Genomic DNA, 231305 nt, shown 5'->3' with positions numbered 1-231305 from the left:
TGCAGCCCTTTTTAATATAGTTTTGGGGTGCCGCAGTGGTAGAAAAGGGCACACTAGCCCATCCAGTATTTCCTTCTGGGATGGCTGTAGTGGTTCTGCCTGCTCCTGTAGAAGTCAGAGACCCCTGGAGTGTATGGTGGTAGTGAAATTTACTGGTGGTTTGTGTGTTGGAACTCAGGATGCTTCAGGCTCAGCCTTTAGGCCTATTTAATGTATGGCCACTGTGAAGCCTTCCTTGAGTTTTGAGTTGTGTCCAGTGTGAAGTGAATGTAAAAGAGAAGGGTTTACCCACTCTGCTTGCTATTAAATCAAGGAGCGAAGCTACAGCCTGATCCCTGAAAGGCTAAGGGGCAAGGAGAGAGAAGTCCCGCTCAGGAACTGAACTGCAGGAGGAGGTATTGTGTGCAAGATAATATTGGTTTGGAGAGATCGGTGTGGAGTGGAATCCTTGAGAATAGAGACTGAGACACTTAAGTCAGAAATCAGTAGGTTTAAACCTGTACTTGGGAAGCCTGTGAGCCCCAACAGGACTGGTGAGATGGAAGGGATCACAGACACGAATAAAGATAATATCTGTTTTAAATAATGCTGTACAACCTCTGGACAGAAAAAACTTCCTCAAAGCAGTTTGGTTTGTATTTCAGTAAAATGAGTTGGGGCACCCTACCTGTGTCTCTCAGTGATTGTTTTACGACACCTCTATGCCAGGGCCTTGATGGAAATCTCCCCCCCCCCCCCCAAGAAACTGCTCCCTTGAAGAAGAGTGAGCATGCGCTAAGCAAAGAAGGGGAGAGATCCAGGGGTGAGTAAATGCCCTGGGGTGCAAATCTTTCAATAGGACACCCCTCCTTACAAATTCATAGATTATATTCATGTATTTACATTAAATTTGGAGGTTTTTATTGCATCAAGTCAATTTAGTGCACATTGTTTCTGGTTCCCAAACATTTATACACATTACTAGTTCCCAAATACAAGCAGAGGAGAGACAAGATTGTTCTCTTTCCGGAGGGCAGCCTCCCAAACAAAAGGGAAAGAAACAGAACCCAATGTGAAAAATAACAGATGTGACGAAATTGGCTCAGCCTTCAAAATTGAACAAACCAGAGGTTGGTGGGGCAGTAAAAGCTTGGCAAGGTCCAATGGAAATTGGACCAATACATGAAAGGTGTGGAGCTGCAGTTTTAAAGTCATCCAGAAAGGCAGCTCATCAGGATGGTATATTGACTCGGTGGTAACAAGTCCCAAACCAGTGAAGAAAATTTGCACAGAAAGTACTACAGCATAAAATGTTTACTTGCAGACAAGAAAGGCTTGCAGTAGTGGGAACAAGACAGTAGGGCTGGGCAGCCAGAAATCTTTATTTTTGTCATTTTGGGGAGTTTTCATTTTAATCATGTTTTTTCTGGCTATTTTGTCAGTCTCCCTTAATTATGACTCAATAGTCATTCTTTTCCTGATAGGGCGTCATACACCCTGGTTAGCACATGCATGGTGGTTCCACTTTTGTGAAAGTGTGAGCACTGTTTCTGAAATAGTGTGTGCTCTTTCCATAAAGCGCATAATATTTCTAAAGAGGGCATGTTAATATAACAAAGCACAAAATGTGGCTTTTCTGCTCGTTTCCATTGGTAAGAATTTGCAATGATATAGGATTTGTCATTGGCATTTTCTGTGTCACTGCAAACGACAGCCCATCCCTACAAGACAGGGAGGGTTGAATTGTGTCACAATTGCTGGAAACAAAATACAGGACATTATTCCTGGATTTGTGCCAGACCTAAAGGGAAGCTGTGTTTTGTGAAGCCCTTGAGAAGCACAGACTTTACCATATGCTTCCACTGAAAAATGTGTATGATTCATAAAGGGGCAGAAATCTCATCAGATGGAATTATAGATAACCTATGTAGACTCCTCAGTAAAGAAAGGGAACCAGTTACTCAGCTCTCATAACAGAACTGTATTGACCTGTGGCACAGGAAATGCAAAGAAGTGTGCTGCTAAAATACGAACCATCACAATTTCTAGGACGAGGCAATGATTATGACAAACTACTTGCAGAACCTGCTATTATGAAGAGCAACTGAAATGACATTGCACAAGATATGTGCAGGGCTGCCAAGGAAGTTGGGGGGGGGGGGGGGCAAGATTCCCTGGGCCTAGCATCCAAGGAGTGCAGGTGATTGAGGGAGACTGCTGTGCCGGCCATGGATCTTTCCTGCCACAACCTGCCCATGTGGAACCAGGAAGTTACTTCATAGGAGGCAGGATATGGCAGGAAGGATGACCTGTGGCTGGCAGAGCAGTCTTTCTATCGCTGCTGTGAGGGCAAGGAGAGTCACAATGAGGAGGGGCGGTGACGGGGCCTTGAAGATTGTTTGCTCCGGGCCCAGTTTTATCTCTTGGAAGCCCTGGATGTGTGATGACACAAAGCTTAATGTAATACCTAGAAGTATTGGCTTCAAGGCCTACACACATATCCAAAGCAAAAGGCACCCCAAACAAGCATGCTGAGCCATAGGAAACATACAGGTGAGACACAAGATTCTTAATTACAAAATGGACATGGGGATAGTGAGCTATAGTATGCATTTGGTAAGCATATCTCATCAAAACACCATTACACCAATAAGCATTGAAGAAACCCTGTTGGGGAATATCGCAGATGACGCAGGTCAAGGTGAGACTTCAGAGCTACTCATGAAAGGAGAAAGGAATTTCAGATAAGCAGAATCCAGAGAGGAACCCAAACTTAGAAGGCCAATTTGGACAAAGTGCATATCAGGTCATAGACTCCCATGCATTGCTTATGTCAGACAGAGTTTTCCTTTTGGGAAGATAATGTACTGCTCAGATTATAAACCAACAAACATGATAGCAACTCAGATAAAAATAGATATTTTGTAAGAGCAGGATCTGAATACTTATACAAGCTGCTAGACATAATGGACAATAACTCCCAAATTGTATTTATGGTGCTCAAAATTTTGTGTGCAAATTTGAGTGCATGGCCAATTTGTGCATGCATTTTAATTGAATAATGAGCCAATTGACACTAATTGGCAACAATTTGAATTTACACGTGCATCTTCCTATTTAGCATTCTATAAATATGCATAATTTCTTAAAGTGTGGATCTGAAAAGGGGCATGGACAGGTCAGGGATGTTCCTAGAATTTGCACTCAGTATTATAGAATATGGCAGATCCACATCTAATTTAGGTGTGAGGATTTACACCAGGTTTAAGTTGGTGTAAATCTTTGCGCCCAAAATTGGGCATAGATCCTGGTGCTACGTGCTATTCTATAAAAAGTGCCCAACTTGGAGTACCATTTATAGAATCACACAGTGGTTTCCAAACCTGGTCCTGGAGGCACTCCAGCCCGTCAGGTTTTCAGGATATCTACAATGAATATTCATGAGAGAGATTTGCATTCACTGCTTCCACTGCATGCAAATCTCTCTCATGAACATAGGCGTAGACTGGGGGGGGGGGGGGGGGGGGGGCAATGCCCCCCAAACGACGCGAGGCGCCGCCGCGCCATTAGTTTAAAAAAAAAAAAAAAAAAACCACATGCAGGCAGGCACGCGCTCCTCTCGGTCCGCTTGGCTTCCCTGCCCTCTCTATCTGCGTCCCGCCTTCCTCTGACGTCATTTCCTTTCGGGCGGGACGCAGACAGAGAGGGCAGGGAAGCCAAGCGGACGGAGAGGAGCGTGTCCGTCTACCCCTCTCTCTTCCTCCCTCCCTCCGCCGCAGGCAGCAGTCTTTTTCAGCGTTCCTGGCAGCGGTAGCGTTGTACACGCTGCCTTCGGCTCTGCCCCAAAGCCTTCTCTTCAAGTTCCTGTTCCCGCATAGCTGAAGACTGTTGCCTGCACCGGAGGGAGGGAGGAAGAGAGGGGGTAAACGGAGTCACCATCTTGGACCTCGCGGGGGGGGGGGGCAGTAGAAGATGGATGGTACTGGGAGGGGTGGGAAGCAGAGGGAAGGAGCAAGAAATGAATGGGCCTGGGAGGGGTGGGAAGCAGAGGGAAGGAGCAGGAGATGAATGGGACTGGGAGGGGTGGGAAGCAGAGGGTAGGAGCAAGAGATGGATGGGACTGGGAGGGGTGGGAAGCAGAGGGAAGGAGCAGGAGATGAATGGGACTGGGAGGGGTGGGAAGCAGAGGGAAGGAGCAGGAGATGAATGGGACTGGGAGGGGTGGGAAGCAGAGGGTAGGAGCAAGAGATGGATGGGACTGGGAGGGGTGGGAAGCAGAGGGAAGGAGCAGGAGATGAATGGGACTGGGAGGGGTGGGAAGCAGAGGGAAGGAGCAAGAAATGAATGGGACTGGGAGGGGTGGGAAGCAGAGGGAAGGAGCAAGAAATGAATGGGCCTGGGAGGGGTGGGAAGCAGAGGGAAGGAGCAGGAGATGAATGGGACTGGGAGGGGTGGGAAGCAGAGGGAAGGAGCAGGAGATGAATGGGACTGGGAGGGGTGGGAAGCAGAGGGAAGGAGCAAGAGATGGATGGGACTGGGAGGGGTGGGAAGCAGAGGGTAGGAGCAAGAGATGGATGGGACTGGGAGGGGTGGGAAGCAGAGGGTAGGAGCAAGAGATGGATGGGACTGGGAGGGGTGGGAAGCAGAGGGAAGGAGCAGGAGATGATTGGGACTGGGAGGGGTGGGAAGCAGAGGGAAGGAGCAAGAAATGAATGGGACTGGGAGGGGTGGGAAGCAGAGGGAAGGAGCAAGAAATGAATGGGACTGGGAGGGGTGGGAAGCAGAGGGAAGGAGCAGGAGATGAATGGGACTGGGAGGGGTGGGAAGCAGAGGGAAGGAGCAAGAGATGGATGGGCCTGGGAGGGGTGGGAAGCAGAGGGAAGGAGCAGGAAATGAATGGGACTGGGAGGGGTGGGAAGCAGAGGGTAGGAGCAAGAGATGGATGGCACTGGGAGGGGTGGGAAGCAGAGGGTAGGAGCAAGAGATGGATGGCACTGGGAGGGGTGGGAAGCAGAGGGAAGGAGCAGGAGATGAATGGGACTGGGAGGGGTGGGAAGCAGAGGGAAGGAGCAAGAGATGGATGGGACTGGGAGGGGTGGGAAGGAGCAGGAGATGAATGGGACTGGGAGGGGTGGGAAGCAGAGGGAAGGAGCAGGAAATGAATGGGACTGGGAGGGGTGGGAAGCAGAGGGTAGGAGCAAGAGATGGATGGCACTGGGAGGGGTGGGAAGCAGAGGGAAGGAGCAGGAGATGAATGGGACTGGGAGGGGTGGGAAGCAGAGGGAAGGAGCAAGAGATGGATGGGACTGCGAGGGGTGGGGAGCAGAGGGATGGACCAGGAGATGGATGGGATTGGGAGATGTCAGGCACAGCAGAGGGAAGGAGCAGAAGATGGATGGGACGGAGGGATGGTGAGCAGAGGGAAGGAACAGAAGATGGATGGAACTGGGAGGGTTGGGGAGCAGAGGGAAGGAGCAAGAGATGGATGGGACTGGGAGGGTGGGGAGCAGAGGGAAGCCTACTGGAAAGAAGACACTGCATAAAACAGAAGACACTGGGATCAAAGCGAATAGAAAAACTAAATGATCAGACAACAAAGGTAAATAAAAGTATTTTATTCATAATTTATTAATTGAAATGTGTCACAGATGTTTTGCCTGTAAATTTCATTTCCTTCCTCCATATTAGCATATTCATTTGCATATTTATATATGCAAATGATATGCTAATATGCTCCGCCCATTCTTTGCCCCCCCAAATGAAACAGTCAAACTACGCCTATGCTCATGAATATTCATCATGGATATCCTGCCTCCAGGACCAGGTTTGGGAACCACTAAAATAGCACTTGGTGCTCATTTTTCGGCACCAAAGTTTGGGTGCCATTTACTGAATTTAGCCCTTAAAGACAAGTGGAACACAAGAGAAGAACATACACAAGGAGACGACTATGAGACGTTTACTTCAGGCATGAAAGCACACCATTGTATGAACTCTCATATGTGACAGCTAGTAAAGGCTGCATGTGTGGCACCTTTAAGTAAAGGAGGTAATTTTACAGCAATGTCTGGGTGTAAATAAATGCCTCTTTCAAAGATATTTAGATGTTTATACTGCATAAATGTCTAAATCCCGATTTTACAAAACTTGCAACTGAAAAATATACACCTGGCAAGGGGGCATTGTCTAGGTCTGAGTGTGTTTTGGGTGGGATTAGTGCAGACCCCTCAAAAAAATGTGTATTCTCCATTTCAGAAGAGGAACGCATGCCTATATGAAAAAAAAATGGACATTGGGATTTTGTAGGAACAGTAGGAGACGTCCCTATTATGTAAACAGTAGGACGAGCCCCTAATCTGTAGACTAAGGTACTTGACTGGCAGAAAATGACTAAATAATAATTACTCTGGACACATTTCTAGGGGATGTGTACCTCTTATTTGACCCTTAGGTTTCTACCAGACTGGCTACCAATGAAAGGACAATGCCAAGATGAAATATATTATTTATTATAGATATGAAAATAACAATATGGCAAATCCAAAGCAAGTTACAAAAATAAACTTGTGCACTACAAAAATATCACCAAGAGATAGATATATATGAAGATATATGATCAGCTAATTAAAACTGTATGTATGAGAGATTACACAACTAAAATTTCTTGTGCAAATTAGTCACTTAGCAGCTAGTTATTCTGTTGACCACAAATCCTTAGACAAACCAGTCCTTCACAGATAAAACCATGGACTAACTATATATAACTCAACACAATGCTAATCCCCCAAATCCAAGCAATCTTCAAGAGCTGCTTCTATCATTTGTGACAACTACGCTGCCTCTCTCCTTACATTGAGAAGGCAAGTCTTGTCACAGTTGTCCATGCCATGATATCATCAAGACTGGAGTACTGTAATGCACTCTACATTAGTCTGACTACAAAGGATTTCTACCAGCTACAATTGATTCATAATATTGCAGGAAGACTACTAGAAGGTTGTAAGTAATATGACCACATCACACTATTTTTGCAAACAATTCACTGGCAACTGGTACAATACAGGGCTAAATTTAAAAATCTATATCTGATCTAGGCCCTTAAAGGCTCAGAATATTTTATGTTAAAACTCACTGGCTTCCTATGCCAGCAAGAGTTTTGGTTACATTTTCCTGCTTATTATGTAAGGTATTATATAGGTTAGCACCTTATTATTTGAATTGGAGGAGTATTTTTGATATGATGTCTAAATATAACTTTGGACGTTTTGCGGAAAATATCCAAAAATCCAGTAGCGAACATGGCCATTTTCAAAACAGAAAAACATCTCTTTGTTTTGAAAACAGCCATTTGCTAGATATTATTGTGGTCAGTGTGTCTATCTTTTTGGACCAGTTTTGAAAAAAAAAAAAAGTCCAAGTGAAAAGCGCACAAAAATCGAGCCATTGGGATGTAGGAATCATCAGCATTCTTAGTAGACTGGCCACACAGACATCCCAGCAGAGTAGTGGGGAACCCCAGGGGACACTGTAGTGAATATCACATAAAAGGGCCCAGGTATACTGTATGTTGAGTCCTCCAAAACCCATGAAAACCCTACTGTACCCAACTGTATACCACTACAGTAGCCCTTATGGCTACAAGTGTCACCTATATATGGGTACAGTGGCTTTTTGGTGGGTTTTGGAAGGCTCACACTTTCCACCACAAGTGTAATGGTTGGAGTGGCATATGGGCCTGGGTCCCCTTCTCTACAGTACACTGCACTGACCACTAGGCTACTCCAGGGACCTGCTTGCTGCTCTAATTGAACCGGCAATAACATCTGATGTTGTCATAGAGGCTGGTATGTACAGTTTCTTTCACTTCTTTGGGGGTGGGGTGGGAAGGGGGTCAGTGACCACTGGGGGAATAAGGGGAGTATGCCTTACCCTTCCAGTCATCAACTGGTCATTTAGGACACCTTTTTCTTAGTCATGAAAAAAACAGGTTTAGATCACAATGTCTAAATTATAACCCTGGATGTTTTTGTTTTGTTTCATAATGGCAGAAAAACATCCCAATTTTGGAAACACCCAAATCCGGTCCCCAACACACCCTTGTGATTTGGATGCATTGCAGATGAACTGCATAGAAAAACATCTTAAAAATTGGTTTCAAAAATAGCAATTTGGACATTTTGACAAATAAAATGTCCAAATGCTGCTTTTTTTTTTGTTTCAGAAATGAGCCTCAAAACATTTGTCTTTCATATTAGGCTATTAGATTTTATATACTGTATTCATACTGTGCATATTATATTGTTTTATGTGATTTTGTAATTCCTGTTTATAGCCAGTTTTTTTTTTGATTGTTTCTCCACATAGAACCACAAGGTTTATTTTGGAATATAAGATAAATTGTTATATTATTTTACTTGAAAAACAGGATCTCCCTCTACACACCTCCATGGTCACTAAGGTCCTACCCGAGGAGTATCCCTACCTAAACCTTCTTCAAAGAACATCATGTGATATACCAGCAACCGTCCAAAGGTGCAAACAGGAGATCAGAACCCTACGTCAAAAGACACACTAGAATCTTCAAAGTAGGATAGAATAATGGATTTCCTAAAAAAAAAACCAAAACCAACTTTAATAAAATAACAAAAGTCAAATGTTCATTACTTTGATAAAATCAAAGGACAAAGAGTCACAATGAAATCACAATGTTCACCAGAGGATACCAAAAAAGATCCAAACAAGCCTTCTCCGGAGTAGCACCCACACTCCCTGAAAGGCTTTGCTTAAGACTATCACTACTTCAGGAAGCAGGTGAAAACTTGGTTCTTCATCCAGGCCTTTAATGTAAGAACTAACTAACTTGCTAGTCACACACATACAAGGAGTAACACCGGCTCCACATACTGTAGCAGGACATGTTTATCCACTCCTACCCTAGATAATATTCATGCACCTTTCTGACCTCATGTGCAACCTTTTTTGAATTAGTCCCCTTATTTTCAAACTCATTACTCTATCTTATCTATTTGTTCTATCTTTGCTTACACTCTATGCTGTCTATTGAAATGTTTTATTGTGTAGACATTATGCCATACCTTGTATTATTTGAATATTTTTAGTGCTGTAATTGTCTATCGCCAATGTTTGACTTTCTTCAAAAAGGTGGTAAATAAATCCTGATAAATAAATTGTTTTAATTTTAAATATTTTATTGATACATTTAGACATACACAAACATAAAAAAGAATATATCATCAAGTGGAACAATAACTACCGGCTGTATATAATAGAAAAAAAAATACTCTTATTAGATATATAAAATAAAACATGTAACCAACCCTCTCTTTCCCCCACCCCCCTTCCTTTTTCCTTATAAAAAAAAAAATCAGAAGTTTGGAAAACTATTTATTTAGGTGGGAGGCTTGGTTCGTATGCCTACCTCTGGATTTCTCCCCTAACCTTCCCTAGCCCCTGCACTCCCCCACCCCACACCTTTGTCTCTACCTCAATTCTCCTCCCTCCCCCTTCCCTCCTTGAACAATTCTGGGAACATAATCATTTTACAACTTATTTAATACCAGACTTCATGCTATTGGCACCAACATCTGTATATAGTTCTCTCGTATCAGTAGGAATTAGTTTTTTTTTTCCTGTTTTAGAGACCCAAATGCCCCTCATCTTTCCATTAACATTAATGTATGTGATGTATTATGTCAGTACCAAAAGGATAGTGCCTCTTTCTGGATCCACTAATAATAATATATATTCTTTGGCCACAAGTCTTTCTGACCAGTAGGTGATCCCCTTTTCCCACTACATTTACTGTGCCCTCCACAACATCCAATATTAATCCTAGAGCAGAGCTTCCCAAACTGTGGGTCAGGGCCCCAAAACCTGCTTTTGGGGTCACAACCTAGGTGGACTCTCTATAGGTACATCATTATTCTGCACACAATTTTATTTGGTAGCATCATTGAGTCATAGGCACAAAAAAGCCCTGTCCTAGAGGGTCTCTCTTGATAGTCTGGCCCATAATTTTCTTTTATATTTATGTCTTATGACAGCTATGGCTCTCTGGGCCTAAAATTTCAATGCATCATCCCTAATGACTCTGCACCCCAAATTGTGTACCTTTACTTGTGATTATGTCCCAATCTGCATCTCTTTGCTCTTGTCCATATTAAGTTTCATCTGCCAGTTAGATGCCCAGTCTCCTAGTTTTACAAGTTCCTTTTGCAATTTCTCTGCTCTTACCAACTTTGAATAATTTTGTCATCTGAAACTTTGATTATCCCTATTTGTCATACCCATCTCTGGATCATTTATGAATATATTAAATGGCACAGGTTCCAGTACAGATTCTTACAGTACTCCACTTTTGTCTTTTAACCAGTTTCCAATCTAGACTGAGGCTTACTGTGTATCTTTGTAAGTCTATGTGCTTTGAAAATGAGCATCATCACCTCCTATTCCCCAGCTCTTCCTAAGAAGTCTCAGGTCGAACACCTTCTGAAAATTCAGATAATTATACTGTATCTGGTTCACTTTTATTCAAGCTTGTTCACACCTCCAAAAACCATCTAAAACTGGTAAGGCAAGATTTGCCTTTGCTGATACAAGAAACCCGTACTGACTTATTTCCAGCAAGCAGGGGCGTATCTGAACTGCGGCGGTAGGGGGGGCCAGGGCCAGAGTGAGGGGGCACATTATAGCCCCCCCCCCCGCCGCCGCCGCCATTGCCGATCCCCCTCCCCCCAGCCGCTACCATTGCCAACCCTCCCCCTCCGTTGCTCGCTTACCTTCGCTGGCGGGGGACCCCAACCCCCGCCAGCCGAGGTCCGCGTCCTCCTGCCGCTGCCGCTGCCGGCTGCCTTTGGTGCTTTCATTTGTCCATTGAAGCTGGCGCCAACTAAAGTTTCTTTTGACTCTGACGTCGCTGCACGTTGTACGTGCAGGACGTCAGACTCAGAAAATGTTTCTGAGTCTGACGTCCTGCACGTACAACGTGCAGCGACGTCAGACTCAAAAGAAACTTTCATCGGCGCCAGCTTCAATGGACAAATGAAAGCACCAAAGGCAGCCGGCAGCGGCAGGAGGACGCGGACCTCGGCTGGCGGGGGTTGGGGTCCCCCGCCAGCGAAGGTAGGCAAGCAACGGAGGGGGAGGGTTGGCAGCGGTAGGGGGGTCCAGGGCGAAATCTGCGGGGGCCCAGGCCCCTGAGGCCCCACGCAGATACGCCCCTGCCAGCAAGGTATGTCTTTCTATATGGCCACTAAGTTTTTTTTTTGTGTGTAACAATGGTTAAAAGTATTATATTTCAAAGTAATTGTTTATGCTCTAAACTGTTGCATTTAATTTCATTCTGCAATACCTGCTGAGTAATGCAGAATGAAGTCACTACATCAACACAAGCAGCTAGAATTCTGCCAGGAACTTGTGATCTGGATTGGCCACTGTTGGAAGCAGGATACAGGGCTAGATGGACCATCAGTCTGACTTAGTATGGCAATGCTAGTAAGCCACATTGAGCCTGCAAAAGGTGTGAAAATGCGGGATACAAATAATAAGAATAATGGTTAGGTTCTTATGATGCATGGGTCAAACAGTAAAGTTCAGACCAGTTCATTTGCAGCTTGTTTATAGGAATGAAAGCAGAAATAAGTTGGTAGAAAGGATTTTTTGATGTGTTACTAAATGAAAAGGGGTGTTTGTGTGTGTGAAGGGAACAAGTGAACACCGAGTCACAGAAACAAGTAACAGAAAAGGACAGCTGGGCTCATCTCACGTGCCCTCTCCTAGTGCAGATCTCAGGATTTAATTTCACACTCCGACCTTCATGAATTTTCAGTACCTCCAGGTGCACAAGTACAAAATGACAGAGTAAATAAAGAGCCATTCATTTATTTGTTTGCTTTTATTTCTGGATAAAAATAGATTTACATTTCACAGAAATGTTTAAAATGTTCTTACACATATAAATAGACAGTAATATCTGTTACAGATCCTGTGCTGTACATGCTGCTATATATCTTATGAAAATTTAACCAAACAGCTGCCCACTGTACACAACGACTTCAAACAGCTGCCCACTGTACATGACGACTTCAAACTTTTGGAATGTCCAATAGCTGAACAAAATAATTCAATGTGTGGACTCAAACAGATTTTTCACCAGACTGCAGTGCACAATGCTGATTTTCACAGTGGCATGGACTGATGTGCAGCAACCACAATGTTCAGCTTTTGAAGTCTTTGAGTTTGATTTGCTTTTTGCCTTCCATTCCACTAGGTGTCCACATCACAAATGCCTATGTTTACTAAGGTCCGCTATATGAGGGTTAGCGTTGCTAAAGAATGTTAATGGTTAACGTGCGTTAAACGCTAACATGTCCATAGAAATGTATAGGTGCGTTAGCGTTTAATGCACCTTAACTTTAAAGGCATGTTAAAAACGCTTACATACCTTAGTAAACATACCCCCCAAATCTAATGTGGTTCAGGAAAAAAAAAATTAGGTACTGTCATTGCATCAAAGCCTTTGTAATATGTGGCCAACATAAGGTATAAATTAACAGACACGCAGCAATGTTCGAAGACCTCATAAGCAGCTCTAGAATTAAAATTAGCAGAACTGAATATAAACGAGCAAAAGGAATTTGGTCCAAAACATTTTAAGTGTAACATGCCAGCAATGTGAATTGAAAAATTCAATGCACTGCTACAGTGCTGAAGGCACTCAGGGGTCCTGTAACCAAGCTGCAGGAAAAATTGCCCTGCGCTAGTGGCGGGAGCTGTTTTTCCTGTGCACCAGGGCCATTTTTTCTGCAGCCAGTAAAAGCCCCCCCCCCCCCCCCCCCCCCCAAAAAAAAAACTCAGCCACATGGTGAGATAATTCTTATTGCGTGGCCATATGGCAGGCAGCATTTACCACCATCCATTGAGGTGGCGATAAGGGCTCCTTGCTAACATGGCAGTAACCGGGCAGCGCGCGGCGATGCCCGATTACAGCTGAATTATCATTGAGCAAACCATTTCTGGAGGCTTTCTTTTTCCCCCAGGAATGGCACGTGCTCGGGGCGGGACTACTGCCGGCAGCCATGTTGCTGCTCTGTAAAAGGGCCCCCTCCTTTCCTCCCCCAGTCTTTGGCTTTGTGCTTCCTCCATCACCAGACTTGTACATCTAAACGCTTTCATGCACACACTGCTACCTGTTTTATATCAGAGAGAAGCATCATAGGACCAAAAGGTTTAAGGTATCATGGAAACATTCTTGGCTGATGAAAAGCAGGCCAAAATAAAGACACTGAAAACAAATATAGCTGTACTTACATCTATTTAAGTAAAAGGTTTATGCTGAAGTGAAATTGCGTCTATGAAGATGTAGAACAGAAAAACTACACTTTTAATGATTCACTTTAAATAGAAATTTGTGGCCTATTCCTTCGTTTACACAGCTGTGCCTCCTGCACTGGTCCATGCCCTTGATGGCTCAATCAGATGAAAATGAAGTGTGTTATTATTGTTTCTCTATAAGAATTCTGTACACCCTGGGCTTGAATTCCCCTAAAAACAAGTCACTCAGACCAATAAAGCTGAAACCTGTAACTCCCCCTAAATTCGGTATTTATTGCACAAGAAAGAAAGCACAGTCCAGAGGTTGAAGGTCAAATCCAAAGCCAGGCTTGGACAACTAAAGCAGCAACAGTGAATCAACTCCATCCAGCAGAGCATCTTCAGCTTCTTCACCGCAGAGGGGAGATGGGAATACCCTAGAATGGCCATTTCTCAGTCATTGTCTTCAAGCAATCTTTGTAAATTTTTCTGTATCTTAAAGAAAAAAAAATTAGAAATTAAAATGTGAAGGCTTTCCAAATCTGCCCTAAATGCATGAGATATTTACACATACTGGGAGACCAAAACATGCAAATTCCTCTCAGGTATGTTTACTATGGATGGATATCCTAAAAACTCAGCTGATTATGGGGTGACTAAGACAAGTCTGGAAAGCTCCGTGTAGGCTGACATAGCACTTCAGGAAGAGAGGGAGTCATCAGAATGGACTTCTGTATTTGCCATTATATGCCATGACAAACCTGTAATACAAAGTGACCATGAAGTGACCTTTCCCTCTATCTTCAGCTGAGGTGCTGGCTAAGTTACGAGCTGAAACGTACACTTTGGGCTGTTTGCATTTTTTGTACATAAGATGGAAGCTTATGTTCCAGGGCAGATGTCTGTGTTTTAGGAGTTACTGGATACACATTGAGGGGGGGACATGATTAATGCCTTCTTTCATGCTTGCAATCTAGTCAAGGTGAGTGTATTATGTAACATTTCTAAAAAATATTTTTTTTAATAATATTGAAGATGACTAAAGATTGGTTCTGACTGATCCTTGATTTTCTCCATTACTTTGGATGTTTCTGCTTTGTCTTTTGAAATTTGTGCCTCTTTTCCACTCCAAATATGTTCAACAAGATATAGTCCAAGTGCAAAAGGTTAAGTAGAAAATTATGCTCCTATTCATGCTTTCAGAAATTGCATTGTTTTTCATGTTAGCCCTTCACAGTTGCTTTACTACTGTAAGTAAAAAGTTCCAGCTTTTCTGAGGCTTAGATTCCACAGAATCATTATGGAGTCATCATGAACATTTCTTTGAGCAGTATATCATCTTAATTTGTTTTCCAGTAAATAAATACAAACTTAGCATGCAATGCACTCCCATTGCCCTCAAAAGATAAACTAATACAATATAATAGCCACCAGTAATTTTCCATTTTAAATGACCTGCACTTTGAAGAAAAAAAAAAAACAACCCATATTGGACAGAATAAAACTTCATCTCCATTTATGTTTTGTTTGACTTTCCAATTGGTGCAATTCGTTCTGCAAATAGAAGATGGAAAAACACCCCCTCCAAACAAACAGAGAGAACAGAGGTCACCCACAAGAGGTGTTGCATTGTAGAGCTTGTTTAATGGCCACATTACGTAAAAAAAAAAAAAAACATAGACCTTATTCACCTTCCAATAGAAAGTCTGGGAATTATACCACAAAATCTCCAACCTATTTTCAGCCCTGATTGCATGGGTACAAAATTGCTTCACTTTCAGTATTTTTACATGTTCATACTTACATGACAAAAATCAGCAAATACACTGTGTTTGTTATTTGTTTCTAAAGCAGGGATTCTCAGCCCGGTCCTCAGGATTCACCTAACCAGTCAGGTTTCAGGACGACTACAAGGAATGTGCATGAGATAGATTTAGAAAGAATGGAGGTAGTGCATGCAAATGTAATCTCTTGCATATTCATTGTGGGTATCCTGAAAACCTGACTGGCTGGTGCATCCCGAGGACTGGGTTGAGAACCGCTGCTCTAAAGCGTGGTACAGATTGGTGGTTGCGTATGCCTTGTAGAGCTATAGAAATGATAAATAGTAGTAGTAGTACTGCATTGTTAATGTGAAAATTGATGCGTGGCAATGGCTAGACTAACTGCTGGGGGCATTCCCAGTAACTACCCAGGCAATTATTGCAGAGAACACACCACTTCCTGCATGTTTAAGGGCCTTATTCTATAAAGGTTTTGCTCCTAGATTTACGCTCCTAAATTACGAGCATATTCTGTGCTCCAAAACAGGTTATGCTTGTAACCTAACACCTATTGTCCACAGAAGCTCTATTATAACAAGTGCTGGGGAAAGAGAGCTAAAAAAATGACTAACTTCCTATTGTCACTTGTCTGAGCATTTCCTTGCACAACCAAATAAAAACCAGTCAAGGAGTTGACACAGGTTGGGCTAGGTAAAAGGATTAAAATAGGAGCCTGATATAGATAGGTTTTCTGTCTGAATTTTATTGTACAAGTAATGAAAACAAATAGCCATATCCAGAAAACTGTATCAATTTGTGTACTTTTTAAAAATTTGAGATAATTATTTGCTCTGTGGCTTGCTTTCCTCATATCAGGGATGGTTTTTCTCCTGACATCTCCATCTTCTGAGTTTATAATGTTCCCATTTGTAATACAGCCCTGCCCCTCTGATGTAAGTTGCCTGCATCAGAGGGGCAGGAGCAGCTGAGCTAGCAGTGGTGCGTGCAGGAAAATGATCCTGCAAGTTTTTACTCTGCTTGTAGCACTGATACCTCCTAACCCGGGAAAACAGCAACAAGGTGAGTGGGAGGGAGAGGGAAGAGAGAGACAGGAGAGATGCTGGAAGGAGGGGAGGTTGGAGGAAGAGACAGAGGCATTCCTTATACTGCTGACCTGGGAAGATAGCAGGAGAGAGGGGAAGGAAACAAAGGGGATGAGATTTGATATATCCACTTTGGAGAGATTAGGCCTCCCCCAAACTTCTTATATGGGGCACCTATGAAGTGCATGTAAATAGATTTCATGCATATTCAGTGAGAAAATCTTGAAAACCTGACTGGGTTGCAGCTCTCAAAGACTACGATTGCCCATCCCTGTTCTAAGGTTTAGCTCAGAGGCTTCAACTCTGGATCCCTTGTCCTAACTTTCCAACTGTATACTAACCTAACACTTATTGCCCACCAAAGTTCTATCATCACTCTCTACATAGCTGTTCTCAGCATCTTTCAGTCTTACAATTCCATACCTAGCTTTTCTCCTTTCCCCAAGATATCTGAAAAAGGTCTCATCACCTTTCTTTACATCTTTAGCCATTTTTCCTTCCACCTGTGCTTTTTCTAGCTGTGTATTTCCCTTTTCGCTTCTTTGAGTTTAATCCAGTCATCTTTTCTGTGATCCTCTTGTTGCGTTCTTATTTCTTGAACACAGCCCCTTTTGCCCTTATTTTTTCAGCCACTTGTTTGGAGAACTCTATAGGCTTCCTATTTCTGGTTCTTTTGTTTTTGTTTACTTTCCTTATATAAACATCTGTTGCCATATTTATAGCAGCTGAGTCAGACTGAAGTCTATCAAACCCAGCATCCTGTCTCCGACAGCGGCCAGGCAACAATACAAGGCAGATCCCAAAAAGCAGATCAAATTTCTCATAGCTCATTTCCAGGGATAAGCAAAGGCTCTCCCAAGTTTACATGGCTAATAATTTTTTTGATGGACTTTCTCTTCGGGAACTTATCCAAACTTATGAGCTGTCCTGACCATAGCCTATGGCAACAGATTCCACAGCTTAATTTTAAACAATTGTTTACACCTCGGTGGTGCCTACCATGTCAAAAATTAAGTTATTTTAGTTGGGCCCTTAATTAGCTCCTACTGTGTGTATACTTTTTTGAAATTAGATATTTACATGTGTATGCTATAAGACTGGCACTTACAAGTGAAATGCTTCAGGTGATTTTTTTTTTAATTAATGTGTTTATTAGTAGAGAGGTGTGGTAGCCGTGTTAGTCCACTCTTAAGGTTATCAATAGAAATCAAACAAAATAAAACATGGAAAAGAAAATAAGATGATACCTTTTTTATTGGCCATAACTTAATACATTTCTTGATTAGCTTTCGAAGGTTGCCCTTCGTGGTCAGATCGGAAATAAGCAAATGTGGTAGCAGATAATATGTATGAGTGTTTATTAGTGAAATTGATGCTCTCACTGTGTGTGCTGGTAATTACACATGTATTTGCCGGTGTCCTTATCTGTATTTTACTACAGGATCTGTGTTCAGCAGAGCCTTTTGTGCAATGTTTGGGGAAATGTGAACATCCTAACCTAAAAGTCCCGTTTTCCACATAAAACCTCATTTTGAAACGAGTGGCTAAGTAGTTTTCCATTTCTGGTTTTATGGAAGACTGCTTTGAAATAATCATCTGAGGTGACATAAAACTTGTGAGGTTTAAAAAAAAAAAAAAAAATTATATATATATATATATATATATATATATATATATATATATATATATATATATATATATATATATATATATATATATATATATATATATATATTTTGATGTTTAATTGCACTTGTTTAAGGACTGTTTGCCCCCCAAATCTATGGGAATACCCCAAAATTATAAGAATATATCTTTTTGCCTCTTTTTAAATTATGAATGTCCATTTTGTTGGTATAATGCTCTTTCTGAATAAAATTCTTAATTTTTTACATTAGAGTGTTGTTGTTTTTAATTTTTAATTGCCTTTTTTCTACTCTACTTTCAACCACAATGGGTGTCTCTAGGTAGCTGCCTAAGCATTTGAAAATATTGTATTGTAACACCCTGCGCTTTCCCACTTATTAGCAGGTTCAGTGCAGCTTACAAATATAACAGGTTTACAAAACGCAAAATGGATAAAACAGGTGACTATAGTATATAAGGTGGATAATAAAAAGTGGGTAAGTAAGATGGGTAAGGGAAGAAAGTGGTAGAGGAGGGAGTGGGAAGATGGTGTAAATTGGGTATAGTGTTACAATTAAGGAAGAATGTATAATGATGGCTGGAAGAGGGATGAAATCAAAAAGGTTAAAAGAGGAAGTGTATTTCAGGTTCTGTCATAAGGTCAGTTTCAGGAAGCGTAAAAGGATCTTAATTTAAGTCAAATCATTTGTGTAGGCTTGCTTGAAGAGGTAAGTTTTTAGCAGCTTCCGGAAGGGTAAATGGTTATAGACTATATAAAATATAGATAATTCACTCTTACATAGCAAATGAAGATTATAAAAGAATCTTTAAAATGCTTCCAGCTGTCAATTTCAACTGGAAGAAGCACTGTTAAGATATGGAAGTTATCTGGAATTGTTGAAATCAAACCAAGATCTGGAAGAAACAATGAATAAACTGCCTGAAAACTGATAGATCTACAAAACGACTCACAGAACATTGCAAATGACCTGCTGAAAAGTTTAGTTGACATTGGAATGGTTGTCCACAGTACAGTTTATACAAAACTTTGCAAGGAGAGTTGTTAGAAAGAAGCCTTTCCTATGACTTCATCACAAAGTCACTGTCTAAAGCATACAGCAGAAAACCTTGATAAGCCTTAAACTTTTTGGAACAAAGTACTTTTGGTTGAAAAGAAGGAAAAAAAAAACTGAATTATTTGACCACAGCCACACTAGTTACATTTGGAAGTAAAAAAGGGTGAAATGCTTGGTATCTCCCCTTACCCCTACCATCAGGCCAACTGTTAAGCATGGCATTGAATCTATTAAGCTTTAGGGCTGTGTGGCAGCCAGTGGCACAGGACATATTGTGCAGGTGGAAGAACAAATTGATTCAAACAACAACAATTTCAGCAAGACAATGATCTGAAGCATACCTCAACTATGAGGCATTTATAGTAAAGAAAGATGAAGGTTTTACAATGGCCTCCACAGTTCCTAGACTCAGCCATTCCAAAAGCAAGAAATGAATGACTCAGATGACTACAGAAAATGTTTATAAGTTGCCACTTCTGCTGTAGGTGGGGTTAGACATTTGCACTCATGTTCTGGGTCCTATATATTAAAGCATGGTAATATTTTATAGTTACCTTAGGATGGTGGCCAAAATGAATGCACTGAAACTGCAAATCCTCCATGTTAACAATTGGGACATTTGCAAAGTTTTACCATTCAGTTAATGCAGAAGAAAGCTCTAAGCTGTATGTTAACTGGATTACACTGCCATTCAGTTAACACAGTTTAAATTCATATAGATATCTGCTATGTTAAAAGATTACACACCAAGGGGTAATTCTATAAATTGGCACTTTGATTTAGTAACCACAATGGTGCACACTACACACCAACTTTATAACAGAACCAGGGCATACCTAAGCTGTTACAGAATACTAGTGTAAAGCACCTTTGGTGTGCTGAACTTTAGGCGCAACCACTTATACCAGTTCAACGGCTGGCTTAAGCTGGTGTGTCTAAGGGTACCTACAACATGCGTAACTGATAGTCTAAGCTGCATGCATTACTTAGCAACTTACCCATGGCCTCCTCATGCTCCACCCCATTGCAGTTACATGCTATAGTACTTAATGCACGTCCTTATAGAATAACTAGTAAAAAAAGGCCCGTTTCTGTAGGCAAGGAAACGGGCCTTAGGCAGGCAATTCCTTCCCCCCCCCGTGCTACGGCCCCCTTGAACCCCCCCTTCCGCAAACCTGTCGTTCCCCCCCCCCCCCGTGCCAGCGAAAACTGCCGCCACCGCCGCCGTTGTTGTGCTACCTTCCCTTCCCGTAGGTTCTTCAATCATCTTAGAAAGTTTAACTCCGTGCGTCTGACGTCAGACGCACGGAGTTAAATTTTCTAAGAAGATGATTGAAGAACCTATGGGAAGGGAAGGTAGCACAACAGCGGCGGTGGCGGCAGTTTTCGGCGTTCCGGGGGGGGGATCGACAGGTTCGCGGGAGGGGGTGACAGCTGATTCCAAGGCAGTAGGAGGAGTAGGGAAACACGCTGCGCATGTTTCCCTACTCCTCCCCTTGCCTTGGAATCAGCTGTGTTGACGTCAGTGACGTCCGTGCGTGCGTGTCTGCCTCGCAGACCACTTGCAGCCAGGGAGCCACGGTCCCAAGCATAGAACATTGGAGGTGAGAATTATTATATAGGATGTGCATATAAATGGCAATTAAGGCATCACGTGTACAACATGTACGCAACTCCACACGCCCAGTGATAAAATTGCCTTGCATATCTTCCCATGCGTTTGTAAGGCCGAATCCCTGCTCATTCTGCATCTTTTTTCATCCCATTCCACATTAACTCATTAACTAGGGCAATGTGTTAGCTGTTAATGCAGTAGTTAATATACACTAACAGGTAAACACAGCTTTGTAAAAATGCTCCACAGTATCTTCATATTTTCGATTTTGGTGCTGAAGCTGGCCCGAAATCTGAATTGGGCCTTGTTTTAGTTACTGTCAAAACCAAAACTTTGTACTGTATCCTGTAGCTCTTCTGCCCTCTTCCCCTCCTAGGCCTACTTTTCAATAAAGCCAAGGATGTTTAAACATTTGCACACATCTGTAGGTCCTTAGTCTCATCTCATGTGTCTTTTGGTGAATACCCTTGTCCTCTATTGACAATTAAAAAGAAAAAAAACAAACGTTCAAATATTTTAGATTTCAAATAGAAGCTATGGTCTGTATCTTCAACAAAAAAGAATGAACCATCTGACGTTTAGGTTGTGGGGAGCAAGACTGTCAGAGACATTATCACCAGTCAAGTGAGAGACTAAACACTGAATTGCAGCCTTTTTCAAAGTGAAGTTTGTCTAAAAAAAACAAAACAAAACTGGTACCAGGTATGGGTCAATTGTACCCTCCAAGTTCCATTCTGAGTGTAATAACGACCAACTTCAAATAGTTCTACACTGGTGACAAAAGGTTCCAGGACACTGTCCTGACAATTATCATGAGGTCACTGGATGAGCTCTCCCACACTAGACAACAGTGATGCATGTGGCTATCTGGAAATTAGACCAGTGTTTTATGTAAAAGTGGGTTACGTACCTACTGTACTTATGTGAAATAGTATTTGGAAAGAAGGAAAAATTAGGAGGTACCTTGTCTAATTTTTGAAGATTTGCAGTGAGTTCATCGTATATGCTGTTAGCATCTACTTGGAGAAGGGGTCCCATACTTTGTGATGATCGTCTGAATAAAAAAAAAAAAAAAAGAGAATGGGGAAAACAAAGTTGAAATGGAGAGAAAAGGGACAAGTGACTAAAATAGCAGCACTCTTGGATGCTGGAGATACATGGAGGGTAATTCTATAACAGGGTACTTAGTTTAAGAAGTTGAGGCACCTACTTAGATGCCTGTGTGTCATTATAAAATAGCATCTATATGTCTTTATACTAGTGTAAGAGGCACAGATTGCAGCTACCTTGTAGGCAGATGCATTTATACCTGCCCTGAAGCAGGTGTAAATATCCATGCCTATAATCTGTACGTACAAGCACAGATTAATGTATTTTATAACATACACATGCACTTACAAACTCTGCCCATGTAAACGCCTACCAGAAAAGTATGACCCATCATGCCAAAGTGTGCATTTTTATGCCATTGGTATTTTAGCAGAGCCTACATACCTCATGAAAATGACTTAATTTGAGCATTTGTATTCCACTTAACCAATAACAGTTCTAGCAGATTACAACAAGAAAAACAGATGCAGTATTCAAACAATATTCAGAATAAAAGCACAAACATTTATTAAAAAAATAAAAGTAATTAAAATCAGTTCAAAAAATTTCTAAATAACCATGTTTTAACAGCACACCTAAAGCTCATAGGGCTGTTTACTAAGGCAAATTAGCATTTTTAACGTGCCTACAATTAGTGGGAATGCTAACTGTATAGGTGCCTACAGGGATATTGTAGCCACGTACAGTTAATGCATGTTAAAAATGTTAACGCGCCTATAACGCAGCTTAGTAAACAGGGCCCATAGTTCGTTATAAGTCAAATATTTAAAGGTAAAGAGTTCCACAATTCAGAGCCTTTTCCCATTAAAATAGACTTAAAAGTCTTCTTCAGTCAACATATAGACTTTGTAGGGATTATTAATCTGATATCAGATAGTGAACTAAGGGTTCTTTTTGGCTGATACAAGTTAACAGAATACAAAAGTAAACAGAACCCATACCATATAAAACCTTGAAAATCATGGTCAGCAACCTCTACCCTAGCCTTGCAAGGAAGCCGATATAATTTCTTCAAGTATGGTGTATTATGCTCAAACTGAGCACCACAACATATCACTTTTGCAGCAGCATATTGAAATGGGTTATGATTGAGCTACTGATCGAGCAAGTGACACCATTACGTTGGGAGTTAAGTTAAGTAACCGGTGGCTCAGCACAGCAACATATTGTAAAGCAGTGTAACCTCTTTTGTATACAGACATTCTCTGTGATCTCCTTCTTTTTGTGGAAACAGGCAATGATCTGTTGCTTGTTTATTTGGATCAGCTAGATCTACTTATCAGTTAGATCTTATTTTCTGATACTTTTGGATATTCAATTGGTGGAGTTTTTTTTCGGGGGCCATATGATGCTGCGCCGAGCTCTTGACTTATAGCCCGTTGTCTTTGGGCTGGCTGGGTGGCGTTACTGAATTCCCCCGTTTTTTTTCTCCACTTTAATTGGTGGTTTTTGCCAAAGTAAGTTGCAGACCATTGGGCCTTGTATTTTTGTATAGAATTTAAACAGGTAGTGTGGAACTGTGTTTTTGAATTTCAAATTGATCTACTGGAAGCTCGAGTGGAGTATTGTAAATAGTATACCATGCCATACTTTGTATTGTTTTTGAATATTTTTACTGCTGTAATTGTCTATTGCTTGATCTATTCTTACTGTACACCGCCTTGAGTGAATTTCTTCAAAAAGGCGGTAAATAAATTCTAATAAATAAATAAATTTGTGTGCACTTCAGTGTTCAAGAGAAGTCACATGGAAAATAAGTAAGCTGAGAAAGTTCCGTATGCCTTATTTTTTTTTGCCACAATGGATAAGGATTTCAAAATGTCTTGTTATGCAAAGGTACATGTTGAGATGAGGCTAGTGCTCCTCTAACCAGATTACCAACAGAGCTGCTAGTTGTGCCCTTGTGACCAAGGTTCAAGTATAGGGTCTCTCTCTCTCATGAGCTGAGGGTGGTCTTGTCCTGGCTTTTTAGTTGGGAATGGCATCCTATATATTATTGTGGGAGTGGAACTTGGGTGGAGGGAGGCAGGGAAAAGAAGATTAAAGGTCCCATACCATGATTTTCAAGGTTTTATATGGTATGGGTCCTGATTATCTTTTATATTTTGTGTTAACTTGGTATTCCAGAGCACAAAATCATTTGGACCCGGGTGAAACTGGGAGTATTAAATCACCCACTGAACAGTTTTCTTCTCCTTCTCCAGTACAATGACAAATGATTTCCGGACAAGCAGTTGTCTTTTTAGAACAATGACAAGATGACTGCACCAGATGGCTATGTTGTGGGAAGTCCATAGAATAGAAACTCTCCCTTTTTAATCCAACCTATGAATATAATAATTACATGCCATGGGGGATGTTTTGAATTTAAAATTATTAACCAGACACACCAAAAATAATCAAAACTATAAATGTAACAGACTTACATAAGAATTTCACAAATATTTTGGTTCAACTGGAGGAGCATCATCAGATTCATGAAGCCAAATTCAAAACTGGTTATATTATATTTATGCACACACATATCAAGTTCAGCATCTATCCTGACTTTCCCATCAAGATTTTTCTTTCCCAATATGGAGGTGATCGTAACTTGCTATTGGCTCAGAGACAGTAATATTGGATTTTTGAGTTACAGTCTCTCCTTTTGGTTTAAATGAATCTATGAGTAGAATTCCATTATTTGATTTTTAAAAGGGGCAGGGTGGTAAATTTTATTCCTGAGAGTTTTCCCCTTGCTATTCATTGTCAGTGAGAAACATTTGCCTATGTATGTTTTCATAAAGTCTGGTGTTAATAAAGTTAATCAATTGTGATAACATCATTTCTAGGATACGCTTTATCTTGCCGAGAGTCATCATTTGGTCACGCCATGTTGGAGTCTTAGAAGTACCCACGAAGCAGGAAGGTACTTCTTGGAGAAGGACTGTAGAAGTATAAAGCTCATTTGAGTCCCTGAACGTGAAAGACACAGTTGAGCACTAATTGTTAAGCCCATTTGGTTGGAGTTTGCCCTAAGAAACATAATAAAAAAGTCCACCCGATTAACAGTCATAACTTTGAAGAGCCATTCATCTGAGAGCTTCTCCATTTTCACATATTTTGGTGACTATATTTTCCCTATTTTGTTGAGTACAACTTCCCCTAGCACTGCCTCAGTAACCAGTAGATGCCTGCATGGAGTCTGGACAAACATCTGACACCAGCTAACTGGTAGTGGCGACACTTGAATGTGCGCACTTTGTCTTAGTTAATGATGGAAAGCTCGCCTTTGGAGTGTTTTCAGCCTGGAAGTAGACCACATGTTATCCAATAGTTGCAGATCCCCTGAAGGGGGAAGCAGCAAGTTAGAGTTCTATTTTATGATCCCAGCACAGTTTCCTGAAGGGACTGATATGACTATATTACCCATACTACTAGGGTTAATGAAGGATCTGTGATTGAGCATGGATGGGAAAGAGAAGAGAAACTACCATAGTGGAATTGTGCTGAGCATGCTATTAACTGGTATAGGACCGGTGGAAGGTGCAGTACCCATGGTACCTTTCCAGTGATATGTACAGTGGAAACCATGAGGGACGTATCCAGAAGCAGATATATAATGGATGAGGCCGGACCATACCTACATAGCTTTCATCCCAGAAGACCCTATGGTCAAGGATACAGTAGAGAAGTAATTCAGGAGCTGGTATATCAGGAGAAATCTATGCTAAGCATTATTCTATAAACGGCACTCCAGGCTGAGTGCCCTTTATAGAAAAGAGCTTAGCGTGAGGACTATGCCTGCTGAAAGCTGGAGTAAATCTTGGCATGCAAGTTGAGTGTAACCCCAGTATTCCATAACATTGCGACTTCATTTTGGGAATGCCCGTGACCCGCTCATGCCCCTCTCATGGCCACACCCCATTTTGGATTGTATTTAGGCATGCAGTGTGTTAGAATAGCAGGTTTGATAGTAGTTTGTCTGTCCTTCTACATTAAGAACAGCCCAATTGGTAGATTATACATGTCAATAGCAATGGGACAGGCGCTTGTCTTGTTAATGGTCTATTGGAAGAGCAGCTTCATTGGAATGTATTCATACTTAGGCACTTGTATAATTTGCTAAGCTCTAAGGCCAGGGCATAAATCCAGTCAAAAAGAGAGAAAAAACAGCTTTAACTCAGTTTAGATAGATACTACATGTGAATAATTCTCATCATAGTATGGGTTGTGGACAGCTGGTAGATGTCAGGCCCTGGAGAAGGATGCCCTTCCATTAATATTAAGATGACATGGTGTGTTTTGGTTATTTTGATGTGGTAGAGATGTCTAATAAGGATGATTGGTGTTGCACTTGAAGTCTTGTTGCTAGGGTCATGAAACCTGTAGCTGGATCAGGAATATCCTAGCCCAGAGCCTCCCAGTAATTGTGAGTTGGGAATCCAAATGGAGTCATTATTCTGCACCTCTTGGGGACGTGAGAAACAATGTTTTTGGGGTTTTTTTTGGCTGCAATCCTGGGATCACAACTGCAAAGGCTTTGGGAAACACTGTCCTAGACTCCACAGGGAAGGATTTTGCCACAGTGTCCTTAATGCTCCTGGCTCTTGTGTGATTATAAAACACCAAATGTGGTGATGGTCTTGGCTTTTGTTATAGAAGGACTGTGCACCAGGTGGTGCAGGAGGCAGGGAGTAGAGGCTCAGGGCAGAGAAGGTGACAACCTAATAAGGAGACTCACAGGTTCAGGCTATTGACAGAACCTAGGATCTGAGGCCCAAAGTTCATAGTGGGTGAAGCACAGCCTCACATGTAATTTTCATGGTTATGCTCTACAAACCAATGGTTTGGCTTTCTTCTGTGTGATTCGCTTATTTTATGCTAACTTTGAGTTCCTTTCCTACGCGGGAGACTGTATAGAAAGACAAGAACAAGCAATCCAATCAAAACATAGCACTGATGCAATGTGCAATGCTCCTTTTACACAATCATGATGGATAATGAAGTTACAATTTAGGGGATGAAAAAGGCCCAATTCTTTCATGTAAAAATATTGATGCTTCAGGTACAGATTCGGAATAAGCCCTTCATAGTAAAGTCAGATATTTGTCCCAATTACAAAGACAGCTTAAACTGAAAGCAGTGGTTCAGTCTGTTTATACTCAAACACTTTAGCATTCAGATAAAAAGTCAGAGAATGACTCTTTTCATTGAAAAACAAAGACCCCCCCCCCCCCCCCATGTTCCGTAACACAGGGTGAAAAATAAAATAAGTCCTGTGTCCTCTAAATGGCTGCAGCTCACAAGGAAAATTTCAGGGGAAAAATTCTATTCATTTAAATACATATTTTTTTTACATATTGAAACATAAATACTTACGTCTTCCCATGTGAGGTTTCAAATGAACCCAGAGTGGCGAGCTGCTCTTCTAGAGTCAAGATTTTAGACCTCATGTAGAATGTAGACAATAACAACATGAAGACACTGCAAAAAAGAAGGAAAAGGATTGTGCTCACCATCTTACTGCAGCACATTAGCAATACTGCATGGGCGTAGTATGACTGTTTCATTGGGGGGGGGGGGGAAACGGAGCAGGGCATATTAGCATATTCATTTACATATGTCACACACATTCATTACGGTTATTCCCAAAAAAGCCAGCTCTTTCTCCCTTCTTTCCTCCTTACCCAGCACTCCCTCTTCCTCTCCAGTAGTATTTCCCCACCCCTTTTCCTATACCATGCCAGTGTAGACCTTAGACATACATAAGCTCTATAGGTAGATCCTTCAAGAGGTAGTGTGTCATGATTTAGGCTCTAAAACCCTTTCTGATGTTTTGGTGCCACCTCAGTGCCTTTCCCTTCCCTCTGTGTCCCGCCCTCGCGGAAACAGGAAATTCATCATCAGAGGAAGACGGGACACTGAATATTGCCGGATAGCCAGTTAAGTGCCATTTAACTGGCCAGGAGGTCTATATGCACTGAAAGCAATACATTTTTCAAATTATTTTCTAATATATTATACTATAATATCTTTTCCCTACTAACACTATAAGCTAACCAGTACTTGTGCTTGAAACCACGCTACAAGCTCAATTATAACGCTGCATCTTCATCATATCCAATAGAGCCTGGAAATTCTTTAGAATCACCCAAATAGAATATATATATAAATTTTAAATAATGAAAGTCCATATTTTACCTCTCAACAAAATAGGCTCCACACACAGGGTCCTCAGCTAATAAAAACAAACTAAAAGCCACAGTGCTTTTACAATGGCTGACTCTGAGCCACATTTAGAGTGATATCTGATGTCATATCTCCACAGAGAGGCTAATTCCTAAGGAGCTTACCATCCTTCCTGCTCAGAACTGTTAGCACTGTGGAAAGGGCTGCCACACAGAGCAGAGCTGCCTGCTACAGCTCTCAGCCAGGCCCTACCGGTCCCTCCACCCCAGCAGCAGAAGTGTGCTTCAGAGGGCATGGAACTGACAGAACCTGGCTTGACAGCATCAGCAAGAAGCTCTGTGTCAGTTGCCCTTTTGCTTGCAATGTTTGTTTTTTTTCTTTCCCCCACAGTGCTGACAGTCCTAAAGCAAGAAGGAACTGTGGGAGGAGGGTAGTTTGAGGGAAGGGAGCAGACAGGACCACTGGGGTTGCAAGTAAAATTTTTTCGGGGGCATATGCCCCTCCCCTTGAACTCCCACAGTAACATCTATGTTTGGAACACACTACCATATAAGCTATTATGCAAGATCATAATTGCATTATTTGTAGGGTTATCATATGTCCAGATTTCCCCGAACATGTCCTCTTTTTGAGGACGTGTCCGGGGCGTCCGGCGGGTTTTGCCTGCCCACTTGTCCGGATTTCTGGACAAACGGGCGGGCGGCACCGTGGGTCTCCCCTCCTCTTATTTACTTTCTGCCCTGGTGGTCTAGTGACCTCTTTGGGGCAGGAAAGAGCCCCCTCTTTCCTGCCCAGAGCGCTGCCTGCCCTTGCCCTGCATCCTTCTCAGTCTCGGCTTGGGATTCAAAATGGCCGCCGAGAGTTGAAGCGGCCTCGCGAGACTTCAACTCTCGGCAGCCATTTTGAATCCTGAGCCGAGACTGAGAAGGATGCAGGACAAGGGCAGGCAGCGCTCCGGGCAGGAAAGAGGGGGCTCTTTCTTGCCCCCGAAGACATCACTAGACCACCAGGGCAGTAGATAGTAAGTAAGGGGAGGGGAGGTGACGGGAATATGTGACCCGGGGGAAGGGGTATATGTGGCAGGGGGCGGGGTGACAGCGAGAAAGGGCGGGCGAGGATCCGAAAGGGACGTGGTGTGGGTGGGGCAGGGGCGGGGCAGGGGGGCGTGACGTGTCCTCTTTTTCAGAGGACAAAATATGGTAACCCTAATTATTTCCAATCACATTATACACACACACACAAAAAAAAGAATACAAAGAGTAGACCCTCCCCCTACACTACCTTATGATCCCTTGTGGTCTAGTGGTGCAGTCAGGGCAAGAGAGATCTCAGACACTTTTACCCATATCAGCTCTACTCTCAAAATGGCTGCTATGACCCCTTGTGGCAGTCTTGGGAGAATGCCATTAGAGATCATGGCAGCCATTAAGAGAACAGAGCCGGCATGGGCAGGAATGACCGAGGATCACACCTTGACTACATCTCTCTAGACTGCCAGGGTTGGTAAGATAGGCCCAAGGGGGGCCATCTACAGGTAGGTTGGGGAGAAGACAACAAGGACAAAACACAAAATTTTGGCTTCCACCAAAAACAAAAATGTCAAAAATGTTTGTGCTCCATTGTTACATTCCTTAACGACACTTCAATTGTTTCGCATAACTCTGCAAAATGTAATCCATAACCAATCTGTAACAAATTGTATTTCCAACATTTAACTCATATTGTAAGCCACACTGAACCCGCAAAAAGGTGGGAAAATGTGGGATACAAATGCAATAAATAAATAAAAACACACAAGTCAGTTTCATTTGAAACTGAAACCACAGTTGAAGCCTTTCAGTCAAAACTGGAACCGGGCAGAAAAAGGATTTTGGGCCAAATTCAGTTGGCCTCTATATGAAACTTTTTGTGACTTATTGGCCAGCTTAAAGGTACATGTGTCAGATTCCAGAGGGAACCACAATCTACCCCTCTCAGCAAAGGGCGGCTGTCGGGATAGCTGGGTTAGACAGGATGGAAGAATAAGAATGGGTAAAAACGGTGAAGGGAGGCAAAAGGAGCCCTGTGGTGCTTTGACACCGCTGTCATAAATAAAAGCTTGAAGGATTCCTTTTGCCACTGCTGCTCCCTTCCCTAGTGAATGTACATGTAAGAATCTGCAATAGAAGTTGTGCAGTTTTGCATGATTGCATGAATTCAATTTTTGGATACATCAAGGCAATTTTAGCATGGATTTTAAGCTTGAAGGATAACAAAACAGTAGCAATATTACTGTAAACTGGCTGTGCACTTACATAACTGCATAGAAAGTGAGCATTGCGTTCATTGACAGGAAGGGAGGGGACTTCACTTGATGGAAGAAGGTGAAGGGCCTGATCTGATCTGAAGAAAGGAGACAACCTCATTAGTCATAAGCTGGACAAACACTCAGTTGACACAGTGTGGTATGCATAATTGATTTACCATTCCTGAAGCTCCTTCTCGTCTTTCCGTCATGGGAATGTGCAAATATATCAGCTTGGGCCGAGGACACTGGCTCTGCCTTGCTAACCTCAAGAAGATCTGGTGTCTCCAAAGGGAATTCTGACAGAAAAGAACACACTACATTTTTGCCTTTTATATATTTTATTAAAATGCATTTTTAGTTTAGAAATATCCCTCACTAATGCCAAGAGTTTCCCTGGCTTGGTAAGCTAAAAATCTCCTGTAAATAAAAGACATTTTTCAAAAACTTGATATACTGCCTACTGCTGTGTTGCTTGTTTGTCCACTCGACTTGTCTGAGACTGTAACCGGCGCTCCTGAAACATTGGTTATTCCCCGTGTACAAGAATTCTGCTGCATAGAGCAAACAGACACCATATCCCCAGACTCCTGAGGCAGGTGCTTTAGCGCCGAAAAACGGTGCTGTGCCGAATCTTTTCTGGTGTCTAATAAATATTGCATTATTGGATCATCTGGTCACCCTCGTCTCTTGGAAGTACCTACCCTTCTACCCTACTCTTCTAGTATAAGTAGGTGGAAATTTTACATAAAGGTGAGGCTGTAGAATATTTACCCCTGCTGAAAAGGGCTATCACACACATCTGTTCTCTTCCTACACTGACAGAAATTTAGATTAACTTTGCAACTGGGTATATAGAAATTAATAGACTTATGAAGATATAGCTATTTTAGGTCTGTCCTAAGGGATTAAAAAAAAAAAAATCTATATCTGTACCTATTTAGATATATATGTACTATTTCATGAATACCATAGAAAGAAGATATATATCTTCTTTCTATGGTATTCATGGAATAGTACATGGACATTAGAGCCCTTGGTTCAATAGCATCTGCATGTGTAAGTTAGCAGCGTTTGCACATAAAGATTGCATACATATGTAAAAAGTGTTTCCAGAAAGGCATTACTTATATGTGGATATCCACACTAACCAGATATTACAAGGGAGTGAAGTATAAGTGGGACAAAAATATGAACATGTATTCCCTATTTTACAAAGGGAATACGTGTGTATAGGAAACATCCCCCTCCCCCCCCCCCAAAAAAAACCATTTTCTGTTGGGATTTACACCAGCTCAGAGGCACGCACAGGTTTATATATAAACTGTTTTGGTTGTACCACAGAAAGGCGGTATATCAAATCCATTACCCCTTTATCATGGCTTTTTTTTTTTTTTTTTAAAATGCTTGCTTCAGCCAGAGTTTTACATGAAGGGGCCTTTCCTAGAATATCACTGGAACCTAGTATGTTCCAAGTTGGACCTTTCAGTTCCTATTTCTACCTATAATGGGGCTCCATGGAGGCAATTTATAAAATCATTTTCCTGCGTATGTGGTTACATGTTTATTTATTTTGACATTTACACCCCACATTATCAATAAAACAACAGGCAAGGTTTACAACACCAAACACAAATTATCAAGCAAGAGCAGAGTAGCACAAATAAGAACTAAATAATAAACCATTGACAGCCAGACACAATCTAACACATTCCATCAATTGAGAGAAACCTCTGAAAGAGGAAAGTTTTCAGTCTTTTGTGAAATACCAAGTAATCAGACTGACCCTTGATTGCCATTGGCAGCAAGTTCTACCACTTAGCACCTTGGTTAAGTCTGTGGAATGAACCTATTTATAGCACACTCTCTTGCAATCTGGAAGATGAAGTCTAAGGTAGTCCCTAGAACAAAAGGTTATATTTGCATAGAGGTATAGATAGTTATTAAGGGCTGCATGTAATCCGGTGTCATGCCAAATATTTAAAAGACAAAAACACATTTAAAAACAATCCTAGCTTTAATGGGCGGCCAGTGCTGTTTGCATAATAATGGAGTGGCTCTATCAAAACGGCTCTATCAAAACGTGATACCTTGAGGACAAGCCTAGCAGCTGTATTTTGGGTCATTTGCATCCGTTTTAGGACACCCTCCTTACATCTAGCATAGATGTAATTGCAGTAATCAAATTGAGTTGAAACCGAGGATTGAACTAGCAGTCTAAAGGTATCAGGTGAGAAACATGGTCTGATTCTACTCAGCTTCAAGAAAGACCTGAATGATTTTTTTCACTACTGAGGAAATCTGATGCTCAAGTATGAGGTGACTTGTCAATTAATATACCCAGTACCCTAAGCACAGTGTCTAGGGGGTAGGATGCGTTGTCGATGGTAAATTATTATATGTGGTATGGTTGAAGGGGTTGCTTACCACAAGAAATTTAGTCTTATCTCTATTTAACTTAAATTTAAATTCAGAATCCCAGGATTACAACAAATCAAGACCAAGCCTAATCTTAGGGACAATTTCTGGAAGACCAATCTTGAAAGGGATATAGATTGTGACATGATCTGCATAAATGAAAGCAGAACCCTGCTGCCTCCAGTCTTTCATCTAATGGTGCCATCAATAATATTGAACAGGATTGGTGCTAGTGGCAAGCCCTGTGGCACCTCGCAGTCAGGAGACCAGGATGATGAGAGAGAATCAGACAACTTCACCTGATATGATCTAGATTTTAGGAAGCCACGGAACCATTGGTGAACCTTCCCACAAGTTCCGAATTGGTCCAACAGGCCTAAAAGCAACTCATGATCAACGAAGTCAAAGGCACCTGACATATTGAATTGCATCACTAAAAACTAAGGGGCCCTTATACTAAGCCGTGTAGGCGCCTACATATGCCCAACGCACGCCAAATTGGAGTTACCGCACGGTTACCGAGTGGCCTTGCGGTAATTTCAATTTTGGCGCACGTCTGGTAGAATTTGACCTACATAGACCATTACTGCCTGGTTACCATGTAAGACCTTACCAGTAGGTCAATGGCTTGCGGTAAGGTCTCAGCCCCAAAATGGACGCACAGCAATTTTCATTTTGCTGCACATCCATTTTTGGCAAAAAAAAAAAGGCATTTTTTGTAGGTGCACTAAAAAATAATTCTGTGCGCACTCAAAACACGCGTCTACACTACTGCCGGCCATTTTTCAGCGCACCTTAGTAAAAGGATCCCTTAAGGCCTAGACTGATTGCTTTCCTAAAATCAGATACTAAGGTGGTCAAGACTGTCTCGGTACTATAACAAGGCTGACTGGGATTTATGCAAGAGTTAGAAAGAGGAAAGGTGATTCATAAGCTGAGCACCAACTATTCTGTCCATTACATTAGTTCTGCTATTTACATATATTTTATAAAGGACATGTAAGCACCTTTCTATTGACAATGGCTGTATAAAACATCTAGAGACAGGAAATCAGGGCAAAAGATGCTTAAAAACAGGCTTACACTTGGTATATCCTCATCAAGAAGTAACAGTGTGCTTATTCTAAAAACACAATGTAGGTGCCTACTTCCCTTTACTAGAATACTTGTATACCAGATGAAATGTGCACCTATAATTTAGGCACAAGCAGTGCTCATGTACAAGTCCTGACCAGACTCCATCTATGCGTACACCCATCTATCAAATACACATTGTATTTACAGAATAGCGCTAAGGCGGAATTTTGGTATTTACACACTATGTACATGCAAATGCAGGTATGTGTCATCATTCTAAACAGTTATACATGTAACTGATACAATAAATGTCAGCAGCCACTTTAAAGACGTGCCCCTTGCAACAAGAGCTGGTTGCATTGTTGCTAATGTTAAACCAGTGTATTGCTGAGCACTATTACAGTTATCTTGCAGTGTAGGTCTGGTACATCTCCAAGTGGGTTACATATCTCTGAGGCAGCCCTTGTCGGGCGAAACATGGACCATGTCAGGTAGAGTAAAAGAACTGTATTTTGAGGATCTTCTGTCTGGGATCTGTTTGATACAGATCTATATAGCCTCTTGAGCAGGGGTGTAGCCAGACTTCGGCGGGAGGGGGGTCCAGAGCTTGTGGTGAGGGGGCACATTTTAGCCCCCCCCCCCGATGATGTCGACACCCCCCCACCAACTTTGACCCCCCTTGCCACCAACTTTGACCCCTCTCCCGCCGCCGCCTACCTTTGCTGGCGGGGGACCCCAACCCCCCACCAGCCGAGCCGAGGTCCTCTTCTTCCCAATCCCAATCCTTGCAAGATGGCTTTGTTCTGTTTCTGTGAGTCTGATGTCCGACGTCAGACTAGAATGAAGCTTTGTGCGGGATTGGGAAGAAGAGGACCTCGGCTCGGCTGGCGGGGGTCCCCCGCCAGCAAAGGTAGGTGGCGGCGGGAGGGGTCATTGGGTCATCGGCAGGGGGGTCCAGGGGCAAATATACAGGGGCCCAGGCCCCCGTGGCTTCATACTGGCTATGCCTCTTGCTCTTGAGTACGTGTTGTTAAGTGTACACTTACCCATGAATGTGCCATCAGGGAGCTTAAGTAATATTCTACAATGGCATGCCTAATTTACAAAGAATGTAAATGCAAGGGGGTATATGCATGGGCATGACTGGTGTGGTGATATTAGGTTATGCTAATATTCTATAATGTAACCTGGGTGACCAGGTTCCATTACACAATAGGCTCCTAACACTCATTCTTGGGGCACCCTAAATGGAGATGCCCAGTTGTAGAATTTCTCCCTAAACAGATATGTGCCTGCTCACATTTGTCCCTCTCCTCAGTGCTGTCCCCTCCTTATACAGGCTGCTTAGTGATTTAAATGGCCCATTTATTTCATGTATCAAGGGGTGAAAATGCACACCATATGCTGGTAAACGCACAATTCAGGTTCACTATCAGGCTCTATATTTTTATATATTCAGTCAAAACCTGGATTGGACTGTAACTAAGTCCTCAGGTAACTGGAGGACCAGTTACATAAAAATTTCTCTCAATAATTCGCCAATCTTGGGGCAAAATAACTCTTGGAAGAGTTAACAGAATAGGTCCAAATTTTGTAAGGAGGAAAATACAGGGCAAGAGGGGCAAACCAAAGTTCAAAAATGGGTCAGATTAAAAAAAAAAAAAAAAAAAAAAAAAAAAAGAGGGTCTCAGAGAATGTCCTCCAAAAATGACCCAAAGCATTTCCATTGAAACAAACAGTTCTAGCAGCTGGAAACATTGATACACAGCTGTTAGGAACTAACCCGTCTCCTTTTCTTGTCAGATACATACATACACACATGAAGAAGGGTTGGAAATAATTCCACGAGCCAAGCTCCGGATACTTTTCTAAATATAAAACAATTCCTCTACACTGACCTTGGGAATTCTCCGACTCTGGAGTCTGAGACCCTGTGCTGCTATATTCTCCCATTTCTTTCCTTCGATTCCGCACCATGCCATCCAAATCCGTGAAATTCATATGAAAATCCTTATAAATGAAAGGAGAGAAGTGAAGATAGGAAGAAAAACTGAAAATTTAGAGCAAGTTAAACACTGTTAAGTGTATTATCATCTGCATTCCAGCTCTGGATGAACAACTTAAAAAGATTTCTTAAAATATCTAACATATTTCCTGCTAACAGCTTTGATGATTTTTTTTAGACTAGTGAATAGAGCTCTTAATAGTCTCCTATATAAAATGGTTAAGAAATTAAACCAAATTTCCCTCCTGCTCATTGTCAAATATGCTCTAAAGTCATTTTCAGTAGCATGAGTTATTTCCAGAAAGAGACATTTTCTTTAAGTCACTTCACCCTTAAGGAACACCCCCCCCCCCTTCCACAGCTCTTCATTTATGTTTGTTTGTTTGTTTTTAAAATGTTCCTTCTTATTTTCAATAACTAACCATGAAAGTAAACCCACTTACATTAAAGGAAAGAGGCAAAGCCACTTTACTATAATCACTGTTACACCATTGGTTTAACCATTTCAGTTTGTTGGCAGAATGTGATTTTTTAACAGTTTATAGGAAAAAAAAAATAATGTTCTCTATCGTTGTTGATTAGCAAAGACATCTAAACAGACATTTGCCAGTTTTCCCACAGTGTTAAATATCTTGATGCCAGGAACGTCCTGGTTAAGAGAAAGATGTCTGAGCATGGCAACAAGCTTACTCTCATCATTACTTTGATAACAGCTGGGCTAGAGCCTTCTTAGGGCATGCAAAGGAAATAAAAGCGTTATAAATGCAATAAAATGGAGAATTTAAAATTTCCTGCTCAAAATATTCCGCCGATTAATAAGATCTACTTTTTACCTACAAAGAAGGATCAAGAAGGAATTTCCTTAAATTTGGACAAAATAAAACATGGAAAAGAAAATAAGATGATACCTTTTTTATTGGCCATAACTTAATACATTTCTTGATTAGCTTTCGAAGGTTGCCCTTCTTTCCGATCTGACGAAGAAGGGCAACCTTCGAAAGCTAATCAAGAAATGTATTAAGTTATGGCCAATAAAAAAAGGTATCATCTTATTTTCTTTTCCATGTTTTATTTTGTTTGATTTCCATTGATAACCTTAAGAGTGGACTAACACGGCTACCACACTCCTCTACTTAAATTTGGAGAAAGCTGAGGAATTGAAGGATATTTCATTGATATTGGAGGACTCATTGTCCAAGGTAACAGTAGAGCTACTCTCCTAATATCCTTTGTATTTGAGCAAGACTTTGACGCTGTATTAAAACTATATTTCAAAAATATTCAGTAAAAATTTTGTGGTCAGAAACTGTGGATATTTCCAGATGTGACCAAGACCACTTAGGAGAGAAGAAAACAGTTTCTGGAAATGAGAGAGGAAACCAGGTCTTTGGGGGCAACATTTTTACTTGCTTACCCTTGCAAGTGTGTTGTAAAATATCTAGGCATAAAATATGTGTTTTTCGTGCCAACTCAATTGAGAGAATTTATAAATATGAAAAAGCTTGTCAAGTCATGAATCCAGTATAATGTATTGAAATGGTGGCAGTTAGGGCTATGCCTTTCCTTTGCAAATTGTCTTTAATTTAGATTCCCTGAATCATTCCCCACTTATTGTGGTCTAAGGAAGATATGGTGATTTAATAATGTTTTCGCAATTATGATTTATACTTGAATTATGTGTTTCACTCATATCTGCATTGCTTGTAACAAGTTTAATACTTGTAAAAGTATATACATTTCTAAATAAAAAAAAAATGCAATAAATGACTGCTTCTAGAGCCCACAAAAGGAGGAGGTGAAGCAATGGTGGAGTCACTTAGCAATAAAGAATCACAGCATCAGATTTTACGTAATGACCAGAAGGAGAATAATAAGTAAAACTATTGCGGTAGCATTTAACAAGGGGAGCGATGATAAAATGAGGACATTAAATTGGAAGTAATGTAGAAGCAGCAGTTATGAGGACTGAAGTTATCAACATGGACTACTGTTAAGACAAAAGTTATTTTACAGTTAACCCCCAGTTATTATTAACTAGGTCTCCTTGCATAAAATGGGACCTCTTCTAAAATAGCATGCTAGCGTTTAAGGGGTCCTTTTTTACAAAGGCGCGCTGAAAGGCTTGTGGTAGTGTAGGCATGAGTTTTGGGCACACGCCGATCCATTTTTTTTAGCGCTCCTGTAAAAAAGGCCTTTTTAAAATTTTTGCCGAAAATCATGTTTTATCACTATCATGCTACCCAAAATCCTTCAGTTATCACTAAATGTATAATTTTTCATATATTTCTGTTACTCATGATGTATTTATAAGCCACATTGAGTCTGCAAAGAGGTGGGAAAATGTGGGATACAAATGCAACAAATAAATAAATAAATAAATAAATAAATAAAATGGACGTGCGGCAAAATGGAAATTGCCATGCGTCCATTTTGGGTCTGAGACCTTAGCGCCAGCCATTGACCTAGTGGTAAAAACTCACGCGGTAACTGGGTAGTAATGATCTGCGAGCACCAAATGCCACTTGGAGCACGTCTGTTACGTGTGTCTGAAAATAAAAAATATTTTTCAGACGTTTGATATCGGATGCACGCCAAAAATGAAATTACCGAAAGAGCCACGCAGCAGTCGGGCAGTAACTCTATTTTGGCGCGCACTGGGCATGCGTAGATGCTTAGTGGAATGAAAGAACTACTTAACTGAGTAGGTCTATGGCTTTGGAGTGACTCTTCTCTTTGAAGTGCCTTCGGTTAAGTAGTTCTTTCATTCCACTTTGCATTTGTGAGTTCAACAAATAGATTTTTAAGTGGAAATTATTTGATCACACAGATATCCATTAGCCCCTGATGCAGCCCAGTTGGGCGAAACACGGCCTGTGTCGGGCTAATTTCAATTTCCATTAAATACTATTTTTTTTCATATAAGTATCTGCTTTGTCTGTTTTCCATCCAAAATTCCTAATGCAGATAACAGAGAAACAAGTTACATAGCATGAACTAAATCAAAAGCAGCTGATATATTGAGTGTCTGATGTCTATCTAAATGAGAATTTATTTCACTTAATGATGCTGTAAGAACAGTCTGTACTAAAATGAGGTTGAAACCCTGATTGACATTACTATTTTCATCTCTATCATCTCCTGAGGAAGGGCATTCCAGGTAACTACCACCCTTCTCAGTGAAAAATATTTACTGACATTATTCCCGAGTCTGCCCCCTTCCAACCTCAATTTATGCCCTCTGGTTCTACCACCTTCCCATCTCCGGAAAAGGTTTGTTTGTGGATTAATACCTTTCAAATATTTGAACATCTGTATCATATCACCCCTGTTTCTCCATTTTCATCTCCTTATCAATCTCTTGGTGGTGCTTTTTAGATTGTGTTTATGTATTTGCTTTGAACATATTTGTAATCTACCACTGATGCAAGCATGTGCCAAAACATGTTGGGCAATTGATTCTTTTTGTTTGTATTTTTATATTATATTTTTGTACATATTGGTCAATCTGTTGGTCTGTGGGACTGCTGCTCTTTTATTGTGATCTTTAACCTTGTACTATGCACATTTTGTGTCAGCTTCTGTACCCCTAGGGATCCATTGAATTCATTTGACCAATGGTGCCTGTAATGTTTGCACACAATTGTATGTCACCTTTCTCAGAATATCAAGGAAGCTTACAATAGTCATAAATCAAATTCTAAACAAAGACATCAAAAAGGATTTCCATTAAATACGAAATCTGTTGCAATATGCATCAGATTACAGTAGAGCTGCACTTTTAAATAGAAGTTATTAACACATTCTTTGTTCATGGAATGCTATCAGGCAGAAGTGGTGGTTACACCTATTATCTGGTCAGCAGGACTTCAAGGCAAATATCCAGTGGTTTACTTGATTATAATTTAGGATTAACAAGGTCACAGGTGGGAGAAACCACATGTATGTCAGTCATGCCTGTCTGCCCTACTGCACATACAAATACCATAAAGTACTTACCAAAGGCAAGCTGGTGGGGCGCTCGGCCCTGAAGCTGTTTTCAAGAGATGAAGGATTGGGACTGTTTCCTACACTTCCATTCTGAATTTATACATATATAAAAAAAAATAAAAAAAATGCATACAGCATTAATTTATGTTTAGGGACCCTTTAAATATTCCACAAATTAATCTATCTCCATTATACCGGCATGTTTTAGACTCTATGAGGATGGCACTATCCATTTGTTGGAGTACAGGGAGATGTATAGTATTCTAGAAGTTCAAAATAGCTCAATCTGTCTCAAGAAGCGACTTGTGGTTAGAGGAAAAGGTTACAAACCAGGATTCAAATCCTGCTTCTGCTCTGCTAATACCATGACTTGGCTCATGGTCAGCACCTCCTGTTGCCTCAGGCATCCACTTAGATTGTGAGCTCTTTGGGGGTAAATTCACCTAGGGGGGGGTCTTTTACTAAAGCTTAGCTTGAGTTATCTGCAGCAGGGCCTGTGTTATTCCTATGGGCCCTGCTGCAGATATCTCGAGCTAAACTCTAGTAAAAGACCTCCCCCTAGTGCGCCATAAGTCATGCACCTAACTGTAGGCACGATGATGGTAGATAATGGAAGTTAATGGGAGTGAAACAGCAGTTAGGCGCAAAAGTGTGTGTGTGTAACTTTAAAGAAGCGCATTCACCTGGGAGTGGCATAGGCGCTGCCAATATTCTTGCTCGTGCTTTTTTAGAATTCCTGTAGGTGTGACCATTTACACCATCGCATAAGTGGTTGAGCCTAAAGTCAGTGGCATTACTTAAGCTAGTATTCTTTTACAGATTTGGTGCACAAACTTGCTGTTATAGAATACTAGGTGAGTGCCCAAATTTTTGGTGCTTAAGTTTTAGCACCCTTTATTGTATTGACCCCTTTGTAGCAAGGACTTATCACACTTAAATACAAGTGCTGTGTACAATCAGGGGCACTATCAAAAGAAGTTTTTAAGGCACATAGGAATCCTAAGCAGTTGTAGGATGGGGAACAGCTGCAGACCCAGGTCAGTGATTTATGTGCTCTTTCCCTTACTTTTGACAGTTGAGGGGAAAACATATTTCACGTTTTCTAGTCTTACATTCTTTCTTCTGAAGTTCTATGGCTATGGGCATGAGGGCGTGAGAGCTGTCTTTATGTGGATGATAGCTCTTTTTCCTATGTGTTTTTCAGGTTTGAAAGAATCCTCCACTGGAGGGAAAATTTTTCTAATTTGTTTAGCAGAAGGGATCTGGAAACCATTCAGAAAACAGCTGTTGATAATCGTCAAGAAAATAGTTCATTCTGCTCTTTTCAGTCTGTTACCCTGTGCAAAAGATGATTAAATGGGTTTATCTCCAACCCTCCCCCAAGCTCTTTAAACAGATTTTTTTGGGGGAGGGGGAATAAATACAGAGACTGATCAGTCTCATAATTTGAAAATGAAATCAAGCCCTGAGCTGTAAGGCTCTGAGGTATAAGTCAAGGATAGTTTTTATCTTTTTTTTGTACAGAAAAGACAAGGCAAAACTCCCATTATACATTTTAAACACCAGACATTAAATGGCTCCTAAGAAGAAATTCACAATCAAAGTCATTTTAGCATCAGTTCTCCATCTGATTTGTTCCAGGACTTTTCTAATTCTTCCAAAATACAAAGGAATCCAGGAAATCACTGATAATATTTTGATGGCAGGTCTCTACTAATTTAAGACAATACTAAATCTTTGTTGGACCAGCTTGACGCATTAAGCCTCCTTTTTGGCTGTTTCTCTTGCTAAATATTTTAAAATAAACACACAGCAGCATTAGCAAACACACAAAATAGATCATACACTAATCATCTAATATGTAGTTAATTTATAAGGTGCATAGTTCACAAAAGATTTTTCTCAAAAGTACAAAATTGTATAACACTTAAAAACAATTAAAAGGTTTGATGCCGAATTTTAAAGACAAGAACGGGGAACTTAGCAGGCAGACAAGAGTGCAAATCTATATGAGGCTTATTCAGTGGCGTAGCCAAGGGTGGGCCCAGGTCCACCCACTTTGGGTTCAGGCCCACCCAGTAGCAGCACCTATGATGTGGCTGGCAGGGATCCCCAAGCCCCACCAGCCAAAAACTCCCAACAACTGTCCCTCCTGCATACCTTGTAAATAGTAGATCTTCACCTGCAGCAAGCAGCATACTGTTCACACTGACCCCACAGCCTTCCCTCTGACGTATTCCCGTCTATGTGGAAACACATTAGAGGGACGGCTGTGGGGCCAACATGAGCAGTGTGTATTAGTTGCTGCTCATTGCCGGTGAAAATCTGCTATTTAAAAGGTATGCGGGGGAGGGGGATGTTTGAGAGACCATATGGTATGCAGGCAAGAGAGGGAAGACTAAATCACTTGTGGGACAGGGCAGAGTTCTTCTGCCCACCCATCTTGGGCCTAGGCCCACCCAAAATTGGGTGTCTGGCTACGCCCCTGGGCTTATTTGGTGTGAGAATTGACTAAAATGTTCATATAATTCCAAGAATCTCTCTTATGCAAAGCTATATTAATTCTGACATGCATCATCTTTGGATTAAATGTGGGATTCTGTAGGGAAGATCTAATCTACATTTAGGTTAAGAACAATGCTTTTTTTCTTCTAGCAAAAAGATGCCTGCACTCACATTTCAAAGCTTCCTTAAGGGATGGAGTGACCACTAAGGTACCTGCCCCCACAACAGTTACCCTCCTTGCAATCAGCCACTGAGTTTATGAAAATGTAGCACTACAAATATTACACCAGAAAGACACTGGAGAAATGGACACAGACATGCATTTTCTCCTGAACTGTATAAATGCAAACATATCTGAGATGCTGCATATTCAGATTCCTGAAGTGGGCACATTCAAATCTCTAAATCAAACCTTAGCACAATGGGTATCCCTGAACATCTGAAATTTGCACAAGGGACAAGAAGATATAATCAAGACAGAACATGGTGAAACAAGCTGGTTCACAATTGGCAAAGGATTTCAAGGCTGCATGAAAAGAGGTTTCAAAACCGGAGGAAAGAATGTCAACAGCCTCCGATATGCTGATGACACCACCCTAGTAGCAGATTTGGTCCTTATTGATAAGACACAAAGTGAAGAAATGGGACTAAAACAATCTAAAGATGACAAATGTGGTCAACACTATGCCACAGGAAAGCACTTGGTAGAGCTCAAATTAAAGGGTTTGGAGAAGATTTTCAAGTCAACTGATGTTTTCATTAAAAAAAAAAGGGATTTGAATTATATACACAATGTTTTTCCACTACATTGTATGGAAGCAAAAGGTGGACTTTGAAAAATCAGGACAGAAAAAGCATCAAGGCATTTGAATTGTGGTGCTGGAGATGACTGTTACAAACTCTGTGGAAAGCCAAGAAATTGAACAGATAGATCCTTGACCAAATAAAATCTGAACTCTCACTAGAAGCTCACATGACTAAACTGAAACTATCATATTTTGGCCTTATTATGCAATGGCCAGAGTCCCTGGAAAAGCCAATCAAGCTAGGAAAGGTTGAAGGAAAAAGAGGGCATGGAAGACCAGTAATAAGATAGATTGACAACAATCAGAACAATGAATGCTCCATTATAAAGCCTCCATATACAAATAGAAATCAGGATGTTCTTGAGAAAGTAAATCTAGGTGGTTGACAGGAGTCGACTTCAACTTGACAGCAATTTAGACAGCTCAACATCCATAGCCTATATTGATTACATCTTGCAGGGGCTGAGTTGTGAGCTGGCTGAAGTATGTGCCTCCACATCAAAGATTATGACCATTAGTTTGAACAGGTACAATGAGAAGGGATTTCCAAAAGTTAGAAGAATGGTCGAGGATCTGGTAGTTAAAATTTAATGTGTTTTAATATTACTACCAGTATTCCTAATGTATCACATCAAGAAGCTTTTAGTATTCTATTTTTTTGTTATTTTTATATTGCAGCACCGAAAAAGAGCTTGGAGAGGTTTAGATACACGATGGTGCAGAGCGAGAAAACGAAGGCGGGCATGGCGGGGACTGAGCCTCAAGAGAGCAAGATGGTGCCAATTCCCTCGGAGACGGAGGAAGCGTGCTCCGCGGATGGTGTGACAGAGACCAGTGAGATGGTATACCAAATCGGATGTGGTGGGGTGGTTCCAGGACTTGAAGGCGGGGGTCCAAAAAGATGTGCAGAATGCCCTGAAGGATATTCGGGCTGAAATTCGGGACCTCGGGGCTCAGGTTGATGAAGTGGAGGAGGGGCTGGTGACGCTCAAGACGGACATGGGAAACCTTCGTAAGAAGGTGGATATGGAAACTACCGAAGTACAGCAACTTAAGGAACAGATAGAGGACCTGGAAAACAGGTTGCGGCGCAAAGGACACACACTAGATATTAATCACACACAAATTTGATCCCAACTCAAACCTGATACTAACAAACACAAAATGGACACCTGCATCGTGGTCCGACCACTATAAAGCAAACATCTCCCTCCATTGGAGAACAAAAAAAACTCATTGAATAAACAAGAATGAAAAACCTATACCACAAGAGGGAAAATAGACCCGGTAATATTCTGGCAACAAATCTACCACAATGAATGGACAATAAAAAGAGAAACAAAACAATTCCTCTCAGAATGGGACAGATGCAGATCCATATTAGACAATATTGCCCCAACCCAAACCAGAACTTCGCACAGAAAGAACTCAATACCATGGTTAAATTAAGAGCTGAAAAACCTTAAAATACAAGTTAGAAGGTTAGAACGTGCATGGAATAAAAAGAAAGACGAACCCACATTTAACGACTGGAAACAACTCCAAAGAATATACAAATACACCACAAGACAAACTAAAAGATTGTATTACAAAACTGTAATTGGACCAAACTATAAAGACACACAAACTCTTCCAACTTGTGAATAAACTACTAGATATTACACCAGTCACAACCAATAGCAAAGACGTACCAGGAGCAGACAATCTCGCGAGATACTTCAACGAGAAAATCGTACAATTGCGACTTAAGATACCCATCAGTACCATTGACTATGCTGAACTCCTTAACTGTCTTGACCCAGACCCTGGCATTTACCCAGCAGACAGAACCTGGACCAAATTCGAGACACTATCAGAGGATATCATCTCCCAAACGCTCAAAAGAGTCGCCAAATCTCATTGCAAACTAGACATATGTCCAAACAACCTCATGACATCGGCACCCCAACAATTTATAACAGGCATAACGAAACACTTGAACTATATGTTACAAAATGGACTCTTCCCAAAGGAGAAAAGAAACATTCTACTCACCCCCATACTCAAAGACACAAAGAAAAGTGCCAGTGAACTAACCAACTACAGACCAGTGGCATCCATTCCCTTAATAACCAAATTAACGGAAGGGTTGGTGACCAAACAACGTACAAACTATTTATATAAATTCTCAATACTCCACGACTCCCAATCAGGATTTTGGTCTAACCACAGTACTGAAACAGTACTAGTCACTCTCATGACCAAATTCAAACAAATGACTGCAACAGGAAAGACTACACTACTTCTACAATTTGACATGTCAAGCGCTTTCAATATGGTTGATCATGGAATACTACTACACATCCTTGAGTACTTCGGAATTGGAGGTAATGTTCTCAATTGGTTCAAGGGATTCCTAACCACACGATCATACTAAGTGGTATCTAACTCGACCACTTCAGCCACATGGATACTTGAATGCGGAGTTCCTAAGGGATCCCCCCCTCTCACCAACTCTATTCAACTTCATGATGATACCCTTGGCCAAACTATTATCAAACCAAAATCTCAACCTATACATATACGCACACGATGTAACGATCTACATCCCATTTAAACAAGATCTGAAGGAGATTTCCAATGACAACAACCAAAGTCTCCATATCATGCATTCATGGGCGGATGCATTTCGGCTGAAACTCAATGCAGAAAAAAACCCAATGCCTAATACTCACCTCTCAACATAACAAGAACAAATTCACTGCCATCAACACACCAAATCTGAACCTTCCAATTTCGGATACCCTAAAAATTCTTGCAGTTACCATCGATCGACACCTAACACTCGAGAGACACGTGAAAAACACAACCAAGAAGATGTTCCACTCCATGTGGAAATTAAAGAGTAAGACCTTTTTTCCCCAAGAACTGTTTTCCGTAACCTGGTACAATCAATGGTACATAAGTACATAAGTAATGCCATACTGGGAAAAGACCAAGGGTCCATCGAGCCCAGCATCCTGTCCACGACAGCGGCCAATCCAGGCCAAGGGCACCTGGCAAGCTTCCCAAACGTACAAACATTCTATACATGTTATTCCTGGAATTTTGGATTTTTCCAAGTCCGTTTAGTAGCGGTTTATGGACTTGTCCTTTAGGAAACCGTCCAACCCCTTTTTAAACTCTGCTAAGCTAACCGCCTTCACCACTTTCTCCGGCAACGAATTCCAGAGTTTAATTACACGTTGGGTGAAGAAAAAGTTTCTCCGATTTGTTTTAAATTTACTACACTGTAGTTTCATCGCATGCCCCCTAGTCCTAGTATTTTTGGAAAGCGTGAACAGACGCTTCACATCCACCTGTTCCACTCCACTCATTATTTTATATACCTCTATCATGTCTCCCCTCAGCCGTCTCTTCTCCAAGCTGTATAGCCCTAGCCTCCTTAGTCTTTCTTCATAGGGAAGTCGTCCCATCCCCGCTATCATTTTAGTCGCCATCTAGACTACTGTAACGCACTCTTCGCCGGGTGCAAAGATCAAATAATCAAGAAACTTCAGACAGCCCAGAACACTGCAGCTAGACTCATATTCGGTAAATCAAAATATGAAAGTGCTAAACCCCTACGAGAGAAATTACACTGGCTCCCACTTAAAGAATGCATCACGTTCAAAATATGCTCACTAGTTCACAAAATCATTCACGGAGACGCACCAGCCTACATGTCAGACCTGATCGATTTACCACCCAGGAATGCCAAAAGATCATCCCGCACATTCCTTAATCTTCACTTCCCTAACTGCAAAGATCTAAAAATACAAACTAATGCACACATCAAACTTCACCTACTTGAGCACACAGCTATGGAATGCATTGCCCCGCAACTTAAAAATGATTTACGAACTAATGAACTTCCGCAAACTACTGAAGACCCATCTCTTTAACAAGGCATACCACAAAGACCAACCAATGTGAATATACACAACTACTCCACATTTATTCTGAATTGTCATATAATACTTGCTTGTTATACTATTATCATGGTTTTTCTTCATCATGCTGCCCAAGATCCTTCTGTAACACTAAATGTCTATTTTCTAATATATGTCCACCATTCATGATGTATTGTAAGCCACATTGAGCCTGCAAAGAGGTGGGAAAATGTGGGATACAAATGCAATAAATAAATAAATAAAATAATTTGAGATTTAAAGGAATTCCAGACCTGGATATATTTAGTAATTGTGAAGCAGTGATACGTGAGCTGTGTGGACATATATTGTCTTCAGAGGATGGTAATCAATCTTTGGACCTTCACATACAAAGAGAGCGCATCGAGTTGCTGGACCACAACGAGATTCTAACCCGAGGGACACTGTTGTATGTTTTGGGGATTTTCCCCACGAAAGAGAAGATCTTGATTAAAGCACGGCAGCAAAAAGAGATCCAGTGGAAAAACTATAAGATTGGAGTGTATCAGGACTTGGCAGGGTCTACTTTGTAAAAACTCAGATCTTTTCGTGAAGTTATGGAATTTATGACATCAAAGGGGATCTGCTACAGGTGGCTCTTCCCATTTGCAGTGTGGCTGACGGTGGACGGGAAATCACGCAAAGTTAAGACTCCAGACGAAGCATGGTCAGCATTGCGCACTTTGGGATGTAGTGGAGTTCCAGCTCAGGCAAAGCAACCAGTTGCCGCAGTAGAACCTAGGGCGGATTCAGCTTGGCAACTGGTGGTGGATCATGGAAAGAAGTCCGACAAGCATGCTTCTTGAAGAGAAGATTTAAGGGGACTGGAGGAAGATTCTTTAAGTCATTGAGGACAGAATGCAGATAAGAGAAAATGCAGGGTGTGACCCATGCAGGGGGCTTGATGGGGAGAGGGGAGGAGGGATATGGGTCTCTGGAGAGAATGGGGGTAGTGGGAGCATGTTGGATGAATGTGAAGGGGGAAGGAGGAGAGGAAGGAAGCCTGATAGGAGTGAAGAGACAAATGAGTGAGGTGGTAAGTGTGAGAGAGGGGCTGGAAGGGGGTCAGGGGATAGATCTAGAAGTGCTTGTGCCTCGAGGGATGGCTGATCCAATGACACAGAGATCAGCAAAAGGGAGGGTGTGGGAGAGACATTGTTAGTGGGCTCTTGGAATGTAAATGGGCTCAATAACCAAGGGAAGTGGCGTAGAATATTTAAGGAGTTGAATAGATTGAAGTGGGATGTGCCGTTATTACAAGAAACGTATTTGAGATCAAGAGATGCGCATATGTTGCGTCATAAGCCCTTTCGGGCGGTCATGGTTCATCAGGGAGGAGGACCCAAGAGGATGGGGGGGGGGGGGGGGGGGGGGGGGGTCATTTTGATAAGACAAAATTGTGGGTTTACAATCCAACAGGAGTTCCGGGATTCTAGTGGTTGCTGTGTGGCTGTTAGAGGGTTGATGCAGGGTAAGGAGCTTACATTGATCAATATTTATGCCCCAAATGTGGGTCAGAGGGGATTTTTCCAAACATTAAAAGAGGAGATCCAGGGATTTGTTGGAAGGCAAGTGGTGGTAGGAGGGGACTTTAATGTTGCTCCGGATGCGCAATTAGACCATTCAACTGGAGGGGGCAACAGAATGGGCCCGGGTGAAAAGCATTGCTACAGTTTATGAAAGAGCTGGAAGTAGTAGATTGTTGGAGGTTGTTATGTGGAGTGCAGCAGAATTATACCTTCTACTCCCATGCAGCATAGTCATATGCCCGTTTAGACGGGTTGTGGGTGCATCGAAATAGCTGGCATATGGTGGGGGAGGCTGAGATTAGAGGCCATTCAAATTTCAGATCATGCACCAGTGTGGGATTAGGCTTAAGAGCTGGGTCAAGGGGAGCGGAGGAGCAGGTGGAAGTTGAATGATTCACTTTTGGGGGATGAGAAAGTGAGGGAAGAGATTACGTTGACTATGATAATGGTGAGGTCACAGAAGCAGTATTGTGGGATGCATTGAAGGCGGTGGTGCGGGGAACTCTGATCAAGTTGGGGGGGGGGGGGTCAGCGTTCCCTCGAACTTTGCTCACGCTTGGCATATTTGGAAAAATTGCACAAACGAAAGCCTACATTGCAGGTATGGGAGGAACTTAAAAAAGTTCGGGGAGAATTAGATCAGTTGCAGATAATGGAAGCAGACTTTATGAGAACTAAGCTTAAACAGCAATACTTTGAGTTTGCTAATAAATCCAGTGCAATGTTAGCCAGGTATTTAAGGGCTAGAAGAGTTAAATCCCTTATTCAAAAGATGAGGGATGGTAGGGGAGGACAGCACTATGCTGATTCTGAGATAGCAAGCTGTTTTTTGAAGTATTATCAAGAATTATTTAAGGTCCCGGAGGAGGAACCGGAGGTAGACAAAGCTAGTTATTTAGATCAGGTGCAATTGCAACAATTGAGTGAATCAGAAAGAGCACAGCTTGTGGAACCCATTAGGCTAGGGGAAGTACAGGGAGTGATTAAGAGGCTTCCGAATGGGAAGGCTCCTGGGTTGGATGGGTTTTCGGCACGGTTTTACAAAATGTTTTGTGGGTGAACTAGGGGATCTTTTGGTTCAGGTGAGTAACAGTGTTTTGGAGGGTAATGAGTTCCCAAAATCTATGTTAGAGGCAGGGGTGACTATCTTGCCTAAACCGGGGAAGGACCCAGCAGTGTGTGGCTCTTATATGCCTATTTCTTTGTTGAATGTCGATGCAACGATCATGGCCAAGATTTTGGCTAATAGGTTGGGAAGGGTTCTACCAAAGCTAATTCATAGGGACCAGTCGGGGTTTGTGCCAGGGAGGCAGGTAGGGGGCAATATTAGGCGTACCCTACACTTGATATGAGAAGCACAAAGAAGTGTACCTGATACGGCCTTGTTGGCCATAGATGCAGAAAAGGCCTTTGACCGGGTAACCTGGGGGAAGTCCTGAAACGGATGGGAGTAGGAGAGAATTTTAGTACTTGGTTGGCAGCTTTATATAAGGACCCGAGGGCCTGCCTTGATATTAATGGTAGTTACACCTCCTTCTTCCCCATTTGTAGAGGAACTAGGCAGGGGTACCCTTTGTCACCTCTGCTCTTTGAGATATACATTGAGCCTCTAGCGGAATTGATGCATCAACATCCAGATTTTCAGGGTATAAATGTGGGGGAGGGGGGAACACCGTATTGCTTTGTTTGCGGACGATGTATTGCTTTATGTGGTGGATCCAGGGAGGACGTTGCCTATGATATTAAAGATCCTTCGGGAATTTGAAAAACATGCAGGCTTGTGGGTTAATATGGATAAAAGCGAGCTGCTGGGGATCTCTGACTCATGGTGAGGAGCGAAGTTTGAGAGCAAAGTTTGCTTTTAAATGGGCCAAGCATAGCATCCGATACTTGGGGATTCATATATCTAGGGATTTGAGTAGAGTGTATAGTTTGAACTATGGGAAAATAGTGGACCAAATTTGGGTGGAGTTATCTAGGTGGAAGGACTTGTGGTTATCTTGGTGGGGATGCATGGCAGTAGTGAAGATGAATGTGTTACCTAGGCTGTTATTCTTATTTCAGTCATTGCCGGTGGCGGTCCCGAGGCAGATACTTACCACATAGCCTGTGGGCGGACAGCACTTTACACCACCCACTCTGAGGTGGTGTTAAGGGCTCCCGCACTAACCTGGGTAGTGCACGATGCCGCCCAATTACTGCCGGGTTAGCACCTGCGGAAATATTTTTTGATATTTACACTTGCGTAGGAAATGGCACATGCTGGGGCTGGAAGTACCACCAGCATCCATGTTGGGCTGGCGGTAGCTTCAGATTAGCTTTCTAAAAGGGCCTCTACATACTTGGGGACTATTTGAGATGTGCATTTGTTTGCAACATTTCTCATGTCGTGTGCATTCTTCAGAAAACGGTACACTCTTCATCAACAGTGCGGACTTTATGACCTTGCCCGAAATGAAGACAAAAAGAAAAATTCCTATTAACATGGGGACCTAAACAGCCTCTCCCTGAAAAACAGCCCTGGGTGATACCAACTGAAACCATATTTGTAACCTAGTGAACAAAAAGGTACCAAAAGTGGGATATGGGACTTATTTATACCACAAGATAGGATATCACCTGTGAAAAAGTAATTACCTCAGAAATCACATATTCCACTTTAGGTAACTGCAGTTTTTAGGCTGTAGAACATGAAAAACAAAGTTGTGTAAGTTGCACAGTCCTATTCTTGACACTACAGTACACAAAACTTTAAAAAAAAAAAAAAAAAGAAAGTTGCCCCTCCAAATTTTTTCAGCCTTTATCTCCATTATTTGTAACCCCACTTTTGGTACCTTTTTGCTCAGCAGGTCACATTTACTTTTGCTAGTATAAACTTCAAGGGGCAAGGGGGTGAAGGAGGAGAATTTAAATGAAACTGAAAGCTGCCTGACAATCAACAGTGCACCAACAGCAAAAAAAAAAAAAAAGGGCAGCGCACCATCAATCCAACACTGGAAAGTTGTGAAAAAGTATACCTTTGTTGCAAGTGAGGAGAGTGGGGAGGGTGAAAACAGAACAGGAAAAAAAAAAAAAAAAAAAAAAAAGAGACAGCCAGATGGGTATCCAGCAAAGAAGGGCAGCTGAGCTATGTGGCTTCCTGCCTGCAAGAAAGGTTATCTTTACAGGAATCTATTTGGTTCCACAAGCTGCAGCAGACCACACCACACCATAAGACTTACCTCTAGATGTCTGCAGACAGACTTTATTAACTTGTAAGTTGCATCTCTGGAGAGCAATGAAACAAACATGTACTGCAAAACAAAGAAATTACTATTTGAAGAAAATATTGCAACTATAATATTCAGCCTTTTACTTTCTTACAGAGATAGTCACATACAGAAGTTGTCTATAAACACCCCACCCCCAAAACCCCAAACACTTGTATCAAAAGTTTTGGAGTACTATGGTTCAAAATAGCAAAGCACAACGGTTAGAAAATTCATTATTAGGATATCCTATCATAAATCAGTCTCCTTCCTGCATCATCATTACATCATACACAGCACACCACAACATGGTTCTCTGCGACTTCCCTATGTTAATAGAAGACATTAGATAGCCTGAATTGAGCACAAATAGAAATCTAAACAGCACTGGGCTTCCAAGAAGTCTGCAGAAACCCTATATAGAGGGCCACGGTTGAAGATCAGATTGTTTTTGGATAACAGACTAATTCTGCTGCCTGCATGGATTATCATAAAAACATGGAAGGCGCCTCCATGCTGGATACGTATTGTTCTTGTAAGAACCCAGGTTGACGATGACAAAGCCTTCAGTAGCCTTGGAAGTGGTAAACAGCCTTTTTATCAAATTTTGGGTATGTTTGGGATAGATATGGAAGGTAATGGTAGTGGAAAAAAGGTGAGAGGTCAGGCAAAAGAGCTGGGGGTAGTGGTCGGGGTGGTAGATAACATTGGATTGCACAAAGAAATTTATATGGCCTTGTACCTAACGTGGAAGAACCTTGAGAAAGCAGACTGAATGGATGCAACTGGTCTTTAAACTAGCTGAAATCTGTATTAGATATTAAAGCAGAAAATTACATTGATGTATTTCAACAAAAGCACAAATAATGTGCACGCAATGTCAATATTTAACTGTTGAACAGTGTTATTTGCTGGTATCAGTCTGTCACATCAAGTTTCTATTTGCATACACATATAAGAATTTAAATTTAAAGTGATTCAATTCTGGTGGTGGCCTAGAAGGAACAAGGGGTCCCCCTTCTAATGAGTAAATTATTTAATAGCTAGGATATATTTATGAGCTGGAACATACTACTGCCATTTGCTGTAAGACTGTGGCTAATGGGGGAAAATTTGGGACTTGTTTTAAGACAAGATATAAGTGATATATACTTATACAAAAACATATTTTTTTCTCTCACCCTTTTTTCTTTCTCCTTATTAGTTCTGCTTCATAACTGGGGTGTTGGATAAAATGAGAAGTTATCAATAGATACTTTCAGTGTGTCCTGTCTAGTTGCATTGTTAAGTTTCTTTGTTACCTAACAATGTGAATAGTTTTGTTCTGTCATTTTTCTAGTGACACGTTTTATATCAAATGTCCAGCTGTTTGTTTTATCAGTTTTCAAATTAAGTACCTCTATGAAATAAAAAACAAAGCGATTCAGTATGAGAAAGAATTTATGATGGGGAGGAAGAATAACTAAGGGAAGGTGTTAAAACCACAATAATGATTCTTACAAAATCTAGGAGGTGGAGGATTCCATGAGGTGAGTACAGTACTTTCAACTAAAGAATATCTTAACGGCAGGAAATGTTTGAACAGCAGCAACTCTCACAAAACAAAAACGTGAACAGAAGTAGCTTTTTTGCGCAATGCAGGAGTCTTGTTCTCAAGCTGCCGTGTATATAAACCACATGGGGTCTTCAAAAGAAAAACACCCTACTGTCTATCAGGTCTTATGCTGATTAACCAAAAGGCAATGACCTCTCTCTGAATTTTGATAGCAGAGGCTATGTATAATTCCTACATAAACTGCTCAAAAGATCTTTGCAGTGTAATTGTGTTATCATTCAGTGACTCATGAACGAGATTTAAAAAAATAATTTTTTTTTTTTAAGTAGCCCTGTATGTGGTGGCATTTCCAATTGGTGTTTCACTCTTGAATATTTTGGCATTTTAACTTTTTTTCCCCTTTAGATTTGCTTTTGTCCATATGACATGTCAGTGAGTTTGGTAATAGCTTGTTGTTTATGTGCATTGTATTGTAGATGTTTAATGTAAACTGTCTAGGAACATTGTACATGGACAGGTTATTCAAGAAATACAGAAGAACACAATATGAGGATCAGAGAAAAAAAGATTACTGAATTAAACTCAATGAAACAAAGAGGGAAATACGGCTAGCAAAAGTACAGGCAGAATGAAAAATGGCTAAATATAGAAAGGTAACAAGACCTTTTTCAGATATATTGGGGAAAGGAGAAAAGTTAGGAATGGAATTGTAAGACTGAAAGATCCTGAGAATGGCTATGAGGAGAGTGATGAGGATAAAGCAAAAGTGCTAGATTACTACTTCTCTTTGGTGTTTGTGGAAGAAAATCCTGGAGAAGGACCGTGGTCGGCTGTTGAGGGTATATCTGGGAATGTAGTGGTTACTGTACCGTTCTTGGAAGAAACCATTTATAATGTAAATCCGCCCCTCCCGCCTGGGTGCGATGTATGACGACAACCGGGTTCCAGTTAGTCTGATGTTAGTAATCGTGGCAGCTTTTCCGGAACACAGTACCCAGGAAGGAGGAGAGGACAACAAAAACTAACCACGTCTTTGGCTCTCTAAGAACCAAAGAACCAGGGTCGCTTTACTCATACTACCCCTCTCCTCAAGTCGCTTCACTGGCTCCCTATCCGTTTTCACATCCTGTTCAAACTTCTTCTACTAACCTATAAATGTACTCACTCTGCTGCTCCCCAGTATCTCTCCACACTCGTCCTTCCCTACACCCATTCCCGTGCACTGCGCTCCATGGATAAATCCTTCTTATCTGTTCCCTTCTCCACTACTGCCAACTTCAGACTTCGCGCCTTCTGTCTCGCTGCACCCTACGCCTGGAATAAACTTCCTGAGCCCCTACGTCTTGCCCCATCCTTGGCCACCTCTAAATCTAGACTGAAAGCCCACCTCTTTAACATTGCTTTTGACTCGTAACCACTTGTAACCACTCGCTTCCACCTACCCTCCTCGCCTCCTTCCTGTACACATTAATTGATTTAATTACTTTTTTTTTGTCTATTAGATTGTAAGCTCTTTGAGCAGGGACTGTCTTTCTTCTATGTGCAGCTCTGCGTATGCCTTGTAGCACTATAAAAATGCTAAATAGTAGTAGCAGTAGTAGTAGAATATTAGTCACCAACTGATGCTATCCTATACATACTTTATGAATCACTGTTCCCACTGTATGTGTCAACAAAACATGTATTTTACAAAAGGCTCTCTGTTCAGCAAAACCTTTTGTAAAATTCTCAGAGAAACATGAATGTCCTTGACCTCGATGTCCCATTTCTCATGTAGAGCCCCTATGCAATACACGGCTTCACAGATTTCAACTTAATTAATTTCAAACTGCTGAGAAGACGATGCTGCAAATTGTGTGTGTACTTACCCTCTCAGTGTTTGTTGCTATCACCAGAGCATTTGGTACAAGAAGAGCAGTTTTGGTTTTCTTTATTAATGTCACCGAGGAGACAGGTATAGACATCTGAAATGTAGGCCAGGGAGGATTGTTTTCAAATTAGTTGACAAACATCAGAAAGCCAGTTCTTCCTGACAAGTAATTAAGTATGAAGTAGCTACCTGGCAGCATTCTAAATGCTCAGTTTATGATTTTAGAAGGCAGACATGTTTTGCTCAGATCTACTGGGAAGAATCTAAAAATTGTATTGAACCGATTAATGAAATGCATTAGGATACAAAAGTTTAGGTTATTTTGACACTACACGTTACCTTTTGCATGTGTATAAACCTGGCACAAACATGCCAATATAGAAAAACTCCTCACTTTTTTTTTTTTAATTTAAAATTTTCTTACTGGAAATCTTAACTGTGAGCTTCTGAATTATGGTGATTGATTCAATATGGATTGGGGAGGAAGGAGAGAGAAGTTTCCCCCCCTATTTCTCTCAGTAGGCATCAGCATGGGAATACAAGACTGATACAATTGGAGGGCTCTGCCAAAACCCTTCCCCTTTCTAAAATGTGCAGTGAATAGGTATGAAGGTGGTAAGACTTAGGTTGGAACAGAAAAGCTCCTTAATTCAGTCTCTCCCCTTTTTTCCTTCCCTGTTCAAGGTAGGGCTGGAAATGCATGTGCCCAACCATTTCACCCCTGGACCCACCCAAAAATTGCCTTCTGGCTATATCACTGGCAGTGGAATGAGTTGTACCACCTGTTTACTAAGGTACACGTTTTTAGCGTGCGCTAAATGCTAGAGACACCCATATAATTTTTAGCATGCGCTAAAAATGCTAGTGTGCCTATAGAATGGCTATAGTATGGCTTAGTAAACCGGGTCCTAAATATTTTCCCTACACCTCGTCAGTAACTAGGGAGTTTGTAGGGGGTGTACATAGAGGTTGGCTTGTTTGCCTTCCCTCAAACAGAAAAGGTATTCCACTGGCTATGACCACAATTCATGGTCTCAGTACCACCATCACCCTTAATTTCAGGTTCTTTTTAGCCTGTAATTCAGCTGCAATCACAGATTAGAAAGTCTGAGACTGTAGATGTGCATCATGTTGCAAATTTCCAAACTGACCTTTGTGTCCTTGCCAAAGACTTTAGAATAAAAAGCAATCCAGTTTTCTGACACATACAGCCTTCCTTGGTACAAGATTTCCTTCTGCAGAGCACAGGTAAAACCTAGAGATAGTGAGAAAAGTTACTGCTTTAGTTGTGAGGCAAATGAGGATACTAAAGTTACTTTTCAGTTTTATTTTTTTTAACAATTCTAACAGCTGTCCATCAGTGCCTGGAGATTTCCCTTAAGGCATTTAAAAAAAAAAACCCACAAGAAAAAAAATTGGAACCTTGGACAACAGTTACATACTACAAATGTCTCCATACTGAGCTGGTTTCTCTTTAGTGAATGAGGTTAATTTGGAGCACTGCTTTATAATTACAGGTTTTCAGCTTGGGCTGCTCTTTCATTCAGAGATTCACCATGTGTTTTAGCTGTCATTTGACAGATACACCCTCTACTGTACTTACTTTGTTTCAGAAGCTCATCATTTGGGACTTCTATAAACAGCTTATGATAAAGAGTATTTGTCTTAGAAAACTAAAAAAAGAAAAAAATGGACAAAAATAAATATTTTAAGAATGTTCCCCTTTACTGACCATTTCTTATATACATCATAGCCTAAAACTCACCTGAAAATTTGTGATAGGTCTACTGTTTCCTATATATGTTTTTAACATCTCATTTTACTAACTATTCCTTCCCTACTTTTGTTTTTAACCAGACCAAAAATGTAACTCCATCTTCAAACTCCCACAATGCCTCACCAACTGTGCACATGTGCATATCCATACTGTAATTTATTGAAAAACAAAGTCACGTTTAACTTGGAACAAAACTTTAGAATACTTTTCCATCTTGCCTAGTGGCTTTCCCTCCCACCCAACTTATGCATATATACAGCTAAACATGAATACTCAATGCTTATGAGAAGTGTGTACTGGAAACAGTGGTAACTGGAGCCTTGGCAATGGTTGTCAGTTAGATTGACTGTTACTAGGAACAGGGCATTCTATTATGTTGGTTCCTTTCTTTGGATTTCCTTACCAGATGAATTTCATAAGATAACTAGCTATATTACTTTTGGTAAAGCTTTGAAAACATGGTTGTTTCAAAAGTATTATGGGCTTACTGTTTGATATCTTAATTATAATCGTGTCATGATTTGTTATTAGATCTTTGAGTAATAAGTTGATTTAGTTTTAGATGATTATTTTAACAATGATATTAAGAACATTGTATTTATTTATTTATTTTATGATGACATTTCTACCTTGCATTTTCCCAAGAAAGCTCAGGTTCGATGAGGCTTACATAACAAATTAAGAAGCAGTAAAATATTAATACAAAACTACATTAAAAATATTTTCATATTAGCTGAACACAGATCTAAAGAAGTGGGCTTTAAGTAAACTTCTAAATGACATATAATCAATTGAGTGTCTGATAAACTTGGGTAATGAGTTACAGAGTTTGGTACTTTGGTAAGAAAAATTAGCATTATGGATAGTTTTAAAGGTTAAGTTTTTACAACTTGGGAAATGTAATATGAGATTCTCTAGATGAAGTGGCATTTTGCGGTGATAACAATGAGATTTATTATATAAGATAGTAAGATACCACAAAGAATCTGATGAACAAGAACACAGAGCTTAAATGAAATTCTTTCATTGATAGGTAACCAATGTAGATCCTTAAGAGGAAATGCTTTAAATGTAACATGGTGAGCTACATATAATTTATTTTTGTAATAATGTATGTTAGTGTAATTGTTAATCAATCAATCGTTTTATCGTAAACCGCTAGAACACATTCATTGTATGTAGTGGTATATTAAGTAAATCAAAATCAACTTTTGTGTTATTTTATACCACATTCATATCATATGCTTTGATGGTGGGTATTGTGTCTATCAATGAGGGATGAGAAGACATCTTAAACAGAGGGCAACCAAATTTTGGCTTTAGTATCGAAACTAGCCCAAAATTCATTTTTGCTATGTTTTTGGTTTTGGCCGAAAAGGTCTTTGCATTTTTGAACTTTGGGGGGAGGTAGAAGAAGGTTTGGGACAAAGTGCAGACAGGAATAGCCCCCCCCCCCCCAAGGCCTACCTTAAAAGCCATGGTGGTCTAATGGTGTACTCAAGGCAGGAGTGATCCTCATTTGCTCTTGCCCCTGCCACTTCTGCTCTCAAAATGGCTGCTGAGAGCTTTAAAGGCAGACTCCTCAACTGGTTCGTCCAGTCACTTTGACCCCTTGATTGCTAATCCTACTCAGGCAGGTTTTAAAAACTAGGAATTTTCATCTCTTAAAACCTGGGACTTCATTCCTCTGAGCATCACCACCTTAGAGGGAATCCTCTCCTATCCCTTTACCTGAAACTAGTTTGGAGTTTAGCGGCCAATCTCTCAAGGTCTGGAGTTCTAGGTTCTATGATCCCTGTCTCAGGAGGGCAGAAACATGGTAAACCCTCATTTTTTTTCCTTTGTTCTGTGTCTAGCTCAGGACTCAGAAGGTAAGATTTTGTGGTCTCCCTTTCACACTACAGCCCAGAGTTAGGCTCGGCCTTTTCTGCTCCTGTGGCAGATATTCCTCCTCCCCTTTTAATGTTAGATTTGAGCTTGCTTTAGTTGTGGAAGAAAAAAAAAAGGGGGGGGGGGGGGGGGGATACAGCAGATATTCTTCAGAGAACCTGCTGGGACCAGATGATCTAGTAGTCAAGGTGGGGACAGGGGGACAGCAAACCAGTGCTGTCTCTAGACAGAATAATTTGGGGTGGCAATAGGGGAACAAGCCAAAATGACATTGCTACTACTTATTTCTATAGCGCTACTAGACGTATGCAGCGCTGTACACTTGAACACATCATGACCTCCCCCTCCTGCTTTTAAATTAGCTATAAGACAGACAATACAAGAAGTCCCAAGAGCTTTCTATCCATAAACAGTCCCCCCCCACCCAACATCATTCATCCAGTACCATTATAACTGATAGCATCACTCAACTAATTATTGTATATGGGAGTAAAGTCTGAATTATATAGGAAAGACAACATAAAACATGTACTTCCACAGTCCTCTTCTTGGCTGTGCGGCGTTGCCGAATGATCTGATCAAGTTTGAATCTGTTTCTGTGCGTGCATCTGACGTCCTGCATGTACAATGTGCAGGACGTCAGACGCACGCACACCAACGATTAGATCATTCAGTAAGCAACGCCATGCAGCCGAGGAGAGAACTTCGGGTGGCGGGGGTTGGGGTCCCCTGCCAGCAAAGGTATGCGACGGCGGCGGGAAAGGGGGGGCCGAGAGGGTCGTGGCAGGGGGATCCAGGGCCAAATCTACGGGGGCCCATGCCCCCGTGATAGCTACGCCCCCTGATTTGCACACATACCCCCGTGTTAGTATTCCAGATATTTATGTGTGCAGTTGGTGCAAAAAATACACATGCCTAGATTAGATAATTGCCCCTTACAACATATAACCAAGGATATTAACAAACATTAGATATACAAATCTATAGAGAGGCTTAAGTTTCAAAAACAAGGCATGCAGTAAAATAGGAGAGGGCTGACGGCTAATCATATGCTTCAGTAATTGCTGAGGCCTTTGGACCTTAGGAAAAAGGAAGTCGTAACTTTTACAAAAGAATAAGCAGTCTTTGAACCTTAGGAAAAAGGAAGTCGTAACTTTTACAGAAGAACAAGCAGTCATTCTCTTTCCCACGTATTAAGGGGAGTGCATTCTACATCTTGCAGAAACACTTTCCCCGAGGAATGTAGCTGATGAGCATGCATATTTTTCTAAAATAGGCTTCACCATGTCTGGCATTCTAGTACTGTATATTCACTTGTATGCTTTATTTTTCTAAGCTAATGTATAAATATTTCAATTCTCTTCCTATCTAGCCATAAAAAAATAGCAACATTCCTATTCAATGATATTTGCCCAAGTTAAAATTCAATTGCTTTGCAAATGCCATTTCATACTGTGAACTATACAGAAATGCTTTTGTACATATATATATATATATATATATATATATATATATATATATATATATATATATAAAGAGAATCATTCTCCTGTTGTTCCCAAGTTTATTATACGTGCTTCACCTGAGTTTGTCCTGTTTTTTTCCTTTCTAATTTGGACTCACTCTTGATGTCAGCTGTAACGAAGGGCAATTCACCAACTTTTGGCCTGGAAAATTAAAGAGAAAGACAGATCAGATATAACCTTAACTTGAGCCCTTAACTAGTAATGAACATACACTCAGTATAATATGAACATATGGGACAATTCGATACTTGGTGCCTTCAGTTAGGTATCACCTATCACCAATGTCGTACACTGAGAGCCAATTCTATAATGACATGTGTTTGTCAAGATGCCATTAAAGAAGTAGTAGTAGTAGTACTAACATAAACCTGAACTCTTGCACTCAAATTTAGGCACAACCATTTATGTCAGGTCAACGGCAGGCGTAAATAGGCATGACTAAGTATTCTATAAGTTATGCATGTTGGAGACCTGCCCAGAATCTGCCCACGTATACACTTCCTTGCAGTTACACACTATCCCCCGGATTCTATGTATCACGCCAAGATTTCCATGTGGAAATTGAAGTGTGTCGATAATTGCCAATTAAGCAATTGACAAAAATTCTAAGTCGCACAGTTGAAAAATGGGTGGGTCAGGATATTACTAAAATCTACGCTTGCGGTTATAGAATACACCCAATCTGCACGTAATTTAGACGTCGGCATTTAACTGCCCACAACTACAATTAGTTGTGTGGACCAGTACTTGGTGTATTCTATAAACCATGTGGAAATTTAGGCTTATACTATAAAGTATGCCTAAATTACGGCGTGCTTTATAGAATGCGCTTAGGCAAAATTCATTTCTGCACCAAATTTTTAGGCGTAATATATAGAATCTAGTCCTATAGCAGGTGGGACCATACAAAATAACATATGTAAGCACACTATGGCTAACTGCCAATTTAGGGACCTCCGATTCGAGTAAGTGTAGGCACCGAAGTATAGAAGGGAAAATTAGGTTCTTACCTTGGTAATTTTCTTTCCTTTAATCACAGCAGATGAATCCATTAACTGATGGGTTGTATAAGCCTAACAGCAGGTGGAGATAGAGAACACTGAAAAGACACAGCGACCCTGGATGGCTAGCTCCTTCTGCCTTCAGTATATGAAACTTCCAAAGCAAAGTGAATAAGAGAGGTAAAACAACATAAACTTTCCTCACAGTGAACAAATGCCCCAGAACCAGAGCAATAACCAAACAAAGGAGGGACGACCTCAACCTCCTGCAATAGAACAGCATGTAGAAACTGAGAACTGGTCTTCAGCTCCTCCCGATGAGATACAATATCTGCATGAAAGATCTGAACAAAAAACAAAACCAGACTGGGAGAGATTATGGATTCATCTGCTGTGATTAAAGGAAAGAAAATTACCAAGGTAAGAACCTAATTTTCCCTTCCTTGTCATCAGCAGCAGATGAATCCATTAACTGATGGGATGTACAAAAGCACTCCCTACGTAGGGTGGGAACAGGCAACTCCGCGAGCAAGCACCTGTGCTCCAAAATGTGTGTCCTGCCTCGCTGCAACATTCAGTCTGTAACGCCATACAAACGAAAGCTGAGAAGCCCAAGTAGCCGCACGACAGATCTCTTGAAGAGAAAGGACACCCGTTTCAGCCCACGAGGAGGAAATCACTCTTGTGGCATGCGCTTTAAACGCTTCAGGCGGAGACCGTCCTGAAAGCAGATACGCAGAAAAAATGACTTCCCTGAGCCAACGGGCTATAGTGGCCTTAGATGCCTTACACCCGCATCGAGGACCTGTCAATAATACAAAAAGGTGATCAGAAGCCCTGAAGTCATTTGACATCTGTAAATACTGCAACAGAGCCCTGCGGACATCCAAAAGACGCAACTGCTCAAAGGAATCCGGAAAGTCCTCACTAGAAAAGGAAGGTAGAAAAATGGGCTGGTTCAGGTGAAATGCTGAAACCACCTTAAGCAGGAAGGAACGCACTGTACGTACCGTTACCATGGACTCCGAGAACTGTAGAAAAGGGTCCTGACAGGAAAGCACCTGAAGCTCAGATACGCATCTAGCCGATGTCATGGCCACCAAAAAGACTGTCTTGAAAGTCACATCCTTCTCAGAAGCTCGCCTAAGCGGCTTGAAAGGCAAACGCTGAACAGCCTTCAACACCAGCCCCAGGTTCCAGGCTGGACATGGCAACCGCACGGGAGGATGGAGCCGAAGCGCCCCTCTGAGAAATCGGACAATGTCCGGATGAGCAGCAAGGGACAAGTCAGAGACTTTTCCTTGGAAGTATGCCAACGCTGCCACTTGAACCTGAAGGGAATTGTAAGCCAGGCGTTTTTGTAAGCCGTCCTGCAAAATGTCCAGTACCTGCGCGACTGTAGCTCGCATTGGTGTGACCGCTTATTAAACACACCACGCCTCAAACTTGCGCCAGATCCGAGCATAAGCTGCGGAGGTAGACTGCTTATGGGCTTGCAAGAGAGTGGAGATGACCTTGTCAGAGTAGCCCTTGTCTCTCAATTGCACACTCTCAACAGCCAGGCCGTAAGACCAAATTGGCAGGGATCCTCCATAGTCACCGGACCCTAAACCAACAGGTTCGGCACCAGAGGCAAAGGAAGTGGAGCCTTCACCAGCATCCGACGGAGATCCACGTACCACGGATGCCTTGGCCAATCCGGCGCAATGAGAATCACCAATCCTCGGTGCAGACGAATCCGCAGGAGGACTCGCCCTATCAAGGGCCAAGGAGGGAACACATAAAAGGAGGCCCGAGGGCCAGGGTTGAGCCAGTGCATCCAACCCCGCCGAGCGAGGATCTATCCTTCTGCTGAAAAAGCGAGGGACTTTGGCGTTTGCACTTGACGCCATTAGATCCAATCCGAGTCCCCCATTTGGCACAAATCTGAAGAAAAAATTCTTCTGCCAGTTCCCATTCCGCCGGGTCGATTTGATGTCTGCTGAGGAAATTGGCTTGCACGTTGCTCTGACCTGCTATGTGAGCTGCAGACAGCAGATGCAAGAGGAGCTCGGCCCAGTGGAAAATCTGAGCAGCCTCCGCAGCCAGGGCCCTGCACTAAGTGCTGCCCTGACGATTGATGTATGCCACTGCTGTCGTGTTGTCTGACAGAACGCCCCTTCAGAGTCTTGTGGAAAGCCAGAAGAGCCTGGAATATCGCTCTCAGTTCCAAGCGATTGATGGACCACCCTGCTTCCACGGGTGTCCAGTGACCCTGAGCATAGCTTCCCCGGCAATGAGCTCCCCAGCCCGAAAGGCTGGCATCCGTTATCCCCAGGCACCAAGAAGGAAGCGCGAGCGGCATTCCCTGTTGCAGCATCCTGTCGGAGAGCCACCAATCCATACTGTGCCGGGCCACATGGAGCCACGTTAGTCTGCATTGATATTCCTGGGATAGTGGAGACCATTGCTGAAGCAGAACAATCTGCAGCAGCCTCATGCGAGCTCTCACCCAGGGAACCACCTCCATGGTGGCCGTCATTGACCCCAGGAGCTGAACAAAGTTTCAAGCTCGAGGGCGAGGCATCTGAAGCTTGCATCGCCTGTGGTTGGAGAGAAAGACGAACCCCGAGGCCGTGTCGAACCGGACCCCCAAATACTCGAGAGACAGAGGGGGTCAGGTGACTTTTGGGCAAATTGATCACCCAGCCCAGAGTCTGAAGAACCGTTATAACTCTGGTCATGGCAAGTTGGCTCTCATCTGCCGAATCCGCCCTGATGAGCCAGTCGTCGAGATACGGGTGAAGTCTGATACCCTCTCGCCTGAGCACCTACCACCACCACCATCACCTTGGAAAAGGTACGGGGAGCTTTAGCTAGGCCGAAAGGCAAGGCCCGAAACTGGAAATGTTGGCCCAAAACCGCAAACCGGAGAAACCGCTGATGCACAGGTCAAATAGGAATGTCTCTGGACGTGAGAAACTCTCCTGGCTGTAACGTTGCAATGACAGAGCGCAGGGTTTCCATGCGAAAGTGTCGCACTCTTAGGGCCTCGTTGACTCTTCGTAAGTCAAGGATTGGTCTGAACGACCCACCTTTTCGAGGGACCACAAAGTAAATAGAGTAGTGACCACAGTCGCGTTCGGTGGGAGGCACCGGAATCACCGCTCTGAGCTGTAGCAAGACTTGCAAGGTCTCCTCTACCGCCGCCCGTTTGACGGCAGTGCCGCATCGGGACTCCATAAAAGCACCTCTCATCGGGGCACCGAATTCCAATTGGTAGCCTTCTCTGATCAGGTCCAGGACCCACTGATCCGAAGAAATTTTGGTCCACTCCTCGAGGAAGAGGGAAAGACGACCCCCTACTGCAGGAATTGACGTGTGGACTGGCGTCCCGTCATTGTGGAGGACGCCCCTGAACTCCTGGCCGTTGGCCGGCCGCTGCGGAACGTTTGTCCGAGCAAAAGGAGTTCCTCTGCTGAAAATGGGTACGTTGAGAAACCCCAGCAGAGCGCCTGGGCGATACCTGCGAGCTTCGCGGAAATGTGGCCTGGAAGAGGAGGGAAAAACAGGACTTTTGGAAGGCGGCCTCGGCCTATCCTCAGGTAACCGTTGGGACTTAGAGTCCCCTAGGTCTTTAACAATCTTCTCCAATTCCTCTCCAAATAACAGAAGGCCCCGAAAGGGTAACCTCACCAGCCTTTGCTTAGAGGCCATGTCAGCTGCCCAATGCCACAGCCAAAGAAGACGGCGGGCAGAAACTGCCACAGACATCTGCTTAGCCGAAGCTCTGACCGGATCATAAAGGGCATCAGCCAAAAAGGATAGGGCAGACTCCATACGCGGGCCAACCTCAGAGAGGGAACCCGCACCATCCACGGGCTGATCAACCGCCTGCTGTAACCAGGAAAGACAGGCCTGGGCTGCATAGGAACTGCAAATAGCCAACCTTAAGGAAAGGCCCGAGATTTCAAAGAACCGCTTCAGCGCGGATTCTAGCCTCTGGTCCTGCATATCTCTCAAAGCGACCCCTCCCTCCACCGGGAGAGTGGTCTTTTTATCCCAAAAAGGGCTAAGTGATCCTCACTCAGAGGGTAAAGCTGACTCATAGCCCTGGCTACCTTAAAAGGCCCATCAGGGTCAGACCATTGAGCTGAAATAAGCTCTTGGATGGAGTCATGCACAGGAAAAGCCCGAGAAGGCTTCTTAGTACTAGCCATCCTAGGATTAACAGAGGAGGCATTGCCCTCAGCCGGATTTTCAATAGAAAGGGCCTGCAAGGCGTCAGAAATGAGAGCTGGCCGCTCGTAACGGTGGAAAATCCGCATCGCTTTAGGATCATCCAAGTCCTGTGGCAAACAGGCACCCTCATCTGGATCATCTGTCCATGAGGGCCTGCCAGACCCCTCAGACTCCCCACAGCGGGGAAAAGGGAGAGGCACCACCCTCAGACGGGGAATTTACCCGTCTACGTTTAGCGTCAGTCCAACGCTCGGGGGAAGAAGTAAACTCTGCAGCCAACGCAGGGCTATCAAAACCTGGAGGGAATCCAGTCCGCATCGTAGTGTCAGACGCGTGTGGCAGAGCTCTTTTTAACATAAAGGCCTTACGCATCAGCAGCACAAATTCAGGGGAGAGAAAAAAAACCCTCACCCTGGCCCTCCGCCCCCGAATTAGGAGAAGCGGGGGAAGGAGCTCCTCTAGCAGCCTCGGAACGAGGCGCCCCCCCCCCCCCGCACTCAGACTCCTCTGCAACAGCGAGGGTCAAGCCACCCGGCGCTTCCAAAATGGCACCCACTGCCAGTTCCATCGAGCGGGAAGAATCACCGCTCGCCATGCCCGTACTAGCACGAGCATCTAAGGAGCACGTACTGCAAAGCCCCGCTGCTGACCTGAGTTTACCACAGCGGGAGCAGCGCTTAACTGCTTCAGCAGCCATCGCCCGACTGGACGGAAATATAGAAATAAAATGACGGCCTCTTGCCAAAACTTAACCCGCACAGAACGCTGTCCGTGGGAACCTCCCCGGTGGAGCTGGGCACCACTCTCACCTCAGAAGACCGAGTCAACGAGCTCCGGTCAAGCTGCACTGAACCAGAATCTCTGGAGAAAGCCTCAGAAACAGCAATGCTGTATAAGGGCGCCCTTTTTTTTTTTTTACACTGTGAGGAAAGTTGGAGGCAGGCAGCAAATGGACTCCGGAAGGAGGGGGGATGGGGTAAGGCAGGGACAGGGAACAAAACCAAGTATGCCTTCAAAGTGCGCACCACCAGCCACAACACCCCCGCTCTACTGGCAAAGCACAGGAGCCACCCCAGGCAGAGATTCAGGAGCTGATCAGGCGATGTCCACACCTGCTGGGAGATAGATATACTGAAGGCAGAAGCAGGGTTGCCAGGTGGAAAATTTTTTTCCCACCCAAACGAGCCCAAAACCAGCCCAAAACCCGCCCAAAGTCAAACCCCACCCCTGACACCCCCACCCCCGCCGTCATCAACCCCACCCCACCGTCATCGGCCCCGCCTCCCCGTCATTGGCCCCACCCAGAACGTCACTAACCCTGCCCAAAACGCCACTAGCCCCGCCCCCGCGGCCCAAAAAACCGCAAAAAAAACCGCCGAAAGGCCCCAAAACAAGCCCAAAAAACCGCAACCCGCCGCGGGCAAAAATTTCCTGTGGCAGGTCGCGGAAAACCACCCACCTGGCAATACTGGGCAGAAGGAGCTAGCCGTCCAGGGTCACTGTGTCTTTTCAGTGTTCTCTATCTCCACCTGCTGGTAGGCGGATACAACCCATCAGTTAATGGATTCATCTGCTGCTGATGACAAGGAATTACCATTATAGTCTATAGGAACAGAACATCAAGATATTTTTTTTTCACATTCTCCCCGGGATTCCATATATGGTACCTAAATTTCCACACAGAAATCAATGCTATTCTATAACAATGCATGTAACTTAATTGGTTAACAAGCAATTATCAGCACTAAATGGCATTAAGATTGACACGCACAATTCGCTAAGTATATTCTGTAACGTGGTGCTCCTAAATTCTAAGTCACATAGTTGAAAAGGAAGCATGGCCGTGGGCATTTCTAAAATCTATGCGCATCCTTATAGAATACACCCGATCTGAAACTAAGTTAGGCATCGGGATTTACGCCAAGCAAAACATGGCCTAAATGGATGCAACTACATTTTGGTCATGTGGCAAGGCGCATGGTGTATTCTATATACCACGTAGAAATTTAAGCAGAATATGCTTAGGCGTATTTTATTTTGTGCGCCATATATAGAATCTAGCCCTCTGTGCTCCGAAACTATTTTATGCATCTGCTTAACATCAGTGAACCAAAAGATTGCAAACTTGGACATTTTAATCAATCTTGTTACTGACTGAATCGCTACCTCTGATGCGCTTAAACCACAAAACGTCTGCTTTATAAGTTGTTTCCATCAGAGGGAACAAAACAATCTCCATGCACATTTTATAAAGGGTAAACTCACCCCCATCCTTCTGCTATTTGAAACAGTAGGGTTGTTTGAACAATCCCAGCAGTCTTTCTAATCACTGTCAATGTGCAGCAGTTACACAGGCTGCATTGTTAGAAGCAGCTGACACCAGCTGGTTTCTGTACCAAAAAGAGAGCCCCAGGCAGGAGAAGCAGAGAGGATCAACATGTGGAACATGATCTCTTCCATTTGGGTTTACCCCAAGCTTTCTAGCACAAATCTTGATTTGACCAAGCTTTTAGGGAAAATAAAATGATTAACTCAATATCCAAAGTCCTAAACCAGTAAATTGGTCTGAAACCACATCATAGTCAAGTGTTTTGCTCTCATGTCTAAAGTGTCCTGAAAAGGAAATATTATATATTTATTAGGATTTCACTCAAGGCGGTGTGCAGCAAAAATAAGTCAAACATAATCAACAGACAATTACAGCAGTAAAAATATACAAAGTATGGCATAGTATGCTACATTACAATGGCAACTCAATACACAATAAAACAATTTAATAGGCAGTATGTATTAATGTGTACTGTTCATCCTCTATGAAAAAAACTGGTGGTTGTACTCAGGCATCACAGCTACAGAATAAGTCAAATCAGGGCAATCCACAAATAAAGGAACACTTATAGGTCAGCTGAGGAATAAAGAGGGCCTTATGGAGCAAAATAGATACTTCTCTAGCAAATGTCATTAATTGCCATTTTGCTGCAATTCATAGCTAAATTATTCCCTTTTAAAGCAGATTTATGCAAATCATAAACATCTTCCTTCATGCAACTGTCCTTCAGATTTTATTAAAGAAAAGAATCTGTAAAATTTCTGTTGTCCTCCTTCAACCTGCTTTCCTTCTTCAGCTAGTGCAATGACGTTTTGGGTTCTACTCTCTTAAGTAGTGTCACAATGGTGGTCGAGTCTGATTCCAGAAATCATTAAAAGCAAATACATGTTAGAAGACCATCTTCCCCTATCTCCTGTGCATAGAAAGCATGTTGCTCTTATATCAATCTTGTCCAAGCTCAACAGGACAACTCTAAGACCAGAATTAGGCAAGTCACCAATGCTCTTGTTACTCAAAATGATGTCTAGGATCTATATGATATCATGTTTCATCACATTGGCACCTTCAGGAGCCAAAACTCATACGATTTTTCAAATATACTCGGACTACAACATGGAGTTAAACCAGTGAGCAGCTAACTAGCTAACCAGTCACTCACCAGTTTGACTCCACCATTGTTTTGAGTAACAAGAGCATTGGTGGCTTGCCTAATTCTGGCCTTAGATTTCTCCTGTTGAGCTTGGACAAGAGTGATAAGAGTGATATAACAGCAGCATAAAGTGAATACGGGAAGTCACTTCAATTGGTGTTCTAGGATGATTTCGACTGACATTTTATAAAGAGCGGCTTGGATTTGATGCAGGATATTGTGAGGAATGACTTGAAACTGCATGTGGGACACAAGAGAAAAGGTTTTAAAGAATGATTTTTTTTGTAAAAGGAATGCATGCAGAAACTACTGTCTGAATGAACCTGTTGCATAAGTTCATTGGACGGTTGATTAGATCAGTTGAATGTCTTGTTCCAGTGAGGGCTCAAGAGGGGAGGGAGCACACCACATTTTTTAGATCATGTGGAGGGGCATAATCGAACGAAAACGTCTATCTCCATGGGCGTTTATCTCAGAGAACGGGTCCGTGAAGGGGCGGACCGAACCGTATTTTCGAAAAAAATAGACGTCCATGTTTTATTCGACAATTTGTGAGCTGGGCGTTTTTGTTTTTCAGCAATAATGGAAAATGAAAGCGTCCAGCTCAAAAACGAATAAATCCAAGGCATTTGTTCGTGAGAGGGGCCAGGAGTCGTAGTGCACTGGTCCCCCTCACATGCCAGGACACCAACCGGGCACCCTAGGGGCACTTTTACAAAAAAAAAAAAGGTAAAAGAGCTCCCAGGTGCATAGCACCCTTCCCTTGGGTGTTGAGCCCCCCAAATCCCCTCAAAACCCACCGCCCACAAGTCTACACCATTACTATAGCCCTAAGGGGTGAAAGGGGGGCACCTACATGTGGGTACAGTGGGTTTGGGGGGCGGTGTGGAGGGCTCCCATTTACCAGCACAAAGTGTAACAGGTGGGGGGGGGATGGGCCTGGGTCTACCTGCCTGATGTCCACTGCACCCCCTAATAACTGCTCCAGTGACCTGCATACTGCTGCCAGGGAGGTGGGTATGACATTTGAGGGTGAACATAAAAAGTTGTGAAGCGGCATATTTTTGTGGTGGGAGGGGGTTTGTGACCACTGGGGGAGTCAGGGGAGGTCATCCCCGACTCCCTCCAGTGGTCATCTGGTCATTTAGGGCACTTTTTGAGGCCCTATTCGTGGAAAAACAGGGTCCAGGAAAAGTGCCCTAAATTCTCGCTAAAAACGCATATTTTTTTGCATTATCGGCGAAAGGCGCCTATCTCTGATTGGCCGATAACCACGCCCCAGTTCCGCCTTCACCACGCCTTTGACATGCCCCCATCAACTTTGTCCGCATCCGCGACGGAGTGCAGTTGAAAATGTCCAAATTCGGCTTTCGATTATACCGCTTTATTCGTCTTTGTGAGATAAACGTCTATCTCCCGATTTGGGTCGCAATATAGGCGTTTTTCTTTTTCAATTATAAGCTGGATAGTGTGTCAAGATTTTAATATTTGTGAGTAATAAAAATGTGGTATTTGATTAGGAAAATATTGTTTAGTGGTTGAAGTGTTTATGCCTTGATATTACTAATCACTTTGTGTTAGATTGTGAACCCAGTTGTTTTTAAAACAATTTCCATGGGGATCTATACTGCTCTGTGCACACTAACACCATACCTTCCTGAACAATCCTGCACAAAATGGAAATCATACTTTGTTTTCCTTTATTTACATGGGGCTCTTTTTACTAAGCAGCTTAAAAGGGCTTACTGTGGGATGTGTTGAGACATCCTGATGTAAAAGCTCAATATGCGCATTCAAACATGTACCCGTTATTCAGCACTATATAACCATGGTTAAATAACGTTTAACTGGCTAACAGATAATCAGTGTGAGATATCCAGTTCTCTCAGCTGAATATTAGCGCTTAGTGGCTAGCTGCTAACCGGCTAAGCCACATGACAGCTGGTTATGCGTGAATATTCAACACTAACTAGCTAAGTTTAGATGTTCAGCTAGGCCTGCTATTTATACGGCCTACCTTTTACTGCTAAGCATGTTAACTGGTTAAGTTGCCATGGAAAAAGCTGAAACAAGATATTCAATGCCGTTTATGGCCTGGCATTAAATATCCAAGGTCAGCGCCAGCAGTGGCAGCTAACCGTGCTGCTTGCCACCAGCTGCTGAATATTACGGGATTGAGATCTTTAAGTCTGTCCCCATATGCTTTATGACAAAGACCACTATCATTTTAGAAGCTGCCCTCTTGACCAACCCCATCCTGTTTATATCCAGAACTGTACACAATATTCTAAATGAGGTATCATCAGAGTCTTATATAAAGGCATTATCGCCTCCTTTTTCCTACTGGCCATTCCCCTTACTATGCTCCCAAGCATCCTTCTAGCACTGTATTGCAAGTGAGGCACCAATGGCCTGTTCAGGGGCATTATCATTGTCTCCTCTCTACTGGTTATGGCCCTCTCTATGCAACCCAATATCTTTCTGGCTTTAGCTACTGCCTTGTTACTTTTTGTTGCAATCTTTGATCCTCGGACTGTCACCCCAACATCTCTCTCTTGGTCCATTGCACAACAGCCTCTTGCTTTCCGTTGTGTACAGTTTACTTGAATTTCTGCACCCCAAATACATGATTGCACCTATCAAGCTGTCCAACTTTTATGTACTTCTTCAGGGGGTTCCATTGTCCACTCTTTTGCAGATCCTTGTGTTACATGGAAAAAAAAAAGTAAAAAAAAACTTCTTTGCTGTACATAAGCACTGCCATACTGGAAAAAGAGCAAGGGTCCGTCAAGCCCAGCATCCTGTCTCTGACAGCGGCCAATCCAGGCTTCAAGAACCTGGCAACCCCCCCCCCCCCCAAAAAAAAAAAAAAAAAAAAAAAAAAATATATATATATATATATATATATATTTATTTAATAATGTTCAATGGACTTTTCCTTCAGGAATCTGTCCAAACCCCCCTTAAACTCCGTAAGGCCAGCTGCTGTCAGTACATTCTCCGGCAATGAGTTCTAGACTCCAACTACACGCTGAGTAAAGAAAACCTCTCTCCTATTTGTTTTCAATATACCACATTCTAACTTTATCTTTTGTCCCCTGTTTCTATTATTGTTTGAAAGTGTAAACAAACACTTCACATCTGTCCGCTCTACTCCGCTCATTATCTTGTAGATTTCTATCATATCACCCCTCAGCCGCCTTTTCTCCAAGCTGAAGAGCCCTAACCGTCTTAGCCTTTCCTCATAGGGAAGTCATTCCATCCCTTTTATCATTTGTCGCCCTTCTCTGTACCTTCTCCATAAACAAACATTAGGAAGCACTAAAAAATCTGAATGACTTTCAGACACATAAAAAACTGAAGGCCTTCTTGGGCAGAGAAATGCATACCATAACCTGTGTCTAACTTGAGCGCTAATTTGGAACAGAAAAATCAGATTTAAAATACAAATCCATCCTGCTAAGGATGGATTTGTATTTCTTGCAAATTCTGGAAACTTCCATTCTTGGAGATAAATGTGTGGCATTAGGCATAAAGAAACAAAATATTTTGCAGGAAGGAAGGTAGAAAAGGAACAAAATGTGGAGTAACTAGGTTTAAAACTCATTACAGAATTACAGCAGCAAGAGTAGAATGCGTGGGAGGGAAGAGAAATTGTACACACCAGTTTTCAACAGAGAGCTCACATCTGTTAGCACATCTAAGTCATACCTGTTGCATAATTAACTTCCCTGGAACTAGAAGAGCGTCAGATTGTGAAATTCTACCCTCCCAACAAGCAGCCTGAAAAGAAGACTGCCTCATTCCCAACTACTATATGTACTCAGAAAAATGGTGGAAAGACATTCATGATACAAATTTTATTAGCTGCAATAATAGGTACAATTAAAGAAAAAAAGTTTCACTTAGGTTTAATTACTATTGAATAATGTTATTCATGATGATCTAACAATGGATTTTGTTTGTGGTAAAATATTACTTCCAGTTAATGTTTAGATTCCAGGACAGTTACAATCAGCATAGTACAGGCAGCACTGTATTTACTTTAATTTTTGTAAGAATGCCCTTGCTCTGGAATTCGTTGCCGGAGAACGTGGTGAAGGCGGTTAGCTTAGCAGAGTTTAAAAAGGGGTTAGACTGTTTCCTACAGGACAAGCCCATAAACCACTACTAAATGGACTTGGGAAAAATCCACAATTCCAGGAATAACATGTATAGAATGTTTGTACGTTTGGGAAGCTCGCCAGGTGCCCTTGGCCTGGATTGGCCGCTGTCGTGGACAGGATGCTGGGCTCGATGGACCCTTGGTCTTTCCCAGTGTGGCATTACTTATGTACTTATATATGTACCAGAAACACCTGGGCCCCGATATCCAGCTCGCAGTGGTCCGCTTAAGCCTAAGAAACCTTATGCATGCGCGGACATGTACAGCATCCATAGAGCTGGTGTAAATGCCTGAGCTTGGACTGTACAAGAACACAGGTGGATTATAAAATTTTATAATCTGTAGTGTTCTGCTACAAGGGTACACGCAGTGACATCTAGATGCTCTACCACAGCAACATATACTTTACTATTACCTCACCGGTTTTAGCAAAAAAGAGACTCCACTTTTGACCAATTTGGGAGATAACTAGCTAAGGGTATAAAACTCTGAGCATGTTTTAAATTCTTTTCTTTGGCTCTTACCTCCCCAGCCTCCAACAGTCATGGACAGAATTAAGCCCAGATATTTAATGCCGGGCCATGTCCAGGCACTGGCACTGAATATTCAGGGTCAGGTGGTGGACCTGGAAGTTATGCAGGTGCCTACCATGTAGCTAAAGAAAAGCGTAAATGCCCTGGTGGTAGAGTGTTGTAATTGCACTAAAGTGCACAAAGTAAATAAAGTACACAAGCTGTTAGAAGAATTGCTTAATGTTTCAATTAATTTCTGAGGGATTGAGGAGGAAAGTACAACTCTTGTACTTTCAATTAATCAGGAATTAAACTTCACCAAATGAGGGAAAAAAAAAAGTATATTTTATAACTTTAGTATGTCGTTGGTAGCTTTAAAGTATTTACCGCAAAAAATATTTGTCTAAAAGAATGGATTCTTTGTTACCACTTTCTTTTCCAGGTTCTAGGTCCTGATCACCACAGAACTTTGCACCTTGTTCTCTCAGGTAAGTATTCCTTTCCCCTATTAACTCTGTCCAGACACCAGCACTGAACATTTAGGGTCAGGCAGTGACATGGAAGGTGCCCTACCAATATTAAATGCTAGCAATTACACAGCTAGCAAGTACAGGGCAGTCCAATTTGCCTGCACAGCTAGGCAAACACTGGCGCTGAATACGGCTAGTGCCCACATAAACCCAGATTCTACTGGCATCGAATTCTATACAAAGCATGGCAAGTAGTGCATATTAAATTGCGTGCACGGACAATTTCTGTGCACTACTCAATTGAGTAACAAGTCAATTGGGAGGGGGGGTCTTTTACTAAAGCTTAGCTTAAGTTATCTGCAGCAGATCCCATTTTATTCCTATGGGCCCTGCTGCAGATAATTCAAGCTAAGCTTTAATAAAAGACCCCCTTAGTCATGATAATTGGCCAATACCAACCAATTATCATTAATTGGCAATAATTTGAATTTACAAGCACTTCTTTTTGGGCATATTCTAAAAAAAGGTGCACATAAATTCCAATGCTTATAGCTAGAAAGGGGGCATGGCCATGGGAGGAGCGTAGGCGTGTTGAGGGTGTCAATTACATTTATGAGCGTGGTTATAGAATTCAGGGGAATGCGTGTACATGTAGGCACGGGCATTTATACCAGGTTTTCAGTGGCGTAAATGGCTGCACCTAAATGTACATGGGCTCCCCTGGCCTATAAGCTATTCTATAAACTGAATCTTGCTGTAGCCATGGTTTATAGAATAGCACTATGCGAATTATTCTGATGCACCTACATTTAATATGCCTTATATAGAATCTGGCCCGTTTATTCTGGTTTTGATATACTGTTCTCAATAAGCACATCAGAATGGTTTACAAATAAAATACAGAAAGTAGGAAAAAGGAAAAGAACTCCAATGTTGACCCCAGACAAAAGCATCTAAACATTTATGTCAACACAAAAAGATGGGTAAATTGATAGATAAATGTAAACTAGTGAAAGGTTCTCAAAAACATATAGCAAATACACTTGTAGATCTTTGGAGGAAAAGGCCTCGAGAAACCCCTTGATTTATAAAGAAAAAAAAAATCACTAAGGAGTTGGACTTCCTCATCATCGGCCTGAAAAACCTCCGTGAGAAGTACTATATTACTTTAGTTTCAATTCAGACTTTTCAACTCAGCAAAAGTATAATAATAAACTTAGCTTAATAGTCGATCTCTGTGTTCTCTTGTCAACTTTGACCGTAATTACTAACTTTGACTCAACTACCAAGTTACCTATATTCATTAACTATCCTTATACCCCTACTAGAGTTTTGAGATAGTATTACTAATCTCTCTATATAAAAAGCAACACCAACGTTCTATGAAGCCTCCAGCTGGAAGTGTGAAGGGGGCGAGATATCCGGTTTCCCTATGAGTGTCTGCCCCGCCCTCTCTGTAACACAGTCAGTGAAGGAAAACAGCAGAGCACGAAATCAAATCGCTGGCTCTGTAACAGTGAAGGACTCAGAGGGGGGAGGGGAGAGAGGCCAGAGGGCAGGGACATACACACTCCCACATGCACACAGAAGAAAACATTGCTAGCCCCCGTTTCATTTCCATCAGAAACGGGGCTTTTTTACTAGTCTCTTATAACTGTCTTTAAAAAAAAAAAAAAGTCAGGTAGGAATCAACCCGATCCAAAGCATTCTTTTACCTGGCACCTTTTTTTATGGATATACTCAATAGAATTATAGGAGCTCAATGTTAATCATAACAAATAGAATACATACAGATAAATAAAAAAAATACCCACCAGGAAAGAGGAATAAACAAGTGGAGAAAAGACTTCAGTGGACCTTGAAAGTAAAGCTTTTACAGCTATCACAAAACAGCAGATAGCTTACTCAAGGGAAACATCATAGGTCAGAAAAACTCCAATACCCCCCCCCCCCCCCCGTGCAAACATTCACAGTCTATATTGTAAATAGTTTTCCAACTCTTTCAAACTGAAGCAAAAAGTACTTAGCTTTCAGAGAAACAGTGTACCTGGTGTCCAAAACATATCTAAAGCTTCCATCATCTTTCAGGCAATAAAGGCATAAAGAGCCCCGGCAGAACACTGGTAGAGCAGAAAATTTGGCATGTCTATAAAAACACTCCAGAAAAACAAGCTAAGTACTTTTTGCTTCAGTTGGAAAGTGTTGGAAAGCTATTTAGACCAAGAAATTTACAATATAGACTGACTGTTTGCAGTGGGGGAGGGGGGATGTTATTGGAGTTTTTCTGACCAGTGATGTTTCCCTTGAGTAAGCTATCTGCTATTTTGTGGCAGCTGTAAAAGCTTTATTTTCAAGGTTCACCGAGGTCATTTCTCCAATTTTTTGTTCCTGCATCCTGGTGAGTGTTTTTTCATTTACCTTTTTAATAGAATCATCTTACAAAATTCTCTCCATGCAGAAGGGAATTTCCAAAAGTTTAAAATCTTGCTAGAGACTTTTTTTTTTTTTTTTTTTTTTTAAGGACGACTTTCATACTGAATTAAATGGCAATGGTATTATACATTAGCTTCTCTGAAAAACATCATTTGTGGTTGAATGGGGTGGATTCAAATAACTCTTGTGAGAGTGTTTTAGGTCTTGCTATCAAAATAATGGAGCTCATTTTATTATTTTTAAATTGTATTCTGTTATGTCTTGGGTTTTATTTTTTAATATACACCAAAGGCAACACTCAGTAGCATCAACACAACAATCCAAAAGAACTGACTGACAAAAGGTAGCAATTGCATAACTGGGCACATGGTGGGAGCTTATTCTACAAAGCTAAATCGGTGCCTATTTTTTCTTACAGAATACTAGTGTAACAGGTAATCTACGTGTGCAATATCCACTTACTCCAGCTATACAGCTGGTACAACTGCAGGAACCTAAATGCTGAAGGTGCAGGTCCCACCTAGCCTCCATCCATACGTATGGTCTTTGTAAAGTACGTGCTATTCAAGATGCACACATTCTTATAGAATAGCATGCAGATAAGATCAGATTATTTTTTAGTCTGCCCTTATCCAGGTCAGATTAAAATAAAAACATTCATAAAATATATTAAAAAAATTCAAAAACAGTAAAACCCAAGACGTATCAGAAATACATTACTTAGGGTCCTGTTTACTAAGCTGCGCTACAGGCGCATTAGTGCACCTTAGTAAACAGGGCCCTTAAACAGGTAGAAATTTAGCATGTACATGCATCTGCCCTTATCTAGTGCGGATTACATGAAAAACATTCATAAAATATACAAACACAGTAAAAATCAAGCCGTATCCGAAATACATCAGTTAAACAGGTGGAATTTGGCATGTACATGCATTTGTACATATATACACATACAAAGTATTGCATACCATGTAAAATGAGTTTATCTTGTTGGGCAGAATGGATGGACCGTTCAGGTCTTTGTCTGCCATCATGTACTAGATTATGTTATGTTACTATGTATATGTTATATTCTAAACTATTTTTGTGTGTAATGAATGCATAAAAGTTCACACTGTTTAAACTGAATTGCCCTAAAGTTGAAGGAGCTGTAAAAGTGTATTATTACATGAAACAATGTTTAATCAATACTACAGACCTTGGAAAGAGACTGTTTTGCACTCTTTCAGCAATGAGCAGAAATGGTGCTTGGACTGCAACTTCAGTTTCAAAAAAAGGCAAAGACAGATCAGGATCAAGCACACGTATTTTATATCGCATTCATACCATATGCTATGAGTGCGAGAGCTATGAATCTCAGTGGGGGAGGGGAAGACCTCTAAAAGTTGAATTTAGAGAGTAAAATGTTATATTGTTAAATTAATTATGAATCAGTCACATTGATTACTGATTCATAATTAATTTAACAATATAACATTTTACTCTCTAAATTCAACTTTTAGAGGTCTTCCCCTCCCCCACTGAGATTCATAGCTCTCACACTCATAGCATATGGTATGAATGCGATATAAAATACGTGTGCTTGATCCTGATCTGTCTTTGCCTTTTTTTGAAACTGAAGTTGCAGTCCAAGCACCATTTCTGCTCATTGCTAAGAAAGTGCAAATTGGATGGCCCACATAGGTGTTTATCTTCCACTAGTAAAAAAGGCCCGTTTCCAAAACAAATGAAACGGGCGCTAGCATGTGGTTTTTATTTTTGGGTTTTTTTCTGTTTGAGATTAAGGGATATAAGTGTTTTTAAAAAAGCCCACTTTTTTTTTTAAAGTTGTATTTGTATTGTAATTGTTTCTTACATTATGAACATTTCATTGTCAACAATATGTTTTGTATAATTTTTGTTACAATTAGGTAAAAGGTGTGTTTGTTGAGTTGTATTAATCTGTTTTTCAAATGCATTAGAAGAGTTATTTACTGTTGAAAAAAAACATACAGATGTCCATGTGTAAATATCATTTCTGTAAGGAACATCCCAACTTTGTAAAATGTTTGTGTAATTATTTATTACATTTGTAACATTTCCTTGTAAACAATATTTTTTGTATAAATTTTGTTACAATCAGGAAAAAGGTGTCCTTGTTGAGATCAGATCCCTCTATCAGTTTTACAATTGCATCACAAGAGTTCTTTACTCTTGAAAAGGCAACATACAGTTGTCCATGGGGTACTGTGACCGTGCATGAGTGTCTTTGTTGGGGGGGCATTTTTTGATTGAAGGGGTTTTTCTAGGGGGGGGGGGGTAGATTAAGGTTTTTTTTGTTGCATTTAATTAAATGAAGCTGTACTTTGTTTGTAGGGGAGTCAGCCTTTATTGTGTTACGGAGTTTGCAGGGTTTTTTTTTTTGTCCCTATTGCTGTTTATGTGTGGATAGTGAGAGAGTGTGACTGTGTCAAGAGTGTGTGTCACAGAGTGTATGGGAGACATATTGTGTGTGTAAGTGACTGAGTGCATGAAAGTGTGTTTGTGTGTTTGTCAGAGTGTGTGTGTGTAGTTGTAAGTTTCATGACCCCCTCCTTTTCTTCCCTTCCTCTCCTTCCGTCTGATGAAAGAGTGTGTGGGCAGGACCTCAGTGGTGGGCGATGAGTCAAGAGTGCATGAGTGTGTGAGAGTGGGGCGCGAGACATCAGTAATTATGTATGGGTGTGAGAGTCACAGTAGGGGTTTGCGGGGTTGGGGGAACTGTGACCGTGCATGAGTGTCTGTGTGTGTGTGGCACTTTTTGATTGAAGTGGGTTTGTTGGGGTGGGGGGGGGGGGGGGGAGGTTAGATTTTGGTTTTTTTTTTGTTTGGTTAAATAAAGCTGTACCTTGTTTGTTTGTAGGGGAGTCAGCCTTTATTGTGTTACAGGAGTTATTAGGGTTTTTTTTTTCCTATTGCTGTTATGTGTGGAGAGTGAGAGACTGTGTCTGTGTCAGAGTGTGTGTCACAGAGTGTATGGGAGACATATTGTGTGTGTAAGAGTGACTGACTGTGTGTGTGTGTAGTTCTAAGTTCCATGACCCCCTCCTTTTCTTCCCTTCCTCTCCTTCTGTCTGATGAGAGAGAAAGAGAGAGAGAGAGAGAGAGAGAGAGAGAGTGCAGGACCACAGTGGTGGGCGATGAGTCAGAGTGCATGAGTGTGTGCGAGTCACAGTAGGGGTTTTTGGGGGTTGGGGAACTGTGACTGTGCATGAGTGTCTGTGTGTGGGGGGCAGTTTTTGATTGAATTGTTTTTTTTTTGTTTGGTTAAATAAAGCTGTACCTTGTTTGTTTGTAGGGAAGTCAGCCTTTATTGTGTTACAGGAGTTTGCAGGGTTTTTTTTTTCCTATTGCTGTTATGTGTGGAGAGTGAGAGAGTGTGACTGTGTCAGAGTGTGTGTCACAGAGTGTATGGGAGACATATTGTGTGTGTAAGAGTGACTGAGTGTATGAAAGAGTGTCAGAGAGATACAGTGTGTCAGTGAGTGTATGTGTGTAGTTTTAAGTTCCATGACCCCCTCCTTTTGTGGGCAGGTGTGTTGGTTTTTGCTGCTGCTTGGCTGATATTTTGAAGGGGGGTTCACTCTGGGCATTTCCCTTTTGTTTTTCTGCTGCTGTGCCTATATTTTGAAGGGGGTTTCTTTTAAAGTTGTTGCTTGGTGGTTAGATGTATTTGCTGAAACGCTCTGGACATTTTTTTTTTTTTTTTTTGCTGCTGCTGCGCCGATATTTTGTAGGGTGGATCTTTTTTCCTGGGGCGTTTTTTTTTTGTACTAGGGGACGATTGTGTAGGTCCCTGAGTAGGGCTGGATGTTCCGTTTGCATTTTTTTCAACAGGTGAGGCAGTGGTGGGGGCCGGTTCTTTGAGGAGTGCTGTGATAGCCAGTGTGTAGTTTTTGTACTCCCGGGGACGATTGGGCACGTCTCTGGGAGTGAAGTGCTGCAGCGAGCGGGTGCAGTGTTTTCGGGGTGTGGGTGGAGGAGTGGAGTTGTGGCAACATGTTGTGCTGAGCGTCTGTTGCTTGCATCCCATTCCACCAATGGAGTGGCTATGGCAGCTGGTTGAGGCTTTTTGGGGGGCCGGAGCGCTGTGAGAGGCATTTGTGCTGTAGGCATTACATACCTGGAGAAGGAGCACGGGCGTCAGTGATATTCCTTGTCTCGCAGCTCCACAGAATCTGCTCGTTCGCGCTGTTCTTCTTTCTCTTCCCTTATTCTGCTTCTGTTTTCATTGGTTCCTTTACAATGCACTTCGTTGCATGGCAACGGTTTGGCGGTCGCGTAGTAAGGGGTTGTCGGTGCCATTCCTTCTGTGTCCCGCCCTAGACATCATCACATTTGACGCGTGGGCGGGGCAGACACTCATGGTGTAAAATTGATCTCTGGCGCCTCACTTTTAGAACTTTGAGAAAGTGAGGCTTCAGAACGTTGGAGGTGTGTTTTATATAGAGAGATTATTTACTATGTATGTTACTATTTGTTACATGTGCAGCAGACAGCCCAGATTAGTGGGACTGAGGCCGGTACACAATTTAGTTATGGTCTGTAGCTAACAACTCCAAGCGACCAAAACAATATTCCTCAACACACAGAGACTATTAAAGTCTCCCCTATGGGCAAGTTTATACGTTTAATAGTACTTTATAGGCACAAATTCAAAGGCAAAACAAAAATGGCTTTGAGACTGTTCTTAATTGTAATAAAATTCCCATTTATTGGGCTCTCCAATACCAGCACAATATATACACAAAAGGGATAGAAAACATAACCAAAACACATAGAGTCTACACTCACTTACAACAATGCATCACACATCCACTCATGATCTCTCATTCCCCCCAATTCCACATTACTCATACATATACTTACAGGAATAGGTAAACCATGTGCCTATATGTCTTAACACTGCCCTTAAGCTTCCTATTGTCTCCTCCCAAAGCCTCCCTGTTGATGTCCCATTGTGATATTCCTAATGATAATTTGATTATCTCGCATAACTTGTACAATGTAACCCATAACCAATTTGTAACAACTGTATTCTCTTTATTCATATCTTATTGTAAGCCACACTGAGCCCGCAAAGAGGTGGGAAAATGTGGGATACAAATGCAAACAATAAATAAATAAATAGATGGAGGATAGTGATCAATTACCTTGTGCAATACTTGTCACTCGCCAGTCCTAATACTAATTCTACTCAGTGCTTTGAGGGAGGACGCAATATTTTTGGAGATTATTTTGGGATTGTAGTCTTTCTGTTTGAAGGATGCAGTCAGGCTTTTAAAGTGTCTGTCTCTGTCCCCTGGGTCTGAGCAGATACGGTGGTATCTTGTGGCTTGGCTGTAAATGATGGATCTTTTCATATGTGCAGGACGGAAGCTGGAGTTGTGGAGGTAGCTGCATCTGTCTGTGGGTTTCTTGTATACAGATGTTTGTATACAGCCATCACTGATTGAGACCGTGGTGTCCAAAAAATTGACTTTTTCTGGGGAGTAGTCAATTTTAAATCTGATTGTAGGATGGTATGTATTGAAGAAAGAGTGAAATTGTTTCAGAGATTCCTCACCCTCCGTCCAAATCATAAAAATATGTCATCGATGTACCGGTAGTATTTTAGGGGTTTGGTCTGGTGTGTATTCAGAAATGTCTCTTCCAGCTCAGCCATAAAAAGGTTGGCATATTGGGGTGCTGTCCTGGTGCCCATCGCAGTGCCCATTATTTGTAGATAGATATCATTGTTAAAGCGGAAGTAGTTGCGAGTTAAAATAAATTTGATTAATTTTGTAATAGTTTCTGGTGAGTATTGATGGTCCAGTGTGGATGTTTTTAGGAGTTTACCACATGCAGCTATGCTATCCGCAAGTGGAATGTTGCTGTATAGTGATTCTACATCCATCGTAACCAGAAGGGTATTAGGTGGTAGTTGCTTGATATTTTTCAATTTATTCAGAAAGTCTGTGGTGTCTTGTATGAAGCTGTTGGTTTTGTGCACGAGAGGTTTCAGAATTCCCTCTATGAGTCCAGATATTTCCTCCATGAGTGTGCCAATACCTGATATGATTGGCCTGCCTGGGTTTCCCGGTTTGTGGATTTTGGGTAGCATGTAGAATGTGCCCACAGATGGTTGGTTTGGTATGAGTTTCTTCAGATGTGGCTGTACTTGTTTAGAAAATGTTCTGATAAGGTCTTTTAGCTGTTTTGTATAATCCTGTGTGGGGTCCTCAGTTAGTTTCCTGTAGTATTTGTCGTCTGAGAGCTGTCTGTGTCCTTCTTCAATGTATTTTTGTGTGTCCATAATTACCACTGCGCCTCCTTTGTCTGCGGGTTTGATGGTAATGCGTTCGTTAGCTTGTAGAGTTCTTATGGCTGCTCTTTCTGGTGGGGTAAGATTGGACAGAATTCTCTTTTGTTTGTTGGAAAGTTGGGATTTTACCCTATGTCTGAAACTTTCTATGTAATTATCCAGCTTGTAGTTTTGTTCCTCCTGTGGGGTGAAATAAGTGTTCTTTCGTTTAAGACTGTATTCCGGTTTGTTGGGGGTCCCTTTATTATAGACATGTGTTCTCAGGCACATTTTTCTAAAGAATTCTTCTAGGTCCGAGTATAGTTGGATTTCGTCCAGTTTGCTGGATGGGCAGAATGAAAGTCCTTTGGCGAGCACAGAGATTTCATGCTGTGATAATTCATAGTTTGAGAGGTTTATTATACCCATCTCATCTGCATCCCTAAAGGTGTGATCAGTATGCCTTGGTTTGTTTGGGCTCTGATTTTCACAGGCCTCAGATGTATATCCAGGTATCTCCAAGGTTTTTGGGGATGTTGGTCCCGCATTGCTGTTGATGTTCCTGGATAACCTGTTATTCTCCCTGTGATTCTGCAGGAGAGAAGACAGCTTTATTTCTTTTTTTGCAGATAGCAATGCATTGTTTTTCTGCTTGGATGTTACGCAGGTCCTCTTTAAGTTGGCTCATACGTTGGCTTTGAAGTCCCCATGCACATCTCCTACCCACCCTGCTAGACCATCTATGAGGGACTGTTATATACACTGAGGCATATTTTCAAAGCACTTTGGGAGGCTAAGTTCCATAGGTTTCTATGGAACTTTGGGAGGCTAAGTGCTTTGAAAATGAGCCTCACTGTCAGCTAACACATTTGCTTATTTCTGATCTGATGAAGAAGGGCAACCTTCGAAAGCTAATCAAGAAATGTATTGTTATGTCCAATAAAAAAAGGTATCTTATTTTCTTTTCCATGTTTTAATTTTGTTTGATATCTATTGATTACCTTTAAGAGTGGACTAACACGGCTAACACACCCACTTTGGTGCACAAAGCCTTATATGCCACCTCTTCTCCTCAATTTGGCCTCACTGGTGAGTCCTTTTACTTCCTCATTTTCTGTGTTCCTCATTTTATTTTTGCTCATATATTCCTCCTCCTCCTAGCACTGCATGCCTCAAATCTACTAGGAATACTGTGTTTTTCTTTCTGGAGTCTTTATTATGGAATGCACTGTTCACTCATCTACAACTTGAACCTTCATTTGTTATATTTAAAGCTGTCCTTAAATTCACTAAGGCATACAAGGTCACCATGCGAGATGGGACATGCATAGCTACTATATCTCTCTGCAACTATCCCTCTTACCTCTGCCTCTTGATTTTTTTATTTTTTTTTAATTATGGCTTTCCTTTCTAAGCTCTTTTTTTTTTTAATTGTACACTGCTTTGATGTGCGAAATGGACAGTTTATGTAAAAATACTCACTGGGGAAGGGAACCATATTAAAGACTGCAAGTGTTTGAAACTACTTTATTATACTACTGACTCCATATAGTTAATGCTGAAGTTGTGCCAATTATTTTCAACATCATCCAAGTTTAAAGTAAACATTTTGGTTTAGAACTGCAGCTTTTGTCTTCTGATTTATTGAATGACGGGAAAGTGCTGAATGAATGGATTGGTGTGCCCTTCAAGCCTCCCAGCTCTAGCTGGTCCTAGACCAGGCCCTCACCTCACAAACTAGTCCTAAAAATACTTTGAGTTACCCATTCTAATGATCACCAATCAATCAAGGGTTACATCTTTATATACTTTGGTTCAGAACAAACCCTAGTTTGATTACTGGAAGTGAAAGGGAGGAGTAAGTGGATTCTGACGCCAACAGTCTTCCAACCTGGAACCATAAATTCTTACACATCTCAGTATTCTCTCTCTGAAGCTGTGCTCCCAGTTTATCCATAGCAGAAAAACAGCCACTCTGAGGGCCCCCCAGACTGGCAGGGATTACAGAGAGCTATCAAACGAATACAAGAGGTAGTTCAATCTGTCTATAGTACACAGGAAATCTAAATTCTTAATCTGAATCTAGTTTCTGCACCTCAGGCTGGGAAGAGAGAGCACATATATCACCCAAGGAGAGAGAAAGAACATCTCACACCTGTACATGAGTGGCTTAAGGAGATGCCAGGGGAGCAAACACAAAACAGGAGGAGCTCAAGAATCAACAGGAAGACTCGTGTTTTTGCACAGTCAACTTGGAGCTTTCAAGCAAAGAACTATGGAACCGCGATGATTTGCTGTTGGGTCAAGCAGGGTCAACAACCTGGAACCTTTCTGCACTTGGTCCAAAACAATTAAGGTACCTTATGAATGTGAGAACTGGTGGAAGCACCTCCCTAGCATTAACCTCAAGAACAGTCAACTTGGAGCTTTCTAGCAAAGATACCAGCCAGTGAGGTGGACCCTAGCAGCAGCACAAATACAAAGACTGCTTATAGCAGCAGCGACTGCCATAATTCAGCCTGCCAGCTGCCAAGATAGAAGACAAACTAAGGAGGCCCACACTGTGGGCTACTCAGGAAGGTAACTAATAGTAGGGGTTGGGAGCAAGACAAACAAGGTTATTACATCCCTGACAGAAAATCAGCACATCTCCTATGGCTTATACTGCCATTTGAAAGAGCTAGGTAGTCACCTACAATGCCAAAATTTGGGAAGGAATAGAAAAAAAAAAAAAAAAAAAAAAAAAAAAAGATACACAAGAACTGCAAAAGAGTTACTAAGAGGGGCATAATCGAAAGGGACGCCCAAGTTTTGTGTACATATGTGTATACAAATGGGTACTTTTCATATCCTGGTTTGAGTATATTGTTCTGTGCATTCTTTCCTTTTCTTTCCCCTTTCATCCTCTCCTCCCCACTTCTCACTCTTCCCCTTTCCCTCTTCCTTTCATTCTTTGCTTCCTTTCTTCTCTCCTCTTCCAGCTCCCCTTCCCATTTGCCTACCTTTCTTCCACCCCCCTATTCCCATCCTTCCCCTTCATCCTCATCATTCCTCTCCCTGTTAGCTTTCCTTCCCTTATTTAGATGAGAGGCAGTATGTTCACTTTTTTTGGTCACTATCATATTACACATGAATATTTACTTTTAATTTCTGAGGGCAAGATGCACAAAGCTTTCCATGCTTGCAATGTCTGCTTAGACTGGTTGTAGCTAGTCTAAACCAAATATTATTTAGTGTCTAATGCACAAAGGAGTGCATCCCTTTTAATGTTCACAGTAGCAGCTACCAATAACCCTGTGCAAAAGTATTACAATGGGCTCATTAGTATTAAAATGAACATTCCAAGCGATGCAAAGATATTTCTGTTCACTGAGCGCCTACTTGTTAATGTGCAAAGTTTTATGGGAACAAAAGATAGCACATGTAAACAAAGGAAAAAAACAACCCCCTAACCCCCCCCCCCACTTCAACTGAGCATGTGAACTTTGTAAACTTACCCCCACTCCCACCCTAAATTCTTAAGGGAAAGGGAAAGGAATGCAACTTGATATACCATCATTCTGTGGTTACAATCAAAGTGGTTTACATATTATACACAGGTAGTTATATTTTATCTGGGCAAATGAGGTTTAAGTGACTTGCCCTGAGTCACAAGGAGCTGCAGTGGGAATTGAACCCAGTTCACCAGGATCAATGCCCAGGGCACTAACCACTAGGCTACTCCTCCAGTTATTGCAACTGTTTTGCAATAGCCTTCTAATGAAATAAACAAGATTTTCAACAGATATATACATTTTCTATGGTTTATCTGGTCATGCGCATCGTAGGAATGGAAAGCCAAGCATGCAAGTGCATGCACAGAACATCAATGCTTACCGAGGGACTATTCTGTGCACGGGCTAGGTGCTTTCCCTACCGAGCTGCTTAGATGACTGAAGAGGCATCCTGTCTGGTATGGGGACAGGATGCCTCTTCAGTCAAGCTAAGTATCTATATAACTGTATTTTGATATAATTCGTGAATTACCAGTGGTATTTATTGAGACTAATGGGGATTTGATGTGGAAACTTATTCTTTTGTTGACAGACTGTGTGGGTTTTGGCTATTTTTTTTTCCATTTATTTTTGGTAAGCTACTTTTTTTCTCCGTTTTTTGGGAGTTTTTTGTTTTTGTTTGCTCTCTTTTTTCTACAGTTTAATGATTCATTGAGGCCAATGATAATATCTGGGAATTCCTTTGGGAAAACTGACACATTTGGTCAGACTGATTCTCTCTGAGCTTTGAGGCCTTGTTTTATTTAAAATTTGAGATGTTTGCAACCCCTCATAGTCTGTGTTTGCATTTTGTTAGCAAACTGCAGGTTTCATGCTTTTTGAGGATATCCAGATAAAGGAGGACAGAGAGCCAGACCAGGTTTTACTTCCATTGATTTAGATGCCATTTTCAAACCTCAAATGTTCCTAAGGGGGAGGTGGCTTCTCATCTGCCTGAAACCTTCCACATCTGGGAAACCAACTCATTTGCTCTCCATTCTGTCTCTGCAGCATCAGGCTGCTGAATCCTGGAAGCCATGAGCCAGCTGGAGTCCCCTTTTGCAACTGTCTCCAAGTAAGCAGAAACCGCTGATCCTACCCTTTTCCCTTTTGCTAGGGAGATGACCTGAGACCTGGCCTGTGTTATGTCTCTGCTAACAAAGGGGTCCTTGCTTTTTGCAAGACAAGATACAGCACAGGCACTGATCAGCAGGAACACAGGGGACAGAAGTGGACTGGGATACAAACTGCTTCCATGCTATTTACCTATTTATTGTTTACAAACCAAAGCAATGGGACTGTGGGGATATGCTCAGCTGTGAATTTCGTGGACGCACCTGCCTGACCAGCAGAGGGGTAAGGATGCCCTGGGGATGGGTGTGTGCACCATGTTATCCACAGGCTTGAGGTTCACAAGGTCCATGTCTGGTAGTTTCTTGCCAGCCTTGTGCTTCACGTCTCTTTTCAGCTGGCTCCTATTATTTACTGGCTCCCATCGCTGTCCCAAGGCCTGAAGCACAGCAGAAAGGACCCACCACCCTGGGTCCATGCTACCCGGGGACACAGTCACCCCCCCCCCCCTTTCCGAACGGGGCATGGCAGCAGCACCGGCCTGCCAGACTCACTGTGCACTGTGTTGCCTGCGACTCATCTTCTGAGCAGACTGGTTGCTGAGCAGGGTCTCACAGAGGGAAAACAGGGAAAAGGCGCAGAACACCCCAGGGGGAAGGCACAACAGGGATCCAGCACCACCAGGTATGTCTACTCAACTGGGAACCAGTTGACCAACTGGACCAGGAGCAAGGCCTCAGCACCAGAGGAAGTCTGTCCATCCACCTGCTGGAGATAGAAGATACTGAGGAGCTGAGCTGCTAGCAGAGAACTATGTAGTAGTGCTCAGTTCTGTATTTTCTATCTCCACCTGCTGGTCGATGGACATAACTACCTACTCGTCCTGGAATAGTGGGAATGAACGTAATGGAAAAGTTAATTGGATGTGTATATGTTTCCACTGTTTTTCTTATATTTTAGTTGGACTAGTTTTTGTGAACAGGTCATTATTGTTTGAGCAGTTTTTATATGAGAACTTGGGCATAAACTATAAATAATCTTGAAAACCATACACGCAACTCCTGAATTCAATACGTGCGACAACCAACAGCCAAGGCAACTCAATCAACAATGGTGTAACACAATCATAGTTTTGCAGCTGTGCTTTGCATTAACTGCAACCTTCAGATTACCTTTTGCAAATCAACGCTTGAATTTCTCCCTGTGCACTGTACTTCTTTTTGATTTACAGTCACATATATATTGATTAGGGCTGTACTAAATATTATTATCTGATTCGATTCAGGCCTGAATACACTATTCATACTTGGCCAAATAGCGATTTAAATTTGAATACGATATAATCCAAGGCTTTACTGTGCTAAATCCTACTGAGAAACTGAGTTCGATTCCCACTTCAGGCACAGGCAGCTCCTTGTGACTCTGGGCAAGTCACTTAACCCTCCATTGCCCCATGTAAGCCGCATTGAGCCTGCCATGAGTGGGAAAGCGCGGGGTACAAATGTAACAAAATAAATAAACAAACACTTGATCTCCGATTTCATGTTGCTTCTTTTATTATGTTAAAGCTCAATGACCATTATTCATATTTGGTATTTGTATTTGGCCAAATAATAAATTTTTCATTATTGGTATTTGGCCAAATATTAAAATATGCTATTCAGTACAGCTCTAATAGTGACTGAATTTTATTCTCCGTTTATAATAGCTCCTTTGTCAGTTCCCTTCCAGGGTCTAAAATATATGCCCAAACCAGGAGGTCCCAGTAACACCAGTCTAAAAAGACCCAGGGGGTCTTTTGCTTAGGTGCGCTGGCGTTTTTAGCATGCGCTAAAATAGGTGCACGCTAAACGCTAGAGATGCCAGGGGGAGGCTATTGGATATTTTGTCACGACTCAACAAGATGGAGTATTCACGAATTACAAGATAAGTGCATGTGTATTTATTGACTATATTATCAGCAGCATTGGCTATACTTACATCACATTTAATAGGTGAATTAAAGATTAGTATCACCTGACCAGCACAAAAATATATAAAAAGAATCACCAGATGAACGAAGTGCTAAACCACCAGGCAGTGATATTATCACTTGCAGTAATGAGTGGAAATTCTGAGGGTATTCTCAAAAAAATTTGAATACACACCAATACTCTTTTAGTAGCCCTTGCTGTGAATTTGTGTTTATTTTCGAATTTTGGTAACTCTTTGTCCTGGTTTGGATATTTGTTATATTTATACACCAGAGACCGAAGGATTTTTGTTATTAATGTATTCCTATGGGCAGCCCCCCCCCCCCAAGGTTCCTACAAATTTTCTTCCTTAAACTGGTAGATGGATCTGGCTCAAGGCAAATGACACCTCATATACAGTAGATTGTTCCTGAGCCAGGAAGGTTTAATATCTAATGGTCCTATTTCCTAAATGTTTTCTCCCACTTGTAGCTGAGGCAATGAAGGGTTAAGCGTCACTTCCCTAAGGTCACAAGGGCTATCACTGGGGACAAAGCAGGATTTGGATCATAGCTTTCCTAATTCTAGCCCACTGCTGCTAGGATTGGTTAGATTACCTATGAGTGCACACTAAGCCTTAGCAAAAGGGCTCCCTTAGTTCTTTGAATTAAACTAACTACATAATTATAACCAGAATATTTACTGAAAAGTTGTAAATTACTGTTTTGTAATAACCATGTGTAGCAAGGTGACAATTCATAATGCACTGACCTTCCAGCTCCCCCCAAAAAACGCCCTTAAAAATTGAAGGGGGTGGAAGTACATAAATATAGAGATTTCAATTAAAATTCACTCCGTGAACCCTTAAACCGAAGCAATGCTATCTCAGCAGCTAACATCGAGACATTACCCTTCCTTACCTTACCCCTCCCCCCCCCCAAAAAAGAGCAAATCGTGGATTTTCTTCTGCATTGAGGCCCCTACTATTGTAGGGTAGGGGTGTATTATTTCCCCGCTTTTATACACTAAACAGCACTCAGTAAGCCAGATTTTTCTCAGTTCTCTCCTTTTTCTTATATACGATTTCTCCCAGTCTTATTTTAATTAATAATGATATAGTCATAAAGAAAGACAGAGGAAACAGAATACGCGAACATCCTCTTTGAGTTGAGTACCAAAAGACAGACGATTAATTATTAAACTTCAAGCAGCTGCACCTCTTTGTTCTTCTGCCTCCGGTGAAAAATAAAAACCTCCAAAGAGATCGCAAAAAAGAAAATCAATTACACCCTTCCGATGTAGTCTTCTACATTTTGTTCAGGTAAGTATTACGCTAAGGCCGACTGATATCCTCCACCACCTGCAAGCATTATAGTAAACTCTACTCAGGGCTGTCTCAAGCTTGCTTGCTTTTGATTCTTGGGAGGTTACCTTTAAATTTCCCAACACCCCGCGTCGTCACTGAAAGTTTTAGTTCACAAGTACAAACTCGTTCTTCTTTTTAGAAAAGATTTGTTAAAGAAAAAAAAAAACCCCCAAAAACAAACGTATCATGCAAAAACCCAGCAAAGGCAATCAGTAGTACTGACTGCTTTTAAGACTTTTCACAGGAAATCCTCCCGCCCTCCAGCCAGCTTTTAACACACATCAGCACAGCAAAAGCAAAACTAGTGAACTACACGCGCGAGTCGCGACTCCGATTCCTCCCCTCCCCCCTCGCATCTCTTATCCCGTGAAGTTTACTTACACAAAGGCGAGACCTCTGTTTTCCTTCTTGCTGGGCTGCCTGGGCACGAGCTTCGCCTCCTCCACTTCACATTGTTGTTCTGTGATAAGAGCCATGGCCAGAGCCAGTGAGGGAACACAGGCAGGGCAGCTCGTCGTGCAGTGCTGTCTTCCCACCCACCTCAGACTCCTTTTTAGCTCACTGCTGCTGTCACACCTCACAGCAGTCAGCAGAACTGAGGCAAGCAAGCTCTTTCTTGGTGTGGCTCACTAACCTGGCCAGGTTTGAACTGGTCTGATTGGCTGCTGGACCTCGGGCAGTAATACTACGAAAAAAACACACACACACACCAAAAAAACAAGCAGGAGAGGAAACAGGTTTTTTTTTTTTTTTTTTGTAACTATGCCAACCCTCAAGCAATAAAAATAAAAATTAAAAAACAAAAATCTTCAAAGCTGTTCAACAAGTCTTGCTAGGGAGTGGGGACTGAAGTCTGTGACTGCAAACAGTAGCCTTTTGAAATAATCACAGCTGGCCTTGTTTTAGGGACAAGGAGGGAAAGATAGATCTGGAGGACTAGTAGCATAGGCAGGGCTTTTTTTGAGGGGGTACACTTGAAGGTACTGAGTACCAGCACATACCCTGTTTCCCCGAAAGTAAGACATCCCCCGAAAATAAGACCTTGTAGAGGTTTTCCTGAATTGGTAGATATAAGGCCTCCCCCGAAAGTAAGACCTAGCAAATTTTTATTTGAAAGCAGGGCCGCCGAGAGCTGGACAAGGCCGCCCCCCCACCCGAGGTCGCCGGGCCCCCCTCCACCCACCCTCCGTCGCTCCCGGAACTAACCTTAAATGCCTCCTTTCACCTTCGCAGCAAGCAGCAGCAGGGCAGACCTCTCCTTCCTTCCGTGCCCCGCCCTCACGGACGTTACGTCAGGCGAGGGCGGAACACGGAAGGAAGGAGTGGCCTGCCCTGCTGCTGCTTGCTGCGAAGGTGAAAGGAAGCATTTAAGGTTAGTTCCGGGAGCGATGGAGGGCGGGCGGGCCAACCCCGATCCAACCCCGATGTTTCCCTGAAAAATAAGACAGCCCCTGAAAATAAGACCTAGCGCATTTTTGGGGGCAAAAATTAATATAAGACAGTGTCTTATTTTGGGGGAAACACGGTAGTAACATAGTAAATGACGGCAGAAAAAGACCTGCATGGTCCATCCAGTCTGCCCAACAAGACAACTCATAAGCACCTTTTCCACTGTCTGCTAAACTTGACCCATGGTTCTCGTATTTTAATGAAAGAGCTCAGGTTCTACATACAAATTCTGCCTTGTCATAGATTCTATGACTGGTTGCAGGGGTCCTGGCTATTGTAGGGTGGGTCCCTCAATGATCACTCCACTCCTGAAGGGTGGCCTGGCATTTGAGTACTGGCACCTTTTTTGCTAGACAAAATGTACTGAGCATAGGGTAGCTGTTAATTAAGGAGACCTCCATTCAGTGCGTTTTTTCTAGTGAAAAAAGATTTTGGTACTTAAAATGCCAGGTCACCCTTCAGGGGTGGAGTTTTCACAGAGGGACTGACCCCACAATAGCCAGGCCCCCTGTAACCAGCCACAAAATCTATGACAAGGCAGAATTGGTGTGTAGAGCCTGAGATCTTTCATTAAAACTTGGGGACCATGGGCCAATTTTAGCAGACAATGGAAAAGGTGCCTGACCTCGGTACCCCCTCAAAAAAAAGCCTGCCTCCACTATTAATCAAACAAAACCCCCCAAAGATGATAAAAAAGAGGATAGGAAGCTTTTATTTTATTTAATTATTTGTTACATTTGTATCCCACATTTTCCCACCTATTTGCAGGCTCAATGTGGCTTACATAGTACCGTAAAGGCGATCGCCAATACCGGTATGAACAAATACAGAGTGATGTTGTGGAAGATTAAAGTCCATGTGTGACAGAAAAGGCGAGCACAGCAGTGTGATGGCTGCTTGAAGGATTTGTAGGTTTGTTATTGGAGCTGGTCTGTTGCATATTTTAAATTATTCAGGCAGGAAGTGGCCTTGTCTTCTTATTTAATCAAGGATCTACTTTAATTCTATAGATGAAGAAGATAAAGGTGACAAAAGATATAGTTGACATGAGTGCCTGCCTAGTTAACCCTCTGAAGTCTTCTTACTGCCCAAAGAAAACCCTTACTCTGAAATAACCTAGGTTGATAGAAGTAGCTAGTGGCTGAACCTGTCTGATAGGCTGCAGGTACCGCAGTGGAAGCAGAGATAATCCTGCAGCTAGGTCTGCCTGGTAGTGGCAGTTACATTACAGTTACTGTCCTAGTGGATCTGGCTGGCAGGCTATGCACTCCTCATGTTGACAGTCTGTGTAGCAGTATGGTGGTGGTGAAGCAAGAGCAGAAAAGCCATAGGTTAGATATTTGGACAATGGCTACACTCATATTGGTAGCTATTTAAATTGTTATCAAGCTTTGTGACTAGGCATGCTCCACTACAGCACTGTGATGTTCCTGAAAATAAAACTGAGGCGGAAGAAAAAGAAAAAGCAAGGAAGGTGGAACAAAAAGATATGAAGGTACCTAAAGAGAAAAGACACCCCCAAATCACTAAAACCGAAACACATACTAGGTAATGTAGATGGAAAACGATGACCACAAATGCTCGCAGTCTAAGCAATAAAGTTCATGACCTTCAAGTCCTGATGTTGGAGGCAGACTTGGACATAGTTGCAATCACAGAGACATGGCTCAATGGTTCCCATGAATGGGATGCAAACATACCAGGCTATAATCTTTTTAGGAAGGATAGAGAGGGGCGTAAAGGTGGAGGAGTAGCTCTGTATGTGAGAAATGATATCACAGCGACTGAAATGACAGGGAACTGGGGAAAGGAAGAAGCGATATGGATCACCTTAAAAAGAGAGAATAGAACCTCTGTCCACGTGGGTGTTGTCTACAGACCCCCGACACAATTGGAGGAACTAGATAAAGATCTGATCGCTGATATTCAAAAATTGGGGAAGAAAAGAGAGGTGCTGTTGTTGGGAGATTTCAATCTGCCGGATGTAGATTGGAAGGTTCCGTCTGCGGAATCGGAAAGAAGTAGAGAGATCGTGGATGCTTTTCAAAGTGCTTTGCTCAGACAAATGGTGACGGAACCCACGAGGGAGGGAGCAACGCTAGATCTGGTACTCACAAATGGGGATAATGTGTCAAATGTCCGAGTGAGTGCCCACCTGGGCAGCAGTGACCATCAAATGGTTTGGTTTGATATGACGGCTGAAGAGGAGGGTGGCCACTCAAAACTCAAAGTCCTGGATTTCAAGCATGCTGACTTTAGTAAAATGGGGGAATACCTGAGGAAGGAGCTGATGGGATGGGAGGAAATACAAGAAGTGGAAGGACAGTGGTCCAGGCTGAAAGAAGCTATAAATAGGGCCACGAACCTTTATGTAAGGAAAGTAAATAAAAGCAAGAGAAAAAGGAAACCGATATGGTTCTCCAAGCTGAGAAAATAAAGGCTAAAGAGTTGGCGTTCCAGAAATACAAAAAAACTCAAGAAAAGGAACACGAGGAGGAATGCCGGATGAAACTGAAAGAAGCCAAGAGAGAGATACATCTGGCGAAAGCGCAAACGGAAGAACAAATGGCTAGAAATGTAAGGAGGGGTGGCAAAATTTTCTTCAGGTATATTAGTGAAAGGAGAATGACTAAAAAGGGAATTGTGAGACTAAAAGATACTGCGAACCGCTATGTGGATAATGATGAAGAAAAAGCAAATTTGCTAAATAGATACTTCTGTTCTGTTTTCACAGAAGAAAATCCTGGAGAAGGATCGCAATGGACTGCAAAAAGTACAAATGAGATTGTAAGTGGATAGAGCACCGTTCACGGAAGAGAGTGTGTATGAACAACTTGAAAAGCTAAAGGTGGACAAAGCCATGGGACCGGATGGGATCCACCCCAGGATATTGAGGGAGCTCAGAGAGGTTCTGGCGGGTCCTCTTAAAGATTTGTTTAGTATATCCTTGCAGACGGGAGAGGTTCCGAGGGATTGGAGAACGGCCGATGTGGTCCCTCTTCACAAAAGTGGTGATAGGGAAGAAGCTGGAAACTACAGGCCGGTAAGCCTCACTTCGGTTATTGGAAAAGTAATGGAAGCGATGCTGAAGGAAAGGATAGTGAATTTCCTGAAAGCCAATAAGTTGCAAGTTCCGAGACAACATGGTTTTACCAAAGGGAAATAGTGCCAAACGAATGTCATTGAATTCTTTGATTGGGTGACAGGAGAATTGAATCAGGGATGAGCTATGGACGTAATCTACTTAGATTTCAGCAAAGCTTTTGACACGGTTCCCCACAGGAGGCTCTTAAATAAACTGAATGGGCTGAAGATAGGACCCGAAGTGGTGAACTGGATTAGGAACTGGTTGATGGACAGACGCCAGAGGTGGTGGTGAATGGAATTCGCTCGGAGGAGGGAAAGGTGAGTAGTGGAGTGCCTCAAGGATCGGTGCTGGGGCCGATTCTGTTCAATATATTTGTGAGTGACATTGCCGAAGGGTTAGAAGGTAAAGTTTGCCTATTTGCGGATGATACTAAGATCTGTAACAGAGTGGACACCCCGGAGGGAGTGGAAAACATGAAAAAGGACCTACAGAAGCTAGAAGAATGGTCTAAGGTTTGGCAATTAAAATTCAATGCGAAGAAATGCAAAGTCATGCACTTAGGGAGTAGAAATCCACGGGAGACATATGTGTTAGGTGGGGAGAGTCTGATAGGTACGGATAGGGAGAGGGATCTTGGGGTGATAGTATCTGAGGATTTGAAGGCGACGAAACAGTGTGACAAGGCGGTGGCCGTAGCTAGAAGGTTGTTAGGCTGTATAGAGAGAGGTGTGACCAGCAGAAGAAAGGGGGTGTTGATGACCCTGTATAAGTCGTTGGTGAGGCCCCATCTGGAGTATTGTGTCCAGTTTTGGAGGCCGTATCTTGTTAAGGATGTAAAAAGAATTGAAGCGGTGCAAAGAAAAGCTAAGAGAATGGTATGGGATTTGTGTTACAAGACATATGAGGAGAGACTTGCGGACCTGAACATGTATACTCTGGAGGAAAGGAGAAACAGGGGTGATATGATACAGACGTTCAAATATTTGAAAGGTATTAATCTGCAAACGAACCTTTTCCGGAGATGCGAAGGCAGTAGAACGAGAGGTCATGAAATGAGATTGAAGGGGGGCAGACTCGAGAAAAATGTCAGGAAGTATTTTTTCACGGAGAGAGTAGTGGATGCTTGGAATGCCCTCCTGTGGGAGGTGGTGGAAACGAAAACGGTAATGGAATTCAAACATGCGTGGGATAAACATAAAGGAATCCTGTTCAGAAGGATTGGATCCTAAGGAGCTTAGCCGAGATTGGGTGGCAGTGCCGGTGGCGGGAGGTGGAGATGGTGCTGGGCAGACTTATACGGTCTGTGCCAGAGCCGGTGGTGGGAGGCGGGACTGGTGGTTGGGAGGCGGAGATAGTGCTGGGCAGACTTATACGGTCTGTGCCAGAACCAGTGGTGGGAGGCGGGGCTGGTGGTTGGGAGGTGGGGATAGTACTGGGCAGACTTATACGGTCTGTGCCCGGAAAAGGACAGGTACAAATCAAGGTAAGGTATACACAAAACGTAGCACATGTGAGTTTATGTTGTTGGGCAGACTGGATGGACCGTGCAGGTCTTTTTCTGCCGTCATCTACTATGTTACTATTTTACTATGAAAGGGAAAGACATTAGGTAGTAAATTTAAAAAGAATCAGAGAAAATGTTTCTTCACTCAATATGTATTTAAACTCTGGAATTTGTTGTCAGAGAATGTAGTAAAAGTAGTTAGCTTAGCTGGTTTAAAAAAGGTTTGGATGGCTTCCTAAAGGAAACGTCCATAGACCATTATTAAAATGGAATTGGGGAAAATCCACTGCTTATTTCTAGGATAACAAACAAAATACACAGAGTGTATAGATGCCAATGCGATAGTCTTAAATACTGTTAGACTAAAGTGAAGGAGAGTCTCATATATAATTTTTTTAGTAATATTATTTTCACTCAATAGGTGAGTATATTACATATATTCATGTCATAATCATTGACTCCACCTCCACCATCCCTTTTATAGTAGCAAAAAACAACTTGCTCTGCTTTTTCTATGTTGAATATCTATAAATATGTATTTATCAAAAAAACACACTGCACTTATCTTAGGCAGATTGGTGCCCTCTTAAAACCCCGACAGGTTCCCGTTTCGTATAGACTTTGTCAAGGGGGAGTGGCTACAATTCCGATTCATGCCCCAGGCTTTTGTGTGTGCTGATTTGTATCCTTTGAAAAAGGATCCCGAGGCCCTACCAGCAGAAGTCTTCCTCAAGCCTGCTCTTCACTCTGCCACATTGCCTGCCAAGCGGCTGCTTTTCCCATCAGGCCGCGCATGCTCAGTTTTGAAACCGAGCATGCGCAACGTGAGAGAAAAAGCAGCCATAGGGGCAGAGCAGGCAATTGCGGCGGAGTGAAGAGCAGGCTTGAGGAAGACTTCTGCTGGTAGGGCCTCGGGATCCCTGCCAGCCAAGGCATTTGTAGTGGGGGGGGGGGGGGGGGGGGGGCAGCGGCAGCGATCCTGGGGGGTGGCAGCGGTGATGATCCTTGTGGTGGGCGGCGGCCCTGCCCTGGGCACGGCTCAGTCTCTTGGCGGCCCTGGCGAAAGTAGGATGGGGCGGGATGGGATGTGGTGAAGCAAGTTAAAATCTTTCGGGTGGGGGAGCTGAAAAGTACATCAGCAGTAAAGGGACAGTGGGGGCACTTATGAACATAGCAGGGAAGGATTCCTTCACTGTGTTGCTTTGATGAAGCTGTACAACTGCCTCATCCCCACTACCTCTGTTACTGATGGTAATATGCACAAGGAATTATGTGCCCCCGAAAAAATAATCAAAATAATGCACCAAAATTGTACAACATATTAAACAGAAAAATACTTGTAGCATTCTGAGAATATGCAAGTACTTTAACTCTTGGCTCCCAGTCACCCTAGCCCTTCCAATCCAGCATCTTCCCATTGGCCATGTGAGCAATGGTGTTCAGCAGCACTGTAACAGAAATCCTGTGGTTAGGTGCACCCATAATATGATTTGCCTATCAATGTTTTAGGTAGATTGCCAAATGACCACCAGACTTCAGATTGGCTGGCCTTTTGTTTGTTGTTGAGTTACTAAATATGTTAGACACAGTTAATACAGAATATATGTTTCAAATGGGTTAGAGCAGCAGGCTGAGAACCAGGGAAGCCAAAGTTCAAATCCCACTGCTGCTTGGCTAAGTACTACTACTAATCATTTCTATAGTGCTACTAGACATACACAGTGCTGTACACACTATATACAGGTACTTTCTCTGTCCCTAGGGGGCTCACAATCTAAGTTTTTTTTGTACCTGGGGCAATGGAGGGGTAAGTGACTTACCCAGGGTCACGAGGAGCTGCAGTGGGAATCAAACCCAGCTTACCAGGATCAAAGCCCACTGCATTAACAATTAGGCTACTCCTCCACTCCTATAAGTCACTTAGTGTGCCCTTATGCAGGTCTTTCTCGCTAGCTAAGGCCATTTTTACAATGGCTGTAAACCCCCCAATTTTCTATTTTTCTATAAATGGCCATGCACTAATGTTGGAATTATCACATGGCCATTTAAAAAAATTACTGTAGGAGCACTTACCAAAATCTATTTTGTAGACAGTAAGAACTCCTGTGTTATCTGTGTCCTAATCAATTAGTATACAGTAACGTAGATGTGTTAACTGGTTAGCACAGGAACGCCCACTCTCTGCCCTTGACACACCTCCTAAAACAATACAAAAAAAAATATTTCCTGCGTGGTTGCTGCAAGCAAATTAAAAAATTATCATGTGATGTTTTAGCGTGGCCTGCATTAGTCCACTGTTTGCTGTATTAGGCATGCAATAGTACCTAACACAGTGTAGTAAAATGACCTCTTAACTCTCCATTGCCTCAGGTATAGACCACCCTGTTTACAAAGCCATGCTAGTGGATGGCAGTGCGCTAATGCAGACACAGCCCATTGACTTTGAATGGGCTGTGTCAGCATTGCCTCATGGCAGCTGCTAGCGTGGCTTTGTAAACCGGGACTTAGACTGTAAGTCCTCTAATGTCAGGAAAATACTTGCAATACTTTAATTTATCTCACCTTGAGCTGCTACTGAGAAAGGTGTGAGCTAAATCCAAATCCAAAATGTAGTACCAGACATATAGTGAATTAATAAAAACAATCATACAAAAGTCACTCAGAACTTATAAAGCAATTCTGATATACCATGATAGCACTAACTTCCTTGAGTCACACAGTAAGGGCCAGCCTAAGAAAAGGTAGAACTGTAAATACTGCAGCAGGTAGTAAGTAGCTCAGTGTACTTTGGGAAAACTAAACAAGATGGATTAATATAGATCAATCCTGCACAGAATTTGATGCTAACAGAATATCTGGCCTTCTTCACACTTGCAGAATATATATATAGAATAAGTATAGAATAAGTAACCACAGACTAAAAATAAAAATCTGAAGACAAAAATTAAACTGAACCCTCAGGAAACCAGACTCTGCATACAATACAACCAGAGAAAGAGAAACAGTGATGCATGTCCCTATGTACTATATCCTATATAATAATTTGCACCTCCAACGTTCTACGTCTGGATGCCTGGGTTCGTAACACAATTCCCATTGGTCTGCCCTTGCATCTGAACGTGATGACATCAGAGGGCGGATCAGTGAGAGGGAAGGGAAACCAGCACCAGCCAGCCACAGAACGTTGGAGGTGAGGATACAATTGCAGGAGAATCATCCCCTCCCTCCCCCCCTGTCCTCCGAGTTCCAGGCCCGCCCCCCTCCCTCCCACCCTCTCCTCCCCTCCGAGTTCCAGACCCGACCTGCGTTGCCCACCCTCTTCTCCCAGTCCTCTGCCTGCCCCTCGCATTCCTGCGTGCCACCTAGAATTTAAAAGTTCTTTCCTCGGGGTCCGGCGGCAGCAGTGAAAGGCGAGCAGGCACGGCGCTTCAGCCTGCCTTCCCTTCTCTCTTAGCTCTGCCTCTGGTCCCGCCCTTCCGGAAGTAGGAAATGAGGGCGGGACCAGAGGCAGAGCTGAGACAGAAGGGAAGGCAGGCTGAAGCGCCGTGTCTGCTCACCTTTCACTGCTGCTGCAGGACCCCGGGGTAAGAACTTTTAAATTCAGGCTGGCACGCAGGAAGGCGAGGGGCAGGTGGAGGAATGGGAAAAGAGGGCAGGCAACGCAGGTCGGGCTGCCACTCAGAGGGGAGAGAGAGAGGGAGGGAGGCGCGGGGGTCTGGAACTCGGAGGAGAGGGGGGCATGGAACTCGGAGGAGAGGGGAGCCTGGAACTCAGAGGAGAGGGAAGAGGGCATAGAACTTGGATGAGAGGGAGAAGAGGGGGCCAGGAACTAGGAGGGAACGGGAGGGAGGGGGTCTGGAACTCGGAGAGGGGGCTTTGAACTTGGAGGAGAGGGGGGCCTGAAACTCGGAGAGGGGGAGGAGGACAGGGGGCCTGGAACTCGGAGGAGAGGGAGGGAGGGCGGGGGCCTGGAACTCGGAGGAGAGGGAGGGAGGGCGGGGGCCTGGAACTCGGAGGAGAGAGAGGGAGGGAGGCCTGGAACTCGGATGAGAGGGGGGGAGGGAGGGGGGGCCAAGCTGGAACTTGGAGGATAATCTTGCTAGCGCCTGTTTCATTTGTGTGAGAAATGGGCATGTTTTACTAGTATAATATAAAGATGGCGGATGCAAAAGACAAAAATTAACATATTCCTTTCACTAGATTAAAAATTGAGAAATAAAAAATAAAACAAAAAAATGAAAAATAAGGTGATACCTCTTTTTTTTTTCTTACTATATTTCAAAGGCCAAAACTTCCTTTTCAAGAACTGGTCAAAAATGTAGTTAACCAATTAAAAAAATATCACCTCATTTTACATTTTTTATTTATATTAATTAATCTTTAGGATGGGCTAACAAGCCTATCACACTACTTCATTTTCAATTCAAAAGAAAGGGGGACCCTTTCACTAAGCCGAACTGAGAAATGGGCTTAGTGCTCCTGTATGTGGGTCTTTTCCATGTACTAAGTCCATTTCTTGGAAGGCTGTAAAAAGGCCTTATTTTTTTTCAATTTGTTTCATTTATGACTGTGTGCTAATGGTAACACGGGAGCTCATACCACTTTCTGTTTAGCCATAAAGGGGATCAATAGAAATCAAATAAAATAAAACATGGAAAAGAAAATAAGATGATATCTTTTTTTATTGGACATAACTTAATACATTTCTTGATTAGCTTTTGAAGGTTGCCCTTCTTCGTCAGATTGGAAATCTTGCCATAAAGGGGGAAATTCTATAATTGGGTACCACAGTTTAGGTGCACCAGTGCTGAGCACCAATTCTATAATTGCATCTGTGTGTCAAATGCCATTACAGAATACTAGTGTAAGTTGGCATCGGTTTGCCTAAATTTAGACATGCTTACTTACTCTTGGTTTCTTTGCACCTTCCTGTTGCTTTTACCACTGTCAACGTTGCTACAGACCTGGGGAGACAGCAGGCCCAGTGGCAGTGCAGCAGGAGAGGGGGGAGGTCAGGGCTGGGGCTGTGGAGGTTTCCGTCTCTCTACTTCAATCAAAAACAAAGGAAATAATATATTCCGGGAAGAAAGTGACAGAGAGCCCATGCAGTTTACTCAAGATCTTATTGGGTGTCTTTAACTGTATGTGCATTATAGTAACAAAACCCCACTAGCCCAGTGGTTCCCAGACCTGGTCCTGGAGGCACCCCAACCGGTCAAGTTTTCAGGATATCCACAATGAATATTCATGAGAGAGAGAGAGAGACTGATATGCAGAGGAGGCAGTGTATACAAATCTCTCTCATGAATATTCATTGTGGATATGGCCCACTCAGGTTCACCCATGGCTACACCCTTGAGGGGAACCATCCAATGAACAAACTAATGTAAGACCTCCTGAAATCTCAGTGCAAATTAAGACTCGGAAAGTAGTGACAGAGAGCTGATTCACATGGAGAAAGGGAATCACTGTAATGCTGAAAGAACCCACATTACTGTGTCTTATGGTGGTTAAAAGAAGAGTTAAAACAATGTTCCTCAGCTTTTCAGATGTCCCTGCTATAGAGCAGACTGTCCTAATTACTGGTGAAGGAAGAAAATTGCTAAAGGAGCGCCCTATCCAGTTCTCACCTAATTCTGCAATTCGACTGCTCTACATATCTACACAGAAAAATTAACTATATCACTTATTGCTCCCTTTAGAATGCAGCCTGTTTAAGGGAGGGCCCTGTTTACTAAGCAGCGTTAAGGGCAAATTAGCGTTTTTAGCACTTGCTAATGATTAGCACACGCTAAATGCTAAGTTGCCCATAGGAAAATATGTGGGACTATAGCGTTTAGCATGCACTAAAAACGCTAGCGCGGCTTAGTAGACAGGGCCCTAAATAATTTCCCTGTAAATAAAGTCAGACCAGTTTGAAACCACATCCTGCAGAGTGTATCTATGATTCATGGGAGCTGGCGAAGGAATTTCAGCTGCAGCCACGGAGATGAAAATATCCTTTGCATTGAGCTTGTTTCACTTGAGCTTCACTCCAGCATCTGTCAGACCTAATTCCTGGAGAACCCTAACAATCGAGAATTGGGTCTAATGGATGTTCCTCCAAATTATGTTTTATTCAGTTTGTGGAAAATACTCAGCCGGCGGTGGTGAGCATCTTGCTGACCGCCACCCAGGGCCGGTTTTAGCAAGTGCAGGGCCCTGTGCAGACCAATTTGGTGAGGCCCTATCCTAGCCCCACCCCACCCTAGGCCCGCCCCACCCTAGCTCCACCCCATTGATAAGCAAAAATAATATAGATATATGCAATAAAATAAAAATGAAATGAAAAGATATACAATAAAATAAAGTGATGTGTAAAATATAATGTACAATATAAAAACATATAGACCACCAAGGTATTAAAATTGTTTAAAAATATATACCACAACTCTCTGACTCAAGAAGGCTCTGACTCTGTCTGTCACTCTGTCTCTGACTGGCTGTGGCTGGAAGCTTAAGCTGGAACTGGAACTCTCTCAACTCTCTCTGCCCGTCCTGCGCGGCCCGCCCTTGAAGAAGGAAGTTGTCGCGGGGGTGGGCTGCATCATCAGTGGCGGACCAGGACTGTCTGTCACTCAGGAGGACCGAGCAGGACGGATCTACTGCTCTGCTGCAGTCTGCGGCGCTCATGCACGCAGCATGCGTCGTGACCATTACGCCACATGGCCCAGGGGATCAGAGATGCAGACTCAGGAGGAGAGGTACAGTCCGGAGCGGCGACTGGGTGAGCAGAGCTAGGGAGCGCTGCTGCAGCCTGGCTGCTGCAAGTCTCTGGCAGGCAGCCGGCTCACGCGCAGCAGAGCAGTCTGGCTGGGTCTGGGTTGCGGGTGGTTGGCAGCAGACTGTGAGCGCCAGTGCGGGAGAGGGATGGAGCGGAGGAGGCAGAGCTGAGGCGCGCAGCGCGGGACCCCCTTAGGCGTGAGGCCCTATGCGGTCACCTCGGCCTAAGACCGGCCCTGCCACCACCAGCATTATTCCTGGATATTCAGGGGGTCTTTTACTAAAGGTTAGCTCGAGTTATCAGGTCCCATTTTATTCCTATGGGTCTTTCTGCAGATAACTCGAGCTAATCTTTAGTGAAAGACCCCCTCAATGTAGGGGCTTTGGTATTGAATATCTGGTTTATGCAGCACCGTTAATGCATAGCTGGTCAAGTTGATAATCAGAACTTAACCGACCAAGGGTTGCTGCATAATGATAGGACTGAGCTTATGCGGTTATCCTGACCTGTTAAATGCTGACTTTCAGCACTTAACTGACCAACTGCTGACTCCGCCCCTAAAATAGCCAGTTTTCATTTAGGTGCTAAAGGCCTTATTCTATAAAAGTTATGCTCCTAAATTTATGCTCCTAAATTATGAGTGTAATCTATTTTGGAGCATACAGTATGCTCGTAATAGATTACGCTCGTAATTTAGGAGCATAAAGGAGTGTAAATTATGCTCATAAATTAGGAGCATAAATTTTAGGCGTGCAAATTTAGGAGCATAACTTTTATAGAATAAGGCCCTAACTGCTAATTTTCAGCAGTGCTAATTGATTAAATGCCACTGAAAATTAACAGATAACCCCAAACAAGCAATTTAACCATTTTCTGGCCAGTTAAATTGTTTTGAATATCAACCCGTTTGTTTTTATTATATTTTTACTCAGTGTCTGAATCAGTTTATGTAGTCTTACTGTGCATTTTGTATGATCTTTTATAGGCCTGAAATTGGGAATCTTATTGGCTGCCCCTATCTGATCAGAGCCATCTGACAACATGTCATTTTTATTGCTCTAAGTTTTCTTGTAAAATTGTTTAAACCTGAAGAGCAAGTTCATAAATTATTTTATAGTCATTTAAAATATATATATATTCTACATACCTTCCTGTCTTTGTGGCACACAGCTGAAAATAATCATGTGTTTGTTTCTATCTGGCTTGCTCCTTTAACAAATGTACAAATGGTAATGAATGAATGAATGTTAAAACTAAATTATATTTGTTCAGGAGTCAGAAAACAATAAGGCATGCAGCCCGCCAAATCCAACCTGGAAGATAAAACCAAAAGGCAGACCTTGTGAAAAACACAGTCTTTGTTGGTAAATTAAAAACTCCCAGGGTTTCAACGTACAGTGCTCGACATGACCATGTATCGCCAGAATTACGAGCTGAGTCAGGGGTGTAAAACTTCCAGCTGGTGTAAAACTTCAAAAGTCACCTTGGCTGGTCCAACTGATAAAATGTGACATGCAATGCTTCTGTTCCTGGAAACGTTGGGTAGTCAGTAAAAACAGCAGACTTGCACCGCATTGCTGGACTCTTTGTCCTTTTCTTCTACAAGTGCACTATCAGTCTTTAGATAAGTACATAAGTATTGCCATACTGGGGCAGACCAAAGGTCCATGAAGCCCAGCATCTTGTTTCCAACAGTGGCCAATCCAGGTCACAACTATCTGGCAAGATCCCAAAATAGTACAATACATTTTATGCTGCTTATCCTAGAAATAAACAGTGGATTTTCGCTAAATCATTTTAATAATGGCTTATGGACTTAACTTTTAGGAAGATATCCAAATCTTTTTAAAACGCTGCTAAGCTAACTGCTTTTACTACATTCTCTGGCAACAAATTCCAGAGTTTAGTTACAAGTTGAGTGAAGAAATATTTTCTCTGATTCGTTTTAAATTTACTACTTTGTAGCTTCATTGCATGCCCCCTAGTCCTAGTATTTTTTGAATGAGTAAACAAGTGATTCACGTCTACCCGTTTCATTCCACTCATTATTTTATAGACCTCTATCATATCTTCCCTCTGCCATCTCTTCTCCAAGCTGAAGAGCCTTTAGCCTTTCCTCATAGGGAAGTTGTCCCACCCCCTTTATCATTTTCATTGCCCTTCTCTATACTTTTTCTAATTCCACTATATCTTTTTTGAGATGCAGTGACCAGAATTGAACACAATATTCGAAGTGCAGTTGTACCATGGAGCGATGCAAAGGCATTATAACATCCTCATTTTTGTTTTCCATTCCTTTCTTAGCTGCCGCTGCACACTGAGCAGAGGATTTCAATGTATCATCAATGATGACACCTAGATCCAGTGCTTTTTTTGTGCCGGTACGCGCCGGTACGGTGTACTGGCACTTTTTTTTGAGGTCCCGCTCCTGTCCATTCCTGCTCCATTTAAATATTGCTGGTCGCGATTCTCCTCTCTCCCCTGCCCTCCCCTCCATGCCAGCAATTCTCTCTCCCCTGCCCTCCATGTCCGGCATGTCCCCTCTCTCCCCTGCCCTCCCCTCTCCAAGTCGCGACGAACCAGCCGGCAGTGAAGACAGCGGTACTCACTGAGGCAGGCACACAGGGCACAAGCAGGTTCATCTCCTCTGATCTCGCGTTGCTTCCCTCTCAGCATGTCCCTCCCTCGAAGGCGGGACATGCTGAGAGGGAAGCAACGCGAGATCAGAGGAGACGAACCTGCTTGCGCCCTGCGTCTGCGTGTCTGCCTCAGTGAGTACCACTGTCTTCACTGCCGGCCGGTTCGTCGCGACTTGGAGAGGGGAGGGCAGGGGAGGGGAGAGAGAATTGCTGGCATGGAGGGGAGGGCAGGGGGAGAGGAGACATACTGGACATGGGCAGGGGAGGGCAGGGGAGAGAGGAGAATTGCTGGGCATGGATGGGGGAGGGCAGGGGAGGGAGGCGACATGCTGGGCATGGAGGGCAGGGGAGGGGAGAGAGAAGTGCTGGACGTGGAGAGGATACATGCTGGACATGGGCAGGGGAGAGAGGAGAATCATTGGGCATGGCATGGGTGGCTGGAGGGGGCAGGGGGAAAGGAGGGTTGCTGGATATGGGTGGATGGAGGGGAGGGCAGGGGGAGAGAAGAAATGCTGGACATGGTTGGAGGCAAGGGAAGAGAGTGAGGAATGAGATGAGGGAAAAGGAAGAGAGGAGAAAAACTGTACATGGATGTAGAAAATAGGCAGAAGCTGGATCCACTGGACAGTCAAGTCTGCAGAGGACCCAGCTTTTACATACGGATGTAGGGCAAGAAAGGAAGAAGAAAGGCGGAAAGTAAAGAACTGAATGGAATGGAAGCCCTGGAAACGGAGTTAAGAGGACAGATAGCAGCAGAATCAGATACTGAGCCAGCATGATCAGAAAAACAAAGTCACCAGACAACAAAGGTAGAAAAAAATCATTTTATTTTCATTTTAGTGTCTGGAATATGTCCAATTTGAGAATTTACATCTGCTGTCTTATTTTGCACTGGGTATACTGGAGCTGTAACAGCTTACAGAAATTATTTATAATGAAAAAAAATCACACTATTTTTTTCTCCTATACTAGTATAATATTTTCAATGATGTCTGTTTATATGCGCTATGGCTGGTATAAGGGGTGTGGCTAATGTGGGTGTGGTTATAATAGGGGTGGAGTCATATGTAGTGACTCCGCCCACAATGAGTACCGGCACCTTTTTTTTCTACAAAAAAAGCACTGCCTAGATCCCTTTCCTGGTTGGTGACTCCTAATGTGGAACCTTGCATCACGTAGCTATAAAGACTGTATTTAATAATGGACCATTAGAGTTAGCTGACTCATCATATTTTGTTACTGAAATCTCAAGCTGAAGCTGCTTCATCTTAAATACATTTAGCACAGTGTTACAGGTAGCTTTACAGTTTTCACAAATACAGCATTTTGAAAACTTACAGCTTGCATTTGTTGAGAAAACCTTAAAGGGGACAATTCTGTAATTGCCTTCAATTAGGTACTTGGAGAGCATGCAGTAGGAGTGTATTCAATATAAAAATCTAGGCACCTAAGTTCCCTTATAGAATACTAGCACAATCGGATAACAAAGTGCATAAGATTTAGGTGCTTGTACTTAAGTCAGCCATAGAGCTGGTACAAGTGCATACTCTCAAGTGTAGCATGAAGATTCATAGCATGCAGTATTGTCTAACTGTTCTGTCCCTGTGTATGCCCCCCTGGTAAATACACGGATAGTTAAGCTCTGGAACTCATTGGCGGAGGATGTGGTAACAGTGGCTAGCATATCTGGGTTTAAAAAAAAGGCTTGGAATAGTTCCTGGAGGAAAAGTCCATAGTCTGTTATTGAGATAGATATGAGGAAGGCACTGCTTGCCCTGGGATTGGTAGCATGGAATATTGATATTTGGGTTTCTGAAAGATACTTGTGACCTGGATTGGCCACTGCTGGAAGCAGGGTACTGCGCTAGATGAACCATTGGTCTGACCCAGTATGACTATTCTTATGTTCTTATTTGTCTCTTTTTTTGTGTTTTCTTTTGAATACTTTGTTCCAGGCCTTGTGGAATGAGGAGGATATGTTGGCATTTCATAAGTGGATAAAGGCTTATTTCTTTTGGGGGTTGATAGGATTGAAGCAAATAGGATATATTTACATGTTTTTTTTTTATGTTTTTTGCGTTTCTAGCTGTTTTATATGACTGATTTATGTGCATCATATATGTTTTATTGTTATCTACTCAAAGAAGGATTTATTTTCTGGTTATCTACCCAAAGAAGGATTTATTTTCTGTATCAGTGGGCTACTTAAAACAATGGTATTAAAATATGTTTTATCTTGGCTGGTCCAACTGATAAAACATGACATGCAATGCTTCTGTTCCTGGAAACGTTGGGTTATAGAGATGGCGCTGTTGTGACGAGAGATGTTCAAACTAATAAGAAGTGAAAATTAACTAGATAGTCTTCCGTAAGTTTCATTTGTATGAATTCTGCAGAATTCCCCCAGTTTGAACTTAAGATGTATGCTTGTGTGTATGCATATGTGAGCAGCATGTGACTGTGTGTCTGTGAGCAACTTTTAATTACATAAGGTTATGATTATAAAAGAATCAAAAATTGAAGGTTAGGATACCTACTAGTCAAACATAATGTTTTTCCAGATTTCAGAAGTTGCTTTTTTTTTCACTTGCAAAACCCTTTCTTGGTTCTTCGCTCATTATTTTTTACTCTTTAGAAAAATAGTAAGAGGGTTAAGTATAATCCCTTGTGCTGTCAGGTATTAAAGGAGAGGCACAGCTGGGAGCTGCAGTGCCATCGTGCAACTGACATAACATCCCCCCCCACACGCATCCCCCCCCATGCTCTGCACTTTTTTGCCACTTGTTTACTATAGTATCTGCACTCAAAAAGTGAAAATGCTAACAAAAGCAACAGTTTTCAATCTGTTCTGTTTGGAAAACTTTAAATATGTATTGCTGCTGAAATTAGCAAGACTGCATGCATATACAGGAAAGTAAAGAACGACCTCAAAAACACTAACTCATCAGAGACAAAACAACCTTGCCGTGCTGATGGAGGGAGCATCTGGCTGACCAACCACAGACAAGCATTAGTAATTAACTAAGACAAAGTTGCAAGTTCTATCTGCTCCCTAACTGGACTTTTCTGACCCAGGGATATGTACTATAACGCCCTCTATTTAGTCCATTTCTCAAACTCAGCCCAACAACCAGCTCTATTTTTCAGGTTATGCATAATAAATATTCCCAAAGATGCATCTGTAGTAGCCATGTGGTCTGATAACCAAAATATATGGATTAACCTTGGGTCCTTCTATCAGGTCTTAAACTCAAGACCTGGTAGAAGGACCCAAGAACTGATTTTTAGGATATCCTATGGATGCACTTGAGCTGATAGTAAATACATGTTTGAGACAGGGGCGTAGCTACCGGTGGGCCTGGGTGGGCCCAGGCACACCCAATTTCAGCCCAGGCCCGCCCAGCGCCAGCGCCAGCTCCCATTGCCGGCCACTGCTGCTTTTCCTGATGAGCAGCAGGGCCGGCGCTACAAAAAGAAGAAGCGCTCAGTTGACTGAGCTGAGCGCCAACGCTAAGACTCGACGAGAAAAAATGTTTTTTAAAAAACGCGGCACCGCAGGCAGCCTCGAAGCATTGGCTGCTGGCTCTGCAGGCTCCGCCCGTCTCTTACGTCACTGCCCCTGGAGCGAAGCAGGGGCAGTGACGTAAGAGACGGAAGGAGCCTGCAGAGCCAGCAGCCAATGCTTCAAGGCTGCCTGCAATGCCGTGTTTTTTTAAAAACATTTTTTCTCGTCAGGTTAGCGTTGGCGCTCAGCTCAGTCAGCTGAGCACTTCTTCTTTTTGTAGCGCCGGCCCTGCTGCTCATCAGGAAAAGCAGCAGTGGCCGGCAATGGGAGCTGGGGCTGGTGGGCCTGAATGGGAGAGGGAAAATGGATGGCAGGATGGGGAGAAAGAGGGAAAATGGAAGGATGGGGAGAGAAAGAGGGAAAACAGATGGGAGGATGGGGAGAGAAAGAGGGAAAACGGAAGGATGGGGAGAGAAAGAGGGAAAACAGATGGGAGGATGGCAGAGAAAGAGGGAAAACAGAAGGATGGGGAGAGAAAGAGGGAAAACAGATGGGAGGATGGCAGAGAAAGAGGGAAAATGGAAGGATGGGGAGAGAAAGAGGGAAAACAGATGGCAGGATGGGGAGAAAGAGGGAAAATGGAAGGATGGGGAGAGAAAGAGGGAAAACAGATGGGAGGATGGCAGAGAGAGGGAAAACGGAGGTTGGGGAGAGAAAGAGGGAAAACAGATGGGAGGATGGCAGAGAAAGAGGGGAGATGGATGAAAGGATGCAGAGAAAAAGGGGAGAGACTGGAAGGATGTGGAGAGAGAAGGGACACTAAACAGAAAAGGGTAGAGAGATAGACACTGGTTAGAAGGAGGGAGAGAGACATTAGATGGAAGGATCAGGAGAGAGGGTAGATGGGTGGAAGGATGGGGAGAGAAAGAGGGAAGACGCTGGATGGAAGGGTAGGAAGAAAGAGGTGACACTGGATGGAAGGATGCAGAAAGAAAGAGGGGAGACTATTGGAAGGATGGGGAGAGAGAGAGGGGAGACACTGGAAGGATGGGGAGAGAAAGAGGAGAGCTGCTGCATGGAAAGGGGGAGTAGTGAAAGATTGGAGAATAAGAGGAAGGGGCATGGGGAGAACAAGGGTGAGAAAAAGATGAAAAGCCATAAGTAGATGAAGAAAATTAAAGAATGGATAGTAAGAATGAATTAAATCCGGACACAGAGAGAGGCAGAAAAATATTGAAGAAAGCAAAGAAAAAGGAGAGAAAAATGACAAATGGCCAGGAAACCCTGGCAGAAGAGTTAAGCGAAAACGAAGGAAAGCAGAATCTAGAGACTGGGAGCAACACAATGAGAAAAAGTAAATGGCCATACAACAAAGGTAAAGAAAATAATTTTATTTTTAATTTAGGATAAAGTAATATGGTGTTAATAAAGTTTCAGAGACCAATACTTCCTTCCTTAGGTCAGGAGAGGATACCGTAACAGCATTATACTGACCTGAGGCAGGAGGTTTTGGCCTCTGAAAGCTCACTGAAAAGGATTAGGCTATTAAATAAATTGTCTGAAATCTGATGCACTGAAAAGCAGCACTTTACCCTGTGTGACAAATGCATCTGAGTGTGACTACATTTTGCTGAGGTGGGGGGGGGGGGGGGGGTAGAGAGAAAATTTTGTGCCCACCCACTTTGGGTTCAGGCCCACCCAAAATTGGCAGTCTGGCTACGCCACTGGTTTGAGATCTGGGAAATTATAGACCAGTAAGTTTGACGTCGGTGCTGAGCAAAATGGTAGAAACTAATGTAAATAACGAAATTACAGAGCATATACATAAGTATGGATTAATGAGACAAAACCAACATGGATTTAGTCAAGGGAAATCTACTACATTTTGTTGAAGGGGTGAACAAACATGTAGATAAAAGTGAGCCAGTCTATATTGTGTATCTGGATTTTTAAAAGACATTTGACAAAGTACCTCATGAAAGACTCCTGAGGAAATTAGAAAGTCATGGGATAGGAAGTAATATCCTATTGTAGATCAAAAACTGGTTAAAAGAAAACAGAGAATAGGGTTAAATGGTCAGTATTCTAAATGGAGACTGCCAGATAGTGAGGTTTCCCAGGAGTCTGTGCTGGGACCGCTGCTTTTTAACATATTTATAAATGATCTAGAGATGGGAATAACTAGTGAGGCTAAAGTGGCTAGGGCTCTTCAGCTTGGAGAAGAGCTAGCTGAGGAGAGATATGATAGAGGTCTATAAAATACTAAGTGGAGTGGAACGGATAGATGTGAATTGCTTGTTTACTCTTTCCAAAAATGCTAGGTCTAGACTGCAAGCAATGAAGCTACTAAGTAGTAAATTTAAAACAAACCAGAGAAAATATTTCTTCACTCAATGTGTAATTAAACACTGGAATTTATTGCTAGAGAATGTGGTAAAAGCAGTTGGCTTATCAGTGTTTAAAAATGGTTTGGATAATTTCCTAAAAGAAAAGTCCATAAGCTATTATTAGAAACAGAGAAACATGATGGCAGATAAGGGCTGTATGGCCCATCCAGTTTGCCCATCCTCAGTAACCACTAACTCCTCCTTTTCCTAAGAGATCCCATATGTCTGTCCTACACCTTTTAAACTCTGACAGTCTTTGTCTCCACGATCTCCATTGGGAGGCCATTCCATGTATCCACCACCCTTTCTGTGAAAGAGTATTTCCTCAGATTCATCCTAAGCCTATTTCCTCATAACTTTATCTTATGCCCTCTCATTCCAGAGGGTTTCTTCATTTGAAAAAGTCTCACCTGCTGTACAATAATGCCACTGAGGTATTTAAAGTCCTCTCTCTCCCGCCTCTCTTCCAGCGTATACATGTTGAAGTTCATGAGCCTGTCCCTATATGTTTTATGACTGAGACCACTGACCAATTTTGTAGCCGCCTGCTGGACCAACTCCATCCTGTTTATATCTTTCCGTAAGTGTAGTCTCCAGAATTGTACATAGTATTCTAAATGGGGCCTCACCAGAGACTTGTACAAGGGTACTATCTCCTCTTTTTTCCTGCTGGTCATCCCTCTCCTTATGTACCTGAGCATCCTTCTGGCTTTGAATGTTGCCTTTTCTACCTGTTTGGCCACCTTAAGGTCATCAGACACAATCACCCCTAAGTCCCATTCTTCTTTTGTACACAGAAGCTTTTCACCCCCTATGCTGTAGCTTTCCCTCAGGTTTTTGTGACCCAAGTGCATGACTGCATTTCTTAGCATTAAGTCTTAGTTGCCAATTTTCAGACCATTCCCCAATTTACCACAGTGGGGAACATCCCAAACTGTTCCAGTGACAGCAAAATCACACTATTGACACCCCCCCACCAGGGAGCATGACCTAACACTGCAACTTCACAATTGGGGTAATCCAACCTCCTATAGGATAAGTACTCTCGTCAAGCCTTGCCAGATCCTTCCTCATGCTGTCCATACACTCTAAGGTGTCCACCCTATTACAGAGTTTGATATCATCCACAAAGAGACAACCTTACCAGACAGCCCTTCTGTAAATTGCTAAAAAGAGCCGGCCCAAGCACTGACCCCTGTGGTACACCACTTGTAACATCTTTTTCCTCAGAGCGAGCTCCATTTACCACTACCCTCTGTTTCCTTCTGTTTAACCAGTTTTTAACCCAGTCAGTCACTTTATGTCCCATACCAAGGGCACTAAATTTATTATCAGTTGCCTGTGCGGAACCATGTCAAAGGCTTTGCTAAAATCTAAGTACACCACATCTAGCGCCCTTCCCATGTCTAACTGTTTGGTCACCCAGTCAATGAAGTCAATCAGATTTGTCTGACCAGATCTGCCTCTAGTGAAACCATGCTGCCTTGGGTTCTGCAGTTCATTCAATTTCAGAAACCTCACAATCCTCCCTTTTAGAAGCATTTCCATTAGTTTACTCACCATTGAGGTCAGACTGACCGGTCTGTAATTCGCAACCTCCTCCTTGCTTCCACTCTTGTGCAGACAGACCACATCTGCCCTTCTCCAGTCTTTTGGGACCACTCCCGATTCTAGGGAAGCATTGAACAGATCAGACATCAGAGCCGAAGGGGTACATCTGAAGGTACTCATGGAACTTCTCCAAGTTCCATGAGTACCCTTAGATGTATCCCATCAGGCCCCATTGCTTTGTCTACTTTTAGTTTAGCCAGTGCCTTACGAACACAGTCTTCTGAGAATCGGTCCAGGTCTACCATCCATCCATCCTCATTAGCATTTGTCTTCTGTGGTCCTGCCCCGGCCTTTCATCCGTGAACACTGAACAGAGAGATATTTGTTTAGCAGTTCAGCTTTACCCTTATCAGCTTCTACATTTTCCTTCCCCTCAGCCTTGAGCCCCTGTTGCTTACATATCTAAAAAATCTTTTCCCCCAATTTTACCGTATCAGCTATCTTTTCCTCCATTTACCTTTTTGCTTTCCTGACAGGTTTTCTAGCTTCTCTGAGCTTTTTCAGTTATTTTTGCCTGTCTTCCATTTTCTGAGTCCTCTTATAATGTATTACGGCTAACCTTTTTTCCTTTACCTTTTCAGGTACTATATTCAAGAACCAGAGCACCCTTCTGTTCCTCTTACTTTTATGTAATTTTCTAATATAAAAATTTGTCACCTTTAGGATAGCTCCTTTCAATTTCCACTGATGTTCTGCTTCCTTCAGCTGTTCCCATCCAACTAAATCTTTCCTGAGAAATTCCCCCATCTCAGTTCTTTTGGAATCTAGGACCTTCAATCTCAAATAAGCCTTCTCCTCTTGCATCTTAATATTAAACCACACCATCCGGTGGTCACTAGATGCCAAATGATCTCCCACTGTAACATAGGAAAAATTCTCCCCGTTTGTAAGCACCAGGTGTAGAATCGTTTCATCCTGCGTCGGTTCCGTCACCCACTGCTGAAACAATTGTTCCTGTAGAGAATCTAAGATCCCTTTGCTTCTAGATGAGCCCACAGCAGGGATGCTCCAATTGACGTCTGGCATATTAAAGTCATCTATTAGTAGTACCTCCCCTTTCTTAGCTATCTTGTGAATGTCTTCAATTAAATCTCTGTTCATTTCTTCTGACTGTGAGGGAGACCTGTATATTACACCAATGTAAATGCATTTTCCTTTCCCTCTTACCAGTTTAATCCATAGTGCTTCTTCCTTACCCCGTATGTCCTGCAATTCTGTCACTTTAATATTATTGTTAACATATTATGCCACTTCACCCTTTTTTCCTACCCTGTCCTTCCTGAGTAGATTGTAGCCAGGTATAACTATGTCCCAGTCATGGTTCTCTGTGAGCCACGTCTCCGTGACTGCCACTAAATCCAAATTAGCTTATATCATTGCAGCCTATAGATTTTGTTTCCCATACTACGGGCATTGATATCTAAGGCTCTCAGATTTTACTCTATTTTTCTCTGTTCTATAAAAGTATTTGATTTCTTGCCCTTCTGAGGGTTATTAATGACTTTGGGGCTTCTCTCACCCTTCCCCAGCCAATTTAGTTTAATGCCCTCTATAGTACTTTAGCCAGTCTGTTACTAAAGACACTTTATCCCTTCCTTGATAGATGGACACTATCACCACTAAGTAGCACTTGGAAAATCATCCCGTGGTCAAGGAAGCCGAAGCGCTCATTGTTGGCACCAGCCACACAGCCACTCATTCAGCTCCAGGATGCAAGCTTCCCTCATCCGGCCTTTACCTTCAACAGGAAGGATCGATGAGAACACCGCCTCTGTGCCTAAGTGCTTCACCTTCTGATCCAGAGCCATGAAATCCCACTTGATATGTTCAGTAGGATACCTAGCACTATCATTTGTGCCAACATGGATGAGCAGCATAGGATAGTGGATGAGTCTCGGCAAACTTTCTGTCACATCTTGAATCTTGGCACCAGGCAGACAACACACCTCCCTAGACAACATGTCTGGTCAGCAGATGGGCGCTTCAGTACCCCTCAGACGATAATCACCAACCACCACTACCTTTTTTTTGTTGTTGTTACATTTGTACCCCGCGCTTTCCCACTCATGGCAGGCTCAATGCGGCGGGCAATGGAGGGTTAAGTGACTTGCCCAGAGTCACAAGGAGCTGCATGTGTCTGAAGTGGGAATCAAACTCAGTTCCTCAGTTCCTTTGTTATTGGCCAGCGGCTTTAGGATTTTTGATTGCAGTTTCCTCCTGTTCTTGAGATGTTTTCAGCTCTTCTACATTCAGGGCTGCAAATTGATTCTTCATTTCAACAGAAGATGGAGTTTGGGGGGATGATTTTGCAGGATCTGGTAACATGTGTCCAGCTGTCCTCTTTCTATATTAGATCACTTCTCCCTTTGCTGGAGATCAACAGTGTTTCAACCTGCATCTCTGGAATGAACTTCTGGTTGACACAGATGCTTCTAAGTCTTGCCACCTCCTCTCTTAGTTCATGTATGTCAGCATTAACTTATGCTGCACAAGACCCTAATAGTTAGCCTAAGAGGCTTCAGCCTAAGACCTCTGGAAGAGCAGCTCTGACATTCCCTCCTCCCCTCATAATCTGATCCCCTGGGAATGCTAGTGAAAGACAGGGTGCCTACAAACACCTGTGCTTCTGAGCAATAAAACATACCAGAATCTGCACAGATAAACAAAAGAAATATACCACTGTTCTAGTTCACAGGAATTCACACTTCTTTGGTGAATCAACATTCTCTCCATTCCATTCCATTCCATATCCACATCCACACGGACTGTCTTTCACTGAAAGCCATCAGGCAGACCCTGAGACACACCGAAGCACTGCAGTATTATCTTTCTATCCTAAGCGAGCTGTGTGCTACAAACCCTCCTGCCCCTAAGAACTAAATCTGGGACCAAGGAAAGGAACTCAGAACCAGACAGAGCCACAGGCTAACATCTGACTGGTCTGGGGGACATCTTCTTACAATGTACTTCTTTCATGAGGGTTTCAATGTGCATACATTTATCACAGGAAATCAAATCCTGGCCTTGGATTAAGTATTCAGTCTGGATGGAGGCAGAAGCTGGAATGAAAGCCGCAGCTTTGGGGGCATGAAGTTTCTTTGCCATACTTCAAGTATAGGAGATTTTTGTATCTGTGGATAAAGAACAAAAGGAAAAAAGAGGCCTACTAAAGCCCCAACCCTATATTTACCTTCAGCTATTCTGTAAGTTACAGGAAGCAGGTGGTTTTACTGTGAGATGTAACAGCCTGTTCAGATTTACTTTGTGGTTGTAGTTCAATGTATTTCTTTGCCTGATATTGGGTTATACAGTGATTTAGCTCCAATATTGCTGGAGATAGAGAATGGATTAGGCAAACTATATAGAAAGTGTCACCCTAGGGGTGGGGTGGGAGGGCCTAAACAACCAAGGAACTGTAGAGTGGGTTAGAAATTTAACAGTCTTAAGATCCTATGAGCAGTGCACAAGATACAGGTAAACAATTGAATTATCAGAGGTTTCACAGTTTTAAAAGCAAGCAGTGCACAAGATTCAGTGAGAGACAAAGAGAGATGGACTTGGGAAAATCCATTGCTGGTGAAGTATATTCAAGTTCCCTTGACAAAGTGAGGCACCGCGAAACAGGTTCCTGTCGGGACAAAGCATTCACCGGCTGTTTAATAGAATGCTGACAAGTGAGATCCAAGCAATGCAGGACGGCTGAATCCACAGCATGAGCTACAGATAATAAAGCAGCAGGGGGTTTTTCAGCCAGATAAGTCTAAACATTGATCCTGCTTGATAAGTATAAACATTGTTTCTGCACGGGTTTAAGCTCTGTATATAAGCTACAAACGATAGTGCATAAAAATTTACAAAAATATGATATGAACCAAAGAAGAATTTTTTGTTATATAAGCACAGTTGAAATATGGATTAATTTACTGTAGAACTCTGATTTTGAGGTGGTTGACAGCACTATCGGTGGTTGGGGGTAGTGGATGATTATAACTGAGTCACTAAAGCTGAGGCTTTAAGGAAGCACAAAAAAGAAGTGCCTGTGTGACAGTATGAGACATCCCCTCATTAAAACATAAATAAGTGTGAGCTGCTCCACTGACAGTTTGTTGTGTATGGTTCAAATTATAAGTGGTGGAGGGTTGCCATTTTTTGTTATATTTTTTGATTATTTCTAGGATAAGCAGCATTAAATCTGTCTTACCGTTTTGGGACCTTGCCAGGTACTTGTGACCTGGGTTGGCCGCTGTTGGGCTTGATGGACCTTCGGTCTGCCCCTTTATGGCAACACTTACGTTCTTATGAGATTCCTTCCTTCTCTGAGCCCCACGTCCTCAACATGTACCATCTATCTGCATGACTTCTACCAGAAGCCATAAAACAGTTCAATTTATGACTGTGTATGACCAAACACTGTAAATACCACACTCACTTTACCAGCATTACAGGAATATCTTTTAGAATTTACATGTACAGCAAATGCAACACATTAACTAGAGCAGGACAGGAAGAAACCTCAGTGAAAAGAAGGGTGTGTGTGTGCTTTTTTTAAAAAGGTTTTATTTATTCAAAGGCAAGTCAATATAATGCAACAAAAACAACAAGGTGCCATGTACATGCTATAAATGCTTATGTTATATACCCTTAGTTTAATATCCCTCCTCCTCAAGCAGACTTTAATGTCCACAGTACAGTCAGGGTCATGAGTAGATCTACATAAGGTCATAAAAAAGCGGAAAAAGAGAAAACAAATTTGGGAATATAGTCTAAAAGGTCTGGGCAGCTTCCCTCCAAGTCATATAAATATCCCATATATTATGATAAGACATAATGGAGGAGATTGTGTATAGCGGCAACTTATCAATTATTTATTTATTGGGATTGGCAGCTCTTGGACGGTCCCTCCGCTCCTTCCCGCCCTCAGTTCCCCGATTGACAGCCCTCCTCTCCGTTCTTATCTCTCCCCCTGGCGTGTGTTTAACCCTTTAACTTTCAGGCGCAGCGACGTCAGTGAACAAGACAACACAACAGGCTCACCTCCAGCTTCTCCCTTCCCTCACACTGTGTTGTCTCACACCTTTTTCAGTAGTAGCTCAAGGTGAGTTACGTTCAGGTACACTGGATATTTCTCTGTTCCAGGAACTTTCCAGTTCAGTATTTTGCCTTCATATCTGTTGTGTCATGTGTTTTTTATGTGTGATCAAGATGCAGTATTCTGCTAGCGTGTAGTATTTGCAGCCCTTTTTGTTTTTTTTCACTAGGTTGTGTACTGGTGTTTTAGAGCCAGTGTAATTACAGTGCTACCTTTCCACGCATAAGTTTGTAGCTCGTCCTGTCCTTGGAATTAGTGCTGTTATGGTTTGGTAAGGTTATGAGTGTGTTTTTGCACAAGTTTGTGTATAGTATTTTGCAGTGGAGAGATTGTGTGTTGGCCTTACTGAGGTGGCACCAAAACATCAGAAAGGGTGTAGAGCCTAAATCATGACACACTACCTCTTGAAGAATCTACATATGGTCGTTAATAAAAGGAGCTCATTGTGAACACTATCCACCATAAAAGGATGTTTTGTGGCTCTACATGAGAATTGTGATATTATGATCCCTTGTTTCATATTGTTGACGGTCTGCATTTTCCGTATGGGTGGTATATTGGTATATTAGGGTCTGCCCAGTGTAATATTTATGGTACAGTAAGGTTCTTAGTGTGTTTTTGCACAAATTTGTGCATAGTTTTCCAGTTGAGCGATTGTGGTTAGTATATGCTTTGAGCAAGCACTTTATTCTTTGACATATGATACATATCTAATATCTAAATTTAATAAAAGGTATTAATTGTGACTATTTTATTTTTACTTTTTTTTCTGTGTTGTCAGACAATTATGGATGTAAGCTCCACCCTAAACCCCACCCCCTTTAGCCTCCTCAAACAGTTGGGCCACCGACCGCCTATGCGTGCAACTTTTAAAAAAAAAGGGGGGAGGTATGTTATGTGCATAACTGATTCTGTTGCAAAACTGGGCATGCCTTTGCGCCTAAATTCAGGCACCATTTATAGAAATTGGGGGTTACTCCATAACTCTACAAATTTATGGTAAATACACTTGTGTTAATAGACATAAGCCTTTCAACTAGGATCTTTCTATAAGCAGAGTGACTTTAAAAATCTCAAATACATTAAGTAGTTGCTGCAGTATGTATGAAAAATCTGTTCAAAATACTGAATTATGAAGAAACATACATATATTTGAATCTGAGAAATTTGGGAAAACAAAGCAATCTTTTTCTCTTGTAATATGCTGAACTCACTCCATATACTGTTAGACCTAAATGTAAGTAATGTTTTGATGATAAAATCTGTGGAGTCACAAAGAAAAAGGAGGCCTCCATTGGGTGGGGATTCAACTGAAAAGATGAAAAAAAAAAAAAGCAACCCCACACACACATACATAGAGGAAAGCAAGAGGAAACTGACAAATCTTGCACCAAAAACTGAACAGTGAAGGCTGTCGTGCTGCTCACACTTGATTTCGCAGCAGATTAGAAACAAAAGAAACAGAAGTGCCTTGTCTAAAAACCAGGATCACTGTGCTCGAAAATGCAGAGGGCAACATGGGTCAAAACTAGAATGCTGGGAAGAGTCGGTTATCTGAAACCGAGTACTGATCTATCATCCTTTGAATATACATGAAAGCTTCACCGGACCATGTGAATAAGTAGATGGTGCTTCTGGTCCAGGTGTCATCTTGAAAACCAGAATACTCAGTTTTAGACAACTGAACGAGACTATCCTCCTCCCCTGGAGTCAACTATGCAGGACAGGAGATTTGTGGTGACCACTGTTCTGCAAAGGATGGCATGAGGTTAACAATTTGTGCTCAGGAGGGCTGGATATGAAATGAATAGGATGATACCTCACCCAACTCTATATTAGCCCATAAGATTTAGGACAGTTAGACTGCAGAGAATAGAACCACAAGAAATGAAAATAATCAATACAAATTCTTGATAATAAATGAATAAGAACAAAGTAAACAATTTGAGAAACACCATTTTGTCACTCAAGAATACACATTTTTTCATCCTCCATTTGCAAACTCCTGCATCTATGTACAGAGTCTGGGTATGAAAAGACATAGTAAAGTATATCTCATTAGGGTGACAGGGCTGTAGGAGGCAGGTAACTTTCTGAGTGCATACGTGTTTTTGTGTGTAGGCAGATAGACTGGCTGACAGATGGAAAATCCCCATTAGGCACTATGAATAAATATATGTGGAGGGGCATTTTTGTTATGTTATGATTTTGGACATTTTGCAGAAAACATCCCAAAATCCAGTAGTGAACATGGCCATTTTCAAACCAGAAAAAGTCCAACTTTTTGTTTCGAAAATAGCCAATTGCTAGATGTTTTTGGGCTCAGTGCATCTATCTTTTTGGACCATTTTTGAAAAAAAAAAAAAAAAAAAAAAGTCTAAGGGAAAAACACAAAAACAAGCCATTGAGATATATTTGGGGGGGGGGGGGGGGGGTGAGCATTCAGTGGGGCACCCTAGGGGGCATTGCAGTGGACTTTACATAAAAGGTCCCAGGTACACATTTCACCCTTACCCCCTTATATTGTAAGGTGATTCCTCCAAAACCTACTGTACTGAACAGTACACCACTACAATAGCCCTTATGGCTACAGGTATCACCTATATGTGGGTGGGGTTTTCAATGGCTCACACTTTCCACAACAAGTGTAACAGTTTTAGAGTGGGATATGGGCCTGGGTTCCCTTCTCTACAGTGCACTGCACCAACCACTAGGCTACTCCAGGGACCTGCTTACTGCTCTAATAGGCCTGACCATAACATTTGAGCTGTCATAGATGCTGGTATGTACTGTTTCTTTCACATCTCTGGGTGGTGGAAGGGGGTCAGTGACCACTGGGGGAGTAAGGGCTCCAGATGTCATGTGATCATTTAGGGCAAGTTTTTGTGACTTAGTCATGATTGAAACAGATCTAGAACAAACCATCTTTTAGCCCTGGACGTTTTTGTTTTCTTTCATTATGGCAGAAAAATGTCCAAGTTTTGCAAGTGCCTAAATCCTGCCCCTATGTGATTTGGATGCAATGCATACAGGCTGCATAGAAAACCATCTTAAAAATGGGTTTTAAAAATAGCAATTTGGATGTTTTGGCAAACAAAATGTCCATCTGCAGCTTTGTGCTGCTTTTTAGACATTTTTTTGTTTTGAAAATGAGCCCCATAATAACAAATATATAACAAAAACTGTGATGTCCATATAGGAGTCAAAAGGGAGAATGGCATACAATTCAACAGCAACAGCTGGTGGACGGCTGTGCTTCTCTTAGGAAGAGAGAATAATGTTTTACCCCAAGTTTTGCTGAGTTCCTTCAAGTAGTGACCCCATGAATAACATCTATACTGAATCTCAGAAAGATGTATGGTTGGAAAGAAAAGGATGTTAAAAATGTTGACTCAACATTTCACCATGTTTCTGCTAAAGTGCCTGCCCCAGGGGTCTACAAAATACAAGTAAAACAAATGAACATACATGCTTATTACATAAGGAAAAAACACCTAAAATATAAAAAATATAAAAATACAATATCGGTGTAAATAAAACAATGGAAATAGAACTTTAAAAACCAATAATAGTATGAATATAAATAAAACGAGAGTAAATTATCCTTAACGAACATTAATAGACCACATCTAAAGTTTGTCTGCAAAAGGGGAGGAAAAACTTCATACTACCTTTGCTCAACTCGGTATGTTAACCGGAATTCTTCTGGGAGGTTTTTTAGCTCACGATTATTTTTTTGCTGTACTGCTCTTCCTTCGTAAGAATTCCGGTTAACATACCGAGTTGAGCAACGGTAGTATGAAGCTTTTCCTCCCCTTTTGTAGACAAACTTTAGATGTGGTCTATTAATGTTCTTTAAGGATTAATGTCACATTTTTATAAATAAAACGAAACATATTAAATGAAAATAAACTTTCAGGACCAAAAGGTCATGTATAAATAAACACTGTGATAATGAACATATATGCATGATCAATATAATTTACATTGAAAAAGGTACATATGATATAATTTAAAAAGAACATGATGACCAGGATATAAAACATAAATTAACAATGAGATTCTCCAAAAAGAGAACTAACCTGCATATATATGATAGAGCTCAAATGTAGCAAATGATGCTTCACAAAAGTTCTAAGAGTGGATAAAGTCTATAAACAGAAAGGGATCAATTTGTGTCAAAAAAGGATCAGCATGCGTACATTGATTTATAAGATGAATAATTCATAAGCAAAGGTGAAGAAATGTATGAGAAATTTAAAAAAAGGATAAAGCCAGAAAGAAAACAAATTTTAGGATTTCCTTTCTTGTTTTATCCAATACCAGCAATACAAAAAGAAACAAAAAATGGTAGACTTGATACCGCAAGCTACGCACAGTTGTTCCCATGGATCCAAAGCAGATGAACTACGGGAAACTGTCAACCAGCCACTCAGAATGAAAGTCCTTTGGAGAGAATATTTTGATATATTCAAGATGCTTGAGGGTCACAGATGCAGAAACTGCAAGAAGAGGGCTAAGTGTGGTGACATACTCCAAGGGCATGATAAACCGTTTGTATGAAAACTGCTCAACTGGGTGATGTCTTTGCCAGGATGATTAGCATCATCACCAGGAAAAAACCAGGCTAGATTGGGCCTATGCTTTGTTATTTGGCCATGTCCTTTGCATCTGCAAGCACCATGAAGGCTTGGTTTAGTTGACTTACGATGAATGTTTTCACAACAAGACGAAGACGAGGCCGCACATGATCTGAGATGAACAGGAAGGCAGTCTGTGGCTCAAGAATGTGTTGGCAGGAGCGGTCCCTGCCAGACAGAGGCACTCCTTAAATCAGATTCTTATGGCTCTGCGAGGAGGCCCCTTAAGGCGCAAGATGTGTGCTGGCATTACAACAAGGGAGATTGCTCCAGTTCTGCCTGGAAGTTTCTTCACTACTGCTCCACATATTTCACAGTGCATCCAGCAGCCCAGTGCACCAAAAAACCAGGGACAAAGAACACAGACAAAAGAAAGTGATACACACTTCCAGCAAGTGCCAACTCCCGTTCAGGTCGAGATGTGGCTGGATAGTGATCATCCTCAAAGGCTTTACATCAGGATTCTGTATCCCCTATGAGAACCTACCACCACCCATTGCCTCTACTCAATTATACCTACCACCCTGACTGTCATGATGGACAAAATCAGTGCAGAAATAGCACTGGACCGAATGGCTGGCCCTTTTCCGGACCCTTCATTTTCCTGCATGCACATATCTCCAATGATGGTGGTCCTCAAGAAAGAACCAGGCAAGTTCAAACTTATCCATAACCTATCTTATCTGGTTGGACTCTCTGTAAATGATTTTATCTCCTCTGAATTCACTGTGGTGCAGTATACCTCCTTTGATCTACCAGCCATAATGCCCTCATGGCCAAAGTGGACATCGAGTAGGCATTCAGGTTCTTGTCAATATCCCCCTAAAGCTTTCCACTGCTGGGATTCTCCATTGCCAGGAAGTATTACCTGGACAAGCGCATGCCTATGGGTTGCTTCGTTTTATGCAACCTATTTGAGACTTTTAGCAGATTTCTGCATTGGGTGGTTGAGCAGAGAGCACCTTCAAACAACCTCTTCAATTACCTTGACAACTTCCTTTTTGTGGGCTCCATGCGCTCTGACACATAAGCTGATAGAAATTTTCCAATCCAAGGAGTTTGGAATTTCCCTCATGGAAGAAAAAACTGTGGAGCCCACCTGCCTCCTCTCCTTCCTCAGCATTGAGATCAATTCTTCCTCTATAATTTTTATTTATTTTTGTTACATTTGTACCCCATGCTTTCCCACTCATGGCAGGCTCAATGCAGCTTACATGGGGCAATGGAGGGTTAAGTGACTTGCCCAGAGTCACAAGGAGCTGCCTGTGCCTGAAGTGGGAATCAAACTCAGTTCCTCAGTTCCCCAGGACCAAAGTCCACCATCCTAACCACTAGGCCACTCCTCCGCTAAACTTGCCTCCAGACAAACTTAGCACTAAAGGAAAAAATCACTGCAGCCATGCGAGTCAAGAAACTAAGTGCAATCCCTTCTGGGTTTGCTCAATTTTGCATGCAGAGTTATTCCTATGGGCAGGATCTTTGCCAGGAGACTGGCTGCAGCTACAATCGGTGTCAATCACAAAAATAATCACATCCGCATAACTGCACCCCTCAGGAGAATTGGACAAATAGCTCCTCTGTCTTATCTGCTGCAAACTCATACCCCTACCTCTGGAACAGCCCTTTTTTATGTTGGCACCATTTTTTGGTTCATGTTAATAAGACAACAGAGAAGTGAAGTTATGCAGAACCATTTCTCTGAGGGATCACTGACAAATGGCCATTTCCAAGCAACATCATTCCTTAATCTAGCCACTGTGATAAGGGAATCCGCCAGTGCTTTCCCCCATGTGTGTGCAGTTGTAAGAATGGGTAGGCGTTTGCGTTCTTATTACCTTTGATAAAAGGAGACATTACATTTCCATTGTGGCCAGGCACGCAATGTTCCTAAGTACAAATATTTACTCAGAAAAAGATTTGTTTGCAGAGTTGAATGGTGAGAAAGCTAGATATTAGCACTTAGCAATTACTATTCAGATGTGTATGCTGTATTTAACATTTTTTTCACTCTGGTTTCTAAGTATCCTTGTTTTTTATAGGGACTAAATGAAAAATTGTGGCTATTTTTGGTGATCAAAATCAAGTTAGAAGAATTTTAATATTACTATGCAATATGTTATGTAATGATTATTTTATTATATTTCTTTATTAAACAATGAGAAATGTCTGCAGAGCTGTATGGCACAGGTTGCAGTGTAGTTGGTTTCCCGTCTGGTAAGGATTGGATGTGTTGTAGTGAGTCATCATGCTCTCTCCTGGAGAGGGAGGAAGGGAGGGCTAACTGCCATGACCCCAGCTGGTCAAAAGTAGTGCCATGTGTCCAATTCTCCTGACCAGGAAGGACAAGTAAGCCTCCTAAACATGGTGTCTGGGTCAAGTTATGGGAAAAGAGGCAAAACTGGGTAAGAAATACATAAATAATTACAAACAAGGAACTTTTGTATGGAATTAAACAAGTTTCCCCCCCCCCCCCCTCTGCTCTAAGACCTTTTGATTACCCAGTAAGACTTCCTCTTTCTGCAATCTCTGAACTCATAGGTAGGTGGCAGCCTAATTCCTTTCCTTGTAAGGTAGCTGGGAAGTGGTATTCTACCCCTTGCAACACAAATTCAAAAGCCCCGTGCCGTTCCAAACAGCGCTATAAAAATAGCGCTGGAACAGCGCGGGGCTTTACCACCCCTATGATCAGAGATAATTGCATGCAAATTTAAGCACACAATTCTCTCTGATCATAGGGTAGAAGTGCGGGAGGATTGTGTCTGAGTATGCTCTCAAGCACAATTCTCCCACACTTGACAATCCTCCTGCACTTGTTTGACAGGTCTGGGTTGTCAAAAGCCCAGACCTGTCAAACACAGAGGCTGGAGGTCCATGGGACCACCAGACCCCAACTACCCCCCGCCCTGAGCCAAGCAAAATGGGGGCTGGAAGTCCAGCAGACCTCCAGTCCCTCTGACCTCCCTGACACAAGTACAGGAGGGGCTGGAAATCTGGGGAGTCTCAAGCCCCCCCTAACCCCCAACACAAGTTCAGGGGGGCTGGAGATCTGGGGCTCTCCAGCCCCCCTAACCTCCTCAGCATCCCTCAGATGTCCTTGGTGGCCAGTGGGCTGCAGGTCAATCCCTCCCACCTGGTGGTCTAGCAGTCATTCCCCACCCCCTATCTTCAGTTGGAGGAGGGAGGTGGCCTCCTCTTCCAACAGTGCCGCCTTGAAAATGGTGGTGTCCAGCCCTGCCCAGTGTATCCTGGGATGCACTGGGTAGGGCTTCACAGCATATAAGGGAGAAACTCAGAGTAAAGCTTGAACAACATGTTTCCCACAACATTGTGTACTGTGACTGGTCAGGAAGCCAATGCCCTTAGCCAGGGCCCAGGTGTCCCTCAGTGCTCACCTGATCTATTTGCATACAATGGAGACAGTGCATGCAAAAAGAATCTCATGCATATTCATTGTGGAAATCCTGAAAACCTGACTGGCTTGCGGACCTTGAGGACCGAAGTTGGACAACCCTGCCCTAGGCTATCATTACTGGCAGAGAATCAGTCTCTAGAAGGAATTATCCCAGAATTCACTATAACCCTCCAGTCTTGAGTAGGGATACAGAAGTGCTGGGATTTTTCCCGGCCTCTGGAAGTTATCTGAGTCTGGCCGATATTCAGTGCCAGTACCCGGATACTATCTAGGCAAGTTAGGATTGTGTTATGTGGTCCTACTTGTCTGGATAATTATCCAGGCACTGGCACTAAATCTTGGTGATGCTCAGATTATTTCCAGATCTGCTGTGACTGTGGCCCTGAAGCACCCTGACACTAAACCAGAGATCAGAAATTCAGCGACTCCTTCCAGTCAGTGCTTCTGAATATCTGCTTATAACCTGCAAAGTGCTATTTAACCAGGCAGGAGTCTCTCTTTCTCGGTGAAAAGGCACTGATTATCTACCCCCTAGATTCACCTGGCTGTATTTAGTAGCTCCAAAAATATGCATTCCAGTAGGTGGGCTCACGATGGGAGAGCAACAGTATGCCTGCAGTTTCCAGCACCTTATCCCACAAACAAAACAGTTGCAAACTACACAGACACATTTGTAACATGTATTTGTGTATATATACATACACTAAGAAAACATTTTAGACAAAAGGACAACAGTTACTACAGCATAAGAGTCCCTTTAAACTGGTAGCACATCACTCTTAAATGCTAAAGTTCAACTTGCCATTGATTTAAAGATATAAAGCTTGATTACTGTTGACTATCTAAGCCTATTAGACATGATCTATTGACCCCCTGATATCTTATGCAAGCACTGCTATGCTTGCTTGTACCTCATATCAGGAATGCACTAGATGACAATATAAGTTCATAAAATTTTTATAAAAATTTGTTAGCCAAAGAAATATAACAAATATAACATCTATACAACAGAGATTAAGCAATGGTCATCTGTAAGACGACAGAAAACCAGAACAAAAGTCCAGGGAGTTGCATAGAAATAATATACACTATGGGGGAAATTCTATAAATGGTGCCTTAAAAATTGGTGCTGTAAAACCACGCAGATAGCACAATTCTATAAACTACGCCTAAAGTTAGGCATAGTTTATAGAATATGTTCACGCGCCATTCTTGCGTCTAAAATTTAGGCACACCCATTTTGAACACCTAAAACCAGGCCTAAATACCTGTGCCGAAGTTAGGCACAGATCAGGTGTATTCGACAATAGAGCACATAGGGCTTCTTTTACAAAGCTGTGCTACCGATTCTTGGTGCGGCAAATGAGAGAAAGCCCATTCAGTTCCTATAGGCTTCTTCTCATTTGCTGTGCATGAATCGCTAGTGTGGCTTTGTAAAAGAAGGCAGTTGTTTTTTTTTTAAATGCCCATGGCCTACCCATTCCACGCCCATGGCCACGTTCCCTTTTTATTTATTTATTTGTTAAATTTGTATCCCACATTTTCCCACCTATTTGCAGGCTCAATGTGGCTTACATTGTACCGTGAAGGCGTTTGCCAACTCCGGTACAGAAACAAATACAAATATCTGCATACCTTGGAAGCAAATGCAAAATTTCTTATTGTCCTGCAGACCAGTGCAGACACAATGGGCTATGTCCACCAACCAGCAGATGGAGACAGAACAACTTCTTGTGTGCCCTGTCCCTATATAGGGCACATGCAGCCTGTACAGATATACATTGCAACTAGCTCTCAATTATTTTGACTGTGCACATTAGAATTTATGAGCACCACATTATAGATAATGCCTAGAAAGTTGTGTGTGTAACTTCGAAGTAAAGCCAATTAGTGCTGCTAATTGGTTGTTAAGTAGCAATTATCGGCGCCGATTGGCTTTTTAATCAAGTTGTGTGTGCAATTTGGCCATGTGGCCAAATTAGCGCACACAACTTAAGGCACCGTATGTAAAATTTGGGAGTATGTAATAATGTTTGATACAATACCAATAGGCAGCAGAAGACACATTAGGCATTACAATAGCACCCAATATAACTTATTACAAGCACTAAATAATCAGAAATATAAAACAGAGAACCACTAAATATGAAATGACTGAAAATCCTGAAATGTCAATGTGAGCTTGAAAAGGTGGAAATAGGAGATCATATTTTCTCTATACTTTTAGATCTATTAGTGAATTCAGCAGCTCTGCATTCACGATTGTGGATCATACGGACATTCGATCACCAAAACGTAAAAGTAATGAAGTGTTTAGCGTCCAGCAGGAGTTAGGTTTGGTTACTCGAAGTTCCAACTGACTAGAGATTAGAGCATGGTCAGATAATGAAATTGGATTGATATGAGCATCTGTTACCATAGGTAATAAGCACTTTGAAATAAGAAAAAAAAATCAATCCTTGAGTAAGATTGGTGTGGAGACAAATAAAAGGTGAATTCCTTGTTGGTGGGGTGGACCAGTCTCCAAGGATCAGAAAAACCACCAAGCTGGAAAATGTGGGGCACAAATGCAGAAATAAATAAATAAATAAAACCAAAGTTATGTATGATCTGATAGAGATCTTGTCACATTTTGTGGGATAGTAGAAGCACGCAGATGGATGGATGATCCATGATGACATCTAAAGGAAGTTTAAAGTTGCTCTCAACCACTATTGGGTTGGAGCTATATTCCAGTAAAACCTTACGTATTGAGTCCATAAAAGAGGGTAAATCTAAATTGGGAGCATATATATTCATAACACCCACTGTTGTAGGACCGCATTGTATAGTGACTATAACCCATCTTCCCTGTAAATCGTGAGCCTGCTGAACAATATTTACAGTTAGTGATTTCTTAATAAAAATAGAGACACTTCTCTTTTTAGGTATTGCTGGAGAATATAAATGCACACCAGACCAAAGGAAATTGGTTTTGGAACAATCATCAAAATTTAAATTTGTCTCCTGTAGTAATAAGATATCAATACATTTGGATTGTGCATAATCAGACACCTTATGTCATTTAATTACATTATTTAGACCATTAACATTCAAGGATGCAAGTTTCAGAGAGATCATCTAGAAAAGACAGTAGGTCTTAGTAAGATGAAAAACAGTGAAAGGAACTAAAATGGAGCATGTCATTTGGGCGCATGTATAATTCCAATCATATTGATAACAGTAAAAGAATGAGGAACTTAAAACTATATAAACCAGATAAGAATGGCAGAAAAACAACTCCCTAAGGATAAAGGCAATGCAGTATGAACTAACCAGCGGCTCACACTCGCAGGAGCCTAGGGAAATGAGCCTCCACCAAACCAGTGGGACTATAATAAATAAATTTACTTCATGTGGATAAAAGGAACTAATATGATTATACAGATAAAATGCCATATTTTAATAAGCATAATATGTGAAACATGCATGTATATATATAAACTATTGGGAACAAAGTAGCAGATAAGATTAATAATGCATATTATTTATTTATTAGGATTTATTTACCGCCTTTTTCAAGGAATTCACTCAAGGCGGTGTACAGTAAGAATAAATCAAACATGAGCAATAACAATTACAGCAGTAAAAATATTCAAATAACACAAAGTATGGCGTGGAGGGGCATAATCGAATGGGGCATACAAGTTTTCCTGAGGGTGTCCTCGCAGGACGTCCCCACGAAGGGGCGGGGAAACCTGTATTATCGAAACAAGATGGGCGTTCATCTTTCGTTTCAATAATACGGTCAGGGTCACCCAAATCTCAACATTTAGGTTGACCTTAGAGATGGTCAACATAAATGTTGAGATGGTCAAACTTAGAGATGGTCGTTCCCGGTTTTCGCCGATAATGGAAACCGAGGGCGCCCATCTCAAAAACGACCAAATCCAATTCATTTGGTCGTGGGAGGAGCCAGCATTCATAGTGCACTGATCCCCCTGACATGCCAAGACACCAACCGGGCACCCTAGGGGGCACTGCAGTGGACTAACTGATGCACTAACTGAACGGAAAAAGCCCTTTCCTTACCGATCCCTTAGCGATTCGGAAAGGAACGTGCATGAATGAAGAAAATTGCATGCAAATGAGCTACTCACTGTTAGCTCATTTGCACACGATTTCCTTCCTAAGGAGGGGAAGCCAGTGCAGAGCAGCCAAGCATTATGCATGTCTGCTCTGCGCATGCCAAAGACGGCTTCATACATGCAGACAAGCTGCGTGTATAATAGCCGTCTACAGCCTTAAATAAATTGCCAGAACCTTAGAAAAATACAAGTCCAGGTGAAAACATCCACCTGCTTGTCAGGGATGTCTTTTTTTTAGAGTATGGGTGAAAGATGTCCTTTGCTATGCCTCTGTCCCTGCAGTTGAGGATGTCCATGTGAGAAGGACATCCTTGCCTTTGCTATGCCTCCAAAACCCCCTTTATTTATTTGGCTTTTGGATCACAAGTAGCAGCAGTGGGATTTAAACCAGCCACCTCTGGATTGCAAGACCAGTGCTCTAACCACTAGGCCACTCCTCCACTCCCTTGAAAGTTGGCCGTCCCTGTGGGGGAGGCAGTTCAGGACGTCCAAAATGTTTGAAAGAAGGATGTCCATGCCTTCGCTATGCCTCCGCTATTTATGTGGCCCACTTTAAGCGATTATCTTATGTAGTCAAGGTCTGAATATTGGCACTTAACTGCATAAATGCCAACTCTGCCACTGGAACACCCACAAGTTATCCAGTTTCAGCGGAGGCACTATCTATGAATATTAAGGGGCCACTTTACTAAGGTGTGTAGTTGCGTACAAGTGTGTAGACACCTACGCACGTATAACACACGTAAAATTGGAACTACCACCTGGCTACAACATGTCCTGGGTGGTAATTCCATTTTTGATGCGCGCCCAAAACACGCTAAATTTTCTACTGCGTGGCGCTTACCTGGCGGTAATCGGCAGTGTATGCTCACTGATGATTACTGCTTGGTTAATGCATGAGACCTTACCGCTAAGTCAGTAGGTGGCGGTGCGGTCTCAGGCCGCAAATGAATATGTGCTGGTTTAATTTTGCTGCACGTCCATTTTCGGCCACAAAAAAGGCCTTTTTTGCAGGTGCGCTGAAAAATGGACCTGCGTGCTTCTAAAACACATGCCTACACCAGTGCAGGCCATTGTTTGGCACACCTTAGTAAAAGGGCCTCTCAGGGCACTAACAAGTTCAGTGCCGCTGAATATTGGTGGTTAGCCAGAGACAAGCGACTTAAGTGGGCAGGAACCCCTCCTGCTTGCTTTAATTGTTTTGAATATCAACTGGCTTATTTTTAATACACTATAAATCAATTTGCCACCATTGCTCCTTGTTCACGTGGAGGGGCATAATAGAACGGGGATGACCATCTCTAAGGGCGCCCATCTGTAAGGATGTCCCAGCGAAGGGGCGGGGAAACTGTCCCCGCTATTATCGAAACAAGATGGGCGTCCATCTTTCGTTTCGATAATACAGTCGAGGACGCCCAAATCTCAATATTTATGTCGACCTTAGAGATGGTCACCTAAATGTTGAGATGGTCGACCTTAGAGATTGTCGTCCCCGGTTTTTGGCGATAATGGAAACCGAGGACGCCCATCTCAAAAACGACCAAATCCAAGGCATTTGGTCATGGGAGGAGCCAGCATTCGTAGTGCACTGGTCCCCCTGACATGCAAGGACACCAACCGGTCACCCTAGGGGGCACCGCAGTGGACTTCACAAATTGGTCCCAGGTACATAGCTCCCTTACCTTGGGTGCTGAGCCCCCCAAACCCTCCAACCCCCCCCCCCCAAAACCCACTCCCCACATCTGTACACCACTACCATACCCCTAAGGGGTGAAGGGGGCACCTACATATGTGTACAGTGGGTTTCGGGTGGATTTTGAAGGGCTCACATTTACCAGCACAAGTGTAACAGGTAGGGGGGGATGGGCCTGGGTCCGCCTGCCTGAAGTACACTGCAGTACCCACTAAAACTGCTCCAGGGACCTGCATACTGCTGTCATGGAGCTGGGTATGACAGTTGAGGCTGGCAAAAAAAGTAATAATTTTTTTTAGGGTGGGAGGGGGTTGGTGACCACTGGGGGAGTAAGGGGAGGTCATCCCTGATTCCCTCCAATGGTCATCTGGTCAGTTTGGGCACCTTTTTGAGGCTTGGTCATGGAAAAAAATGGACCAAGTAAAGTCGACCAAATGCTCGTCAATGACGCCCTTCTTTTTTCCATTATCAGTCGAGGACACCCATGTGTTAAGCACGCCCCATTCCCACCTTTGCTACGTTTCCGACACGCCCCCGTGAACTTTGGTCGTCCCTGTGATGGACTGCAGTCGAGGATGCCCAAAATCGTCTTTCGATTATGCCGATTTGGGTGACCCTGAGAGAAGGATGCCCATCTCCCGATTTGTGTCGAAAGATGGGCACCCTTCTCTTTCGAAAACGCCCCTGACAGTCTCTATGGCCTGACTCCTGCATATATCTGTCCAATGGAGAGGCTTTTACTTGAGGAGGAAATCTCAGCTAAGACACAAATAATTCTCTTTAGTTTGCAGAGCAAACATACCCAGGACTTAGGTTAATTGTGGCACACTTAAATTTTGTGCTTCCTTTTCCTGGGTGCACTTTAGCTATAGAGTTGTAAGAAAGATAGATCATCTATGCAAATTGCTCTTCAGACCTTAACTGATGAGTAACAGAGTAAATTGTAATGCAGCTAAGGGTCACCAGTAATGTAAAATAACCTAAACCCTTGTCTGATAGCTCATTGGCTGGAAACTTGTAAATTTCTTTACAGTTTCTTGCATAAAGGTGAGCAGTTAAGCTTGTCTTAGTTTTATTGTGTCAATAGATTTATAGTTCCAGTTTCCGAAGAATGTGTTGTCATAATAAACTAGAATTTCAAGTTCATGGATGCAATGGGAGGAAAACTAGGATTGGCTCAGATTGACTCCTACATTTTATTATGAGAAGTTAAGTTTTACAAGGATTCCTTCTTCAGACAGTACACAAAAGCCAAGATAAAAGAGCACCATATAAGACACCACCAGTGTTGTTCAAAAGTACTAGGCCAAAGTACTTAAGTATTAAATTATACATTTATTTTTACTTAACTAAAAGTAAAAAAATACAGTGAAGAACACATAAAAAAATTTACTTAAGTAAAAGTAAAAAAGTTATTGCCTAATATAATAGTTTTTGAGCAAAAAGTAGAGGAGTGTGGTAGCCGTGTTAGTCCACTCTTAAGGTTATCAATAGAAATCAAACAAAATAAAACATGGAAAAGAAAATAAGATGATACCTTTTTTATTGGACATAACTTAATACATTTCTTGATTAGCTTTTGAAGGTTGCCCTTCTTCCTCAGATCGGAAATAAGCAAATGTGCTAGCTGACAGTGTATATAAGTGAAAACATTCAAGCATTACTATGACAGTCTGACAGGGTGGGTGGGTAGGAAGTATGCATGGGGACATCAAAGCATATCATTGATATTCTAACAGGATGGGTGTGGATAGGTGAGGGGAGGGTGATCAACAGAGACATACAGCTTTATGGTTTATAATGGGCTAGGAACCCCAGATCCTTGTTAAGTCCTTTCTGTTGGGTGTTAAAATATTCAATCATTCTGACTTCAAAGGTCTTACGTTCTTGTATGGTTTTAAAGTTACCTTTCAGGATTCTCACTGTGAAGTCACTGTGAAGAAAAAAAGAATAATACAAACCCAAAGGGATGTAACCATGAGGAACATGGAGGAATTACATCCACACCTTGTGAACCAACTTAAAGAGGACCTACATAACATCCAAGGAGAAAAACAATACATTGCTATCCGCAAAAAGGAAATAAAGCTATATTCTCTTCTTCAAAATCAAAGAGAGAGAAACTGCTTATCCTTGAATAGCTATAACTCTGCAGAACCAACATCCCCAGACACCTTGGAGACACTTGGATACACAGCTGAGGCATGTGAAAATCAGACCCCAAACAAACCAGGGAATACTGATCACACCTTTACAGATGCAAACCAAATGGGGATAATACACCTCTCGAACCATCAATTATCACAGCATGAGGTCTCGGTGCTATCCAAAGGGCTCTCATTCTGCCCGTCCAGGGAACTAGATGTAATCCAACTATACTCAGACCTAGAGGAATTCTTTAGAAAAATGCGCCTTAAAACACATTTCTATAATAAAGGGACACCAAACAGACCGGAATACAGTCTTAAACAAAAGAACACTTATTTCACCCCACAGGAGGGACAAAATTACAAGCTGGATAATTACATAGAAAGTTTCAGACATAGGGTGAAATCCCAACTTTCCAACAAACAAAAGAGAATCCTGTACAATCTTACCCCACCAGAAAGAGCGGCCATAAGAACCCTACAAACTAACGAACGCATTATCATCAAACCCGCAGACAAAGGAGGCGCAGTGGTAATTATGGACATACAAAAATACATTGAAGAGGGGCACAGACAGCTCTCAGACAATAAATACTACAGGAAACTAACTGAGGACCCCACACAGGATTACACAAAACAGCTGAAAGACCTTATCAAAACATTTCCTACACAAGCGCAACCTCACCTGAAGAAACTCATACCAAATCAACCTTCCGTCGGCACATTCTACATGCTACCCAAGATCCACAAACCGGGAAACCCTGGCAGACCAATCATATCAGGTATTGGCACACTCACGGAAGAAATATCTGGATTCATAGAGGGAATTCTGAAACCTCTCGTACACAAAACTAACAGCTTCATACAAGACACCACAGACTTTCTGAATAAATTGAAAAATATCAAGCAACTACCACCTAACACCCTTCTGGTCACGATGGATGTAGAATCACTATACAGCAACATTCCACATGCGGATGGCATAGCTGCATGTGGAAGACTCCTAAAAAAATCCACACTGGACCATCAATACTCACCAGAAACTATTACAAAATTAATCAAATTCATTTTAACTCACAACTACTTCCACTTTAACAATGATATCTATCTGCAAATAATGGGCACTGCGATGGGCACCAGGACAGCACCCCAATATGCCAACCTTTTTATGGCTGAGCTGGAAGAGACATTTCTGAATACACATCAGACCAAACCTCTAAAATACTACCGGTACATCAATGACATTTTTATGATTTGGATGGAGGGTGAAGAAACTCTGAAACAATTTTATTCTGCTTTCAATACATACCATCCTACAATCAGATTCAAAATTGACTACTCCCCAGAAAAAGTCAATTTTTTGGACACCACGGTCTCAATCAGTGATGGCTGTATACAAACATCTATATACAAGAAACCCACAGACAGATGCAGCTACCTCCACAACTCCAGCTTCCATCCTTCACATACAAAAAGATCCATCATTTACAGTTAAGCCACAAGATACCACCGTATCTGCTCTGACCCAGGGGACAGAGACAGACACCTTAAAAGCCTGACTGAATCCTTCAAACAGAAAGGCTACAACCCCAAAATAATCTCCAAGAATATTGCCTCCTCCCTCAAAACACCCAGGGAGAATCTGCTACAGTACAAAAAGAAAAAATCCACAGACAGAATCCCGCTTGTAGTGACATACAATCCAGAGCTGGAAAAACTGAGGAAAATCATAAGAGATCTACAACCTATACTCCAGGAGGATGAATTACTGAAAGAGATATTCCCATCCCCACCAGTATTGGCCTTCCGACAGCCACCCAATTTAAAACACAAGCTAATCAGAAGTAAACTTCCATCACAGACTGAAAAGGAACAGAAGGGCACACTTCCCTGTAATTTATCCAGTTGCAAACTATGCCAAAATATTTCACAGGACCCCAAAGTTATCCACAAAGGAAAGATATTCAACATAAAGGGATCTTTCACTTGCTCATCTTCCAATGTGGTATTTATCATTCAGTGTAAAAAATGTAACAAAGGATGCTATATTGGAGAAACAGGCCAGATGCTTAAGACAAGATTCAATTTACATAGACATCATATGAACAATACTGGTGCCAGCAGGGTTCCCATGCCTGTTGGTCAACATTTTACAGGACCAGGACACTGTACCAGTGACTTCACAGTGAGAATCCTGAAAGGTAACTTTAAAACCATACAAGAACGTAAGACCTTTGAAGTCAGAATGATTGAATATTTTAACACCCAACAGAAAGGACTTAACAAGGATCTGGGGTTCCTAGCCCATTATAAACCATAAAGCTGTATGTCTCTGTTGATCACCCTCCCCTCACCTATCCACACCCATCCTATTAGAATATCAATGATATGCTTTGATGTTCCCATGCATACTTCCTACCCACCCCCCTCCTCCCACCCTGTCAGACTGTCATAGTAATGCTTGAATGTTTTCACTTATATACACTGTCAGCTAGCACATTTGCTTATTTCCGATCTGAGGAAGAAGGGCAACCTTCGAAAGCTAATCAAGAAATGTATTAAGTTATGTCCAATAAAAAAGGTATCATCTTATTTTCTTTTCCATGTTTTATTTTGTTTGATTTCTATTGATGAGCAAAAAGTAAATGTACTGCAACTACAATGAATGCAAATATTATTAACATTTTTACCCAACAATTTTATTGTTCTGCAATTCAATCCACTTTGCTTTTAGTAAAACTAAATTTTTAAAAATGACTGTCACTCAGGGCAGCAGGTGTGCTTGTGAGTCATTAATCCTGCACAGCTAAAAGGTTCGACAACTGTACTAGCAGAAAGTGGATTGTTCAGGCTGATTAAAAAAAAATTCCTTCAAATCAGGCCAGGTTGCAATATTACTGATGTCTTCTGACTGGGTCTGCAGGTTATGATCATGGGAATCTCTCAAACACTTGACTTCCATATAGCAAAGAGTACTTTATCATTATCATCTGCATTAGAAGTATTGCTGTCTAATTCATCACTTGCTTCTTCATCTTTATTATCATTGTCGTGCTGTCCAATTACAAAGAAGGCTTTCACAACGTTGTAAATTGTTGTTCTAGCAATTTTTCATCTAATGGCAAACTCTGTTTGAATATCTTTGAGAATTGATGCAAGAATGTCAAATGTGTGAGAATCCTTCAGTCTTAAGGCCAGACAAGCAGACTTCCTCCCTGAAGACTCATATCAATCTAGTGGACAATTACCCCAATGTAAAAATTCCCATGGGATTATGAGCAGTCTGTTGTGGTAGAGTCATATGTCATATGTCTGTTGATCATGAATTGCTACCAGCTTCAGCTTCATCTCCACTTTAAAGTGACCCAACTCATCACTGTTCTGTTTGGCTGGAGGCCACTAACCAATTCAAAAACCACTGTTCTTATAGGTTATATTCACAGAACAGCAAAATTTAAGGTGAGATAATCTACTGTTTGCTGACAAGGTTTGCAATAGCAAAATCCTGTTCTCAGTTTTGCTGTTTCATTTGGTTTACTGAAGAAACATCATTTACATCTCCCTTCTGCTTTTACTTTTAACTGCAAGCATCAGATGTAACTGAATAAAAGCAGTAAAACTTGACAAAATTATTACTTCAGTAAAAATAAAAGTAGCAAACGTTATCCTGTACTTCTTTACAAATAAAAATAGCAAAACTTTTGCTTAAGTATGGTAAGTAGTTACAGTTTCTTAATTACTATACTCCACTGGACACTACTTATTAAATGTGGAATATTCTGCAATAATCTTTTTCTTTTTTTTTAAGCATTGTTTTCCTTGTTAATAATTATATTTCTGACCACTGCACACATCTGAGTTTTTGAACTCAAGCTGTGGTCTGTCTATATTTTCTTTAATATATAAATAGGGCTATAAATGTCTATATTAGTCAAAACCTTATATTTATATTAAAGTTATATTCACATGACTAATGCATTTACCTCACAAATATTATAAATATTCATTCACTATTCAAATAATCATTTTAAATAGTACTTGCTTAAAATCATAAATATTATTACACAATATAATCCCAAATAAAGCAACCTTTTAAAAAATACACCCACCCCCACAAAGCAGTTGTATGCATGTAGAGTGTCCATACGACAAACATGTTCTTTTTCAAAATATTCACTGTCACGATGAACAATTTGAATAAAGTCATTCAAACTCCTCCAATCTGTATGTATTAAATATCCATAACACTCAGAAAGATTCCCAGCTTTGATATCTCAGTCCGATGTGAAGCTTGAAAGAACTTCCCACTGCTTTAAGGTGATCTGTTGTCACAATTAATCTTCATCCATACCATATTTATAATATTTGTGAGGTAAATACATTAGTCATTTGAATAGTTATATTTTCTTTAAGAGGTAAGATAGAGCTTTAGCATGCCATCAGATGCTGTTAATAAATACCAGGACATCAGGAATTAGACCTCCAGATTTCTGAGGCAGATCTGTTCAATCAGTGAAAACAGGACAAAAGATACTACTGTTAAGTATACCTTTCATGGGAATGAGGAGTATGGGATGTGTATTACATGAACATTTTTTTTTATTGAATTCATACTATAAAAGCCAGCATGTGAAATTAGCAATACCCTCTGCTGTGACCGCAGACCAGTACACCAGCTGAATGTTGTAATTATATCACATCAAGCTAAAACAAATAATGCAACCCAACAACACAAGTTAATAAGTGCATTCAGAGAGATGACAATGAAAATAGCTCATGCCTCATGTTTGCTATTTATCAATTCAGCCACTTGGCATATTACACTTTTACTGCTTAATCCAGCATTCTGGATTATTTTTCAGGACTGGAAGGCAATTCACTTCATTAAGACCTTGTGGCTACAGAAGTATTTCAACAAATATAATTGCATGTTGACTCTTAATTCTTTGATATACAACATGAGGGAAGTTTTCAGGCTTTGCATATAGGTTTTGCTCAAAGTTTTTCCTTAGGAACACAAATTTGCACCTGCTTTAGTACTGGTCAACATATCATGAAAACAATTGTTTTAAATTAGATTTAAGACAACATCAAAAAAACAATATCACAGGAAATAAGACCATATTCCAGGAGCAAAAAAGTAACATCAAAACAGCAGTACATTCAAATGGTATGAACCACAATATTTCTTTCTTAACATCTCCACCTACAGAAGCTTCTTTTTCCAACAGAAATCATTCTAACCGAGATGGATCAAAAAAGATATAATAGGAGCAATTTTGAAAGTCTGAAAACTTCCCTATGTCAGTGCAGTTAAAAATGGCATGTTCTTCCATGATATGTAGTTTTAGCTGGGGTGTGTTTAGGTCAGGAGGAAAAATACACACATAGGCTGCATTTTCAAGTCTCTGAGTGGACTTTTTCAGTGAAATTTCCATTCTTGGGAAAAGCTGTGTTCTGAACACATAGGGAGATTAAAAGCAAAAGTACAAGCTTGCTCTTGCTTTGAGAGTTTATGCAAAGGCTGCGGTTAAAAAGTATACACCATCTTTGTCCTAGTACAGTTCGAACATGCTGCCCCCTTCTAATGTTGCTGCATACAGTGTTGCATAGCCTTTCCAGCAAACATAACTCCAAGGCTAAAGGACTTACTTTTGTTGATTCTGATACTACAGATTCTATTCTCTTGTTATTATGTAAGTACAAATGTGATAAATAAATAAATAATATTTAGGTATTTTTTATGCCCCCTTCACTTCCACCTCTATCACAGGAGCTCATGATTCCCTGATCTCTGAAAACCACAAGGTGATAGGATTCATAGGATATGGGCATCAAATACCCAATGTGAAACATTTCAGGTATGTTTTATCAGCTGCCTATGGGCCATATGTATAATACATCTTCTCATAGACAGAAAATGAGAAAGTACCATGGTGCTGCTCTCTTTCCTCTATTAGGGAACATTGAAATACTTACTACCTCTGCTTCTTAAGTTACCTCATGTATACATAATCTGTTTGTACACAGTTTCCCACAGGGCCGGTCCTAGGGTCTCTGGCGCCCCCCTGCAGACTATCAGTTGGTGCCCCCCATCTCCTTACTCTCTTCTCCCACCCTGCCCCTGTCCAGTGATTCTCCTTCGCCTGCATCCCCCTCCCATTTATGGCCACCTGCCCGCCCTCTTCTCCCCCCAACATCCCCCTTTTTCTTCTTGCCACCGTGCGTGGTTTAAGTCTTTTTTAATTTACCTCCGTCCCAGCGGCCGCGTTATTTCAAAGCCCTGCCTGTCTCTAGCCTTCCCTTCCTTCGTGAGTTTGTTCCCGCAGAGTCCCGCCCTCAAGGAAATGATGTCAGAAGGCGGGACTCTGCGAGAATGAACTCACAAAGGGAGGGAAGGCTAGAGATGGGCAGGGCTTTGAAATGACGTGGCCGCTGGGACAGAGGTAAATAAAAGATTTAAACCCCCAAGGGCGGCGCCCTTGAAGGCAGGCGCCCCCCTGTGGTGCTTACCCCGCTTACCGGGTTTGACCGGCCCTGGTTTCCCAGATGACTATATGCTGCTGCTGCTGTTGCTGCTATAGGAGTTTGAAGCCCTTGAGATCCGTCACAAACATCTGTACCCGCTAAGATCCATTCCATCCCCACCCTTCCCCACAATTAATCTCCTCCATCCCCACCCATGCTCTTAGGAGTCAATGCTATTATTTACTTGCTCGCAGCCCTCCGTTTCCTCCCAACCCCAATAGCCTCCTATGGTTCTTTGGATGGTATTCACTATTCAACCAAGCCTCAGTCTGGTGTTCTGGCTGCCTCTCTGGGCATTCCAAGCCTCATTCTGGTGCTCCAACTGTGTCTCTCCATATGTTCCAAGACTCATTCTGGTGCTCCAATTGCCTCTCAGTGCATTCTAAGCCTCATTCTGGAGTAACCAGAGATTTTGATTACACTTTCATGGGAATCCCATGGCAACTTACTCCATCTCCACAGGAATTCCTTGGCAACTTCTTCCATACCCGCGAGATCCCTGTAGTCCCTATTCCCATTCAGCTCTCTAATCCCAACCCCAAGATACTTCAGCTAGTCTTTTTCACAATTTAGGGGAAAAGGCCCTTTCCATTTCTCAGGCAAGAAGGGGTCCAGAGGCATCACTAAGAATTTCTCCAGCAAAGTGCTCAAACTTCATCAAGATCTCAATGACTATGGGAACAGTGGACTCTGAAACAGCAGCATATAATCTGCAAATAGACTAATTTTCAATTCTTGCCCTCTGACCTTAATAATCTGCACCCCTGGATCACATTTAACTTTTATTGCTAACAGCTCAGATGGGTGGGATAAGGGGACATATTTGTTTTTATTAATCATAGCATAAGGTATGATGTGATGCTACATATGCATACTTGATCTTGAACTGTCCTTGCCATTTTCAGCACACAGACTGTAGAAGTCTGCCTGGTGGTGGCCTTGTTCTCTAACTACTGAAGCTGTCATTGAAGCCCCATTCCAGTCCATCCAAATCTGTACAGCCACGATCAGAGCACAGACCATTAAAGTCTGCCCCGGTACTGGCCTTGTTCTCTAACTACTGAAGCTGAATCTGTCCAGCCATGATCAGGGCACAGACCATAGAAGTCTGCCCAGGAGTAGCTTTGCTTGTCAATTACTGGTATTTCTATCTAGTCACTGCCAAACTTGTTTGGCTACCTGCCTTCCGTATAGGATTCCTCTGTGTTTATCCTATACATTTTTGAATTCCGTTACCGTTTTCATCTCCACCACCTCCCACAGGAGGGCATTCTAGGTATCTACCACCCTCTCTGTGAAAGGTACTTCCTGACATTATTCCTGAGTCAGCCCCCTGCAACCTCAATTTATGTCTTCTAGTTCTACCACCTTCCCTCCTCTGGAAAAGGTTTGTTTGTATATTACTACCTTTCAAATATTTGAATGTCTGTATCATATCACCCCTTTCTCTCTTTTCCTCCAGGGTGTACATCTTCAGGTTATCAAGTCTATCCTCCTATGTCTTGTGGTTCAAACCCCATACCATTTTTTTTGCTTTTCTCTGAACCGCTTTAAGACTTTTTACATCCTCAGCAAGATGCGGCCTCCAAAACAGAACAGAATATTCCAAGTAGGGCCTTATCAATGACTTGTACAGAGGCATCAACACCTCCTTTCTTCTGCTGGTCATACCTCTCTCTATGCAGCCTAACATCCTTCTGGCCATGGCCATCGCCTTGTCACATTGTTTTGTCACCTTGAGATTCTCAGACAACACTTCACTATTCATTTTCATTCATTGAGAAAAATGGGCATTTAACCCTACCCTCTGTTTTCTGTCCAATAACCAATTCCTAATCCATGACCTTTTAAGTTTCTCAGGAGACTTTCATGAGCAACTTTGTCAAAGGTTTTCTGAAAATCTAGACATACTGTCTCAACTGGCTCACCTTTATCCACATGTTTTACGCCTTCAAAGAAATGAAGTAAATTGGTGAGGCAGGACTTCCCTTGGCTGAACCCATGCTGACTCTGTCTCATTAAACAATGTTTGTCTATCAGGGGAATTTTCGAAAGAGAAGGGCACCCATCCAGTGGCGTAGGAGGGGGGGGGGCGATGGGGCGGTCCGCCCCCGGTGCATGCCGCTGGGGGGTGTCGGCGCCTCGCTGGTTCCTTGCTCTCTCTGCCCCAGAACAGGTTACTTCCTGTTCTGGGGCAGAGAGAGCAAGGAACCAGCGAGGCGCCGACACCCTCCCAGCGGCGTGCTCTCGGATGATTGGCCCGCCCACCCGCCCCTCTACCGCCTTCCAGGTATGTTCTCGCGGGCGGGGGGGGGGGTGTTGCGCTACGGAGGGGGGAGGGTGCGTCGTGCTGCACCCGGGGGGGGGGGGTGCGCAGTGGCGACCCGCCCCGGGTGTCAGCTGCCCTCGCGACGCCACTGCACCCATCTTCCGACACATCGGGAGATGGGCATCCTTCTCTCAGGGTCACCCAAATCGGCATAATTGAAAGCCAATTTTGGGCGCCCTCAACTGCAGTCCATCATGGGAACAACCAAAGTTCACGGGGGCATGTTGGAAGCGTAGTGAAGGCAGAACTGAGGAGTGCTTACGAGATGGGTGTCCTCGGCCGATAATGGAAAAAAGAAGGGCATCCGTGACGAGCATTTGGTCAACTTTACTTGGTCCATTTTTTTTCACGACCAAGCCTCAAAAAGGTGCCTAAACTGACCAGATGACCACTGGATGGAATTGGGGATGACCTCCCCTTACTCCCACGGTGGTCACCAACGCCCTCCCACCCTAAAAAAAAATTTAATTTTTTTTTTGCCAGTCTCAAATGTCATACCCAGCTCCATGACAGCAGTATGCAGGTCCCTGGAGCAGTTTTAGTGGGTACTGCAATGTCCTCGGTTTCCATTATCACCGAAAACCAGGGATGACCATCTCTAAAGGTCGACAATCTCAACATTTAGGTCGACCATCTCTAAGGTCGACCTAAATATTGAGATTTGTGCGTCCCCGACCATATTATTGAAACAAGATGGACACCCATATTGTTTTGATAATAGCGGGGATGGTTTCCCCGCCCCTTCACGCGCCATCCTGCTGGGATGCCCTCAGGAAACCTTGGGCGCCCCGTTCGATTATGCCCCTCCACATGTTCCATAATTTTGTTCTTTATAATAGTTTCCACTATTTTCCCCAGCAATGAAGTCAAGCTTACCAGTCTGTAATTTTCTGGATCATCCCTGGAACCCTTTTTAAAAATTGGCTTTACATTGGCCACCCTCCAATCTTCAGGTATTATGGATGAATTTAATGACAGGTGATCACTAACAATAGATCAGCAATTTCATGTTTGAGTTCTTTCCGTACCCTGGAGTGTCTGCCAACCAGTCTAGATGATTTATCACTCTTTGATTCAGGGGCATAGCCAGACAACAGATTTTGGGTGGGCCTAGGCAAGAATTGGGTGGGCACCAAGTGTTCTCTTCCCCCTCCCAAAAAAAAAAAAAAAATTATCTCAGCTGGTGGGAAACTGCTTCTTTCCACCTTGGCAGTAGGCATGCACTGAAAACTGAGCATGCGCAGGTGCCGGTGTCATGGAGAGTAGCGTTTTCGTTACCATCAGGGGAATATCTTCAGCTGGCAGAGCTTGGGATTCCCACCAGTTACCACTAAACATGTGCTACTGTTGGGTGGGCCTGAGCCATAAATGGGTGAGCCCTGGCTCACCCAAGCCCACCTGTGGCTACGCCACTGCTTTGATTTGTCAATTTGACTCTGTATGTCTTCCAGGTCATTTGTCCCCAGGTTGATTACATCAGCATTGGAATCCTTACTCTATTCTTGGACCATATTCAGTATTTGGTTGGTACTTCTGGTAGAAGAGGATCCTGGAAGGCATTTCACTAGGTTAGGACCCTTGAACTCTGTTCTTAAGTTAATGCCTCTTACAATGGAGTCTTCTAGCAGTAAGAATTTTCTGCTTTAAAGTGATTCGTCATTGTTTTGTGGATATCCTTTGGATTGAGTTATATTCCTTGTCTCTGGCTCCACCTCAGTACTTCTTTTCTGAGCACCATAATGCTCCAATGCAGCAAAGGAATTATATAGGGGCAAAGTTTGGGAGGGTGGATGCTTCTGTCCCACAGATACATAGTAACATAGTAACATAGTAGATGACGGCAGGAAAAGACCTGCATGGTCCATCCAGTCTGCCCAACAAGACAAACTCACATGTGTATACCTTACCTTGATCTGCACCTGCCCCCCCCCAGGGCACAGACCGTACAAGTCTGCCCAGCAGTATTTCCCGCCCCCAACCACGAGACCCGCCCCCCACCACCGGCTCTGGCACAGACCGCACAAGTCTGCCCTCCACTATCCTCGCCTCCCAACCACCAACCTCTCCTCCCCCACCTGCTCCGCCACCCAATTTTGGCTAAGCTTCTGAGGATCCATTCCTACTGCACAGGATTCCTTTATGCATATCCCACGCATGTTTGAATTCCGTTACCGTTTTCATCTCCACCACCTCCCGCGGAAGGGCATTCCAAGCATCCACCACCCTCTCCGTGAAAAAATACTTCCTGACATCTTTTTTGAGTCTGCCGCCCTTCAATCTCATTTCATGTCCTCTCGTTCTACTGCCTTCCCATCTCCGGAAAAGATTTTTTTGCGGATTAATACCTTTCAAGTATTTGAACGTCTGTATCATATCACCCTACTACTACTACTACTATTTAGCATTTCTATAGCGCTACAAGGCATACGCAGCGCTGCACAAACATAGAAGAAAGACAGTCCCTGCTCAAAGAGCTTACAATCTAATAGACAAAAAAATAAATAAAGTAAGCAAATCAAATCAATTAATGTGAACGGGAAGGAAGAGAGGAGGGTAGGTGGAGGCGAGTGGTTACAAGTGGTTACGAGTCAAAAGCAATGTTAAAGAGGTGGGCTTTCAGTCTAGATTTAAAGGTGGCCAAGGATGGGGCAAGACGTAGGGGCTCAGGAAGTTTATTCCAGGCGTAGGGTGCAGCGAGACAGAAGGCGCGAAGTCTGGAGTTGGCAGTAATGGAGAAGGGAACAGATAAGAAGGATTTATCCATGGAGCGGAGTGCACGGGAAGGGGTGTAGGGAAGGACGAGTGTGGAGAGATACTGGGGAGCAGCAGAGTGAATACATTTATAGGTCAGTAGAAGAAGTTTGAACAGGATGCGAAAACGGATAGGGAGCCAGTGAAGGGTCTTGAGGAGAGGGGTAGTATGAGTAAAGCGACCCCTGTTCCTGCTTTCCTCCAGGGTATACATGTTCAGGTCAGCAAGTCTTTGCTCATACGTCTTGGAACGCAAATCCCATACCATTCTCGTAGCTTTTCTTTGCACCGCTTGCATTTTACCTGAGCCTACTGTGACCCATCTATTCCTCTGTTGCTTAGCCTTATTGTCTCAGGCAGAACTACAAATCGTAAGTTTTTCTAAAACACAAGATTGGAGATTGCATGATCTCCAGGTTTGAGTCTTTTCGGAAACTGTTTTACTACGTGGGGCCCAAGGTATTGGATTTCTCAGGGGATCATGGAGGAGGCCTAAATTTTTGATGAAGTCCTTTGCCATAACAGTGATGGGTTTGCAGTAGGGCTGTACCAAATATTCTGCCTCCTAGTGCTCCTAATGCATTTTTCATATTTGTCCAAATATGAATAATGCATTTGGGTCACTAGTGGCCTCTGGTTTGCAGGTTATGGTACTCATGGAGCAGCATGTATGGTACTTTCCTATCTTCTGTCTATGAGAAGATGCATTGTACATATAGCCCATAGGCAGCTGACATAAAACATACCTGAAACTGTTTCACATTGGGCATTTGATGCCCATATCCTGTGACTCATATCACCATTAAACAGAATTGGCCCCAATACAGAACCCTGAGGCACTCCACTACTCATCTTCCTTTCCTCTGAGCAAATTTTACCACCACCCTCTGTTGCCTGTCAGTCAACCAGTTTGCAATCCAGTTCACCATTTTGGGTCCTAAATTCAGCCCTCTCGGCTGATTCATGAGTCTTTTGTGAGGAACCGTATCAAAGGCTTTGCTGAAATCCAAGTAGATCACATCTAGCGCATGTCCTTTGTCCAGTTCAGAGAAGTGCAATCTCCTGTGATTGGACTCAGAGGTAGAAGTGAAAAATTACCTAACTGCTGCAAAAGAAAGGCCTTTAGTATTAGAGTTATATTTGCTGGAAAGGATATGCAACACTGTATACAGCAATATTACAAGGTGGCAGCCATGTTCAAGCCCCATTCATAATTTAGATGTTTGAATCCTGACACATAAATTTCTAGCTATGAAAAACATTTATAACCTGATTTTGGGAAGCCAGGGTTTAAATTTCTAAATCGGCAATACGTCCAGCTGGCAAGGGAGCTTGGTTTGGGTGGAGAAAAACATGGAGATACATAGAGGAGTGGCCTAGTGGTTAGAGCACCGGTCTTGCAATCTAGAGGTGGCTGGTTCAAATCCCACTGCTGTGCCTTGTGATCTTGGGCAAGTCACCTAACCCTCCATTGCCTTAGGTACAAGCTTAGATTGTGAGCCCTCCTGGGACAGAGAAATATCCAGAGTTCCTGAATGTAACTCACCTTGAGCTACTACTGAAAAAGGAGTGAGCAAAATCTAAATAAATACAATTTTCCATAACAGAAGGGGAATGCACATCTACCACCCCTGAGATTAATGTTAGGAATTAGACCTGCTCCTAGGGATGTCCTGAATGCAAAAAAGCACTGATCGTGACAGCTAACACAGGGTTGGTATTGTGCAGTAGCTGTCATGATTGCTGATAGCACAGCTGCTCATACTGAGGTAGTCTGGTAGCATGAGAACAGCCCCCTAAATTAAAACAACTGACATCCCCCGTTATATGGAAGGATGACCCCAAACAGAAGTACTCTGAGACTACTGAGCTAGGGGAGGGGTCAGTGCCACCATTTTGACACCTGGAGCTAAACAGAGTGGAAGTGACGGAGGTGACTACAAGGTGAGTCCTGGGGATAGCTGAAGTGTCTGTGGGGGATGGGTGGAAGTCAGTTTTAGGTGATTGAGAGGGGCTTTTAGTAAGAGGAAAGGGCTTATAGAAGGATTAGGGGATGCTCAAATGGGGAGGAATCAGGGGTGATCTGGTTGGGGGGATGAGAGGGGTGTTCAGGACTTGCTGCAGTGGGTGTGTATATCTGGCACATTGATGTCTGTGGTCTAAACTCTCCACATAGATGTTGTAGTGCTGAACCTGACATGTCTATATGGTGGTATTCACGCTGTCGATGTTATTAATGTCTGCATTTCTAAAATGAGTCCTCCCACTGGATATAGTCGATGCAGGGATGTTCAAGTTGGCAAGTATCTTAGAAAGGGATCTATGGTGGCAGACCCTTTTCCAAAATACTTGCAAAAGCTTTAGATAGCCCGACCTGGATGTCTCAATTCTGGTGTGTGTGCGTCCTTTCTAAAATGCAGTTCTATATTAATATATGAATGTTGTACTTATGAGAAGAAATTTACATGAATTAGAGATAGTTAATAGTTTTGTAAGGGTCTGAAATGTTATTGTTAATTTTCATGTTTCTGAATGCAGCACTTTGAACTGTGCTTCTTCATTTTATGCATTTGGCTTTGAGACAGTTCACAACAAAAGGCAAATTATAAATTTTATATTAAATTCAATAGAATGTGCTGATGTTCATGGACACATGATTCATGTAACTTTAAATGTTTTCGTCTACTTCAGCTCATGCTTCCTCTGGTTTATATTTTTGTGCAATACTGGAATGCACCCAGTAAATAAAATCCTTAGGGATAGCAATGGCATGAAAACATAATAGAAACCTTGTATACACACACACAGCTTGAGGAACTTGCAAGTTCAAATGATATATAGTCACTTCCTATTTGAAAACAACTGTGTTGCTTTTGGTTAAATAACCTGTGTCTAGTAGATGAAATCAGTAAAACTTACCTTAAAAACACTGATCCGACACTGTCTTTAGGACTGAGGGGAGAGTCCAAATCGATGCTTAGGAAACTGGAATGCCTGTCATTCTGCAAAAGAGAATCATCCAGCGACAGCCTTTTCCCCATGCTCATGATTACTTGACTCAGGGTAGCGGCTGGAGAATGACCATACCAGCTTGACAGCTTTCCACAGACAGATATGAAGTTAGACTTTCAAAGGCTTTTTGCTACTCCCGGAAATATGGTGTTGGCCTGGATCCAGATCAGATCAGGCATGTTATCAGTTTATGAGTAACACATTATGGTGACTGGGTGACAACATCAGCAACTTATCATAGCAGCTGCGTTCTGTTACTTGTATTTCTCTGTGAAAGAAAGGTTTACTTGTTTTAAAGGCATTACAAATTTGTTATTCTTGCATACTGAATCACAAAAATACAAAAAAATGACCTGTCTCAAATTGGTGTGTTTACAGAGCTAATATGTGCCTGGAAAGTTGGCGTTATTCCATTGAAATGCCTGCCTGGCCAATGGTTCATGTTTTTTTTTCGAGTGAATTAAACCTTGATACACAGCCATATACTGGTTACGTAATCAGTCCCAAAATGAACAGAATATTTGTTTTTCACTTTTTGAACTGCTGTTCTCTGATAAATGTTTTTCCATTCCTTAAACAAAGTCGAATGGTCTAATACTGAGCATGGTGATAAATGACCACATGTCCAAGTTACACAATTTCCCAGTCCTGGCCTACTCCCTGAGCTGATAAAACATTAACATAGCAAATTTCTCACCAAAAATGGGGAAACACTAAAAGTGCAAATGCAGTGAAAGACAGTAGTCAGTTAAAAAAAAAAAAACGACGACAAGAACAACATAACATTGACATTCGCACATCAGCCAGCCTTAATAAATGCTTAATTATAAATAATACCAAACAACATTTTCTTTTTGGAATAAAATTTGGCTGCAGCTTTATTTCCAAATAATCATAAATAACTCAATTCACTTAACAACCACTTAGTAACATGTCAATCAATATCTCGGTTAAATTCATATAGCGGTTTAATACTGTTAAGCCATTCGGTCACGAAACTGGCTCGGTTAAATTCATATAGCGGTTTAATACTGTTAAGCCATTCGGTCACGAAACTGGCTTACCTTCCCCAACTTACCCCCATCCCCCCATGTGACTTACGGTGCCGTCAAGCCACATCTCACTCATGGCGGTTCCGCCCCTGAGTTCTTTTCCATTTCATAACTTTCCCAATATTCATTTTAACCGCTTCTGGTGCCTGTAGCACCCTTCATCCAGGCACCCCCTTTTATTAAAAGCTGCTACCGATCCTCCCAAATACTACCCCCCACTCCCCCATGCCCCTCCTAAACTTCTCCAAAATTCAACCCCCAAAATCCCCATCTCCCACCAAAAACAGGGTGGGCCGGGACGGGTCCTTCAACTACCTTTCAACCACCCTCCCCCTCTCCTACCTAACTAACTATCCTTTTCAGCGCCAAATTCCTCCTATCCTGTCCTTTCCTTCCTAACCAATCCAATTCCTTTTCCTTCAACCAATCCCCTTTTCTTTCCCTTTGTTGCTGCCCTGCCAGCCTCCAATTAATTCACCCCACTACCCTCTCTTTTCCCTCCCCCCCACCCTTCATCAATCTAACTTGGCTGCTTCTGTCTCAGCCAATGTTATCACCCTCACTGATTAACAGTGAGGGTTTCCTAACATTGACATTCGCACATCAGCCAGCCTTAATAAATGCTTAATTATAAATAATACCAAACAACATTTTCTTTTTGGAATAAAATTTGGCTGCAGCTTTATTTCCAAATAATCATAAATAACTCAATTCACTTAACAACCACTTAGTAACATGTCAATCAATATCTCGGTTAAATTCATATAGCGGTTTAATACTGTTAAGCCATTCGGTCACGAAACTGGCTCGGTTAAATTCATATAGCGGTTTAATACTGTTAAGCCATTCGGTCACGAAACTGGCTTACCTTCCCCAACTTACCCCCATCCCCCCATGTGACTTACGGTGCCGTCAAGCCACATCTCACTCATGGCGGTTCCGCCCCTGAGTTCTTTTCCATTTCATAACTTTCCCAATATTCATTTTAACCGCTTCTGGTGCCTGTAGCACCCTTCATCCAGGCCACAAGCGGTGACAGACTATATCTTGTCACCGCTCCCCACCAAACAAGCTGCAGCCAAATTCTTCACTAAACAATCCTCCAACAAATCTTGGATTGTACTTAAAAAGATATCAATCCCAATATCGGACAGATGAACTCCATCCGACCTATAAAGACCTGCACAATCCGAAGAAATCAACTCATGCCCTAAAACCAAACCCCCTATTCTCCCCATAAATTTAGACACTTCCCCATTCACCCTACGCCTCAAGCGCTCAATACCTTTTGGATTAATTGCCCCTTTCCACACTCTTCTTGGAATAATGTGTGACCACACAATTATAGCCTCTGGAAAATAACCCATCACCTCCAATAATTCTATTTTCATTAAATGGATTAAATCCACTCCTTTAACATGACATAGATCATTACCCCCCAAATGAATACATATCAAAACTGGTGACGAAAATCTCCGAGCTTGCAGTAAGGCCGGTAGAAGTTGCTTCCATGTCATTCCTCGAATGGCCAACCAACGGATTCGAATACCATATTCCACCAGTCCCAGGTTGGCTCCCCACTTGGATTCTCGAGCATGCTTGTGTGCCCAAAAGACAAATGAATGGCCACAAATCCACACACATATGTCCGGAGGCAATAAATCTGCAAAAGAAACTAAAACAATTTAATGTGACATATTCAATTCCTTTCCCGAATATATCCTTTATATCTGTTCGAACGCCATCTCCCCACACGCTGAATTAACTCTACTGAACCCCCTTCCTGGGCTGCATTTGAAGCCGCACCAATTCGAAAAGAATGTGTGCCATAATCCTTAGGCTCCAAACCCATCAACTTTAAGCCTTTTTTTCAGCACCGCTGCAAATTGGTACCTAGTCAAAGGCATTCCGTTCTTATGCACCAACCACACTTCCCCACCAGCCGGCCTTACCTCATCATAAACCACTGCACATTGAACTGGACAAAATTCCAAACTCTTAACCGCACGCAGAGTAATCCACGTGCCTTTTCCCTCCTGATCAGTTTTTGATTTGCGCAAATATAAACGCAAAACCCCCTTTTCCACCATCACCTCCCCTCTCTTCAAACCTTCATCCTCCAGCGCTCGCTTCGAGGAAACTACCAATTCCCCAATCCTGCAAGCTGCAAAGAATGCCACCACAAAAGCCACCTGAAATAGCAGTGTCTCATAGGCCGTAAAACAAATCTTTGGTAACACCTGACACAACTGCACAACTTGTGCATAAAATAGAGGCCTTCTCACCTTTTCTATCCGTGATTTTCCTTGATCTCTAGAAAAACCACACAATAACTTACGAATCAAATAAGTGCCAGCTGGATCTGCCCAACCCATCAATTTTGACACAAATGCTATTGCAGCCATCATCTGGGACACCATCCCAAACGACCATTTTTTCTCCACTGCAAAAGCGATAAGTCGGACCACTCTCTCCTCACCAATCGGAAAGACCAAGTCCCAATCTTTATCTTCAAGAAAAGCTAAGAATCGCCGCCATCCAACTCCATAAGCCTTCCAAGTATTCTGAGCTAATGCTCTCATCAACAGCGCCTCACAATCTCCTGAAAATTGACCCACAAATCTTCGGATATCCTTGTAGGCTCCCAATCTGCTGATGGGGCCAAAGCTCTGAAACGATGAAACTGCAAACGAGACAAGGCATCAGCAATCTCATTACAAACTCCAGGCACATGTCTAGCTGTTAGCCATACATTTAACTGCAAACATTTTAGCACAATTAATCGCAACAGCTCTACTAACATTGGACACCGCGAATACTGTTTATTGATTGCCCAAACAACTGACATATTATCAGAATAAAATGCAATCCTCCTATTACACAACCTCCTTTCCCATAGGAACAAAGCCACCCAAATTGGAAATAATTCCAACAAAGCTATGTTCCTACACAAACCCATCTCTTTCCACCATTGAGGCCACTCCTCTGCACACCATGCACCTCCAAAATAAATACCAAAACCAATCTCTCCTGACGCATCGGTGAATAATTGCAAATCCACATTGGACACCAATACCTCCTGCCACACACAAATGCCATTAAACAGTGACAAAAATGTCCTCCAGACCTGCAAATCTGCTCGTACTGCCTCTGTTAAACGCACTCGAAAGTGCCTCCTCCGCAAACCTACCGTTAGCAATGCTAACCGTCTTGAAAAGACTCTTCCCATAGGGATCACCCGCGTTGCAAAATTAAAATGACCCAGCAACGACTGAATTTCTTTCAACGTCACCTTTTTCTTGGTGCACACTCTATCAATCTCCTGACGCAAAGCCTCAATCTTCACTCTAGGCAGTCTAGACTCCATCTTCACAGAATCTAACTCTATCCCCAAAAACACCAATGCTGTAACAGGTCCTTCACTTTTTTCCCAAAGCCAAAGGAACACCTAACTCCATTGCCACAGTTCGAAACGCCGACATCAAAGCAGCACACTGTAACGAATTCTCTGGACCTCCAAACAGAAAATCGTCCAAATAATGCACTATAGAATCCCAACCACTAACTTGTTCAACTACCCAATGTAAAAATGTCGCAAATGCTTCAAAATAAGTACAAGAAATAGAACACCCCATCGGCATACATTTATCAAAATAAAATTTTCCTTCAAATTGGAATCCTAACAACCTAAATGCTGAAGGGTGCACCGGTAATAAACGGAATGCTGCCTCAATATCAGCTTTTCCCATTAATGCACCTTTTCCCAATTTCCTCAACAGATCCACAGCCTGCTCAAAACTTGCATATCCCACAGAACACAACTCTGGATCAATAAAACTATTCACACCACCACCTTCCGGGTACGACAAATTATGAATCAACCGATATGTACCCGGTTCTTTTTTCGGTATCACACCCAATGGAGATACAACTAAGTTTTCAATTGGTGGGTCAACAAACGGACCAGCTATCCGCCCAAGCCTCAATTCCTTCCTCAACTTCTTCCTAACCACCTCCTCATGCTGAATCACAGATACAGCATTCTTACACTTATGATCCAACACTGGTCCTTCAAATGGGATCGGAAAACCCTCTGCAAAACCGATCCACAACAAATACGCATCCCCACCACACGGATACCGACCCAACCAATTTTGTAAAGCAGATATGTTAATAGGAGAAGGGGCCTTGCCAGCCCAAACCGGGGCCACTTGAAGTTCCTCCACGCCCCGACCTTCCCCGACTGCCCAACCCTCCTCTTGGGCATTTAAATACCGGATGGAATCCTTGACAGACACTGCAACAGTGCCTGAATCTGCAAGCCGGCCTATTACATCGACCTGCATTAAATTGGAAACACACATTCCCGGGGGAACTTCCTTTTCCCACCAATCCACTTGTCCCCAAAGTTCCTCCTCCTCCCATCCAGACACCTCCTGTTCGACCCATGCCAACCCCCCCGGTATTTCCGATTGAGCCACTACCATACCCGGGCAATCCAGCAGAGGCTCCCACACGAAAGGGGGGGTTAACAGCAGGTGTAAAATTAGCAATCCACAAATCAACATCTCGGACACCCCAATTCTCAGATTTATCCTTTGCCAAACTCCGCCTAAACTGCTCATCATAATTCACCCAGGCCCAACCGCCATACATTTTATACGCTCTCAAAATTAAATCACAATAACTCCATAAGCCCGGGTAAAGAGCAGGTTTTTGAGCTCCCAAAACACTGGCAAGTACATGAAAGCTTAACATCCAATTCATAATTGTCTTTGGTACTCTCCCTCTTTTCTTCTTTCCATCCTCTTTACCCCCATCCTTCCCCGCACTACCCTCCCTATCTCGTGCTAACAGAGCAAATAAATCTATATATTTCCCTTTTAAAATTCTCTGCTTCCACTTTAACGTTATATAACAGTCTAAAGGTGCAATATTACATACTGTATGCCCCAGCCGGGAAGCCATAACTGTACCTACCATAGGATTATCCCCCATCCCCATGACCACATTCCCCCCAACCACTTCTCCTTCATCCGAAGAAGATGACCAAGACCCTGATGAATCCCAAGAATCTGAAGACTCCCAAACCTGCATCGGGTCTCCTTTCTCACCCCTCTTCCGCCTTTTTTCACTATCCAACCTCCTTACAACATGACACAAATTACGCAAAAATTTTTTATTCCTCAACCTCTTCCTCAAACCTTTTCCTGTCATCTCTTTACCACGACTACTCCGCTCTCTCGCCCCCTCCCGCACTTCTCTCCCCTCCCTCACCCTGTTACCTTCCATTACACCCATTCCCATCAACTCACCCGTTGCTCTCCCACAGGAAGGCCCCTCTAATGGATCTTCCACAGCAACATTCTGCACCGGAACATCAACTCGCCTCTGCATGCCACGTGCCATGTCACCAGTTGTAGCACCAACTTCCATCCTCTGACCCCTTTCCTGCTCCATGTGCCATCCCACCTGACACCCCATTTCAACACCATGTCCACTGCTCACACCCTCTGCCCCATACACAGAGCTCCCCATATCTACCACCCCCCTCCCTGTTGTCCCCCCTTCAGACGTACTCATACCATGTTTTTTCTTGGCACTCACTTTTCCCCCACCTTTCCCACTCTTCTTTGGCCCCATCTACACTGTTGTTTTTTTTTTTTTTTTTTTTTAATAAATATAATTTCCCACGCCACTCACTCCCCAAACACCCCCAGTCAAAATCACCAACCAAACACCCTCTATAAGTAACTTAATATATCCCCTACTTCCTTTACACAACAACACAACCCACCACTACAACCATTCCTCTGATATCTCCCAAATCACTCCAAGTTTACACTGTTATAACACACTGTAAAAACAGCTCAGTGACAGATCAAAAACTCTCCAGCCCCTCCGATATCACAGTCCCCACAAACCCAAACACTCCCACACTTGTCCTCACCCACCCTCTCTATAAAAAACCCGCCACCCCTCCGATATCAAATCCCCCAATTTCCCACCACTTAAACAAACCGCCAACCTAAAAAACTGCTCCTTCCAATTCTTCCGATATCCCCAGCACCTCCCCGAAACCGGAAGTGCCTCTCACCAACCCACAGCGCTCCTCCGCCTCCCCCCCTAACGGTAACACACTTCCAAGCCGCTTTCCCCCACACAAAATCACCGCCAAATTTCAATTACCCCCCCTTACTATTTTCCGTTTTCCTTCCCCCCTCACCTCCGCGAAACCGGAAGTGACGCGTAGTCGCCACTACACGCTCACGCAGCCGCTCCCCCCCACTTTTAAAACACACTTCTGCCCCCCGTTTCGCCGCCCCCACACACAAAAAACACCACCAACCCAATCTTTTCTACACACCTCCTCCCCAATTCCTCCGTTTACTTCACCTCAGCGAAAACCGGAAGTGGCATCGCAAATCACTCCTCTACTGCAACACCAAGCCCCTCACTTTCCCACCTCAGGTAAGAACCAATTTCTTCCAATTTTCTTTAAAAAACCTTCAAATTCCTTCAACTACCTTTCAACCACCCTCCCCCTCTCCTACCTAACTAACTATCCTTTTCAGCGCCAAATTCCTCCTATCCTGTCCTTTCCTTCCTAACCAATCCAATTCCTTTTCCTTCAACCAATCCCCTTTTCTTTCCCTTTGTTGCTGCCCTGCCAGCCTCCAATTAATTCACCCCACTACCCTCTCTTTTCCCTCCCCCCCACCCTTCATCAATCTAACTTGGCTGCTTCTGTCTCAGCCAATGTTATCACCCTCACTGATTAACAGTGAGGGTTTCCTTAACAAAAAAACCCAACATATTTGAATGCTGCAAATATGTGGAGCCCTCTTATTCTTTCTGTAGACACCTTTTTTTTTTTACAACTCAGCAGCTTCCTGTTGCTTTCCTGTTTTTCTAGCTCAGTTGCAGCAAGGGCTGGGATCTGGCACTGTGAGCCTTCATTTGCAACTGCCTAGGGCTTCAACCACTACTTTGTATCTTCCCTCAATTTACTTTACTCATAGTAACATAGTAAGTGACGGCAGATAAAGAACTGAATGGTCCATCCAATCTGCCCAACAGTCACAATCATTCTCAATTGTAGATTAAATTAACAGTGAACATGATGTTATATACTTGATCATGATCTTTCTTTGGTGTTTCTGGGACATAGAATGTAGAAGTCCATCCGGCTCTGTCCTTATGTTCCAACTACCGGAATTGCTGTCAAAGCCCCCTCCAGTGTATCTGAATCTGTCATGTCATTTGCGGGACACAGACCGTAAAAGTCTGCCCGGCACTGTTCTCACATTCCAAATTACTGGAGTTTCTGTCAAAGTTCTCTCCAGTTCATCCTATAACCTATTGCTATAAGCGGGACTCAGACCATGCAAGTCAGCCCAGCATTGGCCTTAGTTGATACAGCCAGAGTTGCCATCTAAGCACCACTTGACATGTAAACAAATATGCAACCCTTTAAGCTTTTTTTTTTTTAATACCATTCATTTTCTAATTAGAGATCCTCTGTGTTCATTCCATGTCTTTTTGAATTCCGCCAATTTTTTTCTCCACCACCTCCCTCGTGAGGGCATTCCAGGCATCAACCTCTCCATGAAAAAGAATTTTCTGACATTACTCTTATGTCTACCACCACTGTATTGATAGCCCTCAACTGGAGGCTGTACACCAGGGCTCTTATCAGAATTATGGAGGTCTAAATCTGGCTACTAGCTGTCACCACTGCATGATGGCTGTAGCTTCCTCTCCTTCTGAAGGCGGTGGGTATAGCCTCTGTAGTATCCCCAGCCACTGTTGCTGCCAGGTGTGGAAGACATGAGCTGGAAATTAAACTTAAATTTCTCACCAAACCTACAGTCTGGACCTATGTGTAAAAAATACACTTAAAAAGAAAATGAATCATCTACATCAAACCCAGGCACAAACTGCCTTTCAGCCAGTTAGAGCCAAAGACATGCAATTAAAAAACTTACTAGAACTATAGTTCACCAGAGCCAAGATAATTTGTAATGTGCATGAGTTTAAATATGATTTTTAAAAGTACAATACTTGTGCAAAGATCAGTTCCTTATCTCTTGGTTAACTGTACAAAGAACTTGCCTTGAGTTTAGCTAACCATCAAATTATCCCAACTGACTGTATCTTGTTCCCATCATTATTCTGCTCTTGGTCCCATAGCTATATGGTAAGACGTATTGTAGAGATTCTTTATTATTGTATCTATGATAGTTGAATGTTCTAATTCATGCTTATTAGTTTTATCATTAGTATTTTGCTAACATTGTATCTCTGGAATTTGATTTCCAGTGCTGTTAAATGTGTATATTCTTAATACTGTTTCACAATAGTTCTATTATTAGGTTTCAATTTACTGTTTTCAAGTTTACTTCATTTATTGTATTTATGTTTATGCTTGGTTATTTTACTACTGTTATGTTAACAAAAATTGTAAGTTTTATGTTAAACTGTACCTGTTGTACACTGCCTTGGGTGAATCTCTTCATAAAAGTGGTTTTTAAATCCCCCTCCCCCCCAAAAATAAAATTATTGATGACAGTTTAAAAACAAAATTTCAAATATTTCCCCATCATTTTGGATTAAAACATCAGGAAACAACAAATGTTTATGTTTATTTACAACTTGATGAATCACCAAACTTGGCCAAAGCCAAACTGAGGTGATGTACATAATTAAAATAACCAGAAACATAATGAGAGCTCCAATAAAAGATAGGAAAGAAGCAGACATATAAGAAAAATAGAATTCATTCTGGCAAGAGCAATCATACCAACAGTACACATCCCGGTAAGACAGGGGTATTCAATATCAGTCCTCAAGGTTCACAACCCAGTTAGGTTTTCAGGATTTCCACGATGAATATGCATGAGATCTGTTTGCATGCTCTGCCTCCATTATATACAAATAGATCTCATGCATATTCATTGGGAAAATCCTGAGAACCCAACTGGGTTGTGGACCTCAAGGACTGACATTGAATACCCCTGCCATAAGATATAAGAACATAAGATGTGTCATACAAGGTCAGCTCAGAGATTCATCCAGTCCAGCATCCTGTCTCTGATAGTTGCTAATCTAGGTCACAAGAATCTGGCAGGATCCGAAAGATTAGATCCATTCTCTATTGCTCAAACTCAGAAATATGTGCTGGTTTTCTCAAGTCTACATGGCTAATAATGGTTTATGGTCTTAGGCTCCAAGTACTTGCCTAATGTTTTTAAAACTCAGCAATACTAAATGCCTTGACTATATTCTCTGGCAAAAAAAATTCTATAGCTTAGTTCTTTTGAGTGAAAAAACCCAACTTTGATTTGTTTTAAATATGCTACCTCTTGTTTTTATGATATGTCCCCTGTGGAGGGGCATAATCGAATGCGAATGCCTATTTCCATGGGCGTCTATGTCCGAAAACAGGTAAGTGAAGAGGCGGGACAGACCGTATTTTCGAAAAAATGGACGTTTTTCAGCTGGGCGTTTGTTTTTTTTAGCGATAATGGAAACTAAAAACGCCCAGCTCAAAAACGTCCTAATCCGAGCCTTTGGTCGTGGGAGGGGCCACGATTCGTAGTACACTCGCCCCCCTGACATGCCAGGACACCAACTGGGCACCCTAGAGGTCAGTGCGGTGGACTTCAGACAACGCTCCCACATGCATAGCTCCCTTACCACGGGTGCTGAGCACCCAACCCCCTCCCCCAAAACCCACTACCCACAAATGTACAACACTACCATAGCTCTTAGGGGTGAAGGGGGCACCTACATGTGGGTACAGTGGGTTTTGGAGGCCTCCCATTTATCAGCACAAGTGTTACAGGTAGGGGGGATGGGCCTGGGGCCACTTGGCTGAAGTGCACTGCGGTACCCACTAAAAGTGCTCCAGGGACCTGCATACACGCAAGCCTCTAGGACATGTTGCTGCTGTATAACATTGGCACACCAGTTGACACCTGAAGACTAATCTCTTTGAAAACGGCCTTTATTGGAATAAGCACGCTTACTCACAGTTAACTGCAGATCAGAAGTTGTGCCCCACTGGCAACGAGACTCCCTGGTACTGAGATTAGCAGTAGGTCAGAGCTGGCAGAATGGTGTACAATGCCCTCTTTCAGCCACATTCAAGGTAAGAACTAAGTTCTCTAACGTGGCTAACATGTGAAAGGGATCTAAAACTGGCTTACAAAAATGGCCACTACCCCATGGACTACCGGAAACAAAACAGGGCACACTCTGACCCAGCAGAGGGAAAAGCACCATGGGAGTAGAGCCTACCAACTACCGACATCGTGAGCATGTGGCACAAGTACTACTACTACTACTACTATTTAGCATTTCTATAGTGCTACAAGGCATACGCAGCGCTGCACAAACATAGAAGAAAGACAGTCCCTGCTCAAAGAGCTTACAATCTAATAGACAAAAAATAAATAAAGTAAGCAAATCAAATCAATTAATGTGAACGGGAAGGAAGAGAGGAGGGTAGGTGGAGGCGAGTGGTTACAAGTGGTTACGAGTCAAAAGCAATGTTAAAGAGGTGGGCTTTCAGTCTAGATTTAAAGGTGGCCAAGGATGGGGCAAGACGTAGGGGCTCAGGAAGTTTATTCCAGGCGTAGGGTGCAGCGAGACAGAAGGCGCGAAGTCTGGAGTTGGCAGTAGTAGAGAAGGGAACAGATAAGAAAGATTTATCCATGGAGCGGAGTGCACGGGAAGGGGTGTAAGGATGGATGAGTGTGGAGAGATACTGGAGAGCAGCAGAATGAGTACATTTATAGGTTAGTAGAAGAAGTTTGAACAGGATACGAAAACGGATAGGAAGCCAGTGAAGGGTCTTGAGGAGAGGGGTAGTATGAGTAAAGCGACCCTGGCGGAAGATGAGACTGGCAGCAGAGTTTTGAACCGACTGGAGAGGGGAGAGGTGACTAAGTGGGAGGCCAGCAAGAAGCAGATTGCAGTAGTCTAAACGAGAGGTGACAAGGGTGTGAATGAGGGTTTTGGTAGAGTGCTCGGAAAGAAAGGGGCGGATTTTACGGATGTTGTAAAGAAAGAAACGACAGGTCTTGGCAATCTGCTGGATATGAGCAGAGAAGGAGAGAGAAGAGTCAAAGATGACCCCAAGGTTTCGAGCTGAGGAGACAGGGAGAATGAGAGAGCCATCAACAGAAATAGAAAACGGGGGGAGCGGGGAGGGGGGTTTGGGGGGGGAAATGAGAAGCTCGGTTTTGGTCATATTTAATTTCAGGTGGCGTTGAGACATCCAGACAGCAATGTCAGACAAGCACGCTGAAACTTTGGTTTGGATGCAAGGTGAGATATCAGGGGTAGAAAGGTAGATTTGGGAGTCATCAGCATAGAGATGGTAGGAAAAGCCATGGGATGAGATTAATGAACCAAGGGAAGAAGTGTAGATAGAAAAGAGGAGGGGACCAAGAACAGAACCCTGAGGTACGCCGACAGGCAGAGGGATAGAAGTAGAAGAGGATCCACCAGAGTGAACACTAAAGGTGCGGAGGGAGAGGTAGGAAGAGAACCAGGAAAGAAACTGGACAAGCTAGTGGAATCACGGAGCCCAATGCCCTACACCCACCACAATGCATTGCTGATGTGACTCTGCAGTGCCCTTAACAGAAAAGGTGTCACACTCACCCGAGAGCCACATCAGAACCAGGGAAAGGCTGTCAGAGGATAGAACACATTCTGCTGTCATGGAGGTGGGTACGGCATTTGAGGCTGGCATAGAGGCTGGAAAAAAAGTTTGTAAAGTGGGGATTTTTTGGTGGGAGGGGGTTAGTGACCACTGGGGGAGTCTGGGGAGGTCATCCCCGATTCCCTCCAGTGGTCATCTGGTCAGTTGGGGCACTTTTTTGGGACTTGTTCGTGAAAAAAAAGGGTCCAAAAAAAGTGACCCAAAATCGCGGTAAAAATGCATTTTTTTTGATTATCAGCTAAAGACGCCCATCTCTCCTTGGCCAATAACCACGCCCCAGTTCCGCCTTCACCAGGCCTCCGACACGCCCCCTTCAACTTTACCCATTTCTGCGACGGATTGCAGTTGGAAACGCCCAAAATCGGCTTTCGATTATACCGATTTGGGTGCCCACGGGAGAAAGACGCCCATCTCCCGATTTGGGTCGCAAAATAGGCGTTTTTCTCTTTCGATTATAAGCAGGACAGTCTAATACAGTGATCCCCAAACCTGCCCTGGGGGAACCCCAGCCAGTCAAGTTTTCATGAATATGCATGAGAGAAATTTGCATGCAATGGAGGCAGTATATGCAAATCGTTCTCATGAATATTCATTCTAGGTATCCTGAATACCTAACTGGTTTGGGAATCACTGGCCTAATGGTTAGTGTAGTAGGCTGAGAACTGGTGGAACTGAGTTTAATTCCATTGTGGCTCCTTGTGACCTTGAGCAAGTCACTTAACCTTCCTTTGTCCCAGGTTCAACACTTAGGGGTCCTTTTACTAAGCATCAAAAATGGCTTAACACAGGATGCAGAAATATTTTGCTACCTGTATGCACTATTAACTTTTTGTATTGTTTTGGGAGGGGGCATGCAAGGGGTGGAAAATGGGCGTGGATGCCCTAATAACATTATTGCTGCACTAACTAGAGTGTCTAGAATGAGGGACCCCTTGGCGCCTTCTAAACAGGAATAATTTTTTAAATGGCTAAAAAATCATCTCGCACATTCCTTAATCTTCATTTCCCTAACTGCAAAGGTCTAAAGTACAAAGTAATGCACTCATCAACCTTTTCCTATATGAGCTCCCAATTCTGGAATGCATTGCCACGCACCCTAAAAATGACCTATGAACTGACCAACTTCCGCAAACTACTAAAGACCCATCTCTTCGACAAGACATATAACTAAGACCAAATCATGTGAAACTCCTACATATTTCCAGAAATGTTAATAATGCCTTCTATTATATTACTATCATGTATTCCATTGGAGAAGAGACGGCTGAGGGGAGATATGATAGAAGTGTATAAAATAATGAGTGGAATGGATCGGGTGGATGTGAAGCGACTGTTCACGCTATCCAAAAATACTAGGACTAGAGGGCATGAGTTGAAGCTACAGTGTGGTAAATTTAAAACGAATCGGAGAAAATTTTTCTTCACCCAACGTGTAATTAGACTCTGGAATTCGTTGCCGGAGAACGTGGTACGGGCGGTTAGCTTGACGGAGTTTAAAAAGGGGTTAGATAGATTCCTAAAGGACAAGTACATAGACCGCTATTAAATGGACTTGGAAAAATTCCGCATTTTTAGGTATAACTTGTCTGGAATGTTTTTACGTTTGGGGAGCGTGCCAGGTGCCCTTGACCTGGATTGGCCACTGTCGGTGACAGGATGCTGGGCTAGATGGACCTTTCGTCTTTCCCAGTATGGCACTACTTATGTACTTATGTACCATGCAATCCAACATTCTTCTGTAAAAAAGTGCCTATTCTCTTCTCATTTCCATCATCCATGATGTTTTGTAAGCCACATTGCGCCTGCAAAGAGGTAGGAAAATGTGGGATACAAGTGCAATAAATAAATAAATAAATAATGCTAACATTAGCTATAATAGAAAATCACCTCTTTTATGGCCATGTTAGAAATGGGCTTAGCACATGGGAAAGATCTACATAAGGGCATGCTAAGTCCACTTACTTGTGCAGCTTAGTAAAGGGGCAGCTTAGATTGCAAGCCCACTAGGGGCAGAGAAAGTATCCATATGTGATATCTAAACTTCTTTGACTGTACCACAGAAAGGCAATATATCAAGAATCACATAAAGATACTATTTGAAAGGGTAATCATTCACTAATTATCTACTCCCCCCCCATCAACTCATGACATTGTAGACCTCTATGTTCTCATATGAGCTGTCTCTTCTTCAAGCTGAAGGGCCATAACTTCTATAGTCTCTCTACAGAGGAAGGTAGTTTCATCCCCTTTATCATGTTGGTTGTCCTTATTTTGAGATGAGGTGATCAGAACTGCACATAGTAGTCAAAGAGATGAAAGGAAATAAAGAAGTAGGAGAGTAGAGTAAAGAATAGGAAAAGATAAAGAACAGAAAGTGATGAAGAAGGGAAAATAAAATAAAATAGATAAAAATAGGAGATGAGAAGGAGAAAAAAGAAAAAGGAAGGGAAAGGGGTAAGAAGCAAAAGGAAAGAAAGATAAGTAAGAAAAGAGAAGAATGGAAAAAAAGGAAAATAAAAAAGTGGGAAGAAAAAGATGGAAAAAAGGGCAAAAAGAGAAGGGCAAAAAAGAAACGAAGAAAAAAATAGAAAAAAACAAAGGAACTCTTAACTCTCACATCAAAGAGGCCAGGATCTGCTCACAAAAAGAGGAGAAGACACGCAATATTAGGAATCTCACTACCTTTACAGTACAGAAGATAGTTACTTAACCAACCACAGATACAACTCCCTATTAAAGAGACCTGGAAAACACTAACCTTTCCATTCATTATAAAGGGCAAAATACACATCATAAGACTTCTAATAGGGTAACCACTCTTATGCTACTAACCACTTCAGGAGCTCTAACACAAGAGGAGTACAACAGAATACCAATACTATGCAACTGGAATCACCCAACGAGAAACATTGCCTTCCATCCAGGCAGAGCTCAAACAGATGGACGGGATGACTTCAGCAATAGAGATCACTCAAATATGGACCTAACATTACAGAAAACTAGGAAGGCAACCAAACAATCCAGAAACCCAAATGCACGCCAAGTAGTAAAAATCACCAAAACTGTGTTTATATAGGACAACTACCTACCAATACCAGTGGGTTACATCAATGCTAGATCAGCGGTAAACATAACAGATGTAGGGCAAGAAATGAAGAAGAAAGGCAGAAAGTAAAGAAATAAATGGAAAGGAAGCCCTGGAAATGGAGTTAAGAGGACAGATGGCAGCAGAATCAAATACTGGGTTAGCATAATCAGCGATTTGAAAGCGCAAAACCCCTCCGCGAAAAACTACACTGGCTCCCAATCAAAGATCGCATTGCTTTCAAAATCTGCACTGTGGTTCACAAAATTATCTATGGTGAAGCACCGGGATACATGACAGACTTGATCGACCTACCAACCAGAAACACATCTGAATCAACACAAACGTACCTAAATCTACACTACCTAAGCTGCAAAGGACTCAAATACAAATCAACTTACGCATCCAGTTTTTCCTACATCAGCACACAACTATGGAATGCACTACCAAAAACCTTGAAAACTACATACGACCACTTACACTTCAGGAAATCACTAAAAACTCACATGTTTAAAAAGGCATACCCTACCGATCCAACATAAATGCCTGATCACTGCAACACAACAACACTAAAGTTCGTAATAAACATTACACGACTCTTCCGTTGCATGATTCCTTAATGTGGTCCTACCACATGAACCTTATCCTATTACAATATCACCTTGTATTTGTTTACTCCGGAGTCTGCAAACACCGCTCTGGCACTATGTAAGCCACATTGAGCCCGCAAATAGGTGGGAAAATATGGAATACAAATGTAACAAATAAAATAAATAAAAACAAAGTCACCAGACAACAAAGGTAGAAAAAAATCATTTTATTTTCATTTTAGTGTTTGGAATATGTCCACTTTGAGAATCAGGTGCTCAATGTTAAAAGTTTATATTTATTTACTTATTTATGGCATTTTATCCCACATTAAACATGAATTAGATTGGAACCTGGGATTATTTTTTTGTTTTCCTGCAGAGAGTAATGCATTGCCCACCCCCCCAGGTTCTCTCCCCAGCTATAGCCAGCTCTGCAATTTGGGGGGGCGGGGGGCGGAGAGGTGTACGAGGAGCACATATTACACAACTCCCAATCAGGCTTCAGGACTCATTACAGCACAGAAATGGTGGTGATCACACTACTAGTGAAATTTAAAAAGGAAATCTCAATTTTGACATGTCCAGCGCATTCGACATGGTCGATCACCAAATCTTACAAAGAATTCTCGATAAAATCGACATCAGATTTAAGAAGCTCGAATGGTTCAATGGATTTCTGACTAGCAGGTTCTACCAAGTAAAGATGAATTCCACACTCTCTTCCCCTTGGAAAGCTGATTGCAGGGTCCCCCAGGGTTCACCACTCTCACCAAAACTATTCAATTTAATGATGACATCCCTTGCCCGATCACTGTCCAAATAAGGCTCCAACCCCTTCATATATGCCGATGATGTGACTATTCATCCCTTTCAAGAAGAATCTATCTGAAATTACCTTAAGATCTCGAATAGCATGGAAACCTGGGCCTCAGTGTTCAAATTAAATTTGAATAGGGAGAAAACACATTGCCTAATACTAATATCACCACATATGAAAGCTCATCTCTTCAGGAAATTCCTTTCCGACGAAATCAGATAGCCAAGGAGACCCAGCCACCACACCACAGCACATGATCACAGATATAACTGAACCAGGCTTACGTTGATTCTCACAACTTTACTGTCTACCTAAGTTAATTGTAAGCCACATTGAACTTACCACTAAGTTGGAAAATGTGGGGTACAAATGCATAAATAAAATAAAAAAATAAAATAAGCTGCAGCTACATCATGGATTGCTACAAAGGCATTATAATATTCTCCATTTCTTTCTGAAAAATTCTTTTTTCTGTTAGCAATTTTAGGGCCCTGTTTACTAAGCCTCAATGTAGGCGCGCTAGCATTTTTAGCACGTGCTAATGCTAGAGACACCCATATGGGTGTCTCTAGCGTTAGCACACGCTAAATGTTAGCGTGCGCTAAAAATGCTAGCGTGCCTTAATAAACAGGGCCCTTAACTACAATTGCCATGCACAAAATGAAAGCAAAAAATGACATTAGAACAACAATACACAAGAGCAAAGAAAATAAAAATAATGAAACTATTAATGCCATTAAAAACCTACATTAACCAGAGTGTTGGGATTTTTACAAGAAAAGCTGGATGTAGGGCATGCAGATCTATCTTATGCATATTCATTGTGGGTATTCTGAAAACCTGACTGGCTAGGTGTGCCCGAAGCCTTATAGGAACCTTTCTCTCTCTTATCAACTCATGAATAAAGTGTGATTAAGCTACATCTCTTGAGGTGGATCAGCCTCTACCTTCTACTGTCTGTGCTTCCTATGGTCCACAAACAAAAAAAGCAACACTGGGCCTTCAAGACTGGGACAAATACAGTTCTTTATTGATGACTGGACCCGACAAGGGCTGTGTTTCAGCTCTAAACAGCGCCTGCCTCAGGGGTCTAGAAGGGTCACAGTTAGGTGTACTTGAAGTCAGTTCAATGCCTCAGTGTGTAATGTAAAAATCGCCGTTTGCCGTAATAGCGAAGATACAGCTACTACTACTACTACTATTTAGCATTTCTATAGCGCTACAAGGCGTACGCAGCGCTGTACAAACATAGAAGAAAGACAGTCCCTGCTCAAAGAGCTTACAATCTAATAGACAAAAAAAAAATAAAGTAAGCAAATCAAATCAATTAATGTGAACGGGAAGGAAGAGAGATAGGTGGAGGCGAGTGGTTACAAGTGGTTACGAGTCAAAAGCAATGTTAAAGAGGTGGGCTTTTAGTCTAGATTTAAAGGTGGCCAAGGATGGGGCAAGACGTAGGGGCTCAGGAAGTTTATTCTGGGCGTAGGGTGCAGCGAGACAGAAGGCGCGAAGTCTGGAGTTGGCAGTAGTGGAGAAGGGAACAGAAAAGAAGGATTTATCCATGGAGCGGAGTGCACGCTGAAACTTTGGTTTGGATGCAAGGTGAGATATGAGGGGTAGAAAGGTAGATTTGGGAGTCATCAGCATAGAGATGGTAGGAGAAGCCATGGGATGAGATTAATGAACCAAGGGAAGAAGTGTAGATAGAAAAGAGGAGGGGACCAAGAACAGAACCCTGAGGTACGCTGACAGGCAGAGGGATAGAAGTAGAAGAGGATCCACCAGAGTGAACACTAAAGGTGCGGAGGGAGAGGTAGGAAAAGAACCAGGAAAGGACAGAGCCCTGGAATCCAAGTGAGGACAGGGTATCGAGAAGTATGCTGTGATCGACAGTGTCAAAAGCAGCGGAAAGATCAAGAAGAATGAGGATAGAATATTGACCTCTGGATTTAGCCAGTAATACAGCTCTATGAAGAGCCTTCTGTGCTTTTTACTTTCGCTTTCAAGCACAGGAGAAGGCTCTTCATAGAGCTGTATCTTCGCTACTGCGGCGAACGGCGATTTTTACATTACATGCTGGGGCATTGAACTGACTTCAAGTACACCTAACTGTGACCCTTCTAGACCCCTGAGGCAGGCGCTGTTTAGCGCTGAAACATGGCCCATGTCGGGTCCGGTCATCAATAAAGAACTGTATTTGTCCCAGTCTTGAAGGCCCAGTGTTGCTTTTTTTGTTTGTATACCTTCTGTGTATGCTGTATTACCCTTTCTATTTGTGTTACTCTTCCTATGGTCCACCCAAGTGAATGTCCTTTTGCATTTACACGCTGGGCCACTTAACATGCACCCTTACAGAATAGCACTTAGATATTTTGCTGCCACATACATGCATAAGTGTACACATACCCGTGAAAGTGACAGTATTCTATATATTTATGTGCTCAAGTGGTGGATGTCCTGTTATAGAACCAGAGAGACGGTGCTGGGATGTTGAGAAGGAATTTCTGATGGCACTATCAAATTCACAAGTCCAACTTAATCATTACTTTAATAGTGATGGTCATTAAAATATATAACATATATCACCCATATATGTAACATATGTTACCAATATATGTAACATGTATCACCTAAAAATATTTATCACAACAGCATATCATATAACATTCTTATAGACATCAGAGGCAACTTTTTTTAAACAGACAACTCAATCCGCAGTTTGCTTGCCTCCTCATCGGCCACTATTTATTCATTTTCATTTATAGCCCCTCCATTATAATCAATTCATATGTAAAACTGGCTCTTAAGTTCACAAGCCACATAAACTTAATATGGAAGTTCAATGCCAGTTAATTATCTGATTGAGTGGTCTGTGTGAAAAAACTTGCCGCTGAGGTCTAGAAGAATGTTATGTGGTATGCTGTTGTGATAAATGTTTTTACTATCTGTTTAGTGTCACTGAAAATTCACAGATAAGGGGACATATGTTTAGCAATTGGGAAGTTGGTTTAGGAGGCCATGTCCTGAATTGGTTTAATTCATTCCTCTATGATTGTTCTTTCCTTCTAGCAACTGACTCTTCCAAATCTACATTCTATTGGTTACATTATGGATTCCCCCAGAAGTTAGTCCTTTCCCCTTTACTGTTTAATTTCTTTCTCTTCACTCATCTGGCTCAAAACATGGAGGTAAGGGGCTTTTACTATGCAGATGAAATTTTGTCTGTTGGCTATGTGAATCTGCTATCAGCAAAGAAAAAATTTGATCATGCTATGCCAATTTTGGCAGAATTGCATTGGGTGCCAATCACAGCACAAATTTGATTTCAATTGCTTTGTCTTGTTTACAAGCCTTATAGGAATCATTCTCTCTCTTATCACCTCATGAATAAAGTGTGATTAAGCTGCATTTCCTGTGGTGGATCATCTTTTTGGCCAGCCTCTACTTTCTTCTGTCTGTGCTTCCTATGGTCTGCCCATGTGAACGTCCCTTTGCATTTACACACTGTCAGGTAAGTTGGTGAAGTATATACCTTCATGCACTGTTCGATACAGCTTCCTTCTGTACATTCTGTCAGGTTAATTACCACCAGAAACAGGGCTTTTTGTTATGTTAGTTCTTCACTTTGGAATTCGTTACCTACCAAACTTCATAGTACTGCTAGTTATACTGCTTTTTGTAAAGCATTAAAAACCTGGCTGTTTGAAATTGCTGTGGTTTTCTTGAGGTTTGATCTACATCAGGAATTATTTTTATATTTAAAATTTGATTTTTTATGGTTTATTAAGAGTTGATGAAAGTTTTTATTATTATTGTATTATATTTTGCTTACATTTGTTTTTGTGATTGCATTGTTTTTTATATTTTTTTTTATCGTAAATTGATTTACTTTTATTGCAAACCATTTAACACTCTCTATTGAATTAAGCAGTATATCAAATCAATAAATGAAATCAAATCAAGTGCCTGGAGGTAGTGGCCTCATGGTTTTCTGGTCATTGGTTAAACCTTAGCTCATCATAGAACTAAAGGCATGGTTGGTAAAGAATGGTGAAAACTTGGTGGATGAATACTTCAAAATGTTATATACAAATTTGGCCATAGGCAAATATTACCAATTATTCTGGTTATATTTACAGAAGCACTGCAGATGTTGTTCCAAGGCCTGATCCATAGGCTTCCTTTTCCTGTTGGATTGTGTATGGTAGGATGATGACAAGTGGATATGGATATCCAGAAGCTTCATTACTTCTCTTCAGAACTGAGAGCCTTGGTCAGAGATTATAGAAGTTCATATTGATCCAGTATAATTAATTCAGGATGTCAATCAATATTTATCTTATACAAGGGAAACGTGTACACATTTCCCTTGCATAAGATCCCAAAACTGAGTGCTTAACTAATGAATTGCCTGTACAGAGCATCCTCCTATGTACAAAAGTCTGGTTTCTTTTAGTATGATTACATCAACACATTCCCCCTCCTTTTGCAAAACAGTTTATACAAACATTCTTTAACAGAAAGTCTTCAACGATATAATTTTTCAATAAGTATTATATCAATACAACTTATTAACAGGTTTTATTTAAAATTGTTTTTTTAGAGTTCTTTGTATTCCAAAAGGAGGAAGTTTTGCTGCTGCACACGGAGTCTATTCCATATTAGAACACGTTTGGGGGTCCTTTTACTAAGGTGTGCCGAAACATGGCCTGCGACAGTGTAGATGCATGTATTGGATGTGCACAGGTCCATTTATCAGCGCACCTACAAAAAAGACCTTTTTTTTGGCCGAAAAAGGACGTACGGCGAAATGAAAATTGGCGTACGTCCATTTTGGGCCTGAGACCTTACTGTCACCCATTGACTTAGCAGTAAGGTCTCACATTCTAACTGGGCAGTAATTGTACAATGCCAATTACCACCCAGTTAGCGCCACACGCCGGAAAATAAAAAAATATTTTCTGGCGTGCATAGCGGACGTGCGTCAAAAATGAAATTACCGCCTGGGCCACGCAGTAGCTTAGTAAAAAGGCCCCTTGGTGAGTTGCAACAATCAAATAATGTGGCCCCAAACCCCCTCTTTTCTTGTTTTGAAAGAAGTATGTATCTAGTTGCAGACCAAATTTGTTAACATAGGCCCCCTTTTACTAAGGCGCATTCATATTTTTAGCGTGCGCTAAAACTTGTGGGCATGCAAAACATTAGAGACGCCAATGCATTCCTATGGGTGTCTCTAACATTTAGCGTGCTCACAAATTTAGCGCACGCTAAAAACGTGAGCGCGCCTTAGTAAAGGAGAGCCGTAGTCTTTCATTTCTGAAACAATGTGACTGTGTTGATGTTTGCTCACACTTTATTTATTTATTTTTTTTATTTGTTGCATTTGTATACCACATTTTTCCACCTATTTGCAGGCTCAATGTGGCTTAAATTGTACCGGAGGTGCGTTTGCAGTCTCCAGTGTTTACAAATACAGAGTGATGTTGAGATGAGATAAAGTTCATGTGGGACAGCCACATAAGGTCATTGAACAGTGGGAGAGTTGTGTTTTGTGCATTTTGTGTTATTGTGTTGCAGAGATCAGGCATTTGGGTTAGTAGGGTATGCCTTTTTAAAAAGATAAGTTTTAAGTGTTTTCCAGAAGTGTAGGTGGTCGTACGAGGTTTTCATGCCTTTTGGTAATGCGTTCCACAATTGGGTGCTTATGTAGGAAAAGTTGGATGCGTAGGTTGATTTGTATTTGAGTCCTATACAGCTTGGGTAGTGCAGGTTTAGGTATGTTCGTGATGATTCAGATATGTTTCTCGTAGGTAGGTCGATCAAGTCTGTCATGTATCCTGGGGCTTCACAGTTGATAATCTTGTGAACCATTGTGCAGATCTTGAAAGCAATGCATTCTTTAATTGGGAGCCAATGTAGTTTTTCACGGAGAGGTTTTGCAATATCGTATCGGGTTTTTCCGAAGATAAGTCTGGCTGCCGTATTCTGAGCGGTCTGGAGTCTCTTTAAGGTTTGTTCTTTACATCCCACATAGATTCCATTGCAGTAGTCTAGATGGCTTAGTACCATTGATTGTACTCAGGAAGTATTGTTTCACACGTTTGAATTTCCACATAATGTGAAACATTTTCTTCGTTGTGGATGCCACTTGGTTCTCTAGTGTTAGGTAGTGGTCTATTGTGACGCCAAGGATTTTCAGGCTGTCTGAGATATGGAGGGTGTGGTCTGGAGTGTTGATAATTGTGTTGTCCACGCTGTGTTGAGATGAGACAACAAGACAGTGTGTTTTTTCTTTGTTGAGTTTCAGTTGAAATGCATTTGCCCAAGTGTCCATGATGTTGAAGCTGATCTTGATTTCATTGGTGATTTCAGACAGATTTGCTTTGTAAGGAATGTATATGATAACATCGTCAGCATAGATAAAGGGTTAAGGCCTTGGTTGGATAGGGTCTTGGCCAACGGGGTCATCATTAGGTTGAAGAGGATTGGGGATAGTGGTGATCCTTGTGGTACTCCGCAGTCTGCTTTCCACGGCGGTGATATGTTTGAGTTTGATATTACTTGATGTGACCTTTGATCCATCTTAGTATATTATCACCAATCCCGAACTTATCTGGTAGTCTTAGTAGTATGTTGTGGTTTACCATGTTGAACGCACTAGACCTGTCGAATTGGAGGAGGAGGATGTTTTTGCCTATTGCTATTTCCTGTTTGAATTTGGAAAGGAGAGTGAGCAATACTGTTTCTGTGCTGTGTAGGGGACGGAAACCTGACTGAGAGTGCATTACACATACAGTGCATTACACACTGTATGTGTAATGCACTCCATTTGTAGTAGAAAGACTTCACGTGCATGCTTACTTCATATATGGAATTATTTTCTTAGTTTGTATCTAATGTTTTAAATGCACATTATATTTTTTAAAAAATGTTTTACAATTAACATTATTTATGTTTTGATTTATATTGTTATCTATGTTTGATGCAGACCCCTAATGCGCTGAAACACGGCCCGTGTTGGGTCATTAATGGAAGACTAATTTTCAAGCTTAACAATTATAGGAACTGTGTCCCATTTTTGAAGGCTCTTGGTGCTTCTTTTTGTGTTTTGGACTTTGTTCTGTACTTTGGACCCTCTCCGTGCTGTTTTGGTGTATGTACTAGTCAGCTGATTGGGCCTTCTTTCTTTTTATATGATGTCAGACATGGCTGCGATGTTACGGAGAAACACTATCTTGAGCAGTAGGTCTGCTCTTGATATTTTTTTAAGTGCTATTGTCACTCTTTTTGATGTTTTTGTGCTTTTTTTCATAAAAATCTTTTTTTCTTGCAGGAGACCGTTGTTGCCCTGAAGCAGTAGTATGAAACATTGCTATGTTGGCGGCAGATGGTTCTCCACAATGACAGTGTTAATTTCAAAAAACTTTTTTCAGATAAGTTTCACATTATTGGTATATTTCAATGAAAAAATTTTTTCACTATATGGAAATGAAGATATTTAAAGGAATGTTTTGATAATATAATATAAAATTGTAAAATGGACAGATGAGGAAGTTTAGTGGTGTGACATTGATTGTCTGTTAGCCACATAGAAACATGACGGCAGATAAAGGCCATATGACCCATCCAGTCTGCCCATCCTCTGTAATCCCTAATTCTTCCCATGCCTTTTAAAACTCTGGAACAGTCCTTGACTCCACCACCTCCACTGGGAGGCCATTCCACCCCTTCACCACCCTTTCTGTGAAATAATACTTCCTTAGGTTACTCCTAACTTTGTCATATGCCCCCTCATTCCAGAGCTCTCCTTCATTTGAAAAAGCTCTCTTCCTGTACATAAAAGCCCTTGAGATATTTAAACGTTTCTATCAAGTCTCCTCTCTCCCTCCTCTATTCCAGCGTACACATGTTGAGGTTCATAAGCCTGTCCCTATAATTTTTGCATTCAAGACCGCTTACTAATTTTGGAAGATATGAGTCACTTCTGATGGTCCCCTTTTACTAAGGCACGTAGGCACCTACGCGCATACAACACACATCAATTTGGAACTACCGCCCGGCTACCGTGAAACCCGGGCGGTAAGTCCATTTTTTAAGTGTGTCCAATACCCGCGGCAGAAAGCATTTTTTATTTTTCTACCATGTGGCACTAACCTGGCAGTAATCAGCAGTGTACGCGCGCTGACAATTACCGCCCGGTTATTGCGTGAGACCTTACCGCTAAGTCAATGGGTGGTGGTAAGGTCTCAGGCCCAGAATGGACACACGCCAATTTTTATTTTGCCACACGTTCATTTTCGGCCAAAAATATGTCTTTTTTGCAGGCTCGCTGAAAAATGGATCTACATGCGTCCAATACACACGCCTACAACAGCGCAGGCCATTTTCAGCGCACCTTAGTAAAAGGACCCCTCAATTTGTTAGTGTGCCATAAATAAAATTAGATTGTTAAAGGGGCCCTTTTACCAAACTGTGGTAAAAAGTGGCCTTAGAGTGTCCTTTGCAGGTCATTCCTGTGTGCTAAGGCCATTTTCCCCGCAGTGGTAAAATGGCTGATTTTTCTATTTTCTGTATTAAGAGCCACACACTAATTTTCCCAATAGCATGTGAGCCCCTACCGCCACCAGTTAGTAGATGTTAATTTAATGTTCTCAGGGATTTTCAAAAGAACTAACTGGGATGAGCACACATTCCTCCTTGAAGTGTAATTGTTGTATACCTGCACTGATATATAAAGGGGAGTTAACTGTTAAAATCTTATGAATCATCAAAAAACTTTTAATTCAGTTCTCTCTTGGACAAGTAACCGGTGTATGATATGTAATACTGTCACGTCTGTGGCCGTGACCACCCTCAGCCTTACCTTGTTTCTGGGGGTCAGCCTCTGTGCTGGCTTCTGTTTGTCTCTGTGTTAGTTTTGTCTCTGGCTCTGTGTGCTGATTACCTCACTAGACCTCACCTGTGTGGGCTATGCTTCTCTGGGGAGCCAGCATCTAAGATGGCTGCCGCCTACTCTGTGCCAGCTTCCAAGATGGCTCCTGCTTGTCTTTCCTGTGTGTTCTCTTCCTATGGGTTCCCAGCCTCCCCTTGGTGTGAGTGTGTTTCCTGCTCCTGTTCTGCACAGGTGACATCATCAGTGAGGGCCTTCATAAGGAAGTGCTATGCTAGCATTCAGGGCCTTTGCATGGTGTTATGCCTTTAGGCCAGGTCAGGTTAGTTAATGTTCTGCTGCACTACTGCTTAGCCTTTCTCTGGGTTCTGGTCCCAGATTCTCTTTGTGTCTGTGGACGGCTAGTCCTTCTGTGTGGGCTCTGCCCTTCTGTTTGTGTCTGTGGACTGCTAGTCCTTCTGTGGGGGGCTCTGCCCTGCTATTCTGTGTTTGTGGACTGCTTGTCCTCTACTCCCTTGCTCTGTGTTTGGAGTCTGAAGCCTTCAGCCACTCTCCCTCGGTTTGTGGTGGGAGTCTGTAGCTTCAGCCTGTCTCTGCTAGTTCCTGGTGTATTCTATTGTCTTGCTGCCGGCCTCTGACTATTGCCTGAACCCCGATATTCTCTGCTCGCTGCCTGCCTCTGACTATTTTCTGACCCCCGATACTCTCTGCTTGCTGCCTGTGTCTGACTATTGCCTGAACCCCGATATACTCCTCCGCCTGCTGCCAGCCCTAAGACTCTGTTGTTCCTGGTTACTCCTCTGCCTGTCGAGTTGTCTCCTGCTTGTTCCTGACTTTCCTTGCTTGTTGCCAGCCCTGACCTCTGCTGGTTCCTGTCGAACCCTGCTTTTGCCTAGCTAGGGCGTGTACCCTGAGGGTTATCCTGAACCCTGCCTCTGCCTAGCTAGGGCGTTTCCCTGAGGGTCTATCCTGATTCCTGCTTGTATATCCTGAGTGTATATCCTGAACCATGCTTCTGCCTAGCTAGGGCGTTTACCCTGAGGGTTATCCTGAACCCTGCCTCTGCCTAGCTAGGGCGTTTACCCTGCTTGTATATCCTGAACCCTGCTTGTATATCCTGAGCGTACATCTGGAATCCTGACTCTGCCTAGCTAGTGTGTATTTCCTGGGTGTTTATCCTGTATCCTGCCTCTACCTAGCTAGTGGGCTTACCCTATGGGTATTCCCTGAACCCCGTTCTGCCTAGCTTGCTGCGTGCCCTAGTCCTTGCTCCTGTTACGCTTTTGTTCGTCTTGTCTCCCTGGTCTGTCTTGTGTTCCTTGCTAGTGGCAGCGCAGCAGCTTTCCTTCTGAGTCTAGTAATTAGTCTAGCTTCCTCGTGTTCCCTGACCCAGGGTGGGTCCTCTGGATCTCCAGTGCCGGCCTTGTCCTGCAAGTCCTGTCGGCCACCCGCACGCTGGAGCTCAACTCCAGTGGAACGGTGGTCAAGTGCAGGTGAATCTGTTCCTGTTCTGCTGGTTCCAGTTGCCTGCCTCAGTCCCGACTCCAGTCCAAGGGTCCAGCCCTGTCCTTCTGTGTAGCCAGTTCCAGGGTGGTCTTGCCTGCTGCTGCTGCTACTTGGCGGTGGTCCAAGGGCTCACGTATTCTGATCCTGCCTCGAGGGACGTGACAAATACTGGTCAAATACGGCCCCACAACTTTGCATTCATGAGCTAAAGTTAAGCGAAAATGAATTGTGGCTGTACTACTGCACACTCAGCATGACCTAGTCTTTGCAGCTGTGTTACTGACTGTGTACATATGTTATCATTTTACTGTGTAATGATTCCATACTCCCTCAGTAAAAACAATACTAATCAGGCTTTCTGTGCCCTGCCCAGGTTTGCTTCAAACCTGGCCTTTACTGTACAACTCAATTCTTCATGTGGTTTAGAAATGTTCAGTGGTTCAGTACATTCAATCAGCCCTCCATGGATTTGCAACAGTATTGTCACTAACTTCTTGTTCAGATGTAGGGGGTGATGTTATCAATGTGGTCTACTGGTTTACTGTTAACCTGAGCTATTTGTAACTAGGTCTTAATGCATAAAATAGGACCTGTGCTAAAATAGTGGCAGTGGTGTAGCCATAGGTGGGACATGGCTCACCCAATTTGGACTCAGGCACACTCAAAAGTGTGGCACCCTTGCTGTGACTGGAGGGGATCCCCTAATCCCGTCAACTGAACATTTCCTCCTCTTCAGGCAGCCAGCGCTTTTCCAAATGGCAGCCAGCAGCACTTGTCTCGAGCAGATGCTGACACTGACCCTTCTGCACATGCTCAGTTTTCACACATGCGCAAGCTCTGAGCATGCAGGGCCTGCCAGCAGTGTCGTTAGCTCAAGGGAAGTGCTACTGGCTGCCATTTGGAAGAGCGCTGGCTGCCCAAGGAGGAGGAAATCTTCAGTTGGCTGGGTTTGGGATCGCCGCAAGTTCAGGTATTTAATGTTTTTTTTGGTGGTGGGGGGGGGGGGGGGGGCCGAGAGCAGAGAGTGGAGCAAAGCAGAACGGAGGAGGGCCAGGGGCAGGAGGAAAGAATTCTGTGCCCATCTACCTTAGGCTCAGGTACACCCAAAATCAGAGCATAATAAAACATACTCGCTACGGCCCTGAATAGCAGTAAAATGTCTTAACAGGAGCCCTGATATCTTTCCCCCTTAGAGAGTACTTCTGTTTAGCTATGTATTGTATGGTGTGATCTTGTGTTGCTGTTAATAAAGACAAAGTAAAAAAAAAAAAAAAAAGAGAGTAATTCTGTAATGAGGTGCTTACTAAACATGCTGGTTATAGTTTAATAGTTTAAAAACATTTGACATACCATCCTATTTGTCAGACAAATCAGAGTGTTTACATATGCATAAAACACAAAAGAAAATCAGAAACGAACACCTATTAAAATAGGAAAGTAATAGAGAACACATTCACCACAACTATTCAATAAAAACACAAAAAAGCTCAATAATCTTCCTAGCTCACCTGGAGGCAGATGCATCAACCAAATGTTAAAAAATCTAAATCGTTAAAGTCCCTAACGATTTTTAAAAAACGAAGAATGCACCAAGAAAACAAGTCACACATACCTGGTGCGGTATTGAAAAGTACAATGTATCAAAAAATCGTAATCCCCGTCTGTAATCGGCCCCTAAAGCATGCACAGAGCAGCCAAGCATTTTGCTGGCTGCTCTGCGCATGCTGCAAATGTCAAAACAACAAAAAAAAAGCCACAACACATACACGTGGCTACCCGGTCTGCACCAATATAAAAATACAAAACCAAAGGATCAAGAGGGGGCAAGGGCGCTCGTCAGGAGCGTCCTGTATGGACGGCCTTACCCCCCCCATTGCTCCCCGCTTTCTGCCGCTTCCCCCCCCCCACGAAAAGGTGAAATTCTAGCAGCCCCGGTCCCCCCCCCTTCCTGTTCTTCTTTTTTGCAAAAGCTAGCTCCGCCTCCCGTCATTCCTCCGCCCCGTGCCCCGCCCCCGCTGCCCCCCCTGAGGTCGACTACGCCGCTCCCCCCTTCCACCGAGACCCCCTCCCTATTATTGGCCCGAGCAGCGCCTCTCACCTCTTTCTGAAGGCGCTGCACGGGCAGGAAGAAGATCTGTTGTTGGTCGCAGAGTTTTCATGACGTCTCTTCTTCCCTGGCCTAGGCCCGCCTCCTTCTGACGTAAGTAACCAACGTAGGTTACTTACGTCAGACAAGGGTGGGCCCAAGAGGAAAGGACATCTCTCCTTTGCTCCTGGGCCCGCCTACTTCTGACGTAAGTAACCTACGTTGGTTACTTACGTCAGAAGGAGGCGGGCCTAGGCCAGGGAAGAAGAGACGTCATGAAGACTCTGTGACCAACAACAGATCTTCTTCCTGCCCGTGCAGCGCCTTCAGAAAGAGGTGAGAGGCGCTGCTTGGGCCGATAATAGGGAGGGGGGTCTCGGTGGAAGGGGGGAGCAGCGTAATAAACCTCAGGGGGGGCAGCAGGGGCAGGGCACGGGGCGGAGGAATGACGGGAGGTGGAGCTAGCTTTTGCAAAAAAGAAGAACAGGAAGGGAGGGGGACCGGGGCTGCTAGAATTTCACTTTTTCGTGGGGGGGGGGGGGGGGAAGCGGCAGAAAGTGGGGAGCAGCGGGGGGGGGGGCACGGGGCGGAGGAATGACGGGAGGCAGAGCTAGCTTTTGCAAAACAGAAGAACAGGAAGGGAGGGGGACCGGGGCTGCTAGAATTTCGCTTTTTTGTGTGTGTGTGTGTGTGGGGTGGGGGGGTGAAGCGGCAGAAAGTGGGGAGCAGCGGGGGGGGGGGGGGCACGTTTTCTGTAAGCTTAAACACAGCTCTTTTGGACATATGTAATGCAACGTCCTTTTGATCAATCACAGCGCTTTTAGCTCTGCTAATGCGCTGGGATTGGCTCACAGTTTGTTTGTATTTTCACTTTACGATTTTTCCTGGCACAGAGCTGTCCTAACGAGAGGTATAGACCTCTCGTTAGATTTCCTGCCTTTTTCCTGCGTAAAGGCAATCAGAAAAGGTTAGTGCATCTCATTTCAATGGGGTTTGCACACAAATTGCTCATCTGCATTCCGTGTTCGTTAGCTGCTAGCTTCCTCGGTAAAAGCCCTTTGATGCATGCAATGGATCAAAATTTCCTTGTTGGAGAGTCGTTAAAGGCTCATTAAGGTTTAGTGCTTCTGCTTCCTGGTCAGGAGACAATCTTGCTCAGCCTGAAATAAACTTTGGAAAAAAAAAAAAAGAAAGATTTCAATCGAACTTTAAACAAAGCATAGGACTACTCTTTCCAATACCTTACGGGAACTGATTCCATAAATAGGGGACAAACAAAAAAAAAAAACCCACCCTATCTCGTAGAGGAGAGGTGCTATAGTTATGGCTTCTATTTAAAGCCTTTTCTATGAAAAACAGTAGGTACCTTTCATTATAGAATATTAACAGAAGTGGCAGAATGCATTTACTTGAAGGCATGAGCACTCACCCCAGCCCTATAGCCAGGGTAAATGTCTGAGGCCTAGTTGTGAGCTGGAATGCTTGTAAATGATAGTATTCTGTAATTTAAGTACATACTTGTGCACCCTGCCCTCACTCTGCCCACCATCAAAGTACCTGCCATAAATTCATATACTTTACTGCTGGTTAGGATTCTATAAGAAGTCATTGGCATAAGTGGGCACTTCTGCATGTGAATGACTAGAGTATTGTCATTTATGTGCCTTCTTCCCACTCCCTGATGGCTCCCTATTGAGTAATCTGATGGAGGATCCCTTTTACTAAAATCTGTAGTAAAATCTGGGTTTAGCGCTTTCTAACGTGGGGACTTTACTACTTGCTAAACCCAGATTTAGAAGAGGAAAGGAGGGATAGTGGGAATATGATACAGATGCTTAAATACTGAAAAGGTATTAATATGCAAACTAATCTTCTTCAGAGACAGGGAAGCAGTAGGTCATGAGTTGAGGTTGCAGGGTGGGACACTTAGAAGCAATGTCAGCAAATACTTTTTAACAGAAAAGGTGGTGGATGCCTGGAAGGCCCTCCTATGGGAGGTTATGACAACAAAAATCGGGGAGATGGGTGTCCTTCTCTCAGGGTCGCCCAAATCAGCATAATTGAAAGCCGATTTTGGGCGCCCCCAACTGCTTCCCGTCGCGGGGATGACCAAAGTTCCCAGGGGCGTGTCGTAGGCATAGTGAAGGCGAGACTGGGGCGTTCCTAACAGATGGGCATCGTCGAGCGATAATGGAAAAAAGAAGGGCGGCCCTGATGAGCACTTGGACGACTTTACTTGGTCCATTTTTTCTTACGACTAAGCCTCAAAAAGGTGCATGAACTGACCAGATGACCACCAGAGGGAATCGGGGATGACCTCCCCTGACACCCCCAGTGGTGACTAACCCCCTCCCACCCTGAAAAAAACAACTCTAAAAACTTCTTTTTGTCAGCCTGAAATGCCATCCTCATGTCCATCGCAGCAGTATGCAGGTCCCTGGGAGGGGAGGTATGTGTGTGTCAGTGGAGGCATAGCGAAGGCGTGGACGTCCTTCTTTCAAACATTTTGGACGTCCTGAACTGCCCCCCCCCCCACAGGGACGGCCAAATTTCAAGGCAGTGGAGTGGAGGAGTGGCCTAGTGGTTAGAGCACTGGTCTTTCAATCCAGAGGTGGCCAGTTCACCGCGTTGGGCTTACTGCTGCTTTGTAAAATGGCCCCTATGAGAGGCATCTAATGGAGCTCTTAAATTAGAGCCTTGTTTAACAAAGCAAAAGATTAATTTTTAGATGTTGACAGTTAACAGAGATTAATAAAACATACTACATATTGATATTTTTTGCACTGCTTACACAACTATTAGACCCAAGCACAGAATGTTACCTACTTTGCATCCTGTAACATTTAAGAAATTCAGGGCCCTTTTATTAAAGTGAATTACGTTTTGCTGTTACTGCACCTTACTGCAGAAACTTAACATGTAATAGGTGCAAATGTAAAGCAGAAACTATTGAGGGTGTGCCCAGCATGTCATTTTACTGTGCCCATTAGTGCTTGGCTCTCTGGGAGCAATTAGTACAGAAGTACTTAGCACAGGAGGCATTTAGTGGATCCATGTTAACTGTTCAAGTGCCGGAGAGCAGGTGATATTTGCCACGCGCTATCTGCAGTGTGCCATGCCCAATCTCTGCCCATGCCCTGTCTAGTTACTGCCCCAACACAAATGCTCTTGAATGTGCAAATTAGCGTGTGCTTATTGCTGAAGTTTTTTTAAGTCACTTATTGTGCTTGTGAGGTAGCGGTTACGGTGTATTAATTCACATGTTAACCCCCAGATTCTATATAGTACGCCTTTCGACGCAGATTCTATAGCAATAAGCGCAACTCGATTGGCTTAATAAGCTAATGAGCGCTGATAACAGCACGTAACAAGCAATAATGAGCACTAATCGGCACTGATTAGAATTTAGGTGCACAACTCGCTCAGCGTATTCTGTAACAATGTGCACTGAACTTCTAACGCACGCAGGTAAAAAAGGGGCATGGTTATAGGTGGAGAAATAGGCATTTCGTGGGCATTCTGGAATTTACACGCCTACTTATAGAATATGGCCCTGTGCGTCTAAATCTACGCGCCAGGATTTATGCCATGTTTACGTAGGTGTAAATGGACGTGTGTAGATTTAGGTACTGAAATATGAAATATCAACTAAGCATATTCAATAATCGGCACTTAAATTTACGTGCCGAATATAGCATACACTTAGTCGCCACAGTGTCAACTAAGCATATGCTATAATCGCCATATATAGAATCTTCCCCTAAAAGCATAACATTCTTCAGTGAGATCTATTTATTTATCTATTTATTTATCTATTATATATATTGTGACAAAGCTAGCACTTGGGGCCCCACAGAGAAGCTAGCACTCGGGGCCCCACAGAGAAGCAGCTAATCTCTGAACTATGGTTCCTAGAAGCCCTTGCAAGCAGGAGAGAGGAGGGTAGCTCCAAAAGGGTAGAATGGATTTCCAACCCCAGTAGGGGGAGCAGTGACACAGTGCTAGGGGAGCCAGTTACTCCCTTCTCCACTAGAGGGAGAAGGGGAGGTGAAGCTCAGTCCCTTAGCTGCATCGCAGGTATATAATTCCCTCCAGCTGTGAGAGTGGGAGAGATTTCCAGGGTGGCTCTCAGCCACCAGGAGGGAGAGAAAACTGAGTGAGAGAGAAGCTGCCATGGAGTAGGTGGAGGACGGAAAGGGCCTGCCACTGGAGCTTCCCTGGGGGGGAAGAATAAGCTGCCATGGAGTGTGGGAATGTAAATGTAGCCCTGTCCAGCACATGAAGGCAGTGTGAGAGGCCACAGGGGTGTGGTGCTGTTGAAGTAGGAGAAAAGCTGCCAGCCCTGTTTGGTACAGGGTCCTCCTGGGTGCTGTGAAGAGGACAGGGACAATAAGTAGTGGTTTCCTTTGAAGAGACTGTTTGTGAAAGGGTTGAATTATTGGGATGCATAGAACAGCAGGCTGAACTTTGACTGAACCCTTCTGAGGGAGAGGGGAAGGTATTGCAAAGGAAGTGGGCCTGAACTGTTAAGGAACTGAATGTTGGCTGGAGTTTGGAACCCAGCCTGAACCCTGTTTGTGAACTGCATTTCAATTTTGATAGTGGAACTGAATTGAGAATAAAGCACCTTGGTCTTAAGTCCGTATGGCAGTCTGGTTCTTTGCTGGAAACCTGTGAGCCTAACAGGGCTGTCAGCCCCAACCCAGAGTGGAGGAAGCAGACCCCTTTACATGGAGTGGCCTAGTGGTTAGGGTGGTGGACTTTGGTTCTGGGGAACTGAGGAACTGAGTTCAATTCCCACTTCAGGCACAGGCAGTTCCTTGTGACTCTGGGCAAGTTAATTAACCCTCCATTGCCCTATGAAAGCCGCATTGAGCCTGCCATGAGTGGGAAAGCACGGGGTACAAATGTAACAAAACATATATATATATATATACTAGCCGTTAAGCCCATAACAACAGGCTAGTTTTTTGTTTTCCTATGCCCCGCCCACCAGCCCTGCTCTCTCCCCTGCCCTCCCCCCAGCGTGTTTCCCTCAGTTCCGCCCCCTCCTTCCCTCCCTGCTCCCTCCTCCCTCCTCCTCCGATTTCCACGCCCATGATCAAGCCCTCCTCCCTATTGGGCTGTACTGCTGGTGGAGGCGGGGCTTGGACTTCTACATTCTTAACATTCTGACTCTACTGCGCATTTGTAGGTGAGTCGGTCACTTGCCGTTTATATGTTTGATATACAGTGGTGTGCTGGAGCCGGCTTGCACCGGCTGAGAGCCGGTTGTTGAAAATAGCGAGCCGGTTCTGGCTCTCCTCCCTCCCTCCCTCCTCCCTCCCTCCGGATCCGCCTCACCGCCCGCTTGTTTTTTTAATTCTTCAGGGCAGGCAGTCTTGCCTGTCCGCTTCCAGCACTGACTGTCCTCCCTTGCCGATTTGCGCTTTAAAAATGGCCACCAAGACTTCCAGAGGCGGCCTCGCAAGACTTCGGCTGAAGTCTCAGTGGCCATTTTGAAGCGCGAATCGGCAAAGGAGGACAGTCGGCGCTGGAAGCGGGCAGGCAAGACTGCCTGCCCCGAAGAATTCAAAAAACAAGTGGGCGGTGAGGGACCGGATTGGGAGGGAGGAGAAGAATTCGCGAAACAACTCGGGAAGGGGTGGCAGGGGGGAAAAGGGAGTCGCTGCTGGGCATGGGTGGATGGAGGGGGTCGCTGGGTATGGGTGCATGCAGGGCAGGGGAGAGGAGGGTACACTGCTGGACATGGGTGCATGCAGGGCAGGGAAAGGAGGGTCACTGCTGGACATGGGTGCATGCAGGGGAGAGAAGGGTCACTGCTGGACATCTGGGTGCATGCAGGGCAGGGCAGAGGAGGGTCGCTGGGTATGGGTGCATGCAGGGCAGGGGAGAGGAGGGTCACTGCTGGACATGGTTGCATGCAGGGCAGTGGAGAGGAGGGTACACTGCTGGACATGGGTGCATGCAGGGCAGGGGAAAGGAGGGTCACTGTTGGACATGGGTGCATGCAGGGGAGAGAAGGGTCACTGCTGGACATCTGGGTGCAGTGGTGGACGAGGGGTGGCACTGAGGTGGACCGGGGAGAGAGCCTGTTGTTGAAAATTTACCAGCACACCACTGTATATATATATATATTCCAGTCCCCTCTCTTTACAGCATGCTGCATAATATTTCTGCAGTCGTGTTGTTGTGGCAGAAATGATGTGTCAACTTGAAGATAATATCCATTATTTAACTCTAGATAATGATCCAACTCCTGCACTCTGATGCAAGACATGCTTTCTGCTTTATATGAAAGAAACTGATTTTTTTTGACACCCATACCACATCAATTCACTCCCAGTATTTATATACTGCTGAAGATACACATAATTCGTTCACTTCCTCTCCCCAGATAGATAAGTTCTATCAGCCATTGCGTCAGTACTCGATCCTTCTTCCATTTTCACAGATGTGTTTTTAAGACTATTTGTTTCAAATCCCCATATTACAACAGGGAATCAGTGCATGCGAGCAATATTTTTGATACGAGGTTAGATATTAATCACCCTTGATGTAGAGGGTGGGTGTGTATGTGTCTGGGTTTGGGTTTGCTTGCGTTTATGAGGCTAGTATGTGAGTGGGTAGGTGTCGGGGGCATGTGTGGGTGTCTGGTGTTTGGGATGTTTAGGAGCAGGGTTTGTGTGTATGTACAGTATGTGTAAATGTATGCATAATGTATCTAGGACATGTGTGTGGGGGGTGGAAAGTATATACAGTGGGGGAAATAAGTATTTGATCCCTTGCTGATTTTGTAAGTTTGCCCACTGACAAAGACATGAGCAGCCCATAATTGAAGGGTAGGTTATTGGTAACAGTGAGAGATAGCACATCACAAATTAAATCCGGAAAATCACATTGTGGAAAGTATATGAATTTATTTGCATTCTGCAGAGGGAAATAAGTATTTGATCCCTCTGGCAAACAAGACCTAATACTTGGTGGCAAAACCCTTGTTGGCAAGCACAGCGGTCAGACGTCTTCTGTAGTTGATGATGAGGTTTGCACACATGTCAGGAGGAATTTTGGTCCACTCCTCTTTGCAGATCATCTCTAAATCATTAAGAGTTCTGGGCTGTCGCTTGGCAACTCGCAGCTTCAGCTCCCTCCATAAGTTTTCAATGGGATTAAGGTCTGGTGACTGGCTAGGCCACTCCATGACCCTAATGTGCTTCTTCCTGAGCCACTCCTTTGTTGCCTTGGCTGTATGTTTTGGGTCATTGTCGTGCTGGAAGACCCAGCCACGACCCATTTTTAAGGCCCTGGCGGAGGGAAGGAGGTTGTCACTCAGAATTGTACGGTACATGGCCCCATCCATTCTCCCATTGATGCGGTGAAGTAGTCCTGTGCCCTTAGCAGAGAAACACCCCCAAAACATAACATTTCCACCTCCATGCTTGACAGTGGGGACGGTGTTCTTTGGGTCATAGGCAGCATTTCTCTTCCTCCAAACACGGCGAGTTGAGTTCATGCCAAAGAGCTCAATTTTTGTCTCATCTGACCACAGCACCTTCTCCCAATCACTCTCGGCATCATCCAGGTGTTCACTGGCAAACTTCAGACGGGCCGTCACATGTGCCTTCCGGAGCAGGGGGACCTTGCGGGCACTGCAGGATTGCAATCCGTTATGTCGTAATGTGTTACCAATGGTTTTCGTGGTGACAGTGGTCCCAGCTGCCTTGAGATCATTGACAAGTTCCCCCCTTGTAGTTGTAGGCTGATTTCTAACCTTCCTCATGATCAAGGATACCCCACGAGGTGAGATTTTGCGTGGAGCCCCAGATCTTTGTCGATTGACAGTCATTTTGTACTTCTTCCATTTTCTTACTATGGCACCAACAGTTGTCTCCTTCTCGCCCAGCGTCTTACTGATGGTTTTGTAGCCCATTCCAGCCTTGTGCAGGTGTATGATCTTGTCCCTGACATCCTTAGACAGCTCCTTGCTCTTGGCCATTTTGTAGAGGTTAGAGTCTGACTGATTCACTGAGTCTGTGGACAGGTGTCTTTCATACAGGTGACCATTGCCGACAGCTGTCTGTCATGCAGGTAACGAGTTGATTTGGAGCATCTACCTGGTCTGTAGGGGCCAGATCTCTTACTGGTTGGTGGGGGATCAAATACTTATTTCCCTCTGCAGAATGCAAATAAATTCATATACTTTCCACAATGTGATTTTCCGGATTTAATTTGTGATGTGCTATCTCTCACTGTTACCAATAACCTACCCTTCAATTATGGGCTGCTCATGTCTTTGTCAGTGGGCAAACTTACAAAATCAGCAAGGGATCAAATACTTATTTCCCCCACTGTATACACATGGGTGTCTGTGTGTCTACTTAAGTGGGGTTGCGTATATGGGGGGCAGGGTGCTTGTGTGAGTGTGGGATATGCATATGCCTATGCGTCTGGATGTTTCAGGGGTGGGGGGGGGGTATGCATGTGTACAGGTGTGTTAGCGGCAGTGGTGTGCTGGAGCCTCTTCCGGCTTGCGAGCCGGTTGTTGAAAATAGCGAGCTGGCTCTGGCTTTCCTCCCTCCCTCCTCCCTCCCTCCGGATCCGCCTCACCGCCCGCTTGTTTTTTGAATTCTTCGGGGCAGGCAGTCTTGCCTGCCCACTTCCAGTGCTGACTGTCCTCCCTTGCCGATTCGCGCTTTAAAAATGGCCGCTGAGACTTCCAGAGGCGGCCTCGCGAGACTTCGGCTGAAGTCTCGGTGGCCATTTTGAAGCGCAAATCGGCAAGGGAGGACAGTCAGTGCTGGAAGCGGGCAGGCAAGACTGCCTGCCCCGAAGAATTCAGAAAACAAGCGGGCGGTGAGGGACCGGATCGGGAGGGAGGGAGAGAGGGAGGAGAAGAATTCGCGATACAACTTGGGAGGGGGTGGCAGGGGGAAAAGGGAGTCGCTGCTGGGCATGGGTGGAGGGGGTCGCTGGGTATGGGTGCATGCAGGGCAGGGGAAAGGAGGGTACACTGCTGGACATGGGTGCATGCAGGGCAGGGGAAAGGAGGGTCACTGCTGGACATGGGTGCATGCAGGGCAGGGGAGAGAAGGGTCACTGCTGGACATCTGGGTGCATGCAGGGCAGGGGAGAGGAGGGTACACTGCTGGACATGGGTGCATGCAGGGCAGGGGAGAGGAGGGTCACTGCTGGACATGGGTGCATGCAGGGGAGAGAAGGGTCACTGCTGGACATCTGGGTGCATGCAGAGCACGGCAGAGGAGGGTCACTGGGTATGGGTGCATGCAGGGCAGGGGAGAGGAGGGGAGAGAGAAGAAATGCTGGACATGGATGGAGGGGAGAGAAGAGTGAGGAAGGAGATGAGATGAGGGAAAAGGAAGAGAGGAGAAAAACTGCACATGGATGAAGAAAATAGGCAGAAGCTGAGGACCAGAAATGAAGAAGAAAGGAGGAAAGAAATAAATGGAAAGGAAGCCCTGGAAACGGAGTTAAGAGGACAGATAGCAGCAGAATCAGATACTGGGCTAGCATGATCAGAAAAACAGTCACCAGACAACAAAGGTAGAAAAAAAATCATTTTATATTCATTATAGCGTTTGGAATATGTTCACTTTGAGAATCAGGTGCTCAACATTAAAAGTTTATATTTATTTACTTATTTATGTATTTACTTATTTATGGCATTTTATCCCACATTAAACATGAATTAGATTGGAACCTGGGATCATTTAATTTTTTTTCTTGGAGAGAGTAATGCATTGCCCCCCCCCCCCACGGCTATAGCCAGCTCTGCAATTTTTGGGGGGGGGGGGCGCAGAGGTGGATGGGGGGGTGCAGAGGTGGACGGGGGGGGGGGGGGGGCACAGTGGTGGATGGGGGGGGGGGGGCACCGAGGTGGACCGGAGAGAGAGCCTGTTGTTAAAAATTTACCAGCACACCACTGGTTAGCGGGGTTTAAAAAAAGGTTTAGATAACTTCCTAAAAGAAAAGTCCATAAGCCATTATTAAGATGGACTTGGGGAAAATCCACTGCTTATTTCTAGGATAAGCAGCATAAAATGTATTGTACTGTTTTGAGATCTTGCCAGGTACTTGTAACCTTGATTGGCCACTATTGGAAAAAGGATACTGGGCTTGATGGACCTTTGGTCTGTCCCAGTATGGCAACACTTATGTACTTATGGGTTTCTGGAGGCAAAAAGTGTGTTTGGGTGTATATGTGTCTGTATGTGTCGGGGCAAAGAGTGTGTATCTGGGGTATGTGTGTGTGCATGTTTGGGGTGTATGGCTAATGAGAGGGTGTACAGTGTGAAAAGAATTGTGTAGATTATATGGTGGGTGAGGTGATGTAGAATGCATTATACATCTTACTTGCATATATAGACAGAGAGAAGGGCAAAAGGCTTCTGCTAATATTTTTTTTTCTATCCTTATATATTTTTCTTTTCTATTTATTTTATTTTTTGAAGGAATTTGGAACCTCGGGGTACTTTTCACTAAGTTGTGCTAAGCAGCTAACTGGGGTTTTCAGTGCGGTAGACAATAGCACTGGCTTGCGCCACTCTCTCCTGTGCTAAAAAGGCACCTTTGCACAGACTTACACCCATTGACACAATCCTTTACCCCCCTAATTAATACCCGACACCCTCTGAACCTCTCCCCAGAGACAGCCCCAACATCCCTGTTCATCATCCGGGCACAATCACAATGAGCCCATCCCCTTCACTAAACCTCACCTCTCAGACCAAAAAGTCCCGCCACCAGAGCCCAGCCCTCCCCCATCCCCAATATACGAATTGGTGCAGGGAAAGGGTTGTGTTGAGAGCTAGATTGGAGGGCAACTATTACGGGTCTGTGCCAGCCGTGAGGGGCGACGGTGTTGGAGCGGAATACGCTGGACGACTTATACGGTCCCCTGAAAGACGCCAACAGTTATACACTGGAGTTTATCGTGGCAACAATGACCGGCAGGTCTTTCTTCCCGTCATCACTATGTACATGTATGTAATTACTTTGACCGAGGGTCCCATGGTGAAGTGACCCTGCTGTAGTGTCCCTCGGCCACCTGGTTGTGACATCCATGGTCTAGACACGTGGTCTCTGTACTACTGCTAAGGGTCATCTATATATGGAGATTTTCGACCTCGACCTTTCTCCTCTCTCTTTTCCCTACATTGGTTAGGGTGTACTATTTTTCCAAATTGTATGGGCAGGTTAATCCAGTTGGTCATGAGTATGACCTTAGTTAAAGTTAGTTTATATGTGGTCCTCCTCAGGATGAGGTGTGTCACAGTTGTATTTATGGGAAAGAGACCATCTCTGGCAGGCCCCACCACATTTTTCCAGCTTTAAATATAGCAAAGCTGCTAGGGCCAAGATTAACAACCCATAAAGTGCACATACCTTTGCCAATTTTATCCCAAATAGAATACTGGATCACTTTTGAACAATATATTACAATGTCATTATATTTTAAGCTATTGTGACCATGAATCTACCTTTATAAATACATTTTTGGCAAAGGTGAAATTTAGTCAGCTTCTCCTTTAATTCAAATCTCTGAAGTACAGATGATGAGTTCAAGAATGGCTTTGTACAATCTTATAATCGTCTTAAAGCATTATTTTTTCTAATGCCTTGAAATGAGACTCTGGTAAGATGGCTAATGACTAGAAATAAAGCTGCTATGCAGACATAGCAACCTACAGAATAATCTATTTAAGAATATTTTTTGGTCTAATTAAAATGAAATGAAATACAGAACATAGAGGGGTTGATTCATCCATTTTGTTGTCAAAAACAGCCAGAAGTGAAGAGTAGTTTGGGTACTGACAAAATTATTTGATTTTGAGAGAGAGTAGGGCCTGTGCAGGAGATTAAGGTGTTCATTTTCAAAAGCACATAGACTTACGTGGAGGGGCATAATCGAACGGGGCGCCCAAGTTTTCCTGAGGGCGTCCTCTCAGGATGTCCTCGTGAAGGGGCGGGGAAACCTGTATTATCGAAACAAGATGGGCGGCCATCTTTTGTTTCGATAAAACGGTCGGGGATGCCCAAATCTCCGCATTTAGGTCGACCTGAAGATGGTTGTCCCTAGAGATGGTTGTCCCCGATTTTTGGCAATAATGGAAACCAAGGAAACCCATCTCAGGAACGACCAAATCCAAGCCCTTTGGTCATGGGAGGAACCAGTATTCGTAGTCTTACCTTGTGTGCTGAAGCCCCCAAACTCCTCCCAACCCCCCACCCCAAAACCCACTCTCCACAACTGTACACCACTACCATAGCCCTTAGGGATGAAGGGGGGCACCTAGATGTGGGTACAGTGGGTTTGTGGTGGGTTTTGGAGAGCTCACATTTACCACCACAAGTTTAATAGGTAGGGGGGGATGGGCCTGGGTCCGCCTGCCTGAAGTGCACTGCAGTACCCACTAAAACTGCTCCAGGGACCTTCATACTGCTGTCAGGGAGCTGGGTGGGAGGGGGTTAGTGACCACTGGGGGAGTAGGGGGAGGTCATCCCCGATTCCCTCTGGTGGTCATCTGGTCATTTAGGGCACATTTTTGTGGCTTGGTTGTAAAAAAAAAAAGGACCAAGTAAAGTCGGCCAAGTGTTCATCAGGGATGCCCTTCTTTTTTCCATTATCAGCCAAGGACGCCCATGTGTTAAGCACGCCCCAGTCCCGCCTTCGCTACGCTTCCAACACCCCCCGGGAACTTTGGTCATCCCCGTGACGGAAAGTAGTTGAGGGCGTCCAAAGTTGGCTTTCGATTATGCCGATTTGGGCGACCCTGGGAGAAGGACGCCCATCTCCCAATTTGTGTCCAAAGATGGGTGCCCTTCTCTTTTGAAAATGAGCCCAAAAGTTCCATAATAAGATATGTAACTTCGTAAGTTTATGTGCTTTGAAAATGAGCCTCTAAATAGTGGAAAAATCAGTGATAATGAGTGTTTAATGAAGCATTTTGGACTTACTCGACTTCAGGCTACAAAATGTATTAACTGTCATATTTCTCTTGCATGAACATCACTATCCCTTTTTAGATATAAAATGCCACCCTGGCAATATCAGTCTCCTATAAAACTTGATGAAAAACCATTGAGAATATGCAGACTGTGATGCTGGACATGATCTAAGGCCAAGACACCAAAAATGCTTGCTTACATTTTTCTGTCTTCTACATTCACTGAAATTGTTTTTTCATCCTGGCATTATAGGAATAAATGAGAAATACTTCTGTACTCACAGATATGCCAAAAATATACTTGTTTGAAAAGAAATCACCAATGCCTTAGGAAGATGCAGAACATGAGGAACTGCTGGCATGCAAAGTCAACATGGGATAACTTATAATGGATTTTCCACACATAGGACTTAATTCTATATATCACACCTAAAATAAATCGGCGCCAAAATGAAATATGACTGAACAGCTTACTGAACTTCTGATGATTCAGATTTCAGCTGCTAGACTGATTTTCTTTTTATTGTTCTAGGTATGAGAGTGTATCTCCTTTGCTGGCTGGGCTGTATTGACTGCCGGTTCAAGTTAGGATTCATTTTAAAGTTTTATGTCTTGTTTTCATGTTTCTATATGGTACCTGCTCTGCAGACTTTATGGATAGTTTCAAGATCTTGAAAAATTCTGCTTTATCTCAATCATGTAACTTTCTGTTTTTGGTATTTTCCATCTGTTAAATGTATTCATTTCAAAGCATTATTTTCTGGTTCATTTTGATTTTCTTCTATTCATCTTTGGAATAAGTTACCTATTCAGATATGTTCGTTAATGAATCTTTTTGCTTTCCAAAAGGCGGTGAAAACATATGTATTTTCTGAAAATGGATAACTGATGTACACAGTTTATTTAATTTTCCTTTTTTTTAATTAACTTGATATTTTGTTATATCCTGATTTATGTTTCAGTCTTGAGCTGTCCTAAATGAAGCCGCTTATCTATGTGGGTGCCAGCACTGAATACTGCCAGCACCTGCACAACTGCCCACTTTTTGTTTGGGAGGTCTCAGGGGATATTCAGCGGCACTGAATATCCCTGGTTAGGTGCCAGGGAACTATTTAAGCAAGCAGGAGAGGCTCCTGCCCGCTAAAAATTGCTTTGAATATCGGCCTCTATTTATATATTTAAACCTTAACAGAGACTTAAAAAGTTAGGCTGTTGTCTAAAATAAGTAGAGTAATTTAAGAAAAAAAGACAAATTATTTATTCAACTTCTAGTTTACCCTTTCCCAAGTTTGAAGGCAATTTTCAGCAGGTAAGATGCACCAGTGAAGTTTTCCTTCCCTCAGCAGGTCCTTTCTCAGCACCTCTTCAGGTTTAAATGGACTTGGCGCATTTTAACGTGAGACTTCCCCCTGTGCTAAGCCCTTTTTTTTAATGCAACCCCAAAATAGGGCTTTTTAATTTTTTAAAAATTTTGCAGGTCCCTCACCACATTTTTCCATTAGCACATGAGACTGACAGAAACATTATGCAGTTAGTGCATGCTGATGCAAACACACTATCTGGATGTCACTTCTATGCCCATTTCCCACCCATGACATGTGCCTTCCTGAAAAAATAACAAAATTAATAACTAGTTCAAGATCAGCATACATACACTAACAGGCAAATTACTGCAAGAACCTTAAGGGTAATTCATCAAGGTGCAGCAGGGCACACAGGAATAAAATGGGCCCTGAGGCAGTTAACTTGAGCTAAGCTTTAGTAAACGGGGGGGGGGGGGGGGGGGGGGGGGGGGGGTAGTGATTTGTGCATGTAAATTGTAATTATTGCCAGTTAGTGCTTATTGTTGCCTGTTAAGTGCTGTTATCAATGCTAATTAGCTTGTTAAGCCAATTAAGTTATGCGTGCTGTTATAGCATCCATTTGAATTTTGGTGCGGATCTCTAGGCACACTATATAGGATCAGGGGGAACGAGGCTTAGTAACTTCCCTCCTTAATATGGTTTGCAGTAAGCCTTTTTTTCCCCATGTTAAGCAAGAGTTAGCACCAGTGGTGTAGCCAGAGGTGGGCCTGGGTGGGCCTCAGCCCACCCAGTTAGGGCTCAGGCCCATCCAACAGTAGCACATATTTAGCTTGATCAGACTTCCCCCTGATGGTAACAAAAACACTTCTCTCCATGATAGTTTTCAGCGCATGCTTGCTACAGACTGCCAAGGTGCAGAGAAACATTCTTCCACCAGCTGAGATATTTTTTTGGTGTTGGGGGGGAGAACACTTGGTGCCCACCCACTTCTTGCCTAGGCCCACCCAAAATCTGCTGTCTGGCTACGCCCCTAGTTAGCACTTATTGCAATGTAGTAAAACAGCTCCTAATTTAGGCACACTGGGCACAGTAAATGCAAAACCTTACCATACTTTACTAAAAATACTGTTACGTTAAGCGGGCACCCTCATAAGTATGAGGATGATAAGGATTTTATTAATAGCTGGAATGCGATTTTATATAAATGCTCCTTTTACTTATAGAGACATCCAAAAGAAAATGCAGTACGATCAAGATGGAAACTGAACAAAAGAAAAGGTTATTAAAGAAAGAATTTTCATATTATGACAAATTTATTTTAGAGAAGAGGTTAAGAAAATGAAAGTTGATATACTTAAATAGGACAAAGCTGACCTTACCCCTTCCCCTTCCTTGGCCTCCCATTTTTTATATAATCAAAAATCTGCAAGAAAAACAGATGTGGAGAACTCAAAGAGAAGTGGAAGGAGCTGGGCCAGACAGGGTCTGGTGATGACAGGGTGAGGGAGGGGGCACTCTAAGGGACTCTGCTTAGACTTTTGTTAATTGTGTGTTTGATTTTAAAAGGCAGATTTTATGCATTGCTCTCATTTTATGATTTGCAGGAGATTTTATTTAGAAATACTTCTTATGTACTTTATTGACATGTCTATAAATATCTTGTTCTGAGGTTTAGTATATTTTAAAATTATGGTTGGTCAGTTGTTTTTGAACTGTATCATATATATTTACTACAAACTATTAGATGCTTAATCAAATTTTATCTTTTTTGATTTATTATGTTTTTGGTCCTCTGATGGCTTTAGTGTTATTCTGATGTGCTGATTGTAATTCATTACATCTGTGTTCAGTTATCTGTCAATCAAACCACAGCGACTGATTAATGGAAAAGTTCAAAGGACTCCATTGGCACACTGATAGGGATATGATCAGAAGCCCCGCGTTGTCCAAACAGCATTCTAAAAATAGCGCCGGAACAGTGTAGGGTTATACCACTATTAGCTCTGATTATAGGCGGAAAAGTGCGGGAGGTCTGTGCCTGAGCATGTGCTCAGGTCTGCCTTCTGAGCATTGAAGAGGAATAGGTAATGCCCTGTTTAGCATACATTTGCATGCTCATTGCGTTCAGAGCTGGCAAGACATTGTTACATGCACTTTCCGGCTCTGATCAACATGCAGGAGCAAACACAGGTACTGGTACAGTGCTATTGGCCTCCAGCACCCAGTTTGCTTCTGATCATCTGGTGCATGATTGCAGTGTGAATCACCAAGAAAGCACAAACACATAAATAGGGCAGGGTTGACTTCCTCTGAAGTTCAGAAGAAGTGCTGTGAAAAGACTTCCAGAAAGGGAGAAGGTCTTTGTTGGTAAGAATTTGCTGAGAAATTATTTTTAAACTTGTGGAAAGGTAGATTTAGAATTCAATAGGTAACCTCAGGGACCTTACTTTAAGTTACTCTGCTCACTTAGCAAAGGAATTTAAAGAATAGTTTTAATTAGCATATAAAGGGGCTCATTTTCTAAGCACTTACACACACGTGGAGGGGCATAATCGAACGCGAACGCCCATCTCCATGGGCGTCAATGTCTGAGAACGGGTACATGAAGGGGCGGTACCAGTGGTGTGCTGGAGCCGGCTCGCTCCGGCTCGCAAGAGCCGCTTGTTAAATTTTGACAGCTCTTGCGAGCTGGTTGTTGTTTGGGGCGAGCCGGATCCATTGCAGGAGGTAAGCATGGCAGGAGGGCACCATGCTTACCTCCCCTCCCGCTCCCAAACATGCCCAGCGATTGCCCTTCGCCTCCACCGTCCCCTCCCGCTCCCATCCATCTTTTTTAAATACCTCCTCGCCGTTGAAGCGCCGCATTAAAGCCCTGCTGCTGCTGCCCAAGCTTTTCCTCCATTTGCTGTAGTTCGCGTGAACTTCGTACCCTTAGTCCCGCCTTCTGACATCATATGTCAGAAGGCGGGACTAAGGGCACGAAGTTCACGCGAACTGCAGCAAACAGGGAGGGAAAGCTAGAGACGGGCAGCAGGACTTTAACGTGGCGCTTCAACGGCGAGGAGGTATTTAAAAAAGATGGATAGGAGCGGGAGGGGACGATGGGGGCGAAGGGCAATCGCTGGGCATGTTTGGGAGCGGGAGGGGAGGGCAGGGGAGGGAGGAGAATCGCTGGACATGGATGGGAGCAGGAGGGAAGGGCAGGGGAGGGAGGAAAATTGCTGGACATGAGATGGGAGCGGGAGGAGAATCGCTGGACATGGATGGGAGCAGGAGGGAAGGGCAGGAGAGGGAGGAGAATCGCTGGACATGGATGGGAGCAGGAGGGAAGGGCAGGGGAGGGAGGAGAATCGCTGGACATGGATGGGAGCAGGAGGGGAGGGCAGGGGAGGGAGGAGAATCGCTGGACATGGATGGGAGCAGGAGGGGAGGGCAGGGGAGGGAGGAGAATCGCTGGACATGGATGGGAGCAGGAGGGGAGGGCAGGGGAGGGAGGAGAATCGTTGGGCATGGATGGGTAGAGGGGGGCAGGGGAGAGAAAACAATTGCTGGGCATGGATGGATAGAGGGGGGCAGAGGAGAGAAGACAATTGCTGGGCATGGATGGGTAGGGGGGCAGGGGAGAGAAGAGAATTGCTGGGTATGGATGGATAGAGGAGGACAGGGGAGAGAGGAGAGTTTCAGGACATGGATGGAGGGGAGGGAAGGGAGAGAGAAGAAATGCTGGACATGGAGGGAAGATAGAGGAAGGAGATTAGATGAGGGAAAAGGAAATGAGGAGAGAAACTGCACATGGATGGAGAAAATAGGCAGAAGCTGGATCCACTGTACAGTCAAGTCTGCAGAGGACCAGAAATGAAGAAGAAAGGAGGAAAGAAAAGAAATAAATGGAAAGGAAGCCCTGGAAACGGAGTCAAGGGAACAGATAGAGAGCAGCAGAATCAGATACTGGGCCAGCATGATCAGAGAAACAAAGTCACCAGACAACAAAGGTAGAAAAAAATAATTTTATTTTCATTATAGTGTTTGGAATAAGTCCACTTTGAGAATCAGGTGCTGAACATTAAAAGCTTATATTTATTTACTTATTTATGGCATTTTATCCCATATTAAACATGAATTAGATTGGAACCTGGGATCATTTAATTTTTTTTTTCCTGGAGAGAGTAAGGCATTGCCCTCCCCCCGGCTATAGCTAGCTCTGCAATTTTTTTTTTGGGGGGGGGGGCGCAGAGGTGGATGGGGGGGTGCAGAGGTGGATGGGGGGAGGTGCAGTGGTGGACGGGGGGCGCTGAGGTGGACCGGGGAGAGAGCCTGTTGTTAAAATTTTACCAGCACACCACTGGGCGGTACAGACTGTATTTTCGAAAAAAATGGCCACCCATCTTTTTTTTTGATAATACGGTTTGTGCCAGGCAAATGCATCGGATATGTGTGGATTTGAGCTGGGCGGTTTCATTTTTCAGCGATAATGGAAACCGAAGGCGCCCAGCTCAAAAATGAACAAATCCAAGGCATTTGGTCATGGGAGGGGCCAGGATTCGTAGTGCACTGGTCCCCCTCACATGCTAGGACACCAACTGGGCACCCTAGGGGGCACTTGTAACAATTAAAAAGAAAATTAAAATACCTCCCAAGTCCATAGCTCCCTTACCTTGGGTGCTGAGCCCCCCAAATCCCCCCCAAAACCCACTGCCCACAACTCTACACCATTACCATAACACTTATGGTTGAAGGGGGGCACCTAGATGTGGGTACAGTGGGTTTTGGCGGGGTTTTGGAGGGCTCAACATTAATCACCACAAGTGTAACAGGTAGGGGGGAGATGGGCCTGGGTCCACCTGCTTGAAGTCCACCGCACCAACTAACAACTGCACCAGGGACCTGCATACTGCTGTGATGGAGCTGGGTATGGCATTTGAGGCTGGCATACAGGCTGGAAAAAAAAGTTGTTCACGTTTTTTTTTTGGTGAGAGGGGGTTAGTGACCACTGGGGGAGTCAGGGGTGGTCATCCCCGATTCCCTCCGGTGGTCATCTGGTCATTTAGGGCACTTTTTTGGGACTTGTTTGTGAAAAAAAAGGGTCCAAAAAAAGTGACCTAACTTCGCGCTCAAAATGGCCATTTTTTTCGATTATCAGCCAAAGGCGCCCATCTCTGCTCAGCCGATAAACACGCCCCAGTCCCACCTTCACCACGCCTCCGACATGCCCCCATCAACTTTGTTCGTTCCCGCGATGGAGTGCAGTTGCAGGCGCCTAAAATCGGCTTTCGATTATACCGATTTGGGCGCCTTAGCAAGATGGGCGCCCATCTCCCAATTTGGGTCGAAATCTGGGTGCCCATCACTTTCGAAAATAAGGCTGAAAGTACTATAGGTTACTATGGAATTTGAAAATGAGCCCCAAACTCTCTGTTATGGTTCCATAGGCTAACATTTAAGGGGGCTATTTTACAGTTACTATAGCATCAGTATAAAGCACAGCTAGTAGACACAGAAAGCCTCAGTTTAGACTTTAATTCCCGCATACCCATCCCAACTCCAGCCCATCCCTGGCCTAATCACTGAGTTATAGACCCTTGAACCAATTAGGAGGCTACAAACTTAATTAAGGCATCTCTATCAGCCAATAATTAGCTCTTAGAAATACAGTCTACTTAGATCCATAGAGGGGGAACCTACTAATAACATTAACATAATAATAATAATAATAATAATAAAATATTAGCATAGTCTAGCATATACTAGCAATCTTAGGGGACTTTAATTCCCACTCCATTAGCTACTTTAAGAAATCACCAATAATGAGATGCAGGCAGCAGTACAGCAGCAAGCTGGGGGCTATCCAATGTTTAATTATCTCCCAGTTGGTGAGAAGTCATATGTGTGTACCTAGTACTCAGGGAACAGGTCCGATCTTTGGAGGTTAGAATAGCAGACTTGGAGGGGTCGAGGCAGGCCTACAGGGACATAGTAGAGAAGTTCCATCTCCAGTCTGGCAACCTCTGTGTTGCCATGGAGAAGAATGGTCTCCTGAAGGGAGGGCATCACTGTAGGGAGGCAGGAAGTGATCCTGTAGCCAGGACCTGCCCTCCAGGGGATGCAATATCCTTTCACACCAAGGATGTGTCTCCAGGGGCTTCTGTCCAGGAAGAAAGGGTTAGAATGGCCATTGTAGTTGGAGATTTGATTATTAGGCATGTACATAGCTGGGTGGATGGTGGACGTGAGGACAGCTTGGTCACTTGCTTGCCTGGTGCAAAGGTGGTGGACCTCATGTGGCACCTATATAAGACAGTGCTGGGGAGGAGCCTACTGTCTTGGTACATGTGGGTACCAATGGCATAGGAAAATGTGGTAGGGAGGTTCTGGAAGCCAAATTTAGGCTCTTAGGTAGAAAGCTCAAATCCAGAACCTATAGGGTAGCATTTTTAGAAGTTCTCCCCGTTCCATGCACAGGGCCCAAGAGTCAGGCAGAGCTCTAGAGTCTTAATGCATGAATGAGGCGATGGTGCAGGGAGGAGGGTTTTAGATTTGTTAGGAACTGGGCAACATTTTGGGCTCCACCTTAACCAGGGTGAGACCAGGCTACTGGCATCAGCATTTAAAAAAGAGATAAAGCAGCTTTTAAACTAGAAATTGTGGGAGGCTGACAGTCATTCAAAAGTGCATGGTTCAGAACAAGGTATCTTTAAAAGATGTCACCAAAACAAGGAAGATAGGGCATCCTGATAGACAGGTTACAATAGAGACCATAGTAGACCAGGTGTCTTGTAGATTTTGCTCACACCTTTTTCAGTAGTAGCTCAAGGTAAGTTACGTTCAGGTACACTGGATATTTCTCTGTCCCAGGAGGGCTCACAATCTAAGTTTGTACCTGAGGCAATGGAGGGTTAAGTGACTTGCCCAAGCTCACAAGGAGCAGCAGTGACTAAATTATCACTGTCAACTGCTGAGCAAGTTGTAAATAGGAACAATATTGTTTGAAATGTCTATATGCAAATGCCAGGAGCATAAGAAATAAGATGGCAGAGTTAGAATATGCAGTGGGGTAGCAAGGGCGGGGCGGTGGGGGCGGTCCTTCCTGGGTGTCAGCGGGTGGGGGGGTGCTCCGTCGAGAGCCGACAGCTCTCATCTCCTGCCACTACCCTGGCTTTTTTAAAAAATCCATGCAGCGACGCAGGCAGTGCCTCGCGCCTGCCCTGTGTGTGCTGTGAAAGGAGAAAATCGCCTCGCTGGCATCGGGCCTTCCCTCGCTGTGTCTCGCCCTCTTCTGAGGTAACTTCCTATTTCCTTGAGGGCTGCATCAGGAGTCTTCTCACTGTGTGTAGATTATGAACTCTATCCAATTATTGGAGAACCATATATCTTTGTAGGTTCTAGTTTTTCCAGTGAATAAGTTGCTTCAGCGTCAGCAGCTGCCCGGTATATTTCTATTTAATGTATTTATATTTTTAAATACATATTCTGTGATTATTTTTATATTTTGATAATTATATTATTTCCATTTTTGGGCCATTTTATTTTTATTTGTGTTTTTGTGAGTCATCTTCGCTGTTTTGTTTTCTAATGTTACCATTAACATGTGGTTATTAAAAAATTAGCACACGTGCACTTACTGGCATCTATTTTGTAGGAGGTAAGGTCTCATGCGCTAATCCTGTGCTAACCAGTTAGCATGTAGTAATGTGGACTCCCCTGAAATGCCCCTCTAAAAAAAAAAAAAAAATTAAAAATTCAGAGTGCAAATATTAGCATGAACCGATTTGGATTTTACCACAGGACGCAAGAAAGCATCCCATGGTAGGCCATTTTAAGCTGTGGTAAGTGCACAATAGTGCCTAATGCAGCTTAGTAAAAGGGCCCTGAAGGAAAATATATGCCTATATTTTCTGCAATTATGAATTGTGCAGTTAGTCAGTGAAGAAATGTTGAGGGAGTGCGGTAGCATGTATTTTAGTGATATACACCGCTTAGATCTGCAGGTTGGTGTAAGTGGTGAATTAAGTTTTAATGAACATAAACACTGAAGGCCATAGCAAGCATACGGGTGGGGGAGGGGTTGCTCAGAATTGAAATGAGATGATCACGTTGAAGTTATGTAATTACTACTACTACTTATCATTTCTAAAGCGCTACTAGACGTATGCAGCGCTGTACACTTGAACATGAAGAGACAGTATTATAGATCAAGTCCAGTTGGGTTGGGAGGATGGTAATGCTGGATTTTTATTAAATCATAAAGAACAAAGAATGATTTTTCAACTTCATACGCTGCAGCCTTATGGGCTGAACTCTGAATTGGATTGGTGGTCGCTCATCTGATTGGTGGCTGCTTGTGATACGTGGCCCTATCAGATTTTGTTAGTTACGAGCAGCTGAGTCCTATTTAAATTGAAGAGGCTGTGGGGAACACCGTAGCCATTTTTTCTGAGACACTGAAGTGAATACAGATATGGTGAGAAAATAATTTTTAAATGCTCTGCGTTTAGATAAAAATTTGATGGACATGGTTATTAAAACAATGTTTTTTTACAGCAAGCCTCTTCCCTGATGAAGTATAATGAAACCTTGCCATGTCAGAAAATCAACAAAAAAAGAAAAAAATTGTGTTTTACGGGTTGATCCATGAGGATGTAAAGGACACCATTTATAGTTTGGGGCTAAGTCCCATATGGTGGAAACCTTTGAAATATCTGAAGATCCCCGGATAACAAATTATAATGCTAATATGTCCATCATTATTAGATATGTTATAATGATAATGGTTGAGAAAGATATTTGAAAGAGTATTTGTTTGGGAGATTGATTATATGTGATTTACATAAAATACCTGGCACATAGTATAGCCCTATCATACAGGTATAAACTGTTTTCCTCAAGTGTGAAGACGTGAGAGGTCAAACATTGATCTTTTCAAGCTACCTCTTGACTGACTTTTGCTAAATACACATTATTATTGTAGATTTTGCTCACACCTTTTTCAGTAGTAGCTCAAGGTAAGTTACGTTCAGGTACACTGGATATTTCTTTGTCCCAGGAGGGCTCACAATCTAAGTTTGTACCTGAGGCAAAGGAGGGTTAAGTGACTTGCCCAAGCTCACAAGGAGCAGCAGGGGGATTTGAACCGGCCATCTCTGGATTGCAAGACCACTAGGCCACTCCTTACAGTAGGTTTTTTCTTGGTTTTGGGAGGCTCGCCATATAATATAAGGGGGTAACCGTGAGATATATACCTGGGGACCTTTTACATGTCTGGCTTGTATCATTTTATGCACCTCATGCCAATATAGGTAGTGCTAAAGAGCATCATTCATTAGTGAGGGATGGTTAATAAGATTAGCTAGAGTTATGTTACTAATCAGTATTATGTGTATGCACTAACAAGCCATGCATGTATTATCCTGGGTTGTACTTATGGAAATCACAATATTGTAATGCTATAAAAGGTATAGCACATTGCTTTGTAATTCAGACAGAGAATCTGATTGCTGAATCCCTGTCTCTCAGCACTGATACAATAAATACTTTCTTATAATGCTATGAAAACTGGTTATTTAATTTTCTACCAGTTTTAGTGGATGGGAATCTGGAAGCTTTGAATTGGACTGTTTCAGATTGTCCAGGGATACCAGTAACCGCTTGGCACCAGGTATGAAACGTTCTTCTTACTACGGTGCTGTGTATGGCTGGGTTTTCTCTGTGGTCGCTTCAATGCCTCTTGGTTTATTTAACTGAGGGGGTCTTTTACTAAGCTTAGCCCGAGTTAACTGCAGCAGGCCCATTTTATTCCTATGGGCCCTGCTGCAGGTAACTCGGGCTAAGCTTTAATAAAAGACCCCCTGAATAATTTGGCCAAATATTTCAGCTTGCACTTTTGTTGCTTCCATATCATAGTTGGGAATTTTTCTTACCAGTGTTTCACTCTCAGGGTTGGTTTCAGGGGTACTCTTCTTTCCAGTTTGAAGAATCCTCGAGCTTCCTCTGTGTGACACCCCTCTTTCCTGGTTGAGTGGCTCCTGGGTTTGTCCCATCAGCCCCTAAATGAATTATTCAAAGACAGTGATTAAGAGTGAAGTAATTTTGACAAATCAATTAACATTTAAAATATGTACATACATTTAAATTATTATGCAGAATTTTAATATTTTGTTACAGAATTCTCCTATGATTGACACAGAGCATGGATGGGTCGATGCTCAGAAGCAAACACAGGCACTACAGACCATTAGCACTCGCATTAGTGAGCACAGAATGCTCAGAGGCTCCAGCGCAGGAAACAACAAGCGTGCCAAAGATTAGTGCAAGTAGCATGCTAATATAGTCAAATGGATGTTAATGTGTTCATTTCCTGTTCCATCCAAATGCTCAGAGAACAACACACAAAACAAAGTCACCCTTACCACTGAAAAAATAACACCAGCTCAGAACAGGCGTTAGGATGTTTGAAGAGAGGATTTCTCATAATTCTTCCTTTAAAATCTGCTGGTTTTTTTTTTTTTTAATTTTGAAGCAGAAGGAAGCCCATGCAAGCCACCAAACGCTAATAGTGAGAAACAAACGTGTGTGAGTCCGAGCAAACCTGAAAGTGAAAGCACACATTGACTTCTGTTTCTTGCGTTTAAATATAAGCCTTCCAAGTATAAAAAATTGAAAAGCTTATATTTAAAGGCGCAGAAAACAGACACCAATGTATGCTTCATGTTAGGGTTTGCCTGGTGCATGTGCACAGGAGCTGGGCTTACCGCAGAGCTCTTCTGTGCGTGCACCATGCACGTCGGCCCCCCTCCTTGCTTTTGCTTTTGTTTAACAGTGTGCATATTAATTTGAATACCATTTCCTTTGAGCATTTGTGATCTAATTTTCTATGCTGTTCCGGCTGTATAGTTTTCTGAGCATCGGACCCTGAGTGAGCTAAAGATATTCATACCAGTTTACAGGGCAACACACAGTCATATACTCTCAGCAATAATATACTCTGCTGCCATCTAGTGGTTAAATCCAAAACTACTGAGCAGACTGAATACAAACATTTGTCCATAGGAGAACAGAGTAGAAAACAATATATGGTTTGGTGTGCAGAAGACTTGGATTAAACCATGTCTTTTTGTTACTGCTGTTACCAGTATTGTGCTAGTAGTACTAGAGTGGTGTGTGATGTTGCAGTAGGACATGCTGATACCACTGCTGCTCTGCTACAGTATCAAATGAGTGTTCTCAGTAAGAGTCATTTATTAGGTAACCCGTCTTTTGCAGGGTTTCCATGGGGTGAGAGGAAACTCATAAGGAGGAAGGAATGGGGTCCCTCCCATAGGCCCTGTCATTCCATGATAGAGGTCAGCCTCATGCTGAAGTTACTTTCTAAAGAGGAGTTACTGTTGTCCTCCATCACTCTTCGAAACAGCAGCCCTGGTGGCCTATGGGCATCTCTAATTTAAATCTGGTCCAGGTTTTAAAGGGAGGGGATAATTTTATGTATTTTTTTTTATTTACCACACACTTATGCCCTGTAAAATGGGACATGATCATTCCATGTGGAACACAATATACATCCATAAAATAAACATACAGTTTTAAACATAAAAACACCTTTCCAAAAATTGCAATATACATGAGAAAAAATTACAGCCAATAAAAACAAAGAACTAATTAACAGCTTCCTCAGACCAAAACAACCATGTCAATAGCTTTCTAGAATGTAACAAATTGCACTCTAACCTCAAATAAGAAGGCACCAAGTTCTAGAGCTGAGGATAGGCCACAGAAAGCACGAAAGCTCACTTTACTGTCATCTTTGCCTGTCTCAATGAAAGAATCACCAATGAATTTTCACTTGCTGAACTCAGGGTCAGGCCTGGTTAATACCACTCAAGCAACTCAGCAAGACAACCAGGAGCACACAAAGAATCCCTAAGGGCCCCTTTAACTAAGAAACGGTAATGCGGGCTTACCACTGGCTAAACAGGAAATACTGCTGGGCTACCGCAGCAGCCCGGCAGTACTTCCTACCCCTAGCATGCCGTCATATCTGGTAATTGGGCAGTGCTGCTTGCTGCCCGGTTACAGCTTGGTTAGCGCAGGAGCCTTTACTGCCACCTCGATGGGTGGCAGTAAGGGCTCCCCCATGAAATGACCATGCGGCAAGTGCCATTTCCTGCAAGAAAGAAAGACTACCTTTTTACCCGCTGCGGCGAAAGGGGGCCTCAGCACACGTGAAAAACACATGTCGATGCCAGAGCAGGCCTCCTTTTGCCACAGCTTGGTAAAAGGGGGCCTTAGCGTCTTAAAAATCAAAATAACAATTGTACAACAGGCAGCCAGTATAGTGAATAAAATACCAGGGTAATCCCGAATCCCACAACCAGAGACCAGTCTGGTTGCAGCATTTTGGGTGATTTATTTAATTATTGGGATTTATTAATCGCCTTTATGAAAAGATTCACCCAAGATGGTGTACAGTACAGGTACAGTTTAGGATAAGACTTACAATTTTGTTAACAGCATAACAATAGTAAAACGACCAAGTATAAACATAAATACAATAAATGAGGTAAACCTGAAAACAACAAATTGAAACCTATCATGAAAAATATCAAAAATATACACATTTAATAACATTGAAATTCATTTGCCAGAGATATAATACAATGTCAGCATTCGATTCCCACTTCAGGCACAGGCAGCTCCTTGTGACTCTGGGAAGTCACTTAATACTCCATTGCCCCATGTAAGCCGCATTGAGCCTGCCATGAGTGGGAAAGCGCGGGGTACAAATGTAACAAAAAAATATATACTAATGATACACCTAATAAGCATGCATTAGAACATTCAACTAACATAGATATGAGGCTAATGATTTTCTACAATACAGCTTACCATATAGCTGAGGGGCCAAGACCAGATATATGATGGGGACAAGATGTGTGATGCAGAGTCAGTTGGGATAAATAGATGGGTGGCTAAACTCGTTTTTTGTACAGTTAAGCAAGAAATGAATTGATCTAAGCTACAGTGTGCGTAGCAAGCTAATCCAGGTACAGAATCAGTGTATAGTCAGTCACCCTACCTATTATAAGCTTCGGAGAAGATTTGCAAGGCTTGCAGCAGGCCAGATATAACGATAAAGCTAAAATGAGTCAATATTCAGTGTCAGCAGTAATTGTATCAATTTAAATGTTATATTTAGTGCTATTATGAGGGCAAGTCACTTATCCCACCATTGTCCCAGGTATGAAATAAGTACCTGTTTATAATATACTAGTAAAACAGGCCCGTTTCTGAACGAAATGAAACGGGCGCTAGCAAGGTTGTCCTCTAATGGCAATTATGTTTTAAAGGGAACTGTTAGGAGAGAGTATGTGTGAGAGAGAAAGAGTGTGTGTCAGAGAGAGAGAAAGTGTGTGATTGAGAGAGAGACCGAATGTGTGTGTGTGTCTGTCTGTGTGAGTGTAGTGTGTGTCCCGTATGCACCAATTATGCTCTCTCCCCTGCATTCATCCATATGCAGGCAATGTCCTCTGTGCCCTGCCCCCTCCATGCATCCATGTGAAGCATCTGTCCCCTGGCCCCTCTATCATCACACCTCCCCCCTCCACCTTCCTCCGAGTTCCAGGCCCCCCTCCCTTTCAGTTTCAGGCCCCCCCTCCGAGTTCCAGTGTCCCCCCTCCCATTTCCAGGGCCCCCCCTTTCCCTCCCTTGCAGAAACAGGAAATGAGGGCGGTACCAGAGCTGACAGAGAGAGAAGGGCCGAGGCTGCACGCTGTGTTCCACTGTTGCCGACCGCTGTAACCCCGACGTGGTAAGTGAAGATGAGTTTTAAAAATCGGAGGGAGGGTGCCTGGAACTGGAAGGGAGGAAGGGAGGGAGGGAGGGAGGAAGGGAGAGGGGGATCGTGAAGCTATGCATCTTGCTTGATTCTGTTATAAACCCAAAGGCTCTTTTCAGAGCCACCACCACACAGATCAAAGAAAGAGTAAGATGAGTTTGGTTCTTATTAAATGACTTGAAAAGCCTGCTTCTGCACAGTTGCTCCTCCAACGTTCCAAGTGATGTCAGCAGATGGTTACGATCCCAGTGAGCCACATTGGAATGTTGGAGGAGCAAATTATTATATTAGATAATCTGCCTTGATTGTAACTATAGAAAGGCAGTATATCAAATTTCATCCCCCTTCCTTCCCTTTCCTAACTTTAAAAAAGGCATTTTTATATTTATTTATGTATTTATTGGGATCTATTAATCACCTTTATGAAGAAATTCACCCGATGGTTCCAGTATAAGCAAGTAAAATGCTTCTTATAAAGTTACACGATGGTAAGAACACGCATACCTATATGTGACTTTCGTGTAGGTGTTCCTGAACAGAATTTGGGAGAAGCACAGGAGGCTTTATGATTTATGTGCATATGGGTTGGTCTTCCTGATTTTCTTTGTCAAGATAAGTGATTTATTAATACAATTTGAAATAAATAATGTGTAGGCATCAAAACCAAGAATGATGAAAAGTTGAAAATTACAAAGTTAAAAAATGATAAGCAGTCAGTACCTCTAAGTTGGAGGCAATTTTGAGCAATGCAACCCCTGAAATTATTTATTTGTTGCATTTGTACCCCACATTTTCCCACCTATTTGCAGACTCAATGTGGCTTACATAGTACTGTCAAAGGCGTTTGCCCAGTCGGTGGATAACAAATACAAAGTTGTATAGTGATCGTATGAGGTATAAATGGAGGGTCGGAATGGATGAAGATTGCGCGATGTCCTATTCGATCATAGTCATGCTGTGTTGGTAGGTGAAGAGGGTTACGTGGGGTCGTTGGGTAGGCCTTTTTGAAGAGGTAGGTTTTTAGTGATTTCCTGAAGTTCAAGTGGTCGTGGATTGTTTTCACAGCTTTTGGGAGCCCATTCCATAGTTGTGCACTTATGTAGGACAAGCTGGCTGCGTAAGATGTTTTGTATTTCAGTCCTTTGCAATTTGGGTAGTGCAGGTTTAGGTAGGATCTTGACGATCTGACTTTGTTTCTTATTGGTAAGTCTATAAGGTCTGTCATGTATGTTTATTGATAAGGCAGATATTCAGTTTAGCGTTGTAAGGGGCCCTTTTTACCAAGCTGTGATAAGGGCCATGTGCTAGTGGCAGAATGTGTTTTTCCTGTGCACCAAGGCCCCTTTTACTGCAGAGGATAAAAAGGCCAAAAAAAGAAATGGTTGTGTAGTAAGTTCACACTTGCCGTGCGGCCGTTTTGAGAGGAAGCATTTACTGCCACTCATTGAGGCCCCCTCATCCACGCAGCTTGTCCTCTTCTCTCTTCCTCTCATCCTCGCAGCTTGTCCCCTTGTAACCCTCTCATCCACACAGCTTGTCCTCTACCTCGCGCAGCATGTTCTCAAAATCCCCTCTCGCTCCCGCCTCCCACTCCCCGCTCCCACCTTACACAGCCCTCTGCTCCTACATTACAAAACCCTGGTGGTCCAGTGGTCAGGTAGAGCTGGAGCGATCCTCATGGTCCTGCACAAGCAGTCTCCACTCTCCTCCATAGTCCGTAGTACTGAAAATGGCTGCCGTGAGTTCCGCAGCAATCTTGCGAGAGTATTGCTGAAACTTATGGCAGTCACTGTCAGTACAGAGGAGAGCGGAAACTGCCCCAGCTGATTAGAGCAACAACTGGCTCGCAAAATTGGACAAAAATCAAAAACTGGCTCACGTGAGCCGGTGCGAGCAGGGTCCAGCACACCACTGCCCCCTTCTTTACATTCCATGTATTCTTTCTTTAAATAATCCATGTTGCTTCAAGGGTTGTTTTCTTTCTTGCTTCTTCCTCATTTGTGGACTAAGTAGCACATACTTTGGTGGTTTAAAATTGTTATTGTCTTCTTTGCTCTATTTCTACTTTTGTGCTTTGCTTTTAAGTATATTTGCTTGTATATACTGATACATGCAACTAAAAAAAATATTTATATTCTACTTTATAAAATATGCACAATTACAGCTGCTTCTGAGCAGGCATTAATGTCAGAGGTCTCACTTTGGCTCAGGGGCGTAGCCACGGGTGGGCCTGGACGGGCTCAGGCCCACCCATTTTCCCTCCAGGCCCGCCCATCCTTCGTACGCTGTCACTGCCCTTTTGTCCGGCGGTGGCAGCGTTCAGCGTTTACTTCCTGTACTGTGTTCTCCCCAGGCTCCGCTGCATCGTCCCAGTGGAATCCTTTTCGGCCGTTGCGCTGCGCTGCCATACACACAGGCAGCTTCACTCCTCCCCCACCGCGATCATCCGGCCCTAACAGGAAGTGCATCAGAGAGGGCCAGAATGGATGCAGCGGGGGAGGAGCGAAGCTGCCTATGTGTATGGCAGCGCAGCGCGACGGCCGAAAAGGAAAAGGATTCCACTTGCAGGGACGATGCAGCGGAGCCTGGGGAGAAGACAGGGCAGGAAGGAAACGCTGAACGCTGCCTCCGCGGGACAAAAGGGCAGCGACAGCGCGGGAAGGATGTGGATTCGCTGGCCTGGGGGGGGGGGGGGAAGTGGCTGAGCTGCTGGGACATAGGAGGGAGAGGAGGAACGGACTTAAGGGAAGGAAGAGAGAGATGCTGGGACATGGGAGGGAGAGGAAGAAGGGACTGGAGGGAAGGGAGAAGCTGCTGGGACATGGGAGGGAGAGGAAGAAGGGACTGGAGGGAAGGGAGAAGCTGCTGGGACATGGGAGGGAGAGGAAGAAGGGACTGGAAGGAAGGGAGAAGCTGCTGGGACATGGGAGGGAGAGGATGAATGGACTGGAGGGAAGGGAGAGAGCGTCTGGGACATGGGAGGAAGAGGAAGAAGGGACTGACGGGAAGGGAGAGCTGCTGGGACATGGGAGGGACTGGCGGGAAGGGAGAGAGCTACTGGACATGGGAGGGAGAGGAGGAAGGGACTGGAGAGCTGCTGGACAAGGGAGGAAGAAGGGACTAGAGGGAAGGGAGAGAGCTGCTGGACATGGGATGGAGAGGAGGAGGGGATTGGATGGAAGGGAGAGGGCTGCTGGACATGGGAGGGAGAGGAGGAAGGAGCTGGAGAGCTGCTGGACAAGGAAGGAAGAGGAAGAAGGGACCAGAGGGAAGAGAGCTGCTGGACATGGGAGGATAGGGCGAGAAAGAGGGGAGATGGATGAAAGGATGCAGAGAGAAAGGGGAGAAACTAGAAGGATGTGGAGAGAGGGAGGAGACTGAACAGAAAAGGGTAGAGAGATAGGCACTGGATAGAAGGAGAGGGGAGATAGAGACACTAGATGGAAGGATCAGGAGAGAGGGTAGATGAGTGGAAGGATAAGGAGAGAAAGAGGGAAGACACTGGATGGAAGGGTAGGGAGAAAAAGGAGACGCTGGATGCAAAAGAAAGAGGGGAGAGAAAGAGGGGAGCTGCTGGATGGAAAGAGGGAGAGGACAGAGTAGGGAAAGACTGGAGAATAAGAGGAAGGGGCATGTGGCGAACAAGGGTGAGGAAAAGATGAAAAGCCATAGGTGATGAATGGACAGGAAACCCTGGCAAGAGAAAGACGAAGGAAAGCGGACTCTAGAGACTGGGAGCAACACAATGAGAAAAAGTAAATGGCCATACAACAAAGGTAAAGAAAATAATTTTATTTTTAATTTAGGATAAAGTAATATGGTACCTGTGTTAATAAAGTTTCAGAGACCAATACTTCCTTCCTTAGGTCAGGAGAGGATACCGTAACAGCATTATACTGACCTGAGGCAGGAGGTTTTGGCCTCTGAAAGCTCACTGAAAAGTGTGACTAAATTTTGCTGGGGGAGGGGGGTAGAGAGAAAATTTTGTGCCCACCCACTTTGGGTTCAGGCCCACCCAAAATTGGCAGTCTGGCTACGCCACTGCTGTTTGGCTGCAGGATCCGTGCAAGTATTTTATAAGTGCCTGTGTGTCTTTATAAAATAGGTTTCAAATAGGCAAAATCTTGCCCTCTCTGGTCTAGGTGACCTGGTCTAAAATGACCCTCTTTGGGGTAATTCTATAGAAGGGCATCTATTTAGTCGATAAAGGCCAGTAAACACCTACTTTTCTTCATAGAATACTAGCAGAACCAGATATGTAGGAGTGTATGAATTAGGTGCGAGCCCTTATGCCAGCCATAGAGCTGTCCACACTTCTATTAGCTATACATGTAACTGTGCCTTGCCTATGCTCTGCCCAGACTCCCTAAGTATGTATGTCTGCTCTCAAAGCTACATGCTATGGGACATACATAGTAACATAGTAGATGACGGCAGAAAAAGACCTGCACGGTCCATCCAGTCTGCCCAACAAGATAAACTCATATGTGCTACTTTTTGTGTATACCTTATCTTGATTTGAATCTGTCATTTTCAGGGCAAAGACCGTATAAGTCTGCCCAGCACTATCCCTGCCTCCCAACCACTGGCTCTGGCACAGACCGTATAAGTCTGCCCAGCAATATCCTCGCCTCCCAACCACCAGCTCTGCCACCTAATCTCAGCTAAGCTTCTGAGGATCCATTCCTTCGGAACAGGATTCTTTTACGTTTATCCCAAGCATGTTTGAATTCCGTTACCGTTTTCCTCTCCACCACCTCCCGCGGGAGAGCATTCCAAGCATCCCCCACTCTACAGAATAAGTTAGTATTTGACATTTATGCATATATGTGCACAATATGCACACATTCGCTGGTACTCTAAATACTTATGTGGGTATTTGGTGCGTAAGTGCAAGAGCTTTCTTTATACAATTACTCTGTATATGTATAGGCAGCAACACTTAATATATATAGATGTAATGTGCTGCCACTATACATTTAGCTTAGGCCTGCTACTGAGCAGGCCTATATTAAAGGCCTGATATTCAGAAAAACCTGGGCTCCTAAATTTGTGCCCTATTTTTAGCCACATTTAGAAAACTAAGGGGGTGGTGGTGGAGGGTGGGGAGAAGTTATTAAGCTGCAGTAAAATCTTGAATAGTACTACAGTTTAGTTTACTGGAGTGAGTCACTATCCTGCGATCAGCCTCACAAACTGCATTATTCTGCTCCCCGAGAGTATCAGGCCACGAACACAAGGCCCGATGCTCCTGGAAAGCATATTTTAAAGGGGTCAGCATTTTAAAAATAAAAGAACAGATCTGGGTTTACTGGTCCCCATCCCCCTCTTATATGGCAACCTGACCAATCTGAAACAATTTTCGACCTAGTACCGGCAGGGCAGGAGTGACTGGGTGATTGGGGATGGCTCTGAGGTAAAGGCGGGGCTTGGATCCTATTTGTAATGTTTCTTTGAGGGGGTATTTTCTAAGGAAGGGAAAGGGGGGGGGGGGGGACCCACAAACCCTAGACTGTATTTTTATTTTGAAAGTACCAATTCAAGAAGCTGAGGATTGGTAGCTTAATGCTCCTAAGCAGGAAAAAAAAACTACATAGAAGAATAAGAAATCTTAGTTCTAAGCTTCCCATGGGAAATCTACAACGAATATAGATGAAATAGATTTGCATATATTATTTATTTATTTATTTCAAATTGTTTATTCCACCTAATCCAAAGTTCTTAGCAGGTTTCATAAAAACATACATAAAATTCAAGGACTAATTTAACCCAAAAAATATCTTAACGAACATTAATTCACACAAAACAAAGAAATCCTTTAAGATAAAGATAGCTGAGAAATCATTCATTACCCCAGCTATATGCTTTAAAAAAAAGTAAAGTTTTAGGTTCTTTTTAAAATTTTCTAAGATCTTTAATCTTCTTCATTCTAAGGGACAATTTGTTCCAATATGCTAGACCTGCAATATAAACATTTTTATTCCTGTATTCATGAGATCTTATTACATGGTGAGATATAACATCAAGCAACAATTGTCTTTCTGATCTTAATGAGCCGTTAGGCTGATAAATATGAAGTTTTGCTGCCAAAATATTTGAGACCTGCTGAGTCAGTATGTTAAAAATTAAACAAAGAATCTTAAATTGGATCCTATACTCAATAGGCAATCGGTGTACTCAATTCAAAACAGGAGATATATGTTCACAACGACCAATACCAGTCAGGATCCTGGCCACTGAATTCTGAGCAACCTGAAGTGCTTTAAGTGCCCCTTTTACCAAGCTGCGGTAAAAGGGGGTCTGCGGTGGCATCAGAGTGTGGATTTGCCACTTACTGAGGCCGCCTTTTACTGCAGTGGGTAAAAGGTTGTTTTCAGCCCCCCCCCCCCAAAAAAAAGAAATGGTCTGGTGCTAATCACAGGGATTGGCATGCTGCCATTTCCAGGGGGAGCCCTTACTGCCACCTATTTAGGTGATGGTAGGAACTCCGGCCCTAACCCTCTGGTATCTGGGCAATGCAATTACTACCGGATAAGCCCCAATACTGCTAAAATAAAAAAATATTTTTGTTGCACTGGAAATGGCACACACTGGGTGTGGGAACTACAACTGGGCTCCTGTGGTAGCCCAGAGGTAGTCCCGATTTGGCTCACGGCAATACGGTGGTAGTTCTACCTCTCCTTTGTAAAAGGGCCCGTAAATTGGATTTTCTGAAGTCCCAATAATAGTGCATTGCCATAATCAAAACACGGAGTTATCAGATTTTGCATAACTGTTCGAAAGTTCTACCGTTTATAGGCCTCCAATATACGCAGATTTAGACAGTAGATATTCATGGAGGATATCCTGACACACCAAAGGATTGTGGGTCAGCAAGACTGGCTGATGAAACCTTGGCCAAGTTTAATCTTAAAATCAGATTAAAACCCCTCAAGCACATTTATTCCTGCTTTTGCCAATTTGCACTTATTTTTTAGACCTTTGATTTACAGTTCAACCTTCACAAATGCTTCAGATGTTTACTTTGTGGAGTGGCGAGTTCCTTCAGGTTGCCAGTGATGATGAAAGAGGTCATTTGACCCGTCATATCTTTTTAAATCAATTCAAGATTTAGAAGGACTTTGAGGCTTTTTCCACTGCTATTGAGTGCATTAAGGGACTAATCTTTTTCTGACTGCAGATCAGATATTTTTGGTTTTGCTTGAAGGATTAAACAGCAAGTAATTGCTGTTTAATTCTTCAAGCAATTCATTCAAGCTGTTTGACAGCTTGGCTGTGCTCCTTGGGCCACACAAATTGTCATTCAAATAGTATTTTAAACATCAAACTTTTTGTGGTATAAATATCAAATTTAAACAAAAGAAAGTTACATGTTTGGGCATCTGCTGCAAACAAGCATATACAGTGTACACAAATTGCTAAGTTTTGTTAGCCAGGAATATTAAGAAAAAGAATCCCTGCTGCTCCTTGCTGCTGAGACATATAGAAGAGCTCTGCTGCCACCCAGTGGTGCTTAGTTAGTATAACACTTCAGATATTTGAAAGTACTTTGAGTGGAAGTGAAATACGAATCTCTTCTTATAGTTCACCTTATCAAGAAACAGGAGAAATGAACACCCACTTTAGGATGTGCATTGCTGCTCCGCCCAAACAATTTATATAAATTAATGCACCTATTCTGCTACAACGGGACTTCAAACTATGAGGTAAATTGACAAACCTTAAACAAAAATAGTTTGCAATTTTGTATCACATTCACCTTTCCTAATCAAACCCAGCTTTGAACAATAAAGATTTCAAATCTCCCGACAGGGACAAATACACAAGGTATCACAAAAAAATATTATCTTCAATGGGAGTAGGATATTATCATTGGTCAATCATAAAACAAGAAGAGGAAAAAATAATCAGCATTAAAAACTCCAAAATAACAGAGAAAATCTACTGATTCAACCCCCTCCCCCTCTTTTTGCACAAAATAGAATAGAGTGAATGGACATACAAAAACGTTTAACTAATAGTACTACAAAATCCTGCACTCACTACTAAATCAAAAGGAGCTTTCAAACTTGAAACCTGCAGGTAAGCTTACTGCGTAAAGTGCCCAAAATACAAAATTCAAATGGCCAAAATGGCACAATCAGCCCCAAAAAACCCACTTAGCGGAAGCTGGCTGCTCATCTGACATTCATGCGTCCCATGATGTAGCTCAAACCAAGCCTCCACAGCTGACACTAAGCACTGCACTGCCAGTTCTCTTTCAAAGTCAATTACAAATCTACATCTTCTCCCTTTGAAATTAATAACGCACCCACATCTTCAACAAGAGCACCTTGTTTCGCTACTCTTTAAGCTGCATCAGGATGAACCACAATATTCCGAAGGATCACGATATTGTAAAGGACTTTCCACCATAATCACTAGCTCAAACATGGTTCCATCTTTGTGCATATAAATGTGGGTGCATACCCAATTTGCATGTGTAATAATTGGTTAATGAGCCCATTAGCACTAATAATTGGGCACTAACAACCAGTTATTGGCATTAATGGCCAAAAATTGGATTTAAGATAACAAAAGAAAGAGTAGAACAGCATACAGTCAACAGACAATGAACAAGAAAAAGCACAGCTCGGCCTTCAGGATTGAGATAGAGTCCTTTAATTCTGAAAAGAGACTCGACACAGGCTGTGCTTTAGCGTGAGAATGTCTGCTTCAGGGGTCTAGCAACAGAATATAAAAATAATAGCAAAATGATTAAAAAACAATCATAAAATATCTGAATGATATATAAAAAAAACACACACACAGACAGTACAGATTATGATAATGATAACCAACATATTTAATATCAATAACATAAAAAATAGACACATTCATAAAAAAATACATACATATTTAAAATATTTATAATGCCACATACAAATAATAATAAAATAGTATAACAATGCAGTATTAAAAAGTGAATAACAACTAATGGGTTCAGCACTTCTCATTTCCCCCTCCAAAGGTCCAGCATCTCTCCTCTCCACCAATGGTCCAGCATTTCTCCTTCTTTCTCTCTCTTCCAAAGGTCCAGCATATTTCTTTATCTCCCCACCCCTAATTGTCCAGCATAGCCCCTTCCCCAAGGTACAACATTTGTTGTCCTTGTCCCTCTACTTAGCCGGCGAGTCCCTCCCTAGCTGTCCTCTCAAAGACTCCTCCCCTGGGTGTACCTCTTAAAAGTTGTGTTTGCTGGTAGATGTCTCTGACTTTGAGCAATGATTCATACATGCTGCTCAAGCCCTCCCCACATCCTTCTTTCTGACACTTCTCGACTATGCAGGAACAGGAAGTTGTGTTAGAGATAAAGCTGAGGGGAAGGCATGAGTACTGTGTATGAACTACTGCTCACTGCCAGACTAGGGGACAGTTAATTAAGTTACATGGAAATACTTTTAAAACAAATAGGAGGAAATATTTTTTTTTGCTCTTCGAATAGATAAGCTCTGGAACTCATTGCTGGAGGATGTGGTAACAGCAGCTAGCATATCTGGGTTTACAAAAGGTTTGGACAAATTCTTGGAGGAAAAGTCCATAGTTTGCTATTGAGATAGACATGGGGAAGCCACTGCTTGCCCTGGGATTAGTAGCATGGAATGCATACTACTATTTGGGGTTCTGCCAGGTACTTGTGACCTGAATTGGCCATTGTTGGAAACAGGATACTGGGCTAGATGGACTATTGGTCTGACCCAGATTGGCTATTCTAATGTTCTTATGTTAGAAAAGTGACTTCCAAATATTAATTTTTGTAGGATGAGTTTTCCTGTATCCCCAATGTATCTTTAATTGATTCCAGACCTTTAACCAAAATGACTGAATATTTCATCAGTGCTACAACCTGTGATCTTGGAGTACAAGTCTCTTTTAAAAAAGAATCAACCTCTGTAGAACTGGAGGCCGAGCAATGAAGCAGAGATACTGTGTCTGCAATGCAGAGAGCAAATTTCTTACATTTTCTCAACAGCAATTCCATCGGCAAGCTCTTCATGATCCCGCTATTTCATGCTCTTGGGTCCTGTTCAGGTTCCTGCAGCAGGTACTAACTTTGTTTCTGAAGAATTTGTAAAAACCCATGGCACTTTGATTGCCAGTCAAAATATTATTCTAAACACCAATTATTTCTGGCTCATGAGCTAGCTTACTAAGGTCAGCTTTCCTAGCCCGTAGGCAATGTTTTAATTGAAACCATTTAAAGCTGTGAGATGCTGGTAAATTATATTAAACAGAATTCAGAAAAGGGCATATACATCCCATGTTCCATGATGTAGGCCAGTGCCTACATGCCTTTTATTTGCCAACCGGGTTAACAAATAAGCGACTTTTTCATTATGAATAGCACAGTAAACAACATAGGAGGTCATTTGCTTCTGAAATACCTTATATGCGAAGCCAAAGGGGGTTCACTTTTAAAGGTGCAATTTTAAAGCTATCCAACTAGCTGTGAGGTAAGTGGGCTGTTTTTATACATGAATATTCCTTTTGAAAACTGCTCAAGAAAAAAGTGCATGTAGTGATTTACACCTGGTTTTCTGCGGATACTTTTTCATCTCACAGCTGCATGCACACAGTAGTTTTGAAAATTCAAAACTAATCACATAGAGCCCCACTTTACATAGAAAATAAAGATCCAAACTGAGATGTTCAGGTCGGGACATATTCAGTACCAGTGGTATTTTAGGCAGCAAACCAGCAGACTGAAGATAAAAAGATCCAATTTTATGTACCACATAAAAGCATAAAACGCATAAATACTTAAAAGCCCAACAGGGCCATGTTTCAACCTTTCAAGGGCTGCGTCAGGGATTAATAAAACTGTTAATAAATACATAAAAACACTTTAGTGTAAATCATAAATACAACCCAATCAAATAAATAAATAATAAGCAAATCATAAGACCACAAACCTTTAGCCAAAAAACTTAAATAAATATCAGACAAAAATACACTAAAAACATTCAAAAAGGAGATGAAATAAAACATTCGCATACACAAGAGATGTAATCCGATTGTGTCACCTATTGGTTAAAGGCTAAAAACAAACAAAAATTAATAAGCTTAATAATCTCTTGTAAAGCAATCCCCCATAAAAAGCAAAAGGAATCTCAATAGCCAGTGTCACTAGACTATAGCTCATAATGAGTCAATCTGCTTAAAATAAAATCATTACATATATAGTTTTCTCCTGTGTGGCAGCAACTCATGGTGAATCTGCCCCAGCTATTTTTGTATCTGATATTATGATTTTGATAACAAGTTTATTTATGTTTTTGGCTGAAAGTCTGTGTTTTAAAGATTTGATTATTATCTATGTATTTATTTGATTGGATTGTATTTATGATTTACACTAACATGTTTTTAATGTATTTATTAACAGTTTTTATTAGCCCCTGATACAGCTCTTGAGAGGCTTTTAAGTACTTGTGTGTTTTATGCTTTTATGTGGTAAGTAAAATTAGATCTTTTTATCTTCAGTGTGCTGGTTTGCTGCCTATCTTGGAGTTTGCAGATCGCCTACCTGCTTGCTTTCTTGGACCTCCAGTGGTATTTTAGAAAAGGATCTGCTGACATGAGGTCACCAGCACCATCTTGAACCTAGGACCAGGAGTAGGAGCCCTGGGGATAGGTTCTGAGGGTGGGGGATGGGGGCTTTTGTGGTTTTCTTTATAGTGGGTGGTTGAGTGTAATGTCTTCATCCCAGCCTAGGAGGGGTGATGTGGGAGAACTGGATGCCTTCCATGGGGTGGGGAGATCAGATGCTTGTGTGTGTGTGTGAGGGGGAGGAGGGAGGCAAATGACGTAATGGGGGATCAGATGTCTTTATGAGGGGATAGGCAGAATGGATACCTTTGGGGGAAGAAGGGATTAGATGCCTTTGAGAAGGGCAGGGGGATCATTGTCATGGGGATTACATATCCAGTAGAGGGAGCAGTCCAAGTAGAGCGCTCAATTGTAAGTTGGCATCAAGAATATTTGACACAAGCTGAGTTATTAACTGTGATAGAACACTGGGGGGTGGGGGTGGGGGGGTGAGGGATGTAGATCTTTGCAATAATTCATCAACATTGGTCCCCTGTTGTAAAGCTATCAAAGATGGTTCAAGAAAAAAAAATAAAAACACCTAAAACTATATAACAAAATATTCAGATAACTTTGAAAAAGTTGAGTCAAAAATGGTGAGCAAATTAAAAAATGCATGGGATATATAAAGGGGATATCTGAATGTGGAAATACAGCATGGCTGTTAAGGTGTTATATGGGACAAGAGTAGTGGAATCTAAAGCTGAAGGTGGACAGACTTCTATGGTCTTTGACATGCAAATGGCAAAAGACTGAAGAAGATTTGGCAACTCTAGTATAGGGAGAACTGAGGCCAGGGTTGTCGAGATACAAAGCCGGGCTTGGGGCAAACAATCTTAAAGGCGTAGCCACTGCTGCCCTCCCCCCCACTGCACCATCAGTCAAAATGTAAAGTCATCGGCAGCAGCGATCAAGAGAGATTGCTTTGTTGGCCACGGGCCCTTCTTCCTCCTGCGTGGCAGGAAGAAGGACCCGTGGCTGGCAGAGCAGTCTTTCTCAATTGCTGCTAAGTACCTAAGTACATAAGTGTTGACATACTGGGACAGACCGAAGGTCCATCAAGCCCAGTATCCTGTTTCCAACAGTGGCCAATCCAGGTCAAAAGTACTTGACAAGATCCCAGAACAGTAAAACAGATTTTATGCTGCTTATCCTAGGAATAAGCAGTGGATTTTCCCAAGTCCATCCTATTAATGGCTTATGGACTTTTTAAAAAGAAATTATTTAAACCTTTGTTAAACCCTGCTAAGCTAACTGCTTTTATCACATTCTCTGGCAACAAATTCCAGCGTTTAATTACTCATTGAGTGAATAAATATTTCCTCCAATTTGTTTTAAATTTACTACATAGTAGCTTCATTGTGTACCCCCTAGTCCTAGTATTTTTGAAAAGATTAAACAAGCGATTCATATCTACTCATTCCACCCCACTCATTATTTTATAGACCTCTATCATATCTCCCTTTAGCTGTCTTTTCTCCAAGCTGGAAAACCCTAGCTACTTTAGCCTTGTCTCATAGGGAAGTTGTCCCATCCCTTTATCATTTTTACTGCCCTTTTCTGTACCTTTTCTAATTCAGCTATACCTTTTTTGAGATGTGGTGACTAGAATTGCACACAGTATTCAAGGTACGGTCGCACCATGGAGCGATACAAAGGCATTATAATATTCTAATTTTTCCTAATAATTCCTAACATTCTATTTGCACACTGAGCAGATGGTTTCAACGTAGCAAGATGACACCTAGATCTATTACCTGGGCAGTGACTCCTAATGTAGAACCTTGATTCACATAACTATAGTTTGGGCTTCTCTTTCTCACATGCATCACTTTGCACTTGCTCACATTAAACATCATCTGCCATTTGGATGCCCAGTCTTTCAGTCTCGTAAGTTTCTCTTGCAATTTTTCACAATCCTCTTGCAATTTAACAACTTCGAATAACTTTTGTGTCATCAGTGAATTCAATTGCCTCACTAATTATTCCCATCTCTAGATCATTTATAAATATGTTACAAAGCAGCATTCCCAGGACAGGCCCCTTGGGAACCCCACTATCTACCCTTCTCCATTGAGAATACTGACCATTTAACCCTACGCTCTGTTTTCTTTTAACCAGTTTTTAATCCACAATAGTAGTCTTATCCTATGACTTTCTAATGTTCTCAGTCTTTCATGATGTACTTTGTCAAATGCCTTTTAAAAATCCAGATATACAATATCAACCGGCTCATCTTTATCCATGTCTATTCACTACTTCAAAGTAATGTAGTAGATTGGTGAGGCAAGATTTCCTTTGACTAAATCCATGTTGGCTTTGTATCATTAATCCATAGAATCTACCATTTGGCCTAGCACCGATGTCAGGTTCACCAGTCTATAATTTCTTGGGTCATCTCTGGAACCCTTTTGCCTGCCAGTCAATGTCTCCGAAGCAAGTAGAGGATTGGGAGGGGGTTGGAAGGAAGTGAAAGACGCTGGATCTGAGTGAGTGAGGCTGTAAGGCTGGCAGCATGACTGAAAAAAAATGGCATTTCTATGGCTGGTACTGGTTCCTCCTTGGTTATTTCTTCAGTAAGGTATATGTTCTTTGAAACAAAGCAATTGAAATATCTTTTGGATGCTAAATGGCTTGAGCTGCCCTTAGTGACTCATGGTGAAAGTTAGGATAGGAGATACTAGAGGCTTTATTATATTTAGAAGTAATTAGGCTTTCTTTCTTTTGTAAACATTTTGTTTTCTCTTTTTCCCTAGCTTCAGAGATTTTCTATTTTTGGGTCTCAACCATATTGTGGACTAAGTAGCACATTTTTGTTTCTTGTGAATTTCTGTTGATATTTGCTTATTTTCTTTATTGTGCATTTCATTATCAATTGATGTATGCTTGAATTGCAGTTATTAAATTGATAAAAATAAAAGTTAAAACAGTCAACGTGATAAATAGCTAATAAGTGAGTGAACCAGTAATCGAATGGATTGGGTATCAAAGCGGGAATGTGTTGTGAGTAACTGATGCATTGTAGAAAAGGATTTACAATCATGGAAATATGGTCAGAAAGGAAGGCCGGCTATCAAAGATAACCAAGAATTCAGGCAGAACTAGTTAGTGGGATGTCAAAATGCCACAAATATTTGGTAGGCAGGAGTACAACTGCCTTGGGTTTGAGTTTTCCTATGCTAACCAACTTGAAGACAGGGAGAGAGTCCTAGTTGCTTTGCCTGGCACGCACGTTGGGCATGAATACCTGCTATTTTACAACACTGTGCACATCTTTTGAGAACACCCATGACCTGCCCAAGCCCCTTCCATGGCCACACACCCTTTTGACTTGTGCGCAATCCAGGTACCCATTGCTACAGAATAGCGCACAGTGACATCAGCACCCAAATCATAATTAGTGCCAATTAGGTGCTTGTTAACTTCAATAATTAAATCATTGGAGCCCATTAACTAATTATTTTGGGTGTTGGATCTGGGATCCATTCCCAGTTTTGGGTACCCAAAGTTGGATGACCTTTATAGGGGGGAAGTGCATGTGTACATTTTCTGCATCCCTGCAAAGTGCACTGTTAACCAGCTTTCGCAAATCTTTAAAGACCTTCCTCTTCAACAAGACCTACCACAATAATTAAGAATTGTAAATGTAACAATTCTCTGCTTTACCTATACATGGAACTGCTCACTTCTTATATATGTATGCTTAATCTTATCATGCTTTGTAATACAAACTGGTACCTAACCTGTTAAGGCGAATGCCATAACAATACACTGTAAGCCACATTGAGCCTGAATAGGTGGGAAAATGTGGGATACAAATGCAATAAATAAATAAAAATAAAATAATAAAATAAATTACTGAAGTGTGATAGGAAGCACTCATGACTTCTGGTCACCAGTGCTACAACACAGCCACAGGGTGACCCAGGACTGGCTCCTGCTGAAGGAGGAGGAAAGCAGGACCGCCGGAGGGGAGCAAAATTCCCCGGGCTCGGGCCTCCAAGGGGGGCCCGGTGCCGGGGTTTCTCTCTCTCTCTCTCTTCTGCTCCTGACGGGACCTGAGTGATCGTATCCCAACAGGAGCAGCAGAGAGAAAACTACGGTGTGTGGCCCCCCTTGGAGGCTGGGGAGGACCTAGAGGAAAAGAAACAGAAGACCGCTTTTCTTCACAGTCTGCCACTTTGCCTTCCCCTGTGGCTGCTTTTTCCCTCATGCACGACCTGAGAGAAAAAGCAGCCGCTGGGGAAGGCCACACGGCAGAAGGAAGAAGAGCAGTGCTGGAAGGATGAACTCTTCTGCTGGCGGGGCCTTGGGATCCTCACCAGCCAAGGTACCTAGGGCGGGCAGCAGCAGCAATCAGGGAGGGTGGGGTGGCGGATCCTGGGAGGGCCGGCGGTGGCAACGATCCTGGGGGGACCCAGCAACAATGATGATCCTGGGGGGGGGGGGGGGCCAGGAGAGGTGGCAATGATGACAAAGATCTAGGGGGGGGCCCTGCAGCGGCAGCGACAACGATCCTGGAGGGGCGGCAGTGGCCTTGCCCCTCGCCCGGTTCAGTCTCTTGGCAGCCCTGGAGGAAAGTTCCACAGTGTTGGCAGTAGTTGGTTGTGAAAGGAAGAGAAAGAAGAGCCGGGGAGACCATTCTGTATGTGCATATCCCATGACCTTTTCAAGGATTGCTAGAGTTACATATAAACCCTGGTTAGGTTGAAAATCTCTACCTTCATCCAAGGCTTTTGGTAGATAGACTGTATCATTTTACCCTCCAAATGCATTTTCACCTTTTGCAGTCATAGGAAAATTCACTTACCTGTCGAAAGTCTAAAAGGAAATAAAATGGTGACAGTAGAGTATGGATAATTACAGACTGAGTGCTGCCTTTTATCAGTGGGAAAACTGAATATTCTGGGATACCGAGGACTTTAATTGCACAATCTGCATTTACTTAACAAGATAATTAAATATTCAAAGCTAGTTCATTGAAAGGTTGAGATTACCACCCGGTTCACCCCTGGACATTTTTGTTTTCATATTAGCTGTGAGTTTCTAATTTGTGCTACAGCTTAACTTTCAAATCTCATCTTGCTGCAGTTACCATGGCAATTAGAAGTGTGAAGAGCAGACACTCCTCTATCAACTACAGGAGGGGGGAAATTATACAGTATTCAGAGGAAACCATGGTTTCAGCTTTTTACCCCTCTGGAAATCACTCAGAAAAGTTAATTAGGCCCAGGAAACAGACAGCAAGATAATTAAGATTCGACCACACTTTGCGATACAAACAGTTTGTATTGCATTCTCAGAGGACACTCACTAACTATAAAAGAGGGACATTTTGCAGAGTACACAGAGCTATAGACCTGAATCAGAGATATATAAAATCCCAGCAAAGACTGCTGTACAGATTATTGTCTCCCAATTTAACTAGCTTTGAGAAGATAGCATACGATTTGGTTTAACAAGTGTGTCTTGCATGTTTAAACAAAACAAAACAAAAAAACCCCAACATTTCCATAGTTTCTTTCTATCTTTGATTTTTAATACAAAAAAAATAGCCCGAGCCAAAAAATAGAAAAAAAATATTTTTTTAATATGAACTTTATGTGGTTGTGTTAGTTTTTATTGTACCAACAATAAGCAAGCCTGACTGAAACATTTTTTTATAGAATACCACTTTTTCTTGACTTCCATCTGAATCTTTTTCCTTACTGAGCCCCTTCCCACTCGGCCAACCCCCCTTACCTTCCTGTGCCTGTTTGTCCCTCAGTCCTTATCGCATTAACTCAATCACCTGGGTTCCGACACATAGGAGCAGGAGAGAGACAGACTGAGGGAGCAGAATCTTCTGGTGCTGGCCCCCTCTTGGAGGCCGGGACAGGAGAATCTTGACCCCTGCCCCCCCTCGGTGGCCCTGCCTTTCCTTATGTGTCTCCTCTTATCTCCATCTTTCCTTCCTCTTCCACTTCTCTTGCCAGTGTTCTCTCTCTCTCTCTCACACACACATCTAAACATCTAATTTCTCATTTTGCTCTTCTCTGCATCTCCCTTTCTGCTGTCCAACCCTTAATCACTTCTCCCATCTCACCTGTCATTTGGCTTCATTCACACCCTTGCATTTTTTCTCTTAGTCTCTGATTTCTATCTTCTTTGTCTTATGATGATATTGTACATTCATTTTTGAAACAAGGGCTTACTCCAAACAAGGAGAGATTCAAATTAGGATTCTTTACTATATGAAAGTGATAACTGATGGGGGCATATACAATAATGAAAGGCAACTAGGGAACTTTTATTTGCTGAGAATCTTAGTTTATAAAAATTGCTTTTCCATAGACATAGAAAAAGAAAAAGAACGGGCATATCTTTTTTAAACCATTGTATTGGTTTTGGCTAGGGAGCATTTCAGGTGCTGTCAATCATTTTAAGGATATCTAAATATCTGCCTATTAGAATGAGTTAGTGGAGGTTTATTACCCAGCTCACAATCTGCAATCTCTGTCTTATTGAAGCTGAAATGTGCATTTACTGGAGATTGCAGTTTGTCCGTTATAAGAGACAGAGGACACTAATTGGTCAGATATCCTTGGATTGTAATAGTTTACCAAAGAATGGAGCAGTCACACTTTTCAGTTCTGAAATAACAGGCATGTATCTTTTGGAATAGTAGTTGCAATCCTAATATGTTTTGTATCTATTTGTCTGAAATTAAGTCAATGAAGCTTTTTCCCAATTTTTGGTTGTTTTGCTTCCAGTTCATTTCACACTTGTTTTCATCTATTTTATTTGCTACATGTTACCTAAGAACATGAGAATAGCCAGATGGGTCAGACCAATGGTCTATCTAGCCCAGTATCCTGCTTCCAAAAGTGGCCAATTCAGTTCACAAGTACCTGATTTCTCCATGTCTATCTCAATAGCAGACTATGGACTTTTCCTCCAGGAAGTTGCCCAAACCTTTTTTTAAACCCAGATACACTAACCACTGATATCACATCCTCTGGCAATGAGTTCCAGAGCATAACTATTCACTGAGTGAAAAAATATTTCCCCCTGTTCATTTTAAAAGTGGTACAATGTAATTTCCATGAGTGTCCCTTAGTCTTTGTACTTTTTGAAAGAGTAAAAAATCGATTTACGTTTACCCATTCTAACCGTTCTACCCCACTCAGTATTTTGTAGACCTTTATCATATCCCTCCCCAGCTGTTTCTTTTCCAAGTACACTCCTAACCATAGGCGCCCCATATAAGAGGCTTGGGGAGGCTAAGCCTCCCCAGCCCAATCGTCGACTTCCGTGTGTGACGCGGCCCGCCCTCCCACCCCCCTCGCATGTGCGTTTTATTTTACTTCACTTCCGTGGCAGCGACGTCATTGACGTCGCTGCCACGGAGCGTATGGAGGTAAGCTCCGCCCCCTTTAGCCTCCCCACCACAGTTGGGCTACAATCGTCTATGCTCCTAACCTCTTATGCCTTTCCTCATATGTGAGAAGTTCCATCCCTTTTATCATTTTGGTCACCCTTCTTTGAACCTTTTCTAATTCTGCTATATTTTTTTAAAGATACAGCGACCAGAATTGCACACGATACTCAAGGTGTGGTCACACCATGGAGTGATGCAAAGGCATTATAATATTCTTTGTCTTATTTTCTATCCCTTTCCTAATAATTCCTAGCATTCTGTTTACTTTTTGGGTCACCATCACACACTGGGCAGAAGATTTTAGTGTATTGTTCATGATGACACCCAGATCTTTTTTTTGGGGTGCTGACTCCTAGGGTGGAACCTAGCATCAAATAACTGTGATTTGGATTATTCTTCCCAATGTGCATCACTTTGTATTTATCCACATTAGATCTCACCTGCCATTTGGATGCCCAATCTTCCAACTTCCTAAGGTCTTCCTGCACAATCCGCATGCGTTTTAACAACTTTGAATAGTCTTGTGTCGTATGCAAATTTAATCACCTCACTTGTTGTTCCCATTTCCAGATCATTAATAAATATGTTAAATAGCATCAGTCCCAGTACAGATCCCTGGGGTACTCCACTATTCACCCTCCTCCACTGAGAGAATTGGTCATTTAATCCTACCCTCTGTTTTCAATCCGCCAACCAATTCGTAATCCACAACAGAACATTTCCTCCTATCCCATGGGTTTTTAATTTTCATGTCTGTCATGAGGGACTTTGTCAAATGTTTTCTGAAAAGCTATATATATATTATATCAACAGGCTCACCTGTATCCACACATTTATTCACGTCTTCAAAAGAATGAAGCAAATTGGTGAGGCAAGCCTTCCCTTGGCTGAATCCATGTTGACTCTGTCCCATTAATCCATATTTGTTTATGTGTTCTGTGATCTGTGCAAGGAAAGGACCAAAAATCATATAAGAAAGAGTCAGGCTTACCAGTCTGTATTTTTCTGGATCACCCCTGGACCCCTTTTGAAAATTAGGCGTTACATTAGCCACCTTCCGATCTTCAAGTACTAGGGACAATTTTTATGATAGGTTACAAATCACTAACAGCAGATATACAATTTAATATTTGAGTTCCGTCAGTACCCTGGGGTGTATACCATCTGGTCCAGGTGATTTACTACTCTTTAATTTGTCGATTTGGCTCAGTACATCTTCCAGGTTCACTGAGATTTCTTTCAGTTCCTCCACATTGTTACCCTTGAAAACCATCTCTGGTACAGGTAGATATCTTACATCTTCTTTAGTAAAGACTGATGCAAATAAGTCATTCAGCCTCTCTGCTATAACCATGTCCTCTCTGAGTGCCCCTTTACTCCTTAACTATCTAACGGTCCCATGGATTCCCTCACAGGATTTCTGTTTCTGATACACCTGAAAAAGTTATTACTATGAGGATTTGCCTCCAAGACAAGTTTTTGTATTCTCTTTTGGCCTTTTTTTAATCAATGCTATGCATTTAACTTGCTAATGCTTATATTTCTTTTTCTTTTCTTCATTTGGATCTTTTTTCCATATTCTGAAAGATGTTCTTTTGGCTCTAATAGCCTCTTTTATGTCTCCCTTTAACCATGCTGGCTGTCATTCGATCTACTTTCTACCTTTATTAATATGTGGAATACATCTGGTCTGGACTTCCAAAATGGCTTGGATTGGATTTATTGACTTAATATACCACTCAATACATAAGTTTTAAAGTGGTTTACAATAACAAAATATTTTATAAAAACAATAACCTATAATTTTACAATGATAAAATTAATATCAATTAAATTAAAAAAATAACCCAAACACATATTACAATATTAACAGAAAATTCCACGGCAAGAGTCTCAAATAATTAGTGCTACAGTCCTGACCTAATGGTGGGGAAATCTTGCCTGACCAATTTACTTCAATTCTTTGAAGGAGTAAACAAACATGTGGACAAAGGGGAGCTGGTTGATATTGTGTAACTGGATTTTCAAAAGGCGTTTGACAAGGTACCTCATGAAAGGCTACAGAGGAAATTGGAGGGTCATGGGATAGGAGGAAAAGTCCTATTGTGGATTAAAAACTGGTTGAAGGATAGGAAACAGAGAGTGGGGTTAAATGGGCAGTATTCACAATGGAGAAGGATAGTTAGCGGGGTTCCTCAGGGGTCTGTGCTAGGACCGCTGCTTTTTAATATATTTATAAATGATTTAGAGATGGGAGTAACTAGCGAGGTAATTAAATTTGCTGATGACACAAAGTTATTCAAAGTCGTTAACTCGCGACAGGATTGTGAAAAATTACAGAAGGACCTTACGAGACTGGGAGACTGGGCATCTAAATGGCAGATGACGTTTAATGTGAGCAAGTGCAAGGTGATGCATGTGGGAAAAAAGAACTCGAATTATAGCTACGTCATGCAAGGTTCCACGTTAGGAGTTATGGACCAAGAAAGGGATCTGGGTGTCATCGTCGATAATACACTGAAACCTTCTGCTCAGTGTGCTGCTGCGGCTCGGAAAGTGAATAGAATGTTGGGTATTATTAGGAAAGGTATGGAAAACAGGTGTGAGGATGTTATAATGCTTTTATATCGCTCCATGGTGCGACCGCACCTTGAGTATTGTGTTCAATTCTGGTCACCGCATCTCAAGAAAGATATAGTGGAATTGGAAAAGGTGCAGCGAAGGGCGACTAAAATGATAGCGGGGATGGGACGACTTCCCTATGAAGAAAGACTAAGGAGGCTAGGGCTTTTCAGCTTGGAGAAGAGATGGCTGAGGGGAGACATGATAGAGGTATATAAAATAATGAGTGGAATGGAACAGGGGGCATGCAATGAAACTACAGTGTAGTAAATTTAAAACAAATTGGAGAAAATGTTTGTTCACCCAACGTGTAATTAAACTCTGGAATTCGTTGCCGGAGAACGTGGTGAACACAGTTAGCTTGGCAGAGTTTAAAAAGGGGTTAGATGGTTTCCTAAAGGACAAGTCCATAAACCGCTACTAAATGGACTTGGGAAAAATCCACAATTCCGGGAATAACATGTATAGAATGTTTGTACATTTGGGAAGCTTGCCAGGTGCCCTTGGCCTGGATTGGCCGCTGTCGTGGACAGGATGCTGGGCTCGATGGACCCTTGGTCTTTTCCCAGTGTGGCATTACTTATGTACTTATGTAAATTTGGTTTAAAAAAGCCGAGTTTTCAAAACTTTCTGAAACCCAAGATGGTTGGTCATATTACCAAGAGTAGAATAAAATGAATTCCATAGCTGAGGTCCCACAGAGCTAAAGGCTTTCTTTCTAGTGGAAGTCAACTTAATCACTTGAAGTGAAGGAAGTTGCAATAGGCTTTGATTCGATGAATGAAGAAAAAATCATTGATAATCTTGCTGAACCAAAATTTCTGAAAGATATCTTGGAGAATGTAAAAAAAAAAGAGAGCTTAGAAAACAAGATATACCCCTCCTCTTTAGAAAGACGTACGGCGTTGACGACACAGCCTATTCAAAGTAAATGGGCTGTGTTGGCTAGTGTGGCTTTGTAAACAGGGGCCATAGAGATTTAAAGTCAAGTCTTGCAGAAATAGACAGCCAGTGCAAATCCTTTAAAATCAGTGTTATGTGGTCGGTTATTTTCCTACCAACTACTAAGCGTGCAACAGTATTTTGTACAAGCTGTAGCACCCTTTGATTAGTCAAAGTCAGACCATGATACAAGGAATTACAGTAATCAATTCTACTTGTAATAAATGCATGAAGTAACTTAATCAAATTTGATTGAGTTAAAAGAGGCTTAATCTGTTGAATTTGCCTCAATTGAAAATAGCAAGTGTTGACAACCAGATTAACTTGTTTATCAAATTTCAAGGCATTATCACAATGAAAACCCAAAGTTGGAATGACATCCTGTAAAGGAATGGGATGACCATTTATTGAAGGAAGAACAGTCAAAGGCTTGGCTTTCCTAGTAAGCCACATAGCGGCAGACTTATTATCAATGTTCAAATTTAAATCATATTCTATGAACCATTTTTCCAAAAAAGACAAGTTTACAATTAAAATCAGATATAGCCTGTACCTGGTCGTCCCTCATAAAGACATTAATTTGAATATCATCTGCAAAGAAATGAAAGGTAAACCCCCAATTGTCACATAGTTCAGCCAAAGGAACAAGTTATGAAATAAATAGCATTGGTGATAACAATGAAGCCTGCGGTACACCTTGCTTCAAATGCTTACTGGCAGATAATTCAGAATTCCCTCAAACCACCTGTGATCGATTGAAAAGATTCTAACCAATAAGCCCAGTGGACGGAGTACCTTCTTTTCTCAGAGTGGAAAGCAACCTAGATTGAGAAATAGTAATTCTGTCCTAAGGTCCAACTGAACCCATAATGCATTAATTACTACTACTACTACTTATCATTTCTATAGCGCTACTAGATGTACGCAGCGCTGTACACTTGAACATTAAGAGACAGTCCCTGCTTGACAGAGCTTACAATCTAATTAGGACAGACAAACAGGACAAACAAGAGATAAGGGAATATTAAAGAGAGGATGATAAAATAAGGGTTCTGAACAAATGAACAAGGGTTAGGAGTTAAAAGCAGCATCAAAAAGGTGGTTTTTAAGCTTAGATTTGAAGACGGTCAGAGGTGGAACTTGATGTACCGGCTCAGGAAGTCTATTCCAGGCATATGGTGCAGCAAGATAAAAGGAACGAAGTCTGGAATTAGCAGTGGAGGAGAAGGGTGCAGATAAGAGAGATTTACCCAGTGAACGGAGTTCCCTGGGAGGAATGTAGGGAGAGATGAGAGTGGAGAAGTACTGAGGAGCTGCAGAGTGAATGTACTTATAGGTCAACAAGAGGAGTTTGAACTGTATGCGGAAACGGATAGGAAGCCAGTGAAGTGACTTGAGGAGAGGGCTAATATGAGCATAACGACCTTGGCGGAATATTAGTCGTGCAGCAGAATTTTGAACA

General features: G+C 42.7%; 1 protein-coding gene across 2 annotated transcripts; it reads right to left on the bottom strand.

The window, feature by feature from the left end:
• Positions 1 to 12839: 12839 nt before the first annotated feature.
• Positions 12840 to 149481, bottom strand: GRAMD2B (GRAM domain containing 2B). 2 transcript variants are annotated; one of them, XM_030193563.1, is made up of 13 exons: positions 149288 to 149481; positions 60259 to 60343; positions 56613 to 56682; positions 56161 to 56264; positions 55008 to 55103; positions 51558 to 51629; positions 39556 to 39636; positions 35453 to 35564; positions 30239 to 30358; positions 30070 to 30157; positions 26966 to 27070; positions 21458 to 21548; positions 12840 to 13806 (listed from the first exon to the last, which is right to left on the bottom strand). In XM_030193563.1, the coding sequence occupies exons 1-13, from the start codon at positions 149413 to 149415 to the stop codon at positions 13765 to 13767; spliced, it is 1194 nt and encodes a 397-aa protein (XP_030049423.1). In that variant the 5' UTR covers positions 149416 to 149481; the 3' UTR covers positions 12840 to 13764. The 2 variants fall into 2 exon arrangements, with proteins under 2 accessions (XP_030049423.1, XP_030049424.1); XM_030193564.1 differs by lacking the exon at positions 149288 to 149481 and adding an exon at positions 91088 to 91384.
• Between the last annotated feature and the right edge of the window lie 81824 nt (positions 149482 to 231305).

This window comes from Microcaecilia unicolor, chromosome 2, assembly GCF_901765095.1.
Source record: "Microcaecilia unicolor chromosome 2, aMicUni1.1, whole genome shotgun sequence".
Taxonomy (NCBI): domain Eukaryota; kingdom Metazoa; phylum Chordata; class Amphibia; order Gymnophiona; family Siphonopidae; genus Microcaecilia; species Microcaecilia unicolor.
This window is presented reverse-complemented; position numbering and strand designations above follow the sequence as displayed.

Coding starts and splice junctions, on each gene's coding strand:
- GRAMD2B (XM_030193563.1), bottom strand. CDS start 149,415: ATGAGCATGGGGAAAAGGCTGTCGCTGGATGATTCTCTTTTGCAGAAT. Junction 56,265..56,612: donor TGATGAGCTTCTGAAACAAA/GTAAGTACAGTA, acceptor CACTATCTCTAG/GTTTTACCTGTGCTCTGCAG. Junction 27,071..30,069: donor CTCACTTTCTATGCAGTTAT/GTAAGTGCACAG, acceptor TCTTTTTTGCAG/TGTCTTCATGTTGTTATTGT.